Source organism: Macaca mulatta, chromosome 12 (genome assembly GCF_049350105.2).
Source record: "Macaca mulatta isolate MMU2019108-1 chromosome 12, T2T-MMU8v2.0, whole genome shotgun sequence".
NCBI classification, from domain to species: domain Eukaryota; kingdom Metazoa; phylum Chordata; class Mammalia; order Primates; family Cercopithecidae; genus Macaca; species Macaca mulatta.
In genome coordinates, this window is record NC_133417.1 from 54338436 (window position 1) to 54560175 (window position 221740).

The 221740-nt window shown below is 40.3% G+C and overlaps 1 protein-coding gene and 1 pseudogene across 1 annotated transcript; one reads left to right on the plus strand and one right to left on the minus strand.

The window, feature by feature from the left end:
- The first annotated feature begins 3737 nt into the window (after positions 1–3737).
- On the plus strand, positions 3738–153899 carry LYPD6 (LY6/PLAUR domain containing 6). Its single transcript, NM_001194767.3, is given in 5 exon segments — positions 3738–3911; positions 118084–118272; positions 129499–129597; positions 148723–148853; positions 150744–153899. Coding segments are annotated over 4 exon segments (516 nt in total). The 5' UTR covers positions 3738–3911; positions 118084–118154; the 3' UTR covers positions 150912–153899.
- Positions 45305–45431, minus strand: LOC114671660 (U2 spliceosomal RNA; annotated as a pseudogene).
- Positions 153900–221740: the final 67841 nt, after the last annotated feature.

Here is a 221740-nt window from a genome sequence, read left to right on the forward strand (position 1 = left end):
TTGCAACTATTTTCTCCCAGTCTATGCTTGTCTTTTAATTCTCATAACCGAGTTGTTTGCAGATAAAATGTTTTAACTTTTAGAAAGTCCAATTGATTTGCTTTTTGTTATGTATTGTGCTTTTGGCTTTGCAATTTCAACCTTCAATTTTTATATATTAAAATTTCTAAAAAAAGAATTCCTCCTAGCAATAACAGATTATCTACATGTATGTAAATAATAATTACCTATATCTCCTAAATGTGAAATTAAATAAGAAGACATTAGATAATTTGTGCAGAAAACACAAATTAGAGTTAAGAAAGATGAGACAAGGATCTAATAATTTTTAAAACACGGAACTAATCTCTTTTCAATTTTGAGTAATAGTTGCATGTAAACACATGAAATAAAATGCCTCATGGGGTTTCAAATACCAATTCATTTATTTACCCATTCATTTTAGAATATTTACTGACACCCACTATAAACCAGGCACTGTGTTCTACATGGGGGTATTCATATGATGGGACCAAGAACTTGCAATAAATAGATAAATGGATAACACAATGTGGTAAGAAGTGTGATTGACACATGTTCAAAATGAACCAGGTTTCTTTTTGTACGTGTAGTAGTGTCTTCATGCCTATCTCAGTTTGAAATTGTTCATGTGACTATTTGATCTAAAGTGTTTCTCTCCTACTCGGGTGATGGGTAAACTACAATCTGACTTCACCATCATAGAATTCACCCATGTAACCAAAAACCACTTGTACTTCCAGAGCTATTTAAATAAAAATATACATTAATTTAAAAAATCAGAAAGGGCTGCTTTTAAAATAATCAATAAACAAGGCTGGGCATGGTGGCTCATGCCTGTAATCCAAGCACTTTCGGAGGCCAGGATGGGCGGATCACCTGAGGTCAGGAGTACAAGACCAGCCTGGCCAAAATGGTGAAACCCCATCTGTCTACTAAAAATACAAAACTTAGCTGGGCACCAACAACTCAGGAGGCTGAGACATGAGAATCGCTGGAACCTGGGAGGCAGAGGTTGCAGTGAGCCAAGATTATGCCACTGCACTCCAGCCTGGGCGACAGAGCGAGACTTTGTCTCAAAAGCAAAAACATAAACAAAACAACAACAACAAAATAATCAATAAACAGATCTGTAGTGAGAGCTGGGCAGGTTGGGAAGGTGCAGGGTGAGACCAACTGTGGTAAATGTGAGCTGGCAGACTCAGCAGCAGTGAAACAGAGGATGGCACTCTGCTGTGTTGGGCAGCGGTGAGGAGAGGGCTTAAAAAAAAAAAACACAGTGCATCTCTCTCTTCGTGCACTCCAGGAGTATAAAGAAGGCGTTGCTTAATTCTGCCCTTGGCAGTTTCGAAGACTTGATTTTTAAAAAGGTGGGATTTGAAGTGAATCTTGAAGCAAAGATAGGAATTGCTGTTGAGGCAGGAGATAGTTGAGAAGGAAGAGAAGGACAGCATTCTAGCACTGTGAAATCTTAGACACGGGTGTGTGAAGGTCCATGGACAGACAGTTGTATGTGGAGTAGAACCATCCTGCCTGCATAAGTGTGAGGACAGAAGACAAGACCAATGTGGAAGGCTGGGAACAGACTGGGAAGGAAACGCCTTGCCAACCAGGCTCTATTTGAACTTCCTAAAAATGGGGTTGGGGGACTGAAGAATTTTAAGCTTGAAAGTGACATGATTACATTAGTGATTCCCAAATAGAGAGGAAAGCGTGTGGCCGACTGGAGAGCAGAGCAGTGAAAGCCTGTTGCTGAAGCGCTGGTAAGGCATGATGAGGTCTGGCAGTGAAATAGAGATGCTGGGAGGGATGGATCTGGAAGTCATCCTAGGAGACAGAAACACAGGACTGGGCGATTGATAAGATGTGAAGGGAAAAGCAGAAGGAAGATTTAACATTTTCGCTCTTCTGATGACTGAGGAGTGTTGCATGTTGGTAGTCAACATATTTAAAAAATTTTTTAAATTAATATTAATGTTCTTTAGAAAATACCATAAAGAACAAGAAAACCATCCATTATCCCAACACGCAGAGATAACCACTGCAGACATTTCATATGCATGTATTTCTAGCCTTCTTTGAAAATATATTTCTGAAAAGAGATCCTAAGGGTTCCATCTCTACCAGGAACTCGGCTCTCATAAATTGCATTAATACGTTAACCTTCACTTTGAGCCCAAATATGAGTATTTTCACTAAACTATACACCGATTTTTTAAAAATAAAGTAAGTACGTGGACTGGAACTGCCAACTGGAAACTAAATGAGTGTCAGCAGTGACACCCGGGACATGCCCTCATTAGTAGATGCTAACCCGCAGAGGTAACCTGCCTAGACACGGAGGGACATTTCCAATTTCAGGTTGATTAATTAATATTAAATTCATTCACTACGCTGAGCCCTGCAGGAAGACAGCCCGGCAGCGATCTCCACCTTGAGGGGGCGCTGTTTTTTGCCTACCTGAACCCTGAGCTTGGGCAAGCCTGTGCACATACACTAACAGAAAAAGTTTCTGAGGTCTACCAGCTGTCGATCAAAAACAGGTTATCCTAGGCTCCTCCAAAAAGAGGGACTGGGGAAGGAAGTTTAAAAAAAGAATAACAATGCTTTTATGTCGAGATGGATAGATTATTTGGAAGATCGGAGGCAGGGTGGTTCAGGAGAGGCCTGAGAAAATGCTCCAGGGGTAGAAAATCCAAGGAGAAAGTGAAGGGGTCTCAAGGATGGACAAATAGCCACAGGGCGGGCCGCCCTCACGAAGGTAGACTTGCAAGCCAAGTTCAGGGCGGCGGTGGGGACGCTGGTTCCGAACTCCCGGGCATACCCGCGGAGTCCTTCCTCCAGATCTTCCCGGGGACCTGGTCACCCCGGCTCCCCGCCGGGCCCCCGCGCTGCTCTGAGAATAGGACTATGACCCACTTCCACTCTAAGACTCTAGATCGAAATGTCCAGGGGGGTCAGACAGGATTTACAACAAGGAAGAGAAAAACCAATACGTCCCAAGAGGGCTGCAGGGGCTTTACCTGGAGAAAGGCTTGGGCAGAGGGTGGCAGTATTATGCCCTGGACTTTTTTTCACCAAAACCCATAACCGGATTCCCACTTCCTAAGACCTGCCTTCCTGGCTCTTCCCACCGTCTCCATCCTCTGCCCAGCAGCCTGGGTCTTTTACTGCAAACGTCAAGTGGTCTCTGCCTGCCCTGGGTTAGGAGCTTCAGTTGCTCTTGAACTCTGCGGTCCGACGTATTTCGCGGGGCCCAGGGGATGGCTGGGGTCATTTCACACTGCCGGGCCTCCTGCCATGCACGCAACCGCCTGACTGGCGGCCAGGGAGAGGGGCAGGGGGTCGCGCACAGGAAGGAATCGGTGCACCCTCAGCAAACACTGCTCGCTTCCAATGCTCACTGGGAACAGGCTTCCCAGGCAGGTCCCAAATCTCTCCAGTTCCGCTCACCCTGCGGGCAGGAGCGCGGCGCCCCGGTGCCCCACCTGCGCCGGGCGGTCGGCTCCCGCGGGCCAGAGTTTGCAGACTTGGAGCTCAGGCCGATTCTCCTGGAGTTGGGTCGCGCGCGCCGGGCCAATGAGCGCGCCCCGCGGAGGGCTCCGCTCCCCCCGCACGCGCTGATTGGTCCCGCGGCCCTCGAGGCCGGGCCGGCCGCGGCTGCGGGCGGCGGCCAGTGCCCGGCGCGAGTGGGAGTGGCGCGCGCGCCCCCAGCCGCCCCCGGCCTCTCACCGCCGAGCTCCCTCGCTCCCTCCTACTCGCTCCCTCCCTGAGCTCCCGGGCTCCGGCAGCGCGCTGGCGGGGCTCCGCATTGCACACTCTGGGGGCGCCGCAGTGTTCGTGGGATGGGGCAGCGGGCTGCAGCTGGCGGCCGGAATCCGCGCGCAGCCCGGGTGAGTAGAGGCGGGCTTCCCGGGAGAGCACAAAAGAACAGGGGGTTGGTGCCAGCGGCCCCGGCTCAGGCGGGGCCTGGCCAAGCCGGGGAGTGCGCTGAGTCGCTGGAACTACCCAGTGTTAGGGCAGCCCCCTGGGGCCAGAGGAACTGGGGTCCCGGCCTCTGGCGTTTTGCTCCGAGTGGGCAGAGAGCCCAGCGCGCAACCTTAACGGGTCCAGAGGGGCGTGTGTTCTCGTGTGTGTTGGGCTGGCGCGCGGAGGGTGGAATGGAAAGGTCAGGAGCTGCCAAGTTCAAGGCTGGAGGAACCTTTCCCAGGAGTAGTAATTCAGCATCTTCCCACGGCCCAGCATGCGTCCACCAGGAACTCCAGCTGGAGGGAGTTCCAGGGCGGCGGACTGGCAGCACCCCACATGTTGCTGCGGGGCGGGGGGCGGTGGCGGTGGCCCTCCTGCGCTCACCCGGAGCTTCTGAGGGAGGTGCAGTGTGCTGGGGGTACCTCCCCGCAGCTGCAAGATCACGCTAGGCCTTTCAGCCATTCACCCCGACGACTCGGGGAAGAGGCCATCCACCCACAGAGTTGGGAATTGGCCTGGGCTTGACTTGGCGACCTGTTTTTCTCTCTGGTAACAGCAGTTCGGTTGATTCACATTTGGCTAAGCGTTCAGTTACAACCTAAAGCTTGCTGTCTGACGGTGTGACTCACTCTGACCCCCACCACATCCTCACCGTCTCTGCGGCTGCCCTCCTCCAGTCCCCTCTCCCGCCCCGGTATCTGCCCTGCTCCTCACTGCAAGGCTCAAAACTTGGTGTTTGAGCATGATTGCCTTCGGTGTGGTCCTTGGCATTTTCAAGTGTCACAATCACATCCCGTTTCCTAGAGGACTCTGAAGACTTGTTATAATGGGATAGGGGGAGAGAATTGGGTGGGGGTTGGGGGGTGGAAGAGGGTCTTTGGTAGTGACTTGTTGGAAGAACAGCATTGACCTCCCAGAGCATGTAACAAAAAGAATGTTAAGCTTCTTTCTCTGGTAACCTACCCAAGGTGTGACCTCCAAAATTCAATTTTCTTTGTGGGAGGCAAGGGAGTTTAGATTCTCCAGGGGGAAGCTTATTTCTTGTTAAATTGACTTGCGGTGACATACACTCTGTTCTGCTCTGCTCTGGCCAGCCATTGCAGATGCCATGATATTATTAGAGCAATTCCCTTAAAGCCATTACATTTTCTTTCGAGTGAGAAGAACTCGAGCTAGCTGTTTAAAATTTGAGATCTGCACCTTATTTCTCTAGAAGACATTAATGGTTACTGTATATGCGCTCACGTGTACCAAGTTTGCAAAAGATATTTGTGCAATCGCCCGTGAAATGGCTTAATGCACATTTATGTTAAACCCATTTAAATGTAAAACATCTATCTGTTTTCAGTTTTAGTTTCCACCTCGACCAAAGGCACCAGACTGAAACAGGACTTAAAAGAGGCTTAAATAGATGTTTATAGAACTCTGGTCCTGAGAGCACACAGTAAGCTTGCTGAGCTTGTAGGCACACAAAGCTTGTTAAAAATTGTAAATTGGTTCCTTGGGTTAAAAATAATGGAAATGCTTCCAGACCAAATAAGACAGACAGTTGATGAAGCTACACTCTGAAACTGTTGGCAGTCTTTGTAAGGTGAGTGTTTATAGTACATAATGAATAAATGGGGCTGATTTTAGGCAAATAATGTCAAGTAAAAAACCATACCATGTGTTGTATCATACTGGATAGTTTATATGGCACATTGAAATCTGCTGTTAAAGTGTCTGAGGAAATAATATCTTTATCATCCCCATTTCACAGATGAAACAACTGAGGCTTTCAAAGATTGACTTTTCCAAGATCAATAGAAGAGTTTAAAGTCAAGTGTTTTTCAAATTCTTTCCTCCCTCACTCCTCCCCTTCCTTCCTTCCTTTTTGGTGTTTACCTACTTCTGATTTCTGCACCTTTTTAATGTTTAACCTGTAGCTTGAGGGACCTAGCTTTTGGAAATGAGGGATGATTCATCCCCAAAAGGCTTTGCTGTCTGTAAATATCACTTAGCTCCCACTAACGTGAGAGCTGATAAAGATTTAAGGTGAAAACTAAGAATGATTTTAGAGAGCTACCCTTTTCAAAGAGATACATTAGTTTTGCTAATGAGTTGTTAAAGGTACATACAATCAAAACCCTAAAGGACGATGTCCTAATGGTCATGTTTCAGAAAAACCAAGGAACAGTAGGAGAGATGCGTGAGAAATAGGTAAGTCTCCTATTTTATAAACACACTCTTTGTAAGCTCTGTAGACAAGTAACAATAGAAACAATAAATGAGTATCTCATTAGTGCTATTATTTTTAAAGAGAATTGACAAAATTGATGACTTAAATAAAATCAGAACTGCTCTGGAAACACAAAAAGCACCCACTTATCAAAAGTCCTGAAATCCTCATTGACTTGTGTACAAATGTAGCAGAAGACATTGGTTAAAGAGAAATCATATTTTTACTTGCAAAGCTAGTAATAAGAAGCATAAAGATATCTGTCTATTTCATTATTTTTTAAGGACTCATTTGCAAATCTTTTCTTGGAATATGATTGCTTACAGTATTTACTTGTGTCATTGCATAATATCTATTAATGGGATTAATTTCATTTGCAATAATGTGATGAAGTGTTGAGCTTACTAGTAGTAAGTCTTGGTTAAGTATGCGGGCTTTGGATTCAATTCTTGTCTTAACATATACTAACTGTGGAACTTCAAAAGATGATTGAACTTCTCTGTGCTTTGGTTTTCTTATGTGTAACGCATGAATAATGCACCTACCTCATGCAGTTTTTAAAATTTATTCATGCAGCAAATATTTAGTGATTGCCTATTATGTACCAGCTCTGCTCTAGATGCTAGGGATACATGTGCAAACTCCTTGCCAGTGAAGTTTACCATCTGGTGCCTGACATCTAATGACACAATGCATTTAAAATGCTTGGGATGGGACCTGACACCTACCAAATGCCCCGTTATTGTTAGCTGTTGGTATCACACATTCTTTCAGGAAATGTTCAGAGTGCCTACCAGATGTAACACAGATTGCAGCATGTAATGATGAATGATGCGTATTTCAATTCAATTAAGACTTCTAATGGAAGAGGGGACTCCAAAGAAAGACATCAAGAGTATAATCAGTCTCTAAAAAGGAATTCAATGCTGGTATGTTAGGGAAGAAATGAAAAGAAATAATTTACCCGTAAGAAAGTGGGGAGCATATGAATTACCTTATAGGAACCCAAAAGTGATAAGAAAAACAAATCTTGTACCCAAGCTCTGTAAAACACTAAACACATAGGGAAAACATGCAGGGAAAGTAAAGAAAAGAAAAAGAAAGCTTACTTGGATACATATAATGAAAAAGGAAAACTCGAAGGGTCAGTTTATTAAATTGACCTTATGAAGGGCAACAGATCCCAGGCATACTAGAAATGGGGTAACCAAAAGTGAATTTGTTTAAAAAAAATCCTTGCAATGGATTTCCAAAACAATAATGAAAGTCCCTTAAATACTGTGAAATAAGGATTGTGGAACTACTCGTCTTTCATCATACCAAAGATGTACTGGGAGATAAAAAGAGATAAAACAGAGTGTAAATGAATTCTTTGCTTCTGTTTTTGCTGAGTAATATTCCTACACCCATGCTTTCTCAAGCAATACACACATTGGAGGTAATAGATCAAGAAGTGGCAAGTGCTGAGGATATTCCAGACCTAATCAGCAGACTAGTTAGAGATAAATCGCCAAGACTAGATGGCCTTCACCTAAGTATATTGAAGAAGCCTAGTGTGTATGTGACAGCAATCTGGGGTATTGCTGGGGCATTGGCTGGTGTCTTTAGGGGATCCAGTTAGGGGAAGGGTTTCCAGAAGGACTGGGGGCAAAGAAACCAGGCCAGTGTCCCTGTGGATGATGGGGAGATGGATATTCAAAGTAAACACAGATTACAGCAAGTCACAATTTTTTTTTTTTTCTGAAGAAAAGAGGGATTGACGTATTAGAGTTAAAGAAGGAAAATACAGTCATGCATCTCATAACAATGTTTGGGTCAAGAATGCACTACTTATGTGATGGTGGTCCCATACGAGTATAATGGAGCTGAAAAATTCCTATCACCTAGTGACATCTTAGCCGTGGTGATGTTGTGGCACAACACATTACTCACCTGTGGTAATGCTTGTGTAAACACACTTACTGTATTACCAGTGTTATAAGAGTATAGCACATACAATTATGTACAGTACATAATCCTTGAGAATGATATTAAATACCTATGTTACTGGTTTATGTATTTACTGTTAATGTGATTTATCATTATCTTAGAGAGTACTCCTACTTATATTCTTAAAAAGTTCACTGTAAACAGCCTCAGGCAGGTCTTCAGGAGGTATTCCAGAAGAAAGCATTGTTATCATAGGAGGTGTCAGCTCCATGCATGCTATTGCCCCTGAAGATCTTCCAGTGGGACAAGATGTGGTGGTGGAAGACAGTGATATTGATGATCCTGACCCTGTGTGGGCGCAGGCTAATGTGTGTGTTTATGTCTTAGTTTTTAACAAAAAAGTTTAAAACATGTTTTTATTTAATAGCAAAAAAGCTTACAGAATAAGGATTTGAAGAAAATACATTTGTACCATGTGTTTGTGTTTTAAGCTAAGTGTTAATTACAAAGGAATCGAAAAGTTAAAACATATAAAAGTTTGTAAAATAAAAAAGTTACAGTAAACGAAGGTTAGTTTATCATTGAAGAAAGAAAAAATGTTAAAATGAATTTAGGGTAGCCTAAGTGTAGTGTATATAAAATCTATAGTAGTCTATAGTAATGTCCTCAGCCTTCACATTCACTTCCCATTCACTCACTTGCCACTCACTCACTCACCCAGGGCAACTTACAGTCCTGTCCTGCAAGCTCCATTCATGGTAAGTGCCCTATAGAGGTGTATCTTTTTTCTTTTATACGGTATTTTTATGGTACCTTTTCTATGTTTAGATACACACATGCTTACTATTGTGTTACAGTTGCCTGTAGTATTTAATACAGTAACATACTGCACAGGTTTGTAACCTAGGAACAAAAGGCTATACCATATAACCTAGGTGTGTAGTAGGCTTCAGGCTTGTGTAAATACACTCTGTGATGTTCACACAGTGACAAAATCACCTAATGATGGCTTTCTCAGAACATATCCCCATTGTTCAGTGATACATGACTATATGTTGGTTGCTAAGTGTTACAGGAAATATATTTTAATGTTTCAGAAAGCCTAACCATGTTTCCAATTCCAGTTCCCTCCTCATTCATGACCCTTTCTTATGAATGGGAAATTGGCTAAGGAAACAAGAAACAAAAAATGGAGATCAATAGGTATGTCTCTGAGTGGACAAATAGCCTCTTCCAAGAAGTAGTTTGGGGATGGTCTAATTTAACACTTTTATAAATGCTTACGGGTGATATGCAGTTCTTATGGTAAGTAAAAACCAAGCTGCTAAAGTTGAACTATAGAAATAACCTAAAAGACAATCTAAATAGGAAGAAAAATAATAGAAGATTAAAGTCAAAATGGAAGATCGAAGACAAGTGTACTTGGAAAAAGCAATCCCAAGAACATTTATAGGAGATAGTTTTTTTTTTTTTTTTTTTTTTTTTTGAGACGGAGTCTCGCTCTGTCGCCCAGGCTGGAGTGCAGTGGCGCGATCTCGGCTCACTGCAAGCTCCGCCTCCTGGGTTTACGCCATTCTCCTGCCGCAGCCTCCTGAGTAGCTGGGACTACAGGCGCCCGCCACCGCGCCCGGCTAATTTTTTGTATTTTTAGTAGAGACGGGGTTTCACCGTGGTCTCGATCTCCTGACCTTGTGATCCGCCCGCCTCGGCCTCCCAAAGTGCTGGGATTACAGGTGTGAGCCACCGCGCCCGGCCTGGAGATAGTTTTAAATTCTGTTCCCATCAGCAGACAACATAGCTGGCTAATAGTCTCTCAGCGCTCTAAAAACATGTGTCCACCAAGTTAAAGTCAATGTTAGAAAAAGGGTAGGATATAAAACTCTGTATTAATGTGGTGCTATTTTAAAAATATATATGGTTGAATAAGTTTATATAAATAAATCCTCTATGTGGAAGGAAATACATCAAAATATTAACGTGACTATCTCTAAGTATTATGGGATTAGAAGTGATTTTTATTATCTTCTTTTACCTGTTTTCTCCAAATTTTCTACATTAAACACATATTATTCTTATAAGACAAAACATTACGAAAATAAGATTTAGTATTATAATCTCAGGATTCGTGTAGTCTTAATAGAAAGGCTCAATTGATTATCATTTTGATTATCATTTCTTTGTCTTCTGAAAATCTGTAGTTCAAAATGTTGCCTTTTTCTCCCCTCTGAATTCCCCATGTGAAAAGGGCAGCATGTTGAAATAACTTTTTTTTTTTTTATTTTTTGTATTTAGTGTTAGGAAAAAATGTGGTTGAAGATGAACACCTGTGCTTTTTAAAATAGAACTAGGAAATGTAAAAAGATTTTGTTTTTGCCGTAACTCTTAGGATTCGAAGAACCAAGTTATAGAAGCATTGCTGATTTCTTTCTAGACTGTAAGTGCTATGAGGACAGGCACCAAATCTGTTTCTTTCCTTTCTATGTAGTGCTTGCCTTGGTGTCTAGCACAGAAGACTCTCCCAGTAAATATGTTTGAATGTTTTGAATTGAATGAAAGGATTGAAAACTCTGATAGGCATGTAGAAATTTGAAATAAGAAGAGTTTCTAGGGCCCATTGTATCCTCTGAGGTCATATGATTAACTCACGTCTTAGTTTAATTGTTTCTCTGTAAGTTATCCTGGCAGTCTTTGTACCATATGACCCCAGGGCCACGAAAGTGGTTTGTGCTGGTCATCTGGGATCCTCTGGCTTATTCTCAAGTTTTGATCCAGCTCCTGCCACTTGCATCCATCTCTCATTTCAGTTTGTTTTGTGCTTTGAGGCTGGTGTTTTGTTTCTTTCCTTGGCTCTGGATTTTCTCTCTCTTTCAGGCTTTGGCTTGCGTTCATTATCTTTTTCTCCCACTGTGGACACCAGTGTATATAATCCCAGTTAGCTCAGGCCCCCTTTTAAAAAAACTTTAATTTTAGATTCAGGGGTACATACACAGGTTTGTTATATAGGCAAATTGCATGTTACAGGGATTTGGTGTACAGATTATTTCCTCACCCAGGAAAGAAGCATAGTACTCAATAGGTAATTTTTCATTCTTCACTATCCTCCCACCCTTTACCCTCAAGTAGACCCCAGTGTTTGTTATTCTCGTCTTTGTGTCCATGTGTTCTCAATGTTTAGCTCCCACTTATAAGAGCATGTGGTAATTGGTTTTCTGTTCTTGGATTAGTTCACTTAGGATAATGGCCTCCAGCTTCATCCATTTGGCTGCAAAGTATGTGATCTCATTCTTTTTTATGGCTGCATAGTATTCCGTGGTGTTTATGTACCATGTTTTTAAAATCTGGTTTACTGTTGATGAGCATTTAGGCTGGTTCCATGTATTTGCTATTATGGATAGTGTTGCAGTGAACATACACATTCTTGTGTCTTTATGTGGAACAATTTGTATTCGTTTGGGTATATATCCACTAATGGGATTGCTGGGTCAAGTGGTAATTCTGTTTTAAGTTCTTTGAGAAATCGCCAAACTGCTTTCCACAATGGCTGATCCAATTTACAATACCACCGGCAGTGTATATAAGAGTTCCCTTTTTCTCTGCAACCATGTCAGCATCTTTTATTTTTTGACTGACCCTTCTTGATAAGCTAGAATCTTTTACAGAGTGGTTTATACCACAAACTATTAAATATTAACAATTGAATGTTACTGTGGTCTGAATATTGGCATACCTCCAAAATTATGTGTTGGAACATAATCCCCAATGTAATAGTGTCAAGAGGTGGGGCCTTTTGGACCGAGCCCTCGTGAGGGGGATTAGTGCCTTTATAAAAGAGGTTGAAAGGAGCTCCCTTGTCTCTTCTGCCATGTGAGGACACAGCAACAAGGTGCCATCCATGAGGCAGAGAATAAGCCCTCACCAGACACCAGATCTGCTGGTGTTGTCATCTTGGACTTCTCAGCCTTCAGAACTGTGAGCAATAAAATTCTGTTATTTATAAATTACCCAGGCTAAGGTGTTTTTTTTTTTTTTTTTTTGAGATGGAGTCTCGCTCTGTCGCCCAGGCTGGAGTGCAGTGGCCGGATCTCAGCTCACTGCAAGCTCCGCCTCCCGGGTTCACGCCATTCTCCTGCCTCAGCCTCCCGAGTGGCTGGGACTACAGGCGCCCGCCACCTCGCCCGGCTAGTTTTTTGTATTTCTTAATAGAGACGGGGTTTCACCGTGTTAGTCAGGATGGTTTCGATCTCCTGACCTCGTGATCCGCCCGTCTCGGCCTCCCAAAGTGCTGGGATTACAGGCTTGAGCCACCGCGCCCGGCCCTAAGGTGTTTTATTATAGCAGCCTGATGGACTAAGACAAATATTAACACCTGATCCCCAGAAGGGATCTAGGAGTCATTGTAGATTATTCTCCAATATTAGCTTAATAAGGCACTGTGGTCAAATTATTCAGTAATATCACTGGTACTGTCAGAAAGAATCTTGGCAGAAGAACAGAAAATTTTATGTTGTTCTTACATAAAATCTGATATATATGTTACAACATGCAACCCTTATTGTCATTTTCAAGAAAGACAGATAGGGAGGAATTGTATAAGAGCAATAACATAGTCAAGCCAGTGCCCAGGATTTTGAGTGAGGACTTAGGGGAAGTAGCTATTTTCTGATGACAGAATGTAAAGAGAACTCTGGCTTGGAAGATAAGGCTCAAGGGATAGGACCTTGTGTGTACATTATGAAGGCCACTGCCTACTAGAGAGTCGTCTTTAACTAATCTGACTCCAAGACTAACATAGACCAACCCAAAGGCTACGTATAACCAGAAGGCCCTAGGGCAGGAACTCCCGCTTGCCATCAGGTGCTTCTCTTTGAGGGAGTTCTTGAAATGGTCCACGACTCAGGTGTGAAGAGGTGAGATCTATATTGGACAGGTGCTGGAGCCATCCTGACTTAGAAGCCTCATACCCCTAGGAGCTGATATCTCTTGTAACTCCATAGACAAAGCTTCCAGAGTCTCATAGGGGATGTGCCCGGTTTACAGAATCATGGCCCTCAGGGAAGCGCCAAGCATGATGTCCTGTCAAGTAATTTTAGTTTTCACCCAGCCTACCAATTACAGTCATAGCTGTAACTTGTTACTATGACGTTTTTACCCTTATCAGGTTGCTACAATAAAACAGATACCCAAAGTCAAATTCTCATGCACAGTTACAAGTAGAGTGAATTTGCATTATTTTTCACAAACATTAAAAACTGGAACTAGAATACATCTGTTGATATCTGAAAACAAGGGATTTTAGACAGAAAGCAGTAAGGTCAGACTACGTAATACCCCTACCTCCTGTCCTGCATTCCCACCTGCTCATCCTTATTCTCTGGAGAAGAGGATGCAAAGCAACATTAAAAATAGGTTCAAAAGTGTTTAGGTGTATGCATAATTACCACATAATAGATTGTTAGGCAAAATGAAAGTATTGGGTGTAAAATCTTCATGTTTTGCTAGAATTTTTATTGAATTCTTCTAATTCAAATTTCCGATCACCTAACCGAATGAATTCACAACAACTTTTGCAGCAGTTGTGATTTGTTCTCAGCCATAGATGTAGGAATTCATAAACCCAGGATTGTCCTACTATTTCTGCCTGTTTTTTTTTTTTTTTGGAAATCATTATTGTTACTTGAACTATCAAAAAAGTACATTTAAGCACTCCAGATGATTAAATAACAATGCAGTCAGTGTGTTTTGGTAGTAGGATTTTGGGTAAACATTTTCAAAAAATATTTAATATTTTGATGACCTAAAAAAGCAGGAGAAATAAAGGTGGTTTTAAGCACAATTTTTAGTACCTTGTAGTGTAACATATTAGCCCAAATGTACACATTACTTAAATTTCTTTCAAGATATCTAGAAATACTAGTTATTTTATGCTGTTACAGAACTTTAGATAATATATACATTTATTTGCACTTATAATAACAGCATTTATTACCCTCTACTTTTGCTTGCATGGTTTTTCATCCACAGGACTCTACCTGCTTGTGAGAGATTATGTTAATTTTTCATTGGCAGAGAGGCAATGTAGAGGGAAGGTTGGAGGTCTGGGCTCTCCTGTGGTGTAATTCTGCCTCCACCAGTTGCTACCTGTGTGACCTTGGGCAAGTTATTTAGTTTCCTCCAGTTTTACCGACTGCACCATTAACTAGCTGGCTGACCTTTAGCCAGTAGGTTACCCACTGTGTGGGCATCATTTGCTTCAACTACAAAAATCAAAAGGCTGCACTAACTTCCCAGATGAGTGGGAACCAACGTGTATTTTTTGACACTTAAAACTACCCATTAATGCTGATCTAATAAAATTGCTTTGATTAACTGAAAGTGTGGCATAATATTGGTATATAGCCTAAAATAATTAAACATTCAAGAATTCTTGTCTTCTAAGAGCATGATACCGCTAATAAATAATTTAAAAGATGTAGCACATTCCCCCAGAATATATTTTCTTGCTATATAGATCTTCACTGTTCTTTGACTTGCCATGTGGAATACATTTAATTTCTTAGAAAATTTTCAATCGTGGAGCAAAAAATTCTCTTTCAAGTGTTCTGAAAATATTGCCACTTAAAAATACTGACTTTAATAGAAGTAATATCCTGCGTTTACATAGTGGCTTTTCATGGAAGATCAAAGGAATGGCATTAGAAGTACATGGTTTTTCTTTTATGTATAACTTCATAGGAGAATTTTCTTTTATTGAGTTCTTTTAATTCAGATTCCCGATCGCCTACCCGAGTGAATTCACAAAAAGTTTTGCAGCAGTACTGACTTGTTCTCAGTCAGGTGTGTCCTTGGTCAGGGGTCTCCTTCCATCCATTATTCCACAATTGACAATGCTTTTCATCCTTCAAAGCCTAGTTCAATGCAGCTTCCCCAAAGACACCTTTTCTCTTGATTCCCTCATCATGCTCTTTTACGTATACCTGTATTTTGTACTGACATGTTCTTTGTTACATTCTATACATTCTCTTCTTTGTTACCTGCATTTGCAGTCTTATTTCTCATGAATGCCAGCATGAACATAATGTTTTGCATAGAGTAAGCCCTCAGTAAATATGCTGAATAGAAGAATACCTTTCATAGAGAAAAGCTGTAAAGATCTGGGGGGAGTCACAAAGGATTGCATCTTAGACTCGTTGTGCTACTATAACAAAATACCTGAGACTGGGAAATTTATATCAAACAAAAATTTATTTCTCACATATCTGAGGCTGAGAAGTCCAAGATCAAGGCACCGACTGGTGAGAGCACAGTCTCTCTGCTTGTAAGATGGTACCTTGTTGCTGTGTCCTCACATAGGGAAAGGCAGAAGAGCAAGTGAGTTAAGGCCACGTGAAGAAGCCTCTTGTACAAAGCCCTAATCCCATTCGTGAGGGAGGAGCACTCATGTGTAATCACCTCTTGAAAGTCCCGCCTGTCTTGTACCTAATGTAAATGATGAGTTACGGGGTGCAGCACACCAGCATGGCACATGTGTACATATGTAACAAACCTGTGCATTGTGCACATGTACCCTAGAACTTAAAGTATAATTACAAAAAAAAGAAGGGTACTGGGGGGGTATCGGTCAAAGGGTACAAAGTTTCAGTTAGAAGGAATAAGGTTTTTTTTTTTTTTTTTTAAATTATACTTTAAGTTCTAGGGTACATGTGCATAACGTGCAGGTTTGTTACATATGTATACTTGTGCCATGTTGCTGTGCTGCACCCATCAACTCGTCAGCACCCATCAACTCGTCATTTACATCAGGTATAACTCCCAATGCAATCCCTCCTCCCTCCCCCCTCCCCGTGATAGGCCCCGGTGTGTGAATAAGGTTTTAAAATCTATTGCACAGCAAGGTGACTTTATAGTTAATAATAATGTAATATATGTTTCAAAATTGCTAAGAGAGCAGATCTTAAATGTTCATACCACAAAATAAAATAAATATCTGAGGTAATGATAAAAAAAAAAAAGAAAGTCCCATCTCTTAATACTATCACATTGACCACACCTGAATTTTGGAGGGATCACCGTGAAACCATAGCAGATTGGTTTAGATGGAAAGGATAGGTTTCGCATTATATGACAAACTGTCACCTAATTTGGGTCCCTGGATGTCCAGGAAGAACAAATGAATACCACAAGCTATACACATTCTTCTTAGAGACTGTACTCTGCCGCTGTGTCCTTGGAATGAATACCTTTTAGGTATTGAGGGTATTCACAAAACAGACTCTAAGCCCTGAGTTGCCCATGACCTAGGACTTTGGAAAGTTAGGTATGATATTTTTACCCTTATCCTGGCGGGGGGGGCACCAAATCATTCATGGAGGATCTGCCCCCATGACCCAAATTCTAGGCCCCACCTTCAACACTTGGGATCACATTTCAACATGAGATTTGCATGGGATACAACACCATATCAGTAGGTAATTTCTGGTTTTTAAAAATCACAAAAGTTTAAGGAAGAAAATAATCACTCCCCATTTTATCACACTGATTTAATTATTCATGTATAATTTCTTTATTATTTTAGTGATATTCTTTTTCTGTATATCACATGGTGGCTGCCTAGTTATGGATATAGCATATGTTGAATGTATTTGATCCTTATCTTAATAGAGTAAACCAGAGGCCAATATAGCAAATTGACTGTGTATAAAGATGTACACTGTTCTTCTATGCTACTGAAAAACACTTTCATCAGTGGGCTCCCATATGGCCTCCTATTTGTGGAAGGGACTAATGTGCATAGTTAGGGCTGGTGTTTTTTAAACAAAGAAATAGACAAGGCCAGATCTGTTTAATCTCTAATGGCCAATGTTCTTTCTGTTTATTTCCATAGATTAGAATCACAGCCAGCTGGCTTAAAATGTTGTTTTAAGGAGCACCAGGTGAGAGGTGGCCAGATCAGCATCAGCTCCCCACAGTCCTGATAAACGACTCAGGGTTCAACTCCTCCTGTTGCCAATATTGTTATTCTTTGGTAAGGTGAACCAGGCAAGCAAAAATCAACATGGTACAAAAAAATTTTTCTCACCAAAGCTATTCAGTGGCTCATCTTTCTAAATGAAGGGCACTGCATTTCATAGAGAGAATAGCATTTTAAGGATATGTACTGTCTATAATGGTACTTTCTTCTTAGTTGGGAACTGTCTAGGAGAGATCTTTGCTAGAGGAGACAGTTTTCAGCTAGGACATGCAAATTCAAGAAAGGTACAGTGCCATAGCATCTACAAGACACTAGAGAAGTGAGCAAACTCATTTCCGGTAGCTTCTGGGCAGTTCTGGCATTGCATGTGGGTTTCAGATCTCTTCTGGAGAAGCAGTGTACTGAATAAGATTGAACACGGAAATGGAAAGGAAGAGTGGGCAGAGAAGGTGGAGCTAAAGGACTTTTAGTAAAGAAATTATCATCTGCTTTATAATAGATTAAAAAAAACTTTTCGATCCGATCTAACTCCTGTCCTGTCAGAGAAATCCCTAAAATAAAGAAATTTGAGGAGAACGACAAACATCCATCTGCCTTAAATTATCTCCCAGATTTCTGCCACTCCCACCTTCAAAGCCACTCCTTTGGCAAGTCATTGATTCAGCCTTAGAAGATCACTGTTAAAAGTCTTCCCTGAGGGGAAAATCATGCTCATTAATGAATAAATCTAAGCTGGGTAACATACTCTTCCAGTAGGCAAGTGAAAGCTGGGGGAATATGAGTCCAAGCAAGGGGACTGAGATGGGGAAATAGAGGAGGTAACTTTTTCCTTGTAAGGTGTAGGTGGAAAGGAAAGATGTTGAGATCTTTGCTTGTTTCTCACTTTTATCTAAACTCTCATCATGCTGTTTGCTGAATTATCAGCCGCCAATTAGTGATAGGTTTTAGGCCAAGCCAGTTAATATCTTTGAACCTCAGTTTCCTTAAAATGATTGCATAAGATCGGCACTTCCAAAGGAGGATCTGTAAGGAAAAACATTGGTTCTGTGGGATATTGCAGGAAGATAAAACAATGGATTGAGAAACAATGGATTAAAAATGTTTTTGCTTTTTGAGTTGCAGGACTTTTAGAACATTTAGTAACTGAATGTTCACTCTGTATATCCGAAAGAAGGTGTAATATATAATATTCAGTGACTCCCAGACCTATTTGACAGTGATAATCATTTTGAGGGTTCATCTTGAGGGTCAGCGTTTTCTGCAACACAAAATAATGGATTATCTGGTGTCTGACGTCCTTCTGAGTTTTAAATTCTGTGAATATACAATTAGTTTGTCTCTCCTCCTATTTCTTTCCTAGCCAACCCCCTTGCCTCTTATCTAGAACAGTTTTTGTGTTGTGTGTAAACCATTTGATCAAAAATGTACTCTGTTAGAAAATCTCTGCATCTGCTTTAAGAGAAGTGCATGTTGAGGTAGTGCAAACCTGCAAGCTATGCACTTTTCCCTTTTATTTTTATATTTGAGACTACAGTAAGTCAAAGGCAGTCAAAAAGCAAACAATAAATTCCCCAAGTGCCGTACACCCTCCCCAATATCCTAACAAAAATATTGAAACATTTATACTAATAGAGGGCATAATATTTCAGAAAAGAACAATTTATAAAGACCCAGATTTTATTCTCACAGAGGCATTTCTAAGCAAAGCAGGGCAATTAATCATAGAGCTATAACATAAAGATGAAAAGATGAATACTGAATATACAGAAAATGTGCACTATTCTTCCCTTCATCTTTAGGATTATAAAAGATGTTTATCACTCCTTGCCTTATGAACACCAATCTTGGATTTTTTGTTTGGCTTCTGTACCGGATTCACCCTTGACTTGATGAGGGGCAAGTAAAAGCTGAGGTGCTTTGTGGGAGTGGGTGTGGCAGTGGAGAAAGCTATAGACATCCAGGACATAGAATAGCTGTGTCTGAATTAGACCTCCTCCTACAGAAATAGCTCCTCTTCCAGAGGTTTTTTAAAGTGAGGGAATACAGGGTGGTCATCTATAGTCTCCTGGGTCAGGAAGGGAGAGTAAGAGGTAGGTGTAGTGTCTCGTGCTTATAGTTCACCTACTTGGCAGGCTGAGGCAGGGGTATGGATTGAGTCCAGGAGTTTGAGGCTGTAGTGTGCCGTGATTGCACCTGTAAATAGTCGCTGCATTCTAGCCTGAGCAACATGGTGAGGCTCCATCTTTACAAAAAATAAAAATAAAAAGAGAGTAAGGATTCTCACTGACACACTGCCTGACCCCATCTCTGAAAAAAAAGAATGAATGAAGAGTAAGGATTCACACTATTTTTCATATACTTATTGTTGCATATCATGAATTCTCTGAAATTAGAGCAATCTGAATATCTACAGGTAATCTACAGCAGACAGCTTACTGAAGGCTATGTGTTTGGTTTGATTGTCTGTTGTCCACCCTTAATTTAAATTTTTAAGAATATTTGTCAAATTTTCTGTTACTTGAATTCAAGCTTACCTCTGATGAAACATTAGTGTTTCTATTTAGTTTTCCTTGTCTTATTTAAAAAATTGGAATTTGTTGTGTACATTTGATTATATATATTTTAAAACTCCAAATTGCATTTTGAAATTTGGTAGACAACCGATAACTACATTTTTCTCAAGTGATACAAGATATATTAATAATATTAGCTTTGTTCTGAGGTCTCGTAGGTCCACAGCCTCCTTGAGTTGCCTTAGAGAGGCTTCCAAACTGCACTATGCTCCAGTTTTTGAATTCAACCCTTCCATTTTTACAGGCCACCTTTACTATTCTCCTAAACGTATAAACAATGCCTTAGTTTACTAGTCTCAAGACCTGGCAGAGAATAGATACCCAACAGATATTTGATGAGCAGACTCTCCCTACTTGATCAGTGTTTCTTGAATAAATGAATAAATTGTTAATGATAAGTGCTTATTATAATTGTCACAATTTCATTCCAGTAATGTAGCCACTTCTTGGCATCTAACACTATTTTTTAAAAACAATTAAAAAATAATTTTTTTTTGTAACTCACAAACTTGATGCTAATTAGTATTTAATGTTTGTTTTTCTATTTAAAAAACACATAAAGTTAAAATTATTGTACATAAAAGTTTTATACAGATTTCACAAAGCTGAACATATGTGTCCGTGCAGTTGGTTCTGTACTGCAGCAGCTCAATGAACTTGGAGGAGACCTGAGTCCTCTCACGTAGGACTGAGTTGCTCTTTATGGGACTGAACATAAGTGCCATAAAATCACTTGGTAGGGTTTGTTTTGGCATGTTACAGCATTTCCCCTCGGGAATGCTCAAACATTTTATGGATGGAAGATTTCCATAAAGTCTTCTACATAACCTTCAAGTCATCTTGTGTGAAAAAGAACTTAGTTTGCATTTGTTCTGTAGATAATTGTCGATGTTTTATAGGTAACATTCTGAATGTGTAGAAAGATTGAGGCTTTCCAGCCACTTCTCAGACTTACTGACTAGTACAGAAAGAGGAGGAGGGGGGAGAGGAAGAAGAGAGAAGAGAGAGAAGCTAGCTCTTCTATGTCTCCTTAAGAGCACTAACGCTGTTCAAGAGAGCCCCACCTCATGACCTCCCAAAGGTCCCATCTCCAAATACTATTGCATCACATTGAGGTTTAGGGTTTCAGTGTATGAATTTTGGGGGACACAGACCTTCAGTTTTTAGTCCATATCTTTCTTTTTTAGGATGGGCAGGGGAAAGCCTCCTCATCTGTCTGTGGCATTCCCCCTATTTCCCCAATTTCCTAACAGTTTGACCAAAGCCATGACCAACATCATCACTTGACAAAATGGAATTGATTTATTAAAGCACTTGTTCATTTTAATCATCAACCTAAAGGAAAAAGAATTCAAGTTACTTGTTTTGGAGTCTTGCATTGAAATTTATTTTATTTACTGTTATTTTATCCCCAAAATGACAGATTCCTTTTTCATATTTTTTGAGTAGGTATTTGTGTCATTTTTTTGGCAACACTTAAGAAACTATCTCTGATTGGTGATTTTGAGAATTGTTCATACTTGAACAGAGATTATGAGCTTAAGTTTAAATAGCTTTGAAATCTTTAAAAAATAGTTACATCTTTTAATTGCATCAACACTGTCTATATTTAACATGTCCAACTATTTAAATGACCTAATATTTTGTATTTGCCAAATATAACAACAATCAGGCAACAAGTACTTTTTTTCTGGGCCCTACCCAGGGACATAAAAAAATAGAGTGGAGCTGGGCGTGGTGGCTCAAGCCTGTAATCCCAGCAGTTTGGGAGGCCGAGGTGGGTGGATCACCTGAGGTCAGGAGTTCAAGACCAGTCTGGCCAACATTGTGAAACCCTGACTCTACTAAAAATACACACACACACACACACACACACACACACACACACAAAAGGAGTGGAAGACACGGCAACTGTTCTCATGGAACTTGGCTTCTCTCCCTGTCTCTCTCTTTAAATACCCAAGGGCCACCTCATGCCCATCAGTTCTAGGTGGAAAAACAATAATAAATGAAATGGATAAACGTCTCTAGGGATAAAGCAGTGAACAAAAACCACAGAAAATTCCTGTCCTGGTAAAGCTTACATTCTAGAGGAATAGAGGCAGAAAATAAGGAAATAAATCAGAAATGTGCAGTATGTTGGGCGGTGGTAAGTGCTATGGAGAAACTAAAGCAAGGAAGGGGAAAGGAAGTGCAGGTTTGGGTGGGAGGCAGCTGGTACCTTTACCTGTGGTTGTCATGGATGACTCCACTGTGAAGGTATCACATGAGCACCTGGACCAGGTAAGGGAGAGAGCCCTTAGGACCTCTGTGGGAAGAGCCCTCCAGGCAGAAATGCAAAAGTGCTGTGGTGGTCTCATGCCTGGCTTGCTCTCCAAGAAGGCTGGTGGAGCAAGCCAGGGGGAATGTAGTAAAAAGTTAAAGATGTAAAGGGCAGGCTGTCTAACATTCAAAGCCTCAGAGGTTATCACACTCTGTTGACTCTTCCCCCACTTTCTTCCTTCCTTCTTTGTGAGTTGGGGAGCCATTAGAAGATTCTGCACTGAGGAATGACCTGATTAAATGATTTTAAAGATCACTGGTTATTGTGAGAATAAATATAGGAGGGCAAGGTTGGAAAGAGGGAGACTTAAGAGGCTGTTGTAGCAGTCCAGATGTTGGCTTAGATGTGGGTGGTTGCAGTGGAGATGCTGAAAAAGGGCATTCTTTGTCTATTTGGAAAGAGTGGAGGAGAGGATCTCTGAAGGATAGGATGTGAAGTATAAGTGAGAAAGCAGTGTCGAGCATGCTTCTAAGGTTTGGGGGACTGATAACTGGAAGGACAGGGCTGTCATATACTGAGATGTAAAGACTGAAGAGGAGCAGATTTGGAATAGGATCAGATATGGTGTACACACCTTAAATTTGGACACCTATTAGGCTTCTAAATGTAGAAATGGAGTAGGAGGTTGGGAATGTGAATGTGAATTCAGGGGAGACATCTGGGCCGAAGATATAATGCTGGGAGCTTCATGATCTCAGTAAAAGCCATAAAAGGGGAGCAAATCCACGAGAGTGAGGAGATGAGATCTGTCTGTCAGAGGCAGAGTGAAGACAATGAAGTTGCAGTTGTGTGCTCCATTATTATTTGCTGTAGGTACAGAGAGAAGTAGGAATTTGTGGGCTAGAATAACTGAAGCAACTTTCATGAAAAGTATGGGACTTGGACTGGTCCTTGCAAGTAGTTAGGATTTGGAGGGGTAGAGAAAATGAGGAGAGGGCATTTTGGTTAAAAGTTACCAGAGTTAAACACAATGCAGTATGAGGTAGTAAGGGAAAACATACCGAAGTCATGATGGGATTTTTCTCATGTGTGGAAGGGGTAGTACTTGAAGGTTTTGTTCAGTCTGTTTCCAAGGATCATGATATGCAAATGGTAAAGAGACTTGGGTCCCATTAAATTTTTTAACATTTCCCAATACTTTGCTAACAGCGTTTCCTCCTTACCCTTGCAGCTGGTGCTGCCTTATATTTTGTAGTAACTTGAAACTGACATGTGGGGAATTTTAAGTACATATGTTATCAAAACAGAGGTTTCACAGACTTCATAGAATATCAGGAGGTCATCTTGTCTTTCAAAAAGCAGCCTGGAATTTGAATTTAGTTCCTCTTATAATTTCATGCTCCAAAGTAACTATATGAGAAATTTAAAATTTATTAGCAACTTTCTCTTGTTCTCAGATTTTAGAGAGATGGCAATTTCATTAAACCTGAAAAAAAAATATATATGCTACGTTACCTAGAGGCAGATTATCGAATAACTTTACTTGCCTGGTGATAAATCTAAGGGACATGAGTATTTTAACGCTTTCCCAGCAACTTTGGAGTTATATTTTTAAAAAGGAAAAACATCAACAACCCTGCAGTCCTTTTTGATGCAAAGTAGCGAAGCAAAAATGAACCTCATAAAAGAATACAAAGGATGCTGGCTTCAGAACAAATGGTTAGACACATTTTGCCTCTTGTCTCCTCTTTCCACTTTTTCCTAGAATCTAGATGAGAATCAAGTATCGTTTTTATTCTGTGTCAAAGTTTTTCATGGAGTTGCAGAAGCTAAGGACTTTGGCAGAACTCCCCGAAGTAAGAGCAAATTATGCATTTTGTTGTTCATTTTCCTTAAAGAATGCCTTCAAAATAATGTGGTGTTAATTGTTTGGCATAACCAGGCGTGACATTCCGTATCCCCATTTGTCCTTTGGGGTTTCAGAGAGGTGCAGAGTACAACTCCTACAGGACTTGACAGTTTATCTGTGTCCCTTGAATCCTGCAGGTGTTGGCTGGAGAGCAGCAAGCAGTTAGTGGCAAAGGGGTTTGTAAAGAAACCCCGTGGACCCTCTAGTGCTGTCCAGTAGAATTTTCTTTTTATTTATTTATTTATTTATTTATTATTATTATACTTTAAGTTCTAGGGTACATGTGCATAATGTGCAGGTTTGTTACATATGTATACTTGTGCCATGTTGCTGTGCTGCACCCATCAACTCGTCAGCACCCATCAACTCGTCATTTACATCAGGTATAACTCCCAATGCCATCCCTCCCCGCTCCCCCCTCCCCATGATAGGCCCCGGTGTGTGATGTTCCCCTTCCCAAGTCCAAGTGATCTCATTGTTCAGTTCCCACCTATGAGTGAGAACATGCGGTGTTTGGTTTTCTGTTCTTGTGATAGTTTGCTAAGAACGATGGTTTCCAGCTGCATCCATGTCCCTACAAAGGACACAAACTCATCCTTTTTTTTATGGCTGCATAGTATTCCATGGTGTATATGTGCCACATTTTCTTAATCCAGTCTGTCACTGATGGACATTTGGGTTGATTCCAAGTCTTTGCTATTGTGAATAGTGCCACAATAAACATATGTGTGCATGTGTCTTTATAGCAGCATGATTTATAATCCTTTGGGTATATACCCAGTAATGGGATGGCTGGTTCATATGGTACTTCTAGTTCTAGATCCTTGAGGAATGGCCATACTGTTTTCCATAATGGTTGAACTAGTTTACAATCCCACCAACAGTGTAAAAGTGTTCCTATTTCTCCACATCCTCTCCAGCACCTGTTGTTTCCTGACTTTTTAATGATTGCCATTCTAACTGGTATGAGATGGTATCTCATTGTGGTTTTGATTTGCATTTCTCTGATGGCCAGTGATGATGAGCATTTTTTCATGTGTCTGTTGGCTGTATGAATGTCTACTTTGGAGAAATGTCTGTTCATATCCTTTGCCCACTTTTTGATGGGGTTGTTTTTTTCTTGTAAATTTGTTTGAGTTCTTTATAGGTTCTGGATATTAGCCCTTTGTCAGATGAGTAGATTGCAAAAATTTTCTCCCATTCTGTAGGTTGCCTGTTCACTCTGATGGTAGTTTCTTTTGCTGTGCAGAAGCTCTTTAGTTTAATGAGATCCCATTTGTCAATTTTGGCTTTTGCTGCCATTGCTTTTGGTATTTTAGACATGAAGTCTTTGCCCATGCCTATGTCCTGAATGGTACTACCTAGGTTTTCTTCTAGGGTTTTTATGGTTTTAGGTCTAACATTTAAGTCTCTAATCCATCTTGAATTAATTTTCATATAAGGAGTAAGGAAAGGATCCAGTTTCAGCTTTCTACTTATGGCTAGCCAATTTTCCCAGCACCATTTATTAAATAGGGAATCCTTTCCCCATTTCTTGTTTCTCTCGGGTTTGTCAAAGATCAGATGGCTGTAGATGTGTGGTATTATTTCTGAGGACTCTGTTCTGTTCCATTGGTCTATATCTCTGTTTTGGTACCAGTACCATGCTGTTTTGGTTACTGTAGTCTTGTTGTATAGTTTGAAGTCAGGTAGCGTAATGCCTCCAGCTTTGTTCTTTTGACTTAGGATTGTCTTGGAGATGCGGGCCCTTTTTTGGTTCCATATGAACTTTAAAGCAGTTTTTTCCAATTCTGTGAAGAAACTCATTGGTAGCTTGATGGGGATGGCATTGAATCTATAAATTACCTTGGGCAGTATGGCCATTTTCACGATATTGATTCTTCCTATCCATGAGCATGGTATGTTCTTCCATTTGTTTGTGTCCTCTTTTATTTCCCTGAGCAGTGGTTTGTAGTTCTCCTTGAAGAGGTCCTTTACATCCCTTGTCAGTTGGATTCCTAGGTATTTGATTCTCTTTGAAGCAATTGTGAATGGAAGTTCATTCCTGATTTGGCTCTCTGTTTGTCTGTTACTGGTGTATAAGAATGCTTGTGATTTTTGCACATTAATTTTGTATCCTGAGACTTTGCTGAAGTTTCTTATCAGCTTAAGGAGATTTTGGGCTGGGACAATGGGGTTTTCTAAATATACAATCATGTCATCTGCAAAGAGGGACAATTTGACTTCTTCTTTTCCTAATTGAATACCCTTGATTTCTTTCTCTTGCCTGATTGCCCTAGCCAGAACTTCCAACACTATGTTGAATAGGAGTGGTGAGAGAGGGCATCCCTGTCTTGTGCCGGTTTTCAAAGGGAATTTTTCCAGTTTTTGCCCATTCAGTATGATATTGGCTGTGGGTTTGTCATAAATAGCTCTTATTATTTTGAGGTACGTTCCATCAATACCGAATTTATTGAGCGTTTTTAGCATGAAGGGCTGTTGAATTTTGTCAAAAGCCTTTTCTGCATCTATTGAGATAATCATGTGGTTCTTGTCTTTGGTTCTGTTTATATGCTGGATTATGTTTATTGATTTGCGAATGTTGAACCAGCCTTGCATCCCAGGGATGAAGCCCACTTGATCATGGTGGATAAGCTTTTTGATGTGCTGCTGAATCCGGTTTGCCAGTATTTTATTGAGGATTTTTGCATCGATGTTCATCAGGGATATTGGTCTAAAATTCTCTTTTTTTGTTGTGTCTCTGCCAGGCTTTGGTATCAGGATGATGTTGGCCTCATAAAATGAGTTAGGGAGGATTCCCTCTTTTTCTATTGATTGGAATAGTTTCAGAAGGAATGGTACCAGCTCCTCCTTGTACCTCTGGTAGAATTCAGCTGTGAATCCATCTGGTCCTGGACTTTTTTTGGTTGGTAGGCTATTAATTATTGCCTCAATTTCAGAGCCTGCTATTGGTCTATTCAGGGATTCAACCTCTTCCTGGTTTAGTCTTGGAAGAGTGTAAGTGTCCAGGAAATTATCCATTTCTTCTAGATTTTCTAGTTTATTTGCATAGAGGTGTTTATAGTATTCTCTGATGGTAGTTTGTATTTCTGTGGGGTCAGTGGTGATATCCCCTTTATCATTTTTTATTGCATCTATTTGATTCTTCTCTCTTTTCTTCTTTATTAGTCTTGCTAGTGGTCTGTCAGTTTTGTTGATCTTTTTCAAAAAACCAACTCCTGGATTCATTGATTTTTTGGAGGGTTTTTTGTGTCTCTATCTCCTTCAGTTCTGCTCTGATCTTAGTTATTTCTTGCCTTCTGCTAGCTTTCGAATGTGTTTGCTCTTGCTTCTCTAGTTCTTTTAATTGTGATGTTAGAGAGTGTTGAATTTTAGATCTTTCCTGCTTTCTCTTGTGGGCATTTAGTGCTATAAATTTCCCTCTACACACTGCTTTAAATGTGGCCCAGAGATTCTGATATGTTGTATCTTTGTTCTCATTGGTTTCAAAGAACATCTTTATTTCTTCCTTCATTTCATTATGTACCCAGTAGTCATTCAGGAGCAGGTTGTTCAGTTTCCATGTAGTTGAGCGGTTTTGATTGAGTTTCTTAGTCCTGAGTTCTAGTTTGATTGCACTGTGGTCTGAGAGACAGTTTGTTATAATTTCTGTTCTTGTATATTTGCTGAGGAGTGCTTTACTTCCAATTATGTGGTCAATTTTGGAATAAGTGCGATGTGGTGCTGAGAAGAATGTATATTCTGTTGATTTGGGGTGGAGAGTTCTATAGATGTCTATTACGTCTGCTTGCTGCAGAGATGAGTTCAATTCCTGGATATCCTTGTTAACTTTCTGTCTCATTGATCTGTCAAATGTTGACAGTGGAGTGTTGAAGTCTCCCATTATTATTGTATGGGAGTCTAAGTCTCTTTGTAACTCTCTAAGGACTTGCTTTATGAATCTGGGTGCTCCTGTATTGGGTGCATATATATTTAGGATAGTTAGCTCTTCCTGTTGAATTGATCCCTTTACCATTATGTAATGGCCTTCTTTGTCTCTTTTGATCTTTGATGGTTTCAAGTCTGTTTTATCAGAGACTAGTATTGCAACCCCTGCTTTTTTTTGTTCTCCATTTGCTTGGTAAATCTTCCTCCATCCCTTTATTTTGAGCCTATGTATGTCTCTGCATGTGAGATGGGTTTCCTGAATACAGCAGACTGATGGGTCTTGACTCTTTATCCAGTTTGCCAGTCTGTGTCTTTTAATTGGAGCATTTAGTCCATTTACATTTAACGTTAAGATTGTTATGTGTGAACTTGATCCTGCCATTATGACATTAACTGGTTATTTTGCTCATTAGTTGATGCAGTTTCTTCCTAGCCTCGATGGTCTTTACATTTTGGCATGTTTTTGCAATGGCTGGTACCGGTTGTTCCTTTCCATGTTGAGTGCTTCCTTCAGGGTCTCTTGTAAGGCAGGCCTAGTGGTGACAAAATCTCTAAGCATTTGCTTATCTGTAAAGGATTGTATTTCTCCTTCACTTATGAAACTTGGTTTGGCTGGATATGAAATTCTGGGTTGAAAATTCTTTTCTTTAAGAATGTTGAATATTGGCCCCCACTCTCTTCTGGCTTGTAGAGTTTCTGCCGAGAGATCTGCTGTTAGTCTGATGGGCTTCCCTTTGTGGGTAACCCGACCTTTCTCTCTGGCTGCCCTTAAGATTTTTTCCTTCATTTCAACTTTGGTGAATCTGGCAATTATGTGTCTTGGAGTTGCTCTTCTCGAGGAGTATCTTTGTGGCGTTCTCTGTATTTCCTGGATTTGAATGTTGGCCTGCCCTACTAGGTTGGGGAAGTTCTCCTGGATGATATCCTGAAGAGTGTTTTCCAACTTGGTTCCATTTTCCCCCTCACTTTCAGGCACCCCAATCAGGTGTAGATTTGGTTTTTTTACATAATCCCATACTTCTTGCAGGCTTTGTTCATTTCTTTTTCTTCTTTTTTCTTTTGGTTTCTCTTCTCGCTTCATTTCATTCATTTGATCCTCAATCGCTGATACTCTTTCTTCCAGTTGATCGAGTCGGTTACTGAAGCTTGTGCATTTGTCACATATTTCTCGTGTCATGGTTTTCATCTCTGTCATTTCGTTTATGACCTTCTCTGCATTAATTACTCTAGGTATCAATTCTTCCACTTTTTTTTCAAGATTTTTAGTTTCTTTGCGCTGGGTACGTTATTCCTCCTTTAGCTCTGAGAAGTTTGATGGACTGAAGCCTTCTTCTCTCATCTCATCAAAGTCATTCTCCATCCAGCTTTGATCCGTTGCTGGCGATGAGCTGCGATCCTTTGCCGGGGGAGATGTGCTCTTATTTTTTGAATTTCCAGCTTTTCTGCCCTGCTTTTTCCCCATCTTTGTGGTTTTATCTGCCTCTGGTCTTTGATGATGGTGACGTACTGATGGGGTTTTGGTGTAGGTGTCCTTCCTGTTTGATAGTTTTCCTTCTAACAGTCAGGACCCTCAGCTGTAGGTCTGTTGGAGATTGCTTGAGGTCCACTCCAGACCCTGTTTGCCTGGGTATCAGCAGCAGAGGCTGCAGAAGATAGAATATTGCTGAACAGCGAGTGTACCTGTCTGATTCTTGCTTTGGAAGCTTCCTCTCAGGGGTGTACTCCACCCTGTGAGGTGTGGGGTGTCAGACTGCCCCTAGTGGGGGATGTCTCCCAGTTAGGCTACTCAGGGGTCAGGGACCCACTTGAGCAGGGAGTCTGTCCCTTCTCAGATCTCAACCTCCGTGTTGGGAGATCCACTGCTCTCTTCAGAGCTGTCAGTCAGAGTCGTTTGCGTCTGCAGAGGTTTCTGCTGCTTTTTGTTGTTGTTGTTTAGCTGTGCCCTGTCCCCAGAGGTGGAGTCTACAGAGACAGGCAGGTTTCCTTGAGCTGCTGTGAGCTCCACCCAGTTCGAGCTTCCCAGTGGCTTTGTTTACCTACTTAAGCTTAAGCAATGGCGGGCGCCCCTCCCGCAGCCTCGCTGCTGCCTTGCCGGTAGATCGCAGACTGCTGTGCTAGCAATGAGGGAGGCTCTGTGGGCATGGGACCCTCCCGGCCAGGTGTGGGATATACTCTCCTGTTGTGCCTGTTTGCTTAAAGCACAGTATTGGGGTGGGAGGTACCCGATTTTCCAGGTGTTGTGTGTCTCAGTTCCCCTGGCTAGGAAAAGGGATTCCCTTCCCCATTGCGCTTCCCAGGTGAGGCGATGCCTCGCCCTGCTTCAGCTCTCGCTGGTCGGGCTGCAGCAGCTGACCAGCACCGATTATCCGGCACTCCCTAGTGAGATTAACCCAGTACCTCAGTTGAAAATGCAGAAATCACCGGTCTTCTGTGTGGCTCGCGCTGGGAGTTGGAGACTGGAGCTGTTCCTATTTGGCCATCTTGCTCCGCCCCCAATAAATGTTCCCAGTAGAATTTTCTGTCCTATTCTTGGTGACAGGAATATTCTACTTATGTACTTTCCAATATGGTGGATGCTACCCATACTGGCTACTGAGTACGTGAAGTGTGGTTAGTATAGTTGAGGAACTGAATTTTAAGTTGATTTCATTTTAATTAATTTAAATGCAAGTAGCCACATGTAGTTAGTGTCTCCTGTGCACTTGTTTTTATTCTGTAGATAAAATAGTGACTGCACAGCCAAAGCTGACAGCTCATCTTGGGTTTTCTGGAGCACAGAGTGGACAGATGCCCACGCTACACTTGCCGGGGCCTTTCTGCCATCCTGATGGGTGTCCACCAGCAGATCTTTCACACAGGGACACGACACTCCTGATTATTTCCAGGACAGTATACAGGACTTTTTGAAATGCCTCCCTCTTGTCCTTACCAGAAGTGGGGAGAAGGAATAAGGAAAGGCAGAATGATGTTAGATGAGATGAGGTCATTGTTATGGTCTTAAAGACCTTTTTCTCACAGAGATATTTTTTAAAAATAGCCTAGGCTGGTTATGGTGGCTCACGCCTGTAATCTCAGCACTTTGGGAGACCATACGGGTGGATCACTTGAAGCCAGGAGTTCGAGACCAACTTGGCCAACATGATGAAACCCTGCATCTAATAAAAATACAGAAATTAGATGGGTGTGGTGGTGCACACCTGTAATCCCAGCTACTCGGGAGGCTGAGGCATGAGAATCCCTTGAACCTGGGGGGCGGAGGCTGCATTGAGCTGAGATCATGCCACTGCACTTCAGCCTGGGTGACAGAGTAAGACTCCATCTAAAAAAAAAAGAAAAGAAAAGAAAAACAAGCCTATTTGTATATTTTATTACCGATTGAGAATTATCCTGGGCCGTAGATGTTAGAGGAAACATTAGTATATTCTCATCTTACTGGTGTCTTGAAAGTAAGAATTCTGTGAAGAACCCAATTTCATACCTGGAGGAAGATTGTGTGTTCATAAGGAATATTCTCTAGGTTATTATTTTTAAAAATTAAAAGTGGATTATTGAAGGTCTGCCATGTGTCTTCACGTAAATACAAAATGTGTATGTATTGTTCCAGGAAGGGGATTATTAAGGAAAGGCATAGATAGCACAGGGCATAAAAATGATGAAGATTGGGTTACTGTAAGCCAAGGAAGGACTGAGTGTGTGACGAGGACAGGCAATAGGCCCTGCCCTGGGATTTTCCAGAAGGGTGTTGCTGTTACAGAAATGCTGGTGAAAATCACACTCCAGGAGCACGATAGGTGATGCAGGATAAAGGAGGTCTTTTTGCTTCCCGGTGGTCAGTCTTTACACTGAAGAAGTTGGCCACAGTCTTACTGCTGCTGTGGTGAGCTGCCCCTGCCCTGCCCCAGTATCAAAAACTGTCCCAGTTGAATTTGCTGAGAAAGGTGTTTAAAAAGATTTGTTGGTTGATATTTCTGTGGACATTCTGCCACTCTCACTCATAAAACTAAATGGAGCTTATGTGCCAGGGACCGTGCTTCACTTGCCATCTAAATGAGGAAGGAAAAAATGTGTACATGGAAGAAGAAAACTAATGATAAAAAATGCTACAAGATAGATCCCCAATGAGTGGTGCAGACAGTAACTGCCATATCCGATAGTTGTCTTCAAATGCATAAAGGGCTGTCAGGTGGAAGAGGTGTTAGACTTACTCTCTGGGGCTCCGGAAGGCAAAACTGGTGGTATTTCTCTTTAACTAAAAAAATGATTTTTGAAGGCCTATTTGTGTAGAGTACTCTGGGGAGAGAAAGTGATTTAGGAGAGGACAGCATGTGCAGGATATGAAGATACGACAGTGGTTGCAAGTTACAGGGAAGTTCATTCCAGTAAATAGAAGGGAGAGCTTCAGAAAACAGAACAGGCTGCTATGAGGAGGTTATCCCCCTTCCTCGGAGGTGTTCACAAAGACACCTTGCCTGCTGGCTGAGAAAGGGGTTTCATTCTGGTAGAGCAGGGGTCAGTCAAATCTGGCTGGCTACCTCCTTTTGTAAAAGAAGTTTTATTAGAACTCAGTCATTGCCCATTTGTGTAAATATCCTACATGGTTGGTTTTGCAATACAGTGGTAAAGGTGTGTAATTGGGACAGAGATGATTTGTTCCACAAAGCCTAAAATATTTGTTATCTGGCCCTTAATAGAAAAAGTTTACTGGGCCCTACATAGGATTAGATTTAAAGATTTGTAAAATCCTTTTTAATTTTCTGGTTGTAAGGGATTTAGAAAAGAAGACGAAAGCCTTGTGGGAAGTCTGAAGAAGGTTTCTTGCAAGATGGGAACTTTCTGTTGGACCTTAAAAGAAAGCACTTGCTGGTCCTGGCAGAGGAGGCCTGTCTACATGGAACACTTGGGCAGATCTCAAGAGGACTACATCTCTGGTCCTTGAATGCAGTGTACAGACGCATTCCGACATTCGACATTCATCCATTCATTCATGCATTGTGCCTCCAGCATATTGCAGGCCAATGTAGTCATCTACAAACACTTCTTTGCCTGCTTTTGGTAAAGTAAGCACAAATTCTGGCATGAGATGTTGGCATTTTGATACTAACTTTGCCAGAATGAAAATGCTCATGAAGTTCAATGTTTATCATTGAGTTTTGCAGAGTTATTTTATTCTACGTGTAATTGTCTCACCTAGACACAACTTAGAATTTATTTACATATTCTGCTTAATTGTAGGATGTAAGAAATGATGGTTCCAAAATGAAAACCTCACTGTATTTGCAGGAGATGCAAATCGGAGTGTTAAGGATAGGATGATGCACATTACTATTCATGCCTTTTTAATTGATTAGCCTTTAAGGCTTCTGCAAGCCTTTAAAAGTTGTTTTGTCAACATTAGACCAGCTGCTGTGTAATTATGGTAGCTCTTCTTGCAGTTAAATTCCTTTAATAACGTGTTCAATCTGCCGATGCCAAAGTGCTTTGAACCTGTGATATATACTATGGAGAGCTTTTGTTTTACTTACAGATGGTCGGTGCCATTTTCTGGGCAACTCTAGAATTTTCACAGAAATTTTAAAGATGAATTACTTCAAAATGGGAGGCAAATGAATTTGAACATCAGGTTACTCCTCCCCCTATAAAATTTGTTCATATGTGACTTGAATTTTGAACTTGGCTCATAACATCATAAATGTGCTCATTAAAAAAAAAAATTCCACCTTGAAACCTTTTTAAGGCTCTTTTCTCTGACTCTCCAGCTTGTAAATGAAATCAAATCTTTCTGGCACCAGATAGATGATGGTGGAAACAGTGGGCCTGTAACAAGGATCACTGCTTAATGAGGAGTCACAAAAGGGTGGTTCTGCCTTCCATTCAGGGGCTGAAACTTCACTCAGAAACTGAGTGTGAATTTAGCAGTGTGTGAAGTCTGGCATGAGAACCTATCACTAGGGATAGGGTCTGGTGTCAGAAAGATACAAACAGAAGATGTTGTGTTTGTCTCCTACCCAGTTCACCCATCCTTTCCCCCACATTGGATTGTACTGGTGGATAAGGCATGAGAGGTGGGAGCAGTGATGATGGTGGCTGTAGAGGCTGCCCCTGTTAGTTCAGGCCGTTTTGGTGGCTTCTTTCCTATAGCTTTTCTTTTTTTTCCCAAGATGGAGTCTTGCTTTGTCACCCAGGCTGGAGTGTAGTGGCACGATCTTGGCTCACTGCAACTTCTGCCTCCTGGATTCAAGCAATTCTCCTGCCTCAGCCTCCAGAGTAGCTGGGATTACAGGTGCATGCCACCACACCTGGCTAATTTTTGTATTTTTAGGTTTCAACATGTTGGCCAGGCTGGTCTCAAACTCCTGACCTCGAGATCTGCTCACCTCAGCCTCCCAAAGTGCTGGAATTACAGGCATGAACCACTGCGCCCGGCCTCCTATAGCATTTTAAAAGGCAAACCATTCAAAACAGAAGCGCAGAGCATCAACACATGAAGGAATAAGAGATTAGACCAAGCTACAGCAGCTTTCTATGGCCCCATTATTTAATTTGTATTAAGGAATGCACCTGTGTTGTTGGAAAACCATGAGACGAGTCCCTCAACCACCTGTGCTCACCTTTTCTTTTCACTGTACAGCATAAGGGGGTGTGGAATGCAGTTGACCTTATACAGTGTGAAAAAGCCGACATGCTTCAAGCTTGAATAGAAGTTCAAGAATATTAATGACCTGCAGAATTTGGAGAAGCAGCTAACCTTGACGATATTGGCTTACATAATGGTAGGGCTAGCCAAAAATTGTGTCTCGTGTACTCTCTCACAATGTGCAGATTTGTTTGCCTTGAAAGCTCGTGAGCCCTGAGAGTTGGGGCATTTAAGAGTTTGAGGAACCATAGACTTACAAGCATAAAGCACTTGTGGTGGTATGAATTCAGTAGCCACTAGACACTCAAATGAAGAAAACTAGAATTTATGTAATTAAAAGTTGTTTAATTAATTATATTTTTTCCTGTGGGATAAAACTGTTCCTGGTAAATGGCTTAATCTTTTCAAAGTTACATTAAATGTTAATCTGGAGTGTTTTTAATATTGCAAGCTCATAGAGTTGTGTACCAAGATGTGCCCAAGAAAACTACCATCAGTCTCAGCATTTTATTTCTAAATAACAAAACTTGCTAGTGTCAGTAGAAGCATACATCTTTTTGGTAACATCACCTTTTGCTAAAATGCATAGTTTACATTGATATGATAGGAATTAAATCAGCCTCAGTTGTCAGTTCTGATCAGCTGCATGAGACATGGTCTTCAATTAATCTTATAACCATTAGCATTTTATATACTTTGTCAAAGTCTTGCATACAGTTTTAGAAAATTAGAAACTTTTAGAACTTCTTTGAGGACTTCAAAATTGTTTTTGTTACCCTTCCAAAATAATCTTATGTTATCTTGAGATTGCATTGAATCAGAGAGGAGATGTTGGCTTTAGCCTCTGGTGCTAAGACCCGATAGTCATAAACCTACATACATACATATGCACATATATCCACATACATGAGTAATCAGTTCCCAAGGAACCCAGCAGTCAGCAAGACAAGGGACTTGTGTATACTCCCAAATGTCATGGAGGTCTTTACTTCTCTAGTTATCCCCTTAAGTCTCCTCTTATGTTCAGAGGTACCCAGGAATAAAATCTTTTTATTTTTCTTATCAAGTATTTAGAATCTTGTTTGTAAGCAGCAAATACGTGGCTCAAATTAACTTAGGAACATTTATCTCATGTGTCTTTCTCTTTCACTTGGCTTACTCTCTGTGGACTCTGTGAGGATTGGTCTTTGTACTCCGGGTCTGTGTGCTTACCTAGGAATAAATTTTTATGGTGATGAACTGTGCCACCCCTGTCTTATGTTATTAAGTGTAAAATAAATTGAAAGAAGAATTAAATAGTCAAAATGCTGGAAGAACAGGGCAATAGCAGGGACTTGAGAGCATTTAATACTCTTTCCCCACCTTTTTATTTTTTTCTATCATCTTACTGGTTTCATTCTTTCTTAATGCAAAACAAATATGCAAACAAGGTGGGAGTGATATCCTCAGATGCTCCTGAAATGTACAAATGTCATAGTTTATGCCACCATTTAGGACTGACTGATGCTTTAGTACCAGACTCAACAATCCTAGGGAAGAGAGCTCATTGGCCTATCTTGGGACAGATATCAACATGGACCAATTAGTTGTGGCTGGAGGTAGGACCACATTGTACAAACTTGTCATTGGTGACCCCATTTCTATGTATTAGTAAAAGAAAAATCACTGTGGGCTGGAGAAACTTCAAACACACGAGATGTTTTCCTTCCCTACATGGACACATCACCTCAGTCTTCCCAAGTATGACTACTGGCCTCTTCTGGATATCTTCTTTCTTCCCCATTACCTCTAGCCTGAGTGCCATTTCTTTTCATGATTTGGTAAAGAACTTGGGGCAAGACATACTGTAGACAGGAGGAGAATTTCTGTGTTGGTGATTTAGAGCAGATCTCTTCTGATCCTTTCTCCTGAGCCCAATGACCCTCATCTTCCTTTTTGTCATGCAGGAGGAAGTGGCAACTCAGGAGAAGGCAGATGGAAAAGTTAAATGGTAAAGCTCACAATCTGCTTGTCCAAGGAAATGATGCCCTTTTCTTAAAGGCTAAATGTTTTTTCAGGATGAGTGGTTCAGTCAAGTCCAAATATTCTTGACTACTAAAGGAGATATTTGATTCTTTAAGTATGTATAACATTGTGTAATAGTTGTAGATAAAGCAATTTTGATTTTTCTTTGTTTACTAATTTGTTTTCATTATCCAAATTCACTCGTATGTACTTTTAGGCTGAGAAGGTTTTACAAACCATTTTAACATGCGAGTCTTCAAAACTTTAATGGGATTCTTTGTGTTTGCTTAAATAGGAGCCATTCTGGTTTTTTTTTTCCCCCAGGTTAATGATGCTAACACACTTATGTTCTAATTCTGACAGCCATTCAGTAGTAATGCGTTTCCAAAGGAGTTGCAGTAGATTTTTAAGCCTTGTGTTTTCAGTTCCTGCCTAGTTATCTACCCTGATTGGCATTTAACCATTGAATTAGATTTTTCTTCTACTAAAGAGAGCTTTATGAGCTTTAACTTCAAGTGCCTGTGTCACAGTGTGATTTGTTTGCATTGTGATTGACACTGAGTAAGCACTTTTTGCAGGAAAAGGCATTGTCTTTTAGGATTGAGGGAGGATTTGGACACATAGTCTCCTGACAGTTTTTTCCAGGGTTCCATCTAATAGTGGGCACATCAATAACAATCTCACCTGGCACATGTTAACATGGTTACTTTGTTTTTGCCATCAGTAACTATCATATTCCCTGAGAGCCGTTTCTCTGGGCCTGTTGACTGACATGGCCATAAATATATCCCCAAAGGCTAAAACTGTACCTGTTTCAGCACAGATGAAACAAAAACAAATGTCCCACTGTTTTAGGATTACAAATTATAATCTCACTACAGCATGAACTTTAAGGTGGTGATAATTCAATTTCTACTCTTTGATTTTGACATGATGGTACAATAAATACAGTTTAAAAACACTTTATTCAATTAATTTTCGTGACCATTTTGTGTGCCTGGTTCATTCTGTGCTCTCTAAATCATGAAATACATTGTATTTCTTTCTTTTCTTTACTTTTTTTTTTTTTTTTTTAATAGACAAAGTCTCATCTGTCGCCCAGGCTGGAGTGCAGTGGCACGATCTTGGCTCATTGCAACCTCCGCCTCCCGGGTTCAAGTGATTCTCCTGCCTCAGCCTTCTGAGTAGCTGGGGTTACAAATGTGTGCCACTATGCCTGGCTAATTTTTAGATTTTTAGTAGAGACAGGGTTTTACCATGTTGTCCAGGCTGGTCTCGAACTCCTGACCTCAGGTGATCCGCCTGCTTCGGCTTCCCACAGTGCTGGTATTACCGGTGTGAGCCACTGTGCTCGGCTGAAATACATTATATTTCAAAAATAGTACTACCCTTCGAAGTTCTTACCTTTAACTGTTAATAGTAAATAAACAAAATAATGTTTTCTGGACCTATAAATTGATTTTGAACATATCCTTGCCTTAAAGAGACCAAATAATACACTTGCTGTTTCTTCCTATTATATTATCATATTCATTCACTCAATCAGCAAACATCGATTACTGTACCTCTGGGAACCTAAAACATACTAGGGATATATAGACAAGTAATAAGTCTTTAATAAAGAGTTAGATAAATCATGACATGAAGTACAGTGGGGACACAAAGATAGGGACTGGCTGGTTCCATTCGGGGATTGCTTTAACTAGAAGATAACATTTGAAGTAAGCCACTTATGCTAACTGGGAGTGCCCAGAGAGGGCCAGAAGGAAGGCCAAAAGAACGTGAATCAAGTCTTAGAGCATAAAGCAGCATGGGCAACTGGGGGATGTTGTTGAAGTTTAGAGTCAAATGTGTAAGGGAGTGAGTATCTAGAAGTGGGACACAAAAAAGGTGGGATAGAGCCTAATCAGAGATGAATATGCAAATATATATATTTTCTAAATATATATATATATTTGACTAGAATTTGAATTTTATTCTAGATATTAGTAGTATTGCAGTGTTTTTGGTTTACAATATTAAATTTAACAGGAGGATGAATATTCCTGTGATCGTCAACTTGGGGAAGTATCAGAATCTTGTTGGGCGGAGGAAAGGGGCACATTAATAATTTAAAAAACCCACGAGGTGATTATGATAAGTCCTTGCTTCCTCCCCATTGAGAATTATTGCTATTGGTAGTGGAAACTACTGAGTTTTAAGTGGAGTCCTTAATATCAGTGACCTCATTACAGTACTATCTCAATTTATTATTCTTTAAATAAAACGATTGAAAAATATACTTACCTCCTCCATCTCTATGTTCCCATGATCCCCTATGTAATTTTTCAGTATCAAATTAAAAAAAAACTCATTTGTTGTGCTGCTGGCATAAACATATTTTAAAAGGAGTGTTTGGGAATGGAACATAAAACAGAAATGGAAAACAAAATTGACATTATATGTGTCTATCTTTGATTTCCATGACTGCACATCTTTGATTTCCATGCACGTCTTCAGTTTTCATGACTTAGGGCTTTTCTGAGATTCCTTTGGGGGTGTCCAGGCTAATGGGAGAAGCAGCTGGAGGAGAGTATGGCAGGCTGAGTGCCCGGCATGCAGTAGGCATACAGTGATTGCTAGTGTCTTTAGCTTCTCCTTTTAAACTTTAGCTCTTTAGTTGAAAATTAGGAGCCACTGGATTTTCTGTTAGTGGCTAATGTCAAGAGTGGCTGAGAAAAACGTTTGAAACTGAGGAGAAAATAATGACTCAGATATTAGACACATATAAATATTAGAAGGGAATTTAATGATTATCTCATATCCCAACCTGCTGCTTCACAGATGGTGAAACCAAGGCCTTGAGAGGTTGAGTGACTTGACATCACAAGGCTATTAAATGACAGAGAAGGGCCAGAAGCCAGGTCTTTTAACTCCTTCATGTCTCTCAGATATGTAGATGGCATTTCTTCCTGTTTTTTCTTTTTCGTAGCGTTAACTCCATGAAAGGTTCTAATCAGCATATCTAAAACATAGCCCTTCATGAACTTCTTCCTCTTTCTCTGCTTTTTGTATCCCTCTATTACCAGAAAGGGGTCCCAATCCAGACCCCAAGAGAGGGTTCCTGGACCTCGTGCAAGAAAGAATTTGTGGCAAGTTCATATTGTAAAGTGAAAGTAAGTTTATTAAGAAAGTAAAGAAACAAAAGAATGGCTGTTCCATAGGCAGAGCAGCAGCATGGGCTGCTCACTCGAGAATCCTTACAGTTACTTCTTGATTATATGCTAAACAAGAGGTGGATTATTCATGAGTTTTCTGGGAAAGAGGTATGCAGTTCCTGGAAATGAGAGTTCCTCCCTGTTTTAGACTATATAGGGTAACTTCCTGATGTTGCTGTGGCATTTGTAAACTGTCATGGTGCTGTTGGAAGTGTCTTTTAGCATGCTAATACATTATAATTAGTGTATAATGAGCAGTGAGGATGACCAGAGGTCACTTTTGTCACCATCTTGGCTGTGGTGGGTTTTGTCCAGCTTCTTTACCACAACTTGTTTATCAGTAGGGTCTTTTTGACCTGTATTTTGTACCAGCCTCCTGTCTCATCCTGTGACTAAGAATGCCTTAGTTTTAACCTCCTGGGAATGCAGCTCAGTAGGTCTCAGCCTTATTTTATCCAGACCCTATTCAAGATGGAGTTACTGTGGTTCAAATGCCTCTGACACCTCAGTGGCATCAGGCATCTACCATGCACTTGAGCTAGTCATTTCAGCATCAGTTTTGTCTCCATCTTATACAGCATTCAGCTAGTCATCGAGTCCTGTTGGTATCACTTTGGAAATGTCTCTCACATCTATATTTGCTTTTATTTCCTACATTACTTCCTTAATTTAGTCTTTCCTTGTTTTGTTTTTTTTTTCCCCCTCTGGACTATTAAATTAGCTTTTTAATTGGGTTCTGCCTTCTGCAATCCACTGTCTCCACTGCCTCTGGAGTTTTCTTTTTGAAACATAAATCTGAATGATGGGTTTACCAGGCTTCAGTGGCCTTTCATTCTATTGAAAAGTCCCTTTCTCTAGCTGTAGCCTTTCACAATATAGCTTTGATGTCCCTCTTCAACATTTTCTTCTGACCATTTTCTACTCCTTTTATCTGCCAAGACTCTGATCACACCAGCCCATTCAATGTTCCTAACTTTCCAACGTACTTTCCTGGGACGCCCTTCATCACCTCAATTTGAGCACACATCAGTGCTCAATTCTCTGCATGTGTAGGAGAAGAAAAGTTGTTTTCCTTTGTTCTTCGTAATTCTTAATTGGAGTGGACCTCTGTAACAAAAGACAGATTAAGATGGGAAAAACAAACACAAGTTTATTAACACATATAGTTCATATATACATGGGAGATAAATGAGTAAATCTCAAAAAGGTAGATTTGAATTCAGTCTTAAATTCCATCTTTAGCTAAAACAAAGAAAGCTGTTGAGGGATACGCTTATGGGAGGTAACCAGGAAAAGCATGAGACACAAGGGTAAGATTCCTTATATAGATTTAAATTGGTGCCTTCTCCATTAATACGAGTCTGTAGTGATTTAGAGTCATCTTTCCTGATGCAGAGAAGGTGACACAGTTACAAATAGAGATTTCCTTTACAGATGTAAACTTTCCTACAAAAGGGTAACTTCTGCCCTGCTTTTAGAGCTTCTCCTGTGTTTTCAGTGTTCAAAATAATCAGCTTGAAATAATCTTTATGCCAAAGAGGCATACTTTGAGATGGCGTATTCTGGTCTCTTAAACACATCACTTTCTTTATGAGGCCTCCTTTCCTTTCTTGGTCGAGATAAACAGATGGATCCTCTGTTACCCACAGAGCACTATGTTTCTTCTCTAACCATACTGAGTGCTGTAGTCTGATGTGCATGAGAATTAATTTTCTTTTTGAATATGTCTGTTTTACTCAATAGTTTGTGAAGTCCTTGAGCTCAGCAGTTGTATCAAATTCATTTTTATATCCTTGGTACCTGTGGTAGACTGAATAATGGTCCCCTATAGATTTTCATGTTCTAATCCCTGGAGCCTGTCAGTATGTTACCTTACCTGGTAAAAGGGATTTCTTAGATATGATTAAGTTAAAGATCCTGAGATGGGGCTATTATCTTATCATGGTGGAGAAAGGCGGCAGGGTTGGAGCAGAGAAGATGATGTGATGAGAGAAGCAGGGGAAGAGAGGGGATAGTCAGAAGAAGCAGAGGTTGCAATGATGTGCTTTGAAGATAAAGGAAGGCACCATGAGCCAAGGAGTGCATGTAGCCTCTGGAAGTTAGAAAAGGCAAGGAAACTCATTCTCCCTTAAAGCCGCCATAAGGAATGAAGCTGTGCAGATGCTTGGTTTTAGCCCAGTAAGACCCATATTGGATCTAACCTTTAGAACTTTGAGATAACATGTTTGTGTAAGTTTCGAGCTGTTAATTTTGTGGTAGTTTGTTACAGCAGCAATAGGAAACTAATGCAGTGGAGGAGAGGAAAAATATTTTTTTCTCTACCCATTGTAGGTTTATGGATGAGGCCTCTATAACAAAAAACAGATTAACAAGAAAAAAAACATACAAATTTATTTAATAAATTTTTATGTGATGTGGGAGCCTTCATAAGGAAATTGAGACCCACAGAAATGGGTAAACCTGAGTAGTTGTAGGCTAGGTTTGATAATGAGTGGATAGTAGTGGAGAAGTGTGATAGGATAAAAAGGGCATAATGTAATGGGAATAAATTGAGGAGAACTTAGAAAGATCTGTTTGTTCAGATTCTGCTCCGTAACTGTCTTAATCCATTTTGTGCTGCTACAACAGAATAACTGAGACTGGGCAACTTACAAACAATATAAGTTTACTTGTTTCATGGTTCCAGAGGCTGAGAAGTTAAATATCAAGGATCTGGCATCTGCGGGGGGCCTTTTTGCTGCATCATCCCATGGCGGAAGGTAGAATGGAAGGAGAGTGCTTGTGAGAGAGTGAGAAGTGAAGGGGGCTAGAACTCATTATTTTCTTAGGAATGTACTCTTATGATAAATAACCCACTCTGAAACTAATGGCATTAATGCATTCCGAGTCACCTCTTAAAGATCCCACCTCTCAACACTGTTGCATGGGAGATTTAAGTTTTCAACACATGCAGTTTGGGGGACACGTTCAGCTCAAAACAGTGACCCTTTATCTTCAGAGACAAGGAAGTTCCTTTTCTCCTGGTATAGGGAAGCACCTCTTAGATGAGGGTCAATGATCTCCTTCAAGGGAAGGTCAGTAAGTTCTTCCTAGGTTTCTTGACCAGCTTTCGGGGAGAAGTATGGGGGCAGGTCAGAGAGACCTTCCTGCTACTGAAGGAATTTTTCTGACATTCCTTTAGCCTTAAAGTTTCAGTCCGCCACAGTGCCATGTTTTGGGTTAGTATGGTCTGAGCCCCATCAGCAGCACTTACACACATGTAACATACAGTTGGGCTCAGTGTATTTGCATCTGACCTTGACTAATCAGAGAATTGTTCTCGATGCCCATGATGATCAAAGCTAACATTTGTTGAACCTTTTGCTGTGTGCCAGTCACTGTGGTCAACATTTATACATGATCCTCATAATCACGCTATGGCACCGTTATTATCCCTGTTTGGCAGATGAGGAAACTGATGCACAAAGTGTTTTGATAATTTTCCCCCAATCACACTACCCAACAGGTGATGGCACTGGGACTTGGAAGTGAGCAGTCTGGCTCCCAGGTCTGTGGCCACAGCACTCTGTCCTGCTTAGTCATGTTCTCATGTCACATATATAGAGTTCATGTGTGCTGTCCTAGTGTGGTATGTTGTGAAGAAAATTGGAAGAGCTAGATTTGAATATTGATGCCTACAGTAATCAGTTGACTCTGTAAATGTGGGCAAGTCAGCTAACCTAGATCTGTGTGCCTGTCTTTGTTAAATCATTCTTTTTGTGCTTACCTTATGGGGTTAATATGAAGACTGAATGATAAATCACATGAGAAAGTACTTTGAGGAACAGCAGGCACTACACATATGCTATTTATCAGTATATATTTGCTTGATGTATATCTTCTGCAGATTTCCTCATACGAGGATTACCTGGCTGGTCTGACTTATTTGGTGACTAGGGGCTTAATAATATTTGCTAAATGCATTTGATAAAAATGCTCTTTTGTTCTCATTCTTATATTTTGGGTTGTTGACACTAAAAATCTGAAAGCTCAGAATTTAGTCTCCTTCATAGAACTTTATTTTCTTTCCTACTTTTAAAAAAATGAGGCTTTCTTATCTCACTCCTGAGCTAATATTTTTATCTTGTAGCCCATAGGAAGGTGGGACTTACAGAAGATTTGCAATGATTTCAGCAGCTTTTCAGAAGGGCTTTGAGTGAACAGTTAATCTCTTGAGAATGCAAAGTCATTTGTGGCGGAGAGTCTTAGGCCAGTGTTGAGTTGCAAATCCTGGGGAGTCCTGACTCAAGAAGATAGGGAATTTAAAAAGAAAGCCAGTGAAATACATTTGATTCTTATTCTCCCTGTCCTGCCTTAGCCTGCAATGTTACTTATTCCTTTAAGATGCTTTAATTGCTAATTGTCTGCTGTTTGATTTCGAGGTTAGTTGAGATCACCAGGATGATGGAAGGCCTGACCTGACCAGACCTGAATTCATTGGTACATTCTCAACTTTTTGAAAAATTAATGAGTTTTGGCTGAGACACACCTGACTTTTGCAGCATCTTGTTTTTATTTATTGTTTCTTTTGTTTACTTGTCAGATATTCCCGCCCACAACATGGATTTACAGAGTCGATTTTTTTTTTTTCTTGCATGTTCAAAGAAAGTCAAGCTATCCTGATTGGTGCAACATACAGACATAAAATGCTACTTTGAGGGGCATGCTTATGGATGCATTTTTGTTCCTCTCTCATTGTTTCCCCGATATGAATTCTTAGACATAGAATTACTCCAGGAAGGGTACCAACTTAAAACATTACAATCAAACCAAACCAAAAAAAGATGCATATTAATAGATCGTATTCCCTAAAGGCTGTACTAATGAACACTCCCACCAGTAGCGTATGAGAATGCAGATCTCACGGCAACTTTGTCAGTGTTCACTTACTCCGTAGCGTCTCTGGAGTACTCACAGTCTTCCAGGTTCGGACATTTTTCAGAAGTTTTCCAAGTCACCCTAGGTGATTTGAAGCTGAAACCACTGGTTTAGTTAATAGGAGAAAAGTATTTTCTCACTATCTCTTAGTGGTCTGAATCTCTCTCACTATCCCCTTAAAATAGATCAGTTGCTTTAGGTCATTGGTGTGTTTTGCTATACAGGACATACTATTCCTAATGAGCAGCCCCTTCATCAGTCTAAAACTCTCTTGAACCACTAATTCACAGTAATGTCACCTCTAGGCTTATTAACATAATCTTTTGCCCATGCAAAGCTCTCCAGTGTTCAAATAATTCTGCTGGATGATGTTACCTTTCAACTGAACCGCATCATCTTGTTGGCAAAGCACTTCACGAATACTATCATTTCACTATTGCAGGGACCTTGGAATTAAGACATCTTCATTCTATTTTTACAGAAAAACAAAAAGGAACTCAAATAAGTAGCTTTTCTCTAAGGTTGTGCAACTTATAATCACATGTTAGGACTCAATGTAGGTCTTCTGACTTCAAGTTCAGAGTTTCCAATGCTGTGTCAGAACCTGTCTTTGGCCTTCCCTAGTTCTGCTGCTTTTTAAATATGCAAATGGATCTGGTTATTGGATTGTTATTAAGGTTTTTTTTTTGGTGTCTGCATTTCTTACGCTCATTTTCTTCTCTGTATGCTCATTTAGAATTCTACATATTTACAGCTGTGTTTCTCAACTTTTTTTTATTATTGCTCCTCCTTCCCTAGGAGAAAAATTTAATTTAAATTACATTCTTCCTAATGATAGAAATTAAATATTAAACTGATAAGAACAGATACTGTACTTGATCTTAGCCAAAAGGCTGAGAAGTGAAGAGAAATTAAATATTAAGGAATAAGATTTTGACAGGTACAGTTGAGCCTTGGAGGACCACAAACTATGATGTCTTATACTTTGTTCCTCAACAACCAATTTTAATCTTCTTGGGAGTTCAGAAATGCTGTTAATGGACACACCAATTTAGATGACTAACCCAGGCTATCAGGGCAGAGAGGAGAGCTGTTGAGCATACTGATGGATGGTATAACCATATGTGTGTAACTAGTGGAACATATGACACTGACATTACTCTCAGCTCACATCAACTAATGACTTACAGGGAAGCTGTGCTTCAGTGTGGATGGCTAATTATTCAAACATGCATTCTGTATGATTAAACCACATGGAATTTCACATTTGCTTTTGTTTTCCATATATTTTATGGGTCATATAGGTTATATCTCCACCTTTCACCCACTGCCTGCCTTTTTTATTAAATATGAGCTTTGTATGAGGCTTTTGGCTACTTGTGGTCACAGCTCTGGGCTGAACTTTTAGATTCATTAGTCTCTGATTTGTAGCAGTTACCTACATTTTTACTTATACTTTTAGATAAATAAATGCTGGCCTGTTCACAGGCAGGAAAGCACTGCATTGGTAGATAAGGGCCATTCCATGCTGGGCTTGACTGGTTGCCACCAACTCTGACATCCCTGACCCCTTGGCAGGGAAAGAATGTAAATGAGTGAGAATAAAGAGCCCCAGGTAGCTTCTGTTTGTTTTTGCAAGAGAGCTAGATCTAGGTGATTTGGGAGAATGCCAGATACTATAAACACAGAGCCAGAGAAAAAGAAAAAGGATGGCAAGAAGAGCCCAGGGACTGGGGGAGGTACACTTGCAGGGAGTGGAGGTTGGCCCTGAAGGTTTTCATTCATTTCTATGTGTAGAATTTTTAAGATTAACTTGCTAATTTTTTTTTTTATTGAAGTCAAGCAAGATTTTAAGTCATTTATCAGGGCTCATAGAGTACCTATTTATAGAAGTCAGAATAAAAGTAAATGAACCATGAATGCTAACACGCATCTTGCAGATTTAATAAGATTTAAAAGTTAAATAAACCAATGAGCCTACAGATTTTCTCCAGGGCCCCTTTACAAGTTTTAACTTTGTTTCCTTTCCACGAACTTCATTTTACACACTGTCTTGTGTGATTCTTTTAGCCTTAGCTTGTAGAATACTAAAATGATTACAAGCCTGCTTTTAGAGGATATTTCATTTTTAGTGAAACATTTACATGATAATGGTTTCCTATGTAACCTGCTGAAAAACAAAGTTTTCTTTTTTCTTTTTTTCAAGTGCTAGACTGTCAATCAGGATAAAGGAGGTTGTATGAATTATTTGTTGTTGCATAACAAACTACCAGAAGTAAAACAACAAATATTTATTATATCAAATGTTGTATGGCTTAGGCGGGTCCTGTGCTTCAGGGTCTCTTACAAGGCTGCAATCAGTTGTTAGCCAGGACAGGGATCTTATCTGAAGGCTCAACTGGGAAAGATCCACTTCCGTGCTCCCATGGTTGTTGCATAATCCAGTTTGTTGAGGGCTTTTGGGCTGAGGGCCTCAGTTCCTAACTGCTTTGGGGGCCACCTTCAGTTCCTGGTTATGTGGGCCTTCTCGACATTGGAACTTGCCTCCTCAAAGCCAGCAAGAGATACAGTCTGCTGGAAAGACATCCACCATCTTTGCCATATTATGTTGGTTAGAGAGTCGTTAGACCAGCCCACACTAAAGGGCAGGAGATCACACAAGCGCATTAACACCAGATCGAGGGGCACCTTAGGATCCTAGGCCAAGGAGATACGTGACTCCATCCCAACAAGCCTTCAGGATCTTAGATTCTTTGAGGGAAGAGACCTTTTTTTCAGAGTTAAAATATTTACAAAACCTTTGTGAGGTGGTAGCTAGCACTCTGTGCTGAACTGGATTGTGGAGCCCTGGGCTAGGACTGTGTGCGGCATTAAAGACCAGCCACTCTGTAAATGCACGTAGAAAACAACCTCCTTGAGCAATATCAAGCAAGAGAAAGAAGAGGCCTCAGAGCGCCAGCAAAACAATGGCAGAAAACATATCCTTATCTTTTCCTTCTCATTTTCAAAGCTGTGTTAGAGGGAAAGGAATATATTCTGGTTCTGGAGATTTTCAGTTTTGTTTTTATCTCATTAATTCCTGGCTGGGTGCTCCAGGACAAGATATCCAAAAAGCCTTTTTTGAATCGCAGGTACTGTGAATATAAATAGAAGAAAGACACCATCTCTTCCTTTAAGGAACTTGCAGTCTTAAGGAAGAGGCACAGATGGAAGTGGACAATTACCAAATATCATCAAAAAGCCTGAGGAAAAGTTATGCGAAAGCTACTGTGTGAGCACAGAGGCTGTAAACCTAATCCTAAGTTGCAGGTGGGTAAGTATTAGACATCACTCAAGAAAGGCTTCATGGAAGAGGTGACACAGAGTTGAATTAGTTGGACTTAACCTTTGAAGAAATGAAGGCAGGCTTTGCTGGGAGGCATTGGAGTATTAGATATAAAGGCTAAGAAACAGAGCATTTGGGACCTCACAAAACTGCAAGTTGTTCAGTGTGGATGGAGTTTAGGGGCCTTCTTGGGAAGTGGTAAAAATTGAGGCTGGAGCTGGGTGTGGTGATGCCTGAAATCCCAGCTATTCAGGAGGCTGAGTCAGGAGGATCACGTGAGCCCAGGAGTCAGAGGCTTCAGTGATCTATGATTGCACCACTACACTCCAGCCTGGGTGACAGAGTGAGACCCTATCTCTACAAATAAAAAATAAAAAGATGAGACTGGTAAGGTAGGCAGGAATAAAATGATCATCAGAGTTCTTGGATGTTGTTCCAATGATTTTGGACTTTACTTTAGAAGAATCGGGGATAATTCAATCAGATTATGCTTTAGAAGTAGAGAAGTATTGGAGGGATGTTAGGAGACAAGAAGACCAAATAGTATGTAGGCGAAGGGAGAGGGGTCTAAAATACAATGAAGTCAGAGGGAGAGGAGACAGTGAATTTGAGATCCTAAGGATGCAGAATCCTCAAGACAGCGTGATGGCACTGGTTATGAAGGGAGAAACAGGAAGAAGGGAAGCTTGACTTAGATTTCTGACTTCAGTGACTGGGTAGACAGTGGGGTGACTCGCCCGTCTACAAAATATTGGAAAGTGATACGTTTGAGTTCAGTTTTGGAATTATGCATTATAGGAGTTTGTAGGAATCTGAGCAGAGATGAGCAGTGTTTCAGGGTGTCCATATCTGGAGCTCAGGTGAATATGGAGGAGACCACCAGGGGAGCGTATGCAGACCCAGAGGAGAAAAAGAGTGAAGGGTGAGTGCCTGTGACATCTGCAGTTAGGGGGAAGAGGACACTGTAGGAGAGGAGGAGAAATGAGTGGTATGATAATCGAAGTTCCCAGGGTTACAGGCCACAGGAGCCAACACAAGCTAGCTCAAGCAAAAACACACCTTTTAGAATTTAGGATATCAGGCACTAAAGGTTCTGGAACTAGGACCCAAAAAGTCTCCAGGAGCACAGCAGGCACTCTGTCACACTAAGGTCCTCATATTGCAACAAAGCTCTTTCCTTTTTCTGTCTAAACACCATCTTCCTCCACTGCTTTGTGTGAGTGACAAACCCATAGCTCCTGAGTTGAAGCCCCCCCTTCCCCGAATAATGAGGTCACACATCCAATTGACTGCCTTTTGACCTCAACTCCAGTTTTCTGAGAGAATTAGTCTAGTATTTCATCTTGGAAAGGTGCCCATGGTGTCATGCAGTACAAATGTAGCTAATGAGGGCCCACCCTGGCTGTAGTCAGCCCTTAGAGGAAGAAGGATGTAGTTAGAATCGTATCTACCATGGGCAGCCAAAATGGTAGGAAGACAGTGGCAGGAAGAGGGGTCAAGAAAGCCAGACAAAGGGAGAGATTCAAAGAGGAGGGAGAAAGTGGTCCACTGTGCTAGATGCCGCTGACCCAACAGAAGGATTGAATTCAGGAAGAAGAGGACTGTGAGTCCACGACTGAGTAGCTAAGCTTGTGAAAATAAGTGGGCAATTGTTGGTTTTCATGTTGGTAAGGCATAAGTATGCTTCTCTGTGGGGGAAGAGGAGGAACAGGCATTAAATTGGGAGGGTAGACAATACAGATGAAGGAGGCCATAACGGATGGATGAGATTCCCGAGGAAGCAAGAGGGAACACAGGTGGAGGGATTAGCAGCAGACAGGAACAGGCCACGGTTCTCACCAAGACAGGCAGGAAAGTGGGGTGCAGATGTAGATAATTTGGAGTGTGGGCTGCTAAGAAAGTAAGTCCAGATTCTGGTGACAGGAATTATTTACTCTTGACGAAACTCTAAGTTCTTCTCTTGCTCCTTAAATGTATTGAATCAATGCTGCAATTTAAAGATCTTTGACAACTAAAGAATCTGGTATTCCTATGCCGGGGGATTGACACAGAGAGCTTAGGCCAGGCCAGGACTCTTTATAGGAGCCCCCAGTTGGGCCCAGTGTCCCTGTCTGAAGTAAATGCTCCTGTGTTCCTGCTGTGGTCTGTGTTCCCCCAGAATCCATATGTTGAAACTTAATTTCCAGTGTGATAGTATTAAGAGGTGGAGCCTTTAGGAGGTGATTTAGTCATGAGGGTGGAGCCCTCATGAGTGGGATTAATGACCTTATATAAGAGGCGTGAGGGTGCTGTTCATCCCTGTTCCCCTCCCATCTCTTTTACCTTGTGAGGGTGCAGCAACAAGGCACTATCTTGGAAGCAGAGAACAGCCCTCACCAGACACGGAATCTGCTGGTGCTCTGGTCTTGGAATTTCCACCGTCAAGAGCTGTGAGTAGTACACTTCTGTTGCTTATAAATATATCACCCGGTCTGTGGTATATTGTTACAGCAGAACAAACAGACTTGGACAATTCCTAAGTAAGTTCAGGAATATCCGAAGAGAAGCAAACATAAAAATATGAATGTATCACTCCAGCCTGGGCAACAGTGAGACCCTGTCCCTACAAAAAATTTAAAAAGTTAGCTGGGCATGGTGGTGTGCACCTGTAGTCCCAGCTACTCAGGAGGCTGAAGCAGGAGAGTTGCTTGAGCCTAGGAATTCGAAGTTACATAAGTGAGCTATGATTGCTCCAGTGTTCTCCGGCCTAGACAACAGAGTAAGACCCTGTCTGTTAAAAAATAATGAATGTAGCTAATGACAACTGTACACAAATTAGAAAACTTCGAGTTTGTCTTTCTCCTGTCTTCTCACCATGACTTTCCTCTCCTCACTGAGGCTGACTTCTTTTTATAAGTGACAGGATCCCACTCTGTTGCCCAGGCTGGAGAGCAGGGGGTGAGGCCATGGCTCACTGCAGCCTTGACCTCTCAGTCTCAGGTAATTGAGGCCGACTCTTGGTTGCATGAACAGTATAGGGCTGGGATCCTCTGCACGATGGCCTTGCTCCCAAGTCTGTCAACTGTCACTGACTGGCAAAGCACGTATCTAAGGATGTCTGGCCCTAACTGGACTCATCTTCCCACCCACCACTCCATTTACCGGAAGACCTGGAAGGTTTTCTTCCATGCATCTTTAGCCAGGCTAAGTGAGAATTACTTGCAAAGGATTCAAGAGAAACTTAGGTTTAGTAAAAAAGAGAAAGTGGAGTTACATAACATGAAATATTCTAAAGCAATATTTTTTCCTCTAAGAAATCTTCTGGTTTAGTTTATCAAAAAGAGGATGGGATGATGGTGATTTTACTCAAGTTAATTTATATTTCAAATGGAAGAAGCAAGCATGGTTTTTTATTTTATTTTTACTTTTATTTTTTGTATTTAGAAAGCAGAAACCATGATTTGTGGGAATTCTTTCATGGTGATAGTCACCAGCATTTTTTGAGTGCCGCACATGCGCCTGAAATCGTGTCGTCAGAACCTGTGCCTGGCACTTAGCAGGCGTCAGGAGGCACGGGTCTGCTGATGCACTTAACTAGTGTTTGTGTTACCAGAAGATGCAGAGGGCAGACTTTCTAGTACCAGGGATGAGCTGTGAGAGTAGCTTTGTCAAATCTGCCAGACTCTGCTGGAGTGGCCATAGTACTCCTATGTAATCCTGATTTTAGGCCTAGAGATTCTCTGCTTGATCTGAGGGAGGGGTGTTGGACCATCAAGGGAGCAAAAACAAGTCCTTAAGCCCTTCTGTCTGCCCATCCACAGAGGCTTCAGAAATTCCAAACCCAGGGGAGATGGCTCTTTGGGCTTCAGGTGGCAGAATAACTCGTAGGAGAGCTGAGGCGTTCCAGGGATTTGCTTCCCTGGGGTATTTATTTGAATAGGCCCTTATTCTGGACAGAAGGACTACAGGACTGTGCCTTGAAATAGAGGTTTGTTAGCCTTCTTCCTGGGTGAATAGAATGTTCAGTGGGTGCAGGTGAGGCTTTATCAGACTTCAAGCTGCCCCACCACAGCCCATCCTCATTGATTCCTAATACTTGCAATACAGCTCTATCAGTGAGACCTTATGCCTGGTAAAGTCCCCTTCCTCTCCTAAGACTATAGCCATATACTTTGCTCATGCTATTGTATTTTTGTCACTTTGAAGTCTCTGTTTGAATTTAAAGAGTGGTCTCTTTGACTAACTTTCCCTAGCAGAATATCCAGATTGGTTCAAAATCCGTGAGTAGAGGCAGTAGGTCCTCTTAAATACTGTTATCTTAAACACTGAGGGACAATTCACAAGGACACCTTCATCTGGAGTGTTGGGTGCATTTAATTCTCACTTTTTCATTAGCAAACTATTTTGAGAATTGAGACATTTGACATTAGATGACTCCAGGATATCTCTGTCTTAAAGCTGGTCTAATACACTTGCAGAGCATTCGAAAAATTTGGTTCAGTTTAAAAAATTATTGATCTGGCCGGGCACCGTGGTTCACGCCTGTAATCCCAGCACTTTGGAGGCCGAGGTGGGTGGATCACAAGGTCAGGAGATCGAGACCATCCTGACTAACACGGTGAAACCCCGTCTCTACTAAAAATACAAAAAATTAGCCGGGTGTGGTGGCAGGCACCTGTACTCCCAGCTACTTGGGAGGCTGAGGCAGGAGAATGGCATGAACCCAGGAGGCGGAGCTTGCAGTGAGCCGAGATGACGCCACTGCACTCCAGCCTGGGCGATAGAGCAAGACTCTGTCTCGAAAAAAAAAAAAAAAAAAAAAAAAAATTATTGACCTCTATGAGTCAATGTATATAATGGTCAAGAAAAGACAATACTAATCCGTTGTAATAAAAGCTAGAGTAGTAGTTTCCTCTGAAGAGGGTGGGAACAGGACAGGGCATAAGCTTTCTAGAATGCTGGAAGTGTTTATAACTTGGTTCAGGTGTGAGGTAGGGGCATACAAACATAAAAATTCATAGAGCTTTATTTATAGCAGTGAAAAAGAACACAAAAAGTTTCATCTAGGGGTTGATCTCATCATTCCCTAAGATTGCAGGCTTCATTATAGGTCCTTAGTGTAAATCTTTGTGGGGTTTTAAGACCCCATAGGGAGTTACAGGATCGGATTTATGCTTTGAGGAGCTCTCTCTGGTTGTTGCTAGAGAAGGGGTTGGAGGAGACTGAGTGAGAGCAGTGGCCATGACTGGGAGGCTGATGCTGCGGTCAGTAAGAGAGAGCGGGCCCTTGATTAGAGTGCAGGCAAGGGGCTTTGTGAGGTTCAAGAGAAGGTGTTGAAGGTGACTCCCAGGAGTCATACACGAGCAGTTGTGTGGAGGGAAGGGCCATTGCCTGGAGATAAAGAATTCAGCTGCAGACATGTTTAGTTTCTAATGCCAGTGAGCCACCCTTGAAGATGACAAGTAGGTAATTAAGTAGATGAGTCTGGAGTCAGAAGATCGGTCTGAGCTGAAGTTATAAATTTGGGAGTTGCTGGCATGGTATTTAAAGCAATGGGAATGCATGAAATCATTTTGAGAGAGAGCATAGAATAGGAAGGAAAGGGGTTCCAGGACTGTGTCCTGAGAAATTGCCACATTTGGAGGTCAGGTAGGGGAGGAGTCAGAATAGGAGGCTGAAGAGGAGTGAAAGGGGAGTACAAGGACAGCAAGGAGACTGGGCTGTCCTGGCATCCAAGGGAAGAATGTTACAAGAAGTGGTCAGCTGTGGTGAGTGCTGTTGTGTAGTCGAGTAAGTGGAGGACTGAAATCCTCAGTGGGATTTCATAGCATGGAGGCCATCCGTCATCTCTGCAAGAATGGCTCATATGGAGGTGTGCTGGTAGAAGCCACACTGCAGTGAAGCAAAGCTGTACTTTTTTTCTTGCAGGTTATTTGTTGCTTTAGTCGTGTATTCAGAATATCAATCCTGCATGTAACATTTAATTATATAAGCTTAATTCTATTGTGTAATGTAAAGGGATTAATTGGAATCCAGTTTCCTTAGCTGTTTTAGTGAAATAAATTGAAGATAGAAAATTGCTGTGGGAAACTTATTTTTGAGGCTTTGTATTTACTCAGTTGGATTTTTAAAGAGGTCATTTTATGGTCCATTCCTGCCCCCATGCGGGAATGAACTGGACAATACTTGATTGATATTGCTTTAAAGGGCAAGGTATTGAGGGAACTTTTTGGGACATTTAGAATTTCTCTAGCTGATCCTGAGGCTAAGTATCCCTGGAGGCTAAATGGCCATCATCTTTTCTTAAACCAATCATGGGCCATGTGCAGTGGCTCACGCCTGTAATTCCAGCTCTTTGGGAGGCTAAGGTGGGTGGATCACGAGGTCAGGAGATCGAGACCATCCTGGCTAACATGGTGAAACCCCGTCCCTATTAAAAAAAAAAAACCCAAAAATTAGCCGAGTGTGGTGGCGGGTGCCTGTTGTCCCAGCTACTCGGGAAGCTGAGGTAGGAGAATGGTGTGAACTGGGGAGACGGAGTTTGCAGTGAGCTGAGATCGCACCACTGCACTCCAGCCTGGGTGACAGAGCGAGACTCCAGCTCAAAAAAATAAATAAAATAAATAAAATAAATAAAATAAAATAAAAAAATAAGAAACCTATCGTGGAAATCCCAATAATGGAAAGAAACCAGGGCAGGGAGGTCTCACATCACTTTATTTCAGAAGTCAAGCATATGGTTTTGTTGACTAAAATACATAGACTGAGAAAAAAGAAAAACAAAGGGAAAAAGTCTCAATTCTATTCAGGTCTTGAGTGTAGGAAGTGTTTTGTGCATACGATGCATCTTATAGGTTTGTATTTGATATCGACTCAGTATTTAGTCAAGGTTGAAATGTAGAGTAGATGTGTGACTTTCCTACTTCCCGGGACACAGTAACATCTAGCCCTGGATCCTGGTGCTCCATGATACCGGGAATGAAGGCAGCAATTTGAGTATTATCTAGGTAGAGCCCAACAAGTAGTGGGTGCCCGAGTGATATTATGTTGAATAATGTTACACTGAAGGGAAGTCTGTCCCTGACAATCTCCTTTCTTTTGTTTGCTGAGTCTCATGCTCTTACGAGAAGTGATCTGTATTAATTTTCTTCTTATTCCTGTACTTAGGAGGTTCTGCTGAGAATCAAGAGGTTCAATCTATAATCTCTAGGTTTCTCTATGCTGTTGTCAACAGGGAGCGTTAACATCCTGCCTCATAGGAAGGTAGCACATGTTAGGCTTTTACTATAGATGGTTAATATTTTCAGGATGAAGTTTGATTTTACAGCATAGTCATATTTATGCAGTATGATATTATAATACAATTATGAGGAAAAAGTCATTTTGTTTTGTTTTGTTTCGTTTCGCATGCAAGGAAATGTGCTGGGATGACCAGGAAAGAAAACAATGAAGGAAACAACTTCACTCCCACTATTTGTGGAGCTTGTTTCATTCTGGCAGGAAGTCAGGGTTTCAGAGGAGATGGGATGTTCAGTTTGGTCCAGGTGATCTTCAGTCTTCAAGGATCTAGAGAGACTGGGAGTTGTCCATGATTCATCAGAAGAACTGTTTCACAGACCTCAGGGTTTGTTTTGGTTTAGAATCACAGTGCCTTCTTACATTTTTCTTAGATTGAGGTGAAGGTATGAGTAGGTTTATTTTGAAGGTAGACAAACCAGGATTTGCCTTGATTTCTTGAGTATTTTTCATCAGCATAAATGAACCCAATAAGTAAGTGCCCATGGGTGGCCCTGTGATTTTTGATATACAGTTGGTATCAAACTAATTGTAAAGGGTCTTGGTGAGATGAAGTCATGGACTGTGGGAAGTAGATGGGGTGTGAGTGGGGAATACTTGAGTGAGAGGTTTCTTTTCCTCTGAAGGAATGATGATGATGATAATGATGCTTACTGTTTATTGAATGGGCACAGATGTGGTCCTGCCCTCTGTCTTGGCATGATGAAAATAAAGCTCGGCAAGTTCTTATGTGTTTTTTGACCCTGAAATCCCAATGGTCTGAAAATAGATTGAGAAAATACCTTTCCTAAAGAGAATCAGAAAAATGTTTGGGGTTCTCCCAACATTTTCTCTTTGTATATTCTTCTTTCTCTGTTTCTTCTACTATGCTTTTTTGTGCGCCCATTTGCTGTACCTGTTACCATGACATTTGAAATTCCCAAGTGCTATACAGAGACAGCGTTGTTAGTGTTGCTGTTTGTTGTTATTTTTATTATTGCTGTGATTGCAGGGAGGGAAGGAACTGGGTTTGACAGGTGGAAGGGGGAATTCCAACAAGAGTACGTCTGGGATGATGGGAAGCCGAGGACTGGGATATTGAGAGAGTTAGACAGGATGTGACTAGTGAGAACAATGCCATCAATATGCAAAGCATACAGAATTGCAAGTCTGGTTCAAAAAATGCTACCACTGCAAAATTACAATAGCAGCGTTTTCTTAGTGCATATGCCAAGTGTTATTTTAGCCTGAGAGGAGGCTGCTGAACTGGAGATAGTGAACGCACCTAAACAAATGTAGCCTGGGATGAAGCTGCAAAAACAAAAAAGGGCTGCGTGCTGGCATGGAAACCGCCTCAGAGCTGAAACAACAGAAGCTGAAGTTGAACAGTGTCAGCCCGGGATGTGTGGTTTGCCCTGGGTCTGTTTTGGAGGCCTTGGGAAAACAGCCCCACAGATAAATTCTCCAGATTTGCGGTCTAAAACTGGTACAAAAGAAACAGCTCTGTCTAACTTGGCAAGATTGAAGAGCTTTCTGGTGGTTAACTCGCACTGTGCATATCTATTTGTGTGCCCTGCATTTCATCTGAATACTATTAAAATAAATGGAGTTAGAAGTCCCTCACCCACCCCATTCCGACCCAGAACATTTTTTTTTTCCATTGCTTTCTGAACTCTGCTCAGTAGGGGGGCCCTCCTAGTTTGGAAAAACCACTGCTTGGGTGTTCTATAGGAGGGGATAAAGAACAAAGTCAGATAAACCTGATCTCCCATCTGTAAAATGCTGCTAATAATAACTACTTCATAGGGTTGTTGTGATAATTAAATGCAATTAATAACGTTGCAATTTAATATAAAATTCATTATCATTAGATGCCATACATGTGTAGAAGATCTAATAAAAAATATATTACTGGGTGCTCATCGTGTCTTACCCACTGTTTCACTGTCTTTATATGCAATTTCTCATTTGGGATAAGCACCTTAATCCAGGTACGCACATAAAGCTTATAAAGTGTAGAAAGATTTGAGATCCTCAGAACTGATGGCAAAGCTCACATGTAACCATTGCTACTGTTCCCTAATTTGGAATCTGGCATTTTGTAGGTGTAGTACTGACTAAATTCATTTAATTAAATACGGAGCAATCCAAAGTTCACATGTTCTTTTCTCCTGGTTTCATGTAAACTGTCGACAGTGCAGTCACCAAACCTTTGCATCTCCTTTGTCACTGGGACCAAGAGATAGCATAAAAACAGACTTCTGCTGTATATGGTTATACATATATGAGCCATCTCACTATAGGACTCAGCCGTCTTAACCAGGGTCTGGACTGTTGCTGCTAAGAAAATTGATGACCCCTGGTTTAGAACTTTGTCTAACAACAAACGACTTTGAATAGGCAAGTGGTTTTCTGTGGTGAAGTAGATGACTCTTTTTATTTTTTCTGGGAAACATGCTGAGTGATGTCTCTCAGGTCTGCTGGCAGGTTTTGTTGCAAGGAGACTATGCAGGAATCTGCCTGCTTGGTTTAATCACTGGAAAAAAAAAAAAAAAGACAGTTGCTGAGCAAGTCCCAGGTTGAAGTGGGCACTGTGTACAAGAACTGCTTTATCAGACTTAAAGGGATGCTGCGAGAGGCAAGAGTACTTCTCCCGGATGTAGGCTCTAACCTTGAAGGAACAGTGGCTCTCACAGGCCCGGTAATAACGTGAGCATAAAAAAGCAAAGTGGTCGGGCGTGGTGGCTCATACCTGTAATCCCAGCACTTGGGAGGCCAAGGTGGGTGAATCACCTGAGGTCAGGAGTTCAAGACCAGCCTGGGCAATATGGTGAAACCCTGTCTCTACTACAAATACAAAAGTTAGCCGGGTGTGGTGGCACATGCCTGTAATTCCAGCTACTCGGGAGACTGAGGCAGAAGAATTGCTTGAATCTGGGAGGTGGAGGTTGCAGTGAGCCGAGATCATGCCACTGCACTCCAGCCTGGGCGACAGAGTGAGACTTCATCCCCACCCCCACACCCCTCCCTCCAATAAAAAAAAGCAAGGGAAACTGTTAGGACACCTCTGATCCTTCCAGTGTCTGTATCTGTGTTTGCTGGCTTTATCATTACCCTTGCCCTGGAGCCTCCTGCAGGCCTCATGTGTATTCATCGCAAATATACCATCTCCAATGTGCCAGGCATGAGTCAGGCCCTGGGGATCCAGTAATGAGACATAGTTCCTATCTATATATTGTCTCTTCCTTTTTGTATGTGCCCTCTAAAGCTGGAGATGACATTTTACCTATTCTTGGAAAGACTTTCCTAGTTATGTGTAACTCATAGTAAGAATCAAGGGAGTATCTATGATTAATAATACATATATTTTGAGACAGGGTTTCACTCTGTCACCCAGGCTGGAATGTAGTAGCACGATCACAGCTCCTTGCAGCCTCAACCTTCCCTGGCTTAGGTGGTCCTCCCACTTCAGCCTCCTGGGTAGCTCGGATTACAGGCACCTGCCACCACGCCCAGCTAATTTTTGTATTTTTTATGGAGACAGGGTTTTGCCATGTTGCCCAGGCTGGTCTCAAACTCCTTGGTTCAAGCTGTCCAGCTGCCCTGGCCTCCCAAAGTGCTAGGATTACAGGCATGAGACATTGTGTTCGGCCCGATTAAACTTTTAAGAGGACTTGTCCCATCGTTTCATGTTAATTCTCCTGTTTTTAAGTAGTCAGTTTAACAGCAATATTTTAACTTACTCTAATACTCACTAATGTATTAGCAAACATTTTCGGATGTCTCTTATCTGTAAGGTGTGATGTGGTTCATGTTTTTGATGAGTGGTTATTTTTGTTTGTACAGATTTTTAAAATGAGAATTTGCAGAAGTTGAAAGGGAAGTCTTGCATTCAGCAATTTGCCCTGTATTTAATGAGCCAGGCACCTTGTGTCTTCCCCTCCTATGACATAGCCCTGCAGCTCACCCTCCAATTGACACATGAAAACTTCTTTCATGAAACGCACAGTGTCAGTATCTCTCAAGTACTCTTCTCCTCCACTTCTGGGGCATGATCTTGCAATGTACTCCTTACTACCCCATCCTGGAAACTTTTACCTATATCTTTGTTTTCTATACAGTGTTTAGCTAAGGTCCTCGACCAGAATATAGATCACAAGAAGTACTGGTTGTCAAATGTCATAGTAACTGACATTTGACAGAGAGATATTATATTTGAGGATGCCAAGAATTAGCAAACGTTTTTTTCTGATCATCTCAGGCTATTTGAAGAAGTTATGAATTCACTGAATTGACTGAAACCTGCCCTCTAAATAATTCTTCAGCACTACATAAACCAAAGTTGGTGTTGGTTCAAGCAGGCAGGAGGGTTGTGCATCTGTGGTATGGGAGTCCCCTCAACTAGAGGCTGGAAAAAAACAGCATTTATGCTGCAGCTGGTTTTAGTAACAGATGAGCAGCTTTAAATTGGGAGTCAGAAGAACTGGAAGACTGGAGCCCACGAGGAAGGTAATTGAAGCAGAGATGGCTCAGAGACCACTAGGACCTGTGCATCAACACCTGCCTCAGGTCTTTATGGACACAACTGCTAAACCTTTGGAAGCCTGAGGTTTACAAACCACTTACCTTAAATGTTTAACACTTAAATTTTGAAAAAAAAATTTTAAAAGTTTACCAAAGGATGCCCAGTGCCTGAAGTAGAAGAGACCTTCATTTTACAATTGATGTTTGGAAAAAATTCCGGATTAGTTCATATTAGATTCAATGAAAATCAGCAGTGGAAGAATTTATTCTCATGATCATGATTGAACTTATCTTGGGTGGGTGCTTCAGTTCTGTCTTTGTGTCAGGAAAGGCTATGGGCTGTAAAGAGCTCTGAGCTCAGCTGTGTCTCATGTCAGCCATGCTCCTTCAGAACCACAGAATAAGGCAAGGACTAGACATCTGAAATCACTCACAGCTAATAGCTGTAATTCCATCATTTAGTTCATTAATTCAACAAATGTTTATCAAGCATCACCTACTAAGTGCCAGGCATCTTCCTAAGTGCTGGTTTACAGCAGTAAACAAACCAAATCCCTACCCTTGAGAAGCTTCAATCTGCAGCATGGGTGAGACAGACAGTGAGCAAGATAAATCAGTAAACAACAGTAGATATCAGAAGGTGAGAAGGAAGTATTGTAGAGAACTCCCTCGAAACAGAGCAGAGGAACGGGAAGGATTTAACTCAGGCAGGGTACCCTGTTTTCAATAAGGAAGGCTTCCCTGAGAAGGTGACCTTGAAGAAAAACTCGATGGAGGTAAGGAGGTAAGGAGGCAAATGCCACGGGTCTCTGGGGAATCTTCCTGACAGAGGAAAGAGCACATGCAGATGCCCTGAGGCAGAAGCTTGTTGGCAAGTGTGAGAAATAGTGAGCAGTGGAATGATCCTGAATAGGGGATAAGGTCAGAAAGGGGGAGAGGGGGTGGCTCTTGATTATATAGTTTCTTGAAGGCCTTTGTTATACTTCTGGATTTTGTTGAGTGAGGAAGAAAGCCACAGGGGGTTTCTAAGCAGAGCGAAGATATAACATAACTTATCTTTTAAAAGAATCACTCTACATGACATGCTAAGAAGAGGCTATAGAGGTGAAGCAGGGAGCCCAGGTGAGAGGCTATTGCAATATTCCAGACAAGAATTGATGGAGGTGGTAAAGGGGTGATCCATTTGAAAGATTTGCATATGGTAAGTTGTGGGTATGGGACAAAGTGTAGAGTCAAGGATAGTCCAAGCATTTTGGCCTGAACAGCTAGAAATATGGGAGTGGCCATTAACTCAGGGAGGGTACCCTGTGACCATAGCAGATGTTTGGAGACTGACCAGTTATTCTGTTTTGGACATTGTAAGTTTTCTAAGAGCATGAGACCTCCAGGAGGAAATGTTGGGTAGACAGTTGGATACAGAAGTATGCAACTCAATGAAGACATCTGGGATAAAAATATGTAGTTGAGAGACATGAGCATACGGATCGTATTTAAAACCATCAGCTTGGATGAGCACACCAAGGTATGAGTGAGAAAGAAGATATTGAAGGAAGGGTTTAAGGACTGACCTTTGGGATACTCAATTTTGGGTCTGGGACACAAGGACATAGCACAGGAAGGTGTGAAAAAACAACCATTAAAAAAGAAGGAAAGCCAGCCCAGAAAAGAGTCCCAGAAGCCAACTGAAGAAGAGGATATGAAGAAGATATGATCTGCTGTGTCAAATGCTGTAAATAAGATGACAATTGAGAACTGAGCAGTATATTCAGCACCCTGGACGTCATCAGTGGTTTTGAGGAGAATTGTTTGGGTGGTGTGGTGGGGCAGATGCTTTTTGGAGGGAGTTGAAAACAAAATGGAAGAAGAGGAACTGGAGACAAGTGTAAAGACTCTTGAAGAGTTTTGCTGCAAAAGGAAGAGAAGAATAGTCTGGTACCTTATAGGGGAACTTCAGTCAGGAGGATTCTGTTTTGTTGTTTGGTTTGGTTTTTGCTTTTAGAGGGGCAAAACAACAGTGTGAAGGTTTACTGCTGGTACTGATCTAGTAGAGAACAAAAAGTTAATGATATGGAGGGGAGAATTGCTATTGGGTTGCTGAGTAGGGAGGAAGAGATGCGGTCTGTTGACGAGGTGGCCCTGTTTTAGGAATATAGTTCATCCTCTGTAACAGGAGGTAGGCAGAGTGTTTGGGCAAGATTCTCACAGGTAGATAGAGGTGGTGGTGAGACCATGTGGAAGTTCTTTTCTGATTTCTTCAGATTTTTTAGTGCAGTCAGAAAATAGGTCACCAACAAAGATTGATGCTTGGGTAGAAAATGATAGAAATTTGAAGATAGAGAAGGAAGATAGAACATTGTCATCAAAGAGAATGAGAGCATGAGTGGACTAATGTCTAATACTGCAGACTAAATTTTAATGGTAACAGTAGATTTTTATTAACCTACATTTGTCAATGCTTTTCCATTTACCAAGTGCTTTCTCATATGTTGGTTGCCCCAACAACCCTGTGAAGTTGGCAGAGAGTTGGGTGTTCTAAAATCACACAGCTTGAAGTCAAAGTGTGGTTCTCAAATCCAGGTCATCTGAATTGCAGTATAGAATTCTTTCCTTCTGTTAATATTCTCTTTTTAAATGACTGTTAATTCGTGATCATTTCCAGGTCTGAATGTACTCATAGGATCTCTTTTTTCCCCTTATGTGTTTTATTGCTCTGAATAGTCCTAGAGAGACAAGATCAGATTAAGTATTTTTTGTTCATTACTATTAAATGTTGAGTTTCACCATTTTTCAGTTATAGTTCAGTGTATAGCAAGTTTTAATGGGGAGAAAGTCCTTGTGGAGCTTAAAAATGAAACCTTCTTAATAGGAAAAACATAACCTTGTTAATGGAAGTTTTGGTTGCTTTCCAGCCCCAAAATACATTTTTAGAAATACATTAATTAACATGAGAAGTTATAATTTCCTTAAGTGCAAAGTATTATTATAAATAAGGTTGAGGTAGATGGAATTGCTCTTCTTACCTTGCAGTCACATCTCATACAATGCTAATTGTGCTGTACGCATAAGTAATATTGGGTTAAAATGTCTCTGATGTTCCCTTAGAGATGATTAGAATTTTTAGGTGGAATTATTTTCCTGTTGTATTAGAAGTCGTTTAATCAATTTCAACTCGTACATCTTCTCCTCAAAATGCCTACTCTTAAAATGAACTCCTTAACATACTCCACCATCTGAGTATTTGCCCATTTCTTTCCACCCTTTTTTCCCAGACTTGATTCTATGGCCCCAAATCATGTTTGTGAACCTCATGTTGACATCAGTCAGCATTTCAGTTCAGTGTTACTGTCTATACCATAAATCACTGGAGTTTCTAAATTTCTCATCAGCTTGATTCAAATCTTGCATAAGATTTAGTTAGTGTCAGAACAATTCAACTGTGCGCAAATTCTCGTCAAACAAAAACTATAAGAATTGAGATCATTTTAGAACATCTGTAGAAAAGTAGTAGTTTTGATAGCATGTTTGCTATCAAATTGATAGCTATTATAATTCTGTTAGCTCATTAATGTAACAAATTTATGAAAATATTGTGGGCTCTTTTCTAGAATTCTTTAAGATAGATAAAGTTTTCTTATAGTACTTCATATATGGTTTTGCCTGGATAAAAGGCAATATATCTACAATCTTTGATCTCTTACAATACTCTCCAAGGAAAATGGTCAGAATAAAAACTTCAGATGTCAAATATCTGTTCTATAAAAAATTCTAATAAGTGCTTTTTAAAGAAAATATTTCAATAGGGTATTTTTATTGTAGTGAAATATATATTGCATAAAATTTACAATTTTAACTAAAGTATGTAATTCAGTGGCATTAATTAATTCAGCGTTTTGCAACTATCACCACTATTTCCAAAACCTTTTCATTACCCAAACTTAGTAAGTGCTTTTGAAATTACAGAAAAATGTTAAAACTTTTCTATGCCGGTTGACTAACCCTGAATAATGCCTTGAGTTTTAATAGGTCAGTAAAAATGTTTTGGGTCAAAAACTGAGTGTTCATTTTGTAATATTTTTGTTTCTTACTAGGATAAACTTAACCACATCTTTTGGCTCATTGATTATTGTTAAAATTCAGTTTTTTGGGGGGTAGGGTGATTGCTTTTGTGAGCCTTCTTTTAATCCTTTTTATCAGAGTACCACAAAATTAAACTCAACATCTGTTTAACATCAAAGAGATTTGATGATCATGTGCATTGCCACATGTACAGTCCAAAGATGAAAGTCAGTTCAGTTTAAAGAGACTCCAAAAACAGCTGACTAAAGGAAACAGTACATGGAAATGGGAGTGAGAGAAGCATTCATCTTATTGAGTCATTATGGGTCAAAGCCTTCCATGTACTGTATAAAAACCATAGAAAGAACCAGTTTGGTAAATTCCAGTGAAGTGATCATACGTTGAGCACATTTATAACTTTTCAATTTAAAGCATTGGTCCATTTGCTTTTAGATGATAGTGGGGATGATTTCCTAGTAACGGATGATATGTACTAGTAAGTAATAAAACTGAGTTTTCCTACATATGGTGTGTTTATTATAACCTACACCTCTTTCTTCACCTATAAAACACATATTCGTCCCTAAGATCTAAATTAAATACTTTGTTTTGTGAAGTCTTCCCCAACTCACATAGACAGTCAATCAATCTTCCTTTGGTGTAATAATATGCTACAAGAAATACATATTATAGCAAACCTCACATTAAATTCCTGTTTTTTCTACACTGTAAGCTGCTCAAGGGTGGGGGCTATCTCTTATTCCTGCTTATATTCTCAGTATAGTTTGTGTCCCATAGTAGAATCCCATTAAATATTTGTTGACTCACTATTTGAATGGATGAACTGATCAATGTAAGCATCCATACTGGAGTCTTCATTTTTAAACACTATCTCAGTTATAAGATATTCATAGTTTATTTACTAAGGCAATTAGCAAAATATATATAGGATTCAATCGTATGCATTGAGGCAGCAGACATTTCCATTTGTGACATAAGCTGAAGGCAAAGTAGTATTATTAAAAACTCGTGGGCATTTGTCAGTGCCTATAGAAAACTCAAATGACATCTGCAATAGAAACACCTGGATGTCTGTGTTTGTTGGTTGCCTATGCTAGACTATGAACTCTCCATCATCTGCTTTGTTCCTGGGCAAAGGCTCAGCACTGGCCCCAGTCATGGGCACTGGTTGGGGGAACATTCCATCTGACATGGCGCCTACCACAGTTGTGTGCTCGTGTTGGCACTATAGCTATTAATAGTACCACAGTGGTAATGGCACAGAGGGAACAGCCTGACTCAAGGTGTCACCATGCATCTTTGTGACTAGACAGTGGGACTTCCCTTACTCTTCTCCAGGCTCTGTTTGTGGATGTAGACAGCATTTGTCTACCTTCAGTAGCTTCGTGGGACCATCCTTTCATTTCCTCTCCTTTCATTTTCTCTCTCTTCTCTTTGTTTCCCTTCTGATTCCTCCATTGCCCTGAAGGAAAGTTATGAATCTCTAGGTGGCAGAGTGCAAATGGGGAAAGATGGGGTGTTCATTAGTGCCTGATGTATTCACTGTGTGTAAACCCAGCCTACCCATCTCACAGACCGCCTTTGCCTGAGATCCTCTATTTAACGTGTGGCATTCAGAGCAGAAGAATCTGAAAGGCACATTTCTTCCACTAAGCCTCCAAGAGGACAGACCCAGCAAGGACATACTGGATTTATCTGAGTTTAATGGTATTAGCCTGAGACCAGCCATGATGTGCCAAAGACACTGGCCATTTGGAAAACTAACAGGGTCCTAATGTCAGTCATGTCTGCATAGGGCTACCTTGGTGACAATTTTGCTAAAATTCAGGGACTTGGCTGGTCTCCTCAGTCAGGCATTTGGAGTGATTTATTTTCTGGGACTGAAATGACCAGTGGATTCAGTGAAAGCAATTAGACTGACTCTGTATAGATACTGAAATTTTCCTTTCCCATGATTAACAAACAGAGTAATTAAGCCTTGTTTGTTTGTGCTCATTCTGGAACAGCTATGGCAAAGGGAGAGGGGAAAAGGGTTGACTTTTCTTTGGCACTGGAAATCAAAATGCACATTTGTCTTTATGTATACAGAAAGAGAGGGAAAAAGAGAATGATGGGGCAGAGAAGGAGAGAGGCAGAGAAGGAGTGAGGCAGAGAACAGGAATTACCTGCTTTAGAGAGTGGAGTGGGGTTGGGACACCCTTTCCAGGGGTTGGGACACCCTTTCCAGGAGTTGGAAGATTAAGGCAGCACTTGGGTCTAGAAAACTGCTACTGTTCCCCCAGTACGGTTAAATAGATACATCTTGACAAAAGATTCAGAATTTCCCCCCAGACCTGTAATTAACCATTACAATTACCTATGTTTTCCAAAATGAAAATTTCCTTAAAATTTAATCCACATATTTTAACCTTTTAAATCTTTTGTGAAGAGATAAATAGCATGTGGGGGAAGTTACCCCTTTTTGAAGAATGATGATTAACCTGAACTCAGCTATAATTATAAGGAAAGGAGAATCTTTAGAAAAACAATGGCAGGGTGCTAGGTTTTATATCCTGTTGTACCTAGATTTAGAGTATTTTGGTTTCCATTACAGCTGCCTGAGCATTTCTTCCTCTGTGTAAGATGATTTTTAGATTTCTCATTCACTACATGCTTTAAATTTTGATAATGTTACGGACATGGAAGGTCCTGATTTTCTGCTTTTTACCAGTCTCATCCTCTTACCTCAGCTGCTAGAAACTGTTCTCTCCACAGTAAGCCTGTCTGCAACCTAAAGCCTTCAGCAGTGAGGGTGGAAATGGGTTCTTGAATATGAGGCTCAGAGTGGGGACCTGTGACCTGCTTTCCAGATGGAAACCATGAGAGCCATGCATGTAGACATATTCCCAGCTGCTGAAAACAAGGAGGTGTGGTGAGCACAGGATGGTGCTGGTGGTGAAGAACCACGTCTTCTCATTTAACAAAGACAGATATTCAGAAAATAGACATTTTAGAACAAATCTGAATGCTAATAGAATTTCTGAAAAGGGAGAGAATGGATGTAAAGTATACTGTAATCAACACTGGGAAGTTCTGGTAGACCAAAATGAATGCACAGTTTCTGTGTGGCAGCCTGTAGCCAAGCAGCAGATGGCTGCCTGTGGGCTTTACCTTCACTACCTCTTGAGTATAAACAATGAAAAAAAATTGAGAACTTGGAAAGATGTTTTATCAAGACTTGGAAGATCTTTATTTTTTATTTTATTTTTTTTTTTTGGAGACGGAGTCTCGCTCTGTCGCCCAGGCTGGAGTGCTATGGCCGGATCTCAGCTCACTGCAAGCTCCGCCTCCCGGGTCTACGCCATTCTCCTGCCTCAGCCCCCCGAGTAGCTACAGGCGCCCGCCACCTCGCCCGGCTAGTTTTTTGTATTTTTTAGTAGAGATGGGGTTTCACTGTGTTAGCCAGGATGGTCTCGATCGCCTGACCTCGTGATCCGCCCGTCTCGGCCTCCCAAAGTGCTGGGATTACAGGCTTGAGCCACCGCGCCCGGCCCAACTTGGAAGATCTTTCAATCACCCTTACATGTAGTACACATTCATGGCTCTCACACCAGCTATCATGCTTCCCAATTATGAAAACAGAGCACTCTGTCCTCACCCCCAACATGACCCTCATGACTCTTGTGTCTCCTGGAAAGGCTGGGGACTGCAATGGCCATTGAACCAAGTGGAAAAAAAAAAAAAAAAAACCAACATCTCAGTGCACCCAGCAGGCCACTTCCCTCTAGCAATATCAAAGTGTGCTGTTTAGGAAAGCCAACCTCTTCCTTAGTTTGTGATCCTCTATTTTCATGTAATATTAACTCTCAGTTCAATGTGAACATCTAAACAAAAAGTTTTTCCAAATGAATAGAGCCAAGGGGAGATATTGTATTGAGTGTGGATAGCAGAATGAGAAAGAAAATGTTTTAGTACTTCTAGTTCCATAAATTTAGTTTTCTTGATACTTTTCTCTTAGGCCAAACCACTTTGAGTAACAGAAGTCCTTGGCTAAGTTCCAGGTGGAAAGAAGCAAACTGGCATTCAATTCAATTCTCTTTCTCACCTTGCCCTTTTTTGAGGTAGCACTGACTGGTATGTTAATTTCACTGATTCATTTTTCATTTAATAAATATGCACCTAAGATTTACTGCATGGGAAGCGCTGTGTTAGATGCTAGTGATGCAAAGATTAATAAGACAGGTTGCAGCCTGGAGTGACTCCTTGGGTGGAATTAAGGAAGTATCAAAGAAGTTAGCAACTCAGCAGGAAAGGATTGGGGTGGAGCTCTAGAGGGGGAATCTGCTTGAGCTGAGATAGGGCAGACGATGAACATGAGATGCTCCCAGCAAGGGGGATAGGTCAGAGAAATGTGGGTGAGTGAGAGAATATAGAGGGAGCTATGAGTGTAAATGATGAAATAAATGGAGAAAATGGGGACATGTACTTTATCAAGAGTTGGAGCATCTTCTCAATTGTCTTTGCATGTAGTACACAAAACCAAGGCTCATCCATCAGTCACTCTTGGCCTATGGAAGGTGGGGTCTACGTGAAATATGACCTTGTTGTTATACCAAGCAGTTTTGACTTCTAAGTATTTGGTAGGGAACACTGAAGGATTTGCAATTGGGACTTACATGTCCATATTTTCATTTTGGAAAATGTATTGTGACCCTCAGTTCTAAATGACCGAGCCTTATTTAAATCACCTTATGCCAAAATGAAATTTTAAGTTGAAATACTCTATGTCTTCTAAATAGTAACCTAAATTTCATTTAAGTAATTAAATATGTGTAACTACCTTTCTCTCTCTCTCTCTCTTTTTTTTTTTTTTTTTGGTCTAGGTTGGTCTACAGTGTCTGAAAGAGTTGAGTGGATTTCTTTAGAAGCAGAGAGTAGTGTACTTTGATACTGTCAGTGTGCCATGGATATACAAGGACACAGGGTTAACCTGGGATGATTCATTCACATGAATTCAGAAACATTGCTATTAAATGAAAAAAAAAATGTATATATTATGGAGTAGAATGCAATTGGCATGTTTTAAAAACAAACATGAGGCATGAAGGAAGTTTCTACTTTGGGCTGAATCTCAAGCCCTCTTGGGTGGGCGCCTGCTGTGCTCTGCAGTAGGGTTGTCGAGAAGACTGAGAAGCACTGGGCTCTGTTGTTGAGCCAAGCCACGCACAAGGAGGTCCTTATGCAGAGATGGTGTGTCAGGAGAACATGTCTGGGTGTTAGTTAATGCTCATGCAACTCTCACAGCTCCACCAGGGGGATGAGGAGCTGAGAAAGTAGGGGATGTGGTGGGAGGGAGAGTCATGTAATTCTTGTTTCGAGGCCTGGCTTCATTTTTACAAGATGATTAGCTACATTTAAAAAACTGTTCTTTACATATTCTTAATTTCACTGGAGTTGTAATATCTTTTCCTCTTCTCTATGTTGGTATTTTATGAGCAGATCAACTCAACCTGTTTTCAATAACATTCAAGTTAATAGTACTATGAGTTAGATTAAAAGAAAGATAAAAAATTACCAACAGCTTGGTATACTTAACCCTTCCTAATGCTGGACACATTAGCTCTCCTTTCCTGGATGGGCTGGGGAAATTCTGGAAAGTAGTTGCCCAACAAAATAGGTTAGTACTGTACTGCACACTTTATTCAGCTTTACTGTGGGCATTGTCAGATCAGGTTACAGCATAGGATTTAAAGGTCAATTATGCCATGACTTTAGGGGAAAGGGAGAGTGGCTAGAAGGTTAAAAAAAAGTCCTAAGTTTTGGCTTAAAGACTTATGAAATTGTATTCCCTTTGTGACATTTGATGAATCACTTTTCTTGATTTCCATTCTGATAACAATCTCCCTAACCTTTTCCTAGGAAGCTCTTTCATGGCAAAAATACTGTTCTGTGGATGCCTGAGAGAGTTGGGGCCAGTTAATACAGGGTGGGGGAGAGTTTCGGGAGCTATTCCTGTCTCTCCTAGTTGATTTGATACTGCTTCCTTGAATTTACTGAAATCAAGACACCTGAAGAGATTAAAATTTTGTGGCATAAAAACAGTCACAGCTAGGCATGGAACCGGCTTCAGGGAGAATGACCAAGTTAGGCATTTAGATGATGAGAACCAAATTAGAGATATATGAAAATTAGAGAAACCAAAATGACCCCATGCATTAATGAATGGCCTGAGGGAACATTTGTGATTGTCTGCATCTTAGCTTAGAAACTGAATCCAGGGATGTTTTCATCACAATGGCTGCATTTGAATAGCATGGAGGGTCACCAGGATTAAGAGTTTTGACCTGTCACCGCAATGGGGTTTAGGTTTGGTATCTTTATTTTTGGTCTGTAAGCTCTTTTGTTCAAGGCAAAGTTGATCTCTCCATGAGTCAGGCCTTGAGTGGAGGTGGACTGGCTTCATGTTTCTAATTAGTCAGCCACTCCCCCTGCTGCTGACTACTGATGGATGTCCTGTTAGGACAGGACTCCCAAGCCCTCTCTCTCTTTGAGCTGCAGTGCAGGGATCCACTTTAGTACTGAACTGTCATTTGTATGGTTAGCATGGTAGCCGGCTTTCTTGAGATTATGTTAGCAGACCCCCTCCCTATCCCGGACTCTTGACCTTTCAGCATACAGCCTCTTGGCATTTTCCCAAATGGAATGATATATGTGTAAGCACATTGAACAGCATTATATGCTGTTTTCTAATCAGATGTGGTTGACTATAATTATTTTGCATTCAGTTCCTTGTTGGTAGATATTCTGTACAGGTAGTTCATTTGTATTTTGGATCTTGATTAATTTTCACAGTGCCATATGTTGACCTTGAAAGAAGTCTTGGTCAGTTTTGAAAATCTTTAGCCATGCAATGGTTAGTCCTTCAGCCCCACCATTTAGTTTGACTTTCTGGCCTCTTACCCTCAGCATCTTATTACTTCATCTCTACTTTGAATGATCTCTTGTCCATCCTTTGGGAGGACAGTGGCCCTTGTCCCTCAGGGGAGACCCTCCTACATGCTGTAGCTATGAAGCTAAATGCTCACTGGTTCTTACTGGTTTAGGGGATTTGGGGAGGCCTGGTTTGTCCTAGGTCCCTATCTTCCACTCATGCAGTACTTACTGTGGTTCCATTTAATTGTACATTTGTATATTGGTCATTTCAACCTTGCTTAGTGGCCCTCTGTCCTACTTAGAGACAGCTAACTTTTTTGGCTTTCTGGAAAATTCCTTGGGATTTGTTGCAGCAGTGCCCACTCCTCAGTTATGTAGGCCTTGTCTGTACTGCTTATCCTAGAACATCAGGGTACATATCCTAGCTTACATTATAAGTCTCAGTACCTCAAGTCTTATAATAGCCAATTCTGTCTTCTTAGTATTATGACTTCTTGATGTCCAGCAGAAAATACTGCAATCCATTAACGCACAGAATAGTATGGACAGTTAATTGAATGGAAATATTACTAGATGCACTTTATAGATGATGAACAGATTATGATATCATGTAGTAGATATAATTGGGTTCTTCCTTGGAGAGATTCATCAATAATAAAAACAACTTTTATTTATTGAGAACATATGCTGGATTGCATAATGCTCTATGTATTTCCTCTAACGCTTTCAACGTGTATAGTGAGCATTGGTATCTCCAGTTTATAGAGGAAGGACATGAGATGCTTGCCTGAGGTGGAATCAGTGTTACTGTGCAGGTATATCTGACTTCAAAGTCAGTTTTCCATTAGGCTGTGTGGCTATATATTCACAAAGAAGACTCCTAGTGGTGATAATTAGTGACCTACTATTGGCAGGAGAAGACACTAGCGTTCTCTTGAATGTACACCATGTTTGCTCATTGACTGATTGATCCTTTTTTGTTATGTGCCAGGCGCTGAGATGGTCTCAAGTTTTAAATGTAAGTAAGACTTCAGCTCTTACCTCAAACGTTTCATAGTTGAGTGGGGGAACCACTTGTTTAATGTCACCAATTTTTTGGTCTGGTGTAGAAAGATCATGAAACTACTACCTTTGAGCTTTTTCTTATTCCAACTCCCTTATTTTCTCCTGATAATGGAGAAAACTTCTTGCCCTAAAGAAACACACCTTAAGGGATGGCATAGACTATTGTGAATCTTCATATGCTCGTGGGTTTTTTTTTTTTTTCTTTAAACTTACTTTGTTACTGGAGCTGTGCGATCTTTGCTTTGAGGTCAATTCCACAAAAGGAGCTAAGATTGTGTAATTATGTTTCCCATCTATAGGGCCCCTCACGATCTATAAAATGCCTTCCATATACATTATTTGATTTGCTCCTAGAAGGGCAGATATTTGATCCCTGTTTCACTGTGGTACACTTAGGGGCCACTCAAGGGTATGTGATGAGCTGGACATGACCCTGAGTTCTCCCTGCCTGTGATATACTTCCCTTCCAATAAGAGGAAGAGGTGTTGCTGGCAGAAGCTTTCTGCAAGAATAGAAGGTATATTAGAAGGAAATGTGACTATGTGTATCCCTATTGGTGGGGAAATAGAAACTAATTGATGTATCTCAGCAGGACAAATGGTTTGGCCATCTGCGGCCCAGAAACAAAGCAGGGGGAAGCCATAGAAGTTGGTGCCTGAATCAGCTAGGGCTGCCATAATGAAATACCACAGACTGGGTGGCTCAAACAATAGACGTTTATATAATTTCCCATAGTTCTGAAGGCCAGGAAGGCCAAGATCAAGGTGCCTGCCAATTTGGGTCCTAGTGAGGGCACACCTCTTGGCTTACAGACCTTTGCCTTCTAGCTGTGTCTTCCCATGGGGACGGGGTGGTTAGGGCAGACCCAGTTCCATGGCGCCCCTTCCTATAGGGCACTAATCTCACCATTAGAGTCCTACTCTCCTGAACTCGTCTCAACCTAATCACCTCCCAAAGGCCAAATCTCCAAATACCATCACAGTGGAGGTTAGGGCTTCACCATGAATTTTATGGGGTACAATTCAGTACATAGCATAAGGGTGGAGAGGTTAAAACATGTGGAGGAAGATCGAACTCCAGATGGTCAGGGCAAGTGTGTGGGTGTTTTAAGCATGACCATAAGAGGCACAATCAAGAAGGTTATAGAAAACAATCAATCAGTGTTCTGTTTGGACTGCAAGTAAGAGGAAAGTGGGACTTGTGAATGCTTGGCATACCTCAGCCCTTCTCTCAACTCTTGGAAACTCATAGGATGACCAGTCCCCCTGAGGACCAGGGAAGCTGTGATGGCATGGGAGAGTGTTGTCCTCATTGCCATAAGCAGAATGTAGACGTGTTATTTATTTATTTTTGAGGCTATACGAATATCTGTTCTTTTGAAATACATTACGTTCAAATTTGACACCCTGGGAAAGTTTTCTGTCACTTGAAAGGATACTGCTTTATGTATGACCCACTAGAAAGACTAATCCTTGGCTGGGCACAGTGGCTCACGCCTGTAATCCCAGCACTTTGGGAAGCTGAGGCTGCTGGATCACAAGATCGGGAGTTCAAGACCAGCCTGGCCAATATGGTGAAACTCCGTTTCTACTAAAAATACGAAAAATTTAGCTGGGCGTGGTGGTGAGCGCCTGTAGTTCCAGCTACTTGGGAGGCTGAGGCAGGAGAATCGCTTGAACCCGGGAGGCAGAGGTTGCAGTGAGTTGAGATCGCACCACTGCACTCCAGCATGGGCGACAGAACGAGACTCCATCTCAAAAAGAAAGACTAATTCTTGTACTTTGGCCCAGGTACATGGTTAAGTGTATGGTCTTGTGTTCTTTTGATATACTCACCTGATTGAGCAGAATCTCACAGAAGTCTTTCCTTGCTTCCAAAGTTACAATGACTCAGTGACATCTATAAAAGCTTTTTTTCATGGTAATTATAATCAGACATCTGAATACATTTATGCATCTGTAGCTTCTCAGTTTTACACGTAAATAGATGCCATCAGAAGTATTTTGAGGGCTGATTTAGCTCGAAGACGGTCCATTTAGAACCTATTCTTGTGTTCCCATCATTTTCGGCAGCCAGGCAGCTGAGGTCAGTGTGGTCATAAATGGCTTTGGGTGAGTGTGTGAATTAAAAGCTCTTCTCTGTGTGACGGTAACAGTGTATTTTCTGCTCACAATTACAGAAGCATACATTTTGAAAGTAAATAGCCTCATAGTTGTTGTTTCAGGTACTAAAGAGCCAAATTATCAAGAATTAAGGCCTACTGAGTTAGGGGGCATAAAAGCGGAGTGGACAGGGCAGCCTCACCAAGATGGAGCTTGAGCCAAATGTGGTCCTCTTGCCCTGTGTGGGCAGCCAGCAGGCTACTGACTCCGTGGTGCACTAAGGAGCTGCCTTTTTGGACTGTATTACTTAAACATCAGAGGGTAAGTATTATGCACAAATCTGAGGAAGATTAAGGGATCTGGGTTGTTCTGTACCGTGAGAGAAGAAGAGATTAGCTTTCCCCAGCTAGAGAGACTGGAGACATTTTACAAAGCATTTTAACCGGAGGGTTTTCTAAGTTCTCCTGGAATCCATTACCATCTATTAGCTTTGAAACACTGACTGCCAAAAGGATAGGGCAGTGACAAGGCAATTTGCTGTCCTTTGTGGTGGGGTTTGAATCCCAAGGTGCCAGATGAGACTGGAAGGGCTCTCCAGACCTGCTGATAGAGGTAGGGAGATATTAGACAAAGCCTGCTTACAAATCGGGCAGCTCGACAGTCTCAAATATAAAATGTGGTCATTAGCTTACACTGTCACATATCTAGCTGGATGACAAGAGGACTTAAGGCCTTCTGTTTGGAAAGTCAGAAACTAATGTTTTTGCTTCAACTCTCAGCTCCCAATAATGTCATCTCCTGTTGTTGCACAGTCCTGTGGAGAAAATCAGCCCATATTCTTGTTTTCCTCTGGATGGAGGTGATTTTAGAGCCATTAGTGCTTCTAGAAACTTCCCTCCCCTCTGGGTCCCTGAGGGGATACTTTTGGTACAAGTAGACAGAGTTGTCAACAGGTGATCACGGACCTCTGAAAATAGTAGTAAAAGGAGCAATCATTATTCTGTGTGTCAGGCACTGTGCCATGGGCTTTTACTCTCCACCGTATTTAAACTCCTCAAAATATAATAGGAAAACCCACCAACTTGGAATCCATTTTGGATATATGTTAAAACTAAATTTACACCCATGCTTTTATATTTTATAATTTCAGTATATTTGATAATGAAATTTGTTTTTTTGATCATATAAAGTAAAAACTATTTGACATTTCATCTGTCTGTAATGACCACAAATAACATTTTGGTACTCATTCTTTCATCTCTCTCTCTCTCTCTCTCTCTCTCTCTCTCTCTCTCTCTCTCTCTCTCTGTCTCTCTCTACACATGCACTGGTGTGTGGCATGGGCATAAAGAGATTTTCACAAATTATTATACATTTTGTACTTATTGCACATATCTTTTAAAAATTATGTGTTGTTCCTTTCCTCCCCTTGATACTCACTCTGCGCTCACCACCATCAGCCAGTGTTGAACAGCCTGGTTTGTAGATGTCCACATTTCTATCCGTGTTTTTGTAACCATCTATAAATGTATATATTTATGTTTTGTTTTCTACAAAAAGTCACCCTCCAAAGCAGTATTTGTCGTGTGCCCAGGATCCATTATTCACAATTCAAAATGGTGGACAAGATATTCCAAAAAATGAAGAGATTATTGTAACATATATTCTTTGCATGTTACTTTTCTCACTCAACAATACTTCATGGACTGCCCTTCCTGATGGCTTAGGGCTGACTCACTCTCTAATGGCCTTGGAATACGATGTGAGGTGGGAGACCAGCCATTTTCTTTTCCATATGAGTAGTCAGTTGTGCATGTGCCATTTATCAATAAGCTGTTCTCTCCACCTTGGATCACAAGACTCACCTTGTCACCTAGAAGCTTCTGTTGGTACTGGAATTGATTTCTGAGCTCATCAGTCATTTCTGTTGTTTATTCCCATGCCATGTTTTCATTTTAATGGATTTCAGTCTGATATGATACTACCCTCATTATTCTTTTTCAAATATTTTCTGCCAATTTTTGGATATTTGATGTTACCTAAAAATGTATTATATCCACATTAAAAATTTTGGGATTCTAATTAAATGTATATGTGAAATTTGAATTTGTATGCTTTAATTTTTCTTTTCCTTTTTAATGACAGTATAATGCTATTGTAATTTTTTTCAATTTGCATTACAGATATTTTAAAACGCCCTAAACTTTTCCTGCCACCTGATTAAATTCCTTCATTGATTTGAGTACTTTTTATTTTTAGAGTTGGTGTTCCTAGGAGTATGAATATATTATTAGCAAGAAGGGAAAATTCTGTCTTCTCATTTACTCTGTTTATAGAAACTATTTTTCCCCCTCAATTTGAATTATAATGATAACAGCAGGTATCCCATCTTATTCCTGGCCTTTGATTGTTTGGAATGATGTTTGCAATTGATTTTTGATGAATCCATATTCAAGAGGTTTCTTTTATTTCTGTTTTACTTGAAGTTTCATTAGAAATGGCTGTTGAATTTCACCAAATGCTTTTTTAGAACCTATTGATGTAACCAACCACTTTTACTCCATGCATTTGTTGCTCTCATGAATGATGGTAATGGATTTGCTGATGTGAAAACTGCCTTTCTGGAGTCGTCCTCGTTTGATCATTGACGATATTCATTTGATATAGTTTTGGGTTTTACTTCATAATGTTTTATTTAGAATTTTAGCAAATATTTACGAGTGAGATTGCTCCGTAGTTTTCTTTTATTGTACTGCCTTTACCAGTTTTGGTTTTAAGGCCAAACCAGTTTCATAAAATGGACTCGGGGATTTTCCCTATGTTTTTGTTGTCTTGAATAATTTAAACAACATTTCTGTCCTTTGTTATATAGACCTATCCATGAAATCAACTGTTTTTGCTGTCTGCTTTTTTTTTTTTTTCCTCTTAGTGGTAGAAAATCTCTTCTGTCTTTCCTGTGGTAACTGGTCTATTCAGTTTTCTACTTGAGTCACTTTTGTTCCTTTATATTTTATGGAAAGTCACACCAAGAACTTCAGAATGCTCTTCTTTCTCCCCCTCCTGCCTGCAGCCCTGCTTCTTCCTAATGCCTATGTTTTCCTTTGTTCTTGAGTATTACTATATCCTTGAAGTTGGCCTCTTATTTCAGAAATCTTTAATATTTATTTACATGTTCTCAGTCATGGTATCATTATCCATTTAGATTTCATAATGTATTTGCAAGATACCCTTCTCACCACTCTTTTCTCCTTTCCCCTCCCCTCTCCCTGGGATCTCTGCCCTGATTTATTTTTGTTGCATTAGAGTCTTTCTTGATGTTTTCCTCAGATGAAGCCTGGGGTTGATTTACTATTGAACCTCTGCATTATTCCAAAGATTTTCTTTCTGACTGTATAATCTTGAGAATGTTATTTAACTTCTCTGGGCCTCAGTCTCCTTAACTGTAAAATGGGAATACTAAGAACAGAGACCTTACAGGAACTTTATGAAGATGAAATGAGTTAATATATGCATTCTGGTTATCTATTGCTGCATTGTCCCTCAGTAGCTGTGGGGGACTGGTTCCAGGACACCCTCTGCCCTCCCATACCCAAATCCACAAGTGCTCAAGCCCCTTATGTAAAATGGCTCAGTATTTGCATATCACCTTTGCAACCCTCCTATATGCTTTAAATCATTTCTATATTATAATACATAATACAGTGTAAGTGCCATGCAAACAGTTGTTATACTGTATTTTTTATGTTTTAAAAATATATTCTATCTGTGATTGGTTGACTTAATCGGTGTCGAACCTGTGGATATGGAGGGCCAACAGTATATAATGAACTACCTTAAAACAGCAGTGTAACAACAATGTATTATTATCTCTCATGCGTCTATGAGTTGGCTGGGTTTAGCTGGGAAGTTCTTGCTTGGGGGCTTTCATGGTTGGAGTTAGATAGCAGCAGTGGCTGGAGTCATCTAAAGGGTCAGCTGGGCCGGGAGTCCCAGATGGTTTTTTTATTTATTGTCTCAGTGTTCCTCAATGAGGCCTCTGTCTCCATCAGAGTAACCTGGATTTCTTACCTGCTAATCAGAGTTCCCAGAGGCAGAAAACTGCTGGTCTTCATAATGTCTTGGCCCAGAACTGGTATAGCAGTGCTTCAGCCATATCCTATGAGGTGGAAGAATAGACTGTACCTTGAGTTGGAGGACTGGAACAAGTAGAGAGGGAGGGAAGGAATTAATGATAGCCACATTTGTAGACAAACTACCACAATAAGTGAAGCGCTTAGATGAGAATCTGGCACTGAATAAGTGCTATAGAATTATTAACTCTGATATTATTGCAGTTGTTCAATTACCTTCAGAATTTGCTTTTACTCGGAGAGATGAATGGTGTCTTGTATGAGTATAAAAGTCTAGGACTGCGGTTCTTTTCTGTAAGTAGTGTGCAGATGAAGTGTGATGCCAGTCTAATGACTTTTCCGTTGTAGGCAAGTTGTTACTTTTATCTAGGAGCTTTCAGGATTTTTCAGTAAAAGCAGAAATAAGATAGTTATCACGATTTGTTAACAGACCTTTGGAGGTTCTAGAAAATATAAGACAAGGAAGAAGTCGATATTGAAAAAAATAAAATTTCTTCTCTGTGCTGATGATTATTTTTAGCAAACCCAGGAAACTCCATTAAGAAAAAAACAACTAACTAGAATTAAAGAGGGAACATGGTAAGATGAGAGATTACAAGATAAACATGGAAACACAATAGCTTTTTTTTTTTTTTTTTCCTATTCTAGCAAGTACCATAGTTTGGATTGATAGAAGTCTTTTATAATCTATTCTTAACCTGGAACTGGATGAGCTCTTTCAGTTCAGTTGGATGAGACTTCTTATGCCAACTGAAGTCTTTTTAAATAGTAGGGAATTTGGCCAGGCACGGTGGCTCACGCCTGTAATCCCAGCACTTAGGGAGGCCGAGGCAGGCGGATCACGAGGTCAGGAGATCGAGGCCATCCTGGCTAACACAGTGAAACCCCATCTCTACTAAAAAAACACACATACAAAATTAGCTGGGTGTGGTGGCGGGCACCTGTAGTCCCAGCTACTCGGGAGGCTGAGGCAGGAGAATAGCGTGAACCTAGGAGGTGGAGCTTGCAGTGAGCCAAGATCGCGCCACTGCACTCCAGCCTGGGCAATAGAGCGAGACTCTGTCTCCAAAAAAAAAAAAAAAAAGGAATTTTTCCTCTTTTATTTCTTCAGTTTCTCTCTGTCTCTCTTTCATATACTCCTTTTTCTCTATTATTTGCTTGGCTGTGATATGAAAATTGCCTTTTCATGGGAAGATTTGTTCTTTTGTTATAAAGTTCTGTTTTTCCTATTGTAGAAGATTATCCTTTATGAGATGATGGGAATAGCAAAGATGGCTCTGTGTATGTGTGTCTGTGTGTGTGTATGTTTGTGTGTGTGTGTGTGTGTGTGTGTGTGTGTGTGTGTACGTGCGCATGCGCTTTGTTGTTTTTGTCTCCTGGCTGTCCTGAAAGTGTTTCCAGCAGATTTTCAGAGGGAGGCTGCTTTCCTTACTTTCTTGTTACTGAGGAGGCTGGAGTGGGGAAGGGATAGGGGTAGCAGAGAAGCTTTCCTGGAGACCTCAACAAAGGACAGGCAGCTAGACCTGCTCCAGCCCTAGCCCCTCTCATGAGGTTGTTGCTGTTCAGAGTGCCCAAATAGTTTGACCTGAATTGAACTCTGAGGGTGAATAGAACCATGAGAAGCCTGGAAACCAACATAAGGGGAACTCAGCCACCAGAAAATAATAAGCAGAAGGTAAGTGGTGCAAGTCAAACAGAATGGATAGAGGAGAAGGTTTAATCCTAACAAAAAGGTATAAAATAGTTCCGTTGCAAAAAATAAGTTTTCTAGAATTTAAACAAATAGTGTAAAAATGAGACATTCAATATATGGAAAAGATACCCAAGAAATTGCTAAGAGATTACCTCCAGAGAGGAGGCAGAGGGACGGCTGGGGACCAAGGTGAGAAGATGACTTCCTTTATTCATTGACATTTGCCACTATGCCAGAATGATATATCATGTATGTATGCAGTTATGTAGTTAAATGGAGAATGAAGAGGAAGGTGTTTTAAAAAAAAATCAAGCAGTGGTGTTAGGCCGGGGTGGAAATTTCCTGTTTATGAATTATAGTAGAATACAACATTTAATTTGGAAGTAAAAAAATGCATCTTTATTTTCATTTTCTTCTGATGAAACTGCAACAATGTTATTCGTACTTGTAACTTTGTCAGCAATAGAAATCAAAAATATTTTCATACAGTATTACAGTCGTTTCAGACATTTGAATATCATTTATGTTCATCAGAGCCTAAAGTTATAATTGTTCATAGTACCACCACTAGAGCTTGGTATTTAATGTCATAATAAAAGCACATGTCATTGAGTTTGTGCATTTTAGTATTTTGATACTTAAATAGGATTGGTTTCCTTAGTAATCCTATGGGTTTCACTTTATACATTTAAACACATTATTTTTGGGATAGGGTCCCTAGCTTTCATTACACCACCAAAGGGATCATGCACTCAAAAAGGTCAAGAAACCTGTGGGATATAGGGGCCACTGGAGTAAACTATTGGCCCAGAAGATCAAGTGGAAAAAGAAATTTAAGATACAGACCAAAAACGCATAAAAAATATAAAAATAAAAGTGGAACAAAAACAAAAAATAAATGATAAATTATAAAATATATAAATTATAAATAAGTATGTGGATAAATAAAAATAAGTACATAATGAAATAAATTAAATAAAATCATTAGAGGGACATAAAGAGACTTAGAGGACAGTCTAACACACCCAAAATGGGAAGAACAGAATCCTTCATAATAAAAGGATAAATGTTCCCAATAAAGGGTGGTTGGGAACATTATGTCTAATAAGGCTTTGTCCTTTATTGTTGCTTTATTTGGATGCTCATTTTAAGAAAAACACAGCATTGGCAAAGCTTTGTTGGACCACACTTTTACTGGTCCACAAAACCCTCCAGCTGACAACCCACAGACGCAGGGTGGAAAAGCCTGTGCGACTGTCGGAGGGGAGCAGCTGGGTCCTTCCCAGCACACTGCAGCTGGAGAGAGTGTCCTGGCAGTGGGAAGTCTCAGCACAATGGCCTGGTGCTTTTACACCTGCGAGAACAGCTAGTGATGTGTGTCCTGCATGGGCAGAAGCAGCAGTAGTGTGTCCAGTGTCTGAGCACTTCTTGCTGCTTACTCCACCCTCCTGGGTTACCCGGCTCTTCCCATTGTTACAGGGGTAGTGAAGATGTGGATTTGAGAATGCTTGAATTGTTTCCTGCTGACCATAGGTCGCAGATGGCTGTTTATGTAGCAAACGGAGAGCAACATCAGTTGTTGGGACTGGTGACTGTATGTGAGAAAACGATAAAAGGATGGGGGCAGGGTGTGTGTGTGAGTGAATGCCGCGTTGGTGTGTTTATAGTTCAGTGTCTTTCCGGAGCATGAGAGAGGAACAAGTATTGTTTAAACGAATGCTGTTTAAACCCTGGGATTATATAGTCATGTGAACTTTTTTGGAGGAAACTGCAAATGTTGCTAGCCATTGTAATTGTGTTAGTTCTTGACTAAATGTCGTATATAAACTTCCTGGTAACACAATTGTAATAGCGTTTGCCACTTAATTATAGCAGCATTTTACAAAAGTGTCAGGGCATCCTTAATTTCCATTTTGATAAGAGTGAAAGATTCAGAAAGTTTGCTTTCAGTTATCTAAAACTTGGGGCCTTCTCCAGCATATGCCACCAAATAGTAATGCTTAAATGTACTATGTATATGAGATGGGTTTTTGTTTGTATATATCTAGATGGATCCTCACTCCAGGGGCTTAACTAAACTGGGATTTACTTTTCTCATTAATATGAAGACTGGTAGTGGGTAGCCAAAAGCAGGTGTGAAAGCTCTGGGATGCTAGTCTCATTTCATCTTTCTGTACCTCATGCTCCCCCAAATGACAGCCATGCCTTTGGGCTTCTTGTCTGTATTTCAGGCAGCTAGAAGGCTGGAGGACAAAGAAGGAAAAGCAAAAGTCCAGTGCAAAGGTTTCTTGGAAGGCCTGCTAGTGGCTTCCACTTACATCTCATTGATCAGGAATGCACCATATGACCATCTGTATGGATCCATATAGTGGCTTCCTCTTACATCTCATTGGTCAGGAATGCACCACATGACCACCTGTATGGAATTCTGGGAAGTGTATTTTGGGTCAGGCCGGTAAAAATTTTGTTACCTTGAACAAAATTTTTCTATTCATAATAAAGAAGGAGTGATTGGATTTGGGATATGTAAGCAGAAGTGCCAGGCACAGGAGCCTTCACCATTCCCCTCTGTCTTTGTTGCAGCTGATTTCTGCTCATCTGGAAGGCCTCTGTGTCATCTCCAGGAAGCCCCCTGTGAGCCCCAGGTGGGGTTAAGTGTCCATTCTTCGAGCATTGATGGTACTCTGTATCCACGCATCTCATATTCCCTATCTTTTTCCACATATAAATTTTCTATATCTGGTGGAAATCTCTACTTTAAGAGTATTACCTCATTATACTTGTAAGTGCCATGAAAGTAGGATTTGTATCCAATGTTTATTCCCAGCTCTTTTATTTTTAGTATTATTTTAATTTTTAATTTTTTAAATCTCAGTCGGTTTTTGGGGAACATGTGGTGTTTGGTTACATGAGTAAGTTCTTCAGTGGTGATTTCTGAGATTTTGATGCACCCATCACCTGAGCAGTGTACCCTGTACCCACGGGATAGTCTTTTATCCCTTGCCACCCCCCACCCCTTCCCCCGAGTCCCCAAAGTTCAATGTATCATTCTTACGCCTTTGCATCCTCATAGCTTAGCTCCCACATATGAGTGAGAACATACGATGTTTTGTTTTCCATTTCTGAGTTACTTCACTTAGAATAATAGTCTCTGAATACCTAATTCATGAGGGGCTTAAAACCTCGATGACGGGTTGATAGGTGCAGCAAATCACCATGGCACATGTCTATGTAACAAACCTGCACATTCTGCACATGTATCCCAGAACTTAAGACAAAAAAAAAGATTTATAGTCTCCAGTTCCATCCAGTTTGCTACAAATGCCATTATTTCGTTCTTTTTTATAGCTGAATAGTATTCTATGGTGTGTGTTTGTGTGTGTGTGTGTGTGTGTGTGTGTGTGTGTGTATCACATTTTCTTTATCCACATGTTAACTGATGGGCATTTGGGCTGGTACCATATTTTTACAATTACAAATTGTGCTCCTGTAAACATGCCTGTGCAAATATCTTTTTCGTATAATGACTTATTTTCCTCTGGGTAGATAACTAGCTGTGGGATTGCTGGATCAAATGGTAGATCTATTTTTAGTTCTCTTAGGAATCTCCACACTGTTTTCTATAGTGGCTGTACTAGTTTACATTCCCACTAACAGTGCAAACGTTTTCCCTTTTCACCTTGGCATCCACGCCAACATCTATTATTTTTTGGTTATGGCCATTCTTGCAGGAGTGAGTTGGTATTATATTGTGGTTTTGATTTGTATTTCCGTGATGACTAGTGATGCTGAGCATTTTTCCATATACTTGTTGGCCGTTTGTGTATCTTCTTTTGAGAATTGTCTATTCATGTCCTTAGCCCACTTTTTGATGGGATTGTTTGTTTTTTTTCTTGCTGTTTTGTTTGAGTTCCTTGTAGATGCTGGATATTAGTCTTTTGTCAGATGTATAGATTGTGAAGATTTTCTTCCATACTGCGGGTTGTCTGTTAACTGTGCTGATTATTTCTTTTGCTATGCAGAAGCTTTTTAGTTTAATTAAGTCCCATCTATTTATCTTTGTTTCTATTGCGTTTGCTTTTGGGTTCCTGGTCATGAAGTCTTTATGTAAACCAGTATCTAGAAGGGTTTTTTTCCAAGTTATCTTCTAGAATTTTTACGGTTTCAGGTCTTAGATTTAAGTCTTTGATCTATCTTGGGTTGATTTTTATATAAGGTGAGAGATGAGGATCCAGCTTCATTCTTCTACATGTGGCTAGCCAGTTATCCCAGCACCATTTGTTGAATAGGGTGTCCTTTTCCCACTTTATGTTTATGTTTGCTTTGTCGAAGATCAGTTGGCTGTAAGTATTTGGCTTTATTTCTGGGTTCTCTATTCCATTCCATTGGTCTATGAGCACCTGTTTTTATACTGGTACCATGCTGTTTTGGTGACTGTGGCCTTATAGTGTGAAGTCAGGTAATGTGATGCCTCCAAATTTGTTCTTTTTGCTTAGTCTTGCTTTTGCTATGCAAGCCCTTTTTTGGTTCCATATGAATTTTAGGATTGCTTTTTCTAGTTCTGTGAAGAATGATGGTGGTATTTTGATGGGAATTACATTGAATTTGTAGATTGCTTTTTTCAGTATGGTACTGACAACATTGATTCTACCCATCTATGAGCATGGGATGTGTTTCCATTTGCTTGTGTCGTTTATGATTTCTTTCAGCAGTGTTTTATAGTTTTCTTTGTAGAGGTCTTTTATGTTCTTGGTTAGGTATATTCCTAAGGGTTTTTTTTGTTTTTGTTTTTGTTTTTTTCTATTGTGGAAGGGGTTGAATTCTTGATTTGATTCTCAACTTGGTCACTGTTGGTGTGTGGCAGAGCTACTGATTTGTATGCATTTATTTTGTATCCTGCAACTTTCCTGAATTCATTATCATTTCTAGGAGTTTTTCAGATGTCTTTGGGGTTTTCTAGGTATATGATCATGTCATCAGCAAACAGCAACAGTTTGACTTACTGTATTTGGATGCCTTTTCTTTTTCTTGTCTGATTGCTGTTGCTAGGACTTCCGGTACTATGTTGAATAGAAGTGGTGAAAGTGGACATCCTGTCTTGTTTCAGTCAGCTTTTTGAGGGGGAAAGCTTCAGTTTTTCCCTGTTCAGTACAATATTGGTTGTGGGTTTGTTGTAGATGGCTTTTATTACCTTAAGGTATTTCTTTCTATGCCAATTTTGCTGAGGTTTTTAATCATAAAGGGATGCTGGATTTTGTCACATGCCTTTTCTGCATCTATTGAAATGATCATGTGATTTTTGTTTTTAATTCTATTTTTGTGGTGTATCACATTTATTGACTTGTGTATATTAAAACATTCCTCTATTCCTGGTATGAAACCCACTTGATCATGGTGAATTATCTTTTTGGTATACTGTTGCATTTGGTTCACTAGTATTTTGTTGAGGATTTTTGCATCTATCTTCATCAGGGATACTGGTCTGTAGTTTTCTGTTTTTGTTATGTCCTTCCCTGGTTTTGGTATTAGGCTGATACTGGCTTCATAGAATGATTTAGGGAGGATTCCCTCTTTATCTTTTGGAATAGTGTCAGCAGGGTTGGTACCAATTCTTTGAGTGTCTGATAGAATTCAGCTGTGAATCTGTCTGGTCCTGGACTTTTTTTTTTGTTGGCAATTTTTTTATTACCATTTCAGTCTCACTGCTTGTTGTTAGTCTGTTCAGAGATATCTTCCTGGTTTAATCTAGGAGAGTTGTATATTTCCAGGAATTTATCCGTCTCCTCTTGGTTTTCTTGTTTATGTCCATAAAGGTGTTCATAGTAGCCTAGAATAATCATTTGTATTTTTATGGTATCAGATGTAATACCTCCTGTTTCATTTCTAATTGAGCTTATTTGAATTTTCTCTCCTTTTCCTGGTTAATCTCACTAATGGTCTATCAATTTTATTTATCTTTTCAAAGAACCAGTTTTTTGTTTGATTTATCTTTTGTGTTTTTTTGTTGTAGTTTCAGTTTCATTTAGTTCTGCTCTGATCTTTGTTATTTCTCTGCTTCTGCTGGGTTTGGGTTTGGATTGTTATTGTTTTTCCAGTTCCATGAGGTGTGACCTTAGATTGTCTATTTGTGTGCTTTCCGACTTTTTGATGCAGGCATTTAATGCTATGAATTTTCTTCTTAGCACTGCTTTTGCTGTATCCCAGAGGTTTTGATAGGTTGTGTCATGATTATCATTCAGCTCAAAGAATTTTTAAATTTCCATCTTGATTTCATTGTTGACCCGATGATCATTCAGGAGCAGTTTATTTAATTTTCATGTATTTGCATGGTTTTGAGGGTTTCTTTTGTAGTTGATTTCCAGTTTTATTCCACTGTGGTCTGAGATAGTACTTGATATAATTTTGATTTTCTTAAATTTACTGAGACTTGTTTTTTGGCCTGTCACATGGTCTATCTTGGAGACTGTTACATGTGCTGATGAATAGAATGTATATTCTGCAGTTGTTCGGTAGAATGTTCTGTAAATATCTGTTAAGTCCATTTGTTGTTATAATTTAAATCTGTTGTTTCTTTGTTAACTTTCTGTCTTGATGTCCTTGCTGTCAGTGGAGTATTAAAGTGCCCTACTCTTACTGTGTTGCCATCTGTCTCATTTATTAGGTCTAGTTGTAATTGTTTTATAAATTTGGGAGCTCCAGTGTTAGGTGCATATATATTTAGAATTGTGATATTTTCCTGTTGGATTAGTTCTTTTTATCATTATATAATGTTCCTTTTTGTCTTTTTTAACGGCTGTTGCTTTAAAGTTTGTTTTGGCTGATATAAGAATAGCTACTCCTGCTCGCTTTTCGTATGTATTTGCATGGATTATCTTTTTCTACCCCTTTTCCTTAAGTTTCTGTGAGTCCTTATATGTTGGGTGAGTCACCTGAAGATAGCAGAAACTTGGTTGATGAATTCTTATCCATTCTGCCATTCTGTATCTTTTAAGCAGAGCATTTAGGCTATTTACATTTAATGTTAATATTGAGATGTGAGGTACTATTCTATTCAATGTGCTATATGTTGCCTGAATACCTTGTTTTTTATTTTCATTGTGTTATTGTTTTATAGGTCCTATGAGAGTTATGCTTTAAGGAGATTCTATTTTGGTGTATTACAAGGATTCATTTCAAGATTTAGAGCTCATTTTAGCAGTTCTTGTAGTGCTGGCTTGGTAGTGGTGAATTCTCTCAGCATTTGTTTGTCTGGAAAATACTATCATTCCTTCATTTACGAAGCTTGGTTTCACTGGATACAAAATTCTTGCCTTATAATTGTTTTGTTTAAGGAGGCTAAAAATAGGACCCCAATCCCTTCTAGCTTTTAGGGTTTCTGCTGAAAAATTGGCTGTTAATCTGATATGTTTTTCTTTATAGGTTACCTGATCCTTTTGCCTCGCAGCTCTTAAGATTCTTCCTCCATCTTGACTCTAGGTGAGCTGAAGGCTACGTGCTTAGGCAACTATCTTTTTGCGTTGAATTTCCCAGGTGTTCTTGAGCTTCTTGTATTTGAATATCTAGATCTCTAGCAAGACTTGGGAAGTTTTCCTTGATTATTTCCTCAAATATATTTTCTAAACTTTTAGATTTCTCTTCTTCCTTGGGAACACCTATTACTCTTAGATTTGGATGTTTAACAGAGTCCTAAATTTCTTGGAGGCTTTTTTCATTTTTTAAAATTTTTTCTTTGTCTTTGACAGATTGGGTTAATTTGAAAGCCTTGTCTTCAAGCTCTGAAGTTCTTTCTTCTGTTCATTTGATGATGTTGTGAAGACTTTCCAGTGCATTTTGCTTTTCTCTAAGTGTGTCCTTGATTTCCAGAAGTTGTGATTGTTTTTTATTTGTGCTCTTCAATTTCACTGAAGAATTTTCCTTTTGTATTCCGTACCATGTTTTTGATTTATTTAAGTTGGACTTTGCCTTTCTCTGACGCTTCCTTGATTAGCTTAATAGTCGACCTTCTGAATTCTTTTTCTGGTAATTCAGAGATTTTGTCTTGGTTTGGATTAATTGCTGGTGAGCTGGTATGATCTTTTGGGGGTGTTAAAGAACCTTGTTTTGTCATATTACCAGAATTATTTTCCTGGTTCTTTCTTATTTGAGTAGATGATGTCATAAGGAAGATGTGGGATTCAAGGGCTGCTGTTCAGATTCTTTTGGCCCGTGGGGTGCTCCCTTGATGTGGTGCTCTCCCTTTTCCCCTTGGAATGGGGCTTCCTGAGAGCCACACTGTAGTAAATGTTTTTCCTCTTCTTGGTCTAGCCACCTAGCAGAGCTCCGAGGCTCTGGGCTGGTACTATGTAGTGTCTGCAAAGAGTCCTGTGATGTAATTCATCTTCAGGTCTTGCAGCTGTGGATACCACCACCTGCTCTGGTGGAGGTAGCAGGGGAGTGATGTGGGCTCTGAGAGTCCTTGGTTGTGTTTTTGTTTAGTGCACTGGTTTTGTGTTGGTTGGCCTCCAGTCAGGTGGCGCTTTCAAGAGCACATTAGCTGCAGTCCTATAGGGAGAGGATGCACACTTGCCCTAGGGACACCTGGTTACGTATTCAGGTTTCTCAGGTGGTGAGCAGGGCCATAGAACTTCCAAGAGATTATGATCTTTGTCTTTGGCTAACAGGGCAGGTGGAGAAAGACCACCAGGTTGGAGCAGGGATACGCGTGTCTGAGCTCAGCATCTCCTTGTGTGGGGCTTGTCGCAGTTGCTGTGGGGGATGGGAGTGTGATTCCCAGTCCAGTGGAATTATATTCCCAGAGGGATTATGACTGCTTCTTCTGAGTCATATAGGTTGCCAGGGAAGTGGGGGAAAGCTGGCAGTCACTGAGCTCGCCCTGCTTCCACACGGCTGGCAGTCCTAAAGGCTGGTCTCACTCCTACCATGCCCCCCACCAACAATAGCACCAAGTCTATTTCCAGGCAGCCAGTGACCAGGGCTGAGAACTTGCCCCAGACCATGAGCCATCGAGAAAGCAAGCAGCAGACTCACAGTTTTTCGGCATTTCAGGGGGCCTGCAGCAGTGATCCATTTCTCCATTTCCTTCAAAGGGCCTGTGGATTCTCTCGGCTTCCCTGGTGTGTTCCTGCAGTAGTTCTTGGAGCAAAAGGTCATGATGTGCATCGCCACACACTGCTGTGTCCCTCTGAGCAGAAGCTGCAAGCTAGTCCTGCCTCCTATGTGCCATCTTAATCCCCGGTTCCTATCTCTTAACACTGCACTTGGCATACAGTAGGTGCTTAGCTGAAGTTTGTTGACTTGAACTGTCAGAAACTAGTAAAACTTACTGAAATTTAGGGGTCTCAGAATACTTCTAGTTTTGTAAAAGTTCTTTTCTCATTTTTCTCTTTTTTGAGTGTAATGCATACATTTATAAGTGTATCTGTTGGATACATTTTTAGTTGTTTTTAATCTTGTAAAACATGCTGGTTGTTGGTGCCAGTATACATGAATATTTGTATGCGTGTGTGATTTGTATCTAGGTGCATTGTTAAATACATGAGCTATTTCCTATGGCATCAAGTGCTTTTGACAACTGTGAACCAAGTAGGAGTTAGAAGTGATGGTCTCAGACATAGGATTCTAGTGCTGTGACTAAGGTGCAGTTTACCCCTCAGGGATGTTGGGAAACAAATGAGGTTATTTACCTGAAAAGTAACTCTTGCTTCTCTGGAGAAAAGTCCTATGCCAATTTCTGGTACAGTTAATCCTCCATTCCCTGTGTCAATAGAAAAAAATAAAGAGTGCAGATTGTCTAAAGGTCATTGATTCCTGATTTTGAATTGAATTATAATGTATTTTGGATGTTGGCAGGAAATCAGCCTTCTGTGTGGATAAAACAAGGCTGTTGTTCATGCGAGTCAGTATTCAGTAAATCTGTATTATGAGCTCTTGTCTAAGCCCTATCAGGGGCAGGTGATGTGTAATACATTTGCATTATGAAGGGCCCAGGCAAGTACAATACATTTGTATGTATGGGTGTACTCCAGTTCCATCTTCGTTTTCTGGTTAGATCACAGGAAAGTTATGTGGCCTCATTAGGTTTGTAAATGCTTTCACCATGTTACATTTCATTGTTTTACTGAAATGCTTATGTGAAGAGTATCTCCAGATCTTCAGCAGAACTACTGATGAAGTCATCAACTATTAGGATTAGTACAGTGGAATGGTTGGTCTAAGGTCCCAGTGTCTCAAAGTGTGGTCCCAGATCAGCAACATCAGCATCACCTAGGAAACTGTAAGAAATGTAGTCTCAAGCTCCATTCCACAGACCTAATGACTCAAATGAGAGTGGGGTACAGCAGTCTGTTTTAACAAGCCCTCTGATGCAGGGTCAAGTTTGGGAACCACTGGCTAAGCTGTAAAATCAAGATGTTTTCAAAGTGTCTTGCATAACATCTCAGAATTCAACACCTGGTAAAAATGTGTGTGTATTTTTTTTAAAAAATAAATAGGCATGAAGTCTTTTTCCAGACAACAAGAGTGACATCACTCATCATGTTTCCATTTCTGCCTTTTCCTTCAGGAAACTTGGAGCTGTGCTTATTGCTTAATCATAGGCATTCCATTTATTCCATTTGCCTGGGCTTTTTATTTCCTTTTCCTTTCCATGAATTTTATTGGCTTGTTTTATTTAACAGGCTTTCTATGAATCTTTTATTATAGGCCTTCTCAAATCCATTTTGCTAGTAAATGGGTTGGCAGTGTAGGGTGGGATATAATTTGAAACAAATTGACTCACATGATATGATTGACAGTGGAAGTATTTGACAAAGAAATGATAGTAGGGGAAGCTAGCATGGAATTGAGCATATTTTGCAGCAAATACCGTGTATGCCCTTGAATATTTATACATGGTAAGAAAATGCATACAGTATAGAGAAATATAAAATGAGAAGTTTAAAACCTCCCTCACTCCCCTGGTGTTGGCTCTTTCCCCAAAGATTAATGCAGTTTAGAAAATAAAGGTTACGGCCGGGGGCGGTGGCTCACGCCTGTAATCCCAGCACTTTGGGAGGCCGAGGCGGGCGGATCACGAGGTCAGGAGATCGAGACCATCCTGGCTAACACGGTGAAACCCCGTCTCTACTAAAAAGAAGTACAAAAAACTAGCCGGGCGAGGTGGCGGGCGCCTGTAGTCCCAGCTACTCGGGAGGCTGAGGCAGGAGAATGGCGTAAACCCGGGAGGCGGAGCTTGCAGTGAGCCGAGATCCGGCCACTGCACTCCAGCCTGGGCGACAGAGCAAGACTCCGTCTCAAAAAAAAAAAAAAAAGAAAAAGAAAAAAAAAAGAAAATAAAGGTTAATGAGATCACTTGGACTCAGGAAGGGGAACATCACACACCGGGGCCTATCATGGGGAGGGGGGAGGGGGGAGGGATTGCATTGGGAGTTATACCTGATGTAAATGACGAGTTGATGGGTGCTGACGAGTTGATGGGTGCAGCACACCAACATGGCACAAATATACATATGTAACAAACCACGTTATGCACATGTACCCTAGAACTTAAAGTATAATAAATAAATAAATAAATAAATAAATAAATAAATAAATAAGTTAAAAAAAAAAGAAGAAAATAAAGGTTAGACAGAGCCCACATATATATGTATGTGTATTTATGCATTTGCCTTTTAAAAATCACAAAAGGGACCTAGTGTACATTCTTGTTTGCATCTTTTTTTCTCATAATATAGCGTATGGTCTTCTCATTAAAGTCTATATGATATTCTTTTGTATGATTGTACTTTATGAACCTACCTCCTATTATCAGGTATTTAGATTATGTGCATTCTCACCTGTATTATCTTGATACACTTTCAAAATTTATCAGCTAGGAAAATTGTTGGAAATGGAATTTCGGGATTAAAGAGTATATACATTTAAAAAATGAATAGTTACTGCCTAGTAACTTTCCAGAAAATATAAATTAATTTGCTTTTCAAATGAGACTCTCTTTTCCCATAGGATATTATCAAATGAAAACCTTTTTACCAATTTTATGGATGTACAAATCGAATCTAATTGTTTTCACATTTCTTTAACTCTGATAAGGTTGAGCATTTGAAAAGGATTTATTAGCTAATTTTATTTCTTTTTTTTTTGTGGATTGGTCTTTAGAGATGACACTTATCTGTGTTTTTCATGATCTAATCTTAAAGTTCCCATACCTGGAAATCCTTAGAATCCACCGGACAAGCTGTTTTGGTTTATTTTTTTGATACAGATTTTCTGATTCTACTCTAGAGTTCTTGAGTCTGTTTCTCAACTCGAATAGCCTGCTTTTACAGATTCTTTTGCCAATCAGTCAGGTGTAGGCTGTGGTCCAAGAGCAGCATAAATATACATCTAAGGGAGCTTTCTCACACCAGCAGTGTCTCTGCTGTCTATATCCAATTGACTAGAAATCAGTTTTCAATATTGCATTGTGAGCGATATTATCATTGGAAGCCAAAATACTGTGTCAACTTTTTTAAGCCAAAAAAGCATATGTAAAAAGTAATTTCGTATTAGGATCCAAACTGTCTTTTGTGGCAGAAATGGACATGGAAAGTAGAGAATAATTATTTCTAGGAGAATTCTCATTTGTGAATGATGTGCTAGTTCAGTGTTTTCCTTTTATAATCATTAACTCATCATGCTCTCCATACTACCTTTTGAGCCTAGAAGCCCAGAACTGAATTTTAAGACCAATCATGTACTTTGATAGGTTTCTGATATTTATATGTTTTTTTGAATTTCTGTTGTTTTTGAGAATGTTACACTCATCTCCAAAACTCCACTGGGGCTTGTGTTTTCCCTTCTTCTTGACTTTATAAAGGATTAACACATCTTTAAGTATCGTCTGCAGTTGGCTTTTTCCTCACCCAAGGCAAACCGAGGATATTTGGGAATCCCCAACTGGGTCCTCCAGACACCCTCTGTTACTCAGTAATCATGGCGCCAACATCCTGCCAGGCAGCCTTTCCTTGCCCAGGAGAGACTAAGACGGGGGAAAGAGGAGGTTGAGTTTGTGAGTTACTGGATACATTTTCTGCCTTCTGATTTACTGCAACATGATAGAGAAACATGGATAAATAAACCAGCCCAAATTTTCTCATGTGTAAAGAAAAATGAAATGACGAGAGAGAGAGAGAAATTAGAAAAAAAGAAGAGTTCATCTTTCTACTATGTTACAGACTTACCACACTACGGTTTATCTGGCCCAAAATTCTTTTAGTTGTTCATCTCCCGCTTATTTTATTCTCCTTTCCACCTCATTTCTGTGAGATTTGCACTTTCCATTTATTATTGAAATCAGTTAACAGTTAATCTATTCTCTGGCATTAGCACTTCCCCTGGGGACTTACCTATTGATTGGCCTTTTAATCTAGTTGTTAAAATTCTCCCAATACTCACTGACATGGAGCAGTTTCAATTTGTGTGTTTTAAAGTATTGGCCAGGGTCATTAGAAAAGCGAAGTTCACATATCTACTTTGTGGCACCAGTACCTGGCAGTTGATTTGCTGTGTGACTGTGGGTTTTGGGGAAGAAGAAGAGAAGAGGTATTGGGAACAATTGCCAAGTCTACTCTAATTCTGGGGTCCCTCCGCATTCTGCACCATACAACACCGTCAATAAGAACATATCTTATAACCTTTACAGGTTATTGAAAATGTGCGTAAGTTAGGGATACTGGCCAAAGGGGGGCCACTTACATCTTTAAAATGTGTAGGTGATTCTTTAGCAATCCCAGAATCTATGGCCACTTTTCCCTAGAACTAGTTGGTGTTGTGTTTGTGTATTTTTACAAATTTACATAATTAGAAATAGGACTTGATAAGCAATGGAACTTTGATAGAGTAGATGTTCAGTTAAGAAACTTGTATTGTACCTGTTTTCTTCCCTCAGATTAATTTGTGTTTTATGGCACTATTCAGAAAAAGAAATTTCAGAGTATTAGAATAAGATATAATTTTAAAGTGATTTCATTAAAGCATTTGTTAAAACATTTACTAAATGTTCCCTAATATATTTTTAATACTCACTGTTAATATTTCTCAAATTCTTACTTTCTACAATTTTGTCATGACCAGATTTCTCATCCATTAAAATCTTTCTTTGGAAATAGCTGATGTTTAAAGGTGTTTCTAAAAAATAGTATTTTTAAATTTGCATTATATTTTTGTTTGTTTGAGATGGTACTATTCTTTGAAAATCAAAACATTGGCCTTTAGTAGAGAATATATGTATTAAAATCGCCTCAAATAATATAAAATTATACTTTTAACATTTCTATCTTTCCTATTAAATTATTATTTTCTGGAGGATAAGGATCAACTCTTATTCAAATCTGAACCTTCATAACTAGCACAGAGCTTGGCCCGTATTGAATGCTCAGAAAATACTTGTTGAATAAGACAATAAATTAATTGCCTCTTTGGTGAGGTTAATATATTCTGTAGTAGCCTGAGGTTATGAAATACCCCATGAACTGAAAGGACAAAATCCAAAATATAATGACTTAGTTTCTTAAAATTGTGGCAGTTCAGCTTCTTAAGAGGCATTCTGTGGAGGTCATGTTGAGGCTGTGGGAGCGTTTAGAATGGTGGACACCAGCTGGCAGGCAGGAACAAAAAACAGTCATTGGGTGCATTTGTCCTCCTGTTATGTTTTGTTAATTTTGAATCTGTTTACAACATTGAAAATGCAGTGATCTTATAATAAAAGTACAGACTTCTGAGGTTTCTTAAAAACTCAACAGAGTTAACCTCACTAGCACTTGTGGCAACATTCAGCCAGAGCTGGTAGTGGGTGTTCCTTATAGATGGACACACACTCTAGATTTTATCACTGTCCAGTGGGAAAGAGACATTTTGTGGGATGCATGCTGTGTAGTATAAATATATAGAACCCTACAACTTGGTGTAGGATGTGGAGGAGTCTGTGCTCCACAGTCAGGCAGATCCTTTTGAATGGCCATGCAAAAACAAATACGGAAAGCTGGGCCAGAATCAACTCTCGTCCTTAGACTGGCTGCCAAACCTCAGTTCCTGGAGAGAAAGCAGAGGGAGTAGTATAGATCCCCCTCTGCCTAGCTGAGAAAGGAGGACGGCTCTTTAGTGTGGAGTCTGTGAAGCACATGGCAGAAGGCAGGGGGCTTGCTAGGGGCAAAGAAGGGGGCTAAGTCTAGCGATGGTACAGGCAAATTAGGAAGGACCGAAGCAGACGCTGAGAGCAACTGACGGAGAAATATCTCTAAGGGAAATGGTGCTAGAGCTGGGGAAGGCTTGGAGAGCTATCAGACTGCAATGCAGGTCTCACCCTTATGAAGGAGAGAAGGAAGGGAGGAAGGAAGGAAGGAAAGAAAGAAGGAAGGGTTGGGTAGAAGGGCCTTACACTAAACTATAATTCTTTTTTTTTCTTTGAGACAGGGTTTCAGTCTCTCCCCCAGGCTGGGGTGCAGTGGCATGATCATGGCTCACTGCAGCCTCAACCGCCTGGGCTTCATCCTTCCACCTCAGCCTCCTGAGAAGCTGGGACTACAGGCACACACCACTGTGCCAGGCTAATTTTTGTAATTTTTTTTTTTTGTATTTTTTGTAGAGACGGAGTTTCTCTTCATGTTGCCCAGGCTGGTCTTGAACTCCTGGGTTCAAGCAATCTGCCCAACTTGGCCTCCCAAAGTGCTAGGATTATAGGCATGAGTCACCATGCCCAGCCTTACCTGTAATTCTAAAAAAGTTTGACAAAGCTAACAATCTCGAGTCAAAGTTGCCACAGTTGTGCCTTAAAGACCTCTTTCTCCACTCAAGTTTGAAGAGCAGTGCCTCCATGGTTTCCATGGACTGCTTTTCCTAAGAGAGAACTCAGAATAGTAAAGTTAGCACAACAAACTATATCCCTTCCTCACCACAGTTAATTTGGGGTCTGCAGTGGGTACTCATCTTCTCCTTCCTGAGCTATTCGGTGGGTCTTGCTGGCTTACTTAATGATGTGACCCAAATCCTCTTTCCTGGGGGAATGAAATCTTGTAGTCATGCCCTTCAGAGGCTGGGTTTGCTGCATGTGTCTGTTCAGTTACAGTGGGGTAAGGGAGTATCAGGAGGCACCCACATGGGTTTCATATGTATTCCTCTCTGCCTTACTTGGGTAAAAACAGCCCTGTCTCTTCCTGCCAGTTAGGGCCCAGTTATCTCTGCCAGTTTGTCCCTGGACACAAAGAGTCCAAGGTGCCCTTGTGGCAGCTGTAACTGTAGTTCAGTGGGACCCTTGGTAAGTTCTTTGGCAAGAGGGTAAGGAGACTAGGACCTCCCACCTTACAGAGCCCGGAGTTGTGTGAAGGGGAAGCGTAGAATCCCCTGGTGAGTTATCAGGAGTGCTAATAAGCAGGGCTACTCCTGTTCTTGCTTTGGGGGCCCATGTCATCTTCCTATTCGAGACATAGCACCCTGTGGAGGACTCTGATGCAGTGCATATGCTGCATCTTAAAGTACAGCACCACATCCTTTCAGAAGATCTCTTCCTAGCTAGTGCTTCAGCTGCACATTTAGAAGGCAGTTCTAGTGTTCTGTGAGGCCTGCCGCTCCTGGGTGGTGCGGTATGTGATACAACACTGGATTCCATGGTCTTGGGTCCAATCCTGCATCTCTTTTCTGTGACAGCATGGGAAGATGTCATGCTGTGCAGGATCTCATGCCTATGGACGAGGCAGTCCACAAGCCCCCAGGTAACAGTGCTGGCTGGGGCTCTGCTGGGTGTGAGTGCCTTTATGACTGGGCCTGCCCAGTAGAACCTGGCTCATGATGGGTAGTTCCAGATTCAGGATCACTCATTATCACATGGGTAACACTCCATTGTTGGCAGGAATCAGTAACATGCCAAGGGTAGTTTCTTAAAAGGGCTTTACTCTTCTACTGCAGATGGCATGGACTTGCTCCAGAATCCCAGGGCCTATTTTTTGATTCTCCCCCTGGGGCTCCCCACAAGCTCTATACTGCCTTGTATATACTGATAAAGCATTTACTCTTTATCCTGTGAGCAGTGGGAACCATTGACAGCTTCTAACTGTAGAGCTATATTATTAGATCTTTTAGAGAACTGTAATACAGAATGTTTGGAAAGAAAAGAAACAGACCAGCAAAAATTAAGGGTCTGAACTAAAATTTAGGCCATAGGCATGATGAAGAAAAGGGGAGTGATTTGAAGAGTATTTAGAAAGTAGGATCAGTAAAATGGGGAAATTGCATGTTGGGAGGGAAAAACTGTCTAGAACAATTCTGGGGTTTGGGGATCTGCAAAGTAACCAGAAAGGATTTCATGTGTTAAATTTTTGATGCTGAATTTTAGAGTAAAGAGTTCCCAAGGACTATACCACTAAAAGAAACTTGAACTGTGTTGAGCTGTATTTAATCAGCTGGATTTTTAAGTGAATCGCAGTATTAATTAATATTGAATTAATTTTTCTTCCAAAAAATACTGAGCTGAGATAAACCAGAAATATAATGAACCAGAATATCAAATATTGTTTTCACCTCTTTTGTTTTTTTTTGTAACACCAGAACCTATAGCAGTACCTAATACATATTAGACACAGTAAATATTTATTAAATGAATGAATTCTCCCAACTAAACCAATAATCCGAAATTTGTGATTCATTTTTGCCATGAGCATTGAGTTACTACTGGGAGATGTTGAACTTGCAGTGTAATAAATATTGGAAGAGAAATGCTTTGTTCACTCATCTTGTGGTAAGTAGGACTGGTTGTATTAAATTACGGACAACTCGGATGTTTTCTGATTTTGCATGGGCTAGCTCTTTATGGCCTCATCAAATCTTTACATCAGGAAGGGATCAAGAAAGATCCTCTTTTTACTCCTGTTGATTATAAGCCGAAGGGAACAAAGATTTCCAGACAATATGGAAATCTCTTTGTGACACAACTGTAGGGGAAGGGAAACCCCCACATTCTTACTGGTCCAACCAGTGCAAACTGGGATTCGATCATTTCCTTTTCTCCCCCGCCATGTCTAGAGTTTATTCTAAGAAAATAATGGGACATAGACCATATAATGTAGTAGCAAGGATGTTGCTCATGCATTATCTAGAACATAAAAATTTGGAACTCTCTGAAATGAGTAATAATAAGAGATTGAAATGGGGGACATGGCCCTTTAAAATAACCTACATTTTGTTTTGTATTGATAAAATTTTATAGTTAAAGCAAACCGGGTTAAAGAGAAACCAACTTTTTAACATATAAAAACACTTCTTTCCTCTAATTCTCTCAAGACTTGCGCTGTTTCTCAGATACCTGTCCACAATCTTCCCATTGACTTTAATAGCTTGAGGAGAAGCTAGCAGATTCAGAGGAGGCCTAGAGCAATTGGCCAGTTGGCAAAGTGCGAGTCCCCCAGAGCCCCAGGTTTCAATGTCTGCTTCCTTCTCTTAACCCTTCTTCAGCACCCAGCTTTCACATGCTTGCTTTATACTTCTTAAAACCGAAATGATCACTTTCCCCTACAGTGACACAGTCTTAGCATGTCCAGGATACATTGAGCATGCCAGCCTCCTCTCAAAGGCAGTTCTTTTGTTCACCCTATCTTCTAACTGACTGAAGACTTTTAACACCTGGCATATGAAACCAGGCAGCTTCAATTCAAATTTTGAGTCTGCCACTTTCTATAATACAATTACAGGTGACAATTATCTCAGCTTACTCATCTGTAAAAACTGGGATTAAGATAATAACCTACCTCAGAGGGTAATTGATGGAGTCAAATGTAAAGCATGGAATGATTCTTTTCAAATAATCTATCACTGTCAGCCATCAACTACAAAAGACGTGAGGGTAGTGTAGTACTTCTGCAGGTATGATGCCTGGTCTATTTCATTTCCTTTTGATCCCCTTTTACTGGGCTCTAATGATCGGGCCTAGAGTATCTCCCGTAGAAGCAGCTGTGCTATATTTTCTGATTTAATTAACGTTGATGTGTTGGTATTTCACTGGGTAATACTCATTCTTCTTCACCCTAGTCCTAATTGGTTCTGAGGTCACAGCTTTAAGTGATTGAATTTTATTCATTTATCATTAAGAACTCTACTGTCCAGTACTGTGGCCACTGGCCACATGTGACTATTTAACTTAAATTTCAGTTAAATACAATTAAATTCAGTTCCTCAGTCACACATTTCAGTTGTGGCTAGTGACTCCCAAATTGGACAGCACTGACATAGAACATTTCTGTCATTACAGAAAGTCTTATTGGACAGCACTGACTTAGACCCTTTCTTTTGCTGCCCTTGTTACAGAGAATCATTGTAGCATTTATCCTCACCACCTGCGTGCTCCTGTGCACACACAAGCTGGCAGAAAGCTTCAGATACCTATAAGCATAAAAACAGGAATTAGAACAACCAGTTATCTCATATCAAATGCCAATCCTTCAAAGACTTGATCAAATTCCTTTGCCTCTTGTAGGATAATCCTCTACAACATGTGCTCAGGGGTGTGTGTGTGTGTGTGTGTGTGTGTGTGTGTGTGTGTGTTTCCGCTCATAAGGAAAAAGACCTTGCAGGATACAACGTAACTACAGAAATTGTATGGTTTTGATATTGGAACTATGTTATTCTACGTTACAGAGTGAAATCAGAATGAATGTATCATTACCTTTCCTGTTGATTCCTGACTACATTACTTGTATTTATTCCCTTTTGCCTTATTCCCAGGCCTGCCTGCTTTTCCGGTATGAATAACATCAGAACAAGTGACTAGAAAGAGAAGACAGGAAGTATACCACCGTTAGAGAGGGGTCACGTAATCAAGGCTTAGTTCTCACAAGCATAGTTACTCACAATCCAGATGTCAGGGTGGGGGTCCCAGTGAGCTGAAGGCATCTCAGTGTGCCACTGCAAACGAGGACATTGAACTGCAGGGAAGTTTTATTGCTCAAGTTCACCCTGCTCTTTGTAGCAGCGCAGGAGTCAAAGTTCAAGTCTGCAGTCTGCAAAAGCTGTTCTTTTCTGGTCGCTGCATGCTGCCTCTGAAAATGTTGGTGTCTGTGTATGTTTCATTTCTCAAAATCTGACCCGTCCCACTGGCTACCTTTAGAGTAATGGGTGTGAGTGTATGTTCATCCCCGGAGAAGCCTCAGGACATTTTCTCTTTTGTTGTCATAAAAATCGAGAGTGTACTTCACCTGGAGTATTTCAAGGGTAACACCGGATAATCACTTCATCAAGAGGGTGAAAAACACTTTAGGGAAGTTATTGCCAAAGAAGTGACGAGAATCCCATCAGGTTTAGGGCTGAGCATTGTTGAAACCAGGAAAGATGCCATGGTAGTTTCATAGGTCAGGGCCTGCCTACTTCCTCTCCCCAAAGACTTGGAAGAGCCACAGGCAGGATAGAGAGAGGAGACCTAGTGGAATACATCGTGCTCTGATTATGCGGGACTGCTAAGAGCCCCTTCACTGGGCCATGTGGAGAACTTCTCAGTGCTGTTTGCCGCGGCCTGTGGGAGAACAGAACACATTTCGGAATGTTTCTTCCCACTGGCAACTTTGCAGAAGCATTATAAGCTTCCCAAACTGTGCTGCAAATTAGAATCATGTGGAGGATTCTTAAAATCCCAGTGTCAAGGTCGCATGCCATAACAGTGAAATGGTAGTAGGTGAGAGCCATCATCAGTTTTTCAGGATCCCCAGGGGATTCCGATGTGCAGCAAATTTAGAAACCTTGGCCCTTTTTGACACCCTCTTTCTTTCATCTCCTTCTCGCCTTTCATCCTTTCCCCCTCCTCTTCCCCTTTGCAGGTTTTCCCATAACTGTTGTTCCCTACTGTGGACCAGCACTTGTCTTCCTGGGACGTACCAGGGAAGCCCTCTTTCTTCCCCACCCTGAAACAACAGGAAAATAAGCAAAACCAAAAGGAAACCAAGGCAAGGTGGTCTTCAGTGGTCCCATCCTTCCAGCAGAAGACACTGCTCAGGGTCTCCGTGTCCTTCCAGTTCACATGGACCGCCCGAACTTTCATCTGGGTCTATTTCTCTATCACCTCATCCCCAGGATGCTTTATTGCTCCCAAGTCTCAGGCACCTGCCAGCTTTTTAGATTTAAAAACGTATGTTTTGGAGTTGGATGTGGTGGCTCATGCCTGTAATCCCAGCACTTTGGGAGGCCGAAGCAGGCAGATCACTTGAGGTCAGGAGTTTGAGACCAGCCTGGCCAACATGGCAAAACCCTATGTCTACTAAAAATACAAAACATTAGCCCGGCATGGTGGTGCATGCCTGTAATCCCAGCCACTTGGGAGGCTGAGGCAGGAGAATTACTTGAGCTTGGTAGGCAGAGGTTGCAGTGAGCTGAGATCATAACACTGCACTCCAGCCTGGGTGACAGAGCAAGACTCCATCTCAAAAAAAAAAAAAAAAAAAATGTGCATTTTTATTTCTTGATGCCCAGTTTCTGTATCTGTAAAATGGAGTAATAATAATTACCCCTACTACACTGAGTGTTGTGGGGATTCACAGAAAGCACTTATGGAAGCATCTTGCACATACTAGGTTAAGCCATATGAAGTTGCTCTTTTTGTAGGTCAAAAATGATGGAATAGTGGCAATCTTATATTGTTCAGTCCTATAGTAAGTGCTCAATAAATGTTAATTGTTGTTATTACTTTCCATGTAACCAATGTATTTTATTTGAATATAATATTTGTATGTGGCAATTTTTATTTAGTTTTAAAGCCATATATTGGCTTTAAAGCGTAATCCCAGTTTTCTGTCTGTATTCATAAGTAGTATCATAATATTCATTAGTTAACGGAGTGGGAGAGGTTCTGTCTGTGAAGCTGTTTTCTCCTTTTATAGAAGAAAATACTTTTCAAATTTGAGAAAGTCTGCCCCAGACCTCCCCTAACTAATCTGTCTCACTTCTGCCTGTGTTTTTATCCTCACCACAAGATGCTGATCTTAGCTTGGGATCAGCTAGGAAGTCTGACAGGTGACCCAGGCTTTTGACTTCTTATAATAGAGCTTGGCATGCCATGGCGCCTTTCGGAAGACCTTTCAAAGGCGTTTCTGACTGGAAAGCAAATGTTCCTGGGCAGTGTCTTGACCCAGATGAGTAACTGGGTGCCTTCTTTGCCTACTGTGAGCTGATTTTGAGGACTATATTATATTAGCTAGCAAGCATGTGCCAGCATTGTTCAAAGTGTACTGTCTGCTTTAAACCTCCTAAGAGCCCTGTGGTTTTAATTTCCCTATTTTGCAATTGAGGAAACTAAGGCACGGAGAGATTAAGCAACCTTCCCAGTAGCAGTCAGCATGCTAGGCTGAGCTGGCCCACTCCAGAGCCTGTGCTCCTGTACTGCACCACACTGCTTTCGATGCATTACCTATTCTCCCTCACAGTAATCCTAGCAAGTGGGTAATGGGGCCTGGGGTCTCTCTGCTCTGGAGCCCAGCACTTCATGTCCTTGCTGTAGTGGTTCCTAGTCAGCCTGCTTGTGGCTATTGGGTGTGGCTGCCCTATTACCCTTAGAGGCACTCCTTTCCAAGGCCAGGACTCTGCCCTGCTTAGGGTGATGAGATGAAATGGTTTCTTGGAGCCTTCCTAGAATAACTAAAAAACACGCTTTCTGCTGCTGGAGCCTTCTCTTGACTGTATTTACCTTGGGGCCCCCAACACCCTCTCCTCTTTGAGTGTTCCAGGGCAGTGCTGGAGGAGGCTCAGAGACAATGGGGTTATTCAGTAGGTTAATAGTTTTCTCCAGCTGTAACTCTACTTCCCCAATGTTGAGAAGGCCTGCCTTTGTTAGTATGGCATCTTTCCCTCTGTGTTTCTTTCCATGAAAATACGATGACAGCATGTATTCTTACTTATTAATCCTTTCTCAGAGAAAAGAATATTATTATGAATCATAACAATTGTTATTGCATTTTTCTGGCCAGGGGTGATGGATCCAGGTTTTTAGAGAGTAGGACCCTCCTTAAGGAAAAGAACACACAATTATAGCCATAAAATTAGGAGCAGGGTCTTGTCATGCAATCAGGTACCCTGAAGCTTAGATTCCACTAAACTCCATGATACATCTACCTCTAGCAATGGGGTTTGTGAAGTTTTTCCTTTTATTTATTTATGTAATACCTATTTTTTTTTAATTTTATTTTTTAGGGATGTCACTCTGTTGCCTGGGCTGGAGTGCAGTGGCTCCATCATAGCTCATTGCATCCTTAAGCTCCTGGGCTGAACAGATGCTCTTGATGCAGCCTCCTGAGTAGCTGGGATTAGTATTTTTAAAATTATATATATTTATGGTATACAACGTGAAGTTTTGCAATATGTGTACATTGTGAAATGATTAAGTCAGGCTAATTATCAGTCACTTCACATAAGATTTTTTAGTGATGAGAACATTTAAGAACTAACTATTCTCTTAGCAATTTTCAAGTATATGATACACTGTTATTAACTCTAGTCACCATACTGTACAACAGATCCCCAGAACTTATTCCTCCTATCTCACTGACATTTTATACCCTTTGACCAACATCTCCCCCGCATCTACCCATCTTCCCCCATCAGCTCCTGGCAACCACCATTCTACTCTTCCTCTGTGAGTTCAGCTTTTTTACATCCTGCATATAGTGAGATCATAGAATACAGTGTTTGTCTTTCTGTGCCTGGCTTATTTCACTTAGCATAATGTCCTCCAGGTTCATCCATGTTGCTGCAATTGAATTTTAACATCTTTTTCTCTAAGCCCTTTTATTTCCAGTGTCCAGTAATAAAATAAGTATACCACTGGTATGAATGAACATAGAGGTTTATCTGATCTTTATAAAATGTAATGGATCCTGAGCTGAGTTGGCAGTTGGAGGCAACACCAAGACAGATAACCACCTGCCCCCACAGGGCAAGGAGGTACAGGGTGACCTCATAGGTAGCTGGAGGATCAGCTGGACTGCCCTGCCCATCTCCCAGCCTCTGTCTTCCTCTCTCATCAGCACCGTGGGGGCAGCTGTATCTCAGGTGGGATGTGGAGGTCAAGGAATTAGATTGGCCTGAAGCATTCAATAAGGGAAGGTTCTCTTAAAGTAAGCTTCTGGGGTATTTGAATTTTGAAAGAAAACATTTGTGAACCTTAAATACATTTCCATTGGGTGATAATATCAAGCTGCATCATGAAGGGAGGAAATTTTGATAGGTGGGATACAGATTTGGGGTAGATTTTAACCACCCTGTACATTGCAAAATGAGACGATTGCCTACTTTCTCTGTTGAAGTTAAGCAAGGTTTAGAGTTGCCATGTTTCTGCTGACTGTGACATGGCACGCTGGGCTGAAAAGTGTCCTAGCCAGGGTGGCAGGAAAACGAGGCTGCCCTTGAAGCTCTAATTGTTTGCCAGCTTTTTTCTGTGGCTAGATACCTGAAATACTCTGTGCCTCAATTCCTTCATGTATAAAATGACACACTTTGAATAGGATATTGAGTCCCCAAACTACTCCTCAGAAAACTAGACTGGTTAATAGATGTTCATGAGAAAATAAGCTCTCTGCCGGCAGGGCGGCAGGTGTCACTGTTCAAATAAGTGTGGGGAAAATGCTGGCTTAAGCAAAACCAAAGAGATTTCCTCACTGCACTACTTTTCAGAGCCTTTAGTATGCTCATGTGTATTCTGACTCTTAATGCAGAGTATTTCCCATGGACGCCTCTGAGTAAGCTTGATTTGGGAGATGTGGGACACAACACGTTGCTGGTCCATCCAGCTCTGATAAAGTATTACTCAAAGACTTGAAGATTTCCCTGAAAGATGCCATCCTCTCAAGATAGCTTTATCTTCTCACTGTCCTCACCAGAAACACCCCAAATTCTTCAATTCCTTCAAGTTCCTGTAGCATGCATATACAGGTCAATGTGCACACAACACACACACACACACACACACACACACATCCCTCTGTTATAAAAGCAGTTATTATGATTACTTCTATATAAAATCCATGTTTTCAACAAATCTGCTATCAGAGACCTCCTATGTCATAGGGGCTGGGGACCTAAAGATAAATCAGATGATGTCCATAAAATTTACGCCCTTAAGGAGCTCAAAATTTAGTAAAAAGTATGTCATCTTAACAGTTCTACTACATGTTGGCAATCATAATAACTAATAAAAGCTATATGTGGTATATTAATTCGTATCATGTCCCTACAGCATAGAAGCTATCAGTCTCATTTTAGAGATGAGGAAAGAGAAAGTAACCTGTCCAAGGTCATAGTCCTAATAAGTGGCAGAGCTGGTACTTGAGCCCAAATCTGTCAAAATACAAAGCCCATTGTCCTTACGAAGTAAAGCCTGTAGCCACCTTAGATAGGTAGAGGCCAAAACATCAGCAGAGAAGATGGTTTCTAATTGATCTGGTGTGAGGAGAGGGGATGGGAGCCTTTCTAAAGAAAGTGAACTGAGCCTTCAGTAGAAAATTGAAGGAAACCAAGGGTGCCAGCAGGAGCCAAGGCACTGAATGAGAAGCAGCTTGGTGCACTAGACACCTAATGCACTGTGGCTCTGTCAGTTGAGCTGAGATGTCAAGGGGCAAGTGGTAGGCAAGCGCCAGATCATGGGAAGGCTTGTAGACTTCCGCTTCTACCCAACACCGATGCTTCTCATTGCTGCTGGAGCTCCCACTTTACTTCCTCCCCAAGGTTCGTCTTAGGGTTGTTTTGAAGACAGAACTGGGCCCTACTTGCCAGACTGGAAAGCTTCAATGGGATTACCTTGGATCAGGGAGTCCAGGGCATTCCACAGCTCGCACCTGCCCCTCAGGTTGTGTGTCATCCCTGTCTCTCTCCCTTTTGTCCTTCCTTTTTTCTTGCAGATAAACTGCCTTAGTTGGAAGGAAGGAATATGGATGTCTTATTGGTTTTCATGGATAATGCCTGTGTAGGGGTGATGCAGTCATGTCACCTGACTCCTTTTCCTGCATCTCACATGTATGTGGCCTTGGTTCTAAGGATCAGCATCACAGCATGCTTACTCTTCACTAAGTGACTGAGGCCAGCATTTCCTCCCATGCTTTTGGCAGCCTTTGTGGGGACTTTTATTTTAAGAATAACATTAATGATTTTACTAAGAGAGCTCAAGAATTTGAGTATTATGCTAGAACTATTAACAATAATGTATATAATAGATAATGTTATCTATGCCTGCCTTGTAGAGCATGATGAATGGGTGAATGAGTGAACATGGAAAATAGAAAACAAGGAGGGCAATTTTTTTATCCATAAGAGGCTACTCAGTACTTTTTTCTCTAAAAAAGAAATTAATTTTGATGCAAAAACAAAAATTTTCTGTTATCAAGGAAAACCGTCTTTTATTAATAACCCCTATATCCTTTTCTGCCTGAATGAATGCTATGTAAAATCTTACTATATTCTGCTTTGCTACAATAATACACTTCTTTAACTGTCATTATTTATAGAGACTTAAATGAAGATGGTGCATTACAAAGGATGAATTCCTGCCTCAATGATACAGAGTTGTGAGCTTATTTGATACTTTTTTTTTTTTTTTTTTGCCTTCAAATGCAGGATAGGGAAATCCTTCTTTCCTCTAAATAAGTGTGCTAATTAGTTAAATGTGTTTGAAAAGTCAAATTTTAGTTTAGATTGATTCAGCCAATCTTATACCCTTTCACAAAAATAAAACTGTGATGGTCTTTGAGCTGTCAGGAGACATACTGTGTGTAGCTGAAGGTATTGGTTGATCACAGATTTGGAGGATATGTACATGCATAGATTTGTTTTTAAAACATATTCATTATCAAGTAAGAAATATTGGTTAAGATTTAGAAGTTGGCTGCTAATGAACCCAGTGGTTTGCAAATAATGGTTTAGCCATAGGGTTTTTACATAAGCCATTTTGTTGTTGGCTGTTTGATTTTTTTTTTTTTTTCTTTTTCCTGCAAGAAAAGAGAGCACAGGCTGGCTTTTCTCTGCTGTAAGAAATTCTGGAAGGACTCTCCACATGTACCAGATTAGTAATTACAGCTCTTTCTTGAACTTAAATTATTTCAAAGTCCAGTTGGAAACAACTCTCAAGGTTTTTTGACAAACATTTGGTCAGGATTCTTGGAACCATGGGAAAAACCCTACTCCATGCCAGGTGGGACATAAGATTCAGCATGAGTTGGTTCTTCCCAGTCTTGAGTGGGAATCAAGATGAGGCTAAGTGCTTGTTAATGGTTGAAGGTGAGCCATATTGTTCACATTCTCTAACCCCTTCTTGACAGCTAGCTACAAGGGCAGATGGTGTAGGCTTTGAGGTAAGGAGGAGAATTTGTGTGGAAAGAAAGGGCATGATTTGTAAACTATGGTGGGAGGGAGAATTCTGACTTCCTCTTGTCCCCAGAATCCATGGGACTTGGAAGAGTGAGTACCCTCTACTGGACATAGCTCAAAAAGGAAGAGCCTTTTTTTTTTTTTTTTTTTTTTTTTTTTTTTTTTTTGCTGTGAGCTGGGCTTCTGTCAACACAAAGCAATGGAAGAAACATTTCATGAAGAGGTTAAAGATTTCAGGGTGGTTTGTTTACATTTGGCTTTCAGACAGTGTGGCGAGGGGTGTCAGGAAGGGCAGAAAACCCTTAAGAATGTGGGCGAGCAGGGCAGTGCCAAAGACATTGGATGGGGTGGGAGAATGAACCGACCTCAAAGCCTCAAACAGAATCTTCATGCCAGCCCTCTAAAATGATGACAAAGTGGCCCAAAACACCTTTCAATGGGCACTGCCAATAAAACTCAGTTCAAATAGTGCAGAATATCTTCATGGGTGCATGGCCGGCAGCGTCTGCTTTATAATTGATTACTAGTACTTCTTGTTTCTGAATATTTGGAAACATGAATAAAAGAAAGGTAAATTCATCACTCCAAATACAGAAATGACTACCTCTGTATAGTGCCAAGATAACTCTTTTTTTTGATTAAAGGATATAAAACATATGCCTAATAATCTAATGTTAGATTTGGAACCAGGTTATTTTGAATGTAAGAAGAGACCTGGCTGCGATTTAGTTCACTTAGAACTATTATATTGTTTCTGAGTATGTTTTATACTTATACATTTATGGAATATCTCTAGGGTAAAAATTCCTGAAAAAAATAAAATGAAAAATGGCATTCTGAAACATAAGAAGGGTTTAATAAAAGACACAAAAACAAAAATTTCTTTGGACAACCACCCCTTCCCAATAAATAAAAAATGACAAGCTGTAACTGAAATGTACCTAGTGTTCCATTGCTGCCTGGGAGTTCCTTGACTCCTTTCCTTTCTGGCTGTTTGCACTTGAAAATGTCTCCTTGTCAGTCCTCAAGAACCTTCAGATTGATGGAGAAAGCAAACAAGCATACAACCAACAAGCTGAATAGCTCCTAGAATAAATACATCCTTTAGAATTGTGAATATAGTCATGCACCGCATAATGACATTTTGGTCAACAATGGACTGCATATCCAGTAGTAATCCCATAAGATTATAATGGCTATACTGAATAGCCTAGGTGTATAGTAGGCAACCATTTAGGTTTCTGTAAGTACACTCTATGATGTTCACACAACACCAAAATCACCTAACAATGCATTTCTCAGAACATATCCTCGTTGTTAAATGATGTATGATTGTATATTACTAGACATACACAAAAAGACATCATTTTCCCTTCAGGAATTGAAATATGTTGATGCAGTTGAACTTTAAATCAAATTGGGGCAAGACAGCTTTTCCCTATAACTCTAGCCTTGCCAAGGGGCTCCAGAAAGAGAAATGAACGTCTTTAAAAAACCTTGATTTTTATGCGGATGGATTCTCAGTTCAGATTGGGTATATGTGAATAACTTTCTCCTTCTAGGTGTAGAAATAAAGCATCAGTGTCTTTGAAGTCCAAGAGAGATCATCTCTGCCTAGTTCTCTATTATTGACATTTTTAAAACCACTTTTAACCTTTAGTTGATACGCCTTAAAGAAATATTAATGTAAAAAGCATATTTGTCTACAAAACAAATTTAAGCTGGTGGCCGGATCCTCTTGGAGGACTCTTTTGGAGCCAGAGTTCCTGACTGCAAGGGACAGAATGCCAGCTCAAACTAGCTTGGGCAAAAGGGAGATTTATTGGATGGATACTAAGGCTTCTATAATCATTAATGGAAGAGTTAAAAATCGGCCAGAATGCAAGAGTTGGGCCTTTTCTGACTCTTTCTCATCCCTGTTTCTCTTAGCCAGCAAGGACCTTCATTCTCTTCTTCCTCCTCCATGATGGGAGGAACATGGCATACACATGTTCCTGCATGTCACACCTTGGGGGCTCCTGTACCAGAGAAGACTGGTTTATTTTTCCATTCTCACTTGAAAAATACTCAGAAAGACTTCTAATTGGCCAGACTTGGCGAAAACGTCCAACACTGACCCAAATAACAGTAGCCAGTAAGATGGGCCATGTAAGAATGTGAAGCTCTTCAATAGTAACATATGATTGGTGTTAGCAGAAGACTCATTCCCATAAGAAGGGGGAAGTATAGAGCAGAATGAATTGCAAATGCCCCCTAGAACTTTGGTTTTATTGTTTCAACCTTATATATTGATTTGAAAAATTGTAATGGAGTGGTATTCAAGTTTTAGAAAATAAAATAGGTAACATTCCTACTTATCAATAGGAAACATGTCAATAAAGAACACTTCTATCTTCTGGTATTTGCAGAAATATTCACCAGAGCAACCTTTAGCTTCATTTGCATGCCTAGGCTAAGGAAGTTATTCAGACTCTGTATTGTTGTTGTAGTGGTCATCTGTGGTTTTGCTCTCCCAGCATCTAGTCAGTCCTTCTGCTTCAGTTTGAAACACCTAGGTTTTCCTGTGGGAAACCAATACCTCCCGCACTGTCATACCTTGTGATTTCAATAAAAATTACACTTTTGCTCTTGTTCCAGCTACATGCTAGTGACACAGCCCTGGGCAAGTGGAATGACACATTCCTCTGGCCAATTCTTGGTCCAACGATGGGCCTCCCTCCTTTCTTAGAGCTTTTCTTGAAACATTTTGGAAAGAGACTTCTGGAGAATGCTTTTGGAACTGCTGGTGACTGTAGTTTGGGAGGAGCTGATGAGAATAAAAGTAAAAGAGGGGACAGAGCAAAGTTGAGGGATGAAAATTCCTGAAAACAAGGCTAAAAGTCCAGCCATGTCTAAACTAGATGGTTAGGTGAGACAGTAAAATGCTTCCCCTTCCATCCCAGTTGCAGTTTTAGTTACAGCCTATTTGATTGGGATTTCTGTACCTTACAACCATTGTGTTCTTAAAAATGCAATTGTCTTCATGAGCTGAACTGTAATTTCCAGTTAGCTCTTTAGCTCCACTTCCTTGTGTTTAGGTATCTGTAGCTGCTTTGCAAGTCACCACAGACCTTAGTGGCTGGAAGGCAGTAACAATCATTTTATTTTCTCTCATGATTTCCGTGGGTCAGGAATGTGAGAAGGGCTAAGCTAGGCTTTTCTGGAAGTTTCTATGCAGTTGCAAGGTAACTGTGGCTATGGAATAAAAGGGAGGAGCTGGGATTGGAGCCCCTGGGGGTTGGCTGGGCAGCTCTCTTTTTTCATGAAGTCTCAGTAGCTCCTTGTGGACTACTTGGGCTTCCTCATAGCATGGCAGCCTTAAGGCACTTAGGCTGCTTACATGGTGTCTCAGAACTTCAGCATAATTATTCCAGAGTACCAGGTGTAAGTTGCATAACCCTCTATGACCTAGCTTTTGAAATCACATAGCATCATTTATACCACACTTTGGTCAACTAGTTAGAAAAGTTGACCCAGAGTCAAAAATGACAAGATGTAGACTTCACATCTCAATGGAGACATGTGAAAGAATTTGCAGACAATTTTATTTATTTATGTATTTATGTATTATTTATTTATTTATTTATTTGAGATGAAGTCTCACTCTGTCACCCAAGCTGGAATACATTGGCGTGATCTCGGCTCACTGCAACCTCCACCTCCTGGGTTCTAGCAATTCTCCTGCCTCAGCCTCTGGAGTAGCTGGGATTACAGGTGCCCGCCACCATGCCCAGCTAATTTTTGTATTTTTAGTAGAGATTGGGTTTTACCATGTTGGCCAGACTGGCCTCGAACTCCTGACCTCAGGTGATCCTCCAGCCTCGGCCTCCCAAAGTGCTGGGATTACAGGCGTGAGTTGCCACACCCAGCCCCCAGACAAATTTTTAAAGCAGGGCATGTCTTGAACAATTCCCGAATTGCAAGACAGGTGCCTGTGGTCAGAGTGATATATTTAAGGAGACTTAGCTTTAGAAAGACCTACCTTTAGTTTATACTTTTGGAACTGTATTAACTTTTTCAAGTAACTAAGGTACCACCATATTAAAAATTAAATCAAGATTGATTGTGATCTTTTAGGCTTCAGATTTCCATTCTGCTCTTGTATTAGGCATTTTTAAATTTCTGTTTGAATAGCATTGAAGTATTTAGATTTGTATTTGTTTGCCACTTTATAATTGCTTATATGTTGATTTAGTCCTGAGGTTTTGGAATTTAGTACTTGTTTCTTAAGATGGCTTCCAAAGTGCATAATTTTCTCCTAGTGACCAGTTTAAGTGGAAGTATCTCATTTTATAGACTGTACATGAAGTAGTAATTAGGGTGTAGACTTGTAAAACTTGACCTGGGTTATGGTCCTAGCACTTTGCCTGTGACTGATGTAGAAATCCTCCTTTATATTGTCTAGTACCATCCACAGAGTGAAGGTTCAGAATGAAACATTTCTCAACTTTCTCTGAAGTGGAGGAAGTCCAATAGATCTTGAACTAATTTTTTTTTTTTCTGTTTTGGAATGTAGCAAGTAATCCATTGGAATAAAACCAGCAGTTGAGTAACTCATGCAAAGGTAATTTAGAGCACAAATTAAATCTGTCAGAGTGGCATTAGATTTGCAAAAGCTCATAAATAACAAATGAAAGGTCACAGAGCTGTGAAAATGAAAGTGTACTTCTTCATAAAGAGAACCGTATTCAGGGACAGGATCCGCAGTGCATATTCAAATAGCAACATCATAAAATGGAAACACAATGTCTTTTCTAAATGTCTAAAACAGTCCAAAGTCACCGCAGATTCTGTGGAAAAGCATCAAAGTCCCAGGAAAGACTTCATATCTGAACATGTCCAGCATCACATTTGTGAGGTTTGTGGATTAAAGCCCCATCAACTACTGAGAATCTGTGAGGAAAAGATACATCCCCTCAGCAGAGCTTGTATTTCAGTAGCTGTTAGGTTAATTGTGAATGCATACCACTCATCTTTCATTTTTCAGTTCCTAGAAAATACTAATGGAGTGAGTGGTGCTCCATGATTTATTGCAGGAATGTAAACAGTCGGTGATATGAATAAACAGTCCTGCCCATCCTGTTTTTCTCATGGAAAAGAGAGGTGGAAAATACAGTCTTGTCTACTATAAAGTAGACAAGTTCTTTTACTGTGCATTGTATGCATTTTTTTAGTCCTGTGTTGGTCATGACTTTCATAAGGGAACAAAATCTATGTTTATAAAAAATAATGTGTGGGCTCTATCAAAATTAAGAACTTTTATAGATCAAAGGACTCCATCAAGAAAGTAAAAGACAACACAGAATGGGAGCATATATTTGCAAGTCATTTATCTGAAAAGGATCTAGAATCCAGAATATAGAACTCTTACAACTCAAAAATAGTCAATATTCGAGCAAAATATTGGTCAAAGGATGTGAATAGACGTCACTCCAGAGAAGATGTACAAATGGCCAATAAGCACATGAAAAGATGTTCAGCATCACTGGTTGCTTGGAAAATACAGGTCAAAACCAGCGTGAGATAGACTTCACAGCAACTAGGATGGCTATAATTTTTTTAAAAAAGAAAGGAAAGTGTCAGTGAGAATGTGGGGAAATTGGAACACATACACTGCTGATGAGAATGTAAAATGGTGCAGCTTCAGTGGAAAATTGGCAGTTCCTCCAAAAGTAAAACATAAGACCACAAGACCCGGCAGTTCCACTCCTGCATATATACCCAAGAAAAACAGAATGCATGTGTCCACACACAAACATGTATGTGAATGTTAACAGCAGCAGTATTCACAATAACCAAAAAGTGAAAATCACCCAATGTATATCATCTGATAATGGATAAACATCGCATGTTCATACAATAAAAGAAACCTCAGATTTCCGTGCCAGGTGCTTGCTTTCTGTTTCCTGATCAGAGGTCCATCCGCACTGGGCTATGGCCGTCCATTCTGGCTGCTGAAGTGTAGGGGACGGAGGGAATTCCTTGTGGAGTGAAGCTTGATCAGTGGAACTGGATCAAGCAGGAAGGAACCAGGCAGATGACTTCTCCCTTTCTCCTTCCATGGGCTACACAAAGATGCAGGCCTTCCTCTTAATCTTCTACCGTTGTGACATGATTTGAGGTGGTGAGCAGCATAGTACCCTACAAGCACATTGCCTCCCGTTTTCTAGGCTTGCATCTTCCAAATAGTGTTAGGATACCAGGGAAGGGCATGGTAAGAGAAGAGAGAACATTCTGTTTCATATTGAATCTATTATTTTAGAAGACATATGACTATTTTGAGGTTATGTTCATTGGTTTTAGGTGAAAATCTGACTTGTGCATAAAAAGTCTGTCAAACTCATTCTTTGAAAAATGTTATTAAAAGTTTTTTTCTCTATGAAATAATACTTGCTCATTAAGATGTTTTGAACATGTAAATGAATATTAAAATACTCCCTAAATCCTACATTATTTTGGTGTCTATCCTTTCAGTCCTTTTCTAATTATACATAAACCTAGAAAAGACATACTCTTTTTTTTCCAAAGAAGAAATGATTTTACAAGTAAAAGGTATTGGGAGAATTAGAATTCAAGTACTTTAAGAATTTGTAAATTCAGCATTAAACACATGAAATTCAATGTTAAAAAATTATTTGAATCCCCCAAATTTGAAAACTTGTGCTAAACAAATCAGGCCTAAAGAATTCAGCTTGCTCTTTCCCATGATGAGTAGAGGTGGATCTCTTGTAAAGAATGAAGTAGTTGCTTTAATTTCATCTACGCTGATCCACCATCCTGTGCACACACAGGATGTGGCCTTGGAAGGCGATACAAGGCAATGCGCCCCTGACCTCCATCAGCATCTTTTATACAAGTAAAAAAAATTTTTTTTTGATGTCGAGATATTGCCATACAGTCGGGAAAGCTGTGGGGGACTTGGTTTAGTTCCTGGCTGCAAAGCAGGAACTTCGTTTTCTCATGAGGCACCCTGCTTGTTATGAGTCACAGCTTCAAGCAGCAATTGTAGCCGTTTGGGATTTTTGGCCGTTTGGGTTTTTTAGCTTCTATAAGCAGAGTGCTATACTCCAGTCCCTAGTTTTATGCTGTGAGCCTGGTTTTAGTTCCCTATCTCACATGAAAACATGTAAGACTGTTCTCCACAGAGGCCAAATTCCTGCTGCCACATCCCTGCTACTGGGTCCATTTCCCTGCAGCCCTATGGCGTTTTCCCCACACCGTGTATGTACTCTGTGACTGCTCTGTAAAAATATCCATCTCCTTTTAGACCTGAGCCTTGGCTTTTTGGTATTGTCCTTTAATATATCATTAGCATTAGTGTATAATTTCATCAGAAAGGGTGTGGAAGCATGATATGTTGTGAAGACATCGTCCACCATTTCTTGTTATATTATTATCATACTTTAAGTTCTGGGATACATGGGCAGAACGTGTAGATTTGTTACGTAGGTATACATGTGCCACGGTGGTTTGTTGCACCCATCAGCCCGTCATCTATGTTAGGCACCATGGAGGTACCATGATCACTCTTAGTTCTGCACATAGATATTTGCAAACCAATTAGATGATAAATAAGTGGTATGGTGGAGGGAGGGGGGAAGCATGTTTGACAATTTAAACACACTATTAAAGGCAACAAAACAAAAATGGAAAATGCGTCATAAGATTACCTGGAAGAGTAAGTTAAAAATTGAAGTGATGCCACATAGTTTTATAAGTCGTTACTTTTTTCCAAAAAGTAACCAGAACAAAAACGCTGCTATACTTAATCCTCATCCATTTAAACTTTGCCATGAGTTTGCTTTACTGTTCACTTTACTATGAAGATAATTTTTCATATTCTTGATACTGTGAATTTTTAATGATGCCTTCAAGACATTTCTCACTCCCACTTGCTCATATTTTTGGTCATAAAAGATATAGTATACATGGCTTCAAATTAAGTCTTTTTCTATAGCATGGATCTGGATTTTTGTTTTTAGCCGATGTGATGATGTTTTTATCACTCATCTCTTATGGCAAAACAAAGGATGAGTTGACGAAGAGAAGGAGTGGAGGGCAAGAGGCCACCCCTGAGGTATTAGAATAGTCTGACATAAATGTTCCCATCCACTCCACAGAGGCTCTCGGAGCCCTCTCTGTGGCCAGGGTCTGAGGCAGGGAAAGTAAGGATAATCATGGCAAGTTCCTGTCACGAGGAGCTCATGGTCCTGTAACCTGGGAAGGAGTTTACAGTACTCTGTGTCACCTCAGATCAATTACACTCTCTTAAAATTATGAAACATTATCATCACTGGGACATGTCATGTGGGAGGAAATGTTACCTAAAAAACAAAACAACAACAACAACACAAAGCATGCAATGGGCTGAAATGTGTGCCCCCAAAATTCATATGTTGAAGCCTAACCCCTGGTACCTTGGAATGTGATTGTATTTGGAGATAGAGCCTTTAAGGAGGTAATTAAGGCTAACTGAGACCATAAAGCTGAGATTATAGTCCAGTCTGACTGGGTTCTTATGAGTAGAGGAAGTGACACCAGGACTATGCATGCAGGGCAAAGCCATCAGCAAGTCAAGAAGAGAGGCCTCAGGAGACAGCAGCCCCGCCGACACCTTGATCTTGGACTTCCTAGCTTCCAGAACTGTGAGAAATCTCTGTTGTATAAGCCCCCCAGTCTATGGTATTTTGTCATGGCAGCCTGGGCTAACTCATACACCATGTCTTTGCTATCTTAATTTTGTATTTTCCTCTCTGGTCTTTTGTCTGTGCTTTTGTTCACATTTTTGTTTATAGTTACACACATAATGTTCATGCCATTTTGATCTCTGACTCTCAATCTGAGCCCTGCTACATACAGATTGGGAGGAGATGGGGGTATTGGCCATGGTGCTGCCAGGTCTCCATGGGGTGCTGTGCAGACCTGTCCCAGAGGTGCAGCCTCACCTTACCAACCTCATCATGCTGGCAGAGAAAAGCCAGATGGATGTGGAAAGAAGCACTGTTGCATTCTTTCAAGATGAAGTGATGTTTGTCTCTGTCACTTGGCTGCTAACTTGCAAGGGAAAGATACTGGTGGATATTTGTTTTTTCATCATATTGTTCAACCAAGTGCCCAGCACAGTGCCTGGCAGTCACACTTACTAAGTGATTGAGTGGCCCATTCTCTTTCTGAATGCCAGGTTTGCTTGGGGAATTAAATTGTAAACAGAAGATGGCGTAGTGAGCGTGAAATTAGCAAGGTTGGCATTAGCAAGCTGTTACAAGTGATAAGAGAGCTCTACTCCGTTTTCTGACAATTTGCCAATTAAAAAAGAATAATCAACACATCTGGAAGTAATTTAGCATGTTATGCATTTTATGGCTTCAGCTATTTAAAAAAAATTTTAAGAAAGTTATAATACTATTAACTTAACCTGTGTCCCGTTCTGTAATTTTGAACAATTGCTTGCACCCTATAAACAGTTGGGTCTATTTCTGGGCTCCTTAGAGTGTTCTACTTTCTAAATTCATTTTTACACTTTCTATCATTGTGTTTTGATTAATTTTGCTTTGTAGTATATTCTAGATCTGATTGGGTCATACTGATTTTTTCTACTGAGTTTCTGTTTCATAATATATTTCCTTGTGTACGTATTTTTACAAATTTTGGAATTCTTTTGTTATGCATTTAAAAAATCTTGTTGAACATTTATATTAAACAAAATATCAAAATTGTTGGTTATCAGCTAGGTTAAAATAAAATGAATAACCTTGACTCCTGGCAGAGGAATAGAGATAATGGTACTTAGAAAAGTAGTAGAACATGAGGAATAAGCTTTATAGGAAACCAAGAAGATAGCAAGAGAATAGCACCTATATAAAAATTAAGACAGATCTCTGCATTCCCAGTAAGCAGAGCAATTCAGCCTTATTACAGATTGTCTTTTCCTCAATTTTGAGTGAAAAAAGGACAATCAGAATAAAGGACAGAGTAGATAATAATCACTTCGTGCTATAGCAACAACACGATCTTATCAGTCCCCCCACCCCGGCCCCCCGAGATGGAGTTTCACTCTTGTTGACCAGGCTAGAGTGCAAAGCAACAGTGCAAACTCAGCTCACTGCAACCTCCGCCTCCCAGGTTTAAGCGATTCTCCTGCCTCACCCTCCCGAGTAGCTGGGATTACAGGTGCCCACCACCACATCCAGCTTATTTTTTGTATTTTTCGTAGAGACTGGGTTTCACTTTGTTGGCCAGGCTGGTCTCGAACTCCCAACCTCAGGCGATCCACCCGCCTCGGCCTCCCAAAGTGCTGGGATTACAGGCATGAGCCACCGCGCCCATCCAATCAGTTTTTTAAATACCCCTTAAGTCAGTCTTGAGAACACAGAATTGCCTAGTGTTTAAAAATCCAGACTCCAAAGCCACATTGCCTGGGTTGGAGTCAGATCTGCTATTTATTTGCTGAACCCCAGTTTACCCAAAATGGGTTAATAATTGTGCCTACCTCATAGGGTTGCTGGGAGAATAAATGGATATACATAAAGGACTTCAGTAGTACCTGGCCAACAAATATTAGTTACATTAAGGAGATTTTGTATTACGGAGGCACTTTTTAATTTTGGAGAGACCAGCTTTCCTGTATTTGTTTGTTTTCCCAAATCTGAAAGTCTGCCCTGTACAGGTTTGCATGGCACCGTGGCCCAGTACGGCTGCACTCCCTATCTGACCTGCACCATTCTCAAGGAAATGCTTCTGAGCTTTTGCTTCTGACTTCTTTATCGTACTCTGACAGCCATCCCGTGGCCTCCTGGCAAAAAGTAGCTGGATTTCATTAAAATTCAGTCTGTCTTGATACAGTCTCTGCTGGATGTAAGAGGGGATTGCTACCAATTGAGCCTTAGCAACCTGATTAAGACTGTCTCTGGGCTGGAATGTTCTAAGTTCTCTAAAATTACTGTTGATAAAGTTTCTCTCCATGTCTACCCACTTCCTTATGCCCTGTTCCCCTCCATCCCATCTTACCAGCACGGGAGCTCAGCCAAGCCTCCTGTAGCTTTCTGCAGTTGATCACTGAGATGATTCTTCATTTTTCAGGTGCAAGTTCTCTGCTGTCGTCCTGAGTGCCCGCTCCCAGGCCCTCTGTATGAGTGACGCTTCGGTCTGCCATGGAACCTGGCCCTGCTCTGGCCTGGCTCCTGCTCCTGAGCCTGCTGGCGGATTGTCTGAAAGCTGCTCAGTCCCGAGACTTCACAGTGAAAGACATTATCTACCTCCACCCTTCAAGTAAGACTGTTCTCTTTGCTGCAGAAATATCACTTTATCTCAAATAAGAAGTGGTTCCAAAACCAGCCAGGAGAAGGCATCCTTCAGTATAGTGAAAACCTCTGGTGATTTAATTAGGGGGGCGCGGTAATTTACAAAAGATGTTTTATGCTTTACCCTCACCTTTTCACAAGAAGATTCTTGGTGGTGTTAAGGCAAATTATTGGGCTTGTTTTCTCTGTTCCCTACACAGTCACTCTGATTCTGAACACTCTTCCCCTTGTACTCATGCTGGTCCTAAGTCAGCTGTTAAAGTGAACCACCATATCCCAGAAGGAGGATTGTTTGTAAAAGATCAGTCCTTTATAGGTGAGATAATAGCTGGTCTTCCTCTCTGCATCTAATTCTCAATTTCAGCATAATTTCCTCCCACAGCTTCCAATGCCCTCTGCCTCCTTTTGGTTTCCTATATTTAAGAATTATCTAGGGAATGCATAATAACCTAGATGCCCAGATCCCTGCCCCAGAGTTTCTGATTTGCATGTATCTCAGGCTGTACCTGTGGGTTTTTGCTTTCAGCAAGAACTTCAAGTACTTCTGCTGCAGATATTCTAAGGATCACACTTTAGGAAACACAGCAGTTTTGACTTCCTCTTTCGTTCTCTATCTTTGTATGTATTGTGTCTGTTTGTATGAATCGACTTCTCTATTGCCCCTGTTGAGGTGAGAGCTGGTTGTATTGTGTGTATTCTGACCTTCAGCTTTTGCCCTAAGGTGCATGACTCTTTTGAAATGCTCTGCTCAACACATATAGTTTGAGTGTCCACTGTGTCAAGGATTGTGATAGGCTTGAAAGCATAAAGGCAAATCAAACACAGTCCTTGCTTTTGAGGATCGCATAGTCTACAAAGTGAAGGCAGCCATGTGGACTCCTTCAATCCACGTGGTTGGAATATTTAATGTCTGCATGTTCTGGGTTAGCTGAGAGGTGGTATGCAGAATGCCCTGGGGCTTGGAGTCCACCCACTAGGGTCAGCAACTAGCTTGGCTGCTTTGTGGCCTTTTGACTTAAAATAAATTCCCTGTCATTGCGAAGATTAAATTTAAAATGTGTATGAAGCACTTAGCACTGAGTGTGAGACATAGGAAATGCTCAATCAATGTTAGGAGAGTTCTTTGTGTTAATTTTGTCTTTTCTAAAGTGATAAAGTAATATAGTACATACTCTGTAGCTTTATTTTATGGAACAGAAATAATATCTGTAAATCACTAGGCCTATACTACACCAGCAATCAAATGGTTGTTTACATTGTTGCTTTTATTATCATTGGCTTAGTAAACTGGGGGTGCTGAGAATATACTGCTCCAGTGTTGTATAACTCCCATACACTTTTAATACGCAGCAAATAATTTCTTTAGATTTCTATTGTCTCTGTACCCTCTTACCAGTATAGTCTGGTGCCCACTGGTTAATCATATGGAAGACTTATATGACTGCTTGTTTCGTGGGGCTTTTTATTTTAATAATATGCATGAAGAGAAGGTGCTTTCATATTTGTTCTCTTTTCTAGATTGCATTTTGCTGTTTTCTCCAAACAGGCATGCTACTTTATTAGACTTGGTGAATCAAAAACCTAGGTTTCTGTCTCTTAGGGTTCATTGCCAGAGTTTTCAACTTCTGTGTGATTCTTTCTCAACTTCAGTGACAGACTCAGTAGTAACTGGGCTGCAGAAAAGGTCCACACGGGACCTACATGGAGGCTGTGATTGTACACACAGAGTGGGAAGGAGAATTAAGGTGATTGGATTTAACAACACACACACCACTTCTGCCTCAGTAGTGTAGTGGGTCAGTGCCCTGTGTGGTGGGCCTCTATTTGGAAAGTCAATTTCAGAAGGAGGTCTTGAAGGCTGAGTCTTGCAAGCCGAGGGAAATCACTTCTGCTCTTGAAAAATTGATGGAAAAGTTCTGCTCATATGACCAATGTTAATTAAATAAAGCCATGGCCTGATTAGAGGAAACTCGCCATATGTAAAGAATTAGTAGGGCTTCCTCTTCCCCTCACTGGCCTGAGGTGATCTGTAAAAATGGTTCACTATAAACTTGACCTGGAAAACCAAATCATGCAAATCAGGGTTCGGATCTTCATGTTCACTTTAAGAACGCCTGGGAAAGTGCCCAGGCCATCAAGTGTATGCCTGTGCAAAAAGCCACTAAGTTGTCTGAAAGATGTCATTTTACAAAACGAATGTCTACCATTCTAACATTACAATGGTGGAGTTGGTAGGTGGGCCCAGGCCAAACAGTGAGGCTGAACACAGGATCAGTGGCCTGAAAAGAGTGCTAAATTTTTGCCGCCCATGCTTAAAAACACAGAGAGTCATGCTGTACTTAAGGGTTTAGATGTAGATTTCCTGGTCATTGAGCCTATCCAGGTGAGCAAGGGATCCAAGATGCATGGCTGAACTTACTTAAAGAGCCGTACATGAGCTCCCCCTGTCACATCGCGGTGACCCTTACTGAAAAGAATCAAATTGTTCCTAAACCAGAAGAAGAGGTTGCAGAGAAGAAAAAGATATCCCGGAAGAAACTGAAGAAACAAAAACATATGGCATAGGAATAAATGCAGCATAAAACAAATACAAATAAAAGTAAAAGAAAAAAGAATTGGTGAGGTTTTCTGATATGATTTTGAGATGTGGAGAAGGACAGAAGTTGTTCCTAAGGGAGATTATAAGTAGATGATTCACCAGCAGATCAGGGTCCAAGTTCTCGTTAGAGTCTCCCTCCATAACTTATGGGAATACTGTATAAATTCTTGTTAGAGTGAAGTTACTATGAATGGCTCCTACTTGGCCAGAACTTTGTTTATTCTGTCAATTTATTTTTATTTTTTTTATTTTTTGAGACAGAGTCTCGCTCTGTCGTCCAGATTGGAGTGCGTTGGTGCGATCTCGGCTCACTGCAAGCTCCGCCTCCTGGGTTCACGCCATTCTCCTGCCTCAGCCTTCCGAGTAGCTGGGACTATAGGCAACCACAACCACACCCGGCTAATTCTTTTTTTTTTTTTTTTTGTAGTTTTAGTAGAGACGGGTTTCACCGTGTTAGCCAGGATGGTCTTGATCTCCTGACCTCATGATCCTCCCACCTCGGCCTCCCAAAGTGCTAGGATTACAGGTGTGAGCCATCACGCCCGGCCTGTTCTGTCCACTTTTAAATCAGCGTTAACTTCTAATTTCTTTGAACTATTTTAGAAGTTTGTGGTGTGTGTGTTTTCACACTTTGATTTTTTAAATGGCATGGTTCTCTATCCTTGAGCAATAGACCGTAGTAAGATGTAGTCTCTACAAATAAGCAGGTATCTGTTGAACATAGACGGTAAAAAATATATGAGAGAAGTCTGGGATTAGTTTGGTTTTGGATTATTTATGTAGTCACCTCACTTTGTAGATGAAGGCACAAACAGGGTTCTTTTGTGAGTGAGCCACATTTCATTAATGTTACAATATGTAACATGAAGCTCAGAACCTGCTGAAGGAAGAATGTAGTGATGCTGGAGGCATGAGAACACACACACATTTTCTGTACCAGACAAGCAGAAGCTATTTTCTCCTCATTCCAGTGCCCAGAACAGCCATCACTGACGATAACTGGGGAGAGATTGGAACCCAGGCTGGGAAAATTCAGCCTCCCATGACTAATCTTTTTTGCTCTCTGGTTTCCTAATCTTTGAAGTTTCTGAACATTTAAAAGAAAGAAACTTCATGGCTTTCAAATCTGAAGCAGTGTCGTCAATAATGTTCTTTTCTATAATCCTTGTGTCATTTGTTGTTGTTTTTTTCTTTGCTTGTTTTTATGTGAAAAATGAATTTCTTCCTAGCCTATGATTAAAATACCAAATCAAATAAAAACTTTCAAAACAAGAGTTAGTATTAAGAGAAATGGAGCTGCTTATTTGGTAGTCAGACATCATAAGAGATAGCAGAATTTAATATACTAAGTGGCTGCAACCTATTCTTGGCCTCTGTTTCTTTCCTTTGAATAGAAGGAAACCTTTCCTAAGAATATCCAATTTTCCTCTGGTTGCATGTTTTGAATCTTTACTTAATCATGTGCACCAAAGAGCTGTATTCCTTTGGGGGCTTGTTTGTGCCCATGTAGAGAGCCAGATAAGTTTGTTCAGACTATATTACGTAAATCTTGGAGAATAAGGGGACTTGCTGGGAAGGTACCAGATAATGTATTTTTTTCTGTTAGAAATATGTCCCTGTTAAAATTGTACTCACAATATTTTGTTGCCAAGTGGACTGAGAAAAAACATTTATTAGATTTCTAGAATTTTTATATTTGCATCCAGTTTTCAGAAACAATGGAAGTTAATTTGGTAAGAATCAAAAAATGTTTGGATGCGTTACACATCAGCGTACCTTTCAAAACAAAAGTCTGTTCTCACCACGGTTTTGGTAACTGAAGGCCTTTGTCTAGGCAAAAGTTCCAAGAGGTGGAAACAAAGACTAAATCTTTTCTGATACCGTACAAATGAATTATGGTCGGTTGAACTATGGCTGACCATGAGAGTTAATGGACAGATTATTTTACAGGAAGTAACTGGGCACTTTGGCGTTTCTTTTTTTCTTTACAATCACCTTCCCTTAAGGGACCAAGGACTTATGCCCTGAAATACAGGGTACTGAGCTTATTACCTCTGTGATCAAGAGCCAAATTAGATTCATTCACAGCTGGGGCCACAACAATTTGAAACTCCGCTTGCTCTGCAATGCTTTGAAGTAACAAAGAAGCAAATAGCACATCTCTTAGGAACCTCTTTCCGTCCTTTTTTTTTAAAAAAAAAAAAACAAACCTCTTTATCAGATGCAGTGTCAGTTAGCAAGTTACTGGAGATAGTGATAGTTGTTCATCTGTATACCTCATTTTTGGCAAAATATCTCAAGAGGGAAGAATTTAACCATTTACTTGGTATTATACCTTAATTATCCACTTAAAGCAGTATGTTTGCAGAGATTTGTCATTAATCAGGGTGTGATTATTCACTAATTGGTATTACCTGCCAAGATGTCAATAAAAGTTCCTACAAGCAAATATTAAACTCTAACCATTGAGACTGTGCACAGATAATGGAACTGTAGATTCTAAAAGAAAATTCACCCAAAATGAGATAATTTGGTTAATTGTCAGTGATACGTGCTGATAAACTCAGAGATAAATGAATTTAAGCAAAGCTTCATTTTGCTGCCATAGTATTTTAGTCCCCATTCCTGTTTAAATTTCAGTATACTTTGGGTTAATTTCAGAATCCAGGCCTGCTTATGTAAGAAATAAGTGTTTGATTTAGTATGTCACTTGTCTCACAGAAGATCATTTTGAAAAGTCTATTAAGTAATTCAAATTTGGGAGCACTACAACTTACTAGGGTTAGGGTCTCAATAAGTTTGTTCTTGGAGTAGTTGGATTGTCAGTCTTCATTCAGAATTCTTAATTTATCTCTTTGATGGGAAAGTTTCCAGGAATAACTAATTCAATATTCCATCCAAAAATTTCACTGGCTGCAGTGACAGAACAGATAAAATTTGATGCCCCAGTGAATTAATCATGCAAACTGAAGTGGTACGGGTAGCTTGCAGCCATAAACCTTGGTGAATATGATGATCATTTTTTTGAGAAATGCTGTTCTTTGACAAATGCTTTATATCTTTTTTTCCCCAAAATGTCTACTTTGATCATTCCACTTCAAATTTTACAAGCTATTTTAAAGTCCAATCTTTGAAAGTTGTTTATGTATTGAGTATTTTAAACCTGATAGGGAAAGTATTTTTTAATGTATCCAATCAGGACAATTTCCTAAAATATTTTACATGATTAGTTAAAATATCTGCAAGAGTATTGCATGACTTTGGCGTTTGAGAACCTGTTTTGTTTTTGATATTTTAATTCTTCAGACATGTACAGGAATACCTTAGAGATTATTGCAGGATCAGTTCCACACTACCACAACAAAACAACCACAATAAAGCAAGTTATGCAAATTTTTTGGTCTCCTTGTGCATATAAAAGCTACATTTACATTATACCATAGTCTATTAAGTGTGGAATAGCATTATGTCTAAAAAACAACGTGCATATCTTTTTTCCTTTTTTTTTTTTTTGAGGCAGGGTTTGGTTCTGTGGCCCAGGTTGGAGTGCAGTGGTGCAATCTCGGTTTACTGCAACCACTGCCACCTGGGCTCAAGCGAGCCTCCCACCTCAGCCTCCTGAGTAGCTGGGACCACAGGTGTTCACCACCACGCCTGGCTAATTTTTGTATTTTTAGTAGAGACAGGATTTCTCCGTGTTGCTCAGACTGGTCTCAAACTTGTGAGCTCAAGCTATCCACCTGACTCGGCCTCCCAAAGTGCTGAGATTGCATTGTTGGCCACCATGTTCCGCTAACAATGTATGTATCTTAATTTAAAAAGACTTTATTGCTAAAAATGCTAAGGATCATCTGAGCCTTTTGCTGGTAGAGTATCTTGCCTTGATATTGATGGCTGTTGAATGATCAGGGTGGTGGTTGCTGAAGGCTGGGGTAGCTGTGGCAATTTTTAAAAATAAGACAACAACGAAGTTTACCATATCAGCTTATTCTGCCCTTCACAAAAGATTTCTCAGTAGCATGTGATGCTGTTTGACAGCATTCTACTCACAGCAGAACTTCTTTCAAAATTGGAATTAATCCTATCAAAACCCTGCCACTGCTTTATCAACAGTTCTATGATGTTCTAAATCCTTTTTTGTCATTTCAACAATGTTCACAGCATCTTCACCAGGAGTAGATTCCATCTCAAGAAACTGCTTTTTTTGCTCATTCATAAGAAGCCAACTCCTCATTCATTTAACTTCTATCATAAGATTGCAGCAATTCAGTGGCTTTTTCAGGCTCCACTTCTAATTCTAGTTCTCTTGCTGTGTGCACCACATCTGCAGTTACTTTCTCTACTGAAATCAAAGTCATCTGTGATGGTTGGAATCACGTATTTCCAAACTGCTGTTAATGTTGATATTTTGACCTCCTGTGAATCACAAATGTTCTTATTGGTACCTAGATGATTAATCCTTTCTATAAGGTTTTTAAATTTACTTTGCTCAGATTCATCAGCGGAATCATGATCTGTGGCAGCTATAGGCTTACAAATATATTTCTTAAATAATAAAACTTGAAACTCAAAACGACTTCTTGATTCATCAGCTACAGAAGGGATGTTGGGTTCACAGGCATGAAAACAGCATTAATTTTCTTGTAGATCTCCGTCAGAGCGCTTGAGTGACCAGTTGTATTGCCAATGAGCAGTAGTATTTTGAAAGAAATATTTTTTTCTGAGCGGTAGATCTCAACAGTGGGCTTACAATATTCAGTGGACCATTCTGTAAATAAATGTGCTGTCATCCAGGCTTTGTTGTTCCATTTATAGGGCACAGATAGAGTAGATTTCACATAATTCTTAAAGTCTCAAGGATTTTAAGAATGATAAATTAGCATTGGCTTCATTTTAAAAGTCACCAGCTGTATTAACATCTAACAAAAGAATCAGCCTGTCCTTTGATGCCAGGCATTGAGTTTTCCTCTCTAGCTATGAAAGTCCTAAGTGTCTTCTTCCAATATAAGGCTGTTTTGTCTACACTGAAAATCTTCTCAGTGCCATCATCTTCAGTGATCTTAAGTAGATTTTCTGGATAACTTGCTGCAACTTCTTCATTAGCACTTTCCATGTTACCTTATGATTTTATGTTATGGAAATAGATTTTTTCCTTAAACTATATGAACCATTCTCTGCTAGCTGCAGACTTTTCTTCTGCACCTTCTTCATGTCTCTGAGCCTTTATAGAACTAATGACAGTTAGGACCTTGCCTTGGATTAGGCCTTGGTTTAAGGGAATGCTGTGGCTGGTATGATCTTCTATCCAGACCACTCAAACTTTCTCTGTATCAGCAAAAAGCCTGTTCTATATTCTTAACATTCATGTATTCATTAAAGTAGCATTTTAAACTTCCTTCAAGAACCTTTCCTTTACATTTACAGCTTGGCTAACTGGTACAAGAGGCCTAGCTTTCAGCCTATCTCAGCTTTCAACATGCCTTCCTCACCAATCTTAATCATATTTAGGTTTTGATTTAAAGTGAAAATTGTATTACTCTTCCTTTCACCAGAACACTTAGAGGCATTTGTAGGGTTACTAACTGGCCTAATTTCAGTATTGTTGTATCTCAGGAAATATGGAGGTCTGGGGCAGGGAAAGAGGGAGAGAGGGAGATGGAAGAATAGCAGGTTGATGGAGCAGTCAAAACATACACATTTATTCAGTTCACCATTTTATGTGGGTGCAGTTTGTGGTGCCCCCAAACAATTATAATAGTATGTCAGAGATTACTGATCACAAGTCACCATACAGATACAAAAGTAATGAAAAAGTTTGGCGTATTTCAAGCATTCCCGAAATGTGACACAGACATGAAGTGAGCACATGCAATTGGAAAATGACACCGATAGACTTGCTTAATGCGGGTTGCCATGAAACTTCAATTTGTAAAAATACAGTATCTGCAAAGTGTGCTAAAATGGATTGTGATACAACAAGGTATACCTGTCCTTAGCTAAACAGAACCTTTCAATTCAAGTGTAACCCATTTTTCTATAGGTGGGTAATGTGAAGATATAAAAAGTATTTGTTTATAGTTTACAAAATACTTCTCTTTATCACAATTATATGACATTTTCCCCCTATTAAAATTTCCTCATGAAAATGGAGTGGTTGGATGGCTGTGTCTGAGCTGCTTTCCATCATTTTGTAAAATCATCTATGCACTTTTTCTGTCATTCTGTTTACGAATTTGAGTTACTATGTGAGAGACTTAGAGCATGCAAATGGGCCCATAAAAAGTTCTGATTACTTGTCTTTTTTAGACTGCTTATGACTTTTGATTATGATACATTATTTGATATTGTCACAGTCAGGTCTGTGAAGTAATGCAAGCATGTGCATAGATGGGCAGCTATTCTTGGCAAGGTGAAAATCAAAGTGATATCTGGTCCATCGTTCTGGCCTTAAGCTGCTGCCTTCTCCTTCATTTATTTTTGATAACATATCTAATTGGTTCCATGTGGGCAGAGCAATTTACCCTGAGATGATTATTTCCGCCAGTGGGATATGCAGGCTCAGCCATCTGCGAGGGAGAACAGTTGGCTCCTGCAGATGAAGTGTTTGAGTGTTTGCAGCTTTCAAATAGGCCAGGTAATTTTACAAATTAAACAACACAAGTTTTGTTTATGAAAGGCAAAACTCTAAGTAGTGAAGCAAGCAAATGATTAGAGCTAAGAAGCAATTAAATGCACATCAGTGGTAAGGACAAAGAACAGCTGGGCCTGACATTCTTCGGTGATCCTCATCTTTTTGTGGAGGAAAGGTCCTGTGTGCCCCTGATAATCTCCAGAACTCGAATCTCATGTGACCCCTCCCCACCTGAGCTTATAGGTAAAGAATAAAAGCCCTTGGAGGATGGTTCCTTCTGAAGGCAGGAAGAAGAAACTCACCAGTGGGAGTGGTGGGAAGAGTTAAGTGGGGTTTCCTGGAATGGCCTAGTCCTCAGGCTAGACCTGGTAGCCTCTGGTGCCTCATCCCCACGTCCCCTCAGCATCCGGCTTCTATGGACATGGGTCCAAAACACACCTGAAGAGGGTCACCTCTGCCTGGGCAGCATATATTTGAGCAATGAAGACTCTTCTCTTAGCTAAGGCTCACCATCTCCAGGGATTCATAACGACATCAGGTCTGACCAGATAAAAATTTTACAGTGTGCCAGAGAAATTGCCACTTTTGTAGATTGAAATGCTCAAACATCAGGAAATTTCGTGATGATTCAACCCAATATTTTTATTTGCATGTTGACATCTGTGTATAAGTTGACATGAGTAAGTTATTAGAAATCCAGAGAATGCCTTTTTAATTAAAATTTTTATTGAGATAATTTTACAGTCATATGCAATTTTAGGACATAGTACAGTGATGCTGAGTGTGGTAGTTCATGCCTGTAACGCCAGCAGTTTGGGAGGCCGAGGCTGGAAAATCCCTTGAGGCCAGGAGTTCAAGAAATAATACAGTGAGATCCCATGTACTCCTTATACAGTTTGTCCCAGTGGTGACATTTTGAAAAACTGTAGCATAGGCCGGGTGTGGTGATTCATACCTGTAATCCTAGCACTTTTGGAGGCCGAGGCGGGTGGATCACCTGAAGTCAGGAGTTCAAGACCAGCCTGGCCAACATGGTAAAACTCCGTCTCTACTAAAAATACAAAATTAGCCAGGTATGGTGGCACATGCCTGTAATCCCAGCTACTTGGGAGGCTGAGGCAGGAGAATTGCTTGAACCCGGGAGATGGAGGTTGCCATGAGCTGAGATTATGCCACTGCACTCCAGCCTGGGCAACAAGAGTGAAACCCAAAAGAAAAAAAACAAAAAACAAAAAACTATAGCATAATATCACAACCAATATATTAATATCAATATAGTCAATCTACCAATGTCATTCTGATTTCCCCGATTTTACTCTGTGTGTGTATGTTTAGTTCTACCTAATTTTATCATGTGTAGGTTTGTGTATCCTCCACCACAGTCGAGACACTGAAGACTTTCAGTAGCACAAGGGTTCCTCCTGCTGGCCTCAAACCCACCTCTCTCCCCACCTGTCCACACCTACTCCCATCTCTGCCATCCCTAACCCCTGACAACCACTAATCATTTCAAAAATGTCATATAAATGGAATCATGAAATATATAACCTTTTGGGATGGGCTTTATTCACTCCAAATAATTTCCTGGAAACTCACCCAAGTTGTTGAAAGTAGTAACAGTTCATTTGTTTTTATTGCTGACTAATGTTCCATAGTATGGATGTCCAACAGTTTGTTTAGCCATTCACCCACTGAAGAACATCGAGGATATTTCCAGTTTTGGGCTATGACAAATAAAGTTGCTGTTGACATTTGTGTACAGATTTTTGCATGAATACAAATGTTCATTTCTCAGGGATAAATGCCCAAGAGTAAAGTTGCTGGGTCATATGGTAGTTGAATGTTTAAGAAACTGCTAAGTTGTCTTGAGAATCCTTTCTTTAAAATGAAGAAAACATCAAACTTCACAGGATTCTGTGCCTTGTCTAAAAATTAATCTTTTCTCTTAATCCTTTTTTTTTTAGCCACACCATATCCTGGTGGATTTAAATGTTTCACCTGTGAAAAGGCAGCAGACAATTATGAGTGCAACCGATGGGCTCCAGACATCTACTGCCCTCGAGGTAAACTCTCAGTAGACTGATTGGGATCCCCTGGGCTGTCTGTGAGTGAACAGCCCTTTTGATTTTGGTGCATGTATAAAGAGAGGCATGCTTGCAATCTCAGCTGCTCCTCTTTTCTAACGCTATTAGATCTTTTGTACCACACCAGTAACATATCAGAGATTCTCAGAGACATAAACTGAGCCATAGGATTGTTTCCTTTCTCATGAAGTATTTTTGGTACTCCACAGGAGGTGATACCTTCCCCTGTACCCCCAGGTCCAGTGAAATGTAGGACAAGACAACAGCAAGTCTGTCTGCCACTCTTTGAGGCATTAGTCAGTGCATAGTAACCTCTTTGATGTAATGTATGAATTGATGTTCATGTAAAGATTCCATTGATTACATATCTTGCCAGAGACTTTCACGCAGTCTCTAAAATTTAGAATTCTAAATGTCATCATTGCACAAATAAAATCCCTTGAGATTTTTAAACTATTAAGTTTTTTTTTGAAGGATGAGATGAACACTGAACTGAAGCATGGAATTTTGACCCAAAGGCCCGTTTCAAAATAAAGAAATACCCATTATATTCATGTCTCTTTTATCCTATAAAAAATAGATGGTTATATTTGGCTACAGAGTCACTGTTAACTGGCTATTTTACTTTGGAGGAAAGTCTATTTATTTGGTGGGGGTAGAGATAATGAGGACAGGGAATTTTACTGACAAATGTTTGAGTGAGTAGTTAGATGGGTTTCACTGCTGATCTAATTCAGTTGTTAAAATGGCTTGGACACAACACCACCAAATCCATTATTTTTCAACATAACACGGGAACTATACAAGAGTTCTCATATTCAGCCCAGTGAGTGGTATTCTGCTTCTCATGGAGGATTGGAAATTGGGAGAGCATGGAAACCAAAATTAAAGGAAACGTCAACTATCCAAGCTAGTACTCTTTAACCCAGGAACCTCCACCTAGGGTGTGCAGTAGAAGCGCCTGTGAAACTTTTCAAAGAAATCACTGAAAGCTTTGCCCTGCCTAGACCAGTGGTTTTCAAGCTTCAGCAGCAGCATCATTTTCCAGAGGGCTTATTAAAACATAGATTTCTGCTCCCACACCCTTCTACACCTACATTTTTGATTCAGTAGGTCTGAGATAGGGCCTGAGAATTTGTATTTCTAAAGGGTTGTCAGGTGATGAGTTAAGAATCACAGCTGTACACAAATTGAACCAGCATTTCGGAGATTAGGGCCCTGCATTGGTACTTTAAATATTGCAGTTGATTCTAATGAAAAGTCAGGGGCAAGAACCACAGGGAGCTCCTGTACATAAGAGAAATGTAGTGTTGTCATTTCTAGACTCTTCTTGTTTACTTTTAGGTAGAGATGATAATGGGGTCTACAGGACAGAAAAAAACATGGAAGCACTAAAGATTGGCTTAACTGAAAACTGGATATCCAGCCATCTGAGTAATCAAAAATAAGTTTTATTGTCGCCTATAGTCACTATTCATTTCCAAATGGGCCAGTATTTTCTAACATTACCTACTGTGGAATGACCATTGCTAATAGATCTGGTTAAACCACTGCTTCTCAAACTTGGCTGTCTATTGAAATTACCTGGTAAACTTTCGAAAACTCTAACACCTAGATTTATTCCCAGCGATTCATATTAAATGATCCAGCTAGGCATAAGGATTTTTAAAAGCCCTCCAGATGGTTCTAATATGCAACTAAATTTCAGAACCATTATGAACAATGACTTTAGGCAAAACCAAGATGATTTGCTTTGTATATATAGTCGTCTTTGGGCTGGCTCCTGTGGCGATAAAGCTAGCTGACTTGGTTTTGAAGCTGGTACCTGTTGGTTAGAGCTAGTGTATGGGAAGTGTGTTTTAGTTCACTTGTGATGCTATCACAAAATGCCTCAGACTGAGTAATATATAAACAATAGAAGTTTATTTCTCACAGTTCTTGAGGCTGGGAAGTCCCAGGTCAAGGTGCTGGCAGGTTCTAGAAGGGCATCATCTCTCTGCTTTCAAGGTGACACCTTGTTGCTGCATCCTCTGGAGGGGAGGAACACTGTGCCCTCACATGACAGAAGACAAAAGCGGGGGAAGGGAACAGACCCACTCCCTCAAGCTCTTTTATAAGGGCCCTAATCCCATTCATGAGGGCTCCATGCTCATGACTTAATCACTCCTTAAACGCCCCGCCTCTTAATATCCTCATATTGGTGATTAAGTTGCATATGAACTTTGGGGGGCACATTCAGACCATAGCAAAATGTGACTGTGCTGCTTCTGGTACTGACTGAGCTTTGAGGTAACCTTAGTGGAGATAATGCAGAGGAAAAAGGAATGTGAACTGGTATTCTGTGTAGGCTCTGGGCCACGTTTGATGGTATACAAGTATATCCCTGTCAAAAAGAAAAAACAAGGGACCAGAAACACTGCTTGAATGCCTCTCAGAGAAAAGAGGAAGTTCCATCTTGATGCTTTCTTTTGAGGTCATAATCTATCCTTTCAAAGTCCAGATACCTAAAGGTATTGCAGAGTGGTCTCTACACAATTTATCCTTTTCTCTTTTTTCTCCTCTACTTTTATCTTTTTGTCCTTTAATTTGAAGGGATAAATAGAAAGTCATGCACTGAGGTTCAAAATACCAAACAACCATGCTAGGCCCCTTGGGGAATTACAAATTGAAAGATAGGAATCTGGTTTCTTCTTTCAGGGATCAGGCAGTTTAGTTGGGCCGATAGGATCTGAACATATCAGATGTCAGAATTAGCAGGACAAAGGTAAGTGCCAAGTGGAACCTGGCATTAAGCGCTGTGGGAGTTTACAGGAAGAAGAGCTACTGGGGACTGAGGTGGCCAGCGAAAGCGTCACGTGCTGGGAAGATTGCAGTAGCTCAACAACTTGGAACTGGAGGTCCAGCATTGAAGAGAACATGTCTTCCAGGAGCTCACTCAGAGCAAAGGTGTAGAGACAAGACTCCCCAGGTGTGCTCAGTGGATGGGGAGAGACCTGACCTGGGAGTAGCAACTAGTTTGTATGAGAGGATTATGGACCCAAAATAGTGGAGCCAGGTGATTTTTGTAGGGCCTTGAGCATCAGGTAAGGAGTGGGAACTTAAAGCTGTAACCTGAGAAGGGGTGAGGCCACACTCAACTTCCTGTTAGGCCAGCCCTATTTCCCATGAGTCTTCTGCTCTTTCCTCCAGGTTTTCTTCAGATTTTTCTAACAATGGAAAAATGCCATTTTATTAATAAATTAAAATAGAAAATGTATTTCACTACTAGCTAACTCTAGATTTTTCTGCTTGTTAGTAGTCTGAAGCAGCTCTAGGACTACCAATGGGCTTAGGAAGGGCAACTGAGATATGGAAATTCTAAGACATTCCTGGTTTTTTGGTTTGTTTTGTGACATAGTTAACTAGGTTTAAATTATCACCTGATGTGAAAATAATTTGTTGAAAGTGAAAAAATCATCTCACCTAAGTATTCAATCTTATATACACAGAATAAGTGCACACCCCAAATTGCTTAGGGGATTCACTGAATGTCATGCATTTTCTAAAGCTGACCTCAGTCACATGCATGTGCATAGAGACATAGTGTATCTTAGCAATTGACATTCAGGGATTCAGACTTGTTTTGAGTTATTGTTTGGCCAAGTAAGTGTCAGGAAAGCTTCCTCCTGACTGGAATCACTCTTTTGGCAGTGGCGGCATCAGTTGGACACACCTGTAGCTAACTCAGGTTCCCTGTCCCTCTTCTTTTCAGAAGGTGTGTGATGTAAGTGCGTTCTCCTCCATTACATTATTTGTGCCTCTGGTGCTTCCAGATTCATAGTACCATACCTCCTTCCCAGAAACGGGAACTTAAGATTCTCTCAATAACTGACTCTGGTTGCTTTACTTGCTTGGCTTCCATTTCATCTTTGGTCTCTGAGCACTTCCTTTGCAACAACTTTAATTTCATCAGCTACTCATAAATCTGTCCAATTTTTCTTGACTTTGTGAGCCAGAATGGAAAAGGATCTTGAAATCATATTATGTGAGGGGCCAGGTGAAGGAACTGATGATCTAAAACAAGAGTGTTATGTGGTTGGATCTATGTTTGCCCATGACTTTTCTCTGTGCTGTAAGATGAATAGGTCCTAGAGAGAGGGACTGTATAAATGGTTATTAAAAGTCTGTGGAATTAAATGTGAAGTCAAAGACATTACAGTTTTTAAAAAGGCCTGTTTTGTGGAGTATACCTAAGCCAAAGACATTATGTTCCTTCTTAATTATGGAGTACAGATGCCTCCCTCTAAGGCAAAATCTCCATTTGAAAGTATTGCTGATATATAATCAGGAAAAGGAAATTTTTGAGTTAGAGGACACATACTCTTTTGGCTCCAGCTTCTATGCTGTTCACTGTTTTTCTGTAAAAGTAAAGAAAAAGCTGGACATATCCCTTGATAGTTTTTTCCAGATCAGTTGCCTGATGGTTCTTGCTACAAGCAAGAAATGTAAATGTGATCCTCAGCTCAACTGAGGACAAGACCATGGGTTACAAATTTTCAGGAACGATTTCTTTATTATTGACTTTTTTCAGACATAGCCCAGGCTGAAACAGACAACCTTTGTGTTTCACTTAACCTAAGGGTGGAATTTTCTTCCTTTTAGGCAATTTTACCGTTAGAATATAGCCCTCCAATTTTTTTTCATTTATACAGGAGTCTCTGTTCTCTCTCTGAATCCCATGGGGACCCAGCGCCTTGCAATTTATTATAGCTTATCTTTTAACATTGTTCTTTCCCTAGGAGAGAGAAATCAGTAACTTATCCAGTGTTGGCCCTTGACACTTTCCTTTTGGGAGAATTCATTTGTACATTTACAAAAAGTGTTGGTTACATTTTATCCAACACTTCTGGCTGCTTTGTAATAAGATGTTTTCAGATGATGTCTCTTATCATATTATTGTCATATTGCTCAGTGAAAGTCTTAGACTTCCTCCTTTTTAAAAGTAATTTTAAAGTAAAGTTGAACATACATACTGCAAAGTGAAGAGATCATAAGTGCACAATTTGTGAATTTTTGCAAAGTGAACATGCCGTGTTTCCACCCATAGCAATAGAACCCCAGAGGCTGCTGCGGTGCCCCAGTCATTATACTCCATCCCCAAAGGTAACAATGTTGAGACTACTATCACTGAGCATCATATAAGTGGAGTGGTATAGAATATACTCCTTGCTTTCAGACATTATGTATGTGAAATTCCTCTATGATTTTTGAGCAGCACAGTCATGTTTTCTCAGGGATGTGTAGTAGATCATTATATGAATATACTAAAATTCATCTGTTCCACTATTGAAGGACATTTGGATTGTTTCCAGTTTCTTAATACTATGAACATTCTTCTGTATCTCTTTCGGTACATGTTCATACGCGTTTCTGCTGGGTCTTTCCCAGAAGTGGGATTGCTAGGCATGGGGTATGTAAGCCTTGCCTTTACTAGATACTGCCTGACCGTTTGCAAAATGACGGTACCACTTATAATCTCACCAGCAGTGCATGCAGGTACTAGTTGCTGCACAATCTTGCCAACACCTAGTATTGACAGAAACAATAGAAGGTAGAAGTTAACCAGATGACATTTTTAAAGTGATGAAAGTAAATAACTGCCATCCTGGAATTCTATGTGGAGACTATCAGTCTCGCTTCTCTGAACCTCCTTTCTCCTGCGGCTGCCCCGCTAGCTCTGATCTCCTGTTTGTGCTCCCAGTCCCCTAGAGACTGATGAAGGTGCTGCCCTACTTCTCTGTCCCTTAGCAGAGCTTTCTGCTTGGTTTCTCAGCCTCTCCACCTGTGCAGTTTTTCAATCAGCAAAAGCCTTGAGGGGAGAACAGGTATAGAATGTCAGGCACCACTCAGGGGGCTTGTCTTTTCTCTGGTACCTTGCTCTTTAAATCCAGTCCACAACGGCAGTCCCGTGCTTTCACACAGATTTTTGTTGTTTACATTTTAATTGGCTTTTTAAATTTTGTTCTCTTTCTTGGTAAGACAATGTAAGCCAGTCCATTTCAGCTGGCTTTGTAATTCTCGGAATTAGTCTTAGAACTTTTCCAGCAAGTTTTTACCCTTAAGTTCTATCAGCCTATACAAGACATTTTTCATACACTGAGAGCATCTAACCTTCTCCAATTCACAATGTTTTGTCCAAATATTTTTTACAAATCCAGTTGCCTCAACTGGGACGCTTCCATTTGATGGCCTGCCTCATCACTTTTATTCTAACCATTGTTCACCATGAAGTCCTGTCTATCCTCACTACCTTTGCATACCTTCCCAACTGCCTTTTTGGAGTTGGCCTTGGTAATAAGTACATTGCCTCTTGAATTTCAGTGATTAGTTTTAAAAGAAGTTCCTCAAGTGAGAAGTTCATTAAGAAATGTGGAGGAATGTTTTTTTAAAAAAGATAGGGAAGTCTCCATTTGGCAGCTTCCTCAAGAGGTGCTGACTTCAGGGTAGAGGAGACCAACCAGCTATGATTTAGTCAGGTTGATGAGCATTTATTTGTTTTTAATTTCTGCCTTGAGGAATTTTTTACTTGGGACAAGAGGAGAAAACACATCTTTTTAAAAGATCTATGGAGAGTAATTGATAAGAGCAGAAAAGCCAAAAGAACAATCTGGTGCCTGAAAGCAGAGACTGTAGTAATTCCTAATTAGGGTAAGTTTTAAATAATTCAGTTTATCTGCAACTCAATTTGTAGTTCATCCTTTTCTTGAGTCTCTTTTCTTTCATCTTGGGCTCTTTTTTTCTTTTGCTTTCAATTTTACTGAACTTTGAAGTATTTTATATATATATATATATATATATATATATATAGAATAGTAAATAGTGTGATGGACTTTCACGAATTGAACACTCCATGTAAGCAGCACCCTGATTAAGAAATTGCCCTGCATCTTAGAAGCTCCCTGCATGTCTGTTTCCAGTCACTTTTCCTACCACCAAGCATCTCAGTTATGGACCGACTTGTGTCCTCCCCACTTTTCCCCCTACCTGCTCTCAAATTCGTATGTTGAAGTCCTAACCTCTATTACCTCAGAATGAGACTGTATTTGGAAATAGGGTCTTTAAATAGGTAACTAAGTGAGGTCATTCAGGTGAGCCCTGATCCAGTCTGACAAGCATCCTTGTAAGAAGAGATGGGAACAAAGACAGGAACCGAGGGAAGCTGTTGTGGAGACACAAGGAAAAGACTGCCCAAAAAGAGAGGACTCAGAAGAACCAGCCTTGGCCAACACCTTGATTTTCAATTACTAGCCTCCAGGACTGAGAAAACCTTTGTTTAAGCAATCATTCAGTGTTTTTTTTTTTTTTTATGGTAACCCTGGAAACTAATATAGTTACCCTCCTAATTTCCAGTAGTGTAGGTTAATTTTGCCTCTTACTGGGTTCTTTGTAGAGGTGGAATCATACAGTACAATTCTTTCGTGTTCGACTTCTTTCACTCAATATTATGTGAGATTCATCCATTTCTTTAGATTTAGTTGGAATCCATTCATTCTCATTGTTATGTGAACAGATGCCATCATTTATTCATTCTGTCACTAATTGACATTTTTTACACTATGTTTGTATGAATAGTTCTTCTATACACATTCTAGGACTTACCATTCCTGTTGGATGTATATTGAGGAGTAGAATTTTAGCTTCATAGAATATGCATAGGTTTACTTTTGGTAGTCCTGGCAAATAATTTTGAGAGGTGGTGATAGTATGTGAAAATTGCACTACTGGTAGAAGTGTAGTATTATTTCTCTTTTAAATTTGACGAGACTATTCAAAACACAGCAATAGGAGATATGTTATAGACATCATAGAACTAAATTAAAATGTTTTAATTTGGTTCACATTTGAATGGAAGAGCTCAGCTAGATATATTCTTCGTACCCATCCATCTCTGCTGGTAATACAGAGTTTATTAGAGATTAAATGCCTGCTATTGTGTGCAAGGCCCTGTGTTATATGTTGGAGGGAATGCAGACACCAACAAGAATGGGCCTGATTCTCAAGATTATAATGTACAACACAACAGTAGATCTCAACCAGGAGCAATTCCCTCTTCCCTGCCCAAAGTATATTTGTCAATGTCTGGAGACATTCTTAGTTGTTATTGTCGGCATGACATTGGCATCTAGTGAGAAGAGGCTGTTGGATGCTGTTAAATGTCATACAATTCACCGAGCAGTGTGCCCAAAACAAAATTAGCCCAAAATATCAAAAGCTGAAAACTTCCATTTCTGGAAAGATGGAGCAGATGTACTTTTCTATTCCTCCTGCTAAGTAAAACAAAAAATTCTGAACATTATTTATTAAGAAACAAACCAAAAACATGAAAAGACTGAAAGGGGTAAAGAAAATGACAGACTAGGGACTTCAAGACTCAAGGAACAACACAGTGCTTAGTTCACTAGGTTTTCTTTCAGTCTCATATATTCTAGACTTGAAGCTGAGGAAGTCAGCATTCTAAAAATGCGATAGACACTGGCAAAATAAACCTCCAACAAAAGTTTGCTCTTTGGCAAAAGGACTAGGAAGGGGGAAGCCTAGAAAGGTAACTTTTAGACAGTAGCTGTTCTACTTCAGCAAAACACTATGGAAAAAATTGTAGCCCCAACCCCATACCAGCAGAGGCTGAATGGAAAGCTTTGACTTCATCCTCAACAGGCTGTAATGAGATGTCCCAACCTTTCTGCTTGGGATTGTATCAGAGAAGGACAAGTAAAGGGGATTTTTATCCCTCCCCACCAAGCAATAACAAGGTCTCTTCCACAGTGTCGATGGAGACTGCGTTAGGGAGCCTAGACTTCACCTCCACCAGCAACAATGAGATGCCTCTACTTTCCCCTGACCACAGTTGTGTCAAAGGAGGCTTAATGGAGAGTCAAGACTTTACCTTTCACCACCACCCACTGGCAATGAGGCTACAACACATCTCCCACCCCATGGCATCAGTAGAGGCCACAGGGGAAGCATTAATGAGGCACTCTCGCCACTCTCAAACAGGGAGTGTAAGATCAAGAGTATCCTAACATAATAACAATATGTTTAGACTTCAATTTAAAAAATTGCTTGTCATACCAGGAAGATCTCAAACTGAATGAAAAATAGCAATCAATATATACCAACACCAAGATAAATAGGGATGTTAGAATTATCTGGCAAGGGTTTTAAAGCAGTCATAATAAAAATGTTTCAGTAAGTAATTACAAACACACCTGAAACAAATTTTTAAAATCTCATCAAAGAAATAGAAAATATAAAGGAGAACCAAATGGAAATTGTAGAATTGTAACATAATGTACCTGAAATAAAAATCTCAATAGATGGGCTGAACAGCAGAATGAAAGGAATAAAGGGAAGAATTAGTGAATTTGGGAAATAGAGCAATAAAAATTATCCAATCTGAACACATAGAAAACAGTCTGAGGGGAAAGAAACTTCTACAGAGCCTCAGAGATCTATGGAGCTGTAACAAATGTTTTAACACTACATCATCAGAGTTCCAAGAGAACAGTAGAAAGAGGGTGAAGCTGAAAAAAGTACTCAAAGAAACAGCAGCTAAACATTTTTCTAAGAAGTTGAGCAAACCCAGAAAAGATAAAACTAAAGCAATCCACACAAAAACACATAATCAAACTTCTACAAACAAAAAGTCTTGAAATAGCAAGAGAAAAAGAACATCTGATATGAGAAAAATCAGTTCAATGAAATGTTTTCATCAGAAACTATGGAGACCAGAAGTCAACGGTACAATATTTTTCAACTGTTAAGAAAAAAAAATATCAATGCAGAATCTTATATTCAGAGAAAATATCCCTCAGGAATGTGAAGAAATTAAGACATTTTCAAGGGAAGAAAAACTGAGAGAATTTGTCACTAGCAGACCTACCTTAAAAGAATGGCTGAAGGAAACTCTATATGATGCAGACCTACCTTAAAAGAATGGCTGAAGGAAGCTCTATATGAAGAAAGGAAATGATAAAAGAAGGAAACTTGAAACATCAGAAAGGGAGAAAAAACTTAGTAAACATACTTTATACTACAATACAGTACAATGGAATGTCCTTATTCTCTTGAGTTTTCTGAATTATGTTTGACAGTTGAAGCAAAAATTATATTGCTGTCTGATGTGGTTCTAATAAATATATTGTAGTGGATTATTTAATATAATTATATTATGGCCAGGCACAATGGCTTATGCCTGTAATCCCAGCACTTTGGGAGACCAAGGCACGTGGATCACCTGAGGTCAGGAGTTCAGGACCAGCCTGGTCATGTTGGTGACACCCCATCTCTACTAAAAATACAAAAATTAGCCAGGCGTGGTGGTGGGTATCTGTAGTCCCAGCTACTCGGGAGGATGAGGCAGGAGAATTGCTTGAACCTGGGAGGCAGAGGTTACAGTGAGCCAAGATCACACCACTGTACTCCAGTCTGGGCGACAGAGCAAGACTTTGTTTCAAAAAAAAAAAAATTATTACAAACAAGGGAAGGTATTAGGGCATTAAAAGAGGTAAGTTTTCTATACTTCACTTTAATTGGTAAAATTACAATGCCAGCAGAATATGATAAGTTTTGCATATAATTTAATACCTAAGCAACAATTTTAAAAAGGGATATACTCAAAAGCACTGTGCAGCGATATACTCAAAAGCACTGTAGATAAATCACAATGGAATTCTAAAAAACATTCATGTAACCCATAGGACTGTAAGAAAAAGAAAACAAAAAAAGGAAAACAACAAAATTTAAGTCTTACCATATCAATAACTACCTTAAATGTGAATGGCATAAATATACAAAATAAAAGAAATGTATTGACAGAATATGTTTAACCATGACCCAAATATATGTCATCTGTAATAAATTTACTTCAAAATAATTATATAAGCAAATTAAAAGCATAGAAAAAGATAATGTGGAAATATTAATCAAAAGACTTCAGTGCAAACAAAATTACCAGAGTCAGAGAGGAACATTATAGCATGATAATAAAAAAAGCCAGTCCACTAAGAAGATACAGCAATCTTAAATATATAAGCATCAAATAACAGAGCTGAAAAATATGTGCAACGGAATAATATAAATGAAAACAGGAATAGATAAATCTGCAATTATGGTTGGAGACTTCAGTACCACTCTTTCAAAAACTGGTAGAACTACAGAAAAAATAAGCAAAGATATGGAATTCAACAGCACCATTAACCAACAGAATCTAATTGACATTTACAGAACACTCCATCCAGCAACACCAGAATATACATTGTTTCAAAGTGACCATGGAACACATACCAAAATAAACTATATCCTGGGCCAGAAAGCAAACCTCGACAATCTTTTAAAAATTGAAATCATACGGAGTGTTTTCTGACACACAAAACTAGAGATCAATGACAGAAAAATAAAAGGAAGATCACCAAACACTTGAAAACTAAACAATGCACATCTAAATAATCCACAGATCAAAGATAAAGTCTTAAGGGAAATTAAAAAGACAATGAACAGTGCTGAAACAGAAATTTATAGCACTGTATGCACTTATTTAAAAACAGGAAGATCAACTCTCTAAGCTCACACATCGAGAAGGTAGAAAAGGAAGAGAAAAACCAAAAGTAAAAACAAGCCTAAACAAAAAGCAGGAAATAATTATAAGAATAAAACTCAATGAGAATACATATACTAAAACATTTCATTGTACACTATAAAGACATACAATTTTTTCAGTTAAAATCATTGGAGGAAAACATTAAGGTACTAAGAAAAGGAAAATAAGAGAATAGTATGAACAGCTCAAAAACATAAGTTTGACAGCTTAGATGAAATGGACCATAACTCAAAAAAACAAAGTACCACAATTCACTTAAAATGAAATAAATAGTTCTATAAGGAAATTTTTTTATATAACTTAAAAACACCCATAAAAGAACTATTCAGGCCCAAATAATTTCACTGGAGAATTTTACCACGTTTTAATAGAGTAATTAACACCAGTTCTATACAAAATCTTCCAGAAAATAGAGGAGAAGGGGGAATACTTCTCAATTCATTTTATGGAGCCGGAGTTACCCTGATACTAAAACTAGATCAAGACAGCACCAAACAAACCAAAAAATAAAATACAAAATTCCAATCTATTATTTTTTATGAATATAGACACTAAAGTTCTTAACAAAATATTGGCAAATAGAATATAGCAATATGTGAAAAGAATTGTGCACCATGACATAGTGGGGCTTAATCCAGGGATGCAAGGCTGGTTTAATCTCTGAAAATCAACCAATATAATCCACAGTATTAATAGGCTAAAGATGAAAAATCACATGTTCGTATCTTGGCAAAATTAGACACCATTTATGATTAAAACCTCTCAGAAAAACAGGAACAGAGAGAAACTTGTTCAACTTGATAACATCGATAAAAAACGTACAGCTAACATTATGCTTAATGATAAAAGACAGTGTGCATTCCTGCTAAGACAGAGGACTAGGCAATTATGTCTGCTTTCACTACTTTTATTTAGTGCAGTCCTGCAGGTTCTAGCCAGTGCAATAAGACAAGAAAAATAAATAAAAGACATACAGATTGGAAAGGAAAAAAATGACTGTCCTTTTTCACAGATAACATGATTTCTATATAGAAAATTCCAACAAATCTGAAGAGAATTCCTGGAACTAATAAATGAGTTTAGCAAGGTCATAGGATATAAGATAAATTCAGAACTCAATTGTGTTTATATATGCTATCAATTAACATGTGAACACTGAAATTTAAAATGTACCATTTATATATACCTTTTAAAATACACCATTATATTGCTCAGAAAAGTTAAATACTTACAGGTAAATCTAAGCACAACATATATAGGACTTGTATGCTGAAAATTACAAAACATCAATGAAAAAAATAAAATTTAAATAAATGGAAAGACCTCGTTCATAGATTGAAAGACAGCATAGTAAAATGTCAATTCTGTACAAATTGTTATATAGGTTTAACACAATTCCTGTCAAAATCCCAGGAAGAGTTTTTTTTTTTTTTTTTTTTTTTTTAAGATACAGACAAAAGTGTTCTACAGTTTATGTGGAAAGGTAAGAAACTGGGATAGCTAAAATGATTTTGAAAAAGAAGAATAAAGTGGGAGGAATCAAACTACCCTATTTCAGGATTTAATATATAGCTGTAGTAATCAAGACTGCGGTATTGGCAGAGAAATAGACATAGATCAGTTAAACAGAATAAATAGACCCTTAAAAATATGCCCAACTAATTTTTAACAAAGGTGTAAAAGCAATTCAGTGGAGAAAAAATAGCCTTTTAAACAAATGGTACTGAAGGAACTGGACATTCACAGGCAAAAAATGAATCTTAGCCCAAGTCTCACACCTTTTACAGAAGTTAAAGTAAGTCACAGACTTAAATGTGAAATATAAAAACATACCTCATTTAGGAAAAAATAGAAAAAAATCTTCATAAATCTAGGGCTAGGTGAGGTTCTTGATGACTCATAAAAGAAAAAGTAATAAATTGAACTTCATCAAAATTTAAAACTTTTTGCACAAGACCCTGTTAAGAGAATGAAAATGCAAGCTATGAAATGGGAAAAATATTTGCAAATCACATATCTGACAAAGAACTGCTATCTAGAATATATAAATAATTTTCAGAACGCACCAGTAAACAAAATACATAATTAGAAAATAGGAAAAGTATGAACAGACATTTCACCAAAGAAGATAACCAGATGGCACATAAACACATGAAAACATATGTAACATCATTAGCCATAAGGGAAATGCAAATTTCAAGCATGAGATATTACTGTACTTCTATCAGAATACCTAAAATAAAGAATAGGAAAAATGCCACATGCTAGTAAAAAGGAGGAGAAACTACGTCACTCATACGTTGTTGGCAGGAATGTAAAATGGCATAGCCACTCTGGAAAGCAGCTTGACAGTTTCTTAAACAACTAAACATGCAACTACCATGTAACCCAGCAATTTCACTTCTGGTCAGTCATACAGAGAAGTAAAAACTTATATTCACACAGAAACCTCTACACAAATGTTCATAGTAGCTTTATTAATAATATCTCTAAACTGGAAACAAACCTGGATGTCCTTTCAACATCTATACTGTGGAATACTACTCAGCAATAAAAGTTAACAAACTCTTAAAAATTAACAAACCCAGTGAATGAGATTGAGTGAAAATGCCCAATTCCAAAATATTACGTGTGTGTGACTCATTTACATAACATTCTCAAAATGACAAAATTATAGAAATGCAGTACTGTTTAGTGGTTGCCAAGGCTTAGGGAAGGGGTGGGGGCAGGAGGGAAGAGGGTGTGACTATAAAAGGTCAACATGAGGGATGGTTATGGCTGTGAAGATGTTCTTTATCTTGACTGGGTTAATGTTAGTATCACAGTTGTGATATTATACCATAGTTTTGTAGTTGTTACCATTTGGGGAAACTAGGTAAAGGGTGTAGAGGATCTCACTGTTACTAGTATTCCTTACAAATGTATGGGAATCTACAGTTATCTCAAAATAATAGGTGAAATTTTAAAAAAAGTTTAAAAACAAAAGGTCAACTGTTTTGATCAGAAACTTTGATCTAAAAGGAAAGCCAGATACCCCAAATGAGAAAGTTAAGAAGGACTGGGGCAACATGGAGAAGAGAGATAACACTGACCTGGTTGGGAGGAAGATCAGGAAGGTTTCGCAGAATTTATCACATTTGGATTGAGCCTTGAAGAATATCAGGCATCCAGGAGTAGAAGATAGGAAAAAATATGCAGACCAAGCTAAGGATGCACATTTTTCATCGTGCATGGTCAAAAGTTGTGGTACTATGTCTCAAGGTATATATGAGGCAATGAGATAGTTTGGAGCCTCCATCAAGGAGAACCTTGAGTAATGAGGGCTAAGTTTCAAATGCCAGGCTCTGAGTTAGAAATGAAATTAATTGATGATTCTATCAGGGAAGAGCAGTTACTCCAATGCACTTGACACACAGCTTCAGGAGCAGAGAGCAATGGCCTATTCCCAAGCCACTCAGGTAGGCCAAATAGGCATAGTAATTCAACAATCAGGATTCCTTGACAATTAGGTGGCATTCATGCTTTCATGTATGGTGAGTTGCATGTTAGAGACAAAGAAAACAAGAAACGATGAAGTCCTGAATTGAGGAAATGGAAAATGGAATAGGAAAGATCAGATGGATAATGGAGACATTTCAGAGGACTTGGAGACTCCCAGATTAGGGAGAAGTCTGAGCTGATTCCAGATTTCTAGTTCAAGTTACTGGAGAAGGGACCAGGAGGTCCCTTCCTGAGATAGATACATGTGAAGATAAAAAGATGCAAAGGGGAGGGAGATAATGCATTGGGTTGAGACACATTAAGTGTGAGGTGATCCTGGCAGTGTCCAGAAAATAGTTGATAATTTGGTTCTGCAGTTCAGGAGAAAGAGTCAGACTGAAGACATGGCATCAGAAGTTTGACGAGGCCACTTGAGTGAGAAGAGGTTCAAGGACAGAACACGGGAGAATATTGACTTTCATATTAGGGAAAGTGTTGAAAGTGGAGAGACCAGAGATGAGGAGAACATCTGTAAGATGGAACTCTGAAGTCTAGGATGGAGAGTCCCACAGATGAGGTTATCCATAGTAGAGTCCCAGAGTCACAAAGAGATCCTGCAGGGTCAGACATGGGAAAAGGGCATGGAATTTGATGCAGAAGGAACAGTCGTTGCAGGGAAGTAGGTGGCAGAAGTGAAGAGCTGCGTGAACAGTAAGGAATGGTGGCAGGGAGAGAGCAGGCAGCTGTGACTGGCTTTTCATTTTTCAATATAATTCTTAGTATTACTATTAAAGTATTCTCCACCCATTAATTTTCTTACACGTGAAGAATTATTCTCTAGCATCATTTTTATCAACCTGTATGTTTATGAAGAAACTAAAACTAGCAGAACTGTGAAGAATAATTGAGTGGTGAGAAAACCTTTTATAAGAAAGTTGGACATTTGTAATGTCTCAATTCAAATCATCTTATGTATGTTTTGTTTAAATATAGTTTCTGTTATTAAAAACAATATTGGTGGGTAAATGAAAGTTTGCAATTTAGCTTTGGGTTACTTTTAAATTTCAGAACTAGATTATGAACTCTGTGTGCATGCGTGCACATGGGTGTGAATTTCATAAAAATTACATTTTCCAATTGTTGATGAAGTTCTCTTTTCCATTTCTGATTTTAATTGAATGCCCGTGAATCTAATAGTAAAAGACTTTTGTTTCACAACCTCTGGGAATACCGTGTAGTTGCAGAATATGAGATTTTAGAGACTGAAACTAACCTGGTGGAAATTCAAATTCATCTTTTTATCTTTTAGATAAAAGCCTTTGAAATCCTTTTAGTGTGAAGTTATCAGCAGGCTTGATTCTCATATTACCTCATTACTAACCCAAGGAGTTTTCAAAATGCATGGAGAACAATGCTCTGTGGCTGAAACTTGGTTTTTATCCTTACTCCAGTCCAGTGATAAGCCAAATGTGGCCCACCTAGTTCTACTTGGGAAATTCTGCCTGTTCACCCCAATATACTGTTGGAGATCACAAGATCACGACACATATAGAAGGTTCTCATAAATTGTGCACTGAAGAAACCTGTTCAACTTTGAGCATTTTCAAAACTTCTTAAACCACAGAACCTTTTTCCACATTAACATTTCATAACTCACCTAGGATTTTTGTAAGATAAGAAGTGAAATAAATGCTTTTGAGGGGTTGATGCTTCAGCACTGAGGTCTGTACTGCTGGAAGTGAGGGCAGTGTTCTCTGTATATTTTTGTTTCATGAATTGGACTGGGTGAAGTAAAAGAAAAAATTCTTACTGCACTGATCTCCCTTCTACCCCCAGAATGGCAAAACATCAGCTTACTAGGTATTAAGCTTTTGCATGTTTTCCTGAAAAATTATTTTCATCAGTTGTTGTATCTACTTTCATTCAATGGAATACGCTGTCCATTAATAAATGTATAAGATATTTTGTTAAAGATAGAAAAGTATGAACAAAGAAGTAGTCATATCAAGTTCACCAATTGTTATTTTAAGGCTTACTTAAAACAGGATAATTCACTACTTGGAGGAAAAGGCTAATTTCCAAAACTGCAGCTATGTAGTGATTTACTTATTCCATAAGCCTATGATCTTATCTGCTCGGATTTACATTTGGAGCAGTAAAACCTCTGGCAGCTGCTCTTAGCTGTCTGCATGAAGAGGAGACAGGAGATAAGAACATTCCTGATTTTATTGCTCTCTAGAACATTTGAAGTTGGGGTGGGGGTGGGAAAGATGAACCTATTGTGACCATAAAGTGTCCATCGAGTCTGATACCAAAGAAGTAAACCAGTCCTTTTAGAAGATGTGGTAAATCTCCCAGGCCACCGGCCTCCATTTTTCAAAACCTGTCAAAGGCTTAAAAAAGTGGAGAGCTGCTGCCTCATCTTCATCAGAAAAGCTATCACTCCAATGTTAACATAGTTTAGGGCTTTGGGAGAATTATTGCCAGGTAGAAAACTTTCAACTATTCTTATTGTGAGCTCCCCAGATGACCTTACCCTACTCCCAAAGAGCTCCGTAAGACCCTTAGCAACCTTGGAGCATCCAAAGAGCTCCGTAGGACCCTTAGCAACCTTGGAGCAAGTCTCAGCCCAATCCAACTAACAATTCCAGCCAGGATGCAGTGTGGGACAGCATTTAGGGGAGGGTGTTGACACACGCTCTGCCCAGGCACACCCACCAATAGCATCACCACTGGGAATGTGGCAGCTCTTAGTACGATTTAATTGGAAACTATTTGGGATTCCTGTCAGGTGAGGGTCTCTAGGAAGACTTAAAACCCCTGAGTTTTGATGACTTCCAGGATGTGCTAATGGGTCTGTATTAGCTCATTCTCAGGACCTAAAATTTTCTTATGCTTTATTTTTTGGACATTAGTTCTTCAGTTAAAAGCTGCCAAAATCATGACAGAATCTGGTAGGGGGGATTTTTTATTGCCTAATAAATAATCTCATAGGAGGTCATAATTCCATATTAGCCACTAAACATCTGAAATGTATAAAGCATGCAAAGTTGGGTCCAAGATGTGGATGAAAAACAGCTCGGTGACATTTCTTAAGAATTATTCATTTTCTTTTTTAATGTGAAAGGAGAGCAAGAACATTCTCCTAAATCCCATACTTAGAAAGCTGAATATTGCCTGGAGGTCTTAAAGAATTACATTGACAAAGCCATTTTTCTTTAGTTTTTAAATTACACATAAAAAGTTCCCCCAAAGAATTTTGGAAGAAATCACAAGCTTTCAGATTCATTAGACATAGAAGGACCTCTGGAAACTCCCTTCATGGCCTTCATCTGTCGTCCTAGGAAGACACTGAAATCACGCTAGGGAGAAACGAAGCTCCTCAGTTTTGGAAAAATGTTCATTATTGTTTCAGTCTTCCTCTGTAATGCACCCTGGACCCAGCTATGCTCAATAGCACAAAGTTTTGAATTGTTCCGCTCTTGTGAATAGCTGCTTCCCCCAACACACACACACACACACACACGCCAGCCACTGCTGTAGTGTTTTATCTCCTTGAGGACCGCTGTTGTCTGCCTAACTCATTTTAACCCTGAGTTCTTTGAACCTCTTTGTCCTTTCATCTTCCTTAAAATTGCTATGACTTATACCTCTTAAGTCATCCCCCCCGAACCACTCATCCCCTAAAAATAAAAATCAGTCCAGTGGCAAAATTTGTTGAAAGGCAAGGAGAAACCATTGTGTCTTGGTTTATGGGAATAATGCTGGGCAGAGAAATCTTTATTCTTTGAAGACTGTCCTCCTACCATGGCACAGTGGAGCTCTCCAAGGAGGTCTTTGGGGGTGGACATAAACTCAAAGCAATGCACATCTTATGTGCTATTAGGTCTTTTCTGAAATGATAATGCTGACACTCCTGTTATCTTCCTTTTAGGCAGGTTGGGCCGACATTTCCCATCTCAAATAAAATATATTTTCTCTGTTGACAGAGACCAGATACTGCTACACTCAGCACACAATGGAAGTCACAGGAAACAGTATCTCAGTCACCAAACGCTGCGTCCCGCTGGAAGAGTGCTTATCCACTGGCTGCAGAGACTCCGAGCATGAAGGCCACAAGGTCTGGGCAACAGAGCAAGTGACCAGTACTACATAGCCAGCTGCTTCTCTTCAGACATCTGCCAGTAATCATGAGCAGATTCTTATTCCCCCATGAAGGCTGCCTTTTGACTGTCTTTATGCTCTATGAAAAGACTCTTCCTTTCGTGTTTGCTCTAAAAGAATACACATATATACCAGAGCATAGGACAACTGATATAAATTGTGTAAACACACATCAAGAGGGTATTCAGTGTTATTGTAAACCCTTTCTTCACTCAGAGGAAAGTAATAAAGCTACTAGAAAAAAGAGGAGCGAGGGACCAGTGATGCCCATCACGGTGAAGCTTTGCAGATGTACCCCGTTCATTCATCACAAGGGGACTGAGGCAATTCAGCTTTGATAACTTTCTGTAAAGTAGGGCTCATATTGTGACTGGGATGTTAGTTTGGCGAGGGTCCGTTGGCTCTTGAGTCATTAGATAGGTGACAAGAGACCTATCTTGTGTGTTTGCTTAAGCTTTTTCACCTGGTACCTGTAGAAGCCTGTATACGGAAACACCTGGTGCCTACGTACAAAAGCGCTCAGTGTAAAATGAGCTTGGGAGGTAGCCTTGAAGGGCCATGTAAAGATCACAGAAAGGCAGCCTCGCCTTCCTGCTGTCTGTACCTGTGACCTTAACATATCAGGCCTTGGCCTTTATTTAGCAGCTGAACACTTCTCCTGCCGGTGGCCTTCCTGCTGGTTTGGGCAATGTCCACTCTCAATACCTGGGAACAGCACTGTCAGTAAGGGCTTCTTTCTCTTAAGGCAGACACCTAATTTTCAAGCAACCTCTTGAATACACTAATAATTAAAATTTTAAATATAATCTGCCTACTCTGCTCCTGGTTCAAACTGAGTAAAACCAAAGGCTTTCCCTGACCTCTCCAGCAAATTGGACTTGATTCTGAGGAGTTACTGTGGCCTCTTTACTAAGGAGAAAGTTAAGGATTAGAGAAGTTGGGTCATATGCTCAGTCACACAGCTGGTAAGTAACAGGCACAGAATTCCAACTCACCTCTGGTTTGGAGTCTATCTCTGTAACATTATACTGTCTTCCTGGCACATGTCAACTGTGACTAAAGACTCAAATCCCTGCAGGATAATGACTGTATAGAATATTATTAATAACCATCCCATGACTAGGAATCACCTGGGAATCTTGTTAAAATGGAGTTCTAATTCTCCGTCTGGGGCAAGGTTTGAGATTGTGCGCTTGTAACAAACTCCCAGCTGATGTTGGAGCGGCTGGTCTATACTTTGTGTAGCCCCAAGACAATTTTTGCACTAACTCTGTGGGTTTCTTTCTTTCTTACGATCTACAAGTAAGGTGGTGTAAAGCAGGAATAGCTGCATGAATGAAAACCCTTCAAACATTAACTCACCCAATGAGAATGGAGACACTTATGCAAACAGTTCTATGAAAGTCAGTACACAAGTTGAAATTACCTGGGTTGTTGCCACTTGACTCTCACTTGAAAACTTAGCAAATGAAGGCTTACCCTCTCTTCCTCAAGTAGTCAGAAAGAGCCTCATGGAAAAAGAACGAGTTTCGTTATTCCCATTTTAAGGGTGAAATAACTGAGGCCCAGGAAGGCTACACACCTTTCTAAGAATCGTATGAGTAGAGGGGTGTCAGAAACAAAACCTAGATCTCTTGAAGTTTAGCCTGGGGAGTTTTCCTGTTGACCAGATTGCTTCTAGATGAAATATTATCCCCAGCCTTCCTGAACGTAGAGTTCCATCTCCTTCATAGATCAGGTAATTTTTACTTGCATCTTGCCATGTGGGTGACAGTTCCTTCAAAAACCCTGCCTCCTTCCAAGACATGCTGGCTTCTCATGATCTTTTTTTCTTCCTTTCTTTCAGGTCTGCACTTCTTGTTGTGAAGGAAATATCTGTAACTTGCCGCTGCCCCGAAATGAAACTGATGCCACTTTTGCCACGACGTCACCTATAAATCAGACAAACAGGCACCCACGCTGTATGTCAGTGATAGTGTCCTGCTTGTGGTTGTGGTTAGGGCTCATGTTATAGCAGCTCGGTGGCTCCATGTGTTAATAGCGATCCGTGGGGATCTCGATGGTCCACAGTCCTGCATGAGTCATTGGCCTGACAGTAATTACACACATGTGACACAACACTCTTGGAGGTCATCACAGCCAAGCATTGCCACTTACCATGAGGAATAAATGTTGCTTCATTGTAGCCATTTTGAGTCTAACCAGGACCCATCAAAGCCTTCTCTCAGTACAGCCCAAGTTCCATACCATAAACCTTTGTTTTCATTCCAAGAAGTAGTTCTGCATTTATCGAGATCTGGGGTTCTTAATTTGGAAGAATACGTGCATGAAATGCAGTAGGTCCTGAGACTCTAAGATATTAGGAGTATGTTATAGGGGCATGTATCGATGTGGGCTTTTCAGGAGAAAAGTAAAGAACCATTGGTTTAAATATAATCATGAATTCATTTGTAGCTTTAGAATTTTAAAACATTGACTCCAAAACGAATGGACTGTTTCCTTGGAAATTCTGACTGAGTCCCTGGAAGAGTAGTAATTCCAACAATTCCAGCCATTTGTTCAATTAATTTTCTTAACATTCTTCTCCCAGTGCTGGGAATTACATTCCCTCTGTTCCATGCAGAAGACAAAAAGGCAATCATAAAAGTTCGTTACATTTGTGGGGGTGCCTGGAGGAGGATTTTCCCCCACTTAATGGAGCCAATGTCCATAAAGTGACTGTGTTATAATATATTCTTCATATAATATACTTCATGTAATTGGTGAGATCGGCCTTCTCCTTGACTTGGCACCTAATTCTGCTTCATGAGATCCTAGATTCCACCTGAGTCAATTGTGTCCAGAGCCCCAAACCAGGATGGAGTTGTTTTCCCCAGATATGGGGCTCTATTCAGCCATAGGTAATCTAGACAGAGGATTTCAGAATGAAAGGAAAATGTGTGGAGATTAGTCCTAGTTCATTCTGAGGGCCAACTAAGTGGCTCAGCCAGCTTCTTACTCCATCGGCAGTTCGTACTGCCAAAGAGCTCCCACTTCCAAATCCCCAGTGACTTTATGGAGAAGAATCTGCATTAAATTGTCTTTAGAATGATAGGGAAGCAAGGCATAAAATGCGACGATGAGGAGAAAGTAGACCAGTGGGGTGATTGCAAGACTAACAAGGAGACTCAATGGGCAATTTTTATTTCTTTTAGATATTGTTTTTGAAGTAGATGGTAAAGTTTTTGTCATCCTTCCTGTATTTTTTGTACCCCAAGTTATGATTTTTCTTCTTCCTTGTAAATAATTTAAACAGTATTTATTTTTGTAAGGCATAACTAGAAACTAAAATATATTCTAAAAAATTCATTATTCTGAACAAAGTGATCAAATTAGAATACGTATTTTCAACAGTGGTAGAGCTTTTAATATATGTTTATTGAAAGTTATCTATAATACTTGCACCAGTGTTGAAAAAGTTAACGTGAGCAAGAGCAATATGTCTCAAGGATTTTTCTCATGGTTTCCTCAGTGATGGTGTCCAGGAATCATTCAGGTGGTGACCATCACTGGTCTAAGTTTCCGTGCAGGGTTTTGGGATGTGTTTGTGTGAAACTTGGTAGAACCATGGCTAATAAAGAGGACAGTGTTGTCAGGGTCCATCTGCCCTCCATAGAAAAATGTCTCTGGCTCATAAAATGAGACTCCCTCAGGGACTAAATATGAACTGACAGCAGTAACTCTGATACAAAATAATCTAAATTGCATCAAATGGCCTTAATTCAGAGTTTGTTAGGCTTATCAATATGTTACTTTTAATTGGGGTAGGAAAGTAGAGGGAGAGAAAGCAAGACATTTATTAAGCACCTCATATGTGCCAGGCACTATGCTAAGCACTTTACATAAGTTAGGATTAATCCCTGCAAGAATCCTATAAGGAATGTTACTAGTATTTCCACTTTCCAAATGGAGGTACCAAACTCAAACACAATGTTGTGAAGCCGTTTCCTTCAGATTTAGGTTATGTGGGATGAGGTGGGATTGAAGAGGAAAGAAAGGTGGAATTATCCCCGTAGGAATACTTTCAGGCCTGACTTCATGGGAATTCATCTATCTTATCATGTGGAGTTTATCTCGCCCTGCTGTTGCAGGATGCCATTTGCATGTGTCCCCAGATGATGTTTTTTCTTTGGGGAGTAGGGGTTTGGCTTCCTCATTCATCCCTCTTGCTAAAAGAGGAGATAGTTGATGTTGCATCTAAAGATGCTATAAGACAATGAAAATTTGATGTTGTACATACCCACAAGTACCATTTTTGTGCATGATTACACTCCACTGACATCTTCCAAGTACTGCATGTGATTGAATAAGAAACAAGAAAGTGACCACACCAAAGCCCCCCTGGCTGATGTACAGGGATCAGTTCCACAGTGGTGCAGATTCAACTACCACCCGGGGAGTGCTTGCAGACTCTGCATAGATGTTGCTGCATGCATCCCATGTGCCTGTCAGAATGGCTTGTGTTTAATTCTCTTGAAAGAAAATGATTTGCTCACTATCTCCAGCCTCAAGGAGCCAAGGGAGGTCATTCACATGGAAGGTCCAGGACTGATCAGCCATCTGACTTTTCTAACACATTAAATTCTCCATTAAATCTCACCATTGGTAATGGCTTAAGTGTAAAGAGCCATGATGTGTATATTAAGCTATGTGCCACATATTTATTTTTAGACCCTCCACAGCATTCATGTCAATATGGGATTAATGCCTAAACTTTGTAAATATTGTACATTTTGTAAATCAATGAATAAAAGTTTTGAGTGTATCTTACCAGGCTCCTCCCTGCAAATGCACATGTCAATCAATGATTAATGCACCCAGGTTATGTACAAGGCACTGGGCTTATTAGCACCACAGGGAACTTGCTTCCGGAGACTCGCTTTCTAGTTGTATAGACAAGAATACACGCATGAGAAGATACAACACAATTCACCAATGCCAAATGATTCATACAGTCTGTTTACTGCAGAAAATAAAAGAAGGAAAGACGACCAGACTTTTCAATAAGGTCTACAGCTTCCCAAGAGCATGTCTTTGGTAAATCAGGAAATATAAAAATTATGTGTGTGTATGTGTAAATATACCACCCTATTAACTATTTTTAAATCTTACTCTATTTTGGGGGTTGTGTTAATGATGATACACCAGAAAAGATTTCCTCTTGATGGTTTCTCCTGCAACAAGAAACAAATATTGGAATAGTGTACGTGTCATTTTTATCTATATAATGAATTTATTATTTTTCTTAGTAAAGTGATAGACATCAAAAGCAAGCTTGAAAAATGTCAGCTTGTTTGTGATTCCTGATTATTCTCCTCCTCCTTGTTTTTGTTTTGTTTTGTTTTGTTTGAGACAGCAGGGTCTTGCTCTGTTGCCCAGGCTGGGATGCAGTGTCACCATCATGGCTCACTGCAGCCTCAAACTCCTGGGCTCAAGTGATATCCTCCTGCCTCAGCCTTCCGAGTAGCTTGGACTACAGTATAGGCATGTGCCACCACACCTGGCTAGGTTTTAATGACATTTCTTGCAGAGACAGAATCCAACTATGTTGCCCAGCCTGGCCTCAAACTCTGAGGCTCAAGCAATCCTCCCACTTCAGCCTCCCAAAGTTCTAGGATTATACATGTGGCCACTGTGCCCAACCTCTGGTTGTTCTTTAATTACTTATGTTTTGAAATTTCCAGGGAAATCTTTTCCACAAATTAATATGTTTTCTCTTGGTCTGAATCAGTGACACAGTTGGTCACTGATGCTCCTTAAAAGTGTGGTACTTACGTGAAGATAGCTCTTATTGCTGATCTCCATGAATAGTTATGTCTGTTTAATGTCAATGGTACTGCAGGTGGACTGTGCTTTTAGAAAATTTGATTTTGAAGATACAGACTTACATGTTTACTTAATGTGGGTTTTTTGTTTGTTTGAGACAGAGTCTCACTTTTGTCACCAGGCTGGAGTGCAATGGCGCAATCTCACACTTACTGAGACTCCGGCCTCAGCCTCCTGAGTAGCTGGGATTACAGGTGTCCACCACCACACCCAGCTAATTTTTGTGTTTTTAGTAGAGACAGGGTTTCACCATGTTGGCCAGGATGGTCTCGATCTCCTGACCTCATGATCCACCTGCCTCAGCCTCCCAAAGGAGTTTTAAAGAAATTCTTCACTTTATAAATGTATTTCATATCCCTTTCCTAACACATTTATTTTATTTACAAACAAGATTTAGGGCATGCCAGCTCTGTAAAAGTTAAAAGTGCTGCCTTGGCTGTGTTACAGTATCTTTTATCTGAAATACTTAAAGAGTGCTTACAAATGTTTTTATAACTTTAACTTACCTACTAGGAGTGAAGTACATGAAAACACTGAGAATCTGTTACACATTCTCGTCGTAACCGGGGGCACTTGAACTTAAAGATTCAGATATTTTTTCTAAGATTGCACCTGAACTTGGGGCAGGAGTAAGGCATGGACATGAAGCATCATGACTACCTTGGGGCACTCGTCACTAGAGTCTACTGAAAACGGGCCTATGATTTAAAAAAAAAAATAAACATTTCTGACATAATTTGATGTTACAAAACCAATGCAGATTTCCAAAATGTCTTTCAAATGAAGCCGTCACTTTTAGCAGTTACTCTCTCTAGCTATTTAAAAAAATTATGGCCTGTCTCATTAGCAATTACTATTGTCTTGCTGTTTATTGTCTTTGACAAATTTTAACTCCATTGTGGTTGCTGGAATTGGATTGGGGGACCTCTACATAACTGTATTTTAAACTGGGTAAAGACCTAAAATCTAGAGCCTAAGAAATTTATCTGGGGTCCTCTTTTCTATTACCCCAAAAGAATAATTTTTGTATATGACTATTTGCAAAGCACTTTTATATACCTTGCTGCAGTTGATCAGCATGACCCCGTTTATAGCTTTCATAGCTAAAGCTTTGGAGTGATTTTGGGAGGCCCCACTGGTGGTTTATACTACAAGGATTTTGATCCCTGATCCAGGACTCTGTTCCACACACACACACACACACGTCACCAGGGTGACATGCATAATGGCCTCATCCATCTCTGGCACTTTTACTAGAAAGCCATTTCTCAGGTCACAAAGAGTAAGTAGAACCTTAGAAAACATCTGTTTTCTGGGTAGTCTACCCCCTTAGATTTATACAGGAGAGAAAAGAACCCTAGAGAACCCAGATCATTTGTCTCTGAGAATGACACATTGCTTGTGTTAAAAGATAAAGCTCATCAAAATGTCCCTTCTTTGATGCTCAGAGTAATAAGACATGGGTGATAGAAAACAATTTAGAGACCTCCTCTCCCTTTACTGTGGGATTGGCAGTCTCATGAGGACCATCATGGTAGTGAAGGGTAGAGAATAAAAGGGCAAGGTTTTGCAGGACAGCAAGCTAGCCTAATGGAAACAGACTTTTTCATTCTCATTTGAGAAGAAAAATATTCTGGGAAAATAATCATTTTCAGAATTATAGCCTAAAAAGGTAGAATGATGTGTCTAAATTAGACCTTATCAGTTATTCAGAAGTGGTTTTCTCGGGGTTTATGGCATGTCCCATGTCAGAAACTGGCCTCCCAAAACCATGTGTTGTCTCTATGCTCAGAGTTCAGGCCTCCACTGATGTCCTGGGGTGGTGACAGGGCTTGTGTTGTCAAAGTGGGAAAAAGTGTATCTGAAAAGCAACTGTTGGATTTAGGCAAAATGAACAAAATGCCACCAGGATGTAGCCATGATGCAAAGAGAAGGGCTAAAAATAAGCCATGCTCTCAATAAATCCATTCATCTTTGAGAAGAATTCAAAATAGACTTAGTGTCTTGCTGCTCTTCCATCTCCAGAGGAGCGTGACTGGGTCCCATGGAGTTTGCACCCAGAGTCTGAGCACATGCCATCCCCCCCGCCCCACTGGTGTGCCCCTGGCGATGGCTGGTGGTCCAGCTTCACAGCTACCTGCTGGCTAAGCTTTCCCCTGACCCTAGTTTCTCCCAACCATAAAAAAGGTCTGTGAACAGCGAGCAACCCACATCACACAGTGGCATGTGAAGACCAGTTGTTTGGGGAGAGGGATCATGCTTGAGAAGCTTGGCACTGAGGTGCTTTGGGTGGAAAGGGGCTGAGTAGATGTCAGTGGTGGGAGAGAACACTTCTGGACTCACTCATGACTCAGCCTGGCTCAGTCCTGGCACATGTCGGCACTGGGTTTGTCCCTGCCTTTAAAGGCTTTAAACACTCAAAGGGTTGGGCCCATCCTTGACTTTAATATGTTTAATTACTTAATAACCTTGTGTATGTTTTGCCACCTCCCTAAATACCAAGTGTGCTGTGTAGAAACACATCCTCCTTGATGTGAGACAGCCTGAGACCACATGAGATGTACCATCAGACCTCCCATGAATGCCTTTTCTTTAAAGTCATCATCTTGAAAAAACTGAAAGGTCAGCCGGGCATGGTGGCTCACACCTATAATACCAGCACTTTGGGAGACCAAGGAGGGCAGATCACCTGAGGTCAGGAGTTCGAGACCAGCCTGGCCAACATGGCAAAACACTGTCTCTACTAGAAAAACAAACAAACAAAAAAATTAGCCAGGCATGGTGGGACACACCTGTAATCCCAGCTGCCTGGGAGGCTGAGGCAGGAGAATCGCTTGAACCTGGGAGGCAGAGGTTGCAGTGAGCCGAGATTGTGCCACTGCACTCCAGCCTGGGCAACAGAGCAAGACTGTCTTAAAAAAAACAAAAACAAAAACGAACAAAAACAAAAAAACCCTGAAAGGCCTATTTGGAGTATTTAGGAAGAAAAACATAGTGGATGTTTCAGCCAGGCTAGATCTGAGGATTTTAAAAACAACCAGAGTATAGGTCTGGCTTCAGATTAGAGGTGAGAGAAGATTCCCCAGGGAAAATAATATTTAATCCAATACTTGGAAAATGAGAAAGTGTCAGACTAGTGAAAAGAGTCCCCTTCTCAGACAGGCATCAAAAGGTCACGGATGTGGATTTTAGGAAAGCTGTGAGGTCAGTCTTGAGAGAAATCGGTAATTAGCTGTAGGTAAATATAACTTGCCAATAGACTCATCCGTGATTAATTTTTATAGATTGGTCTTCACTAAGGCTGCTTCTGTGATTATTATTGTTCATCTTTGATGGTTGTTGCCCTTCCAGTTTGTTAGCTAGTATCTGCCTGTTAGAATCAACTGGGGGTAGGAGAGCTTTCAAAAACTACCTGATGTTTTTAGAGCACTCCAGACCAACTTGATTAGCTGGGCTCATAACCACTTTAATTTTAAAGACAGTGGGACAGCGAGGGTTTCTCTACGTACTCACCTCGAGAATTCTGGAGTACCAAGGCAGCCTACTAGGAATATGATTTTCACTAGGGTCCTTAGAGCCCCTGTTCAGTGGTTCTAGCCACTGAACAAATAGGGTAGACAAATACCCAAATTCTCAGAAGACAGGGAATTCACCTTTTGGTATATAGAGATTGTGTGTGTGTGTGTGTGTGTGTGTGTGTGTGTGTGTGTGTGTGTGTGTGTTTTAAAGACAGGGTCTCAACTCTGTTGCCCAGGTTAGAGTACAGTGACACAATCATGGCTCACTGCAGCCTCCAATTCCTGGGCTCAAATGATCCACCTGCCTCAGCCTCTTGAGTAGCTAGAACTACAGGTGTGTGCCACCACACCTGGCTAACTTTTTACTTTTTTGTAGAGATGGGGTCTTCCTATATTGCCCAGACTGGTCAAAAACTCCTGACCTCAAGTGATCTGCCAGCCTCAGCCTCCCAATGTGCTGGGATTACAGCAGTGAAGCACTGCACTTGGCTCTGGAAATGAACATTTGATTTAGTCTAGGAAATGCCTCTTTTGAGCATAACTCTGGATACTTTTACTTTATTTTTCCACCCGCTACCTGGGGCGTTTTACCCCTGGTACTTACTCGAAGGGAATAATAAAGTTCAAAGAACTGGATCTGTCCCACCCACATTCACACATCATAAAAGCAAAACAAAGGAAAATTGACCTAAACCCTACTTCTCCATCCAGCTACCCCCTCTCTTTAGTACTCTCTACAGCCAAACCTCTTGAAAGACTTTTGTGCTCACTGACCCCATTTCCTCACAATCCACCCACTCATTATACCACTCCAGTCTGTCCTCGGGCTTCACAGTGAATTCACCGAATTCACTAATGAAGGACAAGTCGCTCAGCCAAACGGTCACTTCTCAGTCCTCTCCTCACCTAACTTCTCAGCTTCGTTCAACACTTCACCTAGTTCCTCCTTCTTGAAATACTTCCATTAACTTCCATGAACCACCCACTCCTAGGAGCTTTCCTACTTAGAAAACCTGCTTTCTTTCTATACAAATTTAAATGTCAGAGTTCCTCAAAGTTTGTTGCTAAGATTCCTCTCCATTCTATAATCTTTCCTGGTTGATTCCTCCTTACCTGTTGTTTAAGTTTCCAGCCATTCGTCAGTGACTGACAAATAATCTCTCCCCGTCAGATTCCTTATATGAATTCTAGAATGCTCTCCCCAAATCATCTACTCAACACTTCATTTGTATGACTCCTCAAACTCAAGCACCTCAAATGCAAGAGTGACCAAAACCAAATGTATCATCCACGCTCAGGCTCACCTCGTCTAGTGTCCCCATCTCAGTGAACAGCATTGACATCTAGTTGTGTGGACCAGAAACCTGGGTCTCTCCTTCACACTTCCCTCTACTTCACCTCCCAGGTCTAATCTGTCAAATCCTGTCCATTTTTTCTCTTTCAAGTCTACCCACTCCTTTCCATGTCCACTTCTACCCCTCTGATCCCAGCTATGATCACCTCTTTCCCAGCATCCTTACTGATCTCACCCATCCTTTCTTGCCCTATTTCAATCCATTTTTCATAGCCAGAAGTAGATTTTAAAATGCAAACCTGATTAAGTTACCCATCTACTTAATACCATTCAAGAATTTCACATTGTTCATGGGGTGGAAAACAAGCCCTCCCTATGGGCCAGCAAGTCCCCCTGCACTGGCCACACAGCCTTCCTCCATGGCCTCATGCCTGTTACATGCCCTTTGACTTGAAAGGTACCTGCCACTCTGTTTTTATTCTTTTCTTTTCTTTCTTTTCTTCTTTCTTTTTTTTTTTTTTTTTTTTTTGAGACGGAGTTTCACTCTTGTCGCCTAGGCTGGAATGCAATGGCTCACTGCAACCTCGGCCTCCCGGATTCAAGTGATTCTTCTGCCTCAGCCTCCCAGGTAGCAGGGATTACAGGCATGCACCACCACATCCGGCTAACTTTTGTCTTTTTAGTAGAGACAGGGTTTCACCATGTTAGGCTGGTCTCAAACTCCTGACCTCAGTTGATCAGCCCGCCTCTGCCTCCCAAAGTGCTGGGATTACAGGCGTGAGCCACCGCACCCGGCCTCTGCTTTTCTTTGAACACTGTGCTCCCTCCAGCCTCAGCTGTTTGCACAGTGTTCTTTCCTCTGCCAGGTGTACTCTTCACCCTCTCTCCATTGACCCCCTTTATACCTTCCATATCTCAGCTCATTATCACTTCCTCAAGAACATCTTCCCTGACACCCCCAAATTAGATCAAGTCCCCTTGTTGCCCACTCTTATGCGACCCTGAACTTTCCCTTCACAGTGCTTTTCAGTTTGTCTTCATGTGTGTGTGGGGTGTTTGTGTCTGTAATATCAGTGCCTGGCTCTCCTTCTAGCTCTAAGTTCCATGGGGCCAGGACCATTGTCTGCTTTGCTCATCACTTGCAGTGGTATTGCCGTGCACCACCCAGATTTCCCTTCAGGAATGATTGTTTCCTCGCTGTTGGGGGAGCGTTGCCCCAGCAGCCCTCTGATCGTAGTCCTCCTCGTGAAGCCATGGAGCTGAAGAGAGTTGCCTCACCCAAGGCCATGCCCCCTTCCCTAGGCAGCCCCTACATGCAGCAGTCATGGAGCAAAGTAAGAATATAAAGGCCCAGCCCCCATCACCTCCCTTGGACACCTTTGAAGGTATATCCCATCTTCAGAGCTCACGTGGGGTTCACTGAGACTTCATTGCAGCCCAGCTCCCCTCTCTGTTCAAGCCTGCATCTGTCACCTCCCTTCCACAAGTGTCGATGCCAAGAACAGTCCCTAATCTCCTGCACACTAATCTCCATCTCAGAGCCTTCTTCTCAAGAGTCCTGACCTATAGCAATACATATTCCCAGCATGGAGAACAGTGCCTGGAACAGAGGAGGTGCTCTGTAAACGTGTGAAGTAGACCCATAAAATGAGGAAGAAAGAGTACGGGACAATCTCAAAGCATCACAGCTAGTAAGTAACACAGCAAGAGTTAAAATTGAGGTCGTGTTTCTGCTAGTCCTGGCCTACTTCTGACACATCTTCATATATTTAAGTTTGCACTAAAAATGTATAATGTCAAATGCTGTAAAACTAGCATCTCTTTCTGGTTGCCACATAAATTGTTAAAGCTCTTTCACAAAGCAATTTGGCAGTATGTGTTGAGTGCTATGAGAATGGACATATTCTGACCCCATAATCCTACTTCTGTAAAGTGGCCTGAAATATTAGAAACAGTGTTATGGACAAATTTGTTCCTTGAAGCATTATTTGTAATTCCAAACAAAACAAAACAAAAGACAAATTGTGACAACCTAAATACACGAAAGTAAGGGAATAGTTAAGTCAGTAACAGCACATCCACTTGATATACTATCAACAAAAATGATTGCTCTACAGACATTTTCAAGTCAAATGAAAATAGTGCTAAAGCCATATGTTCAATATGTCATACTATGTAGGAAGCAAATATGTACATTAAAAAATGCTTGGAGAAGGCTGGGCATGGTGGCTCATGCCTGTAATCCCAGCACTTTGGGAGGCCGAGGCGGGTGGATCACCTGAGGTCGGGAGGTCGAGACCTGCCTGACCAACATGGAGAAACCCCATCTCTAATAAAAATACAAAATTAGCTGGGTGTGGTGGTGCGTACCTGTCATCCCAGCTACTCGGGAGGCTGAGGTAGGAGAATAACTTGAACCTGGGAAGTGGAGGTTGCGGTGCGCTGAGATCACACCACTGCACTCCAGCCTGGGCAACAAGAGTAAAACTCTGTCTCAAACAAACAAACAAACAAACAAAAAAACACCAAAAAAAAAAAATGCTCGGAAAAAATAAACCAAAATCCTTTCTTTGTTTATGTTATGGTAATAACTTTTTTCTTTTAAAAAAATTTTTCCAATTTTATGCAGTGTAGTTATATTACTTTTATAATGAAAAACATAAATATAATAAATGCTTAAGACTATATATGTTAAATTTATGGTTGTTATTACTTTAGGGGTTCCTCAGAAGTGTTGCGTTTAACCCAGTTCAGGGCTCAGACCCTGGGAGCCTGGTTCCCAGCTGTGGCTGCCCAGTGCAGTCCCTGGGGAGCTTTAAAATCTACCAGTGTTGGAATCCTACCCCCAGAGATGCAAATTGTACTGATCTTGGATGAGATAATCTGGAGTAAATGACTTTAAAAAATATTTCTTTTAAAACTACTTACTTTAAAATAATTCCAAACGTATATCAAGACACATTAATTTTTAAATTTTACCACATTTGATTTATCATTCTCTTTGTCTCTAATAATATATTACAGTTTGTGTTCTGAACCATTTTAAGGAAGGTTACAAGCACCATGCCTCCTTATCCCTTAATACTTCAACATTCCTAAGAACAAAGGTATTCTCTATCATAAGCAGAATGCAGTTATAAAAATCAAGAAATTTAAGATAGACACAACAGCTTATTCATATTCTAATTCTAAGACAAGCATTTGACAAAGAAGGTAGTTATTATGGAGGAACTGGCTTTCTTCTCATTGTTACTCTGACTACACAGACCATCAGCTACAAAGCAGCAGGAATCAGCCCTTATACCAGGAATCAGACCTGTCCTTTCTCATGTTTCTTCAGACTCCTTCCATTCTCTGAGCTCCCATATATCATTCTAGCCAGTCCCCTTTTATTCCAACAAGTTTTATGTTATCTAGGGTCAGTTTCTGTTGCTTGCCACCAAAGAACCCTGCTAGTTTAGAGTAGTTGAGCTGGGACTGTTGCTAGAATACTTGAGTTCTTCATGAGTGTCTTTAAGCTTATTGGGCTGTTCTAGGACATTCCTCCTCTCCTTTTTAGGACACAGAATGCTTCAGGATACAGAAACTGGTGGAAGACAAGTATCATTCCTGTCCACAGGAGATCTGACCACACCTGACTGGGACTCCAAGGATCAAATCCTGACTTAAGAAAAATCCTAGAAGGCTGAGGCTCTGAGTGAGCAAAAAGCATTGCTAAAAGCTGCTGATCCCAAGACTAGAGGAAGCTATGGCCAGGGACCTCCTGCAGACATGGGACTCCAAAGGTGACTGCTTCAGTTCCCTGTGTCTGGAGAGTCCTCTGGATGGGAGCCCTGTGGAGGTTTGTCAAGACTGCACCTGTCATGGACACCCCCTCAGGTCTTAGTGGAGGAAAACCAGTTGTCTGCGGGCCCAGGGGATCCACCAGCCTCCAGGCAGGATGTCAGGAGCTGCCTCTGTCTGGCATTCCAGCATTGCGGCATTCAAGTGTAGGGCTTTTGCCTGCTCCATGATAAGAAAACCTTTGACCAGGGAACTTCTGTCTGGGCAAGTCTGCTCAACTCCAGGAGTTGTGGGCTGCATATTTCCCTGGAGGAAGAAAGATGCTGAAAAATGCATTTTCTGCCTCTCTGCTTCTCACTGTCTTATCTATGTTGATTGAATATGTGGGATTGTGCTAAGAAGGAAGGGAGGTTTTAATGCTCCCATTGAATACGAAAGCATGAGAAGGTCTCTCCTTCTGCTCTCTTTCTCTTGACCTCCTCCTTCTTTCAAAAGTTTCTGGCTCACTGGTCAAGAATTAGTTAGAAGACTCTAAATGGGAAGAAGGCTTAGACTCAAATTCTGACTATAAGTAAATGCAATTGAGGAGGTGAATATATGCTATTTGCAGTTGGTTAAAAAATAGATTTTAAAAGTTCTCACTGCAAAACATTGATAAGTCTGTTAAGTGATGGATATGGTAAGCAGCTTGATTTAATCATTCACAATGTAAGCATATATCAAAGCATTACATTGCAGCCCATAAATTATATAATTATTATTTGTCAATTAAAAATAGAATTAAATTTAGAAATTTTTGAAGTATACTTTTTTCTGAAATGTTATTGAACCTAACGGCACATTTTACAGCCAGAATAAACAAATCCAGAAAATGCAGTGTATATTGTTGTGACAAGAGAGAACTGTAAAATGGAATGAGCATTAGCTTGGGATCAGTAGGCTAGGTCTCCAGTCATGGCTCAGCCCCCCAAAAAAAGTGGCCTCAGTTAAATTTCTTCACATTGTGTTGAGGCTCAAAAGAGATCATGGAAAGCTGTTAACTCTGGGCACACAGTGAGCCCACAACAAATGTTACTAGATTTGTGTATGGGTTGCTCTCTTTCAACTGCTTATTCAGTTTCCATTGACTTGAATTGGATAAACCTATAGTACTGTCATCTGATTTAGGTTGAAGTTTACCAAACTGTTTGACATTTCAGATCGTAGAGAAATGGATTAGAATAGCAAGGGACCCAATGTTGACTCTTGTATTGTGAACTGATTATCCTTAACCTATACCTTATTGAAAAATAAGTGATCTAGTGTCAGTGCCAGAGGACTGCAGTTTGCAGTTTTATGGCTGGGATATGTTTAATTTTACACAGGAATTGTCATGTTGCCAGGATTTCTGTCCAATGGGAAATCATTTTCAGACTAAACACTAAGCATAGATTTAAAATGCCTTCCATGGGAATAGAGAAGAGAAAGCTTGCATCTTATGGAAAGACCATAAATGGCAGAGAAATTCAGATACAAACACAGAACTTCATAGATCCATAGCTACCCCCATAGTCCATGCATACCAGTCCTTCAGAACCTGGTGGATGCAGGTAAAGCTTTCCTTAGAAATTAATGTGTCAAGGCTTTCGGGTTGTTCTTCAAGCAAATGGATAAGCAAGGATTAGAAATGGAATTCCAAATCAAGAAACGAACATTCCAGCTTAGGCCAATCCTAGTGGGACCAAAACAAGGTAAGATAAAAAGAAGCACACCTAAATCAAACCAGTTGTAATGAGCAAATGAGTAATTTAGGTTAAAAACAAAAGGTGGGATCAAAAACTGCAAAATGTGCTGCATTTTTGGTGTTATTTTTTTCCCGTTTCCCTCTAAGGATGTCTTTAGTACTGCCCGTGTCCAGACTATACCAAAACAAAGGTGGCAAAACCCAACAAAAGTTGGAAACTTAGCAATCTAGCAATATCTACTTCTTAGCCTTGTTCTGTTTCTTGTCTTGGGATATCTGATATCCAGCCACAATGTTTTGACTATGCAGGTGGAGTGCCTGATATTAATCCTTCCATAAAGAGTCCTGTTAAGTGGGTCATCACGGGCCCCTCAGCACAGGTCAAAAGGATTCATAGCACAAGTGATTGTAGTTAAGGGCCAGGGAGGGATGAAGTGTTTACCTCTCGAGATGGAGAAAGGGAGGACATACCTTATGCTGCTGAGGGGAGAAAATTTTGTAGTTCTGTAATAAAATGGTACGTTGGTAGATAAAAGCAACAGTTTTTACTCAGCATGAAAATGAGTAGGATAAGGCATTGGAAAAAGCATTAAGTTGAGTCACAATTACAACTTTCTTATCAATTTAATACACCTGTTGAGGCTGCAGGGGTGCAGGTAGAGCAAGGATTGGAGTTGAAAGGGAATTGCTTTCAGGCGTTTGGAGGACAGTCACGTGGGATGTTCTGTAAGTACTCATTGCCATGTTGCATTGCTGGTGCTGTGCCACACGCTTTCCTCTCTACCTGTGAGCCATTTAGGGATTGGAAACATTTTTTCTAAGCTGTCAGCATATGTGGACCTGGAATTCTCACTCTCCAGGTCATGAAATCTACTCTGTTTGTGTGACGCTGAGCCAGTGACTTTGGATCCTGCCAGAGCCCAGCAGCTTATCCTGTATTAATAGCAAGGCAAGTCTTAGCGGGTAGTTTCCATATTTATAGGTTTTATCTTTTCAAAGCACTTTAAGATAATTTCATTCCCCTAATGGCCCTGTCAGAAAGGTGAGCTCAAAATTAGCCCCATTTGAAAGATGGGAACATTAAAACACAAAATGTACATGAGAAGCACAATATGGAGCCAGGTTCTGTAGGCAAAGACACTATGGCCTAAAGGAACCACCTAGTCCCTCCAGACCTCAGGGTCACCAACTGGTGAAGTAGTAGACATTGAATCAGGGGTTTTAAAACATTTTTGGCTGCCATTCATACTAATAGTTTGTAGTGTGACTCAATGCACATATTTCTATATATATAAAAATGCAACTGAAATACATTTCACAAAAAGGTATGGACCTTCACAATATTCATTATTATATTACACTCGAATATTGTCTCTATTCCATTCTGTTCCAGTTTACTATTTTTTTAGAGTCTTAATTTCAACACACCAATATTGATTTCATGACTCCACTAATGGGTTAAAACTTATAGTTTGAAAAACAGTGAACTATATGATTATTAATGACCCTTTCAATATTTATTTCCAGTTACATACCTGAAGTCGAGAAATCAGGAACTCAATACCTGGTCTAAAGACCATGCCCTGTCACTGCTCAGGTGTTTTGATAAGGTAATGCTCTCTTCCTGAATTATGAGTCCCACATTCACTCTTGTACTAATTCAAGCGTAGTCCTGTAATCTTTCTGCAGTTCATTCGAATGTTTTTTTGATGTGTTGATTAATTGTCTCACAAATCTTCTTGTTTGAAAAGACAAATCTAGGTTCAGATTCAAGCTTCGCTAGTTAAAACACTCTCCCTAATTTTCTTGAATCTTCTTCTTGTAAAATGGGATAAATGAGCTTGTTGCAAGGGTCAGCCATCAGCAATGTAAGCCCATAGCATGTGCAGGTGCAGGTGTGTGGCAAGCATCAAATAAGCAGTACTTTCTTGATGGGTGTGCTGGGCACTGTGCTGGCACTGGTGTGACAAAGACCATGACCTGGAATGCACCCCTAAGGGGCTCCGGTGCTTCTCAGGCTCACCCTCTTTCTCTTTTTGTTTTGTAAACTGCCTTGAAAATTTACCAATACATCACAAACATTTTTCTGTCAGCAAGTAGAACTGTAGGAAATAATTTTTAATGGTTGGTTAGTATTACATTTTATGATTGCACCATAATTTATTTCATCATTTCTTCCTTATTTTTTAGGTGTTTCTAGTTTTTTACTTTGAAAATCTTTTTATATAAAAGCAATGCATGAGGACTGAAATTTGAAATTGTTCTGTAGAAACGTAAAACCATACTCCCTTTCTACTCCATCTCTTCCCATTCTTCAGCAATAACTACTATTAATAGTTTCTTGAGTATACTTTTAAAATATTTTCTAATGCATATACAATTTTGCATATATTTATATAATTATGTGAATGAGTTAATATATATATGTAGAAAGCAAGATCTGCAATATGCCTTTTAAAATTAGTACATTTGGAACACCTTTTGTTGCTAGCACATGTAGATTCATTTTGTTTTCTAAGTGGCTGTATGTATTCCATTGTATAGATGGGCCATAATTTATTTAACTCATCCCCTACTTACTCAAATTCAGTGTATTCTAAAAGTTGTGTCTAGATTTTGCTATGATAAACAATTATGCCATAAACATCTGTGCACCCTCTTGAGATAACTGTGGGATAACTAATAGAAATGGAATTGTTTTATGTGTTTATAGTTGTGATCTATGTTACCAAGTTACTCTCCTGAAAGATGTGCTAATTTACGCTTGTACCAACAGTGTATGAGAATGTCTATATCTGCAAAACCTCTCTAAACTTGGTATTCCATCAATATTTTATCTTTGAGATCACTTTTTTTCTTATTTGGAAATACTAACAAGAATGTTTATGTTAACTCAGTGGAGAAAAGTAGGAGACATTTGGATAAGAGGGGTTAATGCCCCTTCCCATTCAGGCATTATTTGGGAGGAAAGCTGCTCATGGGACAAGTCATTTTACCTTCCAGGAGAGATTTGACACTGGCCATTGACTATATGTGCAGCAAACACTTTTTCTGAAGGCTCTAGGCATCCACCATGTGACAGATCATGAATCAAATGACCTGCAAGGCTAGATAGCCTTTCTCAGCCCTGCCACAGGCAGCTATGTTGATGCTGATGTGACTGATTTTACTTCCTCCCCTTTATTCACCAACAGAGAGGTCGCTATCACACCACCATCTTCTGTTACTTAGGTCCTGGCTTATGAAGAATAGACTCTGGGAGCACATTGGAAATCAACACTCTTGCCTTATGCGGGACAGATGCTGAAATTCTCTTAAGAGTAGCTTCATGATCATTTTCTTTGGAAACATGGATTAACTCACTTGTCATCTTCGGGCAGAAGAAAATCCTCTTCCCCTCCCCACCCCACCCCTATACCTTTTAGACTCTGCAACTCTGTATTCTGAATTTTTTAAAGAAAATCTACAAATTAGAAATATAATTTTAGGGACAATCAGTATTAGGTTTCAATGTAACAGCAACTGTTGAATAAGAGAAAATACCTACTTTCAAAGCCCACGTGTCAGTAAATAGTAATAATAAAGAAGTAGTAAAACTGGCTCAAGGAAAACTAGCAGAGGATTCAAAACTAGCAGATTCAAATGACCAAATGTACACAGAAGCAGCAAGATTCATATTGTTGAAATGTGACAGTGGACCTTAGAAATAATTAAACGAAACATCCTCAGTTCATGTGATGAATGAGAACATGGATACACAAAGAGGAGATATGACTTAGCCCAGGTCACACAGTATGTTAGAGGCACTGTCGTGACCTGTGATAATAGCAAATAAGAATGGCATGTTGAATTCTCAACAGCACGTACATTTGGCATTGAAAGGGAATTATTTTTATGTACAGAATGCTCCTATGTGAGCTGAATAATGTCATGTATTGAATGCACTAAAACCGAATGGATGCAATATCCAGTTTATTCTACATTTCCAGTGTTAATAGAGCATTTTAATCACCTTCTCTAGTCGAATTTGTTTCCTTCAGAACAACACTCCTGCTGAGCACCATGTTTCCATGAAACTCTGTTGTTTTTTTCTCTGCAACTGTGAAACTCTTGTCTTGCTCCTCTGAAATTAGATAACCACAGGCAGGCTCCAGGCTACACCCACATTCTAGAAATATTTTATGAAAGGTTTTCTAACTTCTTGGAGAAGATGCTGTTGTCTCTAATGGCAAAATCAATAGGGGGAAAATAAAAACACTTTAATTTGGGAAATTCTAGCACTTCCAACCAATGAGACCGGAAAGATAGGAAACAATCTGCTCTGCCCAAACATAAAAGTTCTCCCTGGGAAGTTCAGTGGAACACGGCAGCTTGTCTTAGACTCAGAAAATTCTGGGTCTTTGGGATGAAAAAAAAAAAAAATTAAATTAAAAGTCTTTTTGTTGGCTTGTGTACCAGAAACAGAACATTCACTACATGTGGGCTTGCAGGAGAAAAGAGGCCAACTCTGGGCACAGTTTCCTCCCACCTTCCGGAGAAGCCACTGAGCCACACCCTAGTGCCTTCTGTGTGGGGCACAGTTTTAGTTTATTATTAGTATTAAACTCACTATCTGTCATCTTTCAGTAGGTTATGCTACGGTAGCCAACAACACTAAAATCTTAGTGGCTTCAAAAAGAAAGGGATTTTATTGTTTTCCCTCCTTGCTCACACTATCAACTGCAAGTTGGCACCACTGGTCTCCTTCATTCTGGAATTCAGGCTACAAGCGCAGCCTCTTTCTGGAGCTTGTCATTCTCTCGATAGAGGGCAAGGAGAGCAAGATGGCTGTGGGGAAGCCACAATGCCTCTTAACGCTTTCTGCTAGAACACACAGTTCACTTCCACTCTCATTTCGTTGGCCAAAGCCGGTCCCTTAGCCAAGCTGTTGTCAATATGGCAGCGCAGAGCGGCACACTCCTCGTCTTCTCCGACTGGGGACTCTGCAAGTCACGTGGCAGGGGCAAGCCAAGTGGGGAAAAGGCAGAGAAAACTCGGGAACAACTGCACAACCTGCCACTCAGGCTGAGTCCCAGAAACGTTGTGCTCCTCAAAAGTCAGAGGGTATGGGGTGTTCTGACCGATAGCTCTGAAGCCAAGGGGCATCAATATTTAGTCATGATTCTAAAAGTAGGGATGGGTTAAGGTCAAAGTTCATGGAAGGTGTGGTTTCACTCTATGCAGCCCACATTACCCACCCGTCCCACCCTCATCTTTTCCTCCTTACTGAAATTGGTAGGTTTGATGTGGTTTCTACGTTTTCCAAAATTGGATAAGATGGCAACAACAGAAAAAGTCTATTAGGATGTTTTCCATATGGCTGAGCCTTGGATTTTTTTTATGTGGAAAAATGGTTTAAGTGGGTGATTTTGAGTGGTGGCTGTAAAAGAAAAATCCAATTTTGAATCATTTCTGAGCCAATTTTCCCTACTTGTGTGTTTAGCTAAAACAAGGAAAAAAAGCAAGACTGAAGATCAGCTGCTTTTCAAAAATGAAATGAGTCTACTTTTTTTTTTTTCCTCATGAAAATCAGTTTTTGATGTTGATTCTGAAATGCAAGTCCAGCTCCAGCAAAGGGTTTTCAGTGGATGGTTTGTCTTGCCTTTTTCCCGCTGAGATCTTCAGGCATTCAGTACCCTCATGCTGCCCTCTGCAGCACTCTGGGCCAGGAATCTCCAAAATTCAGCAAAAATGTAGGACACGTGTACTCAGGGCTGGGAACTATGCCAGCTAGAGCTGAAACGATAGATTCCACACTGCCCCTCCCTTCAACAGCCAGCAATCTCAGAGGGGAGACAAACAAGTAAACAAGAAATTAGACTAGAGTGATGAATGCTGCAAGGTTGAGGTACACAGAGAACTTTTCAAGTGCAAAGGAGGGAAGTATAACTCACTTTTACAAAATAGGAAAGGCTTCCTAGAGAGGATGATTTATAAACTGAGAGATGAAGGATGCGTGGAGCCAGCCAGGTGATAGAGAGGAGAGGAAATCCTTTCTGGGACTCAGGCTGCACGCCCCTAAGTAGGAAGCAAAGGGTGAAGGGCTTTGTAGTTTACTCGCGGCAGCATCCCTGACCACTAAGATAATGTGATGACGATGATGATTGTTAGTATTATTATGTTGAGACAGGGTCTTACACTGTCACCCAGGCTGGAGTACAGAGGTGCGATCTCGGCTTACTGCAGCCTTGACCTCCTGGGCTCAAGCAATCCTCCCACCTCAGCCTCCCAAGTAGCTGGGATTACAGGTGCATGCCACCATGGCTGGTTGGGTTTTTTGTGTGTACTTTTTCACAGAGATGGAGTTTTGCCATGTTGTCCAGGCTGGTGAGCGTTTTATAATGGTGATTCTCATCCTGTTAACAGTCTTTTTTTTTTTTTTTTAAACAATAAAAAACCGATCTCAGCTCCTGTTTTTGTGTTTTTCCAAAATATTTATAAACTGTTATAATTTATTTTTATTTTGAATAACTAAAGACCAAAAAGTTAAAAAAAAGGATAAGATAAATGCCAGTGTACTTCCCATCCAGAATTAGCAAATATTTGTATGTCATATTTCATTTGATTTTTAAAGAAATAAACTATTAACAATAAAGTTGAGTTCCCTATCAGCCTTTCTCTGGTTATATTTCTTTTCATTCTTCTCTCCTCAGAGTTAAATGCTATCATGAATTTTGTGAGTCTGGTTTTATACGTTTACTAAATATATATTAATAAACAACATTGTTTTATGTATGTAAATTTTACATAAATGATTTACTGTACATAATATTTTGCAAATTGAATGTTTCTCAACATGACGTTTTCAAGATTTACATATATACTGAGCTTCATGATATAAATATACCAAGATTAATTAGGCTGTACCACTGCTATGAAAATATGGATTGTTATCAAGTTTGTTTTCTTTCTAGGAGGACTGCAGTAAAAGTGTTTGAATGAGGCTATTTATCTATTTACTTATGTTTACACATTTAAGGGGTATTATTTCAAAATGTGATTACTGAGTCATTGAGAACACACATTTTAAGTTTTGCTAGAGGTTAATATCTCAAATTGTTAGTTTTCATTTGTTTTCTTCTTGAAATCTTGGTGAGAATATTTCTTTCCTCTTGATCTTTAGTGATTGTGTGAGGTCCCATGTTAATTTATTTTAATTTGCAATTTCTCCAGTGAGGGAAGATCTGTGCAGATATACTCTTTGTTGAATGATTGGATGTGATGTTTCTCCTCACCACCTTCCCTTGCCTTGGTGCTATTAAATGCATTTCTCATATTTTCAGATCCAACACTCTCTTCCCTCCACACTCTCAATAAATGACTTCACTTCTTATTTACTGGAAAAAAAATATAAATAATGCAAAGAAAATAACCTGAAGAAGTACCTCCAGATTCACTAATGTGTGATTTGTATACCATACCTGCCTTCTCCAGTTACAGAGGGGAGGTGTCCTTGCTGGTAGTTAAGGCCAGTGCTTCCACTTGTACCCTGAATCTCATCTCTCTTAATCTGTTCAAGTCCACAGTTCCTCCAATTTCCCCTGACCTCCTACCTCAGGAGTCAGCACACTTTTTCTGTAAAAGACTAGATAATACGTATTTTAGGCTTTGTAAGTCTCATGACATCTGTTGCTATGTTTCAATAAAATTTTACTTTTAAAAATAGGCAGAAGTCTGGATTTGTTCTGCAACAATTGTTTGTCAATTCCTGTCCTATGTCATCCATAATTTCTCCAGCTCTACTAGGGTTTTTCCCTTCAGTGTACAAATGCGCTGCAATACCACCCATTTTAACAAATAGTCTTCCAACTGTGAGGTTCATCATAATTTCTCCTCTCAGTTCAAATGAAGTGAGAATCCATGGGGTCAGATGGAAAGTGCTTTGTGATAGGAGTGAGGAGAACTGATCCTCCCTCTACTTCTGATGCAAAAAGAAAGGAAAAGAAAAATATTGACTTCAACCCACACCTCCCTCTAGCTGCTGCCCCACTTCTCTACTTCCCTCTACAATAAACTTCCTAAAGGGTTGGTCTGTTCTTGATATCCCCACTTCCTTTCCTCCCTTTCTCTCTTCAACCCGCTCCTATCCATGTTTGGTCGACCCTTACATGAAATATTTTTCCCGAAGTCAGCAGCCCCCATCTTGCCAGCTCCCAAGGCCAATTCCCAGTCATCTTCATCTCTTGGCAGCGTCTGAACTGTCTTCCATTATCTTCCTTTTCTGAGTGCCTCTCATACCTTCTTGCCTTCTCTCTCTGACTAAATGCAGGAGTGCCCCAGGCTCAGATCCTGGCTGTCTACTTTTCTGAATCTACCCTAATTCCCCAGATCTTATGCAGTCTCATAGCTTTAAATTACAGTTCTTTACAGATGACCTTCAAATTCATGTCTCCTGTCCAAATCGCTCCCCTGAGCTACACACACATCTTAGATTGGATGCCTAAAACTTAGCTCTAGTAAACATATGCAAGGCTGGGCACGGTGGCTCATGCCTGTAATTCCAGCACTTTGGGAGGTGGAGGAGGGTGGATCACCTGAGGTCAGGAATTCAAGACCAGCCTGACCAATATGGTGAAACCCCATCTCTACTAAAAATACAAAAAAGCGTAGCCAGGCTTGGTGGCGTGCACCTGTAGTCCCAGCAATTCAGGAGGCTGAGACAGGAGAATTGCTTGAACCCGGGAGGTGGAGGTTTCAGTGAGCCGAGATCATACCACTGCACTCCCACCTGGGCGACAGAGTAAGACTCTGTCTCAGAAAACAAAACAAAACAAAACAAAAAAAACACAGAACCTCAATTTCTACCTTCTCAACTGTATTCCTCCCCAGATTTTTCCATCACAATGGCGCCGTCACTCATCCAGTAGTGCTGATGCAGGACCGAGGAGTCATCTTTAATACTCTTTCTCTCACATACTACATCTAATTCATCAGAAGACTCTATCACTTCTGCCTTCAAATTATATCCTGAATATGACCACTTCTAATCACGTGCATAGCTGTTACCCTTATCCATGGCACCTCCACCTCCAGGCTGGATGGGTGCAGCAGCCTCCTAATTGGTGTGCCTCTTCTACCTTTGTTCACATTCCATAAATTCTCAACACAGTAACTGAAATTATCTTTAGATGATGTAAACCCAATCATGTCATTCCCCTTTGGAATAAAACCCAAACCCTCCACTACCTGCCCCCTGGTCACCTGTGTTCTCTTTTCTCCCACAACCTCTCAGTTGATTGTGCTGCTTCCCTGACCCAGGCTCTGCATTCATTTCTGCCTCCACTTCTTTAATTTTCTTTGTCTCTGTAATGCTCACCATGACCTTCACACTGGCCTATTTCTTCCTGGTCTTTCTTCAGATGTCACTTCCTCAGGCCTTTTGAGACCCCTATCTCCACTTCCTTATTTAGATTAATTTTCTTTTTTAAAATTATACTGTAAGTTCTGGGATACATGTGCATAATGTGTAAGTTCGTTACATAGGTATGCATGCGCCTTGGTGGTTTGCTGCTCTCATCAACCCGTTATCTAGGTTTTAAGCCCCACATGCATTAGGTATTTGTCCTAATTCTATCCCTCTTCTTGCCCCCCACCACCTGACAGGCCCCAGTGTGTGATGTTCCCCTCCCCGTGTCCATGTGTTCTCATTGTTCAACTCCCATTTATGAGTGAGAAAATGTGTTTGGTTTTCTGTTTCTGTGTTAGTTTGCTGAGAATGATGGTTTCCAGCTTCATCCATGTCCCTGCAAAGAACACGAACTCATCCCTTTTTATGGCTGCATAGTATTCCACGATGTATATGTGCCACACTTTCTTTATCCAATCTATAATTGATGGGCATTTGGGTTGGTTCCAAGTCTTTGCTGTTATGAACAGTGCTGCAATAAACATACTTGTGCATGTGTTTTTATAGTAGAATGATTTATAATCCTTTGGTTATATACCAGTAAAGGGATTACTGGGTCAAATGGTATTTCTAGTTCTAGATCCTTGAGGAATCACCACACTGTCTTCCATAAGGGTTGAAGTAATTTACATTCCCACCAACAATGTAAAAGTGTTCCAATTTCTCCACTTTCTCTCCAGCATCTGTTGTTTCCTGACTTTTTAATGATGGCCATTCTAACTGGTGTGAGATGGTATCTCATTGTGGTTTTGATTTGCATTTCTCTAATGACCCGTTATGATGAACTTTTTTTCATATTTTTTTGGCCGCATAAACGTCTCCTTTTGAGACGTGTCTGTTCATATCCTTTGCTCACTTTTAGATGGGGTTGTTTTTTGTTGTTGTTGTTGTAAATTTGTTTAAGTTCCTTGTAGATTCTAGATATTGGACTTTTGTCAGATGAATAGATTGCAAAAATTTTCTCTCATTCTGTAGATTGCCTGTTCACTCTGATGATAGTTTCCTTTGCTGTGCAGAAGCTCTTTAGTTTAATTAGATCCCGTTTGTCAGTTTTAGCTTTTGTTGCCACTGCTTTTGGTGTTTTAGTCATGAAGTCTTTGACCATGCCTGTGTCCTGAATGGTATTAACTAGGTTTTCTTCCAGGGTTTTTATGGTTTTAGGTTTTACATTGAAGTCTTAATCCATCTTGAATTAATTTTTGTAGAAGGTATAATGAAGGGGTACAATTTCAGTTTTCTGCATATGGCTAGCCAGTTTTCCCAACACCATTTATTAAATATGGAATCCTTTCCCCATTGCTTGCTTTTGTCAGGTTTGTCAAAGAGCAGATGGTTGTAGATGTGTGGCATTATTTCTGAGGCCTCTGTTCTGTTTCATTGGTCTATATATCTGTGTTGGTAGCAGTACCATACTGTTTTGATTATTGTAGACTTGTATAGTTTGAAGTCAGGTAGCATGATGCCTCCAGCTTTGTTCTTTTTGCTTAGGATTATCTTGGCTATATGGGCTCTTTTTTGGTTCCATATGAAATTTAAAGTAGTTTTTTTTTCTAATTCTCTGAAGAAAGTCAGTGATAGCTTGATGGGAATAGCATTGAATCTATAAATTATTCTGGGCAGTATAGCCATCTGCATATTATTGATTCTTCCTGTCAATGAACATGGAATGTTTTTTCATTTGTTTGTGTCCTCTCTTATTTCCTTGAGCAATGGTTTGTAGTTCTCCTTGAAGAAGTCCTTCACATCCCTTCAATGGTTTGTAGTTCTCCTTGAAGAGGTCCTTCACATCCCTTGTAAGTTGTATTCCTAGGTATTCTATTCTCTTTGTAGCAATTGCAAATGGGACTTCACTCATGATTTGGCTGTCTGTTTGTCTATTTTGGGGTATAGGAATGCTTGTGATTTTTGCACATTGATTTTGTATCCTGAGACTGTGGAAATTGCTTATCAGCTTAAGGAGTTTTGGGGCTGAGACGATGGGGTTTGCTAAATATACAATCATGTCATCTGCAAACAGAGACAATTTGATTTCCTCTCTTCCTATTTGAATATACTTATTTCTTTCTCTTGCCTGATTGCCCTGGCCAGAAGTTCTAATACTATGTTGAATAGGAGTGGTGAGAGAGGGCATCCTTGTCTTGTGCCAGTTTTCAAAGGGAATGCTTCCGTCTTTTGCCCATTCAGTATGATATTGGCTGTGGGTTTGTCATAAATAGCTCTTCTTATTTTGAGATATGTTCCATCAATACCTAGTTTATTGAATGTTTTTAGCATGAAAGGGTGTTGAATTTTACTGGAGGCCTTTTCTGCATCTGTAGAAATAATCATGTGTTTTTTGTCATTGGTTCTGTTTATGTGATAGATTACGTTTATTGATTTGCATGTGTTGAACCAACCTTGCATCCCAGGGATGAAGCTGACTTGATCTTGGTGGATAAGCTTTCTAACGTGCTGCTTGTGGTTTTGGTTTGTCAGTATTTTACCGAGGATTTTCGATCAATGTTCATCAGGGATATTTGCCTAAAATTTCCTTTTTTGTTGTGTTTCTGCCAGATTTTGGTGTCAGGATGATGTTGGCCTCATAAAATGAGTTAGGGAGGAGTTCTTATTTTTCTATCGTTTAGAATAGTTTCAGAAGGAATGGTACCAGCTCCTCTTTGTACCTCTGGTAGAGTTCAGCTGTGAATCTATCTGGTCCTGGGCTTTTTTTGGTTGGTAGGCTATTAATTACTGCCTCAATTTCAGAACTTGTTATTGGTCTATTCAGGGATTTGGCTTCTTCATGGTTTAGACTTGGGAGGCTGTATGTGTCCAGGAATTTATCAGTTTTTTCTAGATTTTATAGTTTATTTGTATAGAGGTGTTTATAGTATTCTCTGATGGTAATTTGTATTTCTGTGGGATTAATGGTGGTATCCCCTTTATCATTTTTCATTGTGTCTATTTGATTCTTCTCTCTTTTCTTCTTTATTAGTCTGGCTAGTGATCTACCTATTTTGTTAATCTTTTCAAAAACCAGCTCCTGGATTCGTTGATTTTTTGAAGGGTTTTTCATGTCTCTATCTCCTTCACTTCTGCTCTGATCTTAGTTATTTCTTGCCTTCTGCTAGCTTTTTAATTTGCTTGCTCTTGCTTCTCTAGTTCCTTTAATTTGATGTTAGGGTATCAATTTTAGATCTTTCTTGCTTTCTGATGTGGGCATTTAGTGCTTACATTTCCTTCTATATACTGCTTTAGCTGTGTCCCAGAGATTCTGGTATGTTGTGTCTTTGTTCTCATTGGTTTCGAAGAACTTATTTATTTCTGCCTTAACTTTATTATTTACCCAGTAGTCATTTCATTCAGGAGCAGGTTGTTCAGTTTCCATGTAGTTGTGCAGTTTTGAGTGAGTTTCTTAATCCTGAATTCTAATTTGATTGTACTGTGGTCTGAGAGACTGTTATGATTTCCGTTCTTTTGCATTTGCTGAGGAGTGTTTTACTTCCAATTATGTGGTCAATTTTAGAATAAATGCCAAGTGGTGCTGAGAAGAATGTATATTCTGCAGATTTGGGGTGGTGAGTTCTCTAGATGTGTATTAGGCCCACTTGTTCCAGAGCTGAGTTCAAGTCCTGAAGAATCTGGTTAATTTTCTGTCTCATTGATCTAATATTGACAGTGGGGTGTTAAAGTCTCCCACTATTATTGTGTGGGAGTCTCAGTCTCCTTGTAGATCTCTAGGAACTTGCTTTATGAATCTGGGTGCTCCTGTATTGGGTGCATATATATTTAGGGTAGTTAGCTCTAATTGTTGCATTGATCCCGTTACCACTATGTAATGCCCTTCTTTGTCTTTTTTGATATTTGATGGTTTAAAGTCTGTTTTATCAGAGACTAGGATTGCAATCCCTGCTTTTTTTTTTTTTTTTTTCTTTCCATTTGCTTGGTAGATTTTCCTTTATTCCTTTATTTTGAGCCTATGTGTGTCTTTGCATGTGAGATGGATCTCCCGAACATAGCAGAGCAATGAGTCTTGACTCTACCCCATTTGCCAGTCTGTGTCTTTTAATTGAGGCATTTAGCCCACTTACATTTAAGGTTAATATTGGTATGTGTGAATTTGATCCTGTCATCATTATGCTAGCTGGTTATTTTGCACATTAGTTGATGCAGTTTCTTCATAATGTCATTGGTCTTTATATTTTGGTATGTTTTTGCAGTGGCTGGTACCAGTTTTTCCTGTCTATATTTAGTGCTTCCTTAAGGAGTTCTTGTAAGGCAGGACTGATGGCAACAAAATTCCTCAGCATTTGCTTGCCTGTTAAGGGTTTTATTTCTCCTTTGCTTATGAAGCTTAGTTTGGCTGGATATGAAATTCTGGGTTGAAAATTCTTTTCTTTAAGAATGTTGAATATTGGCCCCCACTCTCTTCAGCTTGTGGGACTTATGCAGAGATCTGCTGTTAGTCTGATGGGCTTCCCTTTGTAGGTAACCTGACGTTTCTCTCTGGCTGCTGTTAACATTTTTTCCTTCATTTCAACCTTGGTGAATCTGATGATTATAAGTCTTGGGGTTGCTCTTCTCGAGGAGTATCTTTGTGGTGTTCTCTGTAGTTCCTGAATTTGAATGTTGACCTGTCTTGCTAGGATGGGGAAATTCTCCTGAAGTGTGTTTTCCAACTTGGTTCCATTTTCCTGCTCACTTTCAGGTATACCAATCAAATGTAGGTTTGGTCTTTTCACATAGTCCCATATTTCTTGGAGACTTGTTCATTTCTTTTCATTCTTTTTTCTCTAATGTGGTCTTCACACTTTATTTCATTAAGTTGATCTTTGATCTCTGATATCCTTTCTTCTGCTTGATCAATTTGGCTATTGATACTTGTGTATGCTTCACAAAGTTCTCGTGCTGTGCTGTGTTTTTCAGCTCCATTAGGTCATTTATGTTCTTCTCTAACCTGGTTATTCTAGTTAGCAATTCCTCTAACCTTTTATCAAGGTTCTTAGCTTCCTTGCACTGAGTTAGAACATGCTCCTTTAGCTCAGAGGAGTTTGTTATTACCCACCTTCTGAAGCCTACTTCTGTCAATTCATCAAACTCATTCTCCATCTAGTTTTGTTCCCTTGCTGGCAATGAGTTGTGATCCTTTGGAGGACAAGAGGCATTCTGATTTTTGGAATTTTCAGCATTTTTGTGCGTTCTTTTTTTTTTTTTTTGTCATCTTTGTGGATTTATCTACCTTTGATCTTTGATGCTGATGACCTTTGGATGGGGTTTTTGCGTGGTCATCCTTTTTGTTGATGTTGATGTTATTGTTTTCTGTTTGTTAGTTTTCCTTCTAACAGGCCCCACTTCTGCAGGTCTGCTGGAGTTTGCTGGAGGTCCACTCCAGACCCTGTTTGCCTGGGTATCATCAGTAGAGGCTGCAGAACAGCAAAGATTGGTGCCTGCTCCTTCCTCTGGAAGCTTCATCCCAGAGGGGCACCCACCAGATGCCAGCCAGAGGTCTCCTCTGTGAGGTGTCTGTTGGCCCCTGCCGGGAGGTGTCTCACAGTCAGGAGGCACAGGGGTCAGGAACCCACTTGGGGAGGCAGTCTGTCCCTTAGCAGAGCTCAAGTGCTGTGCTGGGAGATCTGCTACTCTTTTCAGAGCTGGCAGGCAGGAATGTTTAAGTCTGCTGAAGCTGTGCCCACAGCCACCCCTTCCCCAGGTGCTCTGTCCCAGAGAGATGGGAGTTTTATCTATAAACCCCTGACTGGGGCTGCTGTCTTTCTTTCAGAGATGCCCCGCTCAGTGAGGAGGAATCTAAAGAGGCAGTCTGGCTACAGTGGCTTTGCCACACTGTGGTGGGTTCAACCCAGTCTGAACTTCCTGGCATCTTCGTTTATACTGTGAGAGGAAAACTGCTTACTCAAGCCTCAGTAATGGTGGATCTCCCTTCCCCCACCCAGCTCGAGCATCCCAGGTTGACTTCAGACTTCTGTGCTAGCAGCGAGAATTTCAAGCCAGTGAATCTTAGCTTGCTGGACTCTGTAGGGGTGGGACCCACTGACCAAGGCCACTTGGCTCCGTGGCTTCAGCCCCCTTTCCAGGGGAGTAAATGGTTTTGTCTCCCTGGGGTTCCAGGTGCCACTAGGGTATGAAAAAAAAAAAAAACAACAACCCAAAAAAACACAAAAAAACCTGCAGCTAGCTCAGTGTCTGCCCAAACAGCCACCCAGTTTTGTGCTTGAAACCCAGCGACCTGGTGTTATAGGCACCTGAGCAAATCTAATGGTCTGCAGGTTGCAAAAACCATGGGAAAAGCATAGTATCTCAGCCGGATAGCACCGTCCCTCATGGCACAGTCCCTCACGGCTTCCCTTGGCTTGGGGTGGGAGTTTCCTGGCCCCTTGCACTTCCCAGGTGAGGCAACACCCACCCTGCTTCTGCTCTGCCTCCCTGGGCTGCACCCACTGTCTAACCAGTTCTCATGAGATGAAACAGGTACCTCAACTGGAAATGCAGAAATCACCTACCTTCTTCATTGATCTTCCTGGGAGCTGCAGACTGGAGCTGCTCCTATTTGGCCATCTTGCCAGATCACTAGATTAATTTTCTTCATAGCACTTAATGTTAAAAAGCAACATTTGTTCTTTATTTCCTATGTGAAAGTAAGCTGCTTGAAGGCAAGGAGTTTACCCCATTGCCAGGAAGAGTGTCTAGCATATAGTAGCCACTAAATAAATAGTTGCTGAGTGAATGAATAACTTTACCTCAGAAGGAAGGAAGGATTTTAAACACAATCCCAAGGCCAGTTCCTCTCACCCCACATGTTTCCATGCCGTGACTCTGCTGGACGGTGGCAAGGTGCTCTGACACTCAGAACCTCTGGAATACATGTGATATTGCCACTCCCAGATTTTCCCACTGTCATTCACTCCTACCCTGTCCTTCTTCATCATTAGTCAACAGCAGTGTCACTCACCCTCTCCACCTTTGTAGTGCAGACAATTCCCCATTTCTCTGGCTGGTTCAGACCTTATCTGCTGGGCCAGTGACAAGCAGCAGGGACAGGAGAAAGGCTGTCAGATTGCTCCCTTTCTGGAGGTAAAAAATGAGAAGGTTACAAATGTGTCTTTCAATCTAATTCCACCAGTCTTGTAGTTTATAAAAATTCCTCCTAGAGTTGGGCAATAGCTTGACTGTCAGTACTAGCTCTGGCCAGTGTAAATACTTACATTTCATTCTGGATTTTCTTGGATTGTAATGAAAAATTGGGACACCAGGCATCAGTCTTCACACTACAGTCTGCTGTCAAATAGAACTTACTTTCTTCCTTTATTTTACAATATACAGCCCCAGTCAACAAATAAACACATTTGTCTTCTTCCCCAACCCCCTCATATCCACCAGACACTAGAACCCAAAGGTAATGAGGAATTAGGCAGAATGTATACTTTTCATTAAAATATTTGTTTACCCATTTCTTGAAAGCTACTTTCAGAAGTGTGAGGTTCCCACTAAAAGAAGTTAACTCTGATGCTGACTTTTTAATAATTCTAGGTTTGAACTGAATACACCTCCCATGGGGAGAATGTGGAGTGGCAGGTGGCACTTCTGGAAGACTGGCCATGTTCCTGCCTGTTTGTCCCTGCTCACCCCTACCCCCAACTATGAATATAGCAGTTCTGACCTGTAAATATGTATGACAAGCAGAGACATGGCATCTTTCAGGGCTTGACACTGAGGATTTCCACAGCTGGGGACCCGACAGAGGGAGAGGCAGCTCATTCAAGGGAAACAACAAGTTCTCTTGACATAATGGGCCTGGAATGTAGATGTGGGATCTGTCAAAGGAGCTTCTCTCTTCTCCATATTGACAGCTCGTGCTTGCTCCATGACATGCTTGCTGCAGAAACATGACCTGGAACTGATGTGTTCTGACAGAAACAAGCTGGGAGATTTCAGGCATGCTCTCTCTGTCTTTCTCTCTCTCTCTCTGCCTTTTTCTCTCCTCACTGATGGTGCTGAACTGTTGAAGAGGAATGGGGCCACGTAGCTGTCAGAACAGGGTCCCCAGCCCCACCATCAATGCCTTCCTGAAAGCCATGCTCCTTGGCCTATTAAATCCACATGGAGGCTGTTCCTGGAAGTCTTGGAAGAATGCGCTGTTATCTGAATGTGGGATTTTACTGTACATCGAATACAACTCTGTTGTGATATCTGCAAAACAGGGATTGAAAGAATGAAAAAAAAAAAGAAAAAGAAACCCACTTGTAGAGACAGGTAGTGTGGTAACCAAGATAACAAGAACTTAATATAGAAAAAGGACACTCTTAATTTTGATGTTGAAAGATAAATAATCTATTATGATCAGTCTTGATTGCCTATATCGGTACAATTGAACTCTCTCTGTGTAGTTTTAAAATTTCTTTTTGGGAGTGAGGATTAATCAAATTTTACTTTGAAAATTCTACCCAGATGGTCAAGCATTACATTAATCAATTCATTCAACAGGTATTGAAAGAGTATTTACTATGTGTTATGTACTGGGAATATAATGGTGTAGAAGAGGAGGGGGTTTCCCATCGGGTTTGTCTTTATCAAAGGCTTGGACTGATCAAAACAAGTACACAAATAGGAGAATTACAACATCTGATAAAGTATATGAAAGAAATGAATGAGGGGCTGAACCAGAGAATATGAAGGAGGGGTAAAGGACTGAAGCCAATATTTATAGTGAGATTCTAAAGATGAGATTAGAATATTCACATGAGGAAGTGGGAAAGGGCATCCAGGAAGGGGTAGCAGTGAATTCAAAGGCCCTGTGATAGGAGAGGGCAGGATCTGTCCAAAGAACTGATGGAAAACCAGTGTGGCAGAAGTTAGGAGGAGTAAGGGGGCAGAGGAGCTGAAGAAATGGGCAAGGGCAATATGGAGGACACGGCAAGGAGTTTGGATTTTGTTCTACATGTGATGGGAAGCCAGTAAAGACATTTAAGTTGGAAAGTAACATAATCCATTATATACACACAGGCACACACTTTATAAAACAAAAAACAAAAACTTAGAGTACAGCCTTTTCCCCAGAACCATCTGAGAATAAGTTGCAATATGATATCCTGTATCAGTTATCTATTGTCTAACAAATTACCCTAAAGTTTAGCAGCTTTAGGAATGAGATTATGTATTCAGAATGTATTTAATTCTAAAATAAAGGGAGAAAGGAAGTTCTATTTGACTGCAGACAGCAGAATGTAGTTTGAAGACTGATGCCTTGTGTCCCAACTTTTCATTAAAATCCAGGGAAATCCAGAAAGAAATGTAAATACTAAACAACATTTATTATCTCAGAGTTTCTGTGGGTCAAAATCCAGGTGTGGTTTGGCTGGGTCATCTGCCTCAGAGACTCTCAGAAGTCTTTGAACACGGTGTTGGCTACGGCTTCAGTCTCACTCAAATACTCAACTGTAGGAGGATTCACTTCCAAGCTCTTTCAGGTGGTCATTGGCAGGATTTAGCCCCTTTCAGGCTCCTGAACTAAGGTCTTCAGTTGCTTTCTGAGGATTGAGTTCCTCACTGGCATGTGGCTGGCGGCTTCCCTCAGTTCCATGCCATGTACTTCTCTCTATGGGGAAGCTCACAGCATGGAAGCTGACTTCTCAGTGTGAGTGAGCAAGAAAAGAAGAAAGAGTACCCAAGATGGCAGCCATGATCTTTTTGTAACCAAAAAGGCTACTCTCATAAGTGATATGCCATCATTTTTGCTGTGTTCTATTATTTGGAAGTGAGTCACTAGGCATAGAGGTAACTCAACGGGTGGGGATTATATGAAGGCATGAATGTCAAGAGGAAGGGATCATGGAGACATATTAAAGGCTGCCTACCATGTGACTCATCAACCCAACCACTTTGTAACAAGGACATTCTCCTACTTCTCACAACACGATCCCACAAATCACGAAATTAAATCAATACGTTATTTATTTATTTATTTATTTATTTATTTATTTATTTATTTTTAGACAGTATTGCTCGGTCACCCAGACTCTTGGCTCACTAAAACCTCTGCCTCCCAGCTTCAAGCGATCCTCATGCCTCCCAAGTAGCTGGGATTACAGGTGTGCACCAACACGCCCAGCTAATTTTTGTATTTTTAGTAAAGATGGGGTTTCACCATGTTGGCCAGGCTGGTCTCGAACTCCTGACCTCAACTGGTAAACCCACCTGGGCCTCCCAAAGTGCTGGGATTACAGTCAATTACTATCAACTAATCCTTGGACCCTATTCAATTTTTGCCAATTGTCACAATAATGTCCTTTATGGCAAAAGGATGCCATTCAAAATCATGCTTTGCTTTTGGGTACCATGTCTCTTTAGTTTTCCTCAATCTGCTATAGTGCCTCACGTTTCCTTGATCTTGACACTTTGCAAGATTCGAGGCTGCTTCATAGACATCTCTCAATTGTGGTGTTTCTGATGTCACTTTATGATTAAATTCAGGTTATGTATACTTGGCAGGAATGTCATAGGCGTGATGCATTACATCCTATAGAGTGGCGCATGGTTTTGGGCAACCTATTTAAGCCAGTGATTTTAACTTTGATCACTTGATTATGGCCAGGTGAAGCCAGACCTCTCCGCTGAAAAGTTACCTTTAAAATTTGTATTTTATTTAATGAATATTTAGTATGATCACTAATTTTTGGTGCTAAAATAGTTCCAGATGTGACCAGTGGGAACCCCTTCAAGGTGGCTTCTGTGTTCTTTTGATATGTTTCCATCATTTTATGAACACTTTCTCAATTTCCCACACAAAACATTTTCCATAGTCATCTAGTACTTCCCTTGCCCCAGACTTGGGATGATCCATTTCAATTAGGACCCCTGGTACTTTTTAGTAGAAAATGGTATTTAGACACTTGCGCTTATTGTTACTTAGGTATCACTGCTCCCAGGCTTTCTCAGTGGACAGAGTTAGGGAGCTATATGTGTAAGTATGTGTGTGTGTTTACACATATTTACCTCTGTTGATTTTTATGTCCATTGGTATATATTGGAATCATGAATTCATACTGCTATCTCCAATTTCAATGCAACACAACAGGGTAAGTCCTGTTTTTATACCTTTCCATATTTGTAGCCCTTTTCTCCCACAGTGAGAAATATGGCTTCCATTACCCTTAATCTATTTATTTGATCAGTATCCCTGCATATAATCAGTCTCCCATTTTTGCTGCCAATCCTCTGTACCTTCCAGCATTGACAATCTCACCCACTTAGGCTCCAACAGCCATGCTGGGCTATTGCCATCTCCTCGCCCTCCTATGGGGATATCCTTCTCACCCACCCAGGCTTAGGCAACACCCGCCAAGCTGTCTCTCCACATGGATGCCCTCCTGAGCTCTCCCTGGGTTCTGACCCCCGTTTCTGGGTCATTGTGGCCAATCCCCCACAACATGAATGCCTATGTTGTTTAACACTAGTGAATGGCTTAGGGGCTGAATTGTTGAGGAAGGGTAAGGAACAAAGGAAAAAGAGGAGGAGAAGGAAGAAGAGCTGTGGTATATTTTAAGCCAACATCCCTTAGATTTATCTGGAGAATGGATTGGAGAAGACAGGAACTGAAGCAGGGAAACTAGTTAAGGGGCTAATGTGCAAGGTCTGGTGAGAGGTGATTGTGGCACAATTGTGGTATGATTTAAGGTACATGCAGAAGAGAGAAAAATACATTATTTGGAGAGTTGAAAGCACTTTTTCTTGGATTGCATGTAGAAGGTAAGGGAAAGGTAGAAATTAAGGAAAATTCCTAGATTTATAGCTTGAGCAACTGTTAGAAAATGATGCTCTTGGGCCAGGCGCAGTAGCTCATGCCTGTAATCCCAGCATTTTGGGGGGCCAAGGTGGGTGGATCACCTGAGGTCAGGAGTTCAAGACCAGCCTGGCCAGCATGGAGAAACCCCATCTCTACTAAAAATACAAAAAAAAATTAGCCAGGCATGGTGGTGGGCACCTGTAATACCAGCTACTTGGTGGGCTGAGGCAGGAGAATCGCTTGAACCCGGGAGGCAGAGGTTGCAGTGAGCCAAGATCGTGCCATTGCACTCCACCCTGGGCAACAAGAGCAAAACTCTATCCCCCCACCTACAAAAAAAGAAAAAAATAATAATGCTTTTTAATAAGAGAGGAAGAAATTGGGGTTGGGGGGCAGTGTGTTATGAAAAATCAAAAATTATTTTTCAAATATGTCAAGCTGAAAATACGTGTATGAAATATTCAAAAGATGTTAAGTAGGCATATGGCTATGGTAGCAAACTCAAACCAGAAGTCTGGGTTGGCAATATAAATTTGAGAGTCATGAACATAAAAAAGGATAGAGAGAGGGAGGGCATTCAGGACTGACCCTCAGCAGCCCCCAAAATCAAATGCCAGACCTAGCAAGCAAGCTTGAAAAGGACAGGCTAGTGGCAGAGGAGAAAGCCCAGAAAAACAGAAGTGGTAACAGAGAACTAAGAGAACAACCTGTTTTAAGAAGGCAGTCATAACTTCACATTTCAAATATCATTAAGAAGACAAGCATGAGAACCCAAATCTTTTTTGGCTTTAGCAATAAGCACGTTGCTATGGACAAAATTGTGTTCTCCTCCACTCCACTCCAACCCGGCAAAATTCATCTATTGAAGCTCAAGCTTCCGATGTGATTGTATTTGGAGACAGAGCTTTTAGAAGCTAATTAAGGTTAAATGAGGTTGTAATGGTGGAATCCTAATCCATAGAATTGGTGGCTTTATAAAAAGAGGAAGATTCTCTCTCTCTTTCTGTATCTCTCTCTCTCTCTCTCCCCCTCTGTATCTCTCTCCCGGCTAACCCTCGACCACACATACATACAAATAAACCAAGAAAAGGTCATGTGAAGACACAGTGTGAAGGTGGCCATCTGCAAGCCGTAAAGAGCTCCCTCACAAGAAACCAAACCCTGTTGGCACCTTGATCTTTGATTTTCCAGCCTCTAGAACTGTGAAAAATTAAATTTTTGTTGTTTAACCCACTCAGTCTATGATATTTTCTTATGGTAGCTGGAGCTGACTAATACAAAAGTCATTGGTGATCTTGACAATATTAAATTTCGTGGAATGGTTCAGGAGGAAATCAGATAATAGTGGATTAAATAGTTAGAGAGAGAAAGAAAATGGAAATGTGGTATGAGACAGTTTTGAGAGGTTTGCTTGGAATGACGGGAGAAATGGTGCTATCCTGGAGGAGCATTTAGAGTCAAGAATGAGTCAAATGGTGGGTGATTTTGGAATCTGATCATATGTGGAGGGTGATGATCTCAGAGGAGGAGACTGATGAGGCAGAGTGAGGGGAGATAACCTAAAAGGGAAATCCTGGAGGGTGCTTGTGGTTGTTGACAAAGTGGAAGGTTAGCCTTTTAAATGAATAGTCTCCGTGGTGATGGAAAAAGATGAAGACACTATGGATTAACAAATATATTTGTCATGTAGGAGAATAGACATCTAAAAACCATAACCTGACTTTTTTTTTCTTTGTTATGTGCGTTTCTCTCTCGCTGACCTTCTACTATAAGGTTAAATTACACATATTATTGCCCCAAGGAAGAAGTGGAGGGTACTGCCTTGAGTAAAACACAAAGAATAGAAGAGGAGGAGAAAATGATATGAGGGGACTTCCTGCCAGGCAGGCAAGGGGAGGACAAAGAGAGGAGATGCCAGAGAGAAGAAGTGTGAAAGAAAGAAGCAGCCACACGAATGTTCTTGAGGTCTAACTTGAGAGTATGTTATGTTGGAAAGTTCTAGATAGATTTGTAGAAAACAAAATGTATATGGCTAGTACTTACTTTCCTGAGACACAACCTGGGGTGGTTGAAATCCTCTCAAATGAGCCCTACATTTGAGGCAGCATCATCTCCAAGAAGGCAAAGGAATGGGAGATAAATCAAGGCTGAAAGAGATGCTTGAGAGATGCTTCAACAAACATCTCCATCAACACAAAGCCACTCCCACAGATTTGAGAAAGCAGCTGGTTCCAGCCCCCATTGGTGGCGGAAGTGCTGAGAGGAGCCAAGGCTCAGAATAAGGCTGAGGTTGAGATGGAAGTCTGTGATGTGGTGAGGGACCAGAGTATCATCTGTGGAGGCTGCTGGATGGCCAGAAGCCCACTAGAATGACTTATCCCCTAATGGCACTGGGGGCTCAAAGGAAAGGAAGTGGACCAGAGGCCTCTCTCCCACTGCTGTGAATTCACACAGGGTTCCACTGTGTCCAGATGCTACCGAAGGAGAAGAGAAAGACAACAACAAATGGAAAACACTTTGAAAAATTGAGTATTTAACTCCACAGAGACTATTTAACCAACAGCTTCTTTTAAATGGAAAGAAACCAAGTTACTCTTAGTAAACTTATTATCATTTTTTTTTTTCATGGAAATGGGAACTCCAGAGAAAGATGAGGTCAATTAGAGATAAGGAAAAAAAGTCACCCTTTCCCTAAACATAGCCTGTGATATAAATTTTGACAGCAATACAGTAGGTTTATTGGTGAGAAGATGAATGAGGTTGCATTGAATGGCTTCTATGTTGCTCATGAAATGTGAGGTGTGAGTGACAGTTTAGAGGAAGGGCTCGGAGAGAGGTGTGGGAGTTTGAAGAAAGAGGAGAAGGTATAACATTGCTATCTCAGGGGGATTCAAAATGCACATCAGTATCTTTTTTTTTTTTTTTTTTTTTTTTGAGACTGAGTTTTGCTCTGTTGCCTAGGCTGGGGTGATCTTGGCTCACCACAACCTCCAGCTCCTGAGTTCAAGTGATTCTCCTGCCTCAGCCTCCTGAGTAGCTGGGATTACAGGTGCATTCCCGGCTAATGTTTGTATTTTTAGTAGAGACGGGGTTTCACTATGTTGGCCAGGCTAGTCTCGAACTCCTGACCTTGTGATCTGCCCGCCTTGGCCTCCCAAGGATTACAGGTCTGAGCCACAGCGCCTGACCTGCACATCAGTAGCTTAAAGTCTCTGAGAAGCCCTATTTTGTGAAAAAGACACCTACTTAAATTTATATACAAGCTGAGGAAGATTCAGGTTTGATGGGTATCAAAGTTTATACAATTTGAAGGTCTTTTTTAAGAAAAAGAACACAAAATTATGAACACAAAATTCAGAACAGAGCCTTGGAAGGGACCTATGAGAACAGAAGATTTAGCTTCCTTAGCTTTACCATAAACCCACTTCTGTCTACATGTTACAATGCCTGTATTTGCTCACCTGAAGAATTTCCCCTCCTCATGCCTACTAATAACTCCCAGAATAGGCTTCATTCACAGCAATTTGGGATATGCTGGCATAGACTGTTGCAGCTTCCCCTAACTTGTTTCCTTTCTTCCATTCCTCATCTCAAATGTAAATACATCATCCCACAGTGTTATTTTTCTGGACATGATTTTTCTAGGACACCAACCTCGTCCCCACACTACATCTCTCTTCATGACTTAGGTTCCAACCTCTCTAGATGAGCACCTTCCGCACTTTTTAGACCACAACCCACAATGAGAAGTATGTTTTATATTATGATCCAATACTCATACATATCATTGAAAAAAATTTCACAAAATCAACCTTAACTTTTCTATGTGTGATATACTCTAAGATTGTCTCACTGATATACTCAATATACAAACATAATCCTGGTAGGGCCGCAGTAAAATAATTCTTACAGTTGGCAGGTTGAGAAACACTCCCTGGTCAGCATTGCACCCCGAATGCTTTTTTATGCTGCCATGCTTTGCTTTTTAGTCTGCTGTTTTATTTTTCTGTGTGGTTTGCTTTTGTGGTTCCCTCACTTTTGTGGATTGTCCTGTACCTCTGTTATGACTCTGCAAATTCTTTTCACTCCTCCAGTTTCAACTCAAATTCTATCTTTTAAATAAAGTCATCCGTTGAATCCTCTGTGCTCTCCAACATTTTGCATTCACATTGCTATGGGAAATATTTCATTCTGCTTTTGATTATAATTAATTATTTAAAAGTCAGTCCTTTTGACTTCATTGTAAAGTCCTTGAGGGCAGGATCAGGTCATTTATAGACATGGTCATTTCTATAAATCCTTCCGCATCCAGCACCCAGTATCTTGCCAAGTTTTAAAGTTGGAAGAAATAATAGTGGCTCACAAGGTTGTTGTGATGATTCAATGAGATAATACATTTTAAAAATAATGGTATAACTAATATTTATGATAACTTGCTTTAAACTGAAGTAGCTGGCTTATGGTTGCACAAATAATAACTGGTGTTGCCAGAACTCAAGGCAAGCCCGATATTGGCAGTCACCACATTACAGTCTTATTCAAGTGCTTAGCCCATAGGAAGCATTCAGTAACTGGTAACTGTTATTGTCACTTAACAAAAGGGTGTTGAATCAAAGCTGAATGAATGAATTAGACAGAGACTGTAGATTATGTATAATAGCCTTTGGGCCTAGGGATAATTCCATTCATCATTCTGCTATTAGTTTGCTATTTAGTCTGCTGTTTTATTTTTCCGTGTGAGTGGTTGTGACTATATGATTAAAAATCATCAGATCAGGAAAATGAATTTATGGTCTTCAGTAGTCTTAACGGCCACATCAGATTAACTGCAAGACTGATTCAACTATGAACAAATTAGATATTAAGATAGATGAAAAAAATCCAATTTTGTCAAAAATAATTTTGAGACTGCATAGATAATACTAATTTTCTTCCTTTGTGCACTTTAGTTCATTTCAATCTTTCAAATACATGGTGTAAGGCACTGCAGGAGATAGCAAAAAAAAAAAAAAAAAAAAAAAAAGCAATGTCTTTTGTTACCAAGGAATTTATAATCAAGTGTGAGTATCTTAGGGGTGGGGGTAGAAGGAATATGATGTCTATCTAAATAAACAACCCTAATAGAAGGCAGAGCAAGAGCTGTTTCATGAGGTTTCAATGAGCTCTGAGGCTCCAAGGAGGAATGAATTGTTTCTCCAATGAGGGAATTGTGGAGAGGAAAGGTGTTAAAAAAGTGGAATGAACAAATGTGATTCTGGTTCTCAAAATGAAGTAGCAACATTTTTTCACTAAAGATCATTGGGAATTATATAGATTCCAAATAAGATTCTAGTATTAATTATTAACAGGATGGTGGTGAGAAAGGAATCTGGTGATCATAAATATTGAAAAAGTCTTCTATGAAGACCTCAATCCTATTAACACTATTTGACAAGATAGAGAAAGAGGGAACCCTCCCTAATTCATTCTCTCAAGCCAGTATCACCCTAATACCAAAACCAGAACAGAACATAACCAGAAAAGGAAACTACAGATAGATATCACTGATGAACATAGATGCTAAAATCCTTAACAAAATACTAACCGAATCCGACTATATGTCAAAAAGATAATCTACCATGATCAACTGGGTTTCATACAAGGGTTGCAGAGATGGTTTAACACATGCAAGTCAACAAATGTGATATACCACATAAACATAATTAAAAACAAAAATCACATGATCATCTGAATAGATGCAGAAAAAGCATTCAACAAAATCCAGCAATGCTTTACGATTAAAAACTCTAAGCAAAATCAGCATACAAGGGACATATCTCAATGTAATAAAAGCCACTTATGACAAACCCACAGCCAACATAATACTGAATGGGGAAAAGTGAAAGCATTCCCTCTGAGAACTGGAACAAGACAAGGATGCCCACTCTTACCACTCCTCTTCAACATAGTACTGGAAGTCCTAGCCAGAGCAATCAGGCAAGAGAAAGAAATAAAGGGCATCCAAATCTGTAAAAAGGAAGTCAAACTGTCATTGTTTACAGAAAATATTATTGTTTACCTCAAAAACCCTAAAGACTCCTCCAGAAAGCTCCTAGAACTGATAAAAGAATTCAACAAAGTTTCCAGATACAATATTAATGTGTACAAATCAGAAGCTCTTCTACACACCAACAGCGACCAAGCAGAGAATCAAGTTAAAGAACTCAACAGCTTTCACAATAGCTGAAAAAAAAAAAGACAAATACTTAGGAATATACTTAACCAAAGAGGTGAAAGACCTCTACAAGTAACACTACAAAACACTGCTGAAATAAATCATAGATGACACAAACAAATGGAAACACATCCCATGCTCATGGATAGGTAGAATCAGTAGTGTGAAAATGACCATACTGCCAAAAGCAATGTACAAATTCAATGCAGTCCTCATCAAAATACAACCATCATTCTTCACAGAATTATAAAAAACAACTCTAAAACGCATATGGAACTAAAAAAGAACCTGCATAGCCAAAGCAAGACTAAGCAAAAAGAACAAATTTGGAGGCATCACATTACCTGATTTCAAACTATACTATAAGGCCATAGTCACCAAAACAGCATGTTACTGGTATAAAAATAGGCACATAGACCAATGGAACAGAATAGAGAACCCAGAAATAAACCCAAATACTTACAGTCAACTGATCTTTGAAAAAGCAAACAAAAACATAAAGCGGGGAAAGGATACCCTTTTCAACAAATGGTGCTGGGATAATTGGCTAGCCACGTGTAGGAGAATGAAACTGGATCTTCATCTCTCACCTTATACAAAAATCAACTCAAGATGAATTAAGGACCTTAAAGAGACAACCCACAGAGTGGCAGAAAATGTCCACAATCTGTACATCTGACAAAGGACTAATATCCAGAATCTACAACGAACTCAAACACATGAGTAAGAACGAAAGAAAAAACAAAAAACAAATAATCTCATCAAAAAGTGGGTTAAGGACATGAATAGAAAATTCTCAAAAGAAAATATAAAAATGGCCAACAAACATATGGAAAAAATGCTCAACATCACTAATAATCAGGGAAATGTAAATCAAAACCGCAATGTGATACCACCTTACCCCTGCAAGAATGGCCATAATAAAAAATAAAGAAACAGTAGATGTTGGTGTGGATGTGGTGGTCAGGGAACACTCTATTCTGCTGGTGGGAATGTTAACTAGTACAGCCACTATGGAAAGTAGTGTGGAGATTCCTTAAAGAACTAAAAGTAGAACTACCATTTGATACAGCAATCCCAGTACTGGGTATCTACTCGGAGGAAAAGAAGTATTACACGAAAAATATACTTGCACACACATGTTTATAGCAGCACAATTTGCCATTGCAAAATCATGGAACCAACCCAAATGCCCATTAATCATCGAGTGAATAAAGAAACTGTGATATATATATACACACACATATATATACATATATACATATATATACATATATATACGTATATATATGATGGAATACTACTCAGCCATAAAAAAATGAATTAACAACATTTGCAGCGACCTGGATGAGATTGGAGAGTATTATTGTAAGTGAAGTGACTCAGGAATGGAAAACCGAACATCATATGTTCCCACTGGTATGTGGGAGCTAAGCTATGAGGATGCGAAGGCATAAGAATGATACAGTGGACTTTGGGAACTTGGGGGGAAGGGTGGGAGGGGAGTGAGGGATAAAAGACTACAAATAGGGTGCAGCATATACTCCTTGGGTGATGGGTGCACCAAAATCTCACAAATCACCACTAAAGAACTTACTCATGTAACCAAACACCATCTGTGCCCCCAATAACCTATGGAAAAAGAAAAAAAAGTCTGCTGTAGGTGGAATGTTTTGGTCATCTCCAAACTTATGTTGAAACATAATTCCCAAGGTAACATTATTGGGAGATATGGGCTTTGGGAGATGATTGAGTCATGTGGGCTCCACCCTCAAGAATGAGACTAGGAGGTCTCCTTGTAGAAGGGCTTGATGGAGGAAGTATGCCACTTTTTCCCTTCTGCCTTCTGCCATGTGAAGACATAGTGTTCCTCTTCTTCAGAGGACTCAGCATTCAAGATACCATGTTGGAAGCAGAGAGCACTCCTTACCAGATGCTGGCATCTTGATCTTGAACTTCCTAACCTCCAGAAATGTGAGAAATTAAATTTCTGTTCTTTATAAATTACCCAGTCTGTGGTATTCTCTTATAGCAACACAAGTCATATCAAACTAATTTTTTTTTCAAGGGGGCCTTGATTATTAAATTGGTACAAAGAAGAAATGCAATATATAGAGGCAGCATCCAAATTTCATGATAGCCTTGGGAATGGAACAGAAGAAAAATGAGGAACATTAAAATTGATGAATTGAACAATTTTATCCAAAGGATGCTGATTAATAGATAGATGTTACCCTGAAGGACACTCTTTAGTGTCTTTTCATAGGCCTCTAACTTTAACACTGCTTGATTCATATTTAATCAGAAACTTGGATAAAGATATAGAAGACATGATCATTAATCTGCAGATAAACCAAAGCTGGGAAGAATGGTGAACAATGACAAAATCAGGATCTAAATTGACCTTTGTTAGGTTGAAATAATGACTCAAATCTACCAACATATGGTCAGTAGCTTTGATCTTGGTCCAAAAGACAACAGTAGATTGAAAAGATGATGGAAATATGACTTAGTAACAGCAAAACACGCCTTTAGTTTTAATTAATTCACTAAATCAAGAGTATTATATGATTACTGAAACTATCACCATCTTCACCACACCACTATCACCACCACCACCACCACACCACCAACTCCACTACTACTGTCACCCTCCTCACCACCCCAGCCACCACCATAACTACCACCACCACAACCATCATCACCACCACCACAAGGACTTGCTGTGTTCTTAGGTTGTGTTCATGGAAAAACTGTTTCTGGAGTGGAAGGGATAGTACCACTGATCACATCACACAGAGAACTGAACAATATACAGTTTTACCACATGCACAGCCTGGAGATTATTCTGGGGGAGAGCAATTATATGAGTGAAGAAATCTTAAAGTGTGTTATATTCACAAAACTAAAAGGCCCTGGAGTTGGTTAGCCTGCAGTAGTGAAGTCTTAGCAGGAATATGATAAAAGTTCCCAAATGGTTCAAGGACTGTCATATAAGAAAAGCAATGTAATTTCTTTTATAGAGCTTCAAAAAGCAGGACTAGACAAGTAGCATTGATGATAAGAACAGAGGCTTCAGCTTATTAAAACATTTCTCATTGATAGAGATGTTTGAAAATGGAAAGTATGACTCCTGCTGTAGTGAATTTTCTTTTTCTTTTTTTTTTCTCCTTCAGCTTTTCAGTTCAGGGGTACATGTGCAGGATGTGTAGGTTTGTTATATAGGTAAATGTGTGCCATGGTGGTTTGCTGCACAGTTTATCCCATCACCTCTAGGTATTAAGCCCAGCATCCATTAACTATTCTTCCCGATGCTCTTCCTCCTCCCAACTACCCCCCGGACAGGCTCCAGTGTGTGTTGTTCCCCCCATGTGTCCATGTGTCTCATCATTCATCTCCCACTTATAAGTGAGAACACACACTATTTGGCTTTCTGTTTCTGCATTAGTTTGCTAAGGATAATGGCTTCCATCTTCATCCATGTCTCTGCAAAGGACATGATCTCATTCCTTCCTATGCCTGCATAGTATTCCATAGTGTATATGTACCACATTATTTTATCCAGTGTATCACTGATAGGCATTTAGATTGATTCCATGTCTTTGCTATTTTGAATAGTGCTGCAATGAACATACATGTGCAAGTATCTTTATAATAGAATGATTTCCATTCCTTTGAGATTATACCCAGTAATATGATTGCTGGGTCTAATGGTATTCCCGCCTCTAGGTCTTTGAGGAATCACCATGTTCTCTTCCACAGTGGTTGAACTAATTTACACTCCCCCCAACAGTGTAAAAGTGTTCCTTTTTCTCCGCAACCTCACCAGCATCTGTTATTTTTGACTTTTTAATAATAGACATTCTGACTTGAATGAGATGATATCTTATTGTAGTTTCAGTTTGCATTTCTTTAATGATCAATGATGTTGAACTTTTTCTCATGTGTGCTGGCTGCATGTATGTCTTCTTCTGAGAAGTGTCTGTTTGTGTTCTTTGCCCACTTTTTAATGGCGTTTCTTGAAAATTGTTTTAAAAGTTCCTTGTAGAGTCTGGATATTAGACCTTTGTCAGATGGATAGATTGCAAAACTTTTCTCCCGTTCTGTAGGTTGTCTGTTCACTCTGATGGTAGTTTCTTTTGCTGTGCAGAAGCTCTTTAGTTTAATTAGATCTCATTTGTCAATTTTGGCTTTTGTTGCAATTGCTTTTGGCATTTTCATCATGAAATATTTGCTCATGCCTATGTCCTGAAGGAAAATCTATTGCCTAGATTTTCTTCTAGAGTTTTTATAGTTTTGGGTTTTACAATTAAGTCTTTAACTCATCCTGAGTTAATTTTTATTTACAGTGTAACGAAGGAGTCCAGTTTCAATTTTCTGCATATGGCTAACCAGTTCTCCCAGCACCATTTAATAAATAAGGAATCATTTCCCCATTGCTTGTTGTTGGCAGGTTTGTGGAATATCAGATGGTTGTAGGTGTGCAGTCTTATTTCTGAGTTCTCTGTTCTGTCATTCATCTATGTGTCTGTTTTTGTAGTAGTACCATGCTGTTTTGGTTATGGTAGCCTTGTAATATAGTTTGAAGTCAGGTAGCATGACGCCTCTAACTTTGTTCTTTTTGCTTAGGATTGTCTTGGCTATTTGGACTCTATTCTGGTTCCACATGAATTTTAAAATAGATTTTTTCTAATTCTGTGAAGAATGTCAATAGTGTTTTAATGGTAATAGCATTGAATCTATAAATTACTTTGGGCAATATGGCCATGTTCGTGATATTGATCTTTCCCATACATGAGCATGGAATGTTTTTCCATTTGTTTGTGACCTCCCTGATTTCTTTGAGCAGTGGTTTGTAGTTCTCCTTGAAGAGGCCCTTCACTTCCCTTGTTAGCTGTATTCCTAGGTATTTTATTCTTTTTGTAGAATTGTGAATGAAATTTCATTCATGGTTTGGCTCTCTGCTTAACTGTTGTTGGTGTATAGGAATGCTAGTGATTTTTGCACATTGATTTTGTATCCTAAGACTTTGCTGAAGTTGCTTATCAGCTTAAGAAGATTTGGGGCTGAGGTGATGGGGCATTCTAGATATAGAATCATGTCATCTGCAAACAAAGATAATTTGACTTCCTCTCTTTTTATTTGATACACTTTATTCTTTCTCTTGCCTGATTGTCCTGGCCAGAACTTCCAATACTACGCTGAATGGGAATGGTGAGAGAGGGCTCCTTGTCTTATGCTGTTTTTCAAGGGGAATGATTCCAGCTTTTGCCCATTCAGTATGATATTGATTGTGAGTTTTTCATATATGGCTCTTATTCATTTGAGGTATGTTCCTTCAACACCTAGTTTATTGAGAGTTTTTAACATGAAGGGATGTTGAATTTTATCGAAGGCCTTTGCTGTATCTGTTGAGATAATCGTGTATTTTTTTATTTTCAGTACTGTTTATGCGATGAATTACATTTATTGATTTGTGTATGTTGAACCAAGCTTGCATCCTGGGGATGAAGCCAACTTGATTGTGGTGGATAACCTTCTCGATGTGCTGCTGGATTTGGTTTGCCAGTATTTTATTGAGGAATTTTGCATCAGTGTTCATCAAGGATATTGGCCTGAAGTTTTCTTCTTTTGTTGTATCTTTGCCAGGTTTTGGTATCAGGATGATACTGGCTTCATAGAATGAGTTAGGGAGGAGTCCCTCCTTTTCAATTATTTGGAATAGCTTCAACAGAAATGGTACCAGCTCTTCTTTGTATCTCTGGTATAACTCAGCTGTGACTCCATCTGGTCCTGGAATTTTTTTGGTTGGTAGGCTATTTATTACACCTCAATTTCAGACTTGTTATTGGTCAATTCGGATTCAATTTCTTACTGGTTCAGTCTTGGGAGGATGTATGTGTCCAGGAATTTATCCATTTCTTCTAGATTTTGTAGTTTATGTGCACTGAGGTGTTTATAGAATTCTCTGATGGTTGTTTTTATTTCTGTAAGGCCAGTGGTGATATTCCCCTTATCATTTCTAATAGTATTTTATTTGATTCTTTGCTCTTTTCTTCTTTATTAGTCTAGTTAGCAATCTATTTTATTATTATTATTTTTAAAACCATCTCCTGGATTCGCTGATTTTTTTTGAAGGGCTTTTCAAAAAAAAAAAAGGGAACTTCTGCTTCAGTTCCTCTCTGAGTTTGGTTATTTCTTATCTCCTGCTAGCTTTGTTTTTTTTTTCTCTTGGTTCTCTCGTTCTTCTAGTTGTGATGTTAGGCTGTTAACCTGAGATCTTTCTAGCTTTTTGATGTGGGCATTTAGTGCTGTAAATTTCCCTCTTAACACAGCTTTAGCTGGTATGTTGTCTCTTTGTTCTCATTAGTTTCAAAGAACTTCTTGATTTCTGCCTTAATTTCATTGTTTACCCAGGAGTCATTCAGGAGCAGGTTGTTCAATTTCCATGTAGTTGTGTGGTTTGACCCTCTTAAAGTCTGGCTGCTTTTTGGTAGAGCAGGTGTGCTTTGTTGAGGGGGACCCTTCCTCATCCGGACTGTTTAGATTCTCCAAAGCTGGCAGGCTGGAATGGCTGAGTCCACCAAACCACGGAGATGGTGGCCACCCCTCTCCCAGGGAGCTCCATCCCAGGGAGAGATCAGAGCTGTGTGCATATAACCCTGGCTGGAGTGGTTGAAGACCCTGCAGGGAGATTCTGCACAGTGAAGAAGAATGGATCAGGGTATCAGGGTTCCTCTTAAAGAAGTAGTCTGGCCACAATCTGGCAAGGCAGCTGTGCTGTGCTGTGGGGACCCTTCCTTGTCTGGACCATTTGGATTCTCCAAGCCAGAAGGCTAGAATGGCTGAGTAGACCAAACCCCAGAGATGGCAGCCACCCCTCCCCACAGGAAGTCAGTCCCTCTCAGGCAGACTCCAGCCTGTTGCTGTTGGCTGGCTGGAATTCCAAGCCAGCGGGTCTTAACTTGTGAGGTACCATTGAAGTGGGGCACACAGAATGACACTGCTTGGCTCCCGGTATTCAGTCCCCTTCCTAGAGGTGTGTAAGGACGGATCTGCAGCCTCGCCAGGGATCCTGAGGCTGAAGTATGCAAAATTCCTTGGTTTCTGGGTGTGCCTGAACAGCTGCTCTGCTGAGACTCCACCAGCTCTGTGTATTGGACCCAAGGCCCTGGTGGTGTGGACTTACGAGGGGATCTCCTGATCTGCAGGTTGCAAAGGTCTGTGGTTCCTGACGGGGCCGCACAATCACCCACCACTTCCCCTGGCTGGGGATGGAGGTCCCTTTGGCTTCCTGCGCTCCCAGGTGGGCCATCCCACCACCCTGCTTTTCTTTGTTCTCCATGGGTCGAGTTGTTTGCCTCGTCAGTTCCAATGTGAGAACCTGGATATTTCAGTTGAAGGTGCTGAATTCACTTGCGTCTCTCATTCTCTCCTTGAGTGCCTGCCGCAGACCCAGCTGCTTCTAATCAGCCCTCTTGACCCCACTGTAGTGAATTTTCTATTGCTCTCTTGGGGCTTGAGCTAGTCATTCAAGTATTTGATAAGTAATTTGAGTCTGGCATTGCTGGTTCCTAGACAGACATCGCTGAGCGTGATGGAAACCTGCGGGCTCAGAGGAGAGGCGGATGAGAGGATGTGATAGTTAAACAGTGGGATCATCAAAAAAGGGAAGTTCCTCCAGTTGTGGAGGGAAGGCATGGGACAATGATCTGGAGGTGGCTGTAAGGGATTTGCTGACCAGTGCCTAGGGTGTGATGATGGGGTACAGGATGAGAGAAATGGAGAGAATGGTACCACTAGACAGATCCTGCACTGTCATGGAGGATAAAAATAAAAGCACATGTTAGTGGATGATATACAGAAAAGTTTGATAACCAAGTAGGCTGTTTGTAATCAAATGGAGGAACAGGAAGAAGCTGGAGGGGTGGTAGAGGGATCTGAAGAGGGGTGGGTTTGATTTGGAAAGCCTGAGTGTCCTGGAGCAGGTGGGAGAAGTGTTAGGGATTGCGGCAGCAAACACAGATAATGACAAGAAAGGAGGAGTTGGAAGGCCAATCTGACTTTCATGTAGGTAAGAAAAGAAGGACTAAGAGGCAGGATTTAATTAATGAAGATGCCTCTAGGACTAGTTCCCCATTGTCTACCCCCCCCCCCCGCCCCCACTGTCACCCTCAGTTCTCCTGCAACAGAGAGGTGAGGTATCACTTTGCACCAGCCTGCAGAGTGCACTGAGCTCTTGGCCTGTGTAAATACTGGAACAGATCCTGAGTGCACACACTGCTCCTTCCTCCTTTACAGGGTTCATATTTGTTTTTCTAATCTCTTTTTTGGGGAACAAAATCTAGAATATATCCTGAGGGGGTTTGGCATTCTGGCAACCCCTTATAGAAGATTCCAGACACTGGAGAAAGGAGGAGGAGCTGGGAGCTGGGAAGTGCCCTCATCACAGGGGTAGATGATGTGAAGCGTAGACTCTCAGAGTCACGCAACCTTTCTATAAAGAACATTTGAACCGTTTGAGGGTGAATTTTCTGGTTTTGTGTCTCCAGGGTCTAGCCCAATCCTTGTAATATAGTAACTAGACATTGACAGATATTATCTGGTTGACAGAGAGCTGGATCAATGCATGAGGTTGCCATTCCTGGAAGGTTGACTCCCAAAGCAGGTCAGCTTCTGGCCCTGTTCACCCTTCTCTTTCCCACTCTACTTTAAAGAAACGCGGACTCCACAGTGTTAAGTGCTAGATGTGAGGCAATCCTATTTCTGAGGCATAGATTCTGAAACAAGAGGAACTCACGGGTAAACAGGATTTTTTCTCTTTGCAAATAATGAGAAGTTCTGTCTTAGTAATAGCTGGATTTGGTAGCAAGTAAAGGATATTTATAAGGATATCTTTCTTAGAAGTGTATCTAAATACTTTAACACATACGTGGTCTTCAAAAAGTCCTTGTTCAGTATATGACATTGTAAAATAGCTGAAGGCATGCTAGAAACCATCTGTAGATGACATTGAAAGAGAAGTTGAATTTCATTTTCACATTCCATTTAGACTTCAGTTCTTAGCCACAGGGTAGAATTTGCCTCCTGTGCTAAATAGCCATATTTTGCTTGTCATGGAATCTGAAATAAGATAGCTCTGTGTACAACGTGTAATGCAATCGTCCTAGACTTGAATACATCTGATTTAAACTGCTGTTTTTACAGATTGTTCCCATCGTTCCTATGGCTCCAAATAGCCCAGTTTAAAGGTACAGAAAGGCTGTGTGAAGACCTGGTGTCACTTTACTGTCTTCAAAAGTAGTTCACATCAACACTTCACTGAAGTAATCTGTTCTGTGTACTGGGCGAGCAGGAACCACCATTGGCTGTCAAGAAAAAAAAATTTCCAGGCCGGGCGCGGTGGTTCAAGCCTGTAATCCCAGCACTTTGGGAGGCCGAGACGGGCGGATCACGAGGTCAGGAGATCGAGACCATCCTGGCTAACACGGTGAAACCCCGTCTCTACTAAAAATACAAAAAAAACTAGCCGGGCGAGGTGGCGGGCGCCTGTAGTCCCAGCTACTCGGGAGGCTGAGGCAGGAGAATGACGTAAACCCGGGGGGCGGAGCTTGCAGTGAACTGAGATCCGGCCACTGCACTCCAGCCTGGGCGACAGAGCGAGACTCCGTCTCAAAAAAAAAAAAAAAAAAAAGAAAAAAAAATTTCCTAACGTCACTTTGCCTTTGGCAGAGCAAAGACAATACAAAAGATTACTTCCTGTCTCTCTACTGCCTGTGCACTTTTCAAAGAAAGAAAAGCATTTTCTTCTCTGTGGCCAAGACCGTGAACGCTAATAGGTGCAGCCTGTATGCACTCTATCCATCATTCCCTCTATTATTCTATGCCCACTGGCTGGCCCCGCACTTGGCACATAAGCGGTTTGAGTAATATTTATTTATGTTGAAGGAATGTTACTAGATCAGGTTCTACCCAGGGGAGCTTTTTTGATTAATCAAGAAACTATTTTCATTATTAAATTTGCATGAAAACTAGACTTCTCTTGAGACTTAAGTTCAAGAGAAAGAAAATCTATCCTTTCATTTATTCAGAGTCAAAGAGCCCTGACTTGGAATAAACCTAATAAATACCATCCTACGGAAGTGGCTTTGTTGGTTGTTACTTTGAATCATCTCGTGACTGCTAGGAATCACTAAGCTGCGCATATAGAAAGAGCCTAATAAGATGGATAGCAGAAAGCAGAAAATCTGATTAGAACGACCCAGCACAATCAGAAAATAACCACATGGGCTGAACACAGGCCTGCTGTTCTCAGCTGATTGCTGCTGCGCCCTTCCCCATGGGCTTTTTCTTTTCCTCACTTAAGCTCCATTCATTCATTCTCTCTCTCTGTCTCTTTCCCCTCTTTTTCTCTTTCTCAATATCCTGGTCTTACATTTCTAACAGGGTTGGTCTGTGATAATTGTGATTTTGTTACAAGATGTAAATGCAATCCTGGCTTTGTGACAGGCCTAAAAAAAAAAAAGACATCTGTGTAAATGTTTGGATTTGTAATCTTATCCCACTCCCAGACTACAAGTTTTGATAGGATTAACTGAAAAACTAGCGCCCAGGTAAATTCACACTGACTCAAACCCATCTGAGCCCCTGGTGGGTTAATGAGACCCATTGTCATCAGCTTCCCAAGCATGAGAGGTGTGTTCTCTGGAAGGCACTGTGGGGTGAGCATTCTCTTTGTGCACAGGGGGTAGCAATAATCACAGGAGAACTTCATGTCTTTCATCGCCGGATCGTTTTCTGAAATGAACCATGTGCAAAGTGATCCAGCAAAGCTGGGAAACAAGCTGACCTGTGGGTTAGGCCTGGCCAGGGATGAGGAAGTATTTAGCATTCTGGCAAATGCAAGAAGCCTCTAGCTAAAGGCAAATCTGTTGCCCAGGCTTCACCCAGAGGTGGTGGAGACAGGCTTGTCTGCACACAAAGGCCTTTCCCCACATCCCCCTACACCTCAGTGCGTCTCCTGCAGGGCACAAACAGGTGAGCACTAGATTTCCTGGCAATTGAAAGAACGTGGGTCCCAAATATATGTGACTGACTTGTTGAGCCTCTGTCAACACCCTTCAAGTGAAGATGAGGACTGATGCCATAATCCAGACATATCAAGACCCCAAAGGTCTATTAATTGCAATATCCAATTAACTGAGAGTTAGCCAGGTAGGCTAAAGGTCCTGGGTAACTGTCCCTTCTCTTAGGATGTGCAGATGAGCTGATTGCAGGGCACAGGTTCTAAGCTGCACAGCCAGCCCTGGCCTGCTGTGTTGGTGGGAGAGCTTGTTGCAACTGCCAGTAGGATGCTGCACTCCAAGAAAAACAAGACTGATGACATTTACCATTGCCATGTGTACACTGACCTAACTCACTGAAAGGGGATTTGTGTGTGTCTTTGGCCTCATCATGTGTTGGGGGAATGTTCAGCTTTATAAGACCTTAACCTTACACATTTTTAGGGGTCCTCTTTAAGAGAAAGCATACAAAATTGGGTGTAGGAGTTTCTAATAACGTTAACCGTACACGTACTCTGTGACCCAGCAATTCTACTCTGACTTATATCCCCAAGAGAATTCTTGCAGATGTCCACAAAAAGACTAATGCAAGAATGATCACAGCAGCTTTATTCATAATGGCCCCAAACTGCAGAAATTTTAGCTATTTGAGATTGCAGGCTATCAGTTTTCCACTTTAGAGAGTGGTTCTAATGCAATTCCTCTGTTTAATCAAAAATTTTGATTTTTCTTGCTTTTAGCTGGAAAAATGACCATCCGCCAACTTTATACAGTCTTTACTTGTTTTTGATCCAGAGAATATAGCACATTCCTTGTGCAAGCTGTTGATTCAGCAAGGCTAACAACAACAAAAAGACAAGAAACTACTGAAGAGCTTGTAATTGCCTGTTTCTGTACAACCCAAATGTCCATCAACAGATGAATGCATAAAGGAAGAGATATATATTTATACAATGGCATACTACTCAGCAGTAAAAAAACATGAATTACTGGTATGTATAATAACATGGATGAACTTTATATACATTATGCTAAGCAAAAGAAGCCACGTAAATGACTCCATTTGACTTTCTAGAACAGGCAAAATTAATCTCGGGCACTATCTATTAGAATGAGCAAATGATTAAAAACATCTGGAACTCTGGTGGGAATGCGAAATGGAACAGTCACTTTGGAAAGCACTTCAGCAGTTTCTTATAAAGTTCAACATACATTTAGCCCACAACTGAGCAATCCCATTCCTTGCTATTTACCCAAGTGGAACAAAAGCTATGTTCATACAAACACCCATACATAAATGATTATTATTATTCATAATAACCCCCAAGCTAAAATCAGCCCAAATGTTCCTCAACTGTGGAATGAATAACCACATTGTAATATGTCAATATAATGAAATACAACACAGCAATAAAAATAGATCGTTGGTATACACAACAACACAGGTGGCGCTTCAGTGCTCCATGTTAGTAGGGGAAACCACACCCAAAGCACCCAAAGGACACATACAAACTCTGATTTCATTTCTGTGACATGCCACAGAAAACAAGATCAATGATTGCAACTGGTTGGCTACAAAAGGTGTGAGGAAAATTTTGGCGGTGATGAAAATGTTCTATGTCTTTATTGTGATGGTAGTTACAAGACTGTTTATTTGTGAAAACTCACAGAATTGTGGCCTTAACTCCACGGAGGTTTCTCCTTCAGTAGAAGTTATATATGTTATGAAAACCATGTGAGAAACAGCCTGGGGAGAAAAATCAATGAATTAAACTCAGAGAAATATCCAGCAGGAGATTTAGCCACAAGCATCCACATAAAACTCTTTCCCATCTCTTAAAATCACAAACTCTATGGCTGGTAATATAGGTAGCAGTGTCCTTTTCTCTCTCAGAATCCTGCCTCTCATCTTGGCAGCCTGGACATCTGCTTATTTTCTTGACTGAGAAAGACCTGACTCTAAGGAAGAGAAATCTTTATATTAGATAAGTTAGACCAAACTGAGATAAGAAATAGACTCAAACATGTAATGGCTCAAACAATAGAAGTTAGCTAGAATTCAGTCACATCACCTCACCAAACTAGAAGAGAGGCTGTAATATCAAGTCCAGGTGCATCCCAGGAAGATGGGGAAAATGGAATTGGGGGCACAACCAGCAGTAGCTTTGATGCTCTGAAACCATTTAAAATAGCAAGTGGTACTTTCAACTGCTTTGCTTATCAAGGGTTTGGCTTAAACATAGGCAACTATTCACATATCTACTTTGTTTTGTTTTGTTTTGAGACAGGGTCTCACTCTGTTGCCAGGCTGGAGTGCAGTGGTGCAATCATAGTTTACTGAAGCCTCAACCTCCCAGGCTGACGTGATCCTCCCACCTCAGCCCCCTGAGTAACTGGGACCACAGATGCATGCCACCATGCTGGGCTAATTTTTTTATTTTTCATAGAAATGGGATGTCACTATATTGCCCAGGCTGGTCTCGAACTGCTGAGCTTAAGTGATCCACCCGCCTTGGCTTCCCAAAGTGCTGGGATTACAGGCATGAGCCACAGAGCCCACTACTATTTTTATCAAGGCTTTTGACCATTCATAACTCTTTTGATAGAAAGATGGAGAACAATGGCAAAGAAGATAAAAAATCATATTAACAGAAGGTCCAATAGTGAAAGATCTTATAATTATGGTTTCAATTGAAGCTGATGAATTACTTGTAGATTTAATGATGACACCACTCTGATCTTAGGTAATTGATAGGGGTCAAATTATTAATATAATTAAATTTATATTTGATATAACACATAATAGGCAAATCAATAACTACTAGGTGTAGCTGCGTTTGAGTTGACCTGAACTGAGAAGGAAGGATAGGCTGGAATCTTTCAGACAGTAAGAAGCTAATTAGGGAGATTTTTCTAGGCTTTGCAATTTTTTTTTTAATGTCAAATGCATTTCACCATGAGCAAGGGGGAAGGTGATGGCGCTGGGGAAAATACAGTTATGTAACACCTAATGATAAAGGCATGTTCTGAGAAACGCATCATTAGGTGAATTCATCATTATGGAAGCATTACAGCATGTATTTACACAAACCTAGATTGTATGGCTTACTACACACTTAGGCTGTATGGTACAGCGAATGGCTCCTAGGCTACAAACCAGATAGCATGTCACTATGTTGAACACTAAAAGCAGTTATAACACAGTGGTATTTCTGTATTGAAACACAGAAAATGTAGAGTAAAAATATGGAATTATAATCTTATGGGACCATCATCCTATATGTGGTCCAACATTGACCAGTATTGACAACACTGTCATAGGGCACATGACTGTACTCCCAAGGATGATATAACCCTAAATACTCAAGCATTACTCATGGAACAATGCTAATAATGACTACTGACAATGTGTACTAAATAGGTATATTTTACAACAAAAAGACAAAATGTAGGCCATGATTAGAAGGAATACTGGGAACCAAACAGAATGTTTTCCTATCTTTGTTTCAGAAATGCTGGGTTCTGTGGGAAGCGCTAGCTGTGAATTATTAAGTAAGACAGAAAGCTACCTGAGGTATCACAGGTAGGGACAAGTGGCTAAGCAAGGAGAGTAATATCTAGCTCTGTGAAGGTAAACTACAATATAAAAAGGACTTTTGTATAAAGTAAATGATCTTTAAATATTTGTCAAATAAATACATAAATTAATCAAAATCTTATAGGGTATAGAACATAGACGTATTTGCCAAATGCTGGAAGTGAGGATTAAGAAGATAAATTTAGCACACTCATAAAAAACAAAGGAGAACTTTGCACAAGAGCAGTCAACCTAAGGAACAAGTTTTCTTTTTTTTTAAATTATACTTTATGTTCTAGGGTACATGTGCACAACGTGCAGGTTTGTTACATATGTATACATGTGCCATGTTGGTGTGCTGCACCCATTAACTTGTCATTTACATTAGGTATATCTCCTAATGCTATTCCTCCCCCCTGCCAACAACAGGCCCCGGTGAGTGATGTTCCCCTTCCTGTGTCCAAGTGTTCTCATTGTTCAATTTCCACCTATGAGTGTTTGGTTTTCTGTTCTTGCGATAGTTTGCTGAGAATGATGGTTTCCAGCTGCATCCATGTCCCTACAAAGGACATGAACTCATCCTTTTTTATGGCTGCATAGTATCCCATGGTGTATATGTGCCACATTTTCTTAATCCAATCTATCATTGATGGACATTTGGGTTGGTTCCAAGTCTTTGCTATTGTGAATAGTGCCACAATAAACATATGTGTGCATGTGTCTTTTTAGCAGCATGATTTATAATCCTTTGGGTATATCCCCAGTAATGGGATGGCTTGGTCAAATGGTATTTCTAGTTCTAGATCCTTGAGGAATTGCCACACTGTCTTCCACAATGGTTGAACTAGTTTACACTCCCAGCAACAGTGTAAAAGTGAGGAAAAAGTTTTCTTAAGAGGCAGAACACGAAAAAATCAGTAGGACTGAGAGTGGATAAATAAATTCATGAACAATATATCATTAATGGGTTGCTAAGGGAAGCAAGGGATGTTTGAGGATTATTTTTTGGGACTGTTGCTAAACTATAGTGTAACTTGGGGGAAGTTCTCCAAACTATGCCTTTCTATAAATTGTCCCTGGATGTCACTATCGGAAAGAGGATAGTGGGATGAGCAGTCTATGTGTCCAGTATGGTTCTTCTTTTATAAAAACAAGCTTTTAAAGTAAAGCCAGAACAACAACAACAACAAACACCCAGGCATTTGTTTCTGTCCACAGCATGTGCAGATGGAGCCTGCCTGCTCAGAGATGCTGAGGAGTGCTCTGTGACTGACAGCCATTATCTAAAAAGACATCCATGACACGAGAAAGGAGTGGCCACTCAGGAAAGGGCTCTGTGCCCACTTGTGTTACAAGACACAGTCCAAGGAATCATAGTGATGGAGTTTCTGCAGCCTGAAAGAGTGAGGGTAACAATTAATTAATGTTCAAAAAAGTGGAAAGCGTGCTAGCTATTTTTGGCTGCTGTGTCTTCTAGAGTAGAGGCTGAATGGACAAGGAAGCAGGAGGTAGACAGAAAAGAGCAATGAAGAGCACCTGGAGCCACTCCCAGAACACAAAGCTTTTGTGCCAGGGAGCTAGCCTCCTGGGAAACGTGTTGTTTTTTCCTGCAAGCAGAAAAAAGCACTTAGGTCCATAGGAGCACACATGCCCTTATACCAGAGGACCACAGCCAGAGGCAGTCTGTGTGGCATCCTGGAAAGGCCAGGATGGGACTGTGAAACAAAGGAGTCTCCCAGGCCCATGTGCTCAGCTCTGGTGACATCCTTTGAAACTTGGTTTCTGTTCTGAGATTTCCTCTTTGATCTCTTCATTCAAAAGTCTGATCTGCGGGAAACACAAGTCCCTTGAGCTGGGTTATCTCTCCATCCATCCAGTTCCTCTTCCAGGCAACTTGTTTCAGGACAAAAGTGCCAGAGGTGACTGCCAGCACGATGACTTCTGGGGCTTCCTGGCATGAGCGATGCTGTATCGCTTGGGTATAAGCATGGCTTGGATGCTACATCATGAGGACAAAATGTAGTTTTCCTCTCCCTGCTCTGGGCTCGTTGTGGTTTGCTCTCTGCCTTTCTCTCTATACACCTGTCTCTCTCTCCCTCCTTCTCCCCTGCCCTCCCTCTCTCTATTGCTCTCCCACCCAAGACATTTTTCATTCTAAAAAATGTAGCAACACATTTAGTACCCCTGGGTAACTCCACAGACAATCAAGAAAATGCATTTCAGCATGATGAAGTGTCACACACAATGAACATAAAGCAAAATAAATTACCCTATAAATGAAGAAAAACATTTCACCAATGCATGGTTCAGAAATATCTGAAGGTAACAATTTACTTCAATTAACAACTATGTGGAAAAAAACAACAACCCTAAGTCAGAACCTGATATTTATAAAGGGTTTCAGACTTGTGCAGTGCAATTATTTAGCCAGTGAGTTTGTTAAGGTGGAAGGCAGGCTGCCAGCACTGAAGCCTACTCATCCTTCATGTCTCGTGATCTTATGAGACCCCCCCCAGGTCTGTGTTGGTGCCCTCTGACCTCTCATTACCCACGCACATAACTTTATTTTGCATCTAGTGCATTGTTTTGGGATTGCCATTTCATGCACCTGCACGTGTGGCCAGGTTGCAAGCTTCTTGAGGAACAGGTAGGACCTCAGCTGATTGAACTCTGCTGGCACAGGGCTCCCAGCATGATGGACAATTAATACATGATTGACAAATGCACAAGTGAATAATTGATACCAGCTCCAAGATCTTGATTGATTTCTGCAAGATGGCAGGGTGCCAAAACTAGTGTGTGGCTTCATGTTCTCTTGAGATCCAAGAAATATGAGTCAGGCCAAGTGGTCTGCAAGAGCAACTACCATCAGGGATTGCCTTTAGATGGCCTCCAGGCCAGCCTCACATAGGGTGGGACTCAGCAGCAACCTTTTACAGTGAGTCTATCCACCATTTTTGTAGCATTGGCTCACCTTCAAGTCTCTGCTTGTGTCACTGTCTCAATGAGGCCTCCTCTGACCACCCATTTACGGTTGCACCTGCCCCACCCCACACCAGAACTCCTGACTCCTCTGGCTCTGTCCTCCATTTTCCTCTCTAGCTCTTATCTCCTTAATGTATTACCTGATTTACTCTTTCATCCTGTTTATTGTTTACTGTTTCTCTTTCCCACTAGAATGCAAACTCCCCTATGTGCTTGGCACATAGCAGGTGCTCAATAAATATGTGCTGAATGAATGTATACTACCTTATGACACTGGCCAAGATATATAAACTAAAGCAATGGGATTGTATCTATGTCATTGGGAAAAGAGAGTTCTGCTGAGATACTTCTGGCTGCAGGACGCTGAGAAGGAGGCCAAATAGGCAGGGTTTAGGGGATCTTCCTTCTATGTAGCCACTTTTGCCTGTTTTTTACTTTACGGTTTTATAAAATATTTATTTTGAGAAAGGAATTCTGCTGCTCTTAAAACATGTCTGAAACCTGCTGATGTATAGCAAAATATACATGGCTCTGTATTTGAATAAAAGTGTAACAGGGAGGATCTTTATTTGATTACCTATATTCTGAACCTTATGTAAAAGTAGAATAAGTTCTTATCTATTGCTTGTCAAGGTGTACCACAATTTGCCTAAGCCTTTTCTACTCAAAATGTTTGGATCCAAGGACCAAAGATGATAGCATCACATGAAAACTTGTTGGAAATGCAAAATAGGGCCGGGCGTGGTGGCTCACGCCTGTAATCCCAGCACTTTGGGAGGCTGAGGCAGGCGGATCACAAGGTCACAAGATAGAGACCATCCTGGCTAACACCATGAAATCCCATCTCTACTGAAAAACTATGAAAAAAAAAAAATTAGCCGGGCGTGGTGGCATGTGCCTGTAGTCCCAGCTACTCAGGAGGCTGAAGCAGAAGAATGGCATGAACCCGGGAGGCGGAGCTTGCAGTGAGCCCAGATCATGCCACTGCACTCCAGCCTGGGTGACAGAGCGAGACTCCGTCTCAAAAAAAAAGAAAAGAAATAGAAAAAAAAAAAGAAATGCAAAATCGTAGGCCCCACTCCAGACTCACAGAGTTAGAATTTGCATTTTAACAAGATCCCCAGTTGATTCAGAGCCACCTCTAAGGACTGTGTCTTTAATACTGTAATTTCTTGCTTTTTCTAGAATGCTGTGAACCCATTGGGAAGCTAGACTTCACTGTGCTGTCTTTCTTTAGGTTGGATTTAAAGCACAGGACTGCTGACAAAGTTGGGTAGATAGAGTGGGCGAATATGGGGGAAGCAGTGTATGTGGACACACCACACTTGAGATAATAAAACTTGAACAGCTGACTGCATGCCTGGGACTGGATTATTTGGCTAAAGAACAGAGTGAGAGCTCAAGTAATTGAAATATACTATATTCCCTGAACTTCATTTCAGCCAATACTTTCAACATCTTCCTGTAATAAATCTTCTACCATTGCTGCTAGCAAGAGGTAAAATGAATGGAATTAAGTTTCAGCTCCTTTCTCTGCTCCTTTGCCAAGTGGAAGCACTAACAAGGGATGACATATCTGGAAAGTAGGCAGCAGGAAAAACAAAGGAGAAAAAGGGGAAGGGAAATGGAGGCTCTATACAATCCCAAAACATTACTGCCAAGCTATGGCCTCTGAAAAAGTAAGGACTCACTGCACATTAATTTGAAATTATGCACACATTCTGTAAGCCAAACTTTATTAATTACATTTGGGAAGAGAAGTTTAGTAAGGTAGTTGAGCTTTTACCCACAGTATACTTTTAAGTTACCTGCAATCAAATTGAAAGATACTTTAATATTTCTTGAGCAATTGCAAGAGATCCTATAAATACCTTTCAGTTTCATTTTATCTTCCCTGTAACTTAGGGTTGTGGTTCTTGATGAATGATTTGGCATCTTCCTATATGACTTTGATCATACCAGTTAGCAGCACTGTAGCAGGATACTTATGTGCCTTTGCTCTGAAACTACCCATTAAGAGATGAATAAAAAATCAACAACATTACCCACATCATTAGTTTATGTAATAAAAAGTGATTAAATACAGCTAGCTTTCAAATGCATGTAAAATAGATCTAGCTGAAAGTATAAATTTTCATAATGTTTACGTTCTGCTTGGATTGAATTACCTTAAATAACAGAAAATCACCATCCTACCTCACTGATAACAGTCAACACTGAAGTCATTACTGGATTATGACAATTTTGCAAAAATGGTTGGATGATGCTATAGTTTACATTGCTAGTATTGTTATAGTTCTAATTGGTTAAATTCCCCAAAACTGACCAATTATATCTTCAGCAAAAAGAAATGAGAGCATGAATTTTTAGGTGTTGGAAGTGGAAGTGGGATATGTGAAAGAGGGAAAGATGAACTTATTATTTAAGAAATATACATGGTTGACCAGGCACGGTGGCTCACGCCTGTAATCCCAGCACTTTGGGAGGCTGAGGTCAGGAGTTTGAGTTCAGCCTGGCCAACATGGTGAAACCCCATCTGCACTAAAATACAAAATTAGCCAGGCATGGTGGCGTGCACCTGTAATCCCAGCTACTCGGGAGGCTGAGGCAGGAGAATTGCTTGAACCTGGGAGGCGGCGGTTCCAGTGAGCCAAGTTCGTGTCACTGCACTCCAGCCTACACCTAGCAAGACTCCGACTCAAAAAAAAAAAAAAAAAAAAAAAGAAAAAAGGAAAAGAAATACATGGCTTTGCCCTACCAAAAGATTTGATGAGTCAAATGTGTGTGTTTACACTCTCTGTTTTTAGAGATTAGCAGGATTATGGGCATTCCCAGCTCATGTCCACATTTCTGGACTTCTTTGGGTGGAAGTTCTAGGAGCCAGGGTACTATCGGTTTGGAAACTTCATCTCTAGAACACCCTTCAGGTGGGTGAGTCATGGCTTATTACTAATGCTACTTGGAAGGCCACCAAGTCTCAAGTTCCCTAATCAGCATCAGGCACTTCTTTTAACATTCACAAACAGTGTTCAACAGCACTCAACAGTGGTCACGCCTCCTCATTAAAAGGTTGTGTCTGGATGTGAGGTTTGTAATTTAATCTCTTTATGAAATACTTTTGACATGGAACTATATGAAGTTTTCACAACGGACATTTTTCAGTCTTTATCCTTACTGAGTTCTTAGCAGCACTCAAACCACTCTTCCGTGCTGGTGGCTCCTTTCTCTTTGAAACACTCTCTTGCCTTGGTTTCCATGACGCTGGATTATGCTGATGTTCCTTCTACTTCTATGATGAACACTTCTCTCTCTCGTTTAGTGGCTCATTCTCCTCATGATGGCCATTAAGTATAGATGTTCTATAAGTTCACTGTGGCCCTCAGTCTTATAGTCCTAAACTGGTCTTCTTTGCTTCTTGCTCTGTTCTCTCTCCCCAATCAATCTCATTCACTCCGAGGCTTCATTGACCATCCATATGATGATGATCCCTAAATTATTATCTTCAGCTCAGAACTACTCTACCACTAACCTTGTCCAACTTATGAATAGTATCCCCCACCAGGATTATTTTGATTGAACCCTCTCCAAATTATTCTCCACACTATGGCCAGAGTGATTGTTGGAAATTCAGATCTGACTGTGATGCTCCTGGCTGAACAGTTTCATATTGTTCTTAGGTGAACCCTGCCTTAGCCTTGCCTACAAAGGTTGTAGGAACTCACCTCTGAGGACTCATCATGTCTCACCTTGTCCCCTGACATACCTCTGGGCTCTGCCACATTGGCCTTATATTTTAGGTCTCCATGTGTTCTAGGGTCCTTCTTTCCACAGGCCTTTTTCAAATAGTTCTTCTTTCTGGAATTTCTTTTTCTCCTTTGTTGCCTTCCTATAGCAATTTTCAAGATTTTATCTTGGCTTAGTCTCTTCTCTCTGCACTTTCTCACTCAGAGTTTTAGTTTTTATCAGTTTCTGTGGTTCCAATAACCATTTCTGTGTCGACAATACTCGTATCTACCTCTTTTTAATTTTTATATTTTTTCTCATTTAGAACCACGTGCATTTGAAGAGCTACCTCTTCAAATTACACTTTCAGTAATGAATATTTCTATCTACATGTCCTGTAAATGCCTTAATTTAATATGTCTCAAAATCACTTTTTTTCCTAAATCTGCTCCTCCTTGTGTTCACTGTATCCTGGTAATGGTATCAGCAGTCTTAAAGTCACTCCCTTTTTAAAATAACATCTTCATTGAGATAAAATTCACGTGCCATGAAATATATTTATATTTACATGAATATAAAAAATATAAAAACCCTTCAAAGTGTCCAATTCAGTGGGTTTTGGTGGATTCAAAGAATTGTGCAATCATTACTAATATCTGATTTTAGAACATCATCATCTCACAAAGGAACCTCAAATCCATTAGCAGTTATTTCTCACCTGCCTCTCCCCCTAGTACCTGGGAACCACTAATCTACTTTCTCCCTCTGTGGATTTGCCTATGACAGGCACTTCGTATAAACAGAATCAAAGAATCTGTAGCTTTTTGTGTCAGGCTTCCTTCACTTAGCATAATGTTTTCAAGGTTTGTCCATGTTGTAGCAGGAATTAGTACTTTATTACTTTTTAAAGCTGATTAATATTCCATTCTCTGGATATACCACATTTTCTTTACCTGCTCATCAGTTGATGGATATCTGAGTTGCTGCCACTTAGGGCTGTCAGGAATGATGCTGCTGTAAATATTCTCACGCAAGTTTTTGTGTGGATGCATGTTTTCCATTCTCTTCTATATCCCTGAGAGTGGAATTGCTGGGTCTTAGGCTAGCTCTATGTCTGACTTTTTGAGGAACTGCCAAGCAGCTTTCCACAGTGGCTGCACCATTTTACATTCTCATCGGCTGTATAGGAGGGTTTCAGTTTCTATACATCTTTACCAATAAGGCCACTCACTTTTGAAGCCATAGTCATGCTTGGATATGGAAACAAAGAAGGAGTAACTGATTAGCTGCCTCATCTCACTTATTCAATCTCTGCAATGTCTCCTGAATCTGCCTCCTGCTTGCCACGAGCACTGGTACTGCCTTACACCATAGCTTCATGACTTTTCCTCTGGGAGACTGAAAGGTGTGCAAACTCCTCTTTCCTTCCCTGTTTCTCCTTATTTTAGCTCTGCCTTTATCAAATTAATAGGAACCAAATTAAAGCTCTGATTCTGTCACTCAAGTGGTAAAACATCCTCAATGACTTCCCAGTGCCAACTGAATTAAGCCAGACTCCTGGATGGGCATTAGGGGCCCGCCATGGTATGCCTCTTGCCTGCTGTTTTGGTCTTAACTCCATCTACTCTAGCATAAAAGTTGATCTATTTGTAAAGCCTTTCCTGAATAAGCACAATCACATTCCAAGTGGAAACCAGGTGAATTTTGTTAATCCTTTCCTAATACTTCCATAAGCACATCCATTTGTATTACAGTAAAAGGCTTCTTAGAACAATGTGCAAGTTCTAGAGCAATACACGTAGCAGGTGCACAGTAATGCATCCAACAATTTTTTGAATGAATTTTTAAAATGTATGAGTATTCATTTTCTTATCTCTCTCCCATATACTCATTGAATTCATTCAACACCACTCTAGGGCAGTAAAGTTCCTGAGGGACAGGGCTGTATCTCAGACATCTTTGAATCTTCATCAGGTAACACATGACCTGGCATACACTAAGTTTTCAATAAATACTTGTTGAATGAATGAATGGATGAATCAACCAATGAAAACCACACTGCACTGTGTCCTGGTCTTTGGACATGGTCTGAACCTCTCCATCACCTTGCCTTCGATAACAGTGTTCCTTCTTCCTGAAATGCCATCTCTCTCCAATAAGACCCATTTCAGAAAGCTTCCTCCATTGAGCCTTTCTTCCTGCCTAGTCCAGTGAGAAACAGTCTCACTCACTACTCTTGTAGCACTTTATCAGTACCTCTCTCACGGCAAATCCTAGCCTGTCTTTCCTCATAGTCGTTTTTGAACTCCTCTTATTCAATACTACCTGGGCCTAGCGCCTGCCTCAGTTATGATCCCTGGAAGAGGAAGAAATAGGTATTATTATTCCAGGCAGAACGTTTTACACATTAGTAAATAGTTAAGGACTGAATCACGGAGTAGAACACTGATTTTTAACTGAGGGGAAAACTCGGAAGATACAGTAGAAGTCTGCTTTTCCCTCCTTGAGTTTTCTCATTTCAGTGTATGGCACCATTAAGCCAAAATCTGGGGATAATATTTGATTTCTCTGTTTTTCTTATCCATACATCCAATCTCTTAGCAAATTTTATTGATTTACTCCAAGGTAGATCCTGAACCCATTTATTATTTTTTTTAAGTCACCTTGGCTACTACCCTCGTCCAGGCTGCCATAGCTTCTCTCCCCAACTACTGCAACAACCTTGCAATTGGTCTCTTTATTTTCACTCGTGCATCTATGCAAAATTAAATTTATGTTAAAATGTATACATTTAAAAACACACAGCAGACTTTTGGCTGTCTGTTGTACTTAGGTTAAATCCAAACTCCTGTGTGTGGCTGTCCCTCTCTTCTTGAGGTGCTTGTCCCCTCACATTCTCCCCCTTCTCACCTCTGCCAGCAACACTGGCCTGGAATACCAGGCAGGAGTTATATTTTACTTCCCATTCTGCTACTAGAAATGATAACTTTGGACAAGTCTCTTTACCTCTGGGGCTCAGTCTCTAAGATGAAGGGTATGGACTAAAGGCTCATAAATGCTTCTTTTAGTTTAATTATCATCTGAGTTCCTGAAGTTATTTGTCTCTATAGCCAGCATGGATTATTAGTAGGAATCGGTTTTAAAACTGCTAAGCAGTAAAAAAAAATTGGTTGTGCTATGCCATAGTAATTTATTATGCTCAAGTTTTTTGACATAATATTTTAAGACATGTTTTGAACTCCTCTTATCCAATACCACCCATGCTTAGCCCTTTCTTCAGTTATAATATATGTAAGAAGAGGGAATACATATTATTATTCCTAACAGAATGCTTTACACATAAGTAACTACTCAAGAACTGAATCAGGAAATAGTACATATACAACAAATACATCTTCTGAGACCAGGAAGATGAAAACAAGTGCTTCATAAAGTATATAAGTGGTTGAATTTTTCTTCCTTTTTAGTAAATGAAGGTTTCAGACAGTCCCTAAAGTGACTGTAGCTAGTTCATACGTGCCATGTTGATTTATTTTGTTCACATATTACTTTACTAGAAAGTGTTTAGTTTGTTTTTTTCTCTTATTAAAAATCTTTTTTGTTGGGTAGGATGTGTATTAATTTTCTGTTACTGCTTTAACAAATCGCCACACATTTGGTGGTTTAAAACTACACAAATTATGTAACTTAGTATTCTGGAAGTCAGACTATTGACGTTAGTGTTCTTGGGCTAATATCAAGGTGTCCCTGGTCTGGTTCCTCCTGGAAGCTTTGGAAAACCATTTGTTCCCTTTCCCTTTCCAGTGTCTAGAGGCTGATGGCAATCCAAGGTTCATGACCCCTTCCCTCTTCAGAGCCAGCAATGGAAGGTTGAGTTTTGTTGACCATACATCATCTGACAGAATCTCTGCTACCTCCTTCTTCTACACTTAAAGGCCTCTTATGATTTAATTGAACCACCTAGATACCATCTCCTTTTTCAAATTTTTACTTTTTTTGAGATGGAGTCTCTATCGGTCACCCAGGCTGGAGTGCAGTGGCGCAATCTTGGCTCACTACATCCTCCACCTCCCGGGTTCAAGCAGTTCTCCTGCCTCAGCCTCCTGAGTAGCTGGGACTAAAGGCATGCACCTCCTTGCCCAGTTAATTTTTATATTTTTAGTAGAGACAGGGTTTCACTATATTGGCCAGGCTAGTCTCGAACTCCTGGCCTCAGGTGATCCGTCTGCCTCGGCCTCCCAAAGTGCTGGGATTACAGGTGTGAGCCACTGCGCCAGACTGATAGTCTCCTTATTTTAAGTCAGTTGGTTAGTTACTTGCCCAAAGGCAAATGAGATAAATTTTAGTTTTGACTGGAATGGATCACAAAATCATCATAAAAATGATGAAGCTCAACACTCTTCTTTTAGATAGGTATAATCTGAAACCCAAGAGAGGTCACACAATTTTCTCAAAGGTACCTGTGAGGTAGCCACCCTGTGAGGTATCCAGGACTGAAACCTATACTTTCCAACATTCGACCCAGTGTGCTTGCCAGTGCAGTGAAGACTTGCAGGAAGACTGCTCCTATGCCTCCATTCAGTTCTTAGCCACTACCATTCTGTTTTTATGCTTGACATTCAAATCTTGGTTTCATTTACATTGTAGCCCATTATTTAAAGTAGTGTTAATTTATTCAAGCAAAGAGATTACAAATCTTTTTAAAATTTATTCAGTGAACGTATTCACTGAATCAATCACTCAAAACAAAACTCAAAAATTCCCTCATTCTTGGACATGCTCTGAACGGTAGGACCTTTTAATAAGTGTAGAGCCCCTGTTATGTGTATACTAATGGGCTAGTTTAGGAAGATGATGTGAATAAATGTACGATGCCACATCTCTGATAATTCAGGACAAGACAACAATAAGGAGACACATAATAATGCAAGTCAATGGGGGATTAGTTGCCAAATGAAATGATGCAATAAAAATGTTGATAATAAAGTTCAGAGCAGAAGAGACCAATATGGACTGTTTAGACATGGAGAACTGGATCTTTCTTGCTGGAAAGGACAGAGATTAAACAACAACAACAACAAAAAAAAATGCAGAAGGAGATGACAGAATGCTCTAAGAAAAGACATAGTATGAGAAAAGAATTGGAAGTAAAACCTAACATGTTGTTCATAAATATAGTAAGAAAACTGCCCAGCCTGGAGGAAGAGATTAGCATCAGGAAACGGTGTTTGATAAAGTTGAGTGGAGAGCATAGGACAGTTAGTGGAGAATTCTGAATGCTGTCATTTGCTTTTGCAAATATGAGAGTCAAGAAATGCTTGTCTCCGTCATTTTTTGCAATGATTTTCAATTTTTATCCAGCAAAAGCAGAATATCTCACGTTCATTGATAAATTTCAGAACAGCTCTTTGTTTTGACAAAATTATACACAGAGACACAAAATGATCCGCTATTAAAAGAACACCAAAAATAAAACTATGCACTATATATATTTTGTCTAAGTGCCAATAGAATTGAGAAATGAAGAGTGGAGATAATGTATACTGTATCTTTAGGGATGCTGTTCTGAGATAGCTCAACTCATGCTTCGTCAATTCATGGAATCAACAAGTCTGGCATCCTGCTTTGTACCAAGTGTTCTACTAAAAGGAGGGATTGTTAGGGCTGGGAACAATTACCTGCAGAAATTGAAGACTAAGAGTGTACCTGAGGGATAAGGTGGTGGGGAGGGGGCATTCCAAGTAAAGGGGAGCAGATATGCCAAGGAAAAGCTTTGAGGTTAGAAAAATTAAATGGGCAATGCCAGTATTCAGGATGCCTGAAGACTACTAGAAAACAAAACTGAAAGTAGGAAGGTGGGAGATAACGAAGGGCCTTACATACCATGCTAATTACTTTGAATGTCAAAGCAGTGATTTTTTTTCTCTTTAAAAATGTTTGAATTGACTAACTTCTGTATACTTATGGTTTGCAACATGATATTTTAGTAGATGTTTTCATTGTGGAATGGATAAAGTGAATTATCATATGTATTACCTCACACAGTTCTATTTGTAATGAGAACATTTAAAGTCTACTCTCTTAGCAACTTTCAAGAATATATTTTATTAACTATAGCTACCCTAATATACAATAGATATCTTAAACTTATTCCTACTGTCTAACTGAAATTTTGTATTCCTTGACCAACATCTCCTCAGCCATTCCCTTTCCCTAGCCTCCGGGAATCACCATTCTACTCTATGTTAGAAGTTTGACCTTTTTTAGACTCCACTTATAAATGTGATTATGTAGTATTTATCTTTCTGTGTCGGACTTATTTCACTTAAAATAATGCTCCCCAGGTTTATCCATGTTTTTGCAAATGACAGAATTTCTCTATTTTTAAGGCTGAATAGTACTCCTTTGTGCATATGTGTGTGTGTGTGTGTCTCACATTTTCTTTATTTGTTGGTGAACACTTAGGTTAATTCTATATCTTGTATATTGTAAATAATGCTGAAATGAACATAGAGGTGCAGATATCTCTTCAACATATTGATTTCAGTTCTTTTGCCTACATACCCAGAAGTGGAATTGCTGGTCCTATGGTAGTTCTGTTTTTAATTTTTAGAGAAAATTCCATATCGTTTTCTGTAATGGCTGTAGTAATTCAATTCACACTTCCATCAACAGTGTGTAACGGCTCCCTTCTATCCACATTCTTGCCAACACTTGTTATCTTTCATTTTTTTGACAAATGCCATTCTAACAGGTGAGAGGTGATATCCCACTGCAGTTTTCATTTGCATTTCCCCAATGATAGTGATATTGAGCATTTTTTTTCATATACCTGTTGGCTATTCATTTGTATGCTTTCTTTTTCTTTTTTTTCAACTCTTATTGTAGGTCCAGGAGCTGCAAGTGCAGGTTTGTTATATGAATAAATTGTGTGTCGCTGAGGCCTAACCCTGTCACCAAGGTAGTGAGCATAGTACCCAATAGGCAGCCTTCCAAGCCATCCCCCTTGCTCCGCTCCCACTTCAAGTGGTCCTCAGTATCTATTGTTCCCATCTTTGTGTCCATGTGTATTTAACATTCAGCTCCTACTTATAAGTGAGAACATGCGGTTTTTGGTTTTCTTTTTCTGTATTCGTTCACTTAGGATAATGGCCTCCAGCTGCATCCATGTTGCTGCAAAGGACATGATTTCATTCTTTTTTATGGCTGCGTAGGATTCTATGGTGTATGTACCACATTTTCTTTATGCAGTCTGTTTGTGGCGTTGATGGGCATCTTGGTCGATTTCATGTCTTTACTATGATGAATAGCACTGCATGAACATAGATCACATGAACATAGGACACATGAACACATACATGTGTCTTTTGGGTAACATGATCTATTTTCCTTTGAGTATATATCCAATAGACGGATTGCTGGGTTGAATGGTAGTTCTGTCTTCAGTTCTTTGGGAAATCTCCACACTGCTTTCCACAGTGGCCAAGCTAATTTACATTCCTACCAGCAAAATATAAATGTTCCCTTTTCTCTGCAACCTCGCCAGCGTCTGTTATTTTTCGACTTTTTAACAATAGCCATTCTGACTGGTGTGACATAGTGTCTCATAGTGGTTTTGATTTGCATTTCTTTAATAATAAGTGATGAGCATTTTTTCATATATTTATTGGCTGCACGAATGTCTCCTTTCGAGAAGGGCCTGTTCGTGACCTTTTTAGGGTGGTGATTTCTATATAGGTTCCATGGCGTTCTGGAAGTTTCCTTATTAAGGGGGCACTGTGTAGTGTTATGGGGAACAGTGCAGGTTGTGGGGAAATGGAAGAGGGTTCTGACACTCTCCCATTGCTCAACCAGTGCTTAATATAAGAATTTTTATT